This window comes from Echiichthys vipera (assembly GCF_963691815.1).
Source record: "Echiichthys vipera genome assembly, chromosome: 16".
NCBI classification, from domain to species: Eukaryota; Metazoa; Chordata; class Actinopteri; order Perciformes; family Trachinidae; genus Echiichthys; species Echiichthys vipera.
The window spans coordinates 14,435,789-14,646,148 of record NC_139841.1 but is presented as its reverse complement, the minus strand read 5'-3'; the positions used below and the strand labels follow the sequence as shown (position 1 = coordinate 14,646,148).

General features: G+C 39.6%; 1 protein-coding gene across 1 annotated transcript; it reads right to left on the bottom strand.

Moving 5' to 3' along the window:
• Window positions 1-6,934: 6,934 nt before the first annotated feature.
• On the bottom strand, window positions 6,935-160,026 carry LOC310958500 (transmembrane protein 132C; the record flags this gene model as incomplete). Its single annotated transcript, XM_083929472.1, has 9 exons — window positions 6,935-8,011; window positions 8,505-8,696; window positions 16,226-16,535; window positions 20,203-20,411; window positions 29,815-29,958; window positions 47,888-48,077; window positions 78,781-78,924; window positions 112,864-113,788; window positions 159,960-160,026. 9 exons carry the CDS (start codon window positions 160,024-160,026, stop codon window positions 6,935-6,937), a joined length of 3,258 nt encoding a protein of 1,085 aa, XP_083785598.1.
• Window positions 160,027-210,360: the final 50,334 nt, after the last annotated feature.

The window sequence follows — 210,360 nt, the reverse complement described above, 5'->3', positions numbered from 1 at the left end:
GGATAGGGTAATAAGAACAGTGTATATGAAGCCTCTGAATATTCTCATTTGTCCAGGTCATCGTTATCCCCACAGCAATTTCAGTCAAAAGCAACGGGACTTGGTTATTTGTCTAGGAAGACGTTTCACCTCTCATCCAAGAGGCTTCATCCATTCATGTACGCATCTGACCAGGCAGGGACTGGTCCAACTAAAAGGTGTGGAGATCCAGGTATCTAACCTCTCACAACGCCGATGATGTCACTGGAAGCCTTTGTACTCCACCGTCGTTAGAAGGTGAAGGCCAGAGACAGAAGGCCATTTGTGAACAGTTGTTCTTTGAGGTTAGATTGTTGAATCTCCTGGGAAGGGATGAAAGGGCGGCATTGTAAATTGGAGATAAGTGGTGTCAGACCTCCGCCTCTGTTTAGAGATGTTTTTTCTACTTTTGCATAGGTGGCTTCTTTTACTCCTCTTTCAAACCATCTGTCCTCTCTGTCCAGGATGTGGATATTGTTGTCATCAAATGAGTGGGCTTTCTCCTTGAGATTTAAGTGGACAGCAGAGTCCAGGCCTGAGGAGTGAAGATGAAGGGCAACTGTCAGGTGGTGAGTTGACAGATGACATCATCAGTGTAACAGGTGATCCCCCCAACCTGCATGTCAAAGGGAAGAAATGCAAAGGAGATGGAAAGGAGAGAAGGTCATGTTGAAGATTGTTGGCATAATAACGGTATGGGAACATTTGTGAAATAGGATAACTAGTGATGTATTGGCATATGGGATTTTCAGGAGATGGTTTGTAATAGTAACAGGGCTCCATTCCATTACACCTGACAGCAGCTGTCAGTTAGTTAGTGCAGAGCCACAGATCCTTGTGTCCGCAGGACGAATAGTCGGCAGTTCAGTGTCAAAGACACAGGCACAAGTCTAAGAGGGTTAAGACTAAGGAGGGAAAGGCAGCTGTGGCAGTTTAGAGTGCCTCAGTGGCAGGAAGAAAACATGTCAGAGGAGCAGAGTGGACTGTTTGTAATCAGGTGCAATAAGAACAGAAGTGTAAATCGGTAAATTTACAATTATTAGTGCTACAAATTTGTCACAAGTTGTGTGCCATGATTTCAAAGGAATAGTGGAGTTGTATGGGGTACCTACTGATAGTCGGTGTATTATAGTAGATGACAGTTAGCACGCTGCCAGTTTGAAAAAACAAGCACTACAGACATGGAAGCTGCTGTGAAAGGGGGCAAAAGCTGCAGCAAAACTATACAGTAGTCAACATACAAAACTCCCACTTTATCTGAAAACTTTTTAATGATTTAAACTCAATCAATATCAGTTGAAGTTTATGCTTTATTTTAAATATTTTCAACACTTTACCTTGCAGTCAGACAGCTCTATCATTTGGCATATTACTATGCACTGTATTAAGCGAAGTATTGTCATCAACAGGTTGGTAGTAAATTGTGCATTATGCACAGAAGATCAAGAGCGCTGCACGGAAAAAAACATGCCGACAGCCCAGAAAAAGACGTCGCCAGACCATAATTGGTTCACAGCAACAGCGGACCCAAAATATAAATAACGCTATGTTACCGATTTTAGCCAAATATAGGTGACGGTTAGGGTTAGGCATGAAAACCATTTTGTAAATATTAGAAAAGAGGAGCCCATTAAAAGAACGGCCACCACCATGGAACTGAACCTCGCTCACTCGGTTGAAAGTACGTTGTCTTATGGGACATCCTAATGATAGTGATGACGAAATGCTGTTCACTGAGAGACCATAGGATACCTTTTATGAGCCGGAGTATACAGAACTTTTGCAGAGGGACATAGAACAGCCAAAAGAGAGCGGAAAAAAGTGCTGTGGAAGACTGGAGAAAGGTGCTATCTGAAAACAAGGTAAAATGGTGTAAATATTCTAAATATAGCGTACATTTAAACCGAAGTGGATTTTTTTTAGGTGTCTAAAATACGCTTATAGTGCTGCCCTCAGTAATGTTCGAAGCATTGTCGGTGGACTTCGCTCATATGGGGAAGGAATAGAAGCACTGCTTTGTGCTCATCATGCATGTTGTGTCTGGAACATCATGCAGCACATGTGCGCAGAGGACAACGTACCGGTCCCGTGCATCTGCTTGTCCAGATGCTTTTTTTACATTCATACCCTAAGCCAGCAAGGAAAAAATCCTAGGCGCTGCGCCTATGCCATATAATGCCAGGGAAACCTCTGATATACTTCATCAATAAAAAAATAAAAATAAAAAATAAATCCCCATCAGACCATAGGTTTTGCTGAGCCATGTGTTCAGTGAAAAAAGTCTTCCAAACCTGATATCCCTCAGTCATCCACTAATTAATAAACAACTGGTTTGTCTGGGCCATTTAACAGTTCAATGAAATCCTGCTTTAACATTCTGATTGATCTTTGCAAACAGCATTGACCTCACATGTGGAACAATGAATCAGTTGAGGGTTTTTTATTCTTTGTCACAGACCATAGCCCCCGGTTTTGCTCCATTCCTCATCTCTTTCTTGCCTTTTTCCGTTGACTCAAACACTTCATTATTCTCTTTTGTCAATTATCAGCACCCATCCCCATTTGTGTTGCATAGAGATTCATTAACCAGGTTTTTAGCTTTAGCTAGCTAACTTTTGGTCTGAGTTTTTGTCCTGCTGTGGCCATCTGCCAAGGTCAAAGTTAGCTGAGCTGAGGCCACAAATGTGGCTCTCCTTAGGAGTACAGTCTTGTCCATCAGGTTTTATATTTCCCCAGCAGGTAGAAATCCCAGTCAAGACTAATGACTTAACTGTTTCAGTTTCAGTGAGTCTGGGGAGAGTTATGATGTCATTTAGAGTTGGCTGGTCATTTAAATCATGTCAAGTTGAGTTCTGCTGAGCTAACACATCGGCGGGAGACATTGGGAGAGTGAATTAGGGCTGTGCACATCACAGCAATACCGTGGTCACGTGATGACTTATAAGGTGATGACCTAATTTTTTTTTCTTTTGCTGTTAAAAGTAACACAAGTACTTATGATGTGTGATATGAAATATAATAAACACAATCTTCATTTTTTAGTTATCATCATTGATTGTTTTACATTCTTCCAAACTGTTTTCATGTTGGCTCCATAAGAAGTCAACAGTGTCTATGATTCATTGATGTTATTTCCTGCCCACTGCAGCGTGTGAGGGTAACCTACCTGTAGTCTGACACAGACTTATTCAGACAGACCGAGAATGGATCAATCAATGTAGCCAATGTTAATACATTTAAAACAGACATATAGCAGGATATTTGTGAGATTTAAACAACTGTTTATGCAGATGATAAAAATAGACGTGGGGCATCATGATACATTTCAAATGGACACACTCTCAGTTTAATCTCACTGCCATTAATCTCTACAGCTGTGTGCACCAGCAGCTGCAAGCTCGCCACAGCCATAACCGCAAGCTGAAGCCTTTATTGACATATTTTTTTTCTTCCGACAGTACGTGTGAGGTTGATGTCAAATAAAAAGGCACTGAATAAATATATTTATCTACATATTGCAAATTTGGCAGGGCAGAGCATCTCTGTACAGGGCCAATCCCACAGACACTTCCTTTACCTTTGCCAAGCAACTGGGAAGCAAAACACAGGATCTTCTTGGGTCTTGACGAGCTTTAGTGCTTCTTCACGGGCAAACTGTAACCTACACCGTGGATTTAATGACAATTCCACTGCTAATGTTCCCTCTGCACAGTTCTCTCTCTCTCTCTCTCTCTCTCTCTCTGTCTGTCTCGCAAATCACTTGCTGTGCGTCCTCTTAATCATCTAGGCTTCAACACCTGTGCATACGTCATCCCGACAAGTCTTCTCCAGTGCATTTATTCTTGTTTTAGTTATGGCACCTTCTCCAATCATAGCTATAACATTAAAGTATGTTTGATTCGTTGTTTGACCGTAGCATCATTGCCAAGACCTGAAGGGATGCACAATTAATTTGGATGTCGCACAGAGTTTTATGTTGTACATCAACTGATATTTATTGACATAAGGCAGGTTTTAAAAGAGCATCACCATCCCTGTGTCCTTTTTTGTTTTGTTTTACATGAAAAGGGTTACAATGCTTAGACCTTCCTGGTAACCTGGGCACATCAGCGATGCACAGTTCTTTAGATTTGCTTTAATTAGGGTGCAAATTATTACTGAGTAGATTAATAGGTACAGTAAGTGGGCCAGACAAATTACATGGGAAATGCCACATTAACATGTAATAGGACTGAACTAAGTATTCTCTAATTAGGTTGCCCTTTAAGAAAGGGGAGCATGTCTGTGATCCGGTGGAAAAAGACTAATTGTCTGAGAGGGTTTGAAGCTTTTTAGGGCTCCAGTGCGCTTGGCCTAGGGCCTTTTTAACAGCTGATTATGACACACAAATTATACTCACAGGTACTTATTATATGATGCTTAATGCAGATGATAGTGTTTATTATGCTTAACTTAATTCCTGCCTCTACTGGATAGAGCATTACATTTTACCTATTATTTTTACAAAGTTGTCTTTCTCCCACTCACTGCCACTTTACCTCCACTGATGGGATCTGAGATGACAACTTCTTTCAATAGCCTTTTTTAATTAAGTACACACTAGGGTGAATTTTTGTAACATATGACATTTCCTTTTGTTTTTTGCTTTTTATCTTATTCTTATCACAGTGTGGGATACAATCTCCATAAATTATGAGCCACCAACCTTACTTTAAAGCATTATTGTTTAAACAAAAAATGGAAAAGATACCTTTTACATGAATAATTTGTCTTCCGCAGATAAATACCACTGATGCAATAGGTAGATAAAACAAATGAATAACTGAATATTTTGGTCGTTTGGAGTCGTGGGAAGAAGAGTTGCAAGATTACTTATCTTTTCTGTTTCAGCTGGCAGCTGCAAAGACTGTCAATAACAACAGGTACTTCATTTTGATATTTGATGAAGCCATTGTCTGTGTACTCGCGTAAACCAGTCAGATGAGCAAAACTAGACCGACCGAGAGAAGAATACACCACCAGACCAATGAATCAAACAGCAGCGTGATGGAGAAGAGTCACCTTCAGTTTTAATAAGTCCAGCAGCCAATTTTAATTTTAAAACAGATAGAAAAGGATGGACTTGACTTATACTGACATACGACAAAAGGAGTGAAGGCGTCAGACTTTGGGCTTTCACTTCATAGTTTGTTCATTCACTGTCATGACGCTTTTTCTGGAATCCAGAATGTCATACACAGTGGTTTAAGAAATTAACTAACCAACCTAGGCCATACAAACTGTAAACTAGACTTATTTTTTATGAAATGTTATAAATGAAGCGATTGATCCATAGGGATGCTTGGACTTCATTTTTCTGACCTTCGCCGACCCACGATAACCGATCATTAACCATTAATTGTTAACAAGCAGGCTACTGAGTCCTAGTTCATCCGTTCGGAGGCTTTGACATACTTTCTGCCCTCTGTTACAGCTGCAGACTTGTACCGGCCATGCAGCTATGACGTTGCAGGCATTGTCGTGGACACATGCAGCCTCGTTCTAGGAACTGCTTGCATGTGCGTGCAACTAGTAGGCCAAAAGTCCTCAGCTGTCTGTGGAGTGTACGAGCTTGTCCAACCGCATCCACCTGCAAGGTTATCAGCTGTTTGCTGGACGGCGCTCACAGTGGAAAGCTGCAGAGCAACACAGAGTATGCCAGGCTGACACACAGCTGACATAGAGAAACACAGCTAAAACGCAATTTGCTAGTGCATTAGCACTCCAATAAGCTACACCAATAAAAGGCATGTGTGGTTGCACTTGTCACATCCATGAATTGTATTTAGTTAAAGGAAAACAAATAATTACAAGTGACTATTCATTTGTCAAAATTCTCATTGTTGGTTAAAGTGTAAAACTGGTAAGTCATTAATCCATACATTATTTACGTGATTGTCTATTGATTCTCTTGATAATGATCAATATTTTTGTGTTGAATATGACTAATTCCTTTTTCAATTTGTAATATCAGAATTTAAAGTAGTTTAAAACTCCTTATGTGAAGTATGCAAGTGAATCAAAGGGAGTCGCTTAAATAATAACATTAACATAAGAAGGGAAATTGTACAGGCTTACAAAACTTCTTAAACCAATATCAACATACTGAAATCAACACAAACCACCGCTCCAGGATGTATGAATGCAATAATATTAAACGGACATGTCTCCAGAGGTATTGGTATTAGTTATCTACACACTCTCATTTCAGGTACCAGATCAGACACACATGCCTCCTCTCTAATAACATCATGCATGGATCTGGTTTCTGGAGACAGAACAAAAACTAAACTACAAACAAAAACAAAACAAAACCAAATAGCACTTTACAAATTGTAACTATACATAGAATACCTCCAAATAAAACTCTGCATTTATATACAATACAAAATGTATTTTAACTCGTCTCCTAGAATCTATATTTGCTGACGTGGTACAGAGCATACAGCAACTCTTGAAAAAAACAGCAGAGCGCAAAAAAGTACAACAAATACAACATTAAAACATGATGAATTGATAAAGAAAATATAAAATAAAGTAAAGGGCGCATAGAAAAGGAAACTGAACCTCAATTAAAGACAAACAACACATACATTTAAGTTAAGCAACAATATCAAGTTCACATGTCCCCCCTCATAACAATGCCGTGGTGTCGTGGAAAATCTTTCTTCGTTGTGGTTTGTTGCTTTACCCTTTCTGAGTACTGTCATGGAAACAGAGGCTGAATGCGCTATTCTGTTATGGTGAGAAGCAGTTCAACAGCAGCCTAGTCTGTTTTTTGCACCCCTTTTTCCTTTCCTCCAACCCTCATTCCCTCCTTATTCTGAAGGCATTCAGGTGAGTTTCTCTTTTGTTCATTGAAAACACACAGCATCCCCTATGCAATGTTCTTAATTGCATTCTCATTAAGCTTTTCCATGTAGTTCCTAAGATCCTTTGAGTCCCCAAGCTCGATGTCCGGACATACCCATTTTATCTCACTGGTCTGCACAAGTGCTAATGGGCTGAGCACAGGACATCCATTACTGGACTTGACATTGGAAAAGGTGGTGAACTTCACCCTCTTTCTCTTGGTCGTTGGTGAGTTAAGAGACTCATTTCTGTGATCCCTCCCACTGGAACTACAGCCTCCGACACCAGTATTACCACGCTGGATGCCTCCATTCAATAGTTGACTACCCTCCTCTAGGGTACCACCAAGCTCATCCTGTTGCTGTTGCTGCAGACATAACCCCTCGTCTTGGCCAAGCCAAACCCAGTCATGGGCATGGTGCATTGCCTCCGGGGCCTCCAGGGACAGCTGCTTGCTACGGTACTTATATGCATAAGAGATGCAGTTAATGAGAAAAACCAGGATGGCGAGGCAGAAGACTCCCAACAGAGCATACATGCCAATCTCCAAGTCTGTTAGGCCTCGTCGGGATGGTAACAAGTCGTCATCCGTGCTGCGGCTACGCGGCAGCTCTGCCTGATCTGGATATAAATCGTTTGGGAGCCTGGCCCCGCTGTCTGCTGCTAGACGGCCCCCATTAGGTCTTACTGGGACATGGCCCTTGATTGTAGTGGCTCCACGGTTAATTAACCCGGTTTCCATGTCTGAGATAGATCCCCCATAATATGGAGGATCAGGACGTGTTCGCCGGTCTCCTGGGTGTCTGTACTGCTCCTCTCTCTGACCAAACCTAGTCTGTATGTTTGCCATTCCAGTTGCTAAGATAGTACGTCGTTTCCCCTTCTGGCAAACCTCTGATGGGCTCATTTCAACACGGACAAGCAAGCCCTGCCCCTCCCCCTTTGCGACAATGATAGGCCACTTCCATGCTGCACTGCGCTGCACCGCAACCACCTGTTCATCTAAAGAAGTGGCTGTCAGGGTGAAATGGGCAGGGTTGTAGTTGTCCAAAGCAGTCATGGATCCATCACTGAACTGGAGCCAAGCACTGATGAGGGACTCCTAAGGAAATACATATGCAAACAGAAATCAGTAAAAGTACAACAGCAAAAATAATCCTAAACTCCAAAAGAAATAATCTGAACATTTCCAACTATGCATAACAATGATGGGAGAATAAAACTGAGGGATATCTTGGAAGCAAAAGTGTCCCTTGATTAGAGTAGAAAGGCTCATGGAAACAATTGGAAATGAAACTATTCTCATGAAAGCCAAATATTCTTTTCTCTCCAAGGGAAGAGACGGTAGCCTTTTTCCATTTGAAATTCTAATTATGGGAATAACAGAGCTGTTCAGTGGTTGGATATGCAAATCAAAGAGATGGCTTCACTATATCAAGAGTGAATTCATTATAAAAGAAAAATTGCAAAGCATATCATAGACTCCATAATAACCCCGATTCAGCCCCGAACTTGAAAGCCAAATACAATGCACAGTGCAGTGCCAGTACTGTACATATTAGGTTTTTTCTCCTTTATGTGTTTTGGGTTCATACCTGTTTGAGCGATTCAATGACTTCCTGTGTGGTTGCAGTGGCAACGATGGCCCTGTTGCTCCCTGGGCTGAGCTGCAGGGACATAGAGAGTCCGGATACCAACTGCACCCCCAGCTCTGTCACACTCACTTTATCATCCAGCACCCTGATGCTCCTCTCAGCCAGGACCGATGATGTAAGAGGGGACAGTACCTGTAACACACAGAAACACTTGCTACTCACGATGTACCATTAAAATCTGAGATGACATTGTTATTGTTGATGAGGATGAGCCAATTTGCTACTGTAGCAACAACTGTTGTTGACAATGTCACCACAGATTTCATCAAGAAGTGTCTTCCATCTTTGAATTTAGTCAACAGTCTTGGTTCCAGTGGCACACAAAACAAAAATAAACTGGTATTAATACAAATATTAAAACACATAATCGCCTAATCTGTGGTTATTTTACACTAGAATGACTTTTATACAGACATTTTTTTTTAGAAAAAAACGAGTACCTTGTTATTGTTTGTAGACCTTCATCATATCTGATTAACCACCTATATAAAGTAAGTGAACAGCCACGATCATGGTTAAAAGATGGTCTGTTAACCCATTCATCCACCATGACCTTTTATGTGGATTTTGTTGCTTTACAAAACAGTTACTCAACTTCCTCTGTTAGACCAAAACTCAAAAGTACTAGTACCAGTAGTGCTGCAATTGGCTTTTGTCACTTGACGTGAACATATCATTTCTATTATCCCAATACTTGTTTTTGCACTGGGACAATACAAAATCAAAACAAAATGATGCATATAGAACAAAAGAAATTGCACTTCCTCTGTTTTCTAAACTCTAATATTTACTAAAGGAAACCACAAGCACATGAACTCTATAGTAATATGATATTTCTTTATCTCTGAAAATACATACTAACTTAAAAACACTCCGAACTCTCATGCAAACAGTTTATCTTAGCCCTACAAATACATTCTCCACCTCCCTGAGTTGCCAGAGGCGTAAGTATGTAAATAGTTGTGAGATGAGAATCCCTTCCATCTGCTCCAATTAGGGCTCCAGTCTTTCCTCCGGCCGCCCCCACATGACTACATTTACCAGCCATGATGAACTGTCAGCACCGATCACCGCCTCATTTGTATAGACCCTTTTCCCTGTTTTTCTCCCTTTGGTTTTCCTCTCACCATTTTCCCTTCTGCCTCCCACACAGTAAAACTAATATCTTTGAATGTAACACAGCTAAAATCAGTGCAGTTTCAAAATCTGTCTGGCTGCACTTATGGTAGCCGAAGGGTAATCTAAAGCCAGCATCATTAACATACATTCTGCCTCGACCTTTTGGCTTTTTAGATTTATATCATTCTGCCTGCTTTATACTAAAATCCAATCAAGCTGCATTCACAAAACGCTACAAGTGCTGCTAATTAGGAACTTCAGCTACTGAAATATTGGTAAATATTTTTGAACTCTTAAGTTAGAGTTCAAAAAAATCCATGCACACCTGATTTTAGCAGGAGAAACTTTCACCTCTAAAGACACCATAATGTGCAATCCATAACTCCTTTACAGAACACTCAACAAGATGTCAGATGCATTTGCATCTATTTGCCTCCCTCAAATACATCAACAATCATCTCAACCTAGCCCGGACTACCCCCAAGCTCTAATAACAAATGTCCAGATATTCTGCTACTGTCCTCTCAGAGATGTCAAGGATCATTTCCTTGATTCTATGAAAGTTGTCAGATCTCTTCTCCTCCCCTTTATCATAGTCCTTGGTCCAATTTTCTGAGATGTTGTGTCTCTGCCCAACCCCATTAGAGAGATTGCAGGTCCCGCCTTTGGCCTACATCCATAGTCGTAAGATTCCACCCCCAGAGAGCAATTAAAGACCCCTTCCAGCTTCTTTCTATTCAAAGCTGTCAGAGTCTTGTCTTGTATTATTTGTCTCAGAATCTCAGAGGTCTTTCACTACCTGACCCCACAAAATTCCTAACCTTAATCCAGCCCAGTGTGTCAACAATATTACATACGACCCTGTGTTGCACAGAGCACCTTTCTTACTCGTACTGACATTATTGCAAAGGTTAATAGCAAAATGTGTTTTGCATGCAAGAAGTCTATGCATAACATGTCAGAAACACACTGTTTAAATGGATTCATCCATTTCTCCTGATACACCATTAAACTTGCAGCACAGTATATTAATGATCACATTACCAATTCTATGGCCACTATGGAATCTTTTAATACCCCAGTGACCTTTTGAAATCCTTGGCTTTCATTTAATTGTCAAATTCAAGTCCTTTATTGTAATTCTGAACAGATCAAAATAAAACAAAGGAAAGCCATTTGAAAATGTAACCCTAGTGGTTCATAGAGCTAAATTCATGCTTTGCATTGTGTGCTTACGTGATTTTTCTGGATTAAGCTCAAAAGCTTTGTCTTAAATCAATAGCATGTTTTCATTCAGAATGATTTAACCTTTCAACTTGAGCACCATATACAGTAAGACTAGGCTGAAAGCATTACTAACACTTGGAAAACAAACTGTTGATTAAATAGAAGAAACATTAAAAATCCAATTATGTCTTCATTCAGTGGTGCAATTAACCTTTATGTTCATTACATAATTTGCATTTCAAGGGAATGCCAGAAATTATAATTTACTAGGGGGTTCAAATGTTTTTGTTTTAAAATAAAAAGCAGTATCGGCGAGATTTCCTAGTTTCTTTTTTTTCTCACCACCCGAGCCTACTTGTGCATATCAATAGAAAAGTAGTAGTTTTAAAAGTCAAAGCCAATTATAGATTTGGGAAAACACGACACCCACATGATTTACTATGTGAGATTTATTTTTAAAGACTCTTCTTGGCTACTGCAGTGATTACTGTGATTTCAGCATCAATATTTGGAAATCACTTGAATTAACCAAACTATCACAACCTCCTTAATACAGTTGTTAATGGCCTTCCTCTTAATTCGCTGTGTTTAGAATCAAGGAAGTGATGGAGTGAGCGAGTGTAGGGAAAATTCATTAAAGCCTCTGAAAACATGGCTTGAAAAAGCAAAAATGTACATATGATATAAAAGTTGTGTCTCATTAAGCATCTACAAAAATCTGAGTGAAAATAAACATGACTATAAGAAAACATGTTTAAAAAAACAGCTCTTTTGCTGGTTAGACCACTCTCAAGACTGTGTGGGCGTGGCCGATCACGTTTTGATTGACCGCTCCCTCGTTTTGATTGACATCTCCCATGAAAACCGACACACAACATGGCACAAGGGAATAGTCGCGTAGTCCAGCCCTACATGTTTGAGCTGTCTGATTCAGATATCTCAAAGGAGTTACTGGTACAAATAAATAAACGTTTGCTTAAGACGCATGCCACCGGTAACGTTACATTACATTAATGTTAGCTACGCATCCTCGGGGCTAAAGGACAACGCATCCAAGTTAGATGATGTTAACATTAAATATAGTCAAATAATACGCTAATAAGTCAGTAACCCATATCTTAACTTTATGGTTAGCAACTCACATTATCAATCTGCATGTTTGGGAAACCAGGGGTATGTGCTGTCCGAAGAGAAAGGAGAGCACATTGTCATCTTCACAGGTGTTTGTGTACCCAGGGACAGCACACACAAGCATGATGCAGCAGAGATTAATAAACGGTTTGATAGATGACAGTTAGCTACATAGCTTACGATTGCTTGGTAGATAGATCAAATATATGCAATATATAGCGAGCTATAATTGCAAAAGTTGTGCGAGGGAGAGAGATAAGTTGACTCCCAAAGAGGCGGGAGCAGAAAAGTTTTGTTGTGCCGGACAAATGACATGGATTTTTTTTTTATGATTGGTTCATGGAATTGATTGTGTAATATATCTCTGAATATAACCACGCCCAATTCAAACCAAAATACCAGGACAGTTAACAAAACTTAAATGGAAATATTTGGAATTTGCATTTTAACTAATTGTTAATACTTTTTATATGCTTACTGCATGTACGTATGGTTCTAAATTACATATTTAGAAGGATATTATAGATTTGGGTTTCCATTGGCTTAAGTGTACTCTCCATGATAGACCAAGGAGTTACTGCCAATAAGGAAAATCAGCACTGCTAATGGTCGATAATTTTACCCCCAAAAGCCCCCTCAGGCTTTAAATTCACAACTATTGAAAAGATGCCAACATGCCTTTTAAAATGCCCAGATGCTCAAGCGTGAAAAAAATAGCTTGAAACCTTTCTGAAAGTCTTTATGAAACTTAATCCTTTACAAGCATTACAAATGTAGAATACATGTCTGCATAATTTGATCTACCACCTGAACTGTTCACTAGTGAATTGTCATGAGCTGACTGGATTTATATCTGGTGGTCAAGCTGGAGAATTTAAGACTTTCACAAGAGTTGAAAATGAAATACAGTTTGTTACTTTATATCACTGTATAACATCTGCACAGATCAGTAAGATGTAAATCTACCACATGATAACTATTAAGTAAAATAAGCATCTCCTTTTTTTCTTCCATACCATCCGTATCTGTCTTGACACAAGGCAATCTCACATAGTTTCCCACTTCTGTTTCCTTCCATTTACCAAGTCTTGGCCAACAGTGGAACTCTATCTCACACACATTTCACTCCTGTAGTGCACCTAGCTCTCCAATTGACAAATAAAGAGGAGATTATGAATAAAATCCCCTGCTTCAACAATGTGTTGTTCTGTGTTGTATTCTCTCGCAAATGCCAGATTGATGTTGATTTACTGTGTGAGTGGGCACATGCGCTGTCCTGAGCAAGCACCTGGGTGTTGTATTACATAAATATGATTCTTAGTGTTTGTATGTGTGTGATGAGGGAGGGAGAGAAAAAGAAGCCCCTGACTTGCAAGCTGCCATGACACCACGTGTCTTGGTCAGGTCATGATAGGCTTAAGTATTTGTGCTATGCTGAGATCAATGGAGTTGTCTTTGTAACTATTCCATTTTCCACTGCAAACCTGTTGTGTCCCACACTCTCTTTGGAGCTTTTCAAAGTTGTAAACTAGTGGTGGGACACGATTAAAGAAAACAATCTAATTAATAAGATTCTTTGTAACTAATTAATCTCGATTAATCGCACATCAATATTTGACCCAACTAGCAACATTTTTAAATTTAAATAGATTTTGATATGTGACTTAATATATTATAAAAAAAAATAAAACAGTGCTTAGTACAGTATATACAAGAAAAGTGGAAACCTAACATTGCAAAAATATTTAGAATGATATCCTTGGCATACAATAAACAGTTTAACAGAGTGCTTTTTCTCCCATGTTTTCAAAAACACAGAAACAAAATGATCCATTGACTAATGACAGCCCCTCCTAGGAGCCTTGTCTATGCTAACGTTAGCTGCAACATGTTTGGCGTTGGGGTAGAGCAGAGGCTGGAGAGCTCCAGTGGGAGGTAGATTTTTACACAGCCGTGCCCTTGTCCATGTTTCCACTTGGTCGTTTCTAAAGCCCAGTTCAGACCAAAGATTCGCAGCGCAATTGTTTTCGAACGTCGCACGTGAAAGTTGCCGATGTCGTCTCCAACCATTCAGCCTGTCAACTCACCACCGGCTGGTTTTAGAACGTAACACACGTCACCTGTTTCAACAGCCAATCAAGTCTTAGCAAAGTCCGCTGGTTAAGTCACTGACAAATTGTCAGCTGGTTGAAAAGGCCATTATGAACGGTGGCTCAACGAGCGTGTGTAAGAGAGAGAGAGGGTCAAGCGAGAAACAAAATGAATAAGGAGAGCGAGCGCAGTAATCCAGAACAAAGCAGTAAATCAGGGCAATAAAACGGTATTTTCTCTGTTTAATTTCTATAGAAATGCGGCTGTAGCGAGTATCTCACAATCTCTGTCCTCATTTATATTTATAATGCTACAAATTATATCCAGCTACGCAAAAAAGCCTGAAAAGTTGAAGAGTAGAACGGAAGTACAGAGAGCCGTTGCTATGGAGATGATACACCGTCTCGTCTCGTCGCATCGGTCTGAACGGTTTCAGAGCGCTGCAGACCTGCACGATGCAAGTAGTTGCAAGTTTCAACTTGTTGCGTTGCAAATCTTTGGTCTGAACTGAATTTTAGAACTCAAATGTCCGCCCACTGAACCCAACAACAGCTCATCTCGCTTTTTCTTTTTTTTTTTTTTTTTGCAATTTGAACAAATATAGTACAACCAGAACAGTGTGGCATCATACTTGACAAATATAGATATTTGTGTAAAGACAGTCGGTTCTCCTTTCAGAAAACAATACACACTCAATTTTAATGACATTACAAAAGAATACTTAATAAGATACAAAGGCATAGAGAAAAAAAGGCAATACATAAAGTAAAAATAGATACATGTGCTCATCTCACTTCTCATCTGTTTCATTTCTCCCGTGTTGCGTCCTGTGCTTCAGTATTACGGGTCGGGCAGGAACTCGGGCAATGAGCAACCTTCCGCAATGAGTGCAAAAATATTTTTTTTGTCACGTTTTTTTTTTTTTGAATTAATTAAACGTAAGTAACACGTGGAAATCCCAGCCCTTTTGTAAACATAAACATTCTAAATGTGTTTGATTCCTGTTGCAGTGAATGTGAATGAATCAGCTGACAGGAAGTTAATAAGGACCAAGGCTGTGTTCTAGCAATGGAATTCCATTGAAAAAGTCTATACAGTACATTAAGCTTACTTCCAACCTCTATCTTTATATTTTCTCTCGTCATACTTTCTAAACAAGCAGAATACTTGACTGTTTTAGGTTTCAAGCAGACACAGGGTAACATAAGCACTCATTCATTCATTTAATTTCTCCACCAACCCCTATGAAAACTATCTGCATTTTAACCTAGATGCTTCACCATTTTTGCCAGCTAGCCGTTAACTTTGTCTGCCTGCTGTTTGGTGCTGGATAGTGGACATGGGAGTTTATTGGAGCATTTCTGCGGAACAGATGCTTAATGCTGTTAGAAACATGGTTAATGAGAGTGAAATTTATGATCTGTACTGTACAGCCACAACAATGAGCTCAAAGAGGCTAAAGTTCCTTGTAGAGCTTTGTCACTATGAGTTACCACTTTCACATTAGACATTTGATCTATTGTTATTATATGGAATATAAATATGGTTCAGTGGAGCTTCCCCTCTCCTCTTTGATCATTTAATATTGTGTTATGGACAGAAAAAAGCACACCTTTCATAAAAATCAGTATATTAAGAAACATTTTTTTGCTGAGAGAATTTTCTGTCTGATTTTCCCAAAACACTAGCACCCGACCACTGCATTGTCTCCCAGATATCTGATTTCTTCAACAATTCAAATAGGCCCGATCATAACATCCTCCTGTGTCAGAAAAACTGACGACAGACACATTTCCAAAAAATCTAAGGTTGTTCTTAGCATCTCACAGAAGGAACAGCTTTTTAAATGAGTATATATCGATTCTAACATTTACTTTGGTGCTCCCAATAGCTAGTGCAGCTTCTGTGTCAACTGAAATTTATGTTGACCTGGTAAAAGTGTCAGTCACTACTAATTGTCTGGGGGCAAAGTAATTCCCCCATCGAAACAAAAAAGCTAATATGCCCATGACAACAAACTATAAAATGTGGAAAAACAAAAAATCATAAGGTTACCAAAACATACATGTGCCAAGAACGCAAACACATACAACCTGCAGTTTAGTGATTCCGGCGCTCATTCCTATTAGGACTTGGCCCTCCAGCAGTTGCGCCACCTTTGGGACCTCCACCCTCAGAGAATCCTTGACCAGTTGCGTCACCTCCACCTGCCAGTCGGTACCCAATAGGAAGTTCTGCTGGTCCATCCCGTCATCTTCCGCGGCTCCTCTAACTTCTCCGATATCTGCCACAAAGTGTGTGAGGACACGCAGCGTGGTGCTCTGATACTGGGCCACACAGCCACTCTCTGTCTTCCCCTCAGTTACATCGTCCTCATCCTTGTCATCAGTGACCCTCTCGTACCTGCAGGTATGGGACAAGAGGTGCCCTTGAGCATGAGAAGTATAAAGGCAGATAGCATGAATGTACGGTACTTCTGCTTCTGAGGTAGAAAGCAATGAAAGCTGTCTGTGTTTAATCCTCAGGGGGAAAAATATACTTTGAAGGTTATCACCAGTGTAATTCTACTTTTTTGCTATCACAATTGAATGTAATTCATTTTCTCCTTATCGCCACTAATAGCCATGAAGTCTAAACCCTCTGATGTATTTACTTAAGTCCTCCACTGTCTGTTGTGCTGCAGGTTTTCCCGACCTCCCGAAAGTCATAGGCTCCCAGTGTTTTCAAAAATCCATTAAAAACAGCTTGCAGAGACAAATGGCTGCCTTGCTTTCGTTCTAATTTTCTTTAAAAGGGCAACTGATATTTTGCTGTATGTCTGCCATTTATTTGCCGCACGGCAAACACTTTGCAGATACAGCCATCTCAGAAGATACGTTTTGGAACAGATGAATGTTTGCGAACCTAGTAGGGGAATTTTGTGACACATTTATGGCTCCAATTTTTATGGCCCTTTATCATATTTACAAATCCAGATTAGAGCGGGGAAGGTTGGACAGGCTGACAAGGATGTGAAATGGTAGAAATCAAGCAAATAACCATGAAAGAGAGCTAATTCATGCAACTTTTAAACTAATAAGACATCCAAACATTGATATAACTGGACAGTGTGGTATAGTGATGCACCGGCCTGACCTTTTCAGTCCCCATGCAGTACCTGGGCTGTGGGTTAAGTGTTCTGTGAGTACTTAACTCTATACCTCACTGTGTTGAAGTGACTGGGATCAATTTATTTGAAAGGCTTGTATTAAACATTGCTTCAAGAACTTTGTAAAAAAACAACTAGTGAATTGTTATTAATAATTAAAATAATAAATTGTGCATTAGCAACTTGGTGAAAAATCTTCACTATTAACAGGAATTTCAATTCAAGTGCAAACCTTTCAAATGAAGCAACAATTGGTCAAAACTTAGCAGGAATCAAAATCCCAGTATGTAATGCATATAAACATATAATTGAATGGTAAAATGAATCGGCCCAATTGTGACCACTTCCTGATCCAGCTATTTGAGTCAGTGTCAGCTGGATATCTGATAACAGTATCAGATTGGTGCATCCCTAGCGTGGTACAAAATAAAAAAGATAAAATATAGTCTCATACTAAATGTAGACTAAATAATAACCATTATTCATTCCTAGGCAAAATGTATATTGCATCCATGTTTGATACAGGTATTACTGCACTTATAACATTACAGAAGTCAATACTTTTTTTGCATTGTAGTTGTACCTTCCTTTCCTTTCTTTTTATTTTGCTAGTTAATTGTCTTAGTCTGCTGTTTTTAGTTATATGGGTGTATTTTCTCCTTTACTGTCCTTGTTTCATGTGTGTTTATATTCAAATTCTAATAAAGTATTAATCATAAAAATAACCAAGTCAATTCATTTATGAAATACAAAATGTAAACATCTGATATCCTACTGAACTGCATTAAGGGTCCATTTGATTCTATTCTGCTCTACTATATTGTATTTTCTCAGGAATTTACTGTCATTCCCAAAGGGTTTAGATTCAATATTTTTCCAAAAATACATTAAAACTGCTTGTAGACACTAACTGCTCCCTCAGCTACTGCAATCCATCACATTAAACAACAACATATTGTATTTTCTGGTCTCCATGCTGAGCTGTGGGAGCAGCGGTGACGGGTGAAATGTGGCCTTGGGACTCGGATCTGCTCCAAAGAGTCCACAGTCTTGACTATGAAGAAAAACATTGCTACAGCTATTTGGCTTACATCAGTCTTATCCTTCCGCATCTTTCATCTTCCATCACTCTTTATCACTTTATACGTCTATTTTGTTGTCATGTGCATTGCCATTGTCATATCTCTCTCTCAGCCCGGCGCTCACACTATGTTTTATACATCAATTTCTAACTTGACTTTCCTTGAATCTATTTTTCAACTCTCTCACTCTGCTTTACTCCCTCTGTCTCTCTCTCACCTTTACTCGTACACTTTCCAGTTCTGCTTGCATCTCTCTGTCTAACAGTCCGACTGCAGGGGGGAATGACAGTGACAGTTTCCATTAGGTTTAATGAGGCATGTCTGGTCAGGCAGAAAAACGGGCTGACAGGTTAACATGCTGTGGCCCAATGGCTTGGCTTGGTTCCTAACCTCCCTTCACCATACCCTCCCTTTTCCTTATTCCACATCAGTGAAGGGCCAGCCGTCTAAACCAAGGTGACATTTGTGGCTGGCAACAGAAACACGAGGTCAGGTCATGTTTGTTGCAGTGAGTGACAGGTCAGCCAGTGTGTCGGAGTGTAATGAGGTTTTGTGAATGCGAATGTGCGCACGCGAAATTGGAGCGTGCACACATTGATAAACCCAAGAAAATGTTTTCTTTTCATCATTTTTTTCCTCTTTCTTATAAATGTACACATAAATTTACACATACCATGTGTAACTTATGCAGTACTGCACTTGACAGACATGAATGATGGGATCAGGCATGGATGACAGGGGGGTATTTGTGTTAGAGTGCCACCCAGTGGGGTTTAGGCCAATGGGAAATGACACTGCAGTTACTTTGTGGCAATGTACTTGAAACGGTTGTATTCTGTATAAAATTTATTTGAATGGTTATATTTAAAACATTCAATGTTAGTGCTTATTGGGGCCCATCCAAGCCAAAATCTGATTATTCACTTTTACACCACTTAAATCTTTGTTACATTATGTATTCACTGTTTTCATTTCACAGTATGAATTGTGCATGGATGTAATATCCTGGCTCTAATGAAGGGGCTAAGCACCGGAGCATATGGAACAATTGAATTCCTTTTTACAAACACACGGTGCTTTGTGGCTTCACCATAGTTACGGTCTGTATGATTACAATAAGATATTACTAAAATGGAATCATATTAAATGTAAATGAGTCAGTATGCCTCAGTGATCATCTATTTTAATTTATGTAGGGTTATTTCTGTTTAAATAAGCCATATTAATATTTGAGAAAATATCAATCATTTAAATATTTTTATTACAACTGCCTAAACAACTCATAATGTTTCGTACAGATGATTGCGTCATTGTGTCACTTTTTGGCCACAGGAATTTAGGCAACGCTCTGTAATGATCAAAATAATTCATCATTTTTTATTCAGCATAAGCAGGCCCACCATTTGGGAGAACAGTCCAATGAATTATTAGGAACCCATTATACCACCTCTGCAGCTGCACCTGCATTTCATGCTTCATACTGTAAGATTGCAACATTACCAGGTCAATGTATTGTAACCCCCATTTATTTTACCAACTCAAGAATGTGATACGGATTCTCAAGCTGGGATTGTTAAAAACCTCTCAGGTTAATGACCTCAATAAAGACATTTAGACTCGTCCTGGGACATTTAATATGCAAACCTGTTCTGTAAAATATGGGTAGTCACTGGATAAAAACTAAAATAAAAATATATTTTACATGAAGCTCGTTCAAGAGTTTAGTGTCCGTTTAAGAAGCAAGGATAAAGAACCTTGTGCTGGAAAAAGGTGTATTATTTAACATTTACACAAAGCATGACATTCAAAAGTATAGAGGCAACAGAAAACGCTGCCTTACCTTCTATTGCTTGTACTAACGGGGACCCTCCAGCCCTTTATCTGGCTGAGCTCGGGGTCGGCCACATCGATGAGCAAAGGCAGGCGGGGCATCCACACACTCATCTCCAGCTGGGCGCTCAGAAAGCTGTAGGTAAAGTTGAGCATCACCCTGCGCTTTCCTCTCGTCTCCTTCCCGTTGACATACACATAGTCGCATCGCTCTGATACCTGGATAAAAAAGGGGAAAATGACAGAAGCAACGGGATGAGTGGCAGACTCAGAGAGATAATGAGTCAAAACTTTTATAACATGATGTTTCATGTTATGGATATGGATACAAACAAATAACATTTGAGCCCGGAACACAGCGACCAGGCTGCATTGCTCACGCTCAATACTAGTAATGCATGGAGAAATAGAGTGTGGCTTGAAAAATACCTAAATTCCCCTTAAAAAAGCATAATCTGTTCTTTTTGTCAAGTTGATGCTTTTCAGTTAACAGCCTCTCCTGAGATGCTGGAGGGTAGAAAGATTTAGCGCTGCTTCAATGAAGTGTCAGGTCGGCTGAGTTTCTTCCGTGTGTGTGTGTGTGTGTGTGTGTGTGTTTGCGGCTTGAATTCGTGTGCGTGCAGGATATGTGTGCAAGTAATGTGACTTTGGTCCAACTTAACAGATGGGGCTAAGTAAGGATGCAAACCTGCTTCATCCAACCACAGAATAAAACATTTGCTCAAACCGAATTACAATTGGCTGCAGGAAGTACAACTCCAATCGTTGAGCGGGGTTTCTCAGCTGCATCTCCAACATAGAGGAATTATATAGCAGGAACATCAGAATTTTCTGCCATTATCTTCCAAGCACCAGAGTCTCCAACCCCCCAACCCCCTCCTTGAGGACAACATTTTTAACAATCTGTCATCACATTTTTTTTTGGTTTGTAATCACTCACATTTAAATTCATTTCTATCTCAAACACCATCATACGCTTGATTGGCACAACTTGTAATTTCAGCAAATGCCCTCAATACTGACTAACACTTCTTTGTAACAAACCACTCACAAGAAGACATCTGTCATCTGTCTCCACGTCTTTGCATATAACTTGGCAGCTTTACTCTCAAGTGATGTCAGACCAGCCCCCCTATCTCTGAGGAACAAAACTGACAGCTTGGTATCTGTCAGCCCTCTCCTCCTCCTCCCTTTTGTTTCTTCATTCTCTTTCTCTTCCACTCTTTTACTCTCACCCTAAATATATTACAGTATTACTGTAACTTCTACATGTTCAATCATCCTGTAATGAGAATAAGGTTATACTTCAAAAAGGGCAATTAGGCCGGAATCAAAGTGGTGAAGCTGAAGGTTTTTTTTGTTTGTTTTTGTTTTTCAAATGATCAGTTTCATAAATCCAATTAAGGTTCATAATCTAGTCGCCTTTGACATGTTGCTTATAATGAGAAAACAATATCCGCCCAAATGCATCTTTCATGTGTTTAAATGTTTAACATCAATATCAAATTTGTGTTGCAACAGGGCGAATCAAAAAAACATTATCAAACTATGGTTTCATGAAAAAAAAGTTCCATGCAACTAGGGATGACATTATTCAATTATGGATCAATTGGTTATAGGGATGCACTGATCCAATAATGATATCAGGCTGATATTGACTCAAATACCTGGAATGGGTATTGGTGACGATGGGCCCGGTCTATTCAGTTTATATCCTTTTATATATAATTTTAATGTTGAATAACAATTCAGTGAATTTATATCTATGCATATTTTTGTTACAAAGTTAAGAAAGAAATGTTTAAGTCAAGCCTGATGATTTGCAAACAGGGATGTAAACTAACTTTTTTTGCTCACCTACCAAGAGGACCGGTAGATGAAAGAATCTACAGGCCAGGTCATTTCTTTTACCGGCCAAATCAAAAAAGGCCTCTCTTTGTTGCATATACAGTTGAAACCATAAGTTTACACCATGCAAAACGATACATAACACATTTTTTCTCACCATTCGAAGTTAAATCGGACTAAACCTCTCCTGTTTCAGTTCATTTAGAATTACCAAAACTCTTTCAGGCTACTGAAAAAAAGGCTACTCAGCAAGAAAGAAGCCGTTATTCCGGAAGAAACATAAAAAAAAGCCAGATTACAGTTTGCAAAAAGACACCAAGGCAAATATCTCAACTTCTGGAGACATGTCCTATGGTCCAATGAAACTAAAGTAGAGCTGTTTGGCCATAATGACCACCGTTACATTTGGAGAAAAAAGGGGGAATCTTGTCGACCTGAGAACACCATACCAACTGTGAAGCATGGAGGTGGTAGCATCATGTTGTGGGGTTGTTTTGCTGCAGCAGGAACTGGAGCTCTTCATAAAATAGATGACTCATGAAAGAAAGAACATCTAAAGACATCAGCCAGGAAGTTAAAACTTGGGCGCAAATGGGTCTTCCAAATGGACAATGACCCTGAGCACACCGCCAAAACAGTTAAAAAGTGGCTTGGGGACAACAAAATCAATGTCTTGGAGTGGCCATCACAAAGCCCTGATCTGAATACCGTCGAAAATTTGTGGGCAGATTTGAAGAGGCGTGCGCGAGCAAGGAAACCGAAAAACCTGGCTCAGTTACACCAGTTCTGTCAGGAGGAATGGGCCAGAATTCCAGCAGAGTACTGTCAGAAGCTTGGGGAAGGTTACCCAAAACATTTGACCCAAGTTATGCAGTTCAATGGCAATGCTGTAAACTTTTGGCCTTGTAGAAAGTAATTTAAAATAATCTAAAATATACTCTCTCTCATTATTGTGGCATTTAGCAAAATGAAATAATTTTGATAATCCCAACTGACCTGAAACAGGAGAGGTTTAGTCTGGCTTAACTTCAGACAGTGAGAAAAAAAGTGTTATGTGTCTTTTGCACAGTGTATGTAAACTTCTGGTTGTCACACCGTGGTGAGGACTGTCCTGTCTTTGGGTTTTCTGTCTTGTGAATTTCATGTGTTATTTTGAAAAGTAACTCTCCTCTCGATTCAGGTCACTTGCCCTTCCTCTTGTGTCACCGGTCTGCCGTTCCCCCCTGATCCCTGATTGTTTCCACCTGTGTTTCCCTTCCTCATGTGTGTATATAGTCTGTGTTTTGCCCTGTCTCGTTGCCAGAGTATTTCGTCCGTCATGTCGAATACGTCCAGCCCGTTCCACAGCCTTGTCCCAGCCTTTGAGTCTGAGTATCGCCACGCTCTTGTTTTCTGCTTTTCTGTTTTTCCTCTGAAGAAGAGTGATTTTGATTTCATTGCATTTTTGTCAGCTTTTTTTTGCGAGCTGAGGATTCAGAATAAAAGCCAGCATAACCCCTTCACCTTCCGCATCTGAGTCCTCCTTCCTGCCCAGGCCTGACACTGGTTTAAACTGTACATCTGTTTCAGTACTTTTAATTGAGATAACATTATATAGCAATACATGCTTAGAAAAGAGGCCAAGGTATTTTTTAGAAATACATTTTAATATTAATAATTGTATTCCAAAACATTGCAAATTCAAAACTTTAACATTGCAAAACTTTGAGGACTCGATCAATTCGATCCAGTATGCATCTCTAATTAGAACCCCTCATCACTGTCTTCAGCAGACACCCTCTAACCGGCTGTTAAGTCTGACGTAACAGCCTTTCAAAATACGGTTTCAGGTCCAAACGCCCCGTTGAAATAAAACAATGGCCGTAACATAACAATGGCCGAACATGTGAACAATTACAATAACGATCAGCTCTCATCAGTTAGACATCTTAAAAGGGTGTTACATAGCATTTTATCAGCTGGATAGTCAGGCCGCATGCTTCTAACTGAGCTCTCGTGCCACAGCATCATGGCCACTTTTCTCCTCTGTGTTTTTTCTCTTTGGTTTTGTCACACCGTGAATGTGCCGCACCATTGCTGTGCTCGGATCAAAGACACTGCGCCAAACCTTCAAAGAGCAGTGATGCGTACGCTACGTTGCTTCTGAGGGGAAATATTTTCTACAGCGTTGACGTGGGGGATCTAATTCAGTGCAACACACAACAAATCACCGGTTAAGTGCTAACACTTTCTTCCGTCATAATTTATCATTTTATAGCTACTACAATGTTTTGCTATATATAGTCGCCAGTGGAATATTTTAGTCGCATTTGACGAGTGGCGACTGCTAGTTTACAGCCCTGTTTGCAAATAGAAAGTGATGCCATTCACTAACACTTAGCCTGGCACCAGACAAATTCGCAAATGTGTATTGGTCTCAGTTCATTTTTAACACCAAGCGGTGTTATCAACGGTGCAGACTTTAAGGCATTTGCAGTCAATTGGATAGTCCTACAATCAATCGAGTGATACATGCATGTTGAGCCGGTGTTTGATCTGTTACAATGGCAGCCGGGTTGCAAATTACAGCTTAACAGTACAAGGCAAGAAATGGCAATGCAGTAACAAAATCTTCATTCATATTTGATCAGCAACGCCTAGTTTGACACTTTCAGCTGAGTTTTTTGAGCCTGGTAAATTGTGCTGGACTGAGAATGACAGTTATGTTCGTTAAAACTATGACAATAGTGTCAGTCTTCCTCTAAAACCCACTCGACATGAGATAAAACGGTAGTGATTGGCTTCCCCGGGATCTTGGCTGACTGGAAATCCGTTTAAATTGGATCAGGGTCCAGACGTACCTGCCAGAGCAAATGAAATATGAACTCAGCAGATTCGTCAGGTTGCCAGGCTAACTTCAACACAGTGCGGTGTTCAACATATTAAACATGCGCTTCTGTTTGGGAGGTGTGTGCAGGTTGAAAAGAAACAGGAATATGCACATACACGTCATTGCACTAATGTGCAGGGTTTCCAAAGGCAACCCTCCGTGGAGTGAGCTGAAAAAAATCCACTTCACTCTTCATTGAGTCTCTCAAGCTTCACCTCTATTTTTGTTCTTTTTTGCCGTCTTCACTTTCTCTCCCTCTCCCTGCCCGTCTCTCACCCAGATGCTGAACTCAATTTATGTCAACCCATCCCCACCTTTCAATCTCTAGTGTTGTTCTGTTTTGTTTTTACATTCTAGATCCATCTTCATCTCTCCTTATTCAAGGCATCAGAGCTCATACAGATTTCATTTGAGAAAGAAATCACTTATTGTAATAATCTTGAAAGTGACATCTTCTATGCTGCATGGAAATAATATATCACCATGAATGTGTCACGAAAACCAAACACAAATCAATGTCACCTCTCCATGGAAACAATCCATTGTGTTGCTAATCATGCAGGCTCAGAATTAATCCAGAGTGACACGCACAAACACAGATAAGGACACCACAGGATCCAATTCAGAGTGAGGCATACATGGGTGAGTTTATGACTGAAATGTTAACGGACTAAAAATGTCTAGTCCCTGAGAGAGTGGATTATTTGACACTCACATTGTACTGGCACATTTCTGCTGTGGCCACATCTACAGGATGTCAAGATTTCTTTAACTACCCCCCATAATTTCTATCAGTGTAAACTATAGACTTAAGAAAACTATAAAGTATATCCTGGTGTGAGGTTCAGTTGTTTATGTAATACACCTCAGGGCACTGCATCACTGTGATACAATGAGAGAAATCGAGTACAACTCATGTTGAAACAGGATATTACAACACTTGCTTGTTTTGATTGCATTCGTCAAGATTCATCTTACAATTTGCCCTCACTTTATTTTAAAATCAATTTGCCTTTTAAGAACTAAACATCTGGGGGGTTATTTATTGAAATCACAAGTTGTTTTATTTTTAATAAACATAATTACATTCCCCTGCTATTCATTCTTTTCAGTTTTTTTTTTTAATTTTAGATGAAAACATTCTGCCAATATTTGTTTTGAGCAGCACAGGCCCACTCATTCATGCTAATTCTTTGCCTCACTTGTTACTGTGTATGCCTAATGATAATGGAGAGTAGGCAACTGGCATTGAAAGGCATTCACCTCATAGAGCATTTCAACAGAGGAGAGCAGGTAAATCCACAACAGAATGGACTTTCATTCAGGTCGACTGTGAATTATATTAGGGATCATGCTGCACTGCACACGGGAAGTATTTTAAAACCTGCACTTGTCTCTGCACTCACTTGTGTGACCAAATGATCTATTACTGCTCGCTAGCAATAGCCTGCCAGGCAATAGTGTAACTTTTAAAAATATAATGAATATAAACAAAAGGCAGAGTGCTCACTGTGGTAGTACAGTTCCCCTGGAGGCTCACAGTTTTTTTCTTTCTCAAACTACCCTGTACCTTTGCAATAAATTTTGCATTCCCATGCAATATTGCCAGATCTAGTAATATGTCTTTCATTCGTTCTTCAACACTGCTTTCTTGGCTATATTTAATAGACACTGTAACAACAGTAGTCATTCCGGAGCACCATAAATGCATCAGATATGAACCATTATCATAGCCTTGGGCTGTATATTGTTACAGCTCAGTCTTTTGAGAGGAGGTAATGGGCAATGAATGCATCATGTAAAGTGTCACATCATCCTTTATGTCCCTAAACTGGCAGTGTCTCATAACTGAACTTAACCTTTACTGTTCGTATGGATCAGGGGTGATACAAAAAATACTGAAACTAAATGAAAGTGGTTCGGAAAAAAAAAATTCCCACTGGGACCCTTCAGGGCCTTTGTATGATAGATTAGCTACGTCAAGCAACTTTTTATGTGATAAGATTACGTATGTTTATGTCAATGTGCATTAAGAATCAATTTGTTAGGCAATTAATTAGAGCAAATGATAGCTATCATTTTACAAGAGAGAGCAGGCCAAAATGACAGTGATTAATCTGCTGATTACAGTATTCTCTCAATTAATAGATTAATCATTTGGTCTGTTAAATGTCAGAAAAGAGCGGAATACTGCAAAGTCCAAGGCAGCATGTCTGAAAAACAGTCCAAAACCCAAAGATGTTTGATTTACTGTCATAGAAGAAAACCACTAAATCTTCACATTTATAAAGCTGGAACAAGTGAATGGTTTTTGCTTGTATTTTTGCTTTAAAAATAACTTTAATGATTAAGCAATTATCAACTTGATATTAATGATGTTAATATTGTGTTGATTATTATGACTCAATTATTGAAATCAACAAACATATAGTACGCTTTGAAAATTGATTCATTGGTAATGCATAACAGATATATTTTATAGTGGTGGGGTAAAATGAAGAAAACCACCAATATGGTCCTTTACGGATGTAAGGATTTACTGATTTTGCCATAACCACAGTTACATAACATCACTGTTTCACCTTTCAATCATAGAAACTATGATATATATGGTGTCTGGATTCCTGCACTGTTACCCTGTGGAAAATTTATTGCAATCATGTGTGTGTGTGTGTGTGTGTGTGTGTGTGTGGGGGGGGGGGGTAAAATCTCCTCTCACGGGTCACATAACAAGTGTGCGTGTGCGGCGGTTTATTTACTGTGTGTATATATATATATCTTAAGAGAAAAAGGGCTGTAAAAATCTTAGAGGGAGCTGACAGTCTAGTCATATGTCTGCCAAAAAAGTGCGGTAAATTGGCAGCATAGGACCATTTGGAATATCTAAAAAATCACCAGGGAGTTGTAGATGGATATCGAATATGCAACACAAGCAGTTAAGAAGTCTAGATAATCATCCAACCCTTTATGCCGGAGTCAAGTAAAAAAAGTTAAGTAAAACTAGGCTGGACCCAAAGAGTTTAAACTCGGTTGCAGTAGTTCAACATGTGTTGCTGTTTACTTTAGGGATCTTCCAGAGATAGGAGTTACCCGAGGGCTATGTCACAAAACTAGAATTAAGAACTCCAGGATAGCTGACTTGATTAGAGCTTGACTAGACTAGTTTTGACCTAGTGTGGAATAATACATTCAATGGTAATTATTGTGAAAACCATGAATCTGATATTTCCCCTGACAATAATTGTGATATCAAAATCTGGTATCATCACATCCCTATTACAATCTTAGGATTGGGGTTGCTTTTTTGGAGGTAATTTTAGAGCAAGGTCACAATGGTCTGTGCGACTTGTTTCTTAAAGTTTCAGCGAAACAATGAGAGACGATGCCTCCTGATCAAAACAATGTTTTATTTTGAGTTTCCTTTGAAAAAACGAGTGGAGAGAGGAGGGGGTACCCATTACTCTTCCAAAACTAGACGGGTGGGCTGGGGAGTACGCAACTGAGGTCAGCGTCACAATGTGTGGTACCACTTCTGTGGATAATTAAACCCTTTGAGAGATCTGCTTTTTCACTTCTCTCTGATATGCATGTACGGTACACAGAAACGCACCAAATCAGCTCCTCGATTTAATTTGCAACACTATTATTTTCCTCTTGCACATACTCGCAATTAAGAACAAACAGGTCATTTCTTTCACTTCATTTTTTCCTCATTTATTCTTTCGCATAATACAACAGGGACAAGTTGAAGAGCAGATATTATATCTGAAGTTGCCACGGTAAAAAGCTCTATGTTGATTTACCATCTTTACTTACCTATCATACTATGGTTTTGTATTATTTTTGATTAACAACAAATTTCCCAACACATTCAATAAGGGGTAAGAGTAAATTACCTAAGTTTTCAGAGGACCAATGAAAACTATCTTGCAGATATTTGAAACTTGCTCAAGATAAGAAATCAATCAGGGTGAACATTTTTTTCACCTTTGATAGTTTGTCAAAGTCATGTTATTGGTAATTGGAAAGAAGTTACAAATGGGCTGACTATGAAATGACCTGACTGATACTATGCTTTTATAACACTGTATATGTGATTGAATGATACTATTTTAACATTCACTGGAGGCAAGTGAAATGAGCAGAGGGAGATTGGAGTAGCAATTTTCTCTAATATGAATGTGACATGCTGTCTTCTTGAAATTTTTGTTCCCCCGTATCAGATGAGGAAAAACAGATTTCCGCCTACAAGATGATCTAAAACAAGCATTATTTCTTTTAGAGCGACTTTTTTTAATATATATTTTGCCTGATTTCTCTAGAAACACTGCTCATGTTGTCAGTCTTTGCCTCTTAATTTAGGTTTTTCTCTTATTCACTTGGTGTCATAATTTACACATGAAACACGAAGCTAACATCTTAAAATGACATTCCAAAAATATCCTGTCTCTATGATGGTGTGTCTACATGGGTCAAAAATACATGTTTTTCATGAGTCTGGATCTACTGAGGAAGGTCTCTATAACTGGGCACAGAAGCACATATCTAAAAGCGTAACTGCAGGGAAAATGTTACCTTTCAACAGCCTTGCTGAATCCTTCCTTTCTTTTTGTTCTTTTTTTTATTTCCCAGGTATTGATCTGTGACCTGAGGAGAAACTCTCAATTTCTGGCATCTGACAGAACAAGAAAAAGAAAAAGCCATGCCCTATTTTGCTGGAATAAATTCAGCACCTGCTTCTTAGACTAATGTGAACAAACCACTTCTACACTACAACTACCTTTGTGCATTCTGCTCACTCACCCACATACCACTTGAAAGCTAAACGCGAAAGAAAAGACAATAAAGACATATTAGAAAAAAGTTAAAACAAAAAGCAGCTGTTAAAACACATTCCCCACTAACCTTGATAACCTGTTCATCTGTTGACTTGCACTCCACTGACTCTGTCACATCAGAGACTGCTCCGTCTGTCCCCACGGTGACTACCTTTACTGGCACGGCAACTGTTCGCCCGTTGAGGACAGCTGTGTTGAGGATCTCAGTGTCCTGCAAGGAAAAACAGAAAGACACAAATGAAACAAGAGCATTACTGAGTCTTATTCAAGACTTTAAATTAATCAGATTCTATTTTGACAAAAAGTTCACATATCACTGTTATGTTTACGCTGTGAAAAGTTTCAATAAGTTGACTTTTTCGATGCGACGTTTGAAATATTAGGTTTGAGATATAATAAAAGCCGAACTTCGAACAATCAGACTTTCAACCTAAGGCTGAACAGATGAAATGGCAGTAGAAAATGAAGTGTAGTGTGGTGGTATGTGCTCCAGTGCCTTTTTCTGTACCAACACCGTGTGCAGGTTGTTAATATATATATATATATATATATATATATATATATAAATATATGAAAAATACCACTATAAAAGTCTGGTATTGTGACAGCCTTAAATACACAATAATATGTCATCCCTAAAGTTTGATTGTTAAAGAATTGTCACCAAGATATATACTGAGTATATTTTACATTTAAAAACTATCACTTGGGGCGGCCGGTGGCTGAGTGGTTAGAGCAGTTGCCCCATGTAAAGAGGCTGAAGGTCCTAAAGGCCCTTTGCTTCATGTCTCCCCCTCTCTCTCAACCCATTCCCTGTCTGTCCTATCGAATAAAAGGCTGGAAAATTGCCAATACTTTACAAAAAACAAAAAAACTTGTCAGTGGTCTCTGGTTGATGAATTACTCTATGATAAAATTACTCTATGATAAAATATGTTGTTTGTCTCAGTGATGCATTAAGAGAACTGGATAAAGCGTTGGAGGCGGGGCTCCGGTCATGAATTCTGATATCAACACAAGTCATTTAATTTGCTTTTGGTGAGGTGACACTCCAAAAAAAAAGAAGTATCCATGAATTTACAGACATATCTTTTGCCATGTTAGTCAATTGGGAAAGTCTTTTTTGGCCCAATGTTACCTCGTGACCGACAGGGAGAGTTGTAATTTCACTGTTTGGCCACTATGTCAGCTAAGACTAAACTGAAATATGAACACTGTGCTGCAACACATGTCTTTCGGTTTAATTAGCTGCCTTTGTGTTATTAAAAAAACAACATCAACACGAATATTGAAATACCAAACTTGAAAAAGCAAATACTTAACCAAAGAACAAATATGTCCAAATAGTCTATTATTCGGGTCCGGCCTTTATTGATACTGATATATCTGCAATAAGCTAATATAACTGACAGGAACATATTATGTTGATAATAACTATCAAAGTAATACTCCATATTATGGGAATATAGTTGTATGCTGTCTTGCTAGGACTAAGATACATTGTCATGTCAGTGCATTAGATTTCTCTCAGCCTAATTTGTGTTGGCAGATTTCTGGCAGAAAGCCCTGAAATCTATCTTATCCCATGTGTACACAAGTGGTATATAACTATTTGCATGCATGTCTGTCTTTGCCTGCAGCTGCGCAAATGATACCACCATCCCTATGTTCACCCACTACTGTAGCTCCTGATGGAGAGACATTTGCCTTTACATCATGTGCAGCTAGAGCACAGCCTGCAACAAGTGAGTCCACTAAGGCATCACCTATTGACTATGCTTATCTGACCCTGATCAGATTTCGCCCTGGGCTCCAAAAATGCTAGAACTGAGAGACTATGTGTGAGTGGTTGAAACTCCCTTTCTCTCTCACGTCACGCACACAAATACACACTGAGATATGCCTTTAAGTATATTCCTTGGTTTAAAATTCCTGTTGAAAAAATACATTTATGAAAATCCCCCATATTTAAGCCCCGCAGGGAGTCCACTTAGGCCCATCTTGGAACTGTGCTTACAATACACTGGCAGAAACCATGATAGCACTTTTCAAAACACGAGTTACAAAGTGCTTTATATATATAAATATAAAGACTAGAGTGAAATAAAATATGATTACACTTAAGGGGTGAAATGCACATTTCAAAATGACCTGAATAAATCACTCTTAAGGTCTTTGTACAATGAGTCCGATGGGTTTAATTATTATATTCTTTGCAAAAACATGCAATACGAGGGAAAATGCTGTCACTCCGTCTCTTGCTGCTTCTCTCTCATTTCCTTTCTCCACTGCAGGCACCAGACTGTCAGCAGTCTCTGCCCACGTCTTGCATTTGGCACTGCGGCTACTTGAAGGGGCTGAGCTGTCCTCCGTCTCCATCGCTCTACGTCTCTTGTCTGCACGCTGTCACCATTCTCTATTTCATCTCCTCATCATCATCATCCACCTGAATATTACTATCTGACCTGTTGAAAGTAGGCTGTCTTGAGTTATGAAATGATAAAGAAATGGTCAGTTATAAATGTATTATAAAGTGATTTGTGCTGGGAGATGAAGTGAGTGAATAGTTTTTATTCTATAATAATTATAACATTTGCATGTGCGGCGCCTCTGAGTGGTCTAAAGACATTTGACAGATCTGAAAAATGATGAAAACGGATCAGATTTCTATAAAAGCCACATTTTTTTTAAACATGCGCAGTACTCCTCAAGACCTGTAAAAAGACTGTGTGAAAAAGTGGAATTAAAAAAACAACAACTGACTATAGCACTTTAGTCAAATTGCAGGCTACAAGGAGATATCACAAGAAGCACTTGAAAATTGTCTTATAGAAGAGCCGAAAGAAGATAATGAGATCAATTAAGACAACGTCTGGTAATCCTTGAGCTCTCAGTGTGTTGGTTATACAGAGGATATGCTATAACAGTGGATCCTGCTCATCACAGCTTAGTTTCAATAAAAGACTACTAAGAGGCACAAAGCTTTGAAAGGCAAAGGGAAACTCGTCTCCAGACAGCTCTTTGTACATCCAAACTGGTGCCTCACTGTTTTGCTTTCTTTCTTCACCCTAATGCTCCTTTTGAGTGAAAAATCATCATCATTTAACGCTCGGCTGTGGATAAAGGAATTCCAAAAAGGTCTTCTCTACCTTGTTTCTTTTTTCTCTGATAGCTCTCTCCTCTCAGCTGTTAGGAAGTTATTTCATCCAGAATGTCAATATTCAACTCTTATATACTCTTTGAAGAATTTGCTTGCGAGTATTTGCTTGTCTTTATCCCTCTCTACTGAATGTGGCAATTTTTTAGTACAGAGTGCATTGCTTTCTCATTTTTTTCTTTCCCCCCAAATCCAAAATAATCACAACAACATGTTTAATAAAACTGTCTAAATTTCCTTTTCTTTGCCAATCAATTGAAATGAAAAAATATGGGCAGGTGGACCATAGTACACTACGATGCGTTACCATCAAAAGGTTAGAAAAAAGAGTGAAACAGAGTAGAACTTTCCCCGTTCTCAGTCAAAGCACCATCTCAGAGAGTGAGCTCAAACAAACCTGAGCTATGCTGTGACAAGGGCAGTGTTATTAACTGTCCCCCATGGCTTTTATTGAGGCATCTATTCAGGGTCTTTTAAAATGAGCACTGCTGTCCAATCGCAACTTTTCACTGAGGTTTCCAGGGAAATTTATTTATCTCTACCTTGAATTTCTGCTTTTAAGATCCTTTTTTGTGGCTCTTTTGAAGACTGATTGGTGGGGAGGGGGGGCGACATGCAGCAAAGGGTCGCAGGTTGGAGTCGAACCTGGGCCGTTGCAGCGAGGACTTTCCGCCTCTGTATATTGAGCCACCTGGCAGCCCGAATTTCGGATTTTTTCAAACTACCTGGTGGAAAAAATGTGAGCAGATAATTCAATGCTTTTCTTACATATCCGCATTTTAAATGACTGTCAAAGCCTATCACAAATCTTTCTCACAGCATCTGTGATTTTTTTTGCCTGCCATGACTCGAAGGATACAACATCTGTTCCTGGAAGTTCAGGGGAGACGGGGAAGAAATGATGTATTCTGGTAAGACTGAGCAATTGAGTGCTATTCTGTACATAGTCCCCTAATGCATTTCATGTGTGTTGATTATATCATACAAACCTGTGGATATATGCTTGATGTGTTCAAGAGTATATCATCTTTCTGTCTCTAAACTTGAATTTGAGAATGAATGACAAACTAGATTCAAATGCCATGTATAAGCATTGTATGCTATAAAAGCCAGCGCTCACCATCTGAGACCTTCAGTCAACTCTAATCTCTGTTCCTCTGTGAGCAATGAACATCTTGGTTTTTAATTATATGATCAGACAGAATGTATTTTCTCTTGAGACAAATAAGGGCCTCTAAAGTGTTCCATGTGTGTGCTCCATACATCTATGTGTGATTGGTAGTGTCTCTAGTTAGTGAGTCATTAACACCAGAACAGTATGAAAAGAGAGGTCCTAATGAGCTTCGACATATACTAAGCAACAAAGAACTGAATATTGAGTGAGCTCAGATATAATACACACATGATCACAGGCATACAATAACTTAACTAGAATTAAGTGAAATTTAGCGAGACAGCTGAAGTGACGCATGAGGCACAAAAGGCATTATTATGTTTCCATGAAATCCGCCTACCTCTCACCAGGCATATCCTGGCTGCCTAATACCCTCCTTGGGTTATAAAGGGCTGAAATACGTGATGTATTCATGGAGCATGTGCAGATAAACACTTGTTTCTCCAAATGGTTATAATATTACCCCCCACCCACGCACACTACTATGCTACATAATACCCACACATATAGATGTATATATACGTACACAAGACACATAAGTGCTAGCACCATTGGTGCCCAGCTCATAAAAACGAGTCATGGCTCCCTCCTCACGCAGCAGATTATCTTAACCTCTCATTGCAGTCGAGAGAAGAGAGCAAGAAAAGAGAAGAAAGACAGTGAGAGAGGGAAGAATCGATAAAAAGCCATTACGCTTCTGTGCAGCCAGGGTAAAAGGGCTCAGTGTGTGGGGGCTGATATGGTTGTGGATGAATGATGTGTAAGGTAGCAGACAGACTACAGAAGCACCTTTTGAGAGAATAGTCACTGTATGTTAACGTCAGCAAGCTCAAGGACAGGAGAGACACTGGTGTCGGGGAATCAAAGGTATAAAACCAGATTCTCGAGATCTGGTGACTGGGTGGTCATGGAGGATGTTTGACATCTCTTTTGTATTTGGTCTCTCAGGGCATTTTGAGGTGCCCAAACAAACCGCACCAAGGGTGGAAACAAACCAGAGTCAAATTTAACCGGACAAAAACAATCGCTGGTATAAAAATGCCCAAAAAGAAGGTCTCGGGGTGTGACTATTTTGTGGTCCCAATAATAAACAAACCAGCCACAGGACTGTATGAATGTTTGATTTGAGCATTAAGTTAAAAACCAAATCTGAATCGCTGCTATGTACAGCCTATTTGTACAACATCAGGTGGTATCCATGGGAACACATTTGCCACTTGTAATTAGTAGTATAGGGATTTCCCCTGATCTATCAGAAATTCAACCAGTGTGCAACTACATGTATTGCAATGCAATTTTTCATTAAAATCTGTGAGAAATATTGAAGATGTCAACAAATATCAACAAAATCTGATATCTCTTTTTTTGGCTCAATTTCTCTCTTAGATGCTGTTTTTGACATACAAGTTCTTATTGCAGTCTCAACTAATAATTATCACTTGAGTTAATTTATTAGTCAGTTCTTTCTTGGTGAACTCTTTGTGACACCAGAGGAGATAAATAAAAACATAAAGATCAGTAAAGTGTTACATACTTAAATCACCGGAGTCGGATTTCCCGGTGTGAGTCTATGGACTAATTATGATGCTGACAAGAGTCACCAAAACTGTCTAGTTAACGAGTTACCTGTCAATCTATATAACTTGTTTACAACTTGCATCTATTGTTTCTTTTGCAAAATGCCAATGTGAACAGCAACTGGACTAGAACTAAAAGGCAACAATCAATATACTGGATTATTGCTGCTGTATTTAAACAAAGGCTCACAACAGGCTGCAACAGTTTAGGATTAAATTCTGATTTATATTAATAAATAATAATGTTCACATTAAAATAGGCACTCTGAGGCAGTTGCTATGGAATATAATGTTAGCCTAGAATAGCAGCTAGCATTAACCAAAGTCACACAATCACAACTAAAGAATCTTCACTCACATTGTTTTTCCTATCACAGCTATGCAGATGACACCCAACTTACTCTCACTTTTCCCCATTCCCCACATATAGCAGTAAGGAATCTCTGCTTGTCCGTCTGATATCTCTCAATGGGTTACCGCATAGCATCTGAAACTCAGCCTAGACAAGTTAGAGTTTCTTTTTCTTCCGGGAAACAGCTCTCCCACCAAATACCTTACAATCACCCCTGACAACTCTGTGGTAGCCCCTACAAAGACTGCAAGGGACCTGGTCTTACCGCCAACATTGCTGCAACAACCCAAACTCGCAGATACATGTTGCCCATGCCACCTGATTTCTGCAGCTTATCCAGAATGCAGCAGCTCAACTGGTCTTCAACCTACCTAAGTTCTCTCACACTACACCGCTCCTTCGCTTCCTTCACTGGCTTCCTGTAGCTGCTCGCATCCGCTTCAAGACACTAGCACTTTTGTATCATGCTACTAGCGGATCGGGCCCAGTTTACATCCTGGATTAAATCCTACACCCCAGACCGCCCGCTCTGCATCGTAACGTCTAGTCATTCAACTAAGTCATGACTGATGATGGAACATTCTCCCAGTCCGGACAGCAGAAAGTCTACAGATCTTCTGCCGCAAGCTAAAAATGCATCTCTTTTGACTGCACCTTTGCTAAGAAGATGACTTATTTGAACGAAAAAAAACTGGGGGGACTGGATGGGCACTGGGCGTGAGGCAGGGTTCACCATGGACAGGACGCTGAGACATCAGACAACCATTCACAATCACATTTACACCTACTGGAAATTCACAGTGCATGTCTTTGGATTGTTGAAGGAACATGGAGGGAAGACACAGGGACAACATGCAAACTCCACACAAAAGGATTCTGAACCCGGATTCGAACCATCTTTCTGTGAGGCAACAGTGCTGACCACCGTGCAGCCCAACTCCTGTGTTCTCTAAGGTAAAATTACTCTTCTTGTCAAAGGAGTCTTCAGGCTTTGAAGAGAGCAATAATGATTTTTATTTCTGTAGGATTGTGCTGGTCAATCAAGATGTCAAAATGTTTCCATTTTGTAGCGGGTTTTAACTAGGGTTAGCTAACTCTCTGCATACGTGGGCAACACAACTGAGCAATTGAAGCAATTACATGGATCACGGAAGCCCCCACCTGCATGGATGCTGTGTGGCTACGTAGCTACTCAGCCCTCAAACATAGAACTACATACTGTAGAACAATGTAAAATACAATCTGTTTAAAAATGATTATGATACATATCTCATTATACCAGAGGGCAATGTGAGGCAGCACAGCTTCCAAACGCTGCAGAACCAACTGCCTTATCACTTGGCAAAACTTAATATGCACACAGTGGACGCAGCCACACGCAACTGATGGAGTCTTTGTAGCAAGTATAAGACCAGACTGCCTCCTGCCTGCACATGCTGTGCATCAGTTCCCCATGTATTTTGGCTGTTACTTACTAAATTGCACAAAAGAATCAGATGTCATAGTCGTTCCCCGCGTTTTTACACTACACCCTGCACCAGAGAAAGTGTACTGTCAGCTCAAGAGGAAACAGCAGAGACTAATAATAACCAATGGTACATTCAAAGGGAAAAGAAGGAAGGATGGCAAATGGATTTCTATCTATACAGCACTTTTCTAGTCTTCCCACCACTCAAGGCTCTTTTATTCTACTTGCCACATTTCCCCTTTTCACCTACATGTACATACACTGATGGCAGAGGCTGCCATGCAAGGTGCAACCTGCTAATCATTCAGATGCACATTCACACACCAATGGAACAGCCTTCACAAGCGGTTCTTGGTTAAGTGTCTTGCCGAAGACATGCAGACTGGAGGAGCTGGGGATCGAATGTGGCTACCAGATCTGAGAGAACTTTTAATGCAGTGTTGTTTGGACATCTGAGATATGTTTACATCAGGGTCCTCACCGCTGCTAAACACTGGCCAGCAATTTCTTATTCATTGACTGAACAGATGCCTCAGATCCACAGTGAACCACAGCTCAACCCTTCACTAGCTGACTGGGATTGAAAAATAGGCTTACAGGTCCTGTGCTGTGTTGGCCTATAGTGTGTGTAAGATTTATATTGCCACTGCAGCACTCTCACTTATTCAGTTCATATGAATTATCAATAAAAAAAAAGTCTATTCCCTCCAGAACCTATAAAGTGTTCCCCTGCCACTCACATACATCCGGACATCTTACGGCCTATAGCTGGAGATAAAATTAAAGCAAGGGCAGAGGAATCGGCACCTCTGAAAGATTTTTTTCCTACTTTCTTTTTTTTTTTTTTTTTTTTTAGAAATAGTGATACAGCGGGTAGAGCGGTGTTCATAGAATGTAATCTTTTTATGGTTACAGCTTGGGAAAAAGGCACAAGGAGCAAAGTTATTCTGCACTGAAATCTTGAAGTTGGAGAGAAGCCGGAGCTAGATGCTGATAACAGAAATGACGAAGGATGTGATAGAAACGGGGCCAAAGAGATAGAAAATTCAGTTCAATTCAGTCATTTTCTGAACTTTTTATTTTTTCAACCACCAGATGCGAAGGAACTTTTAAATACGGTACTGAGTGAAGATTAATAAAATATACCTCATTTACAGAATAATTTACTTAGATAATGTTTTCTCTTCTGCGCACACAAAATAAGCTGAATAATCAACTCCTGTGTCTTCAGTCATTTAATAGAATTGGCAAAGCAGCTATAATTGAAGTATTAACAAATAAAGAGTTGGGGGCATTTTGCCATGAACATGGGTAAGAAATACCATGATTGATGATTAAATCAGGACCTGCAGTGATTTATACTCTCCTCATCAATTAGATATTGATTTATTACCTAATGTGTTGGCCTGACAATCTGTTGGATTTTGTTGTTGTATACTGTGAGCTCTGAATACTTTTAGTGAGATTAAATATTAAGCCTGTGTTGTTTTTCCCCTCCTCATACTTTCTCACTCTTTAACATCAGGCAAGGAAATGCCAAAGTCAGCAGTAGCAAATCGGCTGCCCCTGATAAAGCCTTCCGTATTCTGAGGGGCTCTTACTGTTTCTGGGGGCCATTTGATTAGAATAAGCCAGCAGAGCAGCACTGTGCTGAACCCTGGCCCCAGCGGGCCGAGTAAAAGACTCTCAAGACAGACTGACAGAGTGGGGAAAGGGTGATTGAAGGCAAGCCAGCAAAAAATAAACAAACATACAACAACAAATTACAGAATGGACAGGCTTAGCTTCAAAGTAAAGCCTGACTGACACACATCGAAGCTGCATTCCAGGCCATAGAGGGAAGAGAGAGATGTTGGGTGGCAGGAGTAATAGACTACCAGAACTACAGTTTGTTAGTGTGGAGTACAGAGAACATGCATATAGTTTCTGTGTGTGTGTATGTGTGTTTGTGTGTGTGTGTGTGTGTGTGTGTGTGTGTGTGTGTGTGTGTGTGTGTGTGTGTGTGTGTGTGTGTTTTATCCCTCCAAGGCATGTTGATCTTCCTCCCCCACACTGCCTTGCGTGCGCAATTTCAAACATGCACACTTAGAAGATGTCCATGACTTCTACTCTGGCGACAAAGCAACTGCTTGATTTTTTTCAAACAAGAGGGGCAAACTTCTCTGCACAGTTTCATGAAATGAATTATGGACCTACTTTATCAGGTGACGGGATACCATGACTAAAAATTAAAGATGCCTTGTAACTGTTTTTCTACCAAGTTCACCATATCAACTTAAAATATAAGTGTTTTGTGTTCACAGCCTTTGGCCAAAAAAAAATCAAATACCATATTTGATGCAGATCTAAATACTCACTTTACCACAGTTGCTACCAGGGTTCAAAATTAACTTTCTTGTGTGTCACTGAATGCATTTGATCATTTTATTAACATTGTTGGCATCTTTAGTCATTTAGTTTAATCTGAACTTTTTGACTTTACTTTACATTAGCTAACTCCCTCCTCTTTAGTCGTTTAGTTTAATCTGAGCTTTTGACTTTACTTTACATTAGCTAACTTCCTCCTCTTCAGTCATTTAGTTTAATCTGAACTTTTGACTTTACTTTACACTAGCTAACTCCCTCCTCTTTAGTCGTTTAGTTTAATCTGAACTTTTGACTTGACTTTACTAACGTTAGCTAACTCCCTCCTCTTTAGTCATTTAGTTTAATCTGAACTTTGAACTACTACCTTGAAGCAATTTTAAATTAAAAAAGGCTTCAACCTCCAAATTTTAAAGTTGCCTGATCTATTTTATATTCTCCCCTCTCCCAACCCTCTCACAGGAAACACTGATATGCCAAAGATATGTTTGAGGTATTTTAGAAATAGTGTCAACATTATCCAAGGGATCATTATCATAAAATCTTTTTTGTTTATGGCAAAACAAATGTTGGTTGGTATCAGCTAAAACACTGGTATCAGTCTGGCTCTAATGCAGGTATATTTCTAACTGAGAGGGATTGACAAAAAAAAAAAGATAGAAAACACAGCCTTCTAGGGTACAATAAATAACCCTAAAAGTGTTGTCGGGTTGTTATTATCAAAATAATAACAACCCTTTTTTTGATCTCACTAGTGTGTCTACATTTCTGTCTGACATGCAGTATAGAATTATCAAGACCAGTGTTAAGAAACAAGCCTGTTGCATAAGGTTTCACCAGGGTGAAAGAGAGAATTATGTTGTCAAAATGTACAGGGGAGAGAGCAGTGAATTAGACGCCCTTATATACACAGAGGACTTAATTAAGCTATAAGGGGCATTATGGCTGCATGCAGATGGCTAATGTTGCCTTGAGGACACTTAGCATGCCGCTGGATAGCCTCACTGCACAGCCTCACTGCACAGCCTATTAGTGTTCTGCCGAGCCATTTCCAAATACAGTTCCTGACAGTGTGACAGTGTGACTGATGGCAGCCTGCTTGAATACCGCCGGTTGGCCATGATGCTGTGATAGCACTGTGTGTGTACATTACTGATATGAGGACAGCTTTCTTTTCGACTCTTGAATGACAAATTCTGTTGTTCTTGTTGCCTCAGTCTATCAGTATATGTAAAATGCTGGTGTGGTGTGCAATATGGCCCAAACCTAATTATTCCAGACAAGGGCGTTCACGTGTGACTGGAAAAAAAGGGTAAAAAAGAGATTCCTGCTAAAGGCCCTGATTCTAATGTTATGGGACTGTGATAACAAAGCTAATGTTATTGAGTTTGAAATGGAGAGAGTTGTTTTAGAGGCTATGAATAAAACGCTAATGATAGCATTTGCGATGTACTGTAAAGAGCTATGGGGGCCCACACTGTCTCTTCTAATGAGTGAAAAAGAGACACAGCGTGGCATGAGAGGGAGATCAAAAATTCATGGGAGGATGCAGTTGGAAGTCTCTCAGTTGGCATGTTCTGTGCATGTATGTCTTTCAAGCTTGTTAATGAAACACTTTGACTCTCTTTAGTCTACCTTGTTGATTACACATTGATATTGTTTATTCTGTAGAATCTGAATAAGCAATATCATATTAGGCAAGAAACTTTACACAGGAATTTGTCTATGTGAGAGCATTTACAACTTTGATTTAGTGAGTTCATGATATCAAAGTAGGCGTCTGGTACAGTAAGTGGAAAAGAGTACAGCAAGGGCAGAATGTCTGTAAGAACTTTCCTTTAGGTTCTCCTCTTTAGTTAGTTTGAAAGTTTGAGAGTTTTGGGAGGCTATTCAATCTATTGATTTAAAAAATTCAAAGAGCATGTGATTCAAAGAGTATCTGAACCTGAGAACCTAACCGAGTCTAAAAGATCCTCAAATGCATTTATCTTCAGTCAATCAAAGTTTGAACCTGTTTCTCATACAAATCAACTTAAGAGAAGGTAAAGTGTAATGTCCTGGTATTAGTTTTATTTTTTTTGGCCACAGATTGCTGATTATTGATGAGCCATATTTGATAATTACAAATAAATACATGTTTGATAAATAAATACAGTACAGTTCAGTTTGACTGCTTTGTAGTTTATTGAGATCTCCACCAGATGGCACACCAAATAACCCCACCTAAAAAAAGAAAGAAAGAAAAAGAAACGAAAGAAAAAAGAAAAAGAAAAACACTTTTCAGGGAAAAGAAAAGAAAAAAAGAAGCATTGATGCCAATTCCAGCTGGCATGTTTTTAGTGAATATCGGCCGATAACGATCAGCGGATGATCAATCAGGGCATCCCTAATTAGTACAGCAATCTCTCATTCTGTTCTGCTTGAAGATAATGATACGGTAAATAGTCTGTGTACTGCTGCTGGATGAGTATCCAGTGTTGATCTTGCTTCTGTTAAGTTACTGCAGTCACTAGGAGCTGGCATGTCTTGAGTTTAAGAAATAACCCTCTGATAAACTATTGGTTAGTCTCTAGACTTGCCAAACCTTTCACCATTACTGTCTCAAGCTGCTTTTTTCCCTGCTTGGATTTTGTACTTCCTTAGATTCTCCAATCTCTTTCCTCCTCTCTTTTGTCTTCAATCCCCATTGGTTCTATTAACATACTTGATTGTCGCCCTAAAGGACAGTTTACAGCCGCTGTCAAGTCTGGACAGCAATGAGTACTGTATTTCATGTTTGGCAGGCAGATACTGTAAGAGTGTACGCATGTGTGTGCTTCTCTGTGGGAGTTTAGGTCAGAAGTGATCACAGAGAGATTAGAGTTTCATTTAACAGAGGTGGACATTCTGTACACAGACGAGGACTGTTGAATACCAGCAATGATTGCTGTCTACCTAAGAGCTCTGCTGCAAAGGTGAAGATCAACGTCAACTACTGACATCCAGTTTAATCAAACTACTTGTTGACTATGACTCATCTGCCTTTAACATGTGCACTATTTAGAGGTACAGTCTACTCGTTAAATCTCAAAACAATATTGTATACATTAAAATAAATTATAATGATGAATCAATAAAAGCACAGTTAGCATCATTAACAACATGTACTTCTCAGTTAAGACTTCAAATGTCTCAGTGCTTCGATAGTTTAACCTGGACAAGAGTCACTAGGTAAAAAAAAAAAAATCTAAGTTTGAGAAACATTAAGGTAAAACATTTTTATCAGTGTATAATCTTCTTTTAGCCAAATAATTCAACCACAAACCTTCAGTGTTTTTCAGATCACACTGTTTCTTGGCGGTATAATAGATTAACTGGTGTCAACTTTCTGTACGGTATGAATTTTTCATAATTTTTTTTGTGATTATGAGCTGGTCAATAAGCATCAACACAAGTTCACAGCTGTTTTTCTAAGTGGGGGTAAGCATATAGAATTGTCCAGCCATGTCTACTGGAGCTTTGTTTGCAGCTGAGCCGTGTTGCTGTTCTTTGTTCATGCTGTTGATGCACAAGATAAACATTTTGGTTTATGTTCTATTAAGTTATAAATACACTGTGTGTGCTGGCCACAAGGTAAGCCTTTAAACTTTCTATCTAAGACACTCAGACACAAGGTCCCAAATTTCAGCAATAAAGTTGGTGATTAAATGTTCAAATCAATGTTCATATCATTAAAAGACTAATGATAATGTAGCCTTTGCTATCAGGAAATCTAATTTGGTCTCAAGACACTGTCCCAATGGCTTTATTACCAGCTGTGACAGTCATTCTGGTCTTGTTTTCACCTTGTGACTCTGTGTGTCATGGCAAAATGTTGTCTTGGAGACACCTAGTGTAGCTGAAACTACATCAGAGGAGGATGTTAGTAGTTTGCTAGGTCTTTATAGGTCTATCTGAGTATGAAGATGGGTGTGGGAAAAGCAAGGGGGGTGTAAAGTATGGAAAAGCCTCAGCCCCCCCACTAAAGTATATGCCCCTGACCCAATAACAATGCAAGATGCAGCCACTTTACAGCTCCGAAGTTGAGATGGACATGAAGGCTGAGTTCAAAGATGGGCATGGTTTGAACAAGGGTGCTGAAAGTAGGGGGTGGGAAGAAAGTAAGTGGTAACAAAAACCCCGTTATAGACAAAGTAAGCTGTTCACTTTTTAAGAAGACATAAAAAGTTTAAAATTGTAGTCAAAGTCTTAAGGCTTCTCCACTAGCCGGAAGCATAAATCTGAACTGCTGCCTCACCAAATTGTCATAATATAAGTTTATGAAATGCTCGAGGACATTCAATTTGTATGCGGCCATTATCAGCAAGGAATTTTAAAACTATTCTGATCTCTTTGTAGCATCCAGAATGGGTTTCCTTTCATTTTGAAATTAATTTACATTGTCATTATCATAATACAATTAACAATCTTAAGCCACTTGCCAATTCAGCCATGTTTGGACTGTCTAAATCCAAACTCAATTAACTTCTCAGACAGCAAAGTCTGAGCACTGTATTATACAAATAACCAGATTACTGCCAATTAAAAAGTGCAAGATTTATGTTAAAAATACTTGGGCCTGGCTTTTTAAGGGACCAAGGGATTATAATAATACTGTTTTATTTTACTCTATCACGCTTAATAAAGAGTATTCTTACTGTGCATTGCAGAAGTAAACACACAACAAGGGACAATCCAGAATGAGCCTTGTGCTTCTGAAAAATACTCCCATATTGTTGAAGCTAAGAAGCTCTCAGCAAAGAGCAGAGATGGTTGTTAGTCAACATGATATACTTTGGTAGTTATTGAGAAGATTATCATGCTTGCAAAACAATTATAAGGTCTAATAATTGTCTTTTAATACTGTGGAAATGCAGTCAATACATAGAAACATTGTGTTTTTCCATGTAGATTACTCTTTGATTGAATGTTACAGTATTTTCTTTCCAACAAGTGGAAGAAGCCGTTGCCAAGTAAACAAAAATATGATTGGATCTATAGGAATTATTCTAATTATTATATACTTATATCATTATTTTTCTTTTTCTTTTTTTTTTTTGTGTGTGTGTGGGGGGGGGGGGTTGAAAAGTTAATAGTTTAAATAAAGCTATGTTTTTAGACTTCTCCTTACCTACAAAGCTCTTATTGGTCAGGCTCCGTCGTATCTTAAAGAGCTCATAGTACCGTATTACCCGACTAGATTGCTGCGCTCTGAGAATGCAGGGCTACTTGTTGCTCCTAGAGTCTCCAAAAGTAGAATGGGAGGCAGAGCCTTCAGCTACCAAGCTCCTCTCCTGTGGAACCAACTCCCAAGTGTTATTTGGGAGGCATAATTGTCCCCATATTTAAGAGTAAACTTAAAACTTTCCTTTTTGATAAAGCTTACAGCTAGGGCTTATGAGCCCTTAGCTATGTTGTTATTTTTAAAGCTGATTTTGTTCTGCTTAATGATGATGCTATAAGCCTAGTCTGCCAGGGGTAATACTTTTCCTGATACTATGACCTTCTCTCCTCTCTGTATGTATCATTCATGTCTCATCAATGCATGTTACTAATTCAACTTCTTCTTGTCTGTGCTTTGTCGTCTCGCAAGTCTCTGCTGATCGTGGTGGTGCCTGCTGCCGTGGTCCTGCATGACGCTTCCTGCTACTAGTATAACTATTAGTCATATATACTGTCACTAGACTTATAATATATATAACTATGGAATTTGTAGCCATAGAGGCACCATCGGTGGTATGTCTTGCTGTGTCGTAGCTGCTGTTGCCACTGCTTTTCATTTATCATGTTTACCATAATTATTATCATTTTCATATTCTATCACCTTAGCTGTGCTTGTTTCTACTATTCTGCTGTATTAACTGCCATAACATATAAGTCATATTCACATTACTATACATATTATTATTGTTACTGTTACTTTTTGGTTGCTTGCATCTCTGGAAGTGTGTCTGTCTCTGTCTTTGTGTCTGTCTTTGTCTCTCTCTGTCCATCTGTCTGTCTTTTCACTCTTTCTCTCTCCTATTCTTCCTCCCGAACCGGTCAAGACAAATGGCCGTCCTCCATAGAGCTGGGTCTGTCTGACGTTCCTGCCTGTAATAGGGAAGGTTTTCATTGCCACCGTACTCTACGGGTTAATTGTTGGGTCTATGTAAATCATAAATAAGTCATAGAGTGTGGTCTATACCTTTACTCTGTAAAGTGTCCTGAGATAACTTTTGTTATGATTTGGCACTATAAATAAAATTGAATTGAATTGAAAAGATATTTGTATTAAATGAGTTCTGTTTACGACTGCTAGATGTCAGAAGACATTAGTATGTTCTCTGCTTTTTGCCTTCAGTCCCGTATACAGCATGGAAAAAACCACGCTCAGTTGGATTAAGGACAGCTGACTCACTCTGCCGGTCAAAAGTATCCCAGTGTTCAGTCATAAAATAATCCTTGCCTGTATGTTTAGGATCATGGTCGTGAGGTGGTAATGGACGGGGGGGGGCTGTATCCTGATGCTGCGACACAGAGGTGATTTAAAATTGGCAAAGTATTCCCTTTAAGTCACTTCCTATCACCAAATGAGGTAACAGTGGTGATTAAGCCCAATTACAAAAGTATAGAAAAATTTATATAACTGCAGTACTGGGTATCTCTGTCCAGATTCATGGAACAAAAGTGCTATATTAAGGCACTGATAATGCAAAGGAACATTTCCTATTGCTGCCGCTTCACATTGAAAGCATTTAAATGGTGAAATACAAGTTGACTTTTATTATGAAGTACTGGTAGTCCCAAATGTGACATTGACTGCTATTGTTCCATTAAAATTGCATCTACAAAACAAGACAGTGGTCATTTTGGGAAGCTGTTTTTGGACAGCAGGTCAGTTTGAAATATTGCGGGGAGTAATGGAACAGTCAGGAGCAGCCACAGTGAGCTGAAGAGCAGCAGGCGACAGGCAGACACCTCCAACTTGTCAATGAGGTACCAACTATTTTTACTTTTGCTGTTTGCAGACTCGTTACATGTACAGCATAAAATCAGATCATAGTTGCTCACAGTGATGCAAAAAAGTATATTATTGCCCATGACCCAGTAAGAGTCGCCAGGTTGCCATTGTTAACCAGAGAAATTTGCAAACAATTCAAGACCTTTGGTTGCCATCAGTGACAGCTACTTTTTATATGGACCCCCAAATATATAGAGATTTTCTAAAGTTTAGTGATCTTTAGATAATGCTGTTACAGTCAGAACCAGAAAATGCTGCACTGGAATCAGATATGTCTACTTGCATGTTTTAGAGACATTGGGAAACAGTTACATTTTTATTGAACATGGGGTGAAACTAGTCTCTCAACATCACAAATGGAAATTGATTCAACTGACAAAGAACGATATAAACCTGAATGAAAAAGAACATTTATGTCACATTTTCCTTATTAGGCCAACGTATAAAGTAATGAGCAAAGTATCTCTAATTACTCAAAATGTAAGGCAACAAAAAAATGGCAACCATATTTTCAGTCTTGGCAACCAAAAGGTTGATGCCTGGTTGTCAGCCTGGCAACCACTTTTAAAAAGTTGGTGTTGAGTGCTCAATTGTTTGTTTTGCTGCCCCCGGTGTTGTGGGATCTGTAGTTTTAAACAGCATTTGCTGTTACAACCAGTGAATGGGATCACAGTGTAAAACAGTGTCCGAGCCCGTGATGAAAAGGTTGGCTTGATAATAGATTGGTATTGCAATATTGTGGTTAATATGAGAGCCCATTGTTTGACCACTACTACTATACTCTGTATGTACTACTATATACTACTCCTGTTTTGAAAATAGCACACACCTACGAGCCAATCAGAATCAAGTATTCTCCGTAGCCATGGTTCCATTGTGCTTTAACCTGCATTAATACAGACTTTACAGCACCGCAATGAGTGACTCCAGCATTTACAGACACACAGATGTCTGCACACACACACACACACACACACACACACACACACACTTTCAACTTCCACAGCTCAAACACCCCACTGCTCACCATGGCTAGTGGCACTATGCCACCCAGGTCCTGTGGTGCCAGCTGGATGAGGGTTAGCACCTCACTGGTTAGGGTGCGGGTGAGCGGATACTCAACCTGCCAGGTCACCTCCCTTCCCCCCTGAGTCACCATCAGCCCGTTCACTTCCAGGTCCACCTGCAGCACTCGTTGATAGCCTGGTGCCTCCGCTCTGCAAGGGCAGTGAGAGAGAAGATGTGTCTCAGTAGCGTCAGAAAAGAAGAGTGCATGAAAGAAGAGGTAGAGAAAGCTAAGATAGTAATTGAAAAGGCACAGGCAAAAGGATAACAAGACAGAAATAAGGGGGGAGTCAAACTGGAGAGGGAAAGTAGCATGACATGGATTAGTGTGAAAACAACAAGCAAATACAAAAAGAAAGGGGAAATGAAGGCAGTAAGACCAAGTGAAGGGAATGAGACACTAGGAAAAGAGTGAAAAGAGGATGAGTAAAAAATAGAGCAGAAATGGGGAAGAAGAATTGGGTTAAAGAAGGTAGAAATAGACAGCTAGAGGGTAAACAGAAGGGAAGCGGATCTTTATCATACATTAGAAGGAGTAAGACTGAAAGACAGCAGCTGAGAATTAATTGTACATTTTGATCAGGTTGAAAGAAAACATGTTGCACAGATATTTTATGCGCAGAAGATGAATCTGTTGTATAACATGCAGATGTTGCACAGAGATATTCTATTTTTTAAGGAACATATCCCTCATCTCCCAATCTGATATGAAACTAATCATGCCGCTATTCATATTCATTCCCGCATCCGCACAGAACCATGATGATGGCGAGAAAAAAAAAGCAATTTGTTTTTTCCTCCTGCAGTATGGAGCTTCTATTGCAGAGATTGCCAGGGCCAAGCAAATCATTTTCCCTCAGCTGATGTAGATGCAAACAAAGCAGAAAAAACAATGAATGCAAAATAAAATCAAACTTATTTGATCTGCTGAGCACTAGGTTTGATCAAGCTGCTGCCTCTCCCTTAGGTGTTCCTTGTCACAGTCAAAAGTCGATGCAACACCTCTTCCAACAACTGCGCTCAGATGTGCATGCTGTCTTGGAAAATACAATTTGCACTTGGGGTTTTGGAAGAGGCTCACGTAGGTAAACATTCATGTTGTGTTACACTACTTGTTTTCATGGCAGTAAAAACAAAAGGTAAAGGGGACATATTCTCATTTTCTTTTTTTTCGTATTTGAGGTTTCTGGTAGAACATGTTTACATGCTTCAGTGTCCAAAAAAGACATTATCTCATACTGTCTGTACTACTATACCTGTATTCACCCTCTGTCCGAAACACTCCATTTTAGTGCCTTTTGTCTGTAAGCCCCCCTCCCAAAGAAGCCCAGTCTGCTCTGATCAGTCAGTGTTTCTAGGTCTTCCGCATTCATTGCAGCTGGGGAATGACTAACAGCACTGCAGCAGCACTTTTATACCTGTAGTATAGTTGTAACATCACAACCTTACAGAAGTACATGGCTCGTTTGAAGATACATTTTCTCTCTCTGCAGAATTCATGTTTAGACACTGTCACAGTTTATACGTCATTTTGGCGTATTTTATAATCAAAAGATATGGAAACCTCACTTTTTACAATATGGCACTTTTAAATCCAGTACAAAGAGGAAATATATGTAGGTATGTCTCTTCGGCTTTAGTTTAAAGTTCTTTTTAATGTTTACCATGCTATTTTGTTTCAGTGCTAAGCAGAATGGGACTTATTTACCTACTGTTCTTAAGAAGAAATTTCTTCTTAAAACCCACATGTTTTCTTATTTGGATTTGTTCTTATGTAAGAACAGAATCTATGAACACTCAAGATTACCTTTAGGCATATTTGAATGCTGACATGTTTCTGCAAAACAATCGGATATTGTGTTTTCTTCAATTATACAGTTGTAAAATATTATCTGATTCAAATTACAATGTTTTTTTATCATTTATAATATTTATTAATAATTATTTCTGTTATTTTACAACGTAATATGGTCTTTTGAATTAAATAGACAATACACAAACACTTCAGTTCACATCAATTGTCCAATAATTAGTTACTGATCTAACTAATTGGCCCAAAGTACTTTTTTTCTCCCCTTTTTAAATATTATTTTAGGGAATTTTTGCCATTATTGGATAGTGCAGAGTCAAGATTCTGCCACAGCATCAGTACATGGGCCGCACATTCTACCAGGTGAGCTAAGGTACTAACCTGACTCCGCCAGATGGATTGATTCGCATTTGCTCAACATATCCATCTGGGAACTCTCTTTTGTGTAACTCAAGTTTACAGATAAAAGGCACAATTTCAGGTGCCGGGTCCATATTCCAACAGAAGGATCAAGAGAAAAAAGTTTCCCTATGCTAATTAGCTAACTGGCATGCACTTTCAATTTACAGGACAATGTGATTCATCATTATGAGAACAGAGGTACAAACAATTCTGCAGTTTAAGAACCCCATCAAAGAATCTGACGTAGACTTTTCTTAGAACCTTTCTTAAGACTAGACTTTGCTAGAATAAAAAAAACACTTACGAAGATATTGGTGAATGAGCCCCAGTGTTTGTTGTTTGGTCATCACACAATTAAAACAAGCCTGGAGCATGTGGGGGGTGTTGGGGGACAAGATCCATGGTTTCCTTGAACCTATTCTGGCCAAGCCTATATTTAAAACACCTCCTTGTGTGTTTGCACTATATATACAAGCCTGACTTCAAAGTGCAGATTTAAGGACCCACTCTGGAGAAAAAAACAAAACAAAAAAAACAATTTTGGAAGCCTTGGATGAAAACAGCTTGAGAAAATAAATTCTGGGTCAGTCAGAAAAGCTTTTCTGTTGCAGCAAGTAATGATCTGAATTGTACTAAATATGTTTCTTAATGCCGCTGAGAGGCTTTGACTCGGTTACGTCTCGCCACACAGTGGCCCTCAGTTATCAAACGAATCTAAGGCAGAAAAACGTACGTACGACCATTTCCTGGCAAACTTCGGCATTTATCAATTTGGATGTGAGCGGGAGCTACGATCAAATCTCACGTCTGGTCTGAGATCGTGTACGCAAATCTCTGCCTATGTATTTGCGGTGCAGCACAGCAAAATCTGGCTGAAAATAATTAACAAAACCTCAAGCATAAGCAGTCACATATTAGGAACAGATCAAAACAGATTCTTAAAACGAATAAAAAAAATAAAAATTGTGGTTGGAGCAATTGATTGTACTCATGTGCGTCTGAAGGCACCATCCATGAATCATTACGCATTCATCAATCGTAAAAACTACCAGTCGATAAATGTACAGGTGATTTGTGATGCCAAGCTATCACTTTTAAACGTGGTGGCCAGGTGGCCAGGGACACACACACGATTCTTTTATATTTCAAAACAGCTCGGCTCCAGCCCCCCGCGACCCCGACAGGGACAAGCGGTTGAAGATGAATATATGAATGAATGTGTTGGCGCGCGGCTGCAGCAAGGCGCACTGCAGAGCCAAAGTCATCTCCTCGGTTAGTGGCTACCCTCGATAAATTGCGTTAAATCAAACAAGGTATCAGATGATTAACATCTTGGTATGGTTCTTCTAGGCAGAATACCTAATAACCCCGCTGGCAAACCCCGCTACTGAGTAGGAGCGCAGGTTCTGCAGTGCGCACACACGCACATGGGTCACAGTGGAGCGCTGCTTCGGGTCGACTGCCTCCGTTATTCTTTTCCATACAGCGTTTTTATGGGCCCCTTTTATTCCACTCTTAAGACTGACAAAAAGCACATCTAGATTTTGCTCCATCTCGGATGTCAGGATGCCGATCTCTGTGTCAGAAAAGTGTCTTTTCTTCCCAGCGTTTCTCCTCTCCATGTTCGACCTCAGTGGGCGAGGCCTCCGAAACAGGAATACTTAAGGGCGTAACATGTTAATGACGATCAAATTCAGCCGCCGCATTTATCAAGGCCAGCTCATTCGTACGCTGAGATTGGTCAGATACGAATGTTTCATAAATCACGCGTGGGTCCTTTCATACGACCAATTCTGCGCTCAGATCTGCGCCCGTTTTCACGCAAGATTGATAAATGAGGGCCTGCATGTTCCCCCCATGTCTGCGTGGGTTTTCTCCGGGTTCTCTGGCTTCCTCCCACAGTCCAAAGATATGCTTGTGTTAGGTTAATTGATGACACTAAAATTTCCCGTAGGTGTGAATGGTTGTCTGTCTCTGTTTGTCTCTATGTGACCTGTGATAGACTGGCGTCCTGTCCAGGGTGTACCTCGCCTCACGCCCAATGTCAGCTGGGATCGGCTCCAGCCCCTCCAGCAGTTGAAGATGAATGAATGAATATTAAAAGCATTGCCAAATATTCCTGAAAAATTAGTTATGATAACACCAAGAAAAACACAAAATAACTGTTAAATAAGAAACATGATTTCATTTTTTTAAATTATGTTTTCATGAGGGGTGCCATTCACAAATTTCTGGGCTAATCTTTGCTCTTTGAAATGTGTTTTCTTTTCATCAAAGTTAAACATCAAAAGAGCTCAGCAAATATCTCCCACAACCCATACTGGAAGTTGCACTTCCATATCTTACTTATGCAATGTTATTTTAGGTGTACGACTGTAGATCATGAATATCGGTCACTGGCTGAAGCTTGAGTCCATCCATAGCTCTCTTTTCCATTTTCACTTTCTTTCTCTGAAAGAAATTCAGACTGGTACAGAGCCACAGGGGGATATCCTCTGCAGCCTGACAACATGCCAGGCTCGTTGGGTTTATGTGGTTTACGCATATGGTGTGCAATTACAGTCAAATCAATTATCTGCAACACACAGTTATGCTTTACAATAAAGCTGCAAACAATCGGGACTTTAGTGCTTAACACCACAACTTCCCTTTACTCCCTGTTTAATCTCTCTTTTTCTGTCCCCCCTTTCCTTTTAACTTAATCCTCTAGTTCACCTGTACTGTTACGTTGCTCCCAATAGAGGGCAGTTCACTCTCTCTCTCACCTTCACCCCTTCAACCAGCATGTGTTTGGGGATGATGAATGTCTGCAGCCTGACCCGTTGAAGAGGTCAGTCTTCTTCCTCCATGTCTCATCCGAAACATATCTGCACTGTGTGGCCTTTCTCACAGCGAGATTACCATACCATTCAATACACTCACTGCCAACCATCACTTCTCCTGCCCTGAGGTGGAGTCAGAGACGCAGTCAAAACACAGAGCGGAAACAGGGTATAAAGGGCTACGATAAAAGCAAAACGTCTATTGGGATTGCACAACTGACTGTGCTACTACAAAAAAGAACAGTAATAAATGCACCGGTATCTTAGCAGGTTTGTTGTGGCAAAATGAGGTGGAAAATCGGTCATGTCATTTTGGGAAGGAATCTGAGGTATCTCCATTTGTCAGTCCTTTTGTCTGGTGTGAAAGCAAAAAAAGGTAAAAGAATCCACTCAAAGTAAGCTGCATGCACACTTTCAGTTCTGTAAGATACATTTCAAACACACCCTTGTAGTTACAAAGAGGCTCTTAGCGGGAAGAAAACAAATTTTTTTTTTACAAGAATGAATTCCTTCTGCTTGAAAATAGGAAAATAAAAGTGGAGCTTAGCAACACAAAAGCCCTGTTAAACATGCAGTCATGTTTTCTTCTTTTCACTCTTCACACCTCCATGGGTACATCGCTCTGAGAAAAGGTAGAGAAATAGTCTGCTGTCTCTTTCAGAGACCCGAGGGGGTTCCTTTCATGCACAGCAGTGATTTGGTTAGCACTGACAACAATGATACATCAAAGACCTGAATCTATTTCAACACAGCCAACCGACCGCAGAGTCCGACAACAGAGGAAGAGGGAGTGAGACTGTACAGTATTACCTCAAATAGCTCTATTCAGGTAATAGTGGATACATTTGATTTCAATTACATATTGGTAGCCAGATAGTCTTGCATATTCCAGACCACATACTCCACAGTGCTGACACAATGTAGTGGAGTATGTGGTGGAATATGTGGAGTCTGGGCCAGATCTTTATCCTGGCACTGTACATTACTTCTGGTGAGTCACACCAGGAGCTACAGCCCAAAAACAAGACTTACTTTGGGTCAATAACTTGTTTTCTCAGCCAGTGTGAGGACATGCTGTACATAAACTTGTTGACCCAAAAGGTTGCCTATGACTACATGCTTTGTGTGGTCAGATTTCTGCAGTGGATTTTTCTACCAATGGAAATTTGTGTTGAGGATGTTTGTTTTTGTGACCTTGTTCACAAAGTTTTCAGTCTGTGCGTTGACTATGTTGGTTCAGACGTACAAGAGAGGGGGACATCTGCGTGAAAGTGCATTCCAAGAGACGTATTTCATACTTTATATAACTTGCTCTTTGTTGCTGTGAATCTATCAGCAGGAGATTAAGGTTACGGTCTACTGTTGGCAAGCTTGACATTTTCCACTGGTATGGTATGTATTTGTTGTCTCTGAATCAAAGGCTGATATATCTTCACAGCAAAGTGGTTTTAAGTCAGGCTAAGTACAGGGAATTGCATTGGATTCAGGAGGATGTTGGTTCTATGCACCACCCTGTTAAAAAGGAGAAGACGATTGAATGGTCTAAAATTTGGAATCTGGAAAACTGAGCCCTGTTATTCATTTTCATTGGAAAAATTTGTGTAAAAAATGCACAGCTTTGCTCGTAAAGGTTATTATAAATGTACAATAACAGCAACATTAAAGGAAAAGTTTGAAAATGTTGGTAAATACACATACACAAACAGAAATGTGAAAATAAAGTTTTACTTCAGCGTTGAATTCCTGGGGCCATATTCACAAAACATTTTAACTTAGCTCTAAGAGTACTCCTAAGGAGCACTAAAAGATCTTAGTTAACAGTCTTTTCTTAAAACCTATTCACAAAGACCAACTTTTACTAAGGAGTGGGAGGGACTCCTAAGCTAAGACTAGAGGGCGTGTTGACCTTGTGGCTATGGATGACATCATGTTCATACCTTATATGCCCACAGTGATTGGCTGAGAGGGACTGAGTCCCTAAGAGTGAATTTCTGATAGAAACATATCAATGGGGAAGCGAATGAACTGCCACATTATGTGGGGTCTGGAAAGGGGGTTTTAGAGTTTTAACAACTTTAATCTCCGGCGATATTGGGTGGTTTTTAATTATTGGTGATGTAATGGCATCCCTGACCAACTCTACCACGTTCATAATGCCATCTCGATTAAGGCAAAGGAAATGAGGCCGAGTCTAAGTCTGACAAGATGGCAACTCCCATAGGTGAGTACGATTAGATCAAATTGAGAGAACAGATCTTGACGGATATGCTACGTCCATTTTTTATACAGACTATAGTTTTTATAGATTTAGGAGTTACTTTTAGCGCTAAAATGCATTGTGATTTACACGTATCTTAAAAACTTAGGAGTCCTAAAAATAGGAGTGAAACCCCTCTTGTTTTAAGGTATTGCTAAATCAGCAAGTAAGGACTTACTATTAGCCTTAAGATGTTTTCTGAATACGGCCCCTGGAGTTTCTGCTGGTTTGCTTTGCAGCATCACGGTGACAACAAGACTCCAAGTAAACTATGAAAGTAGGAACGATCATGACGTCTATCATCAAGAACTAAGAAGGGCTAACATTAGCCAGCTCTATCAATAATAGGTCACACCTGTCCTGTTTGGTCACGTATGATGATTTAGCAGCTATTTCGGACCAAACGGGCTTGAGCTAAGCTTTACACACTTGCTGCAGCAGAGCCACAGGAAAGAAACAGGCACATTTAGATAATAAACATCAGTCCACATACTGTTTTTATTTTAATTTTATTTTTTGGAGTTTTCATTTTTCAATCAAAGGTTCAACAACACAGATATGATGGGTTATAGCGAGACCTGCCATGCTCCCTTCGGCAACTTCAATAGAACCTGCAACCAAAGTCTGGCACAAAAGCAACATTCTAACAAGAAATGACGGTTCCTTCGTATTTCCTTCTTAAGACCCCAGGAAAATAGTTCCCGCGTGACACTTCTTTCTTTTAAAACCCTGTTTTTCCCGTGTCTGTTTCTGTGTGGATAAAAAAACTAAGATACAAAAAAAATAACAGAGAAGTTAATGAGTACGTTTTGTAGTTTTGAACTCTGGAGAGAGCCAGGCTAGCTGCCCCCAGCTTCCATTCTCCATGCTATACTTAGCGTATTAACTCTCAATTGACATGAGCGGGTTATTGTTCTTATCTTGCTCTCAACGCAAAGGTGAATAAGCACAGTTGCAAACTGGGGGAACTATTCCTTTAATGGAATTTTATTGCGCTGAGAAGATGTTTTGGTAAGATGTAATTACTGTTCTTACTCGCTCTCTGTATTTGGTCACACGGATGATTAGCTTTTGCAGCTGTTTCAATTATGTGTAGTTCACTTACCCGCCAGCTGCGTGGCTGAGTGTTTTCTCTATTTGGAGTCTGATGTCTCTCAAACAATTACTTTCTTATTGTATATTGGATAATATCTCCAATGAATTAAGCCTTGTGCCCACAGTAGCTCCTTCTGCTGCTTACTACAGTATAGTTAAAAAGGTCATTGCACATTAATAGTGGAGACTACCTCAGACTAGTGTAGTTCAGCCCAAGTCTGTGCGTAATGAGGTAATTTAGCCTGATGTAGTTGAGGGTTATTAGAATATAATAATGATTAATAAATTAGTATCTGGTGTAACAGAAACCATATTTTGTGTGTGTGTTTGTGTGTGTGTGTGTGTGTGTGTGTGTGTGTGTATGTGTGCGTGCGTGCGTGCGTGCGTGCGTTCGTGCGTGCGTGCATGCGTGCATGCGTGCGTCCGTCCGTGCGTGCGCATCCCAAAGGAGTCCAGGCTCTCTCTAATGAGTTTCACTATCTGGGGTCTAATATCTGTCTCTTCTCCCTGATGATGCAAATGAGATATTATTGAAAGTTGCAGAGCTACCTCCTGACAATCCTCTACTGCACCGGTGAACAGCAGACCTGAGATGCAGCTGAACAGTATAGTTTGGAGAAGGTTGTTACAGGTGAGTTATTCAGCCAGCGGGGCCATTCGGAGACCTTGCAGGCGCTCTGGAGGTTTGATGAAGCAGGAGAGGGTGACAGAGAATGAAAACAAACTACAGAATAAAACAAAAAAAAATGCAAAAATATCCCAGAGTTGTGAGTTGTGGTGACTTATTTATCAAGAAACGAATGAAACAAGCTAAATTCTTCCCCAAAGACAGCTCAGTTGTTAGTAATAAATGTACGGGGCTCATAAAACACTTGCACTATGATCCTAACCTTGTGCTGTCTGTGGGGACTGTTGCCTCAATCCAGTGCTGCCTGTTTCATCCGTGTGGAATGGATGCATTTATGGAGCGATAAACATCGACATATGACAGACAGATAATGAAAGAGATCATAAAATGAAACCATGTCAAGAGGCAGATGAAACGTAAAATAACCAATTTATGTATGCTGGAAATTTCCCCCAGGATCTATCAAACCCGGGATGTCAGCCCTGTCCCTGTCAGTACAGATTAGTTTGCTTTCACAGTAAGCCTGCAGAGTACAAAAGGGGTGGGGATGCAGAGGGTGAAAAAAATGAAAAAGAAATAGTGCAGTTCTTCTCCCAGATTGCCTTTTTTTGGGTCTGTCTCTTCTTCAATATTTTCTGAAATAACCCCTCTGTTTTTTTTTCCGTCACTCCTGCATCTGTCCTCTCTCAACTGCCTACTGGTCCATTTTCTTTCCTTTCTCTGTGCCATATTTTTCTTACATTCTTCTCAAACGGTGTGTGAAATGAGAGGATTCGGGCTTCCTGCATGAAACAGATGTGGTTCCGTGCATTGACCAATCAAAAGGCAGTGTAGCCACTCAGCACCATATCCCAGCAAAAGCCAATCAGAACCTAAAAAAAGCGGCCGAGGGAAAAACATACAGACATCTCCTGGAAAATTGGAGATGTTAACATGGTGCAACAACTCTACAGTGAACCTTTTTTATATATAAAGGGTCGAATCTAAGCCAGAGCATGACCAGAAAGGCTATGTCAGAGAAGTGAGTAAGATTTTTTGTCTGACCCGATATAACCAAATCATCATTTACACTGTGTCAACAGCATTTTTCTTAAAAGAAATCTGGGTAAAAAAATAGTGTGGCAATTTTCTTCCCTTCAACTTCTAGCTTCTGAAACACCCTGCTTATCACATAGCAACAGGGTGCCTGAAAATGTAAATGAATTGATCTAGGAAAAAAAAAACGTATCAAGGGAATGTTTCAACTGTCTTCTTAAAATGAAACTTCAAACATAAGGACAGAAAAACCTTCACCATCAAGGCATCTCACAAACAATCCTGTCCTATAAATATTCTGTTCATATGCAGCTAAACATAAATGCAACCCACATTATTTATATTTTTTATCAACATAATGGAGTTTATATTCAAAATGTTAATACTGTGTGTAGGATGTTCAGCCAACACATTCCATTTAGTTGGTGGGTCCATCACTTTCACTATCCGATGGATTACTGTGAAATTTAGATAGTTGGGATGCCCAGAGGATGAATCCTAAAGACTTTGGTGATCCCCTGACTTTTCCGCCAATTATTAATTCAGTGCCTGTTTGAAACAGTCCGATTGCTTGATCTCTTGTATTGCTGCACCTGCCATGAAATGTAGTTGCGTAGAGTATACTTGTCAAAAGTTAGCTATTGGGGAACAGGCTATTTGCAGGAACAATTGTGTTCATTCTGAAAGTTTTATTGCTGATGCTTGAAATGTTTGAGTTTGCTATGATGTTACATCTCTGGTATCTCTAGTTTCTCTTTCTTCATCTGTCCTTGAATGTACTGTAGCGAGAGCGAGCTGTAACCAGCATGCCATTTGACAAAGTCCTGTCTCACTAAGTGTGTACATAACACACTTCTAATAAATAGGTACCATAGATCTCAAGAGCTCACACTCGACACTGCACTTCTTTGGGTCCTCAGCAATATACCTGTCAAGTGGGAAGTCGGATGAATAGTTGGGGCAGACATACAGACTTAAAAAATAAGATTTATAACGTGCTTAACTCGCAAAAACAAATACAATGAAAAAATTGGCACAAGCACAAGTATTTATAAATGCATGAAGATAAGGACAGCATTCCAACTTTGCTTATTTATTCAGTTGCAAGACGAACGTTTCATACAGACAAACTTACATATTTCCAAATCTTCGTGACATTCACGTCTTCTCATTATGAACTATGATGAATTTGGTGATCCCATAACTTTCCCCTTTAATGTCATCAAATCTAGATGTCAATTTCTCCAAAACTTTGGGTTTATGACCAAATGCCTGCAAACATGACACTCCCATCACCCTCAGCGGTACTTAAATATTGCCATGCTAACACACTAAACTAATATGTGAACATGGTTATCCTTAAAGGAGCTTAACGTCTAAATGCTGCAGAGTCAATAGTTTAAGGGAAGATGGCGGTCTTGCTAAAATAATTGACTGCTACGTCTATGCTGATTTGAAAATGGGATGTGTTGCATGTTTCAATATTTATCAAAAAAACATATTTTCCTTAGGCAGGTGCTTTAGTAGCCTAGACCTAATGCACAGGACACAAACTTCTCCTGTATAGCACTAACCATTCCTCCACCACACTCCTCTTAAACTGGTCAGAACAGATTTTGTAGGGGATCGGGATGTTCACAACATGTCCACAGTTTCAGTGGTAAAAAAAAACAAATGTATTGCATACAATTGAAAAAAAAAAAAAACACTGATTATTCATTGCAAACGGGATATACCAAAGCTAGTTTGAATCTGAAAAAAAAAATGCTTTTAACCTCTGAAAACAGAAATAAATGCAGCCTCTATAATCCCTTTGAACATAAGTGTTTACTTTTATTTCTGAGTCAGCTACATGGTAGTGTGAGATTAAAGAATTTGCGGATGTGAGTGAAAATTAGTTTTTCTTCCAGTCTCTGGAAAATAACTCAAATGAGCAAACTCCTTGACGTTCAAGGCATTGAGAGCCCACACGGCGCCTGCTTATGACTGAGCCACAGGTATCACCACTACCACCACCACCACCTTTTTACTGGACACTAAACTGCTCTCAAGGATCAGCTAGTGGTAACAAGCCACGCTTCAGACAGTAAATACAATACAACACAACCAATCAACGTATAAACACCATCTTCTATCCTCTTATTGATTTCTGAGAGCTGTAAGAGTGTTAGTAAAATTCTCCAGAGGGCCATGGTGCTCATCCTCTTATCCTGGACAATAAGATCAACTCAGTGTGACTGGCTAATCTCCCCCTTGGAGTTTAAACTCTCCACCAGAAATGACACTTCTTCTTTTCCTTCTAACTCACACACACACACACACACACACACACACACACACACACACACACACACACACACACACACACACACACAAACATAAAGACGGCAAGGGATTAGATCAAGTTTTCATTATTGGCCTCTCAGTTGCTGTTTCCTACTGTTGAATCTCGTGATGTGCACGATTTTATGTTTTGTGTATTGCAGTCTGAGAGGTTTCTATTAGATCTCACTTGCTGGATTTTTTTCCTTTATATTTCTTTTCATCTCTGTTTCTTTGAGTCAATCTTTCTCTCAATGTGCCACAATGTTATGGGAACAGAGGAAATTTGCCATATAATCACCTCGGCTCTTCCTCTTGGCTTTCCCTTTTCTGCTCTCATAGGGACTTCACTAGATATGTGCAGTTTACGTAGTTGAAACATCCACAACATGAGAATTTAAATGACTGAAACAAGTAAAAACATTTTTACCAACTACTCTGCGCTTTGCACTATCATAAAAGCTGACTCTTCTATAAAATATCTCAAACCTGTAAAGTAAGTCATATGACATTTGACATGTACATGACGGCCATGGACAGGAATCCATTGAAAATGAAAGCTAACCTGTGATGATTATACCATAATGTAATTTGAGGTAACTTTTCTTTTAATTTATCAAAAAAGTTGCAAAAAAAAAGTCCATTGTAGCTTTCAGCTAACTTCAAGAAAGATGATTATTTCATGGTATTTTAAATTTGGGGTTCTTTCTCAAATACAAAAACAGAACAGTAGAATACCATTACATTTTTTTTTTATCATAATTGGATTTCATAAAATGTGCAATAATATGTAATTTTACCTGATAAATCAGTGTCAGAAATTATGGTTCTCTCCTCATCCTTTTTATCTGCTCACAGCACAGTACCGTAACACCACGAATAGACAAGCACCAAAATCCAAGTGGCAGCTGGCTTGACAGTGTTTTCATAAATGACTGCTCACTTCACCCCAGCCTGTGGCAGGCGCGTCACCATCACATAGTTGCCGAGCCTCAAAGTTTTATAGGTAATTCAGTTCTGTGTTAGCTTTCGCAACCTATACACTCGCTGTCTCTTGTTAGCTGTGTTTGTAGCTTAGCTAATTTCAAAATGTATTTTTGGGTTAGTGCGACTGATGCAGTGAGAGCAGTTCACTGTTCTCTAGGTTGGTGCTTAGCTAACATTATTATCTAGTGAATTATACAGCTGCTAATGCTAGTTAGCTAATGTCACAACACAAAGCAAAATCTATTAGAAAGTAATCTGCTGAAAATGTTGTGCTCATTTTATCCTTATGGGAAACTTTGGATACAGCGAACAGCATTAGACTGTGAGTTCTGCCAACTTAGAACAAGAATGACATGTTTGACTGACACATTCAGGGGGTTCTTTTCCTGCATTTTAATAGTCTAGAAAGTATAAATTCTGACTTTAGAAAACCTTTTGGATCGTTCTATATAATGCCGATCCAGCATTATTTACAAGTCTGTATCGCTCATCAGCTAAGGCTGAAGAAAAGAAAAAAAAACGGTATAGGCATTGGCCCTAAAAAAATCCATATCGATCCCTAGTATTGGTGAAACACTGACTAATAGAAAAGCAGACCAAGTATTGTGAATACAGGCTGACATGTGGAAACAACCATGACTGAATGGTAGAGCCAATGAGATGTAGATCCTCCTTTGGCCTCTAGCTGTGGGCGTCAAAGTGTAACCTTGACTCTGTAAAAGCTGAAGTTCAAATTATTGCTCAAAATTGTCCATGCCGTAAGGACACATAGACAATGTCACAGTGTCCCTGTCTTCCTTCAGTCTGTAACAATATGGACAAATGAGATCAACATTCACAATCAAAGATTCCCTACACTGGAGTGCACAGTGTGGGTGGAATTTATGAAAAAGTACGATAGGCAATATGACAACACAATGATGAGTGTTAATAAATGATTGCTAGTTACATGGTAATGAAATAAGCCCTCGGGCGATCATGTAAATGAAGTGGCTGGGGGGAGTAGTTCTTTGAGAAACTCTTATTTCATTAATGTTGAGTGGTGGTGTACTACTTACTGTGAGGTTTTGTGCTGGCATAAGTATTTTCTTAAGTATTTAGCTAAACATGGTGTATATATGTGCGACTAACCACTTAGATGTAAAATAAATGGACATTTCAATTTTTTAAATTATCAATAATGCATAAAATGCATTTATTTCCACTGATGCAAATTAACTGTATAATCAACCTCTCATTTGTATCTTCTTTTTTTCCTCTAAAATTTCTGTTGCCAGAGGCATAATCTCAACTGTTGTTGAGTGCAGAACTCTGTGTCCTCTGGCTGCAGGTAAACAGAAATTGATGTACAGGCAGGGAGATGAAAATCCAAACAGATCTACGGGTTTCTCTATCTGGATATTTTTCTATGAAATCTGCCATAAATAAATAAATAAAAAGCTGTTATTGATTTTGAGGTACCACAAACGAGTTCTGCCTGAAAAGAGCTTTTTATATTTGAGAATTCAGTAAATTATATTGAAATGTTTTTTGTTTTTTTTGCTTTGCTGTTTTCATTTCAAAGTGTAGTTTCTGTTAAGCTTTGTCCAGCCTATCTTTGCTCCTCAAGTTCGAATGAGTTCTTAATGTGTTGTATCCTCATGCGCTGTTTTGGGATACTGTTGGGTCATCATTAGACTTTTTTTTATCTCACACTTTGTATTACCTGTAGCAGCAGCACTAATTTCAACCCGAAAGAGTTTGCAGTGTGTTTGCTTCCTTTGCATTATTGAAATACTTTGCTAAACTTTTGATGATTTTTCCCCAAAAAAATATCACCAACTAGTGGACCCTTTAGCCTGGCTTGGATTGCCGTCTCATTAAAATCTACCAGAAGCTTGTTTATATTTTCATGATTTTACGTGCATCATCTATGCACTGCACATTTTTATATGCAGGCTTTACCACGGTATAACCTTGAACCCATGCAGTTTTATCAGTGACACCTGTATGATCTGTGTCTGCTAATCTCCCTCAGCCTCTCTCTCACTCACTCGGAGGTACAAATAAATATAAAAAGAGGCAAGAAAACCCTGCATGCATGTGTACGCGCCAACGCACACCTAAACAAACAAACAAACTGCTCCTGGTTCAGTTTATTTGATTGGTGTATCTGGACAGGGTTAATATGAATGCTAACCTCACTGTGACCCCTTGCTGACCTGAACCCTTACTTCTGCTCCCTTGCCTCATTAATCTGTCAAGTAAACAGAACCCTCTCCTCCTCACCCACTGGGCGAGAAAGGGAATTGACTTAAGAGGAAGAGAAACACACTTCCTTATTTTGCCATCCCTAACATTGGTCGCCATGGTGTTAAATACAACAGTTGAGCAAACAACTCAAGTTTTTAGTCCATAGATGTGTCTGAATGATCATTTTCTGAGTACATCTGAGCCAGATTACATTTCCTTTAATTAATTTAATTAATCTTTTAATTGTTAAGTCTATGAAATGTTTCTAACACCAGAGTGATGTCTTCAGCTTCCGACAAAGAACAGCAGCAAACCCTGATTTAATTGATTGTTAAAATAGTTGCAGATCAATTTTCTCTTGATTGCTATCCTAATCGACTGAATGGTGCAACTCTACCCTCTAAACAGTTTAAATTTTTGGTGATCGTCTGTGTCTTTGAAATCCTTTGACAAGTTCTTGCAGTACCTCAAATATGAAATACATCTCAAAGGGAGCTCCAAAGTATTAACAGGAGCCATGGATTCAGCGGACGGTTTATTAGAAGATGAAGTGGATCAGAGGGTGTGAGCCGAAGGTCCCAAGGCCAGTAGGCCTGCCTTATCAAACACCACCAGGCTCCATGGCCAATCCCCAACTGTGGGCAACTCTCCAGTGCTGGCTCTGATTGCTGATAAAAGTCAGACTGAGGAACTACAGAGCTTTGGAAAGGAGACTTTGATCTACTTTTACTTTTAAAAAATGTTAAAATGCTCGATTCCTTAAATGTTTACTTAAAGAAACAAGAATACTTGTTTTAAAATCATACTGTACGAATCTCACGTTTGCTTCAATTCTAACAAATGGGGAGCGTTTGTATAGAAGCAATCATGGTGGGGGCTTCCCTATCTGATTTTGGGCCATTTTAAAAATGTGGCCCCTGAACAAAACAGACTGGCAGATTAGATAACGGAAGAACTTAACCCCCCGTTGGTTTCCGTCTGATTTGACGCATCAGCGCCTTCCGCCATCACCTGGATTAGCCCCAGAGCCAAGGTCAGATCATAGTCCCAGAGGGCTCAATCAAGCATATTTCACTTCACAGGCAAATATACTAGTCCACTCATATAATGCAGATCAAGGATATGATACAAACCACAGTATATATCTAATTCATGTCATGAGATGTTGAGGGGGAAGGTTGGATGGAGGAGAGGCAATGCCTATCTCTAAATAAGAGGATGTGGTATGAATCATTCCCCCCAAAATTAAATTCACTATATTTCATTAGGGGCGTCACATCCATTTTGATTTTCATTAATGACGTCAGGTTCAAGAGAATCAATAAGTATTGTGTTTTTTTTTTTATTTTGATCATGTTAGACTAAGGGAGTTTACTGAATTCATGGAGCCTTTATGATTGCATAAAGCATGAGAAGGCCCAGCAACACATAGGACTCACATGCCACTCATGCAAATTGAATAATGCACGATCAATATTGCGGATCTATCTAACGATCACACAGTTGCCTGCCTTGGACTGCTGTAGAAATCTTTTTTTGAAATTAGAGAGACAGTGAAGAGAGCGCTCCGCCGATGCATTAGTAGCCCTCTGGGTAAACATAGCAAAATAAGATGTCTGGATGATTGCTTAAAAGTATTACAAAAAAGATTCAGATATTTTTCATACAAAATTGCATGCTACATGTTACCTCTGATAAAACGATTGAAGAAAACAGCAGTTCAGAAAAATACAAATTGGACCACATGGGAGGGTAATTGCTTCATCTCCCCTATCCATCATCTATATACTTTTTCCTTTCAAAAGACTGATCACACATTCAATGACAAGCTGTGAAATACAGGCATAAACACGTACAATGCATTGCTCTGCATTTGTTTCATCACTTTCTCACAAATATACACACACTCTAAATATCTCCATTTTGTCTGCCATGGTCTTTGAAGCAGTGGTATTTAAACAGATTTTAACACAATTAAAAAAAAAATGTCCACACTCTTCAAGGCCCAAACTATTTGTAGTCCACTCTTTAATTTCCCAACTTAATCAAATACACATAAATGGTGTATATGTGTGCACATGCACAGATTACCCCGGCAGGCAGGTCATTAACATCCGTGCTTCTCGCTGATGCATGGAGAGTTCCTCCATTGGAATCAGATTGCACTGAAGGGACCTTTGATTTAACTGCTTTCCCACTGGTCCTGCTTGGTCTGGCCATTGATTGCATGTGTTCATTCGCCATGTGAGTTAAGCTTGGCGCAATCAGAAAGAACAGCATGAGGCTCTCTGACCTCTCCCCCATGAACTGAAGAGGACTAAATATCGAACTCCTTTCTCGTCCAATCTTCACTCATCATTGTCCTGTCAATTATTCCGGCTCCTAACGACTCTCTGGAATGGAGTAAAGCTGCCTTATGGACACATATTCACTAAGCCAAACAATGCACATTTGCATGGGCTCACAGTTCATGAGGTGTACTCAAGTGTCAGCACTGAATGAACAAACCATTCTTTATTCAAATCACCCCTCCTGTGTGTATTTATAATTAAACCGTAGCTCCGCTGGCTAATTTTACATAGGCAAATGCTCACATTGCACAAACTGCTAACATATGGAATATAATCACCATAACCAATGTAGAACGACACTATTGCTCATAATGAAAAAAATCCCTATTTAAATGGAAAATGTCTATTTTTTTCTAATGACAGGGTTTCCAGAGAAGCCACATAATGACTGTCTTGCATTTCAAATGAAGGGTGGAGAAAGTGAGGGAACCTGTCACTGAGATGGGGCGCAGAAGTGATGAGAGCAGGAGAAGATTGCACCCCACAGGCCTCAGGCTATTATTACCATATCATGAGAACAATCAATCAAATTGGGTTAAAATGTACATGCTGTTTCAGGGCCACTTAGACATGCATATGGGATCACGAATATAGCACAGCTTCTGTACGTGGCACTGAGTGGGGATCTTCACTTTCGTGGGTCCCCAGGTAACCTATGTGTAATTGAACAACGCATGCAATACGGGGACCGTCGCCCCTCCATCTATTGGTTGATCCATGTTCTGGTTGGTCTCAAGCCTCAGCTGGTTTAATAAAAATCTGATTTTCTTTAACCGTTTCCCTTATAACCTGACTAGGGCTGAAGCAATATGGTGGAAATTATCACCACATTAAAAAGACATATTGCAAAATGGCAAATGTTATAATCCAGAGCTGTGCATCAATCCTGTGTATGCCTGCTTTTTTTTCTCTTTTCTTTTTTTTTTAACCAATGTGTGCGTAGACAAGCAGCTGCACCACTAGCCACATTGTTTCACATAGATTCTTTGTGTGAACAGGAAGGACTAAAAACTACCCATACTCCTTCTCACTTTTTAAAATTCTATATTTGTCCCCCCTTCTTTATGTCCACTTATTGTTTTAAGTAAACCGTATTTTGTCACTTATTTCTTGTAAACACACTATATACTCGGAAAACACATCAGCTAGATTAAGGTTTTAAACAGCTTTTCTTATTTATCTTTATTCGTATGCAGATATCTGTATATGGGGATGTCGTCTTTCAACTCCACCTCAATTCTCGCATCTCAAGTTGCTAATTCGACCAACTGACTACACTGGAATCCCCAAAATATTGTTTGTTGCTCCCAGAGGCTAAATATTTGTGAAGCTGATGGGTTTATATTAGATCACATAAAACTAAAAGCAGAGTACAACATGATGTTAATGTCAGTAGTTTTGCAGGTATTTCATAAATCAATATAGAAGACTAGACAAAGAGTGAGAGACTGGACAAAAAGTCAGACCAATCATCCTCAGGGGACCATGAATTTTTGTCCAAAAGTCCATAGTGATCTCCTCAGCAGTTTTTAGACTTGAAACCAGATCTGTAAAACTACAGTATAAGTGGCTCTAGAAGAAAAGGCAGGGGGTCTCCAAAGAAGAACATGGGGGAACATGTCTGTATAAATGTGGATGGCAATCCATCAATTCATAACCACCCATGCTGATCATCTCAGCAGGTAATCTCACCTAACAATGAAAAAGGACATATGGACTGGAAGGAAATCTTGCGTCGAACAGTGCTTAGCAGAGGCAATCTTTACGGACTGTTTATTGTATGGAATTGTGGCTTTTGTTTTCCCCAGTTACACTGCAGAGTATGGTAATCACTACAGAAACAAGCTTGGGGTTTTCCATTCTTTTCATTGATGCCTGCTTCCTCTGTTTCACTGAAAGACCCTCAGAGGCTCATGTCACCTCCCTCACCAGATGGCTGCTGCAAACACAGAATGACGAGCCTAGATTTCACCAACTGTTGGAGAACAATTTGAATGTTTAACCTATTTTCACACCGGGGCTTGCAAACCGAGCAGATTTTCCTCATCAAAGACTCCATACAGCTCTTGAGACTTTGTCATGCAACTTCCCTGCAATATTTGTTTTTTTTAAAGCCTAACCATATACTACATGTCACTACAGCTGCAATAAGTGGACACATTATGAAACGCACACTGTAAAGCATATATAAGCAAATATAATTCCATTTCGCCTGGCGTTGTCAATCAGACATAAGACTATGGTGTTGTTTTAAGATAGCAGCCCTAAGAACTTTGGTTTACAGGGCTGCATGATTGTGTAGGTGTTGTCAGGCTGTCTTGTCGGTCTTTTAGAGTAAGCCTTACTCCCACTTGATCACAGCGGGAGTCCTCTCTAGCAACAGCAGATAAATGGAATGTGGTGGCATGTGTCATGATCCCATAGACTTTGAAGCTAAACATTGCTTTAAAAGTCTACAGGAGGGCTGGGGGTATATTTGTTCCCTTTGTTTGTTTGTTTGTTTCTTTGCCAAAAAGTATGTTTACACATGTGAGACATGTATTTACAGTAAGAACAGCACATTTCAGTATTAGATACAGTATTTGACAGTCGTGGTGGGCGATATACTTGATGTATCGGGCCCTGTTCTATGCGGGATGTATTCAATGACTACTGCAAATATTGAGTATTTATTGTCATGTTATTTTTTAAAAGCTGCTGATATTGCGCAGACTCATATGCACAGTCCCCCACCCATCCATACCGCTCTCCTCCCAGTCGAGTGTGTGACAAATGAAGCGTGTGTCTGTAACATTATCTAGAGGGCAGGAAAAAAATGGGTTAGGAGTCCTGAGAGAGCAATTACCGCCAGCAAGTTTATATGTGGCTACTAGTAGTTGTAGAGGTGTCCGTACCTCAAGCCTTGTTTACTTAAATACACAATGACGCTATGAGAAGCGCCGCTGTTAGCCATGTGTCCGTGAAAATCCTGATGTTGTAGATATAATCCATTTCTGAGCAGTGATCTGCAGTTGATGTTCATCCATTTTGTTTGCAAGACCGTACATTGGCAAGGAAAATGCTGGGTAGTTTAGCCCATTTTTTGTTTTCACAGCCTCAACCTGGCTTGCAAGCACTTCTGGTTGGAGGAGCTGGATTGGTATTCCAAGTTGTCTTGACGAAAGTGAGTCTGACACGTTTCTGAGTGAACAGACGTGAAACAAATAGGCAGATAACTAAACATTTGCATTTAACAGTAGTTAATGGCCCATGTTTATGCAGTTGCATGGTTTGAATAAATAACTTACTATTCTGGTAAATTTATTGGTTGCGTTTAAAATTGTTCCAACAGAAATCACTAATGAATATAACCAAGAATGCTTTGATGCAGACACATTACAGGGGCTACTTAAATCATTATGCTGGTATGATTATTTGTGTTACAGTGTTAAATTGAGCATTAATGAAGTGCATAAGAGTAGGGCTGGGCAATATGGACCAAAACTCATATCTCAATATTTTCGATATTATAACGATATTTTGAACAAAAAGAGTAATGTGTGTAGCACCACGCCACAAGTAAATTAATTACTATGAGTGTAACTACCAAATAATAGTTTTCTAAAGCTATTTCTTTAATACTGTAGAGACACTTACTAATAGCCAAGTGAAGTGGTTGACCAAAGCACTGCATCCTTAGCCACTCATTCAGCTCCACCGCCTTGATGATGTTGCTCCCGTTATCTGTAGTTATAGCTACGAGTCCTTTTTTCGTCAAGCCCATATCAATTTCAGGACAAAACGTACCATCATTTTGTTTTGTGTATTTGCATACCCTTTTCTCTGAAGACAGGGATAAGATCGTTCTCTAATAGGAGAATAGGAGTGTGAACTAAAATCACTGTCCCAGATAAACACGTTCAACTAGAACATTTTGAATAATAAACATAATCCAAAAGTATTTATAATACATTACTTTACTTGAGTAATCCAAGGGAATACATTACAGATTACACTTTAGGACATGTAATCAGTTATATTAAAAGTAACCCAACACTGGAGAGGGGTCAGTGGAAACAGATGCACCGGAGTGAAAGCTCTTGTCCTCCAGTCTCTTTGATAGAGGGACACCAGGAAATTATCGAAGCTTGCAAAGTTATCATGCTCATTAAAAGTTATTATACTATTAATGTATGTATTGCTTATTGTGACAGGCCTAATTACAAAATATATTGTGTATCCCAATAAAACATAAAGCATCACAATATTACATAACAGACATGCACTGGATTACATAAATGTGCTGGCAATTTTACATGCCAGACGAGTCTGACTAAGCACCACGGTCACCTTTGTCTGTAAAAGTAACAAAGGCGATTGTAGGATGACCATTTCCATTACACTCACAACACAGAAAAGTCTGAGTTCAATGCTCTCTCATTAGCAGTAAAGCTACAGTAGCACAAGCTTAAATAAATAAAGATACTAAACATGTCTTTCCCCTGTAATAAATTTGTCCCTTTAAGAAAATTATTTTATGAACCATGAAATACTGGGCCGAGTGAAGTTAAGATGCTGAGGAGGTTTACCTTCTGTCAGATCAGTCAATAAAATTGTCTTTATTGATCTGATTGTCAGTCCATCAGCCTCACTATTTAAACTATCATCAATGCCAATTGCTTACGGTACAGTTAGACTGGCATCACTAATGGCAAATGCATTTTAGTCTGTGCAGAGCTAAATGGCTCTGAATGCAATTGGATAGACCTACAACCAATCAGATCAATCAAATGTGACCTATCACAGCAACAAAACAATGGTGCTTGGTCAGTTAACAGTAATGATGGCTGGGTCACAAACTTCCGCAATTTACAGCTAAACAGAAAACTAAAATGGGTTTCTGAAATCAATTTCATGCAAGAAATAAGCAGTTCAGTCAGAGAATATTGAGTTAGATTTGATCATTGCTGCCTTGTTTTACAGTTTGAACTGAGTTTTGTGAGCCTGGTAAACCGCATCGGACGGACTGAGGGACTAGACAGTGATGCTGTCAGTCATCTCCTTTAATCCGCCCCACATGAGATAAATGGTTTTGATTGGTCTGTAAAATCTCAAGCTGCATGAAAGCAGTCTAAACTGGAGATTCGCTGCCAGAGCAAATGAAACATGAGTTTGGCAGACTTGTCTAGTTTCCAGCTTATGGTCTGAACATTCATCAAAAATGTAGCATGCACACAAGGAGGATATGACACCTTTTACAATGATTTCATATTTATAAAATATAGAAACGTGCTGCCTATCTAATGAAGTATGAAATTGATAAGAAAAGTAGGGGAAAGGAGAAGCATGGGTGACTGATTGTTGCTCGCACACACAAGGTCATTGATTAGGCTGAAGTGTTTAAACTAATCAATACTTGAGAGAAAATTAATCAGTTACAACTTTAATAATTGATCAGTTGCGTCAGTCTTTTTTCCCCAGCAAAAATCCCTGAGCGGGCTTGTCTTGGTATATATAATGGTAAACTGAATGCCTTTTGGGTATCGGACTGATTTTTTTTGACATTTTATAGACAAAACCCTGAAGTGATTAATTGAGCAGTGATGCAGCCTGTGAGAGAACAGAGAAGACTTGTCTTTCTTCGTATTATTCTTCTACTCATTGCCGTGCCACTGCTCCCTTTTGTGTACTAGATGCCAACTATTGTGCAAGCATTGCAGCTCTATCCATAATGGTCCTGTCATGTTTAAACAGAGGCGAAGCACAAAAGATTTCAGCCTCCGTGTCTGAAAAAGGTGCTTATGTTCTTCTAACCTTTTACTGCTCTTGATGTCAGGCATGTCTCTCTATGCATTTGTTGGTTTGAGGGAGCGGCCAGATTGAGAAATGTCAACTATTAGATTTAGTTTATTTGAATTAGTTGTTTGATGGCACACCTCACCTCCTGCAATTACAAATCGAACTCCCCTCGCAGCTTGTACAAGCTACTGACTGAAGTGGAGTACTGGGCTACAGAACTGCTCCTGCAGTAACAAAACCTTCATTGTTTCCTTTTCTCAATTCTTCCCCTCAATCAAACAGAAACTCTTAATTGTGTAAGCTTTCATTAAAAAGAAATAAAGGAGCCAGAGGCAGCTTGCGTACATGACATGTATGGCTGATGACTCTTTTTTTATTTTTCATTGGGATCCTATAGTAACATCACCGTCAACCCCATTTCCAGGAAGGACCCACCCACTGCACTCACATCAACATGATTCCCAAGTGTTTGTGCATTCCTATGCTTAATTATCCCAACAGCTGATGGGGATTTTGAGGTCAATAGTACTTGCAGCAAAAAGAAAATGAATAAGCTTGACATTAGGGAGAAACAGTCTCATTCTGTGGTTACAGTGAGGGCACAGAAATAGAGGGTTGGCTAGTGAAGGACAACACTTAGCGTTTAAGTGTCCTAATAAATCTTCATAACAGAGTTGGCAGTATTGTCTCATGACCATTTGACCACTTTGATCTTGCATCATTCTGCTTTATTACAGCCTGGAGACTTGCACAGTCATGTATGTAATAGCCTATCTGTGGCTAAATCTGCTCTGCTTGTGTTAAAGGTGGCCTATTATACTCCTTTTCAGGTTGATACATGTATTTTGTGTTTCTACTGGAACATGTTTACATGCTTTAATGTTCAAATGACACTTTATTTTTCTCATACTGCTCATGGCTGCAGCCCCCTCTGTCTGAGACACTCTGTTGCAGTGCAAGCCCCCCCCTCCCCATAAGCCCAGTCTGCTCTGATTGGTCAGGCAATTCCTGGTCTCATCCAAGAGTAGTAACAAGAGGCTGAGTCACCCAAAAAAAAAAATTCTAAGCCTTGTATGTATGACACATGAACAGTAAAATCTGGACTGCAATTGCCGAGAGGGTACTTCTGGCTGGTTTCCCTCGTTATTTGAGACTTTGGTCATGTTTAGCATGGACATCCAACATTATGACAGAAACTAGGGAAAAGCTTAATAGGACCTTTTTAAGAGGGGCACAAAAACTAGATTGGGGTCTTGTGGGGTCAGTTTATTGTAAGAGATGTCACTTCTTGAGAGGGCCTGTTATGAGTCATGACAGCTTAGTGCACAAAACATCCTGACTTAATTTGGATACACTTGAGTCATCTTGTAAATCTGTTTTTTAAAAAGTGTGTATGTATATAATAAGTAAAAAAAAATGTACTGTAACTGTATGAGCAACTGTGTTGATTAGGCATTTTTAGCACAGGTAGGATCAGGTCCAGCTCACTCTAGGATTTCCTTATCTCATCTACCCTCTCTGCAATCCTTGCTGTCTGTATACTGTTCAAATGCACTCAAATACAAAATGCTGACCACAGCAGTCTTTAAAAAAAACAAAAAACTTGCTGAATTGGTTTCTTAAGTGTTTCTTTGGGCACACTGAAGTGTAATGCTATCAAAATCCCAAACATTTTGAGACCTTAGGATTAGTGTACATCTACATGCTGTTCTTACTGTGAAAGACAATTCATTGTCTGCATGGTATTGAAACTCAAACAGCTAAATATGTAAGTGAATCCCATGCAGGCATATACAAAAGCAATTTGTGAAAATATTGAGTGTGGTTTCTTTTGTTTGCATAATGACACAGCTGCCAGAAGATGCAGCTAGAGGGGGAGAAAACGGTTCACACACTGAACATGCAGATACATAAAAGCAATCATTTATTTTTTATGTTTTTTTTATGTTGGCATTTTAGTCTAATTGAAGTATGTATGCCAATAAATAATCGTTCAATAATGGAAAATGTATATTATTATGTATTTTTCCAATAACATTATAGCGGATAAATTATCTGCTGATACCCTGAAGCCAAATTGCTTTCATTGACTTAATAAGTGTGCAGCATTTACACATGCCACCACAGTAGGTGGGGGTACACACCATTAGAGTTGGTTAGTGCAATCAATTTGAATTGAAAAAAGCCACACAAAGCGTGTTTGTGAAGTTTATATATATATATATATATATATATATATATATATATATACTGTATATATATATATATATATATATGTGCTTGAAAAAGTGGAAGAGAACTGCTGAAGATTTGGGTAGGTGACATGGAATCATCTATCACCCAGCTTTGGCAACTACATCATAGCATTTCTTACCTTCAGGTGTGCATAAACTACGGGTTATGAATGTATTTTTTTTAACACAAAATTATGAAATGTTTTGTTATCAGGATAGGCTATGTAAAGGAGGTAATCATCGTTTATCTGTATCACTGAAAAATAATCCATATTGTGCATCCTTATCCAAAACGGTCTGTTGCAATTTCAGTTATTTCATTCTTTTTGGATAAAGCAAGAACAAAAATGAATATGAATTAAACGAATATTCCAGGCAGCAACAGTAGGCACTTGTTTCTAGCCTTAATTATCCAGCATATATTAACGGTTCACATACTGTACTGTCGAAAGACAGTAAGATGAACTGTTATCATTTCAGTTTCAGCAGAGAACAGACTGTCACTACAGTGAACACAGGACTGCTAAAGTAACTGGACTACTGTTCTGAAGCAGGCACACACATCATGCACACCTCTGGGGCACGAGTTACATACTCCCCAGGGTGGTCATTACATTACATTATACATCTTCGCACTGAGATCAAACTGTCTCTCTAAGTCCACAGCCGATTCAAGCCTCTCCTAATTGGTTGTTGGGGGTTTAGCCATTCAGCCTACTGGAGTCTGTCACCTGGCAGTCACACCATTTGCTGTGAGTGTAATGTTGCACTTTTTACCATGAGTCAGGGGAGATGCACATAGCTCCCAGAGTTCATCTTTCAGGTTCTGGCAGCGATGCTGTTTTAATGGTCGGCAAAGTGAGCTTCAATTGACATTAAGAGTAGTTTAATGTTTTAGGGCATTTGTCTTTTTAAACTCCTTGGCTTTCATCTCCACATATTTCCATTACCTCCATTTATATTCTGGCTAATGAAGATCTTTTTGCACTTAACCTGACTGAGAGGATATCTGCTACCCACAGAACACCGATAGAATAAAATGAGTATAGACCCATTACTAGTGAGCAGGAGGACATATGTCAAAAAAAGGAAATCCTCGCAGATAACAGGTAGCCAAACGATTACATTGATTTAAGAAATGACTTTCAATGCTTTTAGACTTAATTCAACAAATCTTGTTCCGTTGTAGCCTCCAACCCAGGCTGAATCTCACAAGATTTATTTATTTTTCTATTGTAGTTTGGAAAATATCTACAAAGAATCGACAGAGCACTCCAGGGGAAAGTTTGACCAATCAGAGAGCTATAATAGATTATGTGACAGGGTACCTGGACTCTTAGACCTTGTTTTGGGCTCAAAATGCAGTAGGATTCTGCGAGTATGAGCCTATTTCTTTCCTGAAAGTAATTCATAAAGCAATTTTCCTTGGACAGTGTAAGACAGCTCATTTTGTTCCAGTTTCAAAAGCAAAGACGAGTTAAATGCCTTTGCCCAATCAGGTGTGGAGACCACAAAAAGCAAAGTCAAGGCTGCCAATTCTGGCCAGGAGATTAAACTCACACTGCAAAAAGTATCACAAGCATGCATTTAATATTTCAGTAAAAAGACTGACTCTCTCTAACTGTTTAACCTCATCAAAGAGATTTTCTAAGTGTTCTGATAATCTTCACATTTTGCAAAGACCATCAACGATGCTTTTTATTCACTAACATTCTACAGTTATTCCATTTGATTTGTATGGTAGAGAAACCTAAAAGCACAGGTTCACAGCAGGTGTTGCATTATCATTTCAATTCCTCAAGGTAATATTTTGTCGAGCACAGAATTGCAAATCATAATACCAGCTTCGACATGTATGACCTTGATTTTGAGCAGCCCTGTATAATTCAATGTCTCCGCTCCTCAGCGGGTCTGTGAAAGAGATGCATGTAAATGATGGATGACTCGTCATTCATCACTGTTGTCACCTTGGCATCTATGAGGAAATAACAGCCCAGCCAGGGTGTGTCACTTCCTGTGTGCAGCTACTCTGTCTTTGCCTTAAGCCGTCGCTACTTGACGTAAATGTCAAATACATGACATACATGCATGCACACACAAACACAGTTGTGATTCTTTCATTAGAACACCTTCATGTAAACAGCAATCACCCACACATTAGCACACATACTTCAAGCACTGGAGTCACTTTGTTCGGAAAGTGGTGGGGACACGCTTTTTGTTCACAAAAAAAAAACAAAAACTACTTGATGACAAGAACGTAAGCCTACTATGCAACGATAACATATTTCACCATAACGCTGTCGTGTCTCCCCGTAACATTGTTGAAACAGTCATCCAACATTATGATCCATACTTAAGTCGTTTTTTCCCAAAGCAACATGTCCTTCTATCCTGTTGTTTTTTATTTATTGTCTCTTCTGTCTTTCTGTCACACTGCCTCTATCCAATTGACCATAGAAACGTAACGAGACTCATCACCTCTCATCAATAAATTGTAAATTGTCATAATTGTCACACGCTATTTTTCAGAACATTTTTAAAAAGTTTAAAAAGTGGTGGGGAATGGGGACAAAATTGGCCTTTTCAAAAAGTGGTGGGGACACCCAGCATCCCCAGCATAAATGACGCCTATGACTTTAAGTCCTTTTGTCATGATTAAACAGTTGCAGATGTTATTGCATACTCTGTTGCACGCAGCTTTTTAAGTTACATAACTTAGCACAGCCGAAGCCGGAAATTTTAAACATAATGGTGAAGTGGGTTTCTCTAATTTGAAAAACATAACAGAATGCTTCCTTTCCTTAAATGAAGTAGTAAAAAAGGATTACAAAAAGTGGTTTGATTTGGTTAACATGTTCTCATACCATACTACAGACTAGGGATGCAAATTATCGAGTAATTCATTAAGCGATAGTTGTTTCATCTTATCGATCGATGATCGATTAATTGATATGCGGCAATTCTTCTGAGAAGCTGAATTTCACACTGAATAGGTTAACTGTATGGACCTTTTTTATGGAATTCCATTAGCAAAAACCTTGGTCCTTGGTTCACATTCACTGTCACAGGAATCAAACTAGGACACATAAAGAATGTTTATGTTTACAATTTTGAAAAGGTCTGTATGTAACATAAAATGCTATCTTCCTCATGATATATAGAAAAAAAATACAAATTATATTCCTTATGCACTCACTTGAGGTCAGAGAATAACATTTTGGTATCATATCAAACATATTCTGAATAGAAAATATCAAAATATTACACAGGCTACTTAACATGAAAATAAATGGGGCATAAAAAAATAATTTCTTAATATAAGAATACAACAAGCCATTTTCAAAGCATACGACAACTAACCAATGGATGGATTTCATTCCCTTAGGTGCTGTGTCCAGGTTACCTCAGACTTTTTGTGCTCAGTGATTTATTTATTTTCTTTTGCGACATATAAAATAGGTTGTAGGTTATAGTGTTGAGTACTTAGGTTTAATATTCATGCGGATGATCAACTGTTGGTTTATTACTTAGAGGATTGTGTTTCCTGTGTTTTTCCTCCTGTGTTCCTGTGCTGCCTTTCACCCCTTTGCCCATTTGAACGCTCTGAATCAGCATGTCAGATTAGTTTTTAGCTCAGTCTTTTTTGGATCCTTGGTTTTGTTCTGTTGAGACTAGTTTTGCCTTGATTGCACGAACCTTGAAGAAAAAGTTTTCTTCATGTTTGTCTTGTCTGTAGACTGCTGTGTTTGGATCAACCTGCTCCACTCTTCATCACACAAGCAGTCTCTTTTCTCAGTTTAAATTCTATGAAAAACAACTCAATGGAATAAGGATCCTCTTCAGAATCAAATTGACGCATTCAAGGACTCACTGTCAGAGTTTTGATTTTCAGCTATTGAACAAGATCCTACTTAATTAAACAAAGGTCCACGCTCACACTGGGCCTCATTCACCCATATCTTCTGATGTTTTCTCTTAAATTTGTTCTTGAGAAAAATCCTAAGAAAAGTCTATGTTAGGTTCATGGCATGCTCTTAAATCTTTGAACTGATTGTACCTCTGTTCTTATAATGATGAATCTAATTTTCTTGTAAGTTGAAAGCACGTGCTAGATGTTCCTTATTAGCATAGGTAAAGACCCTGCCAATCCCCTTAAAAGGACAGGAGACTGCAGAGCCGTGTTCTTACAGCCACACACAAAAATAGAAAAGAAAATTTTAAAGAATAAAGTCAAGAATGCCCAAACTAAAGCCTACAGTGAATAAATCACAGGTCACTAAATGTGAAAAAAATAAAAAAACTTAAACAGTTTGGAAATGGAGGTACCTCTAAGTTCTGTGGGCCTTGCGAACCGCATAGTTGCGCCGCAATTGCGCATGATATGAGGCCCAGAGCACAACATGTGGCCCTACGCACAATGCATGTTCTGCGTTTAGGGAGGGGCAGCCCTGCCGTTAGGTCACGGCCCGGTGAAACTCTCTGGAGAGGCGCTTGCCGTAACTCAACGCTTGACTCAGTCATGTGTTTTTAATAGTTTTTGGACAACAGTGGCAGATTAGCGCCAAGTTATCCATTTTTTTCATAGGATTTGAGAATATGAAAAATATAGAATATTTCAAGACTTCTCCTTTTAAGTGCAAGCATGGGGCAACACTGTTCCTCAAACAATATTGACTACACTTAGGGGGTGGCTAAGGACCTGCGTGCATGGCACTGTGCAGGAATGAATGCTTCAGATGCTGAGTCATGTCGTAATTCATCCTCACTCTTAGCGGATGACTCTCTACTGACAGCTCTCTGATAAAAGTGTGCTGCTACTTTCTGGTTGTTCAGCAGGGTTTTCACTTCATACGTATCATTCACACATTGAATGAAGGAGAAGGAGATAGTCGGACGTACCTTTGACTAAAACTGTTCTCCTTCCTCCGACAGTGAAGGGTGACAACCCTGTGACCTTCACTCCTGACATCCTGACTCACCGTCCACACAACAGGGTTACTGGCTCTAGCTCCCAGGAACGCCACGCCGTCCTTGAGCTTGACCCTGAAACACACAGACGTGCACAAGTTAAAAGAAAAACATTAAATTAGAAAATACTTCAGCTGAAACCTGAACAGCTCACAAATTGAGTTTCAGAGCTTTAAAAACACACCTGGCCTCTTTTTATGCTCTGTTTCTGAAATGAACAAAGAAACATTAAACAGCACTGGCTTGAATCAACTTTCACAGTGGTCACAAATCAAACGCTTCAAATACTCATGGTCTCTCTCTCACACACACACACACACACACACACACACACACACGCAAGAAGGACATTAAAGTATACCTTCTAAAAAGAATGACATTTGACGGATCAAAAACATGCTTTACTAATAATCACTAAAATGGAGTTACCATATTGTTAAAATTATAAGACGGTGTTTTTTTCTCCCCTAGAAATTCATGTGTGTGTGTGTGTGTGGGGGGGGGGGGGGGTCGTCTTATAATCAGGGTCATGTCAATATATTCGTGACAATATCGTACAAGATGAGGAGAATACAATAACTACAGGTTTCTTCAATTTTAGATAACCATGGAAAAAAAACTAAAATTCTCCCAAACATTTCATGTTTTGCGCGGGAGGAATATCAGTTTAAGGAAGTGCATCTGGCAGGTACAAGTCCAATTAGTGATGAAACCTGAAACAACCACAAGTTCAAATTAGCCCTTGTGAAAGTATGTTTAACAACCATAGAATACATAATGAATGAAAGTGGTTTAACATGAAGTATAGTTTTACACCTTGTAATACCAGCATTCTAGGAAACACACACACACACACACACACACACACACACATACACACACACACACAAACACGCACGCACACACACACACACACACACGCACACACCTGGGATATTACAACAACTCCAATCTTTTAAGCCTCCATGCCACCACTGCCCCACCCAGTTGCCCCTCTTTCACTTCCTTTACTCTCGGTCACAGTCTCTGGGAGGCTGTGCGGTCACTGAAGAACCATGACCTACTCCTCTTCCAGTATTCTGACATGCTATTGCTCTCCTCTCCCATCATGATATTTGTGAGGGGTTTTCAGTTCTTCCAACATGAAAAATTGCTCTTGTTCCATTGGCACGAACGCGGCAGAATATTTCATGCAGGGAAAATGAAAGAAGAGATGGCAAGAAAAGCTAGAACTGAAGTAAAACACCAACAGCACAAAGAACGGTGAGGAGAAATAAGCATTTCTATTCAGTGAAACGCAAGGTAATTTCTGCTCGCGTCAAAATAATTGGAGACTGTCCTCGTTCTGTAGCTGTGAAAGACTTGTAAAAGATGAAGAAAAAACTGAGCGTTAACAGGGGGATAATGACATGACAAACCACGCAGCAGTCCTCAGAAGAGTGCAGTCATTACATCTTCAGTGCTCTGCTGGCCTTCTTTGATCTTATCCAGGCAGCAGAGGCGGTATAAACTGGCCTTGTGTTGGTTGCTGCTCCTGATGAACAAAGATAAAGGCAGACGGTGTGGAAGACACGGACAATAACTGGAAGGAGATGGTTGCTGTGTGCCAACCTGTTTCCCAGTCATCACCTTAGCCACGGCAGAGTAATTACTACAAACTCACCAGCAGATTCAGTACGGACAGTGGATTTACATGAGGGAATGATCATCCGCCCATATGGACTAAGGGTTACAGTGTGATCGAATATCAAACTCCATTTTTAAGGTATAATTGATATAGATCCCATGATGATGCGGAGCAGCATCACCTCTCAGTTTTCCTTCTCTGTTTTTGGCTAACTTGGTTTACAAATGCACAGTGACGTCTTGTCTTTGCATTAGTGCTCAATTCTGATTAATCCACTCAATCGTCCATTCAGTGATTTTACAAGTAAAAGCTTTTCATCAAATCACTTGTTATGTCTCTGCTCCCCTCGTGTTTTGTCATTGTATTTGGCATTTCATAGACTAAAAGACAAAAGTAAAGTCAATTATTCAATCAATGAACTAGTTGGATGATGGGTTAATCAATACTGTAGCAGAATGAAGCAATCTTGAACTACAGTGTCAGTGTTTGATATTGTTCCATATACTCTGCAGGCTTAATGGCTAAACTTTTTTGTCTTTCTCTAAATCTAAAGCTGTTTTCCTTCATGAACTCTAGACAGTGTCCGATGAGATGAAAGTCTGGACATTGTCACAAGTTGCCCTTTAATGTCTGTAGCACACAACAGGAGATTTTCACTTACTGTAAATAATCTGTGTGGTTGAGGCGAGGGCTGGCGCCTGGGTAGAGTATGTAGGACTGTGCCTCTGCCCATAAAATCAGATGCCAAAACCCTAAGACAAATTCAAGGAGCAGCAAAAGGCTTGGCTGTTTATGACCACATTACGAACCAGCGTCATGTTACCATGGTGTAATCCAGTAATCCATGTCCTGCCTCCTCTGAATCTTATCATCTCTCCAGTAAGACATACAGTATTGGTTGGCATCTTTACGTCAGTCACCCTTCTTCTTTACCTGTCAGATGTTTGTTTTCTCCGTTTTTTGCGCAATTGGCACGATGGAAATGTCATCAACACTCCCAGTCACTGGGAAATCTTGTGCCAATTAACTGCTCTATGCACACATAGGCTCAATCGGACATTACACAGGCTTTGTACTGGGGAGCTGGCAGGGTCTATTAAATATCCAACCCAACTGATTCAGACATTTTTGTTCTCACGTACAGCTCCTACGGGTAATGTCTAGATAATGTTATCTCATTCCATGTTTCTTCCGCACTCGCTTTATTTCACCTCACATATGACTGACAAACCCAAGCATGTACTATAGCAAACCAGCAAGTGGGCTAAGTTAACAAATGGCATGTTGTAAATTAGATTTGCTTGGCTAATATGATTTCTGGTGAGGGAGTAGGAGGGGGGTAATCAATAAAGGAAAGCAATTTGAAGGTTGCCTCCCTTTTCACATGCATCAGCACATGGAGCCGCCTCATTAATTCCATGAAAACCAGCATCAATAGGATGAGTATTTACAGATGGGACGAGGCTATCAGAAAATATAGTTCTCAGCGCTCCTCTGATGGATGCTGAAAAATGGCTGGATGGAAGGATGGCCACTGCCCAGATACCATGTCCACACACCTTGCACCAGGCATGTTGTTCTTATGCTGCATGTTATACTAATGTGCACTAATATCAAAGTCCTTTCCACAGCAGGGAAAAACATGGAATACAAACAATTCTTCGTTATGCGTTGCATGTATGCAAATAATAAAATTTAGACCAATATGTTCTCAGATCTACTGGGCTGGCATGGAGGTATACACTTCAGAATAACATTAATTTCTTAACATTGGCCGTCAACTATTTGTCTTTCAGAGGTTGTAGTAGGCTTAGTTGTAAATCTAGAGTATATATGTTTTTTAAATGCCCTAGGTCTCTAGCTTGTGGTTGTAAAGGTCACAAGAGGTTGTTTTCTGAAGTGAGGTCATGGCTACTATAGGAATTAACATCAACACACATGCACATAATTGGGTTTATTGAATCCACAAGAGACTCAACTTTCCAGACATACCCAATAAATGCAATTTCAAGACTAAATTTGCCCCAAACTGCATGGGATTAACATAATATGGGCATGGGCATGTGGTCTATAAAGGGGAGACTTGCTGGATCTCATAGGACCCATTTTAATTAAGATGTCTTAAGGTGAGAGGTCAAGAGACCCCATTCAAAATGGCCATGCCAGTTTTTTTACTCGCCAAAAAGTCAGTATTTTTTCTGGAGAAAGCATGTTTTTTTTTACTTAATGTCTGAATGGTCCCTTGTGGGTCCCATGCGAATGGTGGCCATGGGGGTAGAAGAAGGCACACATTAAATTGACTCAAGAAAAGGGAGAAAAAACCAAGGAGTTGGGGGGGTGGTGTAAAGGTATTAGTGGTGAGCACAGGGATGGAAGGATAGCTTTGTGTTAAAGGTGTTTGAGCAGAGAGAGGGGATAGTGGTTTATAGAGACCAGCCAGGTGGATTAGAAAAGACAGGAGTTCTTTCATGGATGAAAAACGACAGAGGATGGGGGAACACAGTCAGCAGAGGAGTTGGAAAGTGGACTTTATTGGTTAAGAGTCCGAACCGGCAGTTGGCACTGGCATTTGCTGTCTGTTATATTTCCAACAAAGAGAGAGAGATGTATGTCTGGATAATTTATAATAAGAAGCCATCTGCAAGGTTATGTCACCCACTAAACTTAAAGAAAGAAAATAAAGAAAGAAAGAAAGAAAGAAAGAAAGAAAGAAGTGAGCCAGAAGGAGAAAGGTTGTAATACAGATGAGCAGTGTTGGTAACGTTACTTTAAAAAAGTAATTTGTTATAGTTACTCACTACTTGTTCCAAAAAGTAACTGAGTTAGTAATTGAATTACTCTATAATAAAAGTAACTAGTGACCAGGAAAGTAACTATTTGCTTTACTGTTAAAATAAAGTTGCTGTATGTCAAAGAATTTGGATTTTTCTGAGCAGTTTTCACAAGACAGTTGAAATCCGTGGAACAAACAAGTACTTCTACATAGCCTTCATTATTTATTGCACAGCAACAGACCGTAAGAAGTTTATCCTGAACTTCAAGTATTATCTTTGTAACAAAAGTAAACAGTATAAGTAAATAATATAAAGTGTATATCAGTCTATATCAAATTAAATCAAACTCTCACAACCTGAGACAACTGGTCAAGTAAGCAACCTGTACTTCCAAGTATTTTGTTCCCAACAAGAGTCATCATTTAAACCAAAAAAGTGCATTTAACTATGTAGTCTTATTTACATAAACAAACTCTCACAACCTGATATGAATAGTCTGGACGACACAGGCTACTGTATTTCAAGTATTTTCTTCATTAAAAAAGTACACAGTTTAACAGCATGGAGTGCTTTTAACGATTGAACTACAGCTCCAAGATATTCACCTTCACATCCATACACTCCTTCCAAAACACTAATCAAATCATGTAGCTGTCATATATCCGACTAACCCATGTAGCATAACCATCCTACCCTTCAAACAACTAACTGTATCTAAGAAGCAGCAGCATTCAAACCTCTTCTTAGACAGCCTGTTTCTCTTTGAGGGGTGGAGGTATCTGTGTTTTTGTAGATGCAACGCATGTGTCGTTGTGAGATGCTTCACTACGAAAATGCCAACTTTTCAATGGATTGCTCCGGACTCGCCATTTCTGCTGCTTCTTCGAATCAGTTTGGTGTTTGTGTGTGTGTGTGTGTGTGTGTGTGTGTGTGTGTGTGTGTGTGTGTGTGTGTGTGTGGTGCCGGTGGTGGTGGTGGGGGGGCATGGAGCCAGGGTTGCGTTCGAAATAAGCACTAAGGGTGGAAACAGTAATTAGTTAAATTACCCCGTTACTGAAAAAATTGCGGCGTTAGTAACGCTGTTATACTTAATCGCCATTAATCGCAACACTGCAGATGATTCACAGTACATTCATATGAAAACGTAATTAATTAAGCCCATTGAAAGGCTTGAAATAAAAAGTCTGTGGTTGGGCATATTTTCCCAGGTAATTTTAAAAAAGTAGTTTAGAAAGATTTAATTTCCAGACAGCAGGCGAAATTGGCCAAATGACATTGAGGTATTTTAGTTTCCTGGGTCCCTAAATTCTCAAACACATGCAGCTAAATCCAGTTATGAAATAAACACATGATGGACATAGATCCCCCACTTTCCTATATTTTCCCTCCATCCTTTTTTATCTCTCTTGCTCAGAAACAAAAAATCTTCTCAGGGTAAATTAAATTAGATAGTAGCAAAAGACAGGTGAAACAGGCAGGGGAGCTGGTTCAATAAATTTGTATGGTGAAACAGGCCTGCGCACGGGATGCTCTGTGTAAATAGCTGAGGAGTAGTTTTCTGCAGAGTGTTTTTATGGGGGGGCAGACACAGGCAGATGCCGAGATAAAGACAGAGCTAATTCAATTAACGAGTTTGATGCTGTTCTTCCCATTATCAGAGCTAGTTAAAAGTGCTGGTGCGTGGCGACGCTGCACACAGAGGACAAGATTAACACTATCAGATAAAGAGGGCTCGCCAGACAAAGCTCATCTCCACCCATGCGTTCTACTGTGTCTCTCTCTCTCTGTCTCACCCTTTTGACTCACTTTCAGTCTGTCTCTTATCCCATCTCCCTCTGTCCTGTCTCTGTCTGTTTCTTCTAAAACATTCTGCCCTCCTCATTATATACACACACACACACACACACACACACACACACACACACACACACACACACACACACACACACACACACACACACACACTCGTTCTCTTAACCCCTTCCGGTCTAGCTTTGGTCCTAGTTCTCAGTATCATCTTAATGAGGAACCGGAGATTCTGCACACTATTGGTCACCCTATCACTTTATTTAATTAGCTAATTTCAGTTGGTAAAGCTTCTACAGGTAATTTGAAGGTCTACAGACCAAATCGTTTTAATTAAGTAAAGTGAGTCGAAGAGTCCGGCAGTGACCAGAAATTCTGGATCCTTCTCACTTTACAGTTTTTGGCCCAACACACTTAATAAAAATGTCATCGTGTACGAGAACACTATTCAAAGTTAAGACCATTTGAATCATATCTGATTCATGACTTTCTGCGACCTCTATGTCATACACATGACCGATACTTCCCCGACAAACCTGATGTACAGTATAATGTGATACGTGTTATCTGCCCCCTGGTGGATTATCCTTGCACTGCCATCAGTAGAGGTCATTTGAATGTAAAATTGTTGTTACTAATATTTCAATATAAATATTTACTGGATTGAAGAAATTTGTAATTACTTAGTATTTTTTACTTTATTTTATGATTAATCATGTCAAAATGTATGTAATGTGATAATGCAGGTATTTAAGGTACCTGTAAATCTCTCAATTATCATTTTATAGCCTAACATTTTTATTTACTTTTTTTTGCATTTTGTCTAAAGGTACATGCCAGCAGCTAGGGTTTTCTATCGATTAGCATTTGGTGCAGATATTCACGTTTCTTGTCATTATTTTATGTTCTTGAAAAGAAACCAGTCAACAAAACCTTCTAACCTTCAGACCAAGCTGATAATACAAGGGTGTGATGCACCATTGACACCTACAGTGCAATCCGATATAATAACCTTGTCTCCAAGCTGTAAATATAGTCTTTGCTACTTTGTTCAACTGGAATTTGAGTTGGAAGAAAAATCTCTCACTTTTTACTTGGAAAAAAAAGGAGGAATGAAAGAGCATCTTGTGATATGTTCAAACAGGCTATCATCACCTAACCTTCACCCACACCCTCTAATTTCCTCAGGATATTGCCCCAAGAGTGTTGCCTGGCGCGAGGCTCATTCGGTCCTTCACTTTACCCTTGTAAAATGTCAATTTCACTTCTTGCTGGCATTGACCACCTACTCATCTCCCCATTCTTTATGGATCAATATCTGTGTGATCCAAACCAGATAGTGAATGAGTATCAGAACTGGGAAGGGTTAAAAGCTACCCATCTATAAAGGGACAAAGATGATCAAAGGGAGTACTACTTAAAGTGCCTCTTAGTCATTTCAACCTCAAATGGATTGTATTGAGTGCTACTTAATTGAGGAGATGCTGACTGTCATCAACCACTAGACACTTTTACAATCAGGTGGCTATGCAAGGGACTGTCTGTACCATCCAAGAAAAGCACAGATTATTTGCTTTTCACTCGGAGAGGATAGCCTTCAGCCAAGTTGTTTCTTCATCTATATTCGGATGCCTGAAAAATACTTCTCTACGCCTCGTCTAGCATTTTTTTTTTGCAATATTTTTTTAATTAAAGGAAAAAGCAGCCATATGACTGACATATAGAGTGTGGACCTGAGGTCTGGGAACACACTCCCACCTTTAAAAAAAAAAAAAAAAAAAGGCAAAAAAAGAAAAAAGCAGCTGACTTCAAATGAGAAGAGGTTCAAAATGCAAGCTGGCCATAGCCTCGTGACATGAACGAATCCACGACAGATCAAGGGCAATCATATGGGCAGGAGCACTGAGAAATGAATTTGAGGTGAATTCTGAGAAGCCTCTGAGATTGTCTGAGGAAAGGAACATGTCATTTGAAACCTGGGCAAGGTTTCAGACATACAGTACATCTTAAATACATTGTAGCGGGGAGGAAATCATTATTTTGCTGTGAATAAATTAAAAATCAACACAGTATTTGGATCCCGTGGTCCTGGTGTTTTGAACAGAGGGTTCAGTATAATCTAGAGTCATTATGATTCTCCAAAAATGTTTTTTTTCACTCATCAAATGAGAACTTTTGCATATCAGCTGAACAATTAACAAAACTGATTGACTGACTGACTGTCAGGAAATGTAAGATATAATTTACTCCTTGTTGTAATGGCTGAAATATAAATTATCACTTTAGCAGTGGGTTTCAGATAAGTGTCATGTTATATGAAGGCTTTCACATTTGATAAAAACAAATTGATCTTACTTAGACCACATATTATTGAACATTAAACAGACAATGCTAATCGAATTCTTAAAACATAATTTTGTAAGCAACAGCCTCAAGACTGCCATGATAATATTAATATGATGAGATAGCACTAATGTGAAGCCCATTTCTGCTGCATACGAATGGTTGCTGTTTTTGAAGCAGAATGCAACACATGCATAAGTTATCATAGAGAGGGTGGGAGATGTAATTGGGGCATTATTTACTTAAAACTGGAAGCAGAGGAAGATAATGAGAAAGGAAATGAGGTTGTAGCTCATAAAAAGTGAAATTTATCAAAGCCAATAGCTTAGAGCAGTCAGTGCCTTTGTTTTCTTTATCATGCCCTGAGCTTTCATTATGTCACACTGTATAACCTTATTTCCAAAACTGTAAGAAATATAAACTGTCAAAGAAAAATGCAACAAATAAAACATGATATTCTGAATAAAGAACCAGGCTTGATGTGGGAGGGTATTGACTGAAATGACAAAGAGTGCTGAGTGAGGAGAGAGAGAGAGAGAGAGAGAGAGAGAGAGAGAGAGAGAGAGAGAGAGAGAGAGAGAGAGAGAGAGAGAGAGAGAGTGAGAGTGAGAGTGAGAGAGAGAGAGAGAGAGAGAGAGAGACAGAGATAGAGAGATGCGACTGTGTACCTAAAAGCAGGCCAACGGGATGATGACACTAAGGGGTGTGACAGCGCAACACCCACTGTGGCCAAGAGCAACTCACCTCCAGTAAATCACAGCCCGGCTCTTATCACGATGCTAGACTCAAAACGTAACATTCAAGAACATCACCAATCTGATGCCCTACATGTAGGCTATTTCAAATTGAGTTGCTGCATTTGTAGCATAAGCACGGTATTTCAGATTAATATAAATATGAAATATACTATGTCATGATGGTTTTCCTTTTTTTATTTTTCATAATTGCAGAGATGTACGCCAAGCAGTATGAAAAAACTTCCAATTTGCTATTCCCTTTAATGCTGGATTTCAGGAACTCAAAACTACTGCAGCTGTAGATTAGCTGAAGAAATGAGGTCATGTTGTAGCAGACAGAAGCTTGATCCCTGTGGCTGCCATTTGAATGGAAGCCGAGCCAGTTAAATAGGGGATAGGGCAAACGCATGCAGACGCTGCTTCCAGTAAAACCTATTTGACATAAGGTTGCATGTTAGGGATAAAAATTAGACTTCCCACTGGATTTGTTGGGTAGGATGGGATGATCCAGGACTGATCCAATATTTGGATGGACGCAGAAGGGGGCCAAGTAGTATAATCTCAGGATGTAGTGAGACAGATTATTGCAAATTTGTAAACCTGATGTAGGAAGGGTTACACAGATTAACACTAATGTCACTGGGCACATACAGTTCTCATCCTAATGGCCGTGGTGAAGGCCACAAACTGAAACCCATTGATCTGGCAATGTTCTTAGTCTTTATACAATATGCTGTACAGTTGTTAACGTAAAGAAATATCAATGTCTGTCAGCATATTTAATGGACCTCTACTGTACATCCATATCATTTACATTATGAATGAATTAAGCACTAGACCAGGTTTTTATGCTTTAATGTTCAAAAAAGAATTAATTTTGTCTGCCGGTCCATCCAGCGCCCATCCAGTCTGCTACAATTAGTCACTGTTTCCAGGTCTTTCTTATCTGCGTCTCTGCACCGCCATCGCAGCCAGGGAATAACTTTCTACCAATGTATAGAATATTTCTCAATACATCACAGCCATACAGAAGTCCTGACAGCTCGTTTAAAGACAAAGTTTCTGAATACCGGTGTGCATTTCTCTGTGGATTGAGAGTTTTGATAAATTTTACTAAAAGTTTTAGTTGGAAACGACTTCCTGACTGAAAACATACAAAAGAAAACAGCTTTTGCAGTGCGCACATCAAGAAGAGCAAAAATTCATAATTGCCATATGTATGCAAATTACATCAATCAGAAGCCATTACTGAAACAATTAATCTTTGGCAATCACTAAAACATTTTAATCACGATCGTTACAAATGGTTGACTATTCATTATGCCCTCTAATTAGATCATAAATTGTGTGAATACGCTGTTGTGGGAGGTTTTGAATGATGTGACACGCAGGAGACAAACACAAAAGCCAGCTAGGACTGATGAAGTGTGCTGCATTAATTGCACTTGGAGCCAGGGTTGCTGAGATGGGACTAAATTCCTGTTCTCTCCTGACTTCATCTATGAGTGATTTATTTATTGACTGACTGACTGACTGGTGGTTTGAGCAAGCAGGTGTGTTGACAGTTGATGCAGGTGATCATGATCAAGGGTCAAATGTTAAAGTATGTCATTCAGCTGTCCTGACTTTGGGGACTATAAATATTCCTGATATAATTGATTAAATGCTCCCTGCTGGTGTAAGTGATCTAAGTGAGCCATGACAACAGTAGACCCATTCTTGATCTAGATGTCATGTGTTGTTGAGTGCATCAGTGTTGTGACATTTGTGCAGAGCCATGGGAAGGCAGTACAGTAAGTGCCGGTGCGACAATGTGACAAGGAAAATGTCAGCCATCCAGCTAACCCAAAATATCAGACAATGTCCGTCTAAAACTGTCATGAGCGCGCCATGGAGTGTAAGAACAGTCTCTCACCAAGAAAACCCATCCTGAAGAAATAAAATATCTTGGTTTCATTTACAGTCTCAAGGTTATGGTCATATAAAATCTCAGTAACCCTCCAGGGACAAAAATAAAATGTCTGCACACTCTCTTTTGCACTCTGCCATGTGCAGATTATTGGAAAATTCAGAGCTGAAATTTCAGGTAAATCAATTCAGGCTTGCTATGTGAAAGCTGGCATGTCAACCAGTACATTAGCCCCATTTGCACTTCATTATGTGCACCAGTGGGCACTGCTTAAAAGTCACCATGAGCCGGCTGAGCTACATACAGGAGACAGGAAGGACCCAAGTCGCGACATAGTCATCTGGCAAAGGGTGGTTATCCCTGACCTGGCTAATTTTCTGGACACAGTTCAGACTAAAGGTCAGTTGATTGGCATTTGCTTGTCTTATTACTTGTCTTACTTATTTTGGTGTAAGTGGTTAAGGTCAGGGTTAGGTTTAGATTAGGGAAAATTAGGATAAGGGTTAGTATATGCTTATGTTATGTCTGTGTGTGTGTATGTGTATGTGTATGTGTGTGTGTGTGTGTGTGTGTGTGTGTGTGTGTGTGTGTGTGTGTGTATGTGTATGTGTATGTGTGTGTGTGTGTGTGTGTGTGTGTGTGTGTGTGTGTGTGTGTGTGCACGCACAAGTCTGTAAAACAAAAAGAGGAATGTAGATGATGTGATGGCGTCAGAGAGAAGAGGAGTAATCAAGTAGAAGATAGAAGGATGATTTCAGGGTAGAATAATTGACTTTGATGTAGGCTTGGATGGAAAAACAGATTATCTCTGCTGGTTGCTGTGCTTTCTTTTGTCATAAAAGAGAAGAGTTTTGTTTGAGTGATTGTTTTGGAGTAAAATGCTACCTTACTGCTCTCCAAATTATTATTATTTTTGCATTTTTCAAAAAGGAGCTTTGTTATAAGTAGGATCACAATAAATATACTTTCCAAAGACCTAATTTCAAAGACGGTTTCCATCATCATCCCTTCCTCTCTTACTCCCTCTTAGGGCCCTAATCAGTGATTTGACATTCAATAGATCTGTAAAGAGAAACAAAGCTTTCTCATCCCTACGTGACTGTGTAAAAGTAACATTACTTTTTTAAAAGTACTGGAGCAACTTAAGAAAATCTCTGTGTAGATTCATGACTAAAACTGTGTATATGCACAAAGAAAGAGTTGTGCATATGTATTTATTTCCGTCAGATTTATAAAGCCATGAGTACGGCTTATTCTGTTTTAGAAATCTCAGTCATTGTGGAGCTGGACGCAGTTGTAAGAGCCACATTTCCACATCCACAGTTCGCATTAAAGGATATAGAAACACACTTAAACTATATACATTGCATATCAATAGTTGCATCAGTAGTTACAACTACAACCAATGAGGAATATGGCAAAATGGGCAATTTCACTGACTGTTTGTTAGCATCGGTATCTCTAATTCAACACGTTTCTGTAAACCATCATCATCATAGTGAAATCTTAATCATAATTACTATTTACTGTTACAAGGATGATCAATGATTTATTCATAGCGCTCAAGTTGAAACAGACTGTAAGTGCTTCACAATTCAGGATAATATGAAATGGTCATTAACAGGGAGAGGATGGCTCAAAAATAAATCGTAAGAATGATAAAATGCAGCGCTCATAAATAATTAAAATGAATTGTACCAAGGTGCCTTCGATTCACACTTTACGGAACGCTGTGTAGCCTGAAAAAAAAACGATCAGTGAAATTTGCAAAGTTTACATCTCTCTCAAACCCCTCATCATCATTTCAGTCACAGTTATGTCAGCTAAAATGATGTGTACGCCTGGTCTGAAGTACGTGTGAGGTGCACTCATTATTACTGCACATTCTTCCTTTATGAATAATATGTGGGAAAAGGTGTAGACATGTTTTTTGTGTATGCACATAGTTATATGCATCTGGACCCTGGAGTCAGAGCAATGTCTGATTTTTAACATACTGCGGAGGTACTGATAAAAAACATCATTAAAAGGAGACGCAAACTTTCTGGTCTTCTCTGGCACCCCTTGCAGCTGTTATTTGCATCATGTAGTAAGCTTTGAATGCTAACATAAGTATTTAAATTGACTAGACAGAAAAATAACTGTCTGGACTAACAGTCTGACCCCGCATCGTATCAGATGGTAAATTGCGAGAAAGTAAACTCAGTAACATCCTTTCACTGTGTTAACAACCTTGCAAAACAACTTTATCCTACTAAATGGTTTCATCATGCACTGTTCAGGGTGTGCATTTCAGAGAGGCCACAGTGGCTTATTTTGCACACACTGAAGAGTGCATGCATGTTACATCACCAAAGGAGAGGCCAGGGTGAAACTTAGTTGTAATTTAGAGCTTATATGCAAGCTGACCGTGGCCTTAAGTCACACAGAAACAACACAATATCAGTTTATTCGGTGAGAAAATATGGTTTATTTATATTTTCGTTCATCACAGCATAAATGCAGGGTTTCCGCAGTGTCCTTCCCTTTGAGTGAGAGATAACAGAACTGTCTATAAACCATGGTAAATGGACTGTGCTTTTCTACCTTTGCGAACAAAATGGTTTACAATTAGCCTTTCATGTATTCATTAACACACACCATGCTAGGCAATGCTCTGGCCAATCCACCAACCCTGCTTTTACAGTAGCTAATTTATTTGAACAGGAAGTGTGTAGTTAGTTTGTTGTCATAAGAAGATTTCCAACAAGAGCTCTGTTTCCCTGCTAACACCTGAGGGTTTGACTAATATCTGAAAATAGGATGGACCTTAGATACAACTTGGTAACTGGTGTGTTTTCTAGTACAGTCAGCTCATAGAACCCCAGTTACGAGCCAGAAAGGTAACGCTAACGTTATGCTAGCTAGATTCAAAGTCAATGACTGCGTGCGCGATGACAAACCTTAGATTCTGTTTGACAGTATGTCAATCACAATATCAGTCTGAAGTAATGGGATGGAAGATAATTGCTTATGTGATACAAAGTTCAGAGGTGCACTGTAAACTTCTTGCAGCTTGTGTTTATCCTGTTGCGCTCACAGGATAAAGCACTGTGACTGTAGTCTATGTAGTAAATAAGATATTCCGATTTGTCTTTTTCATTTAATTAAGCGTATTAATTAAGAACAATGATCAGATAGTTTCACTGGAACTACTTCGTAGGTATTATTTATCACATGTTAATGGTCACCCTGCATCAATCAGAATTGAGTATTCATTCAGACCATGGTAAAATGCCTGTTAATAATGGCCCAATGTGAATATTTTCCAAGATGTGTTGGCTTCAGTGTTGGGGAACTGTCAAGCCATCCATCTTTATATACATAATACTGAACCCACAAGGTCCCCTGGTTTGAGTCCCCGGTTGGAATGCTGTCATATCTACTACAATGTCTCCCTGAATAGACAAAGTGGGCTCTTTTTAGGAGAGAAAGGATGTGAACAAAGTGTGTCAATGTGAGACATCCTGCATGCCTTGCCAACTTGACTTTTTTGCACCTCCAAGGGTAAAAGTGGGCTGAAACTGTTTTGGCCTGCGTTCCGGTACCTTTGATTAACAAGTAAATTAATCTGGTTGGCAGTTTCATACATCAGTGTTTCAATGTGCAGCATTGTGAGTCCATAAACGATCTGGTGTTAGTTCAAATGTCTGTAATAACAGCAGGACAGTTGAGTGTCAGTTATCTAAACCACGCAGGTCAGTGCAATAATGAAGGTCATGCCGTCTGATGGATCAGTGTTTTAATATTTTCGGTGAGCTACACCAGGGCATATTTGGGCGAAACAAATTAGTGATGCTGTTTTGCCCTCACACAGGGATGCAGTGATGTAGCCCCAGTGTGTTTTATGAGGAGGGAGCCCTGTGCCAGACTCTGTTTAAAACATAGCCATTTACATGTTACATTGTTTATCAGCAGCCCTGCAGATTGTAAATTCGGAGGCAATTTGGCCCTTATTTGCTCTGAATAATTTGGCTTGCAGTTAACACACCAGTCATGGTTTAGTTTTAATAAAAAAAACCTCAACTCCTGGCATTCTTCATCACCACCGCTTTGGAAGAAGGAAATAATGTGAGTAACAGGTGAACCAGCTTCAAAAGTGAGTTTTTTTTTTTTTAAATTGGTGCTGTGCAGATGTGGTTGTGAAGGTGGTTCGTGTGATTTCCAAAAGTAACTGATAAATATTGAGAACATTTGAGAAGGGAGTAGAATGTGTTGGAATGAGTGTTTGTTTGTGTTGATCTCAACTACTCACCTAGGGCTGTGTACACAAAACATTTTATCTTAGCGCTAAGAGTACTTAAAGGAGCACTTAAAGTTTTTAGTTAAGAGTAATTTCTTAACACCTATTCCCAAAGCCTCTGAGACCAACTTTACTAATGAAGGGGAGGGACTCCTAAGCTAAGACTAGAGAGCGGGTTAACCTCGTTGCTATGGATGCAAATAAAGATTTATAAATAAAAATGTATTACGTGTCTCTGATTTAATATGAAACCAAGAATATAGTTATTTCTCAAGTACGTTCAGTTTATTGTCCGCCAGGTAGACGTAATGACAAGTGGCTGCTAATAACCATGGCTGATACGCACACAATCGCTCTGCCAAATAGGAAAAGAAAACCAAACTGGACCAATAAACAAATCCTATTCATCACTCAACTTGTGGATGAAAGGAAATATGTTATCAAAGGAAAGTTTGGAGTTGGGATCTCTACAAAAACTAAAAAGAAGCATGGCAAACTATGTGCATGCATGCATGTCAATGAAGCCTTCACTCTCCTGCAGCTGCATTTTTCCCATGGCCAAATAGTGGAGAGTTGTAACAACTTTAGTCTCCGGTTGGTTTGTATTTGTTGGTGATGTAATGGCATCCCTTACCAACTTTACCACGTTCATAATGCCATCTCCATTAAGGTGGTACCTTTTTAAAAGCTCACTATCATTTAATCTCTCCAAAATGTTGACTGCAGAAGCCATGTGAGGTTGTTCCTGATTTACTCTTTGTTCAAGAGTACTCCTACATTTTTTTAGATTTAGGAGTTACTTTTAGCGCTTTAATGCTTTGTGAATTACTCTTATCTTATCAAAGTCAGGAGTCCTAAAATTAGGAATGAAACACCCCTAATTTTTTTAGAGTTACTCCTAAATCAGCATGTTAGGACCTACTCTTAGCCATAAGATGTTTTGTGAACTGTTAAGTTTTGCGACTGTATCTTGCAACTGTAACCCCTTGGGCACCTCACTACTTTCACCTCAGTAATCACTTGCCCCACCACAAGAGGTCCCTTGTCAACACACACACTAATGCAAATCTGAAAAGGCACTGAACTGCCTTTTTCTTGCTATTAGGCAACTGCTGAATCGCCTGTTCTTAGCTGTCATTTTGCTGGGAAGTTAAATGACATCAGGCGCTTTTCGATTCTGAATTGAAGGCCTTCAGGGTGCTCCTGCAAAAAAAGGCGCTCAGCAACTAAAAAGCAGCAAGCAAAATGCTTCACTCTCAATGAAAACAATAACAACAAAAAAAAACCCAAAAGCCGCACCAGGCTGCTAAAACATACTCTGTCTGATTGGGACTTGAGTTCCCTTTTCACTTTCCCTACTGTGTGCTGCAGCAGTAATATGGCACCAGGGGAATGGGTGGCTGCCGATGATTTAACAGGGATGACCAATTCACTTCTCTTGTGTATGTTGGTAGTGCTTATCAGACAGCCCTACGCCCTGAGCACCACTTCCACTTCACAGGGGCCACCAACACCTCGACTGCCACTGGATGTTTACACTGATCCCTTCATAGAGGGCTCCCTTGGGCTGCTGTCTCGGTTTGTGTGTTTGTGTGTTTGTGTGTTTGTGTTTGTGTGTGTGTGTGTGTGTGTGTGTGTGTGTGTGTGTGTGTGTGTGTGTGTGTGTGTGTGTGTGTGTGTGTGTGTGTGTGTGTGTGTGTGTGTGTGTGTGTGTCTGTGTGTGATTCACATGATTCCCTTGGGCCACAACACAGCTTGTCTGCATTGAGCCTTGTGGATTGACAATGCAGGTTCTGTTCCTCCAGACCACAGTCAATCACTGCGTGCTCGGAGAAGAGTGAAGAAAGAGTGGACAAGGACAAGTGTTCATTCAAGCCTGAATCCGTTAATGCCTGCAAAAATTGTAAAGCCATGGATCGCATTTAATGGCTGCATACTTTCAAAAGCTTTATACATTTATTTATAAAAAGGATGGCTGGAATCGAGCAATCTGTTTGGTTGTGATATAATTCCCATATATAATGGTTATGACGTCCAATTCCTGGTCACAATTCTACATCACTCCGCTTTCATCTTTGAATACATTGAAGGGACTTGAACTTAAACTTAAGAAGATTTCAACATATTTATAAACTGACTGATTATCCTTACTTCCAGAGGTGTTAAGTAAGCAAGTAAATACTTTGTTACATTACTTAAATAGAAATTTGGGGAATCTATACTGTACAGGAGTAATTATTTTTACTTCTACTCATTACATTTTCACCATTTGTACTTTCTACTCCTTAAATTAAAATAAATAGCCTCATTACTGAGGATGATTACCGAAACCCGATTCCAAATTTCCCCCGGTCATCGACAGGCTCTAGCATTTCTGCTCCTGAACAGACTCCGGTCAGAGCCCCGCTCTCCTGTGCAGGGGGCAGGGTGGGGTCACACTCACTCACTGCCTGTCACTCTCTCACACATGGTGCTAGAGAGATAGTGGAGAGAACTAAGGGGTCTAAAGTGAGGCTTTATTTCACCACAACTGACGCAAATAGTAATGCTATGCTCGCATGTGAAGAGACATTCTCTTCTCTTTTCTTTTTCAAATTAAATAATGATTATTTCTGAGATATAAACTGCAAAACAGTGCACGATTCCCTTTCTTTGTAAAAGTTAAACTGAACATATATATTTTTTTAAATAAGAAAAGTAATAATTGAATTTAAATAACAGAAACTAAGGCTTCGCCTGTGTTCCTACAGTAGTTAGGAATTTACATCTTTTTTTAAAGAATACCAGCATATCTGTATTTTCAGAAGCTGAGATCTCTGCACATTCACAAATGAGTGTGTTTACATGGACATGAATATCCAGTTTATGAGGCTTATGATCATATTCAGTTTATGGTGTTTACATGAGCACAGAGAACTCAGGTTATTCATATTCCCCGTACACATGATGAATTACATTATGTTAGCAGAGGGACTGTTTATAGAAACAAACCAGATTTAGGAAATATGAAACATTTACCAAACAGAACAACTTAACTGCTAATTTCTTCTTTGCTCTGACCATCAGCAGCTACAGCTGTCTGCTCTGAGTTCATCCGCTGTCTCTCTTCACCTGCACACACACAGAGACTAGCCTCCGTAGCTTACTGAGGCAAGGATTTACATAAGAACTTGCTACACACCGCTACAAGTGCCAGTGCCAGTGTCAATGGCCATGCGTAGGACAGAAAATCAGTGGATGAAGATACATAACTTCTTTCACTTCAGAAAGACAAAAACTGAGTTAGAACCTCCAATAAAACAGACCAGCGCGTTTTCCTGCGGCTGCGCCATCTTGGGAGACTGAGGAAGAGTGTCAACAAACAAAGTCAAAAGTAGATAGTGGCATCTGATTTATTTTTCATCCCAACCAATTTGAATAGTCACACATTTGAATCGAGTTTTAACTGTCTCAAGATGCATCATTACATCCCTAGCTCAGATTTCAGCACCAACCAGAAGTTAGAGCGAAACTTTGCGCACACACTGCAGACCGTCAGCATACAAGCAGGCTGCAGTGAGGTGCGCGTCTCTCTCTCTCTATATCCGTGTGTGTGTGTGTGTGTGTGTGTGTGTGTGTGTGCATGCGCATGTTGGATGACAGAGAGAAAGAGTGCTATGCGGAGATGAATTAACGTAAACAAAATCTATATTTTAAAATCACGTTGAAAAAACAAACAAAAACCCATTCAATTTGTGGCGCTCAGTGTCGATTGTGTGGCGCAGCACCACACATTGGTCCATGTATGGGAAACACTGGGTGGGGTTGTGCACTATAGGCCTCTGTGGCATGACCTAAGCATTTGTCCTTAATTGCATTTTCCCCCCTTACATTACTTTTACTTTTATACTTGTACTAGTTTTGAAACCAGTGCTTTATTACTTTTATTTGAGTAAAAAGCTTGAGTTGATACTTTTGCTTCTACAGAAGTATTTTTAAACCCTAGCATATTTACTTCGAATGGGGGGCTGAACTTGAAGGAAGGGGGGCTTTAAGAGACATGCGCTAAAACGGAGCATTTCTGACAGAGAGTGAATACAGGTATATTCAGATGGACAGTATGATAAAAATAATGTGTTTTCGAACATTAAAGCATATACCATTTTTTTACAATCTATCCCCATAAGCTGTTTGGAGCCTCTCAAAAGAGCTCTGCTGCCTCTGTTTGGTTCTGTTCCTTTAGTCTGGCACATATTGTACATGATTAGGCTGCATCATGCTTTGAATATTCCTCACTTTAACTGTATTTACATGATTTCATAAACAGAGTAATGATGGGCTACATATGTAACAAAATAGGAATTATATCCAGTTTGCTAATGCCTGTCCCGTAACTGAAAAGAAGACAGATGTGCAGATGTGTTTGGTTGGTTAATTAAGAGAGAACAACCATCAGAAGGTGTACAGTGGTGAAAATGAGAACATAAATGGGTCTCAGCTTAAGCTGACCAGTCACAGACACCCGCTGTTGCCCTAAGCCTAAGGCATTCGGTCTCTGCAATAAACTGTTTTGTTTTCCTCCTTGGTTCCATGTAGCACTGATGATGCAGGATGAATCAGTTATACGGCCATGTGTACACATAATGGACCAGAACTAAGGGGCAACTGTATATCACTTTTTTTTCTTTGGTCCTGACCCACTGAACCAGCTTTAAGTTTGGATGTGAAAGTAAGATAAAGACGCACAACTGAAATGGTCAGATTAGCTCTGGTTGTTGGAACTGCAAATAAAAAGATTCTACACCTTCAGGTATTTTTGCACCAGATTTTACTTTTACAAAAAAAATCCTACATCTGTAAATATTGTGTCTTTGTTGAACCTGAAGCAGAAAGTACGTCATCAACTATTCCAAAAAGATATAAAGAAAGAACTTCTAAATGACTTCTTAAAAGGCATTGTGCCCTAAGGGGTATCATTGGTGATATGGGGTCATCTTTTAGCATCCGCCACAGAGCCAAACATTTTGTTATATACACTCTGACACCTCCTCTAGAGTCTGTTGAGTAGCACTTAGGAACACTTAGCCAAGCACTGAGCATTCTATATTACAAACATTAACATTTTTGCATAAAATTTTGCCATGCTTGAAAACGTCTTTCATTAGTCATCCAGCAAAAGAAAGAAAGAGACAGCAAATGAAAGCCTCAACTTTACACTGTCATTAAATCTGAATTTAGTTGTTTCTACTTCCTGTTGCTTCACTTCATGTCTCTTTGAGGCCTTGACACTAACCAGCTGGATGTGGCCGAGATACGTCTGTATTTTCTTCTTTGGCACAACTTAACGTATATAGATACATCACTAATATGTACTTTAACAAATGTGCCATGTTTATTTGTTTATTGTGACACATAAGTTCCTTTCACACATGCACAGCAAACTGTATTCGACAACACAAATGTCCTAATCAACTGGCTCGGACATCAAACACGGGATCTGCATGACTAGTCGTTAAAATGGTACTTCCCTCGCTAGTTGGCACGAGACATACTAGTCGGTTAAACTTAATATTAAAATGATTATTTTATTAATTTACGCAATTGTTACACTGCTGAATAATTATTATCAACAAACTGTAGAGGCGAACAATACGGCATTTCATTTTCAACTGGAGATAAGACAAGATTTGGGAACTTTTGTTAGCAGGAGCCAATGTTGAAATCGTCTGACAAATTCGAGGACTGGTTAGAGACAATTTTGTGTTGTGTGCTGAAAAAGCAACTCCAGACAATGACTGCACTTTGGTCGTCAGGTTCAGAGTTCATATGAGCAAAATGCTTCATAATGTAGGTGTGTGTACTCGAATACAGTGACCATACGTCTGCAACTAAAACCATGATATTTTTCATTCGCTCATTAAAGCTAGGAATAGATTTAAGAACAGATATTAAGATTATTAAAACATGCAAAAACACTTCAAACCTAAAATCTTTCCCCACACCAGTCCCATCAAAAAGTATTAGTCTTGCTAATTTATGCTGCAGTTTGTAAGAAAAAAAAAGGATTTTGATGGTTGGTGCGGAGGTGAGGGCAACACGGGGTGTATGCTCTGCAGAAAGAGTTGAAGGTGTGTAAACGTTATAAGCATGAGGTGAAATTCAGGTTAACTGTGGCACTGCATGGAAAACGTGATGAAGTGAATTTTGAAATGTAAAATTTGCTTGCCATCTTAATATTATAGAATATTATTCATTCGTCAACACCCCTGTGCAGCCACGAAAGCAGAAGCAGCTTGAAATAGCAGGGAAAGAGATTTAATGCGTTTGTGTGAGTGCATGGTTTTGTGTCAGTTTTTTTATGTAAGGGAAGCAAGGCAAAGAGAATCAGAATGATTCCTCTGGGCCATAACACAGCTTGTCTGTACTGAGAAAAGTGGAGTGACAACGCCAGACCTCCTCCAGTCACAGATATTGTGGGCCAGAGAATGGCCAACATGAGAGGGTGAAATGGTCATCCAAGACTTAACAAGCCTTTACATGAGTGGTCAGACAACAAAAAATAGAAAATGTACATCTGCACGATGCAGGTTTGTACTGCAGCTATTGAACCTCAAGTGTCCGACACAGATGACAGTGAAGGCTGAAAGACTGCTGTACAAAACACAAAGGGAGCATCACTCCAGAGTGGAGACACCATTTTCTGTTGTATTCGACTTGAAAATAAGGACATGTTGTCATTCATACAGTATACACACTCAATGTGTATTTTCCTCTGGGAAAACTTTAACATCATCTGCATAAAAGCAAATGTAACTGTCACACAAGTGTTATATACTATCTTCCTTTAGCTTACTTTTTCATGCCACATCTTGTAGAATACTTTTATAAGTAATGTGTTCAAGGTCATTATCCCTTAATCAAAAAAATATTCAGCTTTCATAATTGAATTTGTTTTTCTTGTTTGCAGGCTTATCTGTGTGTATGAAGATGAATCATACTGATGGCCCCTTGCTTTTACATGAACAAAAGGCTGGTTTTAATGAGGTTGGATGAACTCGTCTGAAAGGAAAGTTCAATGATGTACAATGATGAGAAATTCAGCAGCACAACACAATGAGATCACTCCATTCATAAATAGGTGTATTCTTCATTTATCAAACCTCTATTATATAACGCAGTGATTAATCCAAATTCAAAGGAAACCAGGGTGATTCTAAGACATTTCAAAGTTGTTTAATTGGTTTCCAACTAAATCTTTTTAAGTGAGAGTTTCATTACCTTCTGTGCCTTTATTAATGAGTATTTATGTCTCTACTTGGAATTATATACTCTGTAACCAAACTACAATGGAAATTGGAAGTAAAAAGCCTTTTAAAGTTTAAACATCAACATTTGCTCTTATTCGACACAGATTATTATTATTTTGTCTCAGGGGTTTCAATTCATTTTCTAAAAGATACAGTTCTTGAACACAGGACACATTTGTTTAAATTGCCACTTTTTTGCAGTGCAATGTCTATTTAAAGGGCACTAACTGGAGTTTTTGAGGACTAGCAACTACCATGTTAGTAGTCCAAGTGGTACAGTAAGATGCACATGTGAGAGCAAGCAGCAGATTATCTGCTGATGTTTTCTTACTATAGTAATTGCAATGGTTGTAATGTGCCATGAAAAGTAGCATGGAACAAGAGTGTTATGGCTAGCAAAAATGGATGTAAACAGTGAATCATTTTTAAGAAAGGGGTACACACATTGCATTCTGGTCAAACTTCCTTTATTAACTCTACATGATAAAGTGCCTATACTTTAAGATCTTGAATGTTTTTACCAAATAAAAAATTACATCATATTCTCAAAACTATTTCAGCCAGTGCTTAAAATACTACTCCATGATAATAATAGAAAAAGGAAGGTGAAAAACTGTTTTACCTAAGTGTTTAAGGCTAATGTGAATTGAACAAAATGATGAAAAGGACTCTTATTTTTAGAGTCACTAAATCACATTTACAAGGCAGCTACACAGTTGAGTTATTAAGTTGAATGGCAGTGAACAGGAGGAAGTCAGTGTCACTTTCCAAAATGCTGGATGAAACAGAACTCAAAAAAAGACCAGGCAATTTAAATTTTTCAAATATCAGCCCATAAATTCAAGTCAGTTATTTTTATTTTTTTTTTTTTTTAAATGTATACACAGAACCACAAGCCAAACCCCTCTGCATACTGATGGTCACAAAACATTTACTTCCCTTCATTTGTCGTTCTTTTTTATTTTTTCAGACCCTCTTTTCTTTTTTAACTCTGATAAAATGGAATCATACAGATGACATGAATCACATATACAAACAGAACCACATCTGTAGACATATATGGACATACACAGACTTGCATCTTTCTCCTAACCAGCACACACAGACAAACACACACAAACACATACACTTGCAAACCCCTGAGCAGATCAAGGCTTATCCACCCACGGTGGTGATAGTGCCACAGGATGATGAAGGCTTGGATCCAAAGTACCAGCTTATATCTGCAGATCAATGGCTGACCTCCCAACCAGCCACAGCCAGACTGACCAACACTGCACAGCTTTAAACCCAGCCAAAGGCACCGCTCCAAGCTGCATGCTGAATATTATATCAGTCTAATGACTCTCCACAGAAGCCTAGACTCTGTCAGCTTGTCAGTTTGTTTTTTCTCTGTTAGTCTCTCTGGGTGTTTGTCACTGCTTTTGTTTTTATTGTAGTCACTGCCTCGAAGTCTGTTTTTCTGACTGTGTCTATGAAGGGAATGCGACCTGTTCTCGGAATGGAAGAAAAACACATACAAGAACAATATTTTTCGAGGAGCAGAAGGTGAATTTTAACATTCTGTAACATATTTATAATTTCCAAAGCCCAGAGAGTGCTTTGAAATGTATGAAACCAGGAATGAGACTGTCACTTTTTGAAAGTATGTAAGGTTTCCCTCAGGCATCAAGCTTTAAACCATTTTGGCCAAAGGCATTGCTCTTGGTCTGCCAAGGACGAGCTTCCTAAACTCTCAACTGTCTCAGAAAATACAGATCAAATTAAACACACAGGTGATCAGATGTGAATCAAAATATGTGTCACATTATGGCTATTATGATGTCGATAAACCGGGGGTAATTTACAACGGATTCTCATGAACAGGTTAGTAGGAGGTCATGCGAAAAAGTCGTCCGCTCAACGCCGCCGGACCAGACGTGGTTTGCAACAACAACTGACCAAAAAAAATAAAATGTTACGTGGCCGATTTTACCCGACAAAAGATGACGGCCAGGGTGGTTAGGATTTTTTTTAAAAGGCATGAACGGCAACCATCAGGGAACCTCCTCAACATACAGCAACTTGCTGATTTGTACTACTTCATATGCTTCCAATATGTCGAATTCACATGTGATAAATAAATGAAACACAGGAATACTGTGCATTACTTTTGTATTAAAATTGCAAAACTAAAGTAAAGGTTTTGTCATTCCAGCCCTTCTGGACAAATGAGTGGTGTTTTTCCGTTTCAATGGGTTGTACTCTAAAGTATGTATGTCTTGAAAATGTTGTTTGTCGAAATTCAAGTGTTAAAAACCATTCTGAGACTAGAAAAGGCTGTAGCAAGCGAGCAAAACACCCTCAAAGTATTTGCCACTGCTAAAAATCATGCTACTAAGCGACGTACTGTACATGCGTTTTACCCGTTTCTGTGTTCTGGTCTGCTAAAATCAATAAAAATGCATTTGGGGAAAAAAATCATGCTATTGCATTGCTCATTGCATTGAAAAACATGGAAAGTTTTCACTGATGGGGAATATACTGTATTAAGGAGGCTTTCTTCTGCTGCTCAGAGGTTTTGTTTGATGGCTTTCCAAACAAAGAGACAATAAATAAAGAAAAGTGTGAGAGGACAGCAGATGGCTGGTTTGAAAGAAGCCATGGTATTTAGCGTTACACTTGAAGAGAATGTTGATGGGAATCTTGTTACAGTACTTGTCTTGCACTAGTATGATAATTGTGTTTTTATGTTATTCACCTTTAAAAGACATTGGTGTAAGCTTAGACAGTGGTCGACTATTTTGAGAGGACAAGAAGGAGCAAGCAGAAAAACACTAGGAAGAAAACTCCTCAGTCAACAGCCTTGCACAGATAACACCAGGCCAACTGCACAAACAGATCCTTGCTAATTCAGAGACATGGCTCCTTTTGATTTTTTCAGCCAAAGCGAGACATCAGTTATAATTTAAACGGAGAATGTTTTTGATGTCATCTAGTTGACGTCTGCCTTTTAATGACTACTCATTGAAAAGCTTGGCCCTGGTTTCTATAGTGATTAAGTTTCACGGCTGAAATTTAAAATTTTGGTAATGAAGCCAAAAGCTGTGGCGCAGTTCACATGGGGTGGGTCATTAACCAAGCAAATCGTGTTACCGTAGGGCAAACAAATGTTACTTCACGGTAACTAATAGCAACATCATGCTGGGTGTCTCTCTTGGTTTTTGTCTTCTACACGCACTCTCTGACTCCTGGTTTATTGTTTTTTTGACTGTTTCAATCTTTGTTCATCGCACTAACCCATCTGTGGGTGAAACCATTTCTTATATAGCTGTGATGAGTAAGAGCATTTTGTCTGTCTTGGCAGCTGACTGTCAGTTTCTAAAACATGCTCCACATGAGCAGCATGACAACCACAGCTTTTCTTCTCTCTCTCTCTCTCTCTCTCTCTCTCTCTCTCTCTCTCTCTCTCTCTCTCTCTCCCTCCCCCCCCCCCCCTCTCTCTCTCTCTCTCTCTCTCTCTCTCTCTCTCTCTCTCTCTATTTCTTTGACTCAACTCCACATTCAAATATGCATGGCTTTGAGTTTGCAGCTGTCAAGTCTGTGTGATCAAACTAATCAAAGTAAATCCTTATGAGAAACATTTAGGATAAACAAGTGATTAGAAGGCCAAGCTTGTGATTGTCTGGGAAAAAGAGACACACAGAGAGAGACACTAACCCACAGTTAGCCAGCAGAGCTTATTCTGCCAGGACTGCTTCACTAGCTAATCCCACCCTTTTTGTCAAACCCTCCAGCCCTACAAATATCTTCAACTCAGATTGCAGGAGCTGGAGTTAACAGTGTTGCAGAAGTGTTGCCAGGAGATATTAGGAGTGCACTCCTTAATGTAGAGAGTGTTGCATACGGCTTTTTTTACAAATGTGAAGAAATTCTCAATTGCAATTCTATGGAGCTCCTAAAGTCACAAATATTGATATTTATAAGTTTACTATATGTGTTGCTAACAACTTCAGATGCAAACAGCCACCATATAACAGAGAGAGCTCTAATCAAGTGTTATTTTCCTGTGCATACAAGACAACAACTTCTGCATGCAAGGTAAATAACTAGTACCATAGAAAAACATTACAGTCAGGACGTGAGCGAGACTAACTACAAATGACAGCGCTGCATATGCTTTGGTGTGTTCTCTCATGTGTGGAAAGGCATTTACACTGGAGATCAAAATAAGAGAACAAATTATTAATACTTGATTTATTCCGAGATACTGTTGTTTCTTTTAACCCCATAGGTAATCTCTGGAAAAATCCTTGGCAACAAAGTGCTGGCTAAAAAAAACACTACAGTTACTAAACTGTGGAAGAGACTGCAAGAAGAATGGACCAAGATCTCCAGTGTATTTTAGAGACAATGGTGAAGTGTATTAAATTGTTTGACTGTGAGGTGAAAAGTTTGATTAACCTGTCAACATCACAAAGGAATAAGCAAATTGATTTGAGCATAGTACGGTATCTTAAATGCTCAAAATATAAAATAAAAAATGGCAACTGCATTTTCAGTTTTGGCAACCAAACAACTGTTGGCTGGTTTCTAACCTGGCAACCACATTTAGTATTGAGCCCTGCCTTAGGGAACTTAAGGGGCTTCTTACAGTCCAGGTAAATTGGGGCAAGGCTTTTAGATATCAATGCTGACGTGCTAGCATAAGCTGCAGAGTGTGTTCAGAACATAATGGTTTAAATGTTTGTCGAGCCAAGTATAGGCCAAAATCATACATTTGTGCCTAAGAGCTTCCAGATCTTTCCAATATACACCACAATCTATTGGTCATGGTAGTGGTCTGAGAACACATTTAAGAGCAACTATTCATTATTTGTGGGTTTTCTAGTTTATTGGTGTATTAATATTGTTATAAGTAACTAGTAACTCCTTATCTGAATGTCAGTGCCAATATTTGATTGAGTTTCACTCACTGATGGCAGAATTAATTGAATGCTCAGGCTTTAGTAAGATGCTGACGTGCAGCTAGACCATAAATCACACAAACATTTTGCGTAGAATCTAGATGTGGCAATTGTAGTAGAGCCATAAAATGGCTACGTTGGAAATATATCTGACATGGCCAACGGTCAATCAACTCGCTGCGTCGCATCCATTATGTAACATGCGGCCAGATTTCCTGCTCCGTATAGAAAATAAATAGGATCTGTTGATGTATAAGAAGTCATCTGATCGAAATCCAAAAAACTACCTACTCATTGCTTTAATTGGGTTATTCTAAGGATGGCACATAACGGAATAGTTTGATTTAAGATTTGGATTAGAAAAAAACTCTGGATGCGTGTATGAGCCATAGAATTGCAACCAATAGAAAGTGCACTGCGCCCGATACTAACGATAGCTCTGTAATCATTACAGAGCTATCGTTAGTATAAAGATGAAATATTTAGGGACATTCTAAACACATATTTAAAAAAATATGTTAACTGTACTGCTTCAATGCCGGTAGTGCACATCTGTGGCCTTTTTATTGGTTTTACCAAATGGGAATTAATGTCAGAGGTATAAATCTCCTCAATATTAAAGTCACTTTTTTAAATTATGTGTAGCCTCAAAGTACTTAATAATTCACATTCATAAAAGAAAGTGATACTAGTGTAGAGTGTAAAAATAAGGAAATGTATATCCAAAAACTGATACAAGTACCCGAGATTTGGCTACATTGCTGCACAATGACAGACTGGAACAAAATAATGTGTGAAATTATGTTTTGATTCATGGTGTATCAGATCATGACAAAATGATTTGTATTGTTCAGATGGTGGACTATGCATAAGTACCTACACCACATTTTACTTACTCAGTAGTCCTATCACTAGACCGGTTTGGAGCCCTACTCTATTGGGAGGACCCCACTCTAGCTTCCTTCATTCCGTCTGCTTATAAAAAAGCCTGCAAGACTTTCACAACTTCAAAGGAACCACAGAGAAAAAACGAAGCAAACCTCTGACCCTGTCGATACTCAAAAGTCTTGGAGGCATGTGTCATTCTGAATGGTACGGCACGTTCGCATGACCCTCTGCCAAGCTGTGGGATCATGAAATTCCCTAGGGGACATGTAGCCTTTTCCGAAGGCAGATGGACAGAGCAAGAGCAAAGAAAAAATGAAGACAGGCAGCATAGAAGTCGCAGAGCAATACATTCTTGGCTTCCAATGTCTGATAAATCCATCAGGTTAGACACAAACTCAAGAGGAGAAAAGTGATGGAAAATCATTATGGTAGAAAATACACAGATTTAAATGACTTGCTGCGGGCAACTAGTGATTGTGTTGGCAGGGTCCATAGTGAGAAGTATCTAAATAGTGAATGGTCTCCCCAGGCCACAAATGACGAATGACTTATTAATGAGAAGATGAGGAAAGTCTCGTGCTTCCAATGTAAACAGTGGTGTGCAGAACCAACTGAACAAACAGGAAGAGGGAAATGGGTTAAGAAGAGCAGGTTCCATCCAGTCAGAATTTACTTTTAATTGTAGGCAAGAGTCTTTCGGATATTTATGTCGTGTCAAGCTCAGGGAAAGCAAGAGCATGACAGATAAGGAGAGAATGCGTACAGAGAGAAAGAGAGAAAGGTTAAACAACACAAGGAGGCAAGAGAGAGCAAGACAGAGGGGCAGATAAAATACAAGGAAAAGTACAGATAGGTACAGAAATGGAAATGGAAAGGAGACATACCTATCTTGGGTGACCTTTACCAAGACGGATTCACACCGAAGTGCTGTCGAGATATGACTAATACACTGAGTAGAACATCTTTATTCCACCCTTTTCTCCTGCTGATATTTTAGCAAACAGTTGCCAATAACAAACAGCCAAAGTGCACAACCAGTTAACCTGAACTGTGTTAAGGATCAGAATCAGCTGACATGATGCATCATGTCTGAGCAATTCGAAACCGACCTCAGCTTAATCTACTTTATTTATAGCCCGAACACAGAACCTGCCTCCATATGCAAAATATCTGAATAATAATAATAAAAAAAACTATTACTGACTGTTTGGGCTGGCACAGCATGAAGACTCCTATACTTATACCTTCGCACTCTCAGATATTCGAAATTAATTTGCATTCATCAGCAGCACTGCCCCCAGGGGGATCTTTTGGAATATGTTGGATTGTTTAGTCAAAATTAGAATACAACTGGGGCAATTTATCTTTTGAAAAGCCTGTTAATTTGTTCAGGAGGAAATGGTGTTTTCATTTGCATGTTGAACCAACCTGTTACACCACTCTCTCCATGGCTAATGAGGCAGGGAGTAGGGAATTACTAATTCCAACGGGAACCCTTAGCATGACAAACACGCCGTGACTTTACCGTTGGCTCGGGGCAAGTCCATGTGTATCTTTGTGCTCACACGTGATTGTTTATGTGCATATTCTCGACTCAGTGTGTGCACAAATGTCTGCGTTTTTCCAGCGGCAAGGGTTAAAAGCCTGCAATTACATTAAAGATAATTAGATTAGTTTGATTCGATCAAATACACCCAATTACACAACAGGGTAAGAGATAAACTGGCCAATAAAATAGCCCTTCTGCTTAGTGTACGGATTTTGCTGTGCAACTAAGGTAAAGATGCAGGCCGGGCGTGGGTATTTTTATGATGAGTTGAGGATGCATTACATGAGAGACCTAAATTATTCCTACTTGAAATTATAGTAGGGAGCTGGAAGTAATGCAATACCAATTTTATAAGACTATTCTTGACAGCTAATTAAAAAGCAGTCCTGAAATCAAAAGACAAATCATTTACTGTATGTGTTTTGCATTATTCTTCTCGATTTGTCCAACCTCATTAAAATGTAGAATCAAGATGGACAAATGACCAACATAACATTAGCATTCCGTATACAGACATGCATGTTATTTGCGATATTGAAGTTTATATTAATTTACTTAAAAAGTTGAATATTTGTGATCAGTTGGATCATCAGGTTTATGTCCTGAATGGACACACATCAGCTAGTGCTATTCAATTAAATGTTATTTATAGTACTAAATCATAACAAGTTATCTCACTACTGCTAAAGTTGCTTTACTTTTACCAAAAATATTTGTTCACCACCACTAGCTTTGCACTGGTTGGTGTATAAAATTGCATGACTTTTCTGCACAGGATTTAAACACTGAGACTCAGACTGAGGTCTACCCCTGAGACCCAAAGGATCGATGGGTAATCCAACGGAATCTAATAGTACATGAGCATGTAAGCCAATTGCATATGGTGCTTTCAAACAGGAAAACAAAACAGACTAGAGAATTATTACATACATTGATGCATCTTGATTTTCAAATGGGAAGAAGATTAGCTCGGAAATGAAATCTGCTTTACATAATCGATTAAAAGAAATAACTTTATTTTCTCTGCCAAACAGCACTAGCAGTGATAGTTGGTTTTCCTTGTCATTGGCAAAAGCAAAAAAAACAAACAAAAAACAAAAGGCATGCCTTGTCTCACTTTAGGTTTTGCAGAGAGTATTGGAGAAAGTGTTTAATGAGCTTGAAAAATTCAAGCTGCTCTGTGCTGGCAAATGCAAGTAATCCTACTTCAATTAATCTTATGGTAACCAATACATTAAGAGGATTATACACCTATTATTTTCCCAAAGAGTTTTACAGTCCTGTGAACAAAAAGTGCAGAAAAGAGTAGAATTTAGAGTAAAGAAAATCTTCTTATTGCATCTGACAGCAGAGTATGTAGGCTGTCCAGGGAGATTCTCAGTATTATTTTGTCACGTTAGATTGTAGCAGAGGAATGGGGATGGATAAAGGGGGGGAAAAAAATAATGGGGAGGAAAAGCGAGTAACTCCAGGGAACATAAATAGTTAATGATGCCTTGGCCGCCGAGAGAAACTCACCAGAGCTAAAGTAAACTGTCCATAAACACACCCACTCCAGTGAATAGGCAAACACTGGCTGACAGTATGCAAACACACACAGCGTTCAGCATAGCCAAGTAAAACAAAACTGTCTTGAACATGAATACACACACACACACACACACACACACACACACACACACACACACACACACACACTGACTCTCCCGCCCCGACCTTCAGAAATCACGATTTGAATTCACACCATCATCATGGGGATATCAAGTGCTTTAAATGTCTTTTCAAGTAAAGTTTTTCTATTATCAGGAAATCAAACAACTGAGAGAATAAGACATTTCACAGCGCCACTGGTTCAACCCTGTAACATAAAAGCATCGCGCAACAAAGCTGACGCAAGGCTAGTCACCAGTGTTCGGATGTTCAATTACAGAGTTTGGTAAGCTGGCAGTCAAGTACTGTAAAGTAGCCTGTGATTTTCAAACACTTTGAGGTTTAATCTTTTGGTTGCTAATGAGGTATTTTGGTTGGTTTAAGTTTGTGCTATCCCCACGGAAAACATAAAAAAGATGAACTTCTGTATGATTGGGCTGAAATGCCTGTGCAAAAAGAGGCACTGAAAGAAAAAAGTATCGCCTTTAAAGTTCCCATTTACACACATGCTGACAAATGTGATAAACACACACTGCAAGCGCTAATACTTCATGGGAGTTCATCATCACTGGAGTGAGAGGAAAAGCAATGAGGCTTTTTGGCAGATTTCCTGCTCACCCAGGGTTGACAAATTGCCAGGACTCTCTGTCATAGCTCCACTTTGAGGCTGCTAACTGTTTCATCTGCCATGATTTAGATCTCAGGCATAAAAGTAGTTTGGTGGAATGCATATTCCTTACACCTTCATTTGCATTACACAACATGGAGCAATTACAGTCACTTTGAATGGTAATTTGTATGAGACAAAGCTCAGTGAATCAATAACTACTTTGTTGTTGTTGTTGTTGTTGTGTGGGATTACCTCGGATACAAATTTTCCTCGGACAGGCAATTTTGAAAGTGAGTACATGAAAACAATCCTAATAAATAGCAGAATGGCGTAATTAAGGTGTTGTTCAGTCAAAACAATCCCCTCCGGACTGTCGATGATGCAGTTTGGAAGGTGTTAAGCACTGTGTTATCTCTAATTTCTCTCCAAAATGACTTGGAAGGTTACAATGAATGTAAACAATTAAACTCTTCTCTATAAAACACTTTATCCATTGCAATTAAAAAAAAAAAAAAAATACAATTTCATCTTCAGCCGCAAGTAAATACTGTTTAAAGAGAAGCTTAGCTACATGTGATTATTAGTGGTTGTATTCAGAAGATTATCGTTTTGTGTGAGCAAGATGGTAGAGGTGATACCAAACCATAAAAACAGGAATAAATAGCACAATAAACGACCTTTCTTCACATTCTGCTACCAGTTTTCAGCTTTTCACCTAAGTTGAACATCACTGCAATAGCTTGTGCTTTCACTTTTCATAAGACTTTGACAGAAATACAAAGAGCTTTCGAGTTGGTCCAGAGCGAAACTGTGCCATGTGGCAAGCTCTTTCTTTGTCATTGAAAAAGTATTATTTAACAAAAAATGTTTGCCAGCTAAAAATAACATTTACAGGAAAGCAGGAAAAGTATTTGAGTGTTGTCTGTCTCTCTGTGTTGTTAACCCAATAAGGCCAGATGATTGATAACATGATATGTTTTTTTTCTTTTGAGTAGACAAATGACCTAAACAAACAAGCTTAATGATGTTACTGATGCCAGGCAGTTGACTAGCAGTGTCATGGCAACACTGTCTGTGGACTGGAGTCCGGTGTGGCAAATCAAGCTTATCATACACACATTTTATAATCTGTAATGCCAGAGATTAATCCCTGATTTTGCCAACTGCAGATTATTTTGATTAAACAAGCAGTTGTAAGTAATGTACCCAGCAACAACAGTATAGTATAGTAAATACATGATAACCATGTTGCCTACAAACTGTTATCTATGTACTTTAGAAATCAAAAGGCCTTACTAGATTAGTTATACCCTACACGATTTATTTTAGAATATGATTGAGACAAATAATGACTAAGATTGTCCTATTGTATCTCTCAGTAAAATTTGATACATAAGTGACAGCAGGGTATACTGTAAATTCTGTTATGCGTTGTCAGATATGTGGAGTGTCATCTATCCCTGCTGCTTCCTCTAAAAGTCTACCAATGGCATCTTTTTTAATTCCTTGCATGCCCATTGATGTCTTTTTAAATGAGTTTGGAGAATGAGGGAACATTAGTAGAGCAGCAGAGTAAAATGTGTTCTCCCAAGAAGAGACAAACTCACCTTAGGGTGAAAATTGGCACTGAAGAAAGGGTCGACAGAGCCAGAAAAGTGGAGACGGTTTCTCTCTGTCGGATGGGTTTGGAGGGTGCCATCACCACAAAATTATTGTCCAGCTTCAGCTCCGACAGCGGCTGAAACAGCCTGACGCTCCCAATGCGCTGCATCGGTGTATGCCCTGCGAAATAACCCATCGGCCTCTGCTGGTCTGGGCGAACAGAGCCATCCTTTCTAGAATCCTCTGAGCTGCAGTCTCCATTGTCCGTGGTTTGAATCATGTAGTAGAGCTCCACAGGAGTGCCCTGGGCCATTTCAGAGACCCTCTGCCTACCTGGCCTGACAGTGGGCAGGCTGAACCAGCTGGCGAGGGGCTCGAGCTCAGCAACACATATCCCCAGCTCACCTTTTAGCCTGCATGTCCCACGCACCTCTTGAGTCTCGTGGAAGGCGAACATCCTGACGCAGGGCAGCTTGTGGATGGCGCTGTAATCATCCCAGTCCCTCCCTGCAATGTAGAACAACACCTGAACCTTTGGCCAACTGGGATGAATCCTCTCGCTGATAATATAGGTGTGGACCTTCCAGTTGAATGTGAAGAGAGGTGATGATGATGCTGAGGTTGGCACTGATGTTGAGGTGAAGGACGGCGTGTTAAATGGCCCCGGAAGGGTCTGCAGCAGCTCAAGAGGGACGAGCTGCTGGACAGACAGCGGCCCGTAACTGGCATTGACAAAGGGCATCTGCCGGGCCTGGTGGATGAAGAAGGACTCCGTGCGAGCCTGCAGGCTGGAGTTCCTCATTAAGTCCTGGTTTGCCTCCTGTAGGAAGAATGCTGACTCAGCATTCAGGATCCGGTAGCTGACAGGCAGATAGATTGGCGTGGGGCCGTACCTCTGCAGGCCCTCCAGGATCACCTTGCTATCCACCACTGAAATAAAGACAGACAATGACAAAAAAAAGGAGATGTTATCTTCCCCATTACACTTTGTTTCAGTAACTGAGGTAAAAACACCTGGATTAATACACTTCTGGTCATGCATCAAGGTTCTTATGGCTGTATGAGGAAAATTCATTGTCATAACCCTTTCAAATAAAACATGAGTGAAATCAAAGTGCAGAATGAGGAAAATTGGAGGAAATAACTCACATCTTGAATGGCGGCACTTCACATTTAACATAACATTTGCATGCATTGCCTGCAACCTGAGGCAGTCATATCTACAGTCAGTTATAGCAGTGAATGTTAAATGGTTTGTTGGAAACATTTCCATATGATATCACCTTCATGAGCTGCTCACCTATTTAAAAGAATTTGTTCGACTCTATTCAAAACATTTGCGTCTTTCCGAGTCACTTGCTTATCAGTCTTGTCCAGGTTTCCTCCAGCTCTTGATCCTTTTCATGTTGACGATCTGCTTTTCTCTCTCCCTCACTTACTTCTTCCTTTACTTTTTTTCCCCCTCTTATGACTTGATCTCCTGTCTATTTCCTGCATCCCTTCTGCTGTCATTCCAATCTCCTCCTATGCTTCAATACTGTAAAGTATGAAAAGTTGGCATCAAATTCCTGGTCAGATTCTTAAATTGTCCTAATTCCATACTTCATACAGTTCCTCCGATCAGGTTTTGAATACATCACATTGGAAAGTGACAGAATCATGAATATTTTGAGTGTGCACTTTTTTTCTTCGATGCAATGCACAAAAGGAAAAGCAGAAACTACTCCGCTGGGAAACATTATAACAAATTGTGGTTGATGGAGACAGCTCGAGGACAGATCTGTGAAAATAATCTTGCTTTCTCACTGTGAAGTTTAATTGGCAGTGGATCATTTCAATGCTGCAGTTTGATTGATGTCCACTGTGTGTGCATTATGCATCATTTCCTGTTAGTACAAAATGTAACTGCTACAAAAAGCATTATACTAAGATAATTAGTGCAGAGCATATGATCTATGGAATTGTGAAATTGTATTTTTCAGTATTTATCCTTTGATCAAATGTTTTATCTAATTTACATATGTTTACTTAATTTTTTATAACTGTGTTTGACAATATTAAATATACATTGATGCACTGAGAATTGTGGGCATTATGTTTAATGAAAACAAAACGATGTTTTGAGAAAAACCTGGGATTGAATCCAGCTGTTTTAGCCTGTATCTGTTTAGATTTTTGCAAATTGGGACCATTAAAAGTATGATGAATAAGCTATTAGCAGAAGTAAACTTCAGCCAAGTCTGGATTTATAAAGACCGTCTTTTTTGTGATTTTCATGGGAATTGATGGACATTTATTTGTGACAGACTTATAATGATAGTGGTAGCAGACAACCCTGAACACAGCATCTGAGCTGAACAGACCAGCATAGCTAAAAATTATGTATTTTAATTAGGAAAATGCATATCATAGCATTGTTAATCTGCTGATTGGCAAACCAAAAATAAATCGGTCTAACTTCCCTCATTTTTCAGAATACCAGCATGCACCTGTCCCTTTCACCTCCCCCACTTTTTTTGCATGACTGCATGCCTCCCCCTCACATTCTCCCATGTCCCCCACTGGGGAGCTGGTCTCACAGTGTGAAAACCGTTGTGCCGGGTATTGAGAATTTTTTTTTTATCTCACCTATTTCACTCACAGCACTAGCAGCATCTATCTTAAACCAACCGGCATGCCATACAACCTCACCTAATATGGCCCTAAAACCTTCTTTCATCCTTCCTTCTCTTCATCCTGCAAATCCTCCCCACCCCCAGTTTCTCTTTGCCATCAAGCTCTAGATATTTGGACTGATGGAGTAGCCCAAGAGAGCTCATTGATTTTCTGTCCCAAAGTCTCTGTGCTGTTGGAGTCGTGGCGTGGCAGTGATTTGTGACAATCAATGGCAGCAGAGCTATTGGCCAGATGGACAGAACCAGCGTCAGGCACAAGGACCATTCCAGCTCTGACACAGAGGAGGGAGGAAATGAGGATGTACAAAGGTTTACCCCACCTCCTAAAATACACAATTTACTGGTAAGTTCAATCAGCTTGTATGGAACATCAAAAATATTTAAAGCATGTTTATAGGTTTACTATACATTTAACAATATATATATATATATATATATATATATATATATATATATATATATATGTACACTGATAAAAATGACCTCACCCATCTAATAATCAATACCTCTCTCTCTTAAGGAGAGTCATGAAAAGTAATGTCTGCTTTTTTGCCATACACCAGTCTACAGCTCCTGGTGCTGAAATGCCATTTTCATTATCTACCCTTCATTTGTTTGTCTTTTATCATAAGGCGCTATGTCTGACTCTAACCCAGCCTAATGGGGGGGCCTAATGAATCCATAGTAGAGTAAATATCTGATCCTTCTTCATCTGCTTCAACTTCCATGTCTAGGGATAAGCAGCTAGATATATTGTGGTAGATAACAGGGTCAGGATGTGGATTGAAACTTCAAATGGCAGGGATCAAAAATTATAGCAGTCCATTATACTCCAAATTAAACACAAAAATGTTCAAATGTCTCTATTGCAGTTGTGAAAATTGTGTTCGCTGCCAAAATGAAAAACAGCCACACAGCTGAACCTAATTACAGACCTCTATTCTATATACGCACATGCATTAATAGTAGAAAGTCTGACACTGATATGGGTAACTAAGCCATGGAAATAATAAACAAGAATCATAAATATAAATTAGTTGCACTATTTTGTGAGCAGCATCTTTTTGTTTGTGTTCATGTGGCACGCAAACTTCTCGGACTCCAAAGTTAAACTGCATTTTTATATACCACTGCATCCCTGATGGGGAGGAATACTAAAAAAAAACATCCACTGAGACAGTTCTCAGGGAGTGTACCGGTACAAAGTTTTGACTGAGAGAATGATGTTTACCCTTTAAAATGACAAAATAGACAGCAATGTCAGGAGGGGATCAGGTGCTTATGCTGGATCATACTTACAGCACAGTGAGAGGATTTCTTTGTGACACACTGTCCTGGTTTTCACTTACTATGAGACAGATGAAACTAAATACCTCATTACAGCTGAAAAAAATGTTGTAATTTGTAACTTCAGATTTAGATATGTCCCTTTCCTTGACAATAATAGGACGACTTGAATAGAGGCAAAGCTGTGTGATTTGTAGCCCTGAGTTGCCCTTGGATCTCATGTCTGCTGCTACTGTACTTGTAAATCATGTCTGCAGGACTGTTTCTGCAAATGAAAAAAGGGATGATTTGTGCAGATAACCTAACCTCTGCGGTAAATCCTGCCTGTAAACTCTTGTGCCGGATTTCTTGGGCAATGCCAACCCCTCAGGACGCAGGCTGAGGAGTCTGATCACATATAACACATGCGGCTGAACTGGACTGGCCTCATCATTAGACAGATGTTGGTATCAGGATTTAATGTCTTGATGTTATATTCATGTAGTTTGAGCCAGGGGGCTCACAGAATCCTGGGTCTTCAAAGTATTTGTATTGAGTATTTTCAATGGAATTCCTACAACATGGAACAACCAACTTAAGAGTTTGGTTAGATAAATTCTCAAAATGGTATTTTGTGTTCCCAAGACAGCCATGTGTGGATTCGAATCAAACCGTTTTTTATAATCACCTGTTCTCATCCCTGGCGACCTGAGTAGAACTTCACCCAAGAAATATAATCCCTTCATCTTGCCTCCCTCCTCCTCTTCTCATCCTCATCATCTTTATCCTGCGCCATGTGTGAATCTTGCAACCAGTCCCTGATCAAACATGTTAAATTGGCCTCACTTCAGTAATTAATAATCAAACAGATTTTCTTATATGAAATCCATAGGGAGAGGAGTGATCGCGGTAAGTTGTGGGAAGATGGACAGCAACAGGTGACGGAATCGAGAAGCGGGAGGTGGCAATGAAGGCAGATCGTCTTCTTGTGTGTTCAGAAAAAGTCAAAGATTACAGCACAGCAAGAGAAAATGTGCATTAACCACATGCCTCCTTCATAGTAGGATTCAGTTTAAAATTAGACTTGTTTTTCCTGTAGAGCCATCTCGAACCCAGCAGAACATTGCTCTCGCCTGCTTTCTGGAACACCTGTACTGTACACTGCTTTCCAGCCTGCTGATGCAACTATTACTGTCTTTTTTCTCACTGAGCAAAACAACAACCACAAGCGGTCACTGACAGGACTGGCATGTGAAATCTAAATCTGGTCCGTCATGTCTTTCCATCCATTTTTTTTCCCTCACAGTTCTGTTTCCTTCCATGAAGGGCTCAAAGGAAAAGTCTGCCACGATTCAGTATGTTTGTTATTGTCTAGAAATCCTATGAAAACACCAAAACCAGCAATGAATTTATCCTGCAAACAAACAAAAGCTGATATAGGGCATTCTTCTCTGCTTTACAGCTCAAAAACACTTCAGTATGCTACACTTTTGCAAAAGGTGACATGCTCCTTCATTACTTTGAACCTGGGTACTTTTGTATATTTAGACTCAATCCCACATAAGATGAATCCACATATAAGGCTGGGCGATATGGAGATATGGAGAAATCAGCATATTTTTTTATTATATCTTGATATTGCAATGGTTGACCATTGGTGCTTTCACAAAATATTTACATGGTTAACGTTTTGATAAATAATCACCATTAATGTGGATATAATGACTATATAATATAATATGGGTAGGGCAAATAATAGATCAGCGAGAACTGTCTGGTGAGTTAAAAAGACTTCATCACCACACTTTATCAAAACGGCCTTTAAAACCAGGAAAAACACTCACGTCCTATTAGGATATCCAAAAACTAGGGGCTATCTACTCTTAAATCACAACATCAATATTTTACCGATATATTGCCCTGACCAAATTCCCCACAAATTTACTTATTTTTGTTTGACTAACATTTGCCACAAACCTTTAGCAAACTCCCTAACCTTCTTAGCAGAGAGTATAATGTCTTTTTTTTTCATTAGATTTGTTGACGGTTCTAAAATAAATATAAATTGAAATAACTGAGAAATAAAATAAATAGAGGATCAGAAAATCACCCCAAGACACATCTTAAACTAAACCATAACATGCCAATTTAAAGCTGTGTGATGCTGTTATTTATTCCTCTGCGCTACCTCTTTTGTAACAGGAGGTGCCTTAGCTTTTTTCTTTACTTAGTGTGCTTTAAAGAGGGATACACAGCTTGTCTCATGTCTTCTAATACTGACATTTAAAAAGCTGCCGAAATCCCAAATTTTTACAAATCCACAAGGTAAAACATTAAGACGTGATCTTTACGTGGCATTTTCTTTTGTTAAACATTTGCTCTACGTGGGAGCTTGCTCTGTAGAGGAACTGCTCAGGGGACCTTGAAGTCACTATCAGTGGACCTACTGTCGGTCAGTATGAGAGGAAACTTTTTCATTTTCAGCCACAGAACAATGGGATGAAAAGGGTATTTGAGCTCTTGGAGGGCTGGATATAAATGTCAGCTGCTTCTCAGATGGAGAAAATGCCATTGGTAAAGTCAAGTCGTTTAAAACCTTATCAGTGACTGTTTCTGATAAAGTTTTATGTGGGCACAAAGGGAAGAGGGGGCTGATTGTCCCCAAAAGCCTCAGAGCAGACCGACAATTAGCTTAACTCCTGAAGATCCCCAAAACTATTTTAATCGCTGCTTAAACCGAGGACTGTTTTTTACAAATTTAAAGCTATTTAAACCAAGAGTGGATTTTTGTCCAAAAAAACCTTCGTGAATATATGTTTGACAAATGAATCAAGCAACCAACCAACAAATTAATAAGTAAATGCATATTCAAAAGGCTGATTACTAGAGTGGTTGCCCGGGCACCTGGCTGGAGCGGGCACATACTAATGCAATAATGAATCAGTGTGTGTGCATTCGTGAGAACTAACCATGTCCACGTTTGCTGTCACTCAAGCTCATTTAAGTTTTGAAAGGAGAGAAGTCATTGGCATCTGCGTCTTAACAGACACACCTGGAGCAAAGATTGAAATCAGAATCAGCCAGACAATACAATTTTTCATTAATAAGTCCTTTATTCTGGCCTCAAAGCGTTTTAAGCCAGTACCTACTTTAGAAGAATCAAGAAGAAGATTGTCCGATATGCATATATTTATTGTCCTTAAGGCTCATCCATTTACAACCTCAAAAGCACACTTGGGGCCCTCTTCAATTCAGTGCAGGCTACTAGATAAAAAAAACACATCTTGGGTGGCTTGAATATAATCCCCTGGTTAGTGAAATGTCCTGGGTGATAGCTCAACACAAACACAGCACACAGCAACACTAATCCTTCTAAGTGCCCATCACATGCATCCTGACACTGCAGGAGAACCAGGCTAAAGCAGAGAGCCCACTTCCAGCAGGAGGTTAATCGGATCACATAAAAGCAAAGCACACCTCATCTTTCATCACTAGGCAACACATTTATGCAGCAATCGATAGGTGGAATCATATTTTCCCCTTTCAGAGAAATGAGGGAAAATGAAGTATTGTGACCCAACCAAGATGGATAGGGCAGGGCTTCGTATCTTTCAGATATTGACAATAAGCCCAGGCCCCGTGCTTCTTCAAAACTTGACTTGTTTTCATCTCTGACGAATCTTATAGCCTCTTTACTTCCCAAATGGCCTTTGGGTCATTTCCGTCGATAAACTCCCGAGAGAGAACATAAGTAACTTAAAGCATGCTTGTCATCTCTCTCTCTTTCCCTCTCATCTCGCCTTCCTCGCACACACATAATCACAACAATACAGATATATTAGCAGGGCCACATGTTGCATTCCTTTGGGTCCACATCAAGGACACAGCAAAAAGAAATGGAGGTGCAGAGAGGAATTTTATATAACATGGTCCAAACAATGGTGAAAATGAGTTGTTTGTAAGCTGTCGTTTATTAAACAGCCAATGTGTTGCACCACACGTCGCTTCAATTCAAAAGGTAACTGGTGTTAAAAAAATGACATTTTAAATCCATCCTTTGTCTCGGCTCCCTTGGACAGTTTCAGTATTACCGCAATCTTAAAAAAACACTAATGTAAATTAAATTTAAAAAAAAGGATAAACCTCTTGTCTGGGCATTAGTTATTCCCGACTTGGGAAAACTTAACTTCCAAACAGTTCTTTGTCTGCGTAAAGAACATGTTTCCCACTCATTATGAGAGGCAGCTTCTCCCTGGTGGGGCTACTGAGCAACAGCAATGAAGAGCACTCCACCAGTTGTGCAGAGAAGACATCAACTTCAAAGCGGTCTGCCTTGAAGACACATTTGGGACATTAATGTGCCTTTTATGACACTGGAATTCTGTCCATTGCCTGCGGGCCCCGGTGTTGTGGGTTGTACAGTGTCAAGAAGAGAGGGGGGTGAATTGCTGAGCGGGGAGTCACTAAGGAGCCGGTGGTTGTTTAGATGAGATGAACTAGGAGATGAGAGCTCTTGAAGGAACGGGGCCAAAGTGCTGAGCCGAGCAGAGCAGCAGTTATCCTTCCTACGAGGGCACCCACAGGGGCAATCGAAAGGCTTCAGCTTAAACATGTGGGCTCTGCCGTTGTCATTTAAGACCACAGATTGCCTCTGTAAGCTTATAAATGTGACCAGCTCCCTCTCACGGAAGATGCTGCACTTTGAAAGCGAGTCAAATAAAAGTAGTGACAGTGACAGATGATGCGGTGGTGTGCTTAGACGGAGGGAGACCCGCATCATGAATAACGACGACTCTCAGCACATGGTAATCATATCCAAGTTAATCCATTTCAGGTATACCGGTTATTATACACTGGGGGTGTTTTTCTTCTGTGCAAATATATGAAATGAGATGCAGTTAGGTGGGTAAGAATAATGCAGTGAGTTGGCAAAAAAAGGAGCAGGGTGAGTAATGTCCTGGCATTTCCAGCAAGGTTATATTGTGAGAGAGTCAATGGGCCTTGGACATCAGGCAGTGCAGCTGCTCCAGGAACTCAAATAATACAAACCACAATATTAATTATGTTCAGAAGAAGGGGCGGGTAGTAATTGCTTTACTGCCTGCTTACTTGCAAATGCACGTTACTAATGTTACAAATAGCACTGCAGTGCGATGTGCAGGTGTTTAATGTCTTCATCTACTGATAAGCAATCACTGCCAAGCTTCTGAAAATCCAAAACTGATAAATCCTTGTAAAGAAGTACATTAGTCATTCGTTTGTGGCGGATCAATTATTCCCCAATCAATAACTGAAGATATACTGCCCAATCAATCAATTAAGGGATAGAGATGTATTAGAAAAAATAAACAGATCAGGAAGCCAATCCTCACTTGTCTCTTCCAAAAGTTCTGAGGCCCAAGTTTATTTACGCTGTAGACGGGTAGAATAGTAGAAAATGACAGTCTGACATTTCATTTTCTTCTTAAAAGGTTTTTTATTTTTCTCATAACACTAACGGGACAATTCTGTTGGTCCGTCCATAATAACAGGTCGCAGAAATTCTAAGTAACGAGGGCCGTTAAGGTAAGTGACTGCGTCTTCAGTTAGAGACTCTTGACTTGTCTGTGAGTAAGGATGAGAGGCATGATGGGTTGTAGAGTAAGGCATAAAAAAATTAATCACCGGCTCAACGTGGCAATACTTGAGAACAGTGGTGTAAAACAATGGCATTTCACAACACGGATGGTAAAAGGACTCTAAAATGTTAGCGATGCGGTCTGTGGGTGCACATAGCTACTGAAGAAGTCAGATTTTTTTTTACTGCTCAAAGATCTGTATCTGCTGCCTGGTGAAGTGGGGATTTAAACCGGAGTCAGTGGGGAGTTTAGGGTTTGTGTTCTTCAGTATAATGAGTGCTTTATGTGCGACAGTATTTGTGTTGAGGTTTATGTGGTTGGGGAGTCCAAATCCAAATGATCAGACCATGCAATGCAAACATGCAACGCAAAGAAGCCTCCAGCAGAGAGGAGGTATGGATACATGTGTGTATACTGCACGTGTGCGATTATTTGTCTATTAATATGTGAATGTGCATCATAATGTGCTCGTGCTATACATGTATGTGAATGTGTGTTTATTATTATGCATTTATGTGTGTCCAAGTGCAAATTTATGAGTGTGTGTGAGCTGACTGTCTGAGCATAAACACACTTGGAGCTCCTTTTTAGATGACTGTCACGCAGCCTCGGGCGAACTCCAAGAGAAATTCAGATTTCTTTTTCTTTGAGCCGGCATGCACCCCAGTGGTCACCACAGATGATCAAAAGTTAAGCATCTAAAGCTCTTTCTGTTGCATAGTATCTGTAAGTAGGACCAAAATGCATGTTTGAATGCTGAGGCATATATGTAGTAAGATGCCTCTGGCACAGATACAGTGGACTGTGCGGATCGGACGCACTGGAGGAGAGTTGGGCACCTCTGACAGCAGTGAGGTGGTAAACAGCATGGAAGAGAGGAGCCTGGTCTCCATGGCCCTGAGGAAGTCCACTGCACGCTCCAGCAGGAGCAGAGGGAGAGAACAGACAGTCATTTCACTGCTGCTCAGAAACTCTGAAATGAGATGAACTCAGAGGTCTCTCCCTGCAGCAAGCAACGCTCACGGCACGCATTTCTTTATCCATATCCTCCCCCATAAGTGCTACAGAGAATTTTGAGTCTTTGAGTGAGCTTAGTGGTTAGGGGAATAAGCGGGGAATGGAAATAAAGATGCCAAGAGAAAGGCTGTCTATCATTTTCACTCAATGCTCAGACCTAGTTTTATTTGTCAGCGTCATCTTTCTCTTGCCAGATTTTGTGACTAACAGAAGCTGTGAAAGGTTTAGTCAGATAATTACCTCATGGTCGCCTTGGGTTTTGCTGAGAAAAAGCTTTTCATAGAGTTTGTTCTTTTTTCTCTTTCTTTTACAGCTGGTCATAAAATAAAATGCTGCGTATCATAAAATGTCTTCACCGCGGAAAGCTGTCTCTCCTTGGTGCATCACTCATTGTTGAAATATGTGTGATACAGGGGCCCAAGGTTACCATCACATAGGGACGTAGAGTAAATCTTAAATAAATCTTAAGTAAAAGATTGACAATCTGTTATTTCATCTAGTTCAACAACTACGAGAGAGTTATTCTTTTTTTCCCCCAGCTCCTCGTTCTCATTTCGCACAAGCAAAGGACTCCGTGGGTCCTCCATAATAACGGGTTATGGAAGTCAAAGGAGAGAAAAGACTGTTGAGGTAGGAGAATCTTCACGTAGAGACACACTCAAGTTGAGTTGACTTTAAATGTCCTTGAACAAGGATGATAAGTCTGATGGCACAGTGTGGCTGACACAAAAGTAGAATGAGAACACGGAGGTACAAATGGGGAGCACTCTGCAGCTTATAGGGAATACAAGTTATGTTCTTGATCTTCACCTCAAAAAAGGTTCCCTCTATAGAAGGTTTGGAAAAACTCCTTAAATCACACCCAGACTCAAGAAATTAAAGAATTAGATTAAATCCCTTCCTAATACTTGAAATATTGCCATCTTAAACTTCATGTAAGGCTTCTTGCTGAGTGGGGGAAAAAAGCCTTAAAACTCTTCCAACACACTTAAGAGCCAGGTTAAATTCTGAAATAAGTATTATCACGATGCATTACATCAGCAGGGTAACCTTTGATACCATTCAATCAGGTTTTTCAATGACGGTTGTCCAATAAAAGTGAGTGGGCAATTCCATACTACAGTATGTCTTGCCCAAGGACGAAGAGAGGTTTCCTGCATAACAACATGAGAAGAACACAGTTCAAAGCCAAAAGGATCCAATTGTCTCATTGCTATTAAAACATTTTGTAAATGAGCTTTGCCTGTCAGCTGATTAGATGGTGAACATAGAAGGAGTCCTTTGAAGTAAAGTTACATGATCATACGTCACAGCTGCAGAATATTAAAGCAATAAACTACAGCAGATATTTTACAACCACTGCAGCTTTGAGGGCCAGATATTACACCTTTGTACGTTTTAAGACCTATACCATTTATGAGGCCTTAACATAGCTAGCTTTACAAGGTTGTCTGCAAGTGTCAAGTATTTAGAGTTTACAAGCATCGACTGGAGAGTTGTTTTGTTCCTCTAAAAGAGGTGATTGTTTTATAAAGGTTGTTAAAATCTGAAACTGCCGCATGTGTTGATCCAGGATTGCAATAAAACTGACGTTTCTTCTGTACATGTAAGATGAACTGAAAGTAAAATACAAACAAGAACATTCAAAAGGATTAACACATTTTTGACTCACACATTCACGAAAGGGAACGTCTTTCAGACATTTTTTTTTTTTGCTCACAGCACATCACATGGGCTCTATGGAAATTAAGGGAACCATTTTTTTCAATATCAAGATAATTATCTTTGAAATCACTTTGACAAAAAAAAAGCAGAACTGCAGACTAAATTAATTACCTGCATAAAGTGACCAGAACAAAGCAATAGGCACTGCAAATATCCCTGCGGATTATAACGATGACGGATATTGGGCCCTTCCCAGGTAATTACAAAGCAATTTTTTGGCCAACTTTTTCAATGACATTTTACTTTAGGAAATTATTTTTTCACCCAAGACAACCTCCAAAATGGGACTTTTAATCAACTCATATTGACGGATGTGTGCCGCTAAGCATTGACAATGTTTATATAAGAGAAACTTTACTAATAATAGCTTATGACTTAGGTTTCTTTTTCTGCCTCAATAACACGGATCAAAGCACATAGAGATCATTTGAATTGCAACAACTACTCGACCACCCTGGAAAGGTCAGTACAGCCATCATGGCTGAAAGCTGAATCCAATTTCAAATTGTTTCAAGCTCAAGCAGTGGTTGGTAGTTGGTCCACCACTTTGAGTCTCAACAACTACTGGATCGATAGTCATGAAATGTTGTACATGCTATTGTGGTCCTCAGAGGATTAATACTATTGACTATGGTAATCACCTGACTTTTTCTTCTGGCACTCTTCTAGTTTTCATTCATCCACTTTACTATCTCTATCTAATGAATGGATTGGAACAACAATTTAAACCAACACTTACAGTGACCAGATGATGTCTGATTGATCCCCTGACCTTTGAGGTAAATAATTATAATTATATTAATTATTGGGAGGATTACCATGATATTCAGGACTGACATCCATCTCCCCCTCAGGACAAATTTCATTCAGCACCAACATGAGGTCAGAGTTTCACTCCAATGTCCAATTTGTTTGCAAAGTCATGCAGACTTCAGCATTTAGCTTCAAGTCTGTTTTATGTAAGTATAGCCTCATAGAAGTGCTAACATGGCTGTAGACTCTTAGTCTTGGCCTCTTCAGTTTCAACAGCTCATTTCCCTTCTGACTGTGTATCTTGATAGATTTAAAATATACAGTTTCATTAAAAAAGACTTCATGTTTTGTAGTGAGCTTGCTCGAGATAAACATGGCTAGTGTTTTCCGATGTGCTGACTAATCTGGACAGTAAAGGTGACATATCTTCATTTGAATCTGTTTTGAGCTCTGCTGCCTTACATTCACTTCATTTTTATCTGCATATCGGTCTAGAACCTCCACATCGATTGATTTCCTTGGACATCAGTCAAAAGCATACACAGACTACTTTGTTTTCCCTCTTGGCCTTGTTCTTATGCTTGATCATCCAGATTCCATCAAGTTCCCATGTGATCACTTGTACTGACCTGCTTTTCAAGTGGTTAAAAGAGGTTAGCTATTTTGTTAGGAACACTGCCTGTATGAAAATGAGCTGAAATTGTTGCAGTAAGTAGCCTTTCGCACTGCTATAATGGCCTGTGGATCACCAAGAACCGTAATGGGTGCACTTTTGTACTTCCTGTCTTGGATTCCTCTATTAGTATGTGCATGTGAACATTTGTGCTTACATGAATTTGTATTCATATCACATTTATGGGTGTCCAGAAGGCAGAGCAGGCTCTCAGAGAAAAGCACTCCGTTGATGAGAGCAGATCAATATCTAAGCCACCTATTATCATCTCTGACCAAGCTGGGAACTCGAAATTATTCTCCATTCAAAGTTAATGACCTTTCCTAAATACCAGCACGAGAGGACTTGCTTGTTTATGTTAGTTTGCATCGATCTGACACGAAGTGTGTGGGCCTGGACAAATTCATTGTACTCACACAGGCCCTGTTTAAACAAAGACTCTCTCAGACTCTGATCACAGTTCCCAGGACAAAATAGAAACCAGAGCAAATGGCCAGTGAAGCAAGTCAGGAGGCCCACTGAGGAAATAAAGCATAGCATAGTATTATTTTTTCATTAGTAATTGTGGTTGATTTACCAGCGGTGTCTTTACTTAAGGCTCACATTCAATGGCTAGTTTTGTTTTAACAACCCAGCTGAGTGGTTCATATTGGGCATCATGCCTCGCAACTCTTGGCAGTTTGGCATAGCTCCCCTTGCTACCAGCGAGCTCTTGTTGTTTTTATATTCAGCAGCAAGAGCCATCAAAGATAAAAGCACAGTTGCTCTTTGTCCCAAAGAGACAACAGTCATGCAATTTTAACAGCTAGATGTACAGATCTGGTAGTAAGGACAAAACTAGTCCCTGAGAAGAACTCAAATTTCGGTCACAGATTTAAGAAAATAAAATGCAGAAGTCAGGCTAGTTATTGCATCTCAATGAGACACGATAAAATACAATGCATTAACAATTTCAATGACCACATATAAAATATGTATGCTATATTAAAACATTCTTTTCATTTTAGTATGTTAACCACCAAGAGGATCACTGCCCATCTCTCATTGAATGTTTTTTAAAAAGTAACAATAACGCAAACTCATTGAGCTGTCACTGTAATTCATGTGAGAGAGAGCTAAATAGGGCTGCAACTAACAATTATTTCCATTATCGATAAATCTTATTTAGTCATTTATTTTTCATACTTGCATATTAGGTTTCTGTTAAAACAGGCTAAAAAAAACATTATTTTTCTCATACCGTCAGAATATACCTGTATTGACCCTCTGTCTGAAACACTCTGCTCTAGCACATGTCTGTTTAAGCCCCACTCAAAAAAGCCCAGTCTGCTCTGATACCGGGTCTTCTGCATCTGTACTTTCTGCCTCTCTGCACTGTCAGTGTAGTCGTGGAATGACTCTAACGGCATTGTGGCAGCACTTTCTACCTGTTTATAGTATAGCTGTGACATCACAACCTTACAGAAGTCCTGACGCCGCATTTAAAGACACAGTTTCTGAGTACAGACTGTGTGCATTTCTCTGTGTAAGCATTTTGGTACTTTCACAGAATTTATATGGCATCTTGACCTGCTTTAAAATAAAAAAAAAATCTGCGGAAATTTCCCTTTTTACAATGCGGGATCTTTAAGGGATTTATCATTTGCTCTATAAAGTCTCAAGAAAACTCTGAGATTTTTTTTTTGACCAAACCTGAAAACAAAAGACATTTAATTAAGAATGACATAACAGTGGGATAACAGCTAATTCGAACACTTCAGAAGTTACACGAAATGATCGTTTGACATTGCTTGATAAATGACTGGAATTAATAATGTATTATAAAAGCGTGGGTTTTAAATTGTTTTTCAATCCACTAATTGAACAATTAACTCAGCAAATGTATTTGTCATCAAGAAGATGCGAAGCGGAGATAGAAAGAAGAAACAAATAAACAGATATTTTTACAAAACTGGCAGTGGCTTCTTTTTCTGTTCAACTGTGCATTCTTTCCCGTACAATGTATGATAGTATAATACAGGCTGTCGATGGCTGCAGAATTCTGTCCCCAAATCCCCATAGGACACCATTCATTGCTGGGTAATCTCTCCAGGGCTCTCATTCTCAACCCAGCATCACTGTGAACTCATTTCTCAGCCACACTGGATGTCTCACGCTTCTCATTCAGTCAGAGATGAGATGGCTTCAAAGGTCACACTGTTTTCTATATGAGGGGTCTGCTGTGCTCAACAATGTATGTGTGTTCACTCTATATGTGGGCCTCTATATGTTCGAGGGTAAATATACACATTAGTACATGTACCAGATGTGTAGCTTTTGTATAAGCGTTGGTGTAGATGAGTACGTCAGAACACAACATTGACTGGCTTTATAGGATTTGTCTTTCGTGTGTGTGTGTGTGTGTGTGTGTGTGTGTGTGTGTGTGTGTGTGTGTGTGTGTGTGTGTGTGTGTGTGTGTGTGTGTGTGTGTGTTCTAGATCTGTGCTCAGCCCCCTGTAGAGATCAGTGTGGCATGCAGAGGAGTGCCTGTTCCTACCAGTACACACTGCTGTTGAGCTGACAGCACACACTGTTCAGTGGCTCGGATATGAAAAAGAATATTGGGCAGCTCAAGGGTGGTCTTGGAATTCTACACACACAGTCCCCATCGTTTGTGTCTCTCTTGATCTCACTGGTGGGATGAAATTAACAGCGGTTACCTCTGGGGTTTCACACTCACCCAAGTAGAGATACGACTGTCATATTCCTGCGTTTTGGTTTAGTTTGTTTCCTGTTTTATTTTGAAAGCCGCCTTCTCCTCTTGTGTCATGTCTTGTTTTGTTTTGATATTTTTAAGTTTTTATCTCAGCTTTGCATTGGTGTCCAGATTATATTGATGTGCTCCTGTAGCCCAGCCCAGCATGTCTTACATTGTACACCTGTTTTTTATCTTCCCTATTCAGCTTACCATGTGTTGCCAGTCCCCGTTGTCTTGTTATCCAGTCATAGTGTGTCCCTTTGTAATTCTATTCCCTGCTCACTCCAGCGTGTGGCTTGTTCTTATGATTAGTTCTCTGTCTATATATGTTCCTTGTCAATTTCCTCTGTGTTGAAGCTGTATCATATCTCCTCATACTCAGCCTGTACAGTATGTTCCCAGGATTTATAGTTTATTTTTTGGGGAAATGAACAGTTTATTCTTTAGTTTCCATCTCCTGCCTGCTGTCTCTGCATTCTGGTCTACCTGCCTGCTTCATTCATGTCAACCAGGATATTGGCCATACACCCCAACCTTTCTCCCCTCTTCTATTATTCACTTTCTCTCACTTGAGTTTAACTTTAAATTATCTGTAACCTCTGTACCTTCCATCCTAAAATGTACTGTCCCCTGTTACGGAGCCTTTCAACTGGTAAATGTGTTGGTAACTATAGCAGAAAATAACAGAGAAAGTGTGCACTTAACTGAGAGAAAACCAGTGCCACATCACATCTATGTCTACAGAGTCAATTGATGCCAGCTCAAGTGACATCTCTTGAAGCAGATATCAAATTTAATGCAGCTCTGCTAAGGAGCCAAAAAAGGCTTTAAACATCATTCTGCACATATTCTCTAAGACTTGTACACATACTTTGATATGTAAAATCAATAGGTTATCCTCAAAGCAATTTCATCCAAAAGCAACTGGACATTGTAACTTGTCTAGGAAGACGTTTCACCTCTCATCCCAACTGGTCCAACTAGAGATCAAGGTATTTAACGTCTCACAAGGCCGATGATATCACTGGAACCCTTTGTGCTCCAAGTGCCAACGTATGTTGGTGGGAAGTTGGTTTCGACTTAGGTCGTACTCACACTGTCCTTCTGGCCAGGGCCAAAACCGTTTTTTCAGCTAAAGCCTAGTACCTTTAAGCAGTGTGAGTGCACCCGCTCCGCGCATAACTGCGGCCAGCGGCCGCTTGAAAGAGGTGGGCTTTAGCGGAGCCGTTCGCACGTGTACGAGCACGAGCACGAGCCCTACGGCAGTAGCGTTATGTGCGCCTGTTCGGACATGTAAATAGAAGGACGGACCATGCGCGGACATTTAACAACAACAACAATGGCGGTGAAAGGTTCACGTTGGTGTGATGCGGAGGTGGAGTGTTTACTGCAGATTTGGTCGGATGAAAATATTCAAAAACAGTCGACAAGACGCACAAAAACTCTGAGGTCTACGGAAAGATTTGTAAACAAAGCCACACACGCGATCAATGCGTGTGACGTGTTACGGCGTGATGGCGTATGGACAGCAAGAAGCATTGGCCGGCCCTGGCAGTGTGAGTACAAACGGGGCTGGGGCGCGGGGGGGAGAGGGAGGCGGGACAAGTACCCTAAAGCCCGGGTCGCGGTACGGAAGGACAGTGTGAGTATGCCCTTAGTTAGTGATCAATTGAATCTTATCAACAGTCGTTGGAGTCACAGGAGGCCATTTCTGAACAGTTGTTCTTTGAGGTTAGATTGTTGAATCTCCTGGGAAGGGATGAAAGGGCTGCATTGTAAATTGGAGATAAGTGACATCTCAGACCTCCTCCTCTGTTTAGCGATGGTTTCTCAACTTTTTGATAGATGGCTTCTTTTACTCCTCTTTCAAACCATCTGTCCAGGTTGTGGACATTGTTGTCATCAAAGGAGTGGGCTTTCTCCTTGAGATGATCTTTGCATTCCTCGTTGCATTGGACAACATAAACCAGATTGCTTTTGTGGGTGTGTGGTGTTCTGTCCTTGGGATCTAACCTCAAAGAACAACTGCTCACAAATGGCCTCCTGTGACTCCAATGACTGTCATTAAGACTCAATAGAGCACTAACGAAGTCGAAACCAACTTCCCACTAACCACTGTCACTCTTACAATGGTCGTTGGCACTTGGAGCACAAAGGATTCCAGGGACATCATCAGCCTTGTGAAAGGTTAAATACCTGGATCTCCACACCAGTTAGTTGGACCAGTCTCAGTCTGGTCAGATGCTTACATGAACCAATGAAGCCTCTTGGATGAGAGGTGAAACGTCTTCCTAGACAAATAACCAAGTCCAGTTGCTTTTGACTGAAATTGCTTTGGGGATAACGATGACCTGGACACATGAGAACATTCACAGGCCTAAAATAAATAGGGTTTCCCTTTGAGGCACTTGGTTAATGTGATTGATATGATATCTGTGATAATTGCTGTATTTAGTACATAATTTCACAAAATGTGACAGTAGATTTAAAAAACGACTAAAGAGGTATAATCAAAAAGTCATAATCCGTAAAATTTGAGATATGTTGTTTCTAGCGGCCTCTTTGGCAGTAAGATGTTATTGCAGACGAGTCTGTTCTTTCAGAGCCCTCCTACTTGTTTCATTCATGCTAGCTGTGTGATATTATATATATATATAGCTGTCTTACTATTTTTTTGCTCTTTTGTAAACTTTATTGACACACATTGACCTCTCTACTTCCAGTCCGTCCCCTATATGTTACCGTGTGTTATATTGTGAGGCAATGGCGGCACAGACACACAGTTTGAAGTACTCGGCAAAGAGGTGAGTTGTCACAGTATCCTTTTAAATCGGTAACCGGCTATCAATTTTATGTTAGCTAACTAATTAATGCACATTTCTTTCAGCACTAGAGTGACTGTTTCTTTCAAGTTATGTTATTGTTTATTACTGTCTTTGCTGCAATGATGGGTCCTGGTATCTGAACACATTACTTTTATTCCAGACTAAGACAAACAATTAAGCCAGTGTTTGCTGACATCAAAAAGGGATTTAAGGGAGCCTTCACTGTTGAGCATCGAGTGCAAATGAAGATATAACAGGAGGTCAGTCTGTTCAAGTCTTTATTGTGATTGATTATGGCAGTACATTGGCAGCTAAAAGCAAATGACAGCAGGTGATTCGCACACATTTTATCTCCCTTTCAGGTGCCCCATTGAATTGAAAGTGTTACTATTCAGATGGAATTTTGACATATAATTCATGGAAATCCTGAACGTGGGTGTTTGACTGAAAATATGTTCACTTTTGCAGACGGATTCAGAGAGGCATTTACAGCGGGGCATGGTCATGAGCAGCATTCCACTTTTAAACAAACGTATAAATCTTCACGCCCTGCCGGTTTTACAGCTGACACATAATTCAATTAAATTCATTTCATAGAGCACATTATTTTTTATTCATCTTGGAATGAAGTTAATTTGGGGAGTTCATGCGGAGTAAATAGAAGCACTTTGGATAAAAACAACTTTTTCTTATTTCACGTCTCTTCAGTCTTCCCTCCCCGCAAATTTCGATTTATCTATGTTTTTCAACCTTGCCTCCTCCATCTGTCTCTCTTCCTCTTCTTCTGCTTTTCTTCCTATTTCCTCTCTAACTCAGCCTGCAGCTAAACCCTGGAGAAACAGGAACTCGACTCCCTCAGGTCCCCGATAGCACCACATCACAGGCACTTTGCAGTGACACTCCTCTTCAGTAAAGCCTGACACCAGTCCCACACACACATGCAAACACACAAAAATCCATGACTCATGAATGTTCTTACAAGTACTGTATGTATTGTGGAAGCGCATGTGCAAACAAAATACCACAGGCGCTATCATAAAAACACTTTGTTTACGTAAAAACACAAAGAGAGACATACAAAGGCAAAGGTACACTCATGCATACACAAACACTGAGGAACAGACGGATCCAAACGGATCTCCAAACACGGACGACACTGACTTCGTATGGCAAGCTGAGAGGAAGTGTACAGCGGCTGTCACAGCTACTGTCACGGTCAGCTGCCATTCCTGCTGCGCTCTGCTCACTACACCCGATCTACAACAGTAAATATTTACAGCCCGCCAGAGGAGATGCTCCCCGCCGCCAAAACCAACCATTTTACTGCACCTGCTGCCTGGCTAATTAGACACATTTGTCTTTCATTTAGCCAAGCTTGAAGTGTGGGCAAGTCATCAAAGGCAATCAAGCAGCATCCTTTATTTGCAGTTTCACTTAGGGCCTATGCCAAAAAGAAAAGAAAAAAGAATATAACTGTTTTGTTCTTTTGTTTTTTGCCATTTCTTCATATCTGAAGATGTGAAGAAAAGTTGGTACATGGGTTGTCAGTTTGTTGTTTTCCTGTTTTTAGTGCTACAATCAAGCTTGTTCATGTTCTGGCAAATGGACAGCATAGCTTGGGAAAGTTCTTAAGCAGTCTACTTTCATGTCTTGGATATCCGATTCCACCACTTTGCTGTACCCATATTAATATTAATAGATTATATAACTTAGATGAAAACAAGATGTTCACTGTGATGATTTATTTTGACAAGACTGTTAAAGTTCCATTGATGGATAAGTTTGATATTTGACGCATATGAAATCCCTAACAAGCTGACAATATTGACAAGTTGGTAAGGCTAACATATTTTCATTGTACTTTTAGCCCTGTTTTGGTCTCCACCAATTCCTGAGGGAAGAATCTGCCTCTTTAGCTGCTAAAGGCTTGACTTTCGTCACCTAGATGCTAACTTTGTTTGCTGTTTGGTGCTCTGCAGGCTCAGAAGCTTGAATAGGATTGATCAGGCCTATATGGTTTATACCAGTGGTTAGACCATATTGTAAATATTAAGGTTGTCAACCCAAACAGTGAGCTTAGGGAGGCTAAAAAGCTAGGTACAGAGTTGCCTGAAAATTGTCTGTGGGTTTGTCACATCTCATATAGGCATTTGAATGACTGTAATGGCAATTTAGTGGCACTTACTTCCAGACAACCTATATTTAGTATAGTTGTGACATCACAACTGAACAGTATTCCTGATGGCTCGTTTAAAGACACAGTTGCAGTGTCACAGTTTTTGATACTTTCACAGTATTTATATACCTGCTTTATATTTAAGAAAGACATGGAAATCTAAAATTTTTACAATATGGGATCTTTTAAAGATGTGTTTTAAAGTGACATCATTATGTGAAAAGCAATTTTCCTTTATTTGCAACTGTACAACATAACTGCGTGAATAGATCCACTTTGCCATTTCCATGTTCTTTTAAATGTACAACTTACCATGTGTAGAACAAGCAGAGTATTGGTGATACTAATTGTCAGCTTGAGTGAACTTTGTTGCTGCTGCTGCTGTTGTTGTTGTTGTTGTTGTAAACCTTTCATTCTCTTTCTCATCTCTTGTCCCTGTGTCTAAACTCTGATTATCTGTTGTCGATGCTGCTCTCAGATTTCAGCCTCAGTGAGTCTTGTACCACTTCACACTACGTGAACCAGATAAAATCAGACATGTTTGAAAACATCTTGTCAGCCTGCAGTGCCACAGGCTGCAGTTCTGTTAACACTATAGGATAATCTGCCCGGGATGCTGGGATGGTCAAGTCAGGTGTAGAATTACTGTTAAAATTGTCTGATGTGACCTTGGCTCCAAACACAGAAGGAATGGTTCTGCCGTACAATAACCATGCAGAGATTACGGGGGCTGCAGTCTTTTTCTCCATTCTTTTCCATCTCTTTCCTTGCTGTTATCTCTCATCATCGTCTCTTTACCCCCAAAGCGCAAATGTTTTTTACGTTTGCATTTCAATTTTTTTTTCTGAGAGCTTTGGGCAGATTGTAAATGGTTGAGGGGGGAAACATTCCGAAAGATAAATTTCCTATAACAGTATGACCTCTCTGAATTCATCTTGCAGGCAAGTGAAAGACAGAATTTAAATGAAATTCCTCATTACTTATGTTCTATGTGTCCATAATGGAGCAATTAGCACGGGCTGTGTAATCGCTGCAAGCCATTAAAGCTGTGAAATTACATGTTCAGATAGTGTTGGGCAGTGGGATCAGACTGGGAACATGATTTAATTGAATTGCTCGTTATTGAGGAAATTATCTGCTGTGTCTTGGGGTTATCAATCAATACAGGTATGGGAGAATCATAATAATATCAACTGGAGAGAACAAACTTGACAAACATTTTTCTCCCTTAAAATGATTTTTATTCTTATTGCGCACACGGCTGTGAAATGTGCTGAAGTTCACAGCGGGAGATTTGTGCTTGCAAAGGGATGTGAGCATACTAATGAAAACACAAATCTTACACACTCCTGCAGCTCTAAAACCACACTGATGGGGGTGATATTAATGGAGAGCTGTTGCTGGCAAAAGAAAAAAAAAGAGAAGACAAGTGTAGTTTTAAAATGGACTGCCAAAAACAGATAATGTAAAGGATTTGTCATTGATTTCATGTGAGGAATATTTACTTTTTGTTTCTCCAGCTTCTACACTTGACTCAGAATTGTCATCATAAATAAAATAATCAGTATTTCCACTGCAGGACATAAAATACAAGGAAGAAGGATGGGTGAAGAAAGAGGAGGTGCGGCTCAACACGCTACCAGGCAAAATTACTGCAGCTCCACTGACAGCAGCCAGCAGACAATCTGTTTAAGATAAAGTCTCTGCAGCTACAGTAAACTGACAGCATCCCATCCTTCGATCACTGCTCCTAGTCGATATCACAGTCGGCCCCAGAAATATTTATGAAAGTGGGAGAAGAGCTGATTTTTGTTGCTACTGCTTCTGGAATAGAGAGAGAGAGAGAGAGAGAGAGAGAGAGAGAGAGAGAGAGAGAGAGAGAGAGAGAGAAATTGGCACTCACACAAACCTGGATGGATTCTGCACAGTTAATTAAGATAAAACGATTCAATTCTGGAGAGATCGAGGCAGCGATTCAGTGTGCATGGCACGCGGAGGCCATTCTGATTAGCAGCCAGCCAGCGCATTCCTCGACATTTTGATGCGAGACAATCTTTTGCATTTTCAATTACACACTCCAATGGCCCTCTAACTACCAATACCGAGCTCATTTGCATGATTGAAATATAATTATGGTGTGAAACGACAGTTCTGTTTTGGTTCCTGTTACAGTCCTTTTCAGCCCCCTCCTGTTTTTTTCTTATTGAAATCAATCTCTGGTGACGGGCCCATGAGCAAATGCATCAAGATAAAAGTTTGACTGTAAGGTAAACAATGACTGCATTAGGTTGAGTATAGAGCATATACAAGAGCCGGAACTAACTGGATCTTCTGGAGTGACTCCTGGCATTTCCCCCTTTCCTCTCCTCAATTTCAACTTTTAGCAAATCAATAGATTTATTTATAGATAGTACTGTTATCTCCCCTAACACAAGCAGCCTCATTTTCAAAATCTATCCTGACACTTTTTTTTTCTTTGCACAAGATGAACTTTGCCAAAGAGTTTTAGTAAAGTTTTCCTTTTTTGCAGTTAAAAAAAGCCCTCAAACTCAAAGCAGTGCAAGACAAACGTATTAAATATTCCAAAAAATACGTTTGAGGAACACAGAGAGCATTTTATTCCAGATATTTTTTGGGGAGCCACACTCAGCTCTGAGCCCTGAGTCATCTGTGCCTCTGTGGACAACTACATTGCCTCAGAATGAGCACATGACAGGTGGTGTTGGTGTGTCTGCGTGTGTGTGCGTGTGTGTGTGTGTGTGTGTGTGTGTGTTTGTGTGTGTGAGAGAGAGAGAGAGAGAAAGAGGGAGAGAGAGGAAGAAGGAGGGAGAAAAAGTAAGAAAGAGAAGCTTTTGACATGTAACTCTTCTACTGTACATGCCCCTCTCTTCTTCTCTACTTCAGTGCTTACTCAGGAGATTTATTAATAGACAAAAACCGAGGCAGAGCAGATGGCTGATATGACACTGTTATATCTTTTCACAGGTCACTGAGCTGCTCCTGGGCATTAGTTAGTTGTCTGTTAGCAGCATGCCGGTCAGCTTCCCTGCAACATACACATCTGTAAAGGTGAAGTTTTCTCACCTGACACACAGATGGTATTTACGCATCCTCTCACTTATCAGCAGCTTGGATCGCCGCATCCACGATCAGTCACTAAATGGATGCTCGTTGTTGTTGTTGTGTGTGTGTGTGTGTGTGTGTGTGTGTGTGTGTGTGTGTGTGTGTGTGTGCAGGGTCAGCTCTTGTTTTTGTTGTCTTACACCGTAGGTCAAATCTTTATACTGAATGAACTAAATGAGCAGCCAAATACTGCTCTTTTTCTCCCCAGTCGGTGACATTATCGCAGTGACCTGTGATAAAAGTAAATAGCAGCAGGCAGTAGATTGATCTGCTAGCCTATAATTCACTACAAGAATAGTAGTGTGTATATTAAATAGGTCTGACTACATCCTCCCACGAGTGACGTTTGAGAGGTTGGGATTGGGAGTAAACAAAATATCTTTGCTCTGTTGTTTGTATTGTAATTTTTCATGTTGCATAGTGACTTGACATGTTTCTGGTCAGCGAACAAGGCTGCTGTGAGGGTGATCTCTGGATACTCAACTACAGATTTTGACCATGCATCTGCACTGGATTGTAACTCATACCACCTGAAAATTAAAAGCATCTCTTTGAAGTTGTCCACCGGTGTAGAAAAGTATATAATGTCTTCACTTGGGCCCCTTAAATTGTCCATGCTTTCAATCCCTGGCAATGTGGAACTGGATCACCAGAGAAGATAACAGAAAAAAGAGGTGCACTTTTGATTGCTTAAAGGGCCGAGTACTGACCACAAACACATTTAATGTACCAGTGATGCTGCAGCCAGCCTAAAATCATATCTTGACTCAAGTAACTCTCATCTCACGAACAGTATAAGTGAGTTATAAGAATATTCTCAAAGATCCCATTTTGTAAAATGTGGGATTTCCATTCCAAGGTGCTATAATAATACTGTAAAATTATCAAAACCCGTCTTCAAAAGCTGTGACTTTAAACGAGCCGTCAAGGCTTTTCTCTTCTGTTTGGTCCTCTGGGTGAAAATCCTGTTTTCAGCCTCCTCCCTACGAGGAATTATTCCGCTCTTGAAGTGAAATTCGTCGTACAATCTACTCAAATACAATACACTCATGTAAAGACATTTTCTTTTCATGTAACAACTATTAACGGAGATATCCTGGAAAGTTGCTAAAAGCCAAATGCGGCTAACACTGATTAGCTCGAGGCAGCACGGTGAGAGCATGAAAATGGCTTTTTTTAAACCACTAATATGATAACACCAAACCTTTGCAGTAGCATGAGAAGAGTCCTTACACATTAACTAAAGCACCAATGGATTCCTTCCTTTTGGATTGCATTTGGTAAACCACTTGAATGGACTTGAATGGACTTTACTATAAGAGGAGCTGGTACCAGTGCCAGTAGGTTAGTCTTTCAAAACACCCTTTTAATAAACTCCAGGTTCACTAACTAAGTTGTCTCCGGGATTCCTCCGTTAACAGTTGTTACATGAAAAAAATGTCTCAATGGCATATTTGATGAGTGTATTTGTCGAAAAAGATGCTGGGATGATTTTACGCCGGAATTTCACTTTAAGATGGTTCCCACAGGTCCTTGAAAGTCTTGAAGGTTTGTGGAATTAAGGGGACAAAAGTCAAGGCCCTGATAGACACGGCATATGGGCATTGAAAGTGCTTGAATTTATATATTTTGTGCAAGAAAGAAGTTGAAGCTCTTTTGATATTTTTTTTACGTAACGTTAGTAAAAAGGCTACATTCCATCTCTGTCTCTATCCCTCAGCTTACACAATATATGGTTCTGCTGTGTTGTGTTAGAAAAGGCAAGCGCACCAGGCTCATTAACTGTCAAACTAGGAAGCGCTGATCAAATATGAATCAAGATTCTGTTCATGCATTGCCTATTTTCCTCCTCAAATGTTTTTTGAGTCTATAACCCAGCCACCATTTATTTGCTGCTTCAAAACGGACAAAGCTTGGCCCGACTTGCATGTGGCGCTCAGTGCTATGTATATCAATGTAATTGCATCCAGAGGCATTTTAGTCCCTTGGAAATCAAAACAGGGGTTCCATTCTAATACGCATTTGTGAATTAGTCTGGCGAGGGCAGGCTATACATCTCATGTAATGAATAGTTACTGTGTTGCCACTGCCAGTAATAGATAACCTTTGTTGGGAGACTTTAAACAACTTTTAAGAAAGACATAAAGTCTGAACTGTATTTCTATGAGAAAGGTTCAATAATAAGGGAAAACTGTGTAAAAAGTGTATTTTGGCATGGGGTTATAAAACAAGTGATAATACACAGAAAGCTGCTGCTGCATCACATATTTGTTAGCAAAAGGGGCTTATACTTTGTCAAAATCATAAAGAGAGTTGTTTCCCCCAGATGGTACCAGTGGCCCAAATTTGGGGTCCTTGCTCACAGACTATAAAGCATGTAATATGGGAACTTAAAAAAAACCCACCTTCATACTAAAATACTATAAAGCTACTATTAAAGCTCTTAAAGTTATAATAGTTGTAATGTGCTGACTTGTCGTTGGATTGTGTTGCCATGTGCAAACTTAACAATGGGAGAAAAATTGGACAGTCTCCTTCATTAACACAAGAACATCCTCCCTATTCTGACTGGATGCCCTCTGGCGATCCACACTGACCTGACTCAGCAACAGTGCACTGCTGCGATGCCCCATAACTCTAGCTTCGACTGTAATAGTCGCTACTCCCTTTCACATAGAGATAGTGATGTAATAAAGTTGTTGTTTCTTTAGAAAATAAATAGATAACTTCTCGTATTGTAGACTTGCTATATGGAGCACTTTAAGGTATATTCTTTATGGCTTTTTTTCCTGCTTTTGGTGATTTACGATATTTGTGGTCTGTGAAGACAGGGCAAAGATCTAAAGGATAGCAGCAAACTCTTCTGGCCAGATTTGAAATAGATTACGACTTTACTTTAACTCTGGCCAGAGCCATAGCCTTTGTCTCAGGAGTTCACAAACATGCCGACAACACCCAAAATGCATCCATGTAAGAAACAAAACAATAACGTGGAAAGCACATAACAATCAGATTTACATTTACTGGCATTATATAATGACGCTATAGCGACTATACTTTATTACCCCTCAGTAATTCAGTTTTTTTCCAAAATTTAGTGTCCTCGACATACTTTTCAGAATGTAAGCAGTATTTCTACTTAATTTTTTAGACCATTTAAGATTTTCTTTTTAGAACGTTTTTTTCCCATTGAAAACATCTTCAATAAATATTTCAGCAGCAATAACTATGTTCAACATTTCTATACACGGAAAGCAGAGAGAGTGGTATATGTGTGTGTGTGTGTGTGTGTTTGTGTGTCCTCTCTAGAAGAATGGGAGGACTAAATAAAGACTGGATGCAGTGCAATGTGAACCGGCTCTTCCCTGCTTTCTAAGTTGAAATGACACATCCTAGGCCATGTCACATATGTGCGGAGTAGCTGTGTGCGTGTGTGTGTGTGTGTGTGTGTGTGTGTGTGTGTGTGTGTGTGTGTGTGTGTGTGTGTGTGTGTGTGTGTGTGTGTGTGTGTGTGTGTGTGTGTGTGTGTGTGTGTGTGTGTCTGTGTGTCCAGAAGCCAGTGTGGTTACTTTGTGCAGGTGCTGTGAGACTAAAATGACTCCAGGGCTCACAAAGGAATAGCTGCATGAAGGCAGTTGGCTATATTGGTCTCTAATAGCACTAAAGAAGCAACATGTTATACTGGAAGATATACAGTTCATGTAGTTGTTTTCTTCTCCTGGCCTTGTTTTCATCAAGTGTTTATTCATCTCATATATATATATATATGAAATGATATGATATATATATATATATATATATATATATATATATATCATATCATTTCAGTTTTCACTTCTTTGAATGCTAGTTCTCAGCTCGTTGGCAACCCCGCATAAATACAGTCTGAAGAACGTTGTTTATATATATAAAAAAGACTAAACGGAAAAAAGGATGTATTGAAAAAACAAGTTTGGTCATTGTGTGAAAAGATTTCAATTAAAAGGGGAATTGGCCAATTTAAATTGCTATTATGAACAATTCTCCCAAATCCAAAAACTAGTGAGCTAAAACTCAAATGTGTGATGTTATCAAGTATAAAGTGAGGAGCTGTTCTATAGACAATACATTAAGAAAGTTGTTATAGATGACACTGAGAGCACCCAGGGAAAACCCAATACCAGCTTTGCTTCTGCAGCTGATAACAAAATCAGTCTCCCATTCATTCGTCTATGAAGAAGCTCTAGACTTTATACTTCACATGTTTAAAACTGACTTCTGGCTTTGAGAGAGAGAAGCTCAAGTTTACTCATATTGATTGAACTCTACTAGGCCATGGAAAGAACATATTGGAATTCTTAATTAAGGTGGTTGTTCCCCTTAAAGTAAGCAAGATTATTTTGTTCCGCTATCTGCTACACAAAACTTAACCGGCTTCTTGCAGTGTTTTTCACTCACATCTTAAAATGCAAAACAGAAGCAAATAGCAGCTGAGCTCTAATCATCTCATTTGTTTGCATTAATTACCCTAATGTTTCAAAATGAATGTGCCAGTATTTTACTGCTGTGAAATTGCTAAAGCAGTTTTAAAAGTTTTTGGTTCTATTTAAAAGTTTCAATCTATGTGCACTGACATCAATGGGCACACGTGAGCAGTTTCTTTATTCATTGGGCCGTCATGTCTCGCAAGTGAGCAAAAAATAACTGTCCAGGTTTAATTGAAAAGCTTAGCCGGCGACCGGAAGAAAACACTGAAACATAAAAAGTTGGGGCATTAGACTCATTAGACTGGACAACCAGTCCAGTTGTTTTTGACTGAAATTGCTTTGAGGATAACGATGACCTGGACGAATGAGAACATTCACAGGCTTGAGGCATTAGAGCGATTTGTGCACAAACACAGTTTTCCATGCAAAGTACGCCTTTCGTCTTGGCACCTATTATTTTGACTGGTCTTTACGTATATAAGATCACAGACATTTATTTATACGAGTGTATATGTATGCATTATGGACTGATGTTTGTGTGTATATATGTATACTCATCAACGAACATGTGTGCAAACACGTCCAAACTCGCATTAATCATTACTTGTTTTGAGCGAGCTTTTCCCATGATGGACTTTATTTCCCATTCAATAGCAAGCAGAACCTGCCGGGGGGCATTTTAATGTTCCACCCCCTCAACATTTCTCAACATTCTTCTTCATTACAGTGTTACAATAGCACAAACATGACCTGCACCAATAAAACGTTCCATTAATTTCATCACGGCCCAGAATAGATTTTCTTGCGTGCTATCCTTGTGCTGAGGCAGGGATTCGGCACAATGCGGTGCACTAGCTGGCCTAAATTATCATACAAAAGAAATAAAGACAAACATTTCTTTATTTCACCCGGGCCTCTCATCAGACACTTGTAACACACACACACACACACACACACACACACACACACACACACACACACACACACACACACACACACAAACACACGCACACACACACACACACACACACACACACACACACACACACACACACACACACACACACACACACACACACACACACACACACAAACACACAGCTGCATCAAAGCAAAAAATCAATTTATTTTCTGCTCTGCCTTATTCAGTCACTGCATGCAGTCCCCAACTTTATGAAGACACACATTATAATTAGTCTACAAAGACTCACTGAATATTCAGTGGTCCACATCCACTGTCTCATTTTACCACAATGTGGAATGAAAATAGATGAGTACATAACACAAGTTTGGGACTGATTTTTGATTAGCTGAGCCGACACTGTGCAGCACAAAAATAGATTAGTATACATAATGAAAATAGATTCATTTCTCTTCCCTGCACTGCTTTGAAGGTTGATCCATCTAAATGTATTATATCACTAATATAATGAGCTTGTTTGAAGATAACGCTATATTTACTGGGATAATAGTTTTGGCCACATTAAACCCATTTCTCAGTACTGTAAACTTCTCTCTTCTAAGTACATTATCAACCCATCATTTCTCTGTTGAGTGGGTTACTTAACACAAAAGGGGAGAAAGAAGCTTCCTCTATGTTGGCTTGGAGAAGATTTCTCCCTGGCCGTGCGGAGCGGCCGCAGCATCACAACCAGAGTACAAAAAGCAAGTGCTTTTTGCTTCCCCCCCCCCCCATCAGTGGCTATTTGTCAGTGTCATGCCGCCAACAGAGTGTGTGCCCTTCACTTTGTCCCAGCTCACAGTCATGGGAAGGTGCACTGGGATTATATACAGAATGCTCTGCGTAGTGCAGGAGCTTATACTTCACACCACAATACTGATTCCCATTGAGAAGTCTGTAATACCACACCTGCAGAGCCAGATAAGCTTTCAATCCTGCCTTTTATTCTACCACTATTATCCTCCTGTGCAATATTATATTATAAAAAAAACCGTATGAAAGAAAAGGTGTGAGCAAATGGAAATACAGCGACAATTTATGATGTTAATATGCATACACATATTTTTATCCATGCATGTTTTGCATGCTGTATGCACTGCAGGGTGTGCAGCAGCTTATTCAGTCATACATGTTGAACAGTGAAACTTAATCATTATGCTAACATTATAATCAACAGGCTGATCATTCCTCTGACAGCTGGAAAGATTAAGTATTATTTTTCAATAAAAAATTGCAGTCGGGGGTGGTTTGATGTTGCAGAGGTAATTTGACAGCAGGAAAAACGGGGGTTTGTGATTGATGGCTACCTCTCAATTTTTTTTACTCATGATAACAGTTGATCCCTGCTTTCTTGAAACAAGCTAACCAAAAACAGTCAGTCGTCCTACAGATTTACTCATAGACAGCCCAGCTCAAAGCCTTAGGCAAAACAACTCACACAAATACTGTATATAATGACTATAGTAGAGAGGACTAAAGCTGCCATTATAACAAATAAATGACTCAATAAATAAATAAAATAAATGTAAAAATAAAAGTCTCATAAGTATCAAATAACTTTGCAGGCTAATTTCAAATTTATAATAATAATAATATATAATTAATTATCAATTATTTTAATTTAATTAATTATAGATTATTTTTTTATTTGAAAAATTACTTGTTTTTGTATTCATTTAGCATTTAATTAAGTCCCAGTTTATTCTCTTTTGTTTACATTAATTTCTGTTTTTATTCATTTATTCACCCATATGTAAATGAGGTAGCATGTCTTGATAGTGTCATGTAACAGCCATTGGTTAATCTATATTAATTCCTCTTCATATGTATTGATTTATTTATTTTCAAATGAACCTGGACATTTATTTACATACTTTTTTTGTATTATGTTTTCCATAGATAGTTCTCCATTGAAAAGTTGTGGACTCTGGTTAATATTGAAATATAAGAATGACAGATTTATTAATTGGTTATACTTATACACAAATCTGGAGTCCTGACTCTTCACAGCCAATACGGTCCAAAATATTCACTGTAGGTCTTTGATCTGCTTCCTGACCCACTTTATTAACCATCTCAACCTATTACAAAACCACAAGAGTGTTTAATATAGCAAAGTGAACCATGGATTTAAAAGCAGCATGGGGCCATTTCCTTGCTTTGATGAGCAGACATGACTTTGTGAGCATGCGGTGCTGCTGCAGTGGAAAATCTGGCCAGGAAATGTCAGGTCATCAAAATCCTCTGATTGCCATGTTCGTGTTGAGAGGGTTAAGGGGAAGAGAGAGCACAAAAACATCTCTAAATGTAAATCCAATCTAATGAGCTCACCATGGCATAATTTAATCAAATCTACATATGAAAGAACCTCTGTCCCGTACGACATGGAAGTTGTAGTAATTAGCTTTACCGATTGGAGGTATATCCTGGCTTGTGAGGAAATCCGGCCTGAGAATGTCAAGATAAATATGCGCCATGCATTCTCATATGCTTTATGGACAAATTGAACAGAGCAGACATGTTTTGAAGACGACCGGACAAATAAATGTACTAGAAGAGAGAAGCAAAGTGTTTGATGCAAGAGCTTCAAGGTAGCAGGCTGCAGTTTTTAAATCACAGGTTTCTTCTGTATGAAGAAAGGTAGTCCATTTCCTTAGTCATTTTCACAAAACAGAATTTGGGCTTTTGAGGATTTGCAAATGTTCGCTTTCTTAATGTGCTCCAGGATAGTTACTGTTTACAAGTGAATCACAATGTATGAATAGAAATAGTGCTTTTTAAAGACCTTCTAAGTGCTTGAACTAAAAGGGGATTCATTGATTAATAGTTGATAGGCAGAAAAATGTATTAAGTCAAAAAATATTGAGAGCGAGCGTCTCTCTGAGGCTGTACTTAGGCACAGTGGTGCTTTTGAGCTAAATGCAACCTTGAACATCCGTACACATTTAGCTAGATAAATGAAAAGCAAATCTCAGCAAACAGACCTTGTAGGAGCATGAACAAAAGAAATGAAGAAATGTTCAAAAAACTGAAAAAATCAGAAAGTTCCTGTGCAGCATTATCCGATCGTCATGTATCCATCAGAGGGCTCCTCCAAACAGAAGTATTTTTGGCTAAACCATTTCTAAACAAAGCCTTTGTGCTTATTTTGGAACATTTTGGAATTTGTTGTGTGCACATACACATTTCTTCATAAGGAAATGCTTTGGTTTGCAATAAATTAGCAGAAAATATATTTGAAATTTTAATAGATTTTTTTTCTGTCTTTCATTTGGAGTGAAAGTCTGTAAGCACTGATATACTTTCATGTGTGCTCCGCTCTCCTTAATGCCATTCAAATGTACTATCCAATGTATATTGCTTTTAGGTGAATTATTCTTTTAAAGCAATTCTGGCATTTTTACACTTTTCTATTTTTATCTTAAAATGTAAAAAAATCCACCAGGTGTTGAAACTCATTTACTTTGGTGTCTGTGAGAGATAGCAAGGAACGGCTAAGAACTGATGCGATGAGTTTGTCTAATCCTTGAATGCAACATCACATGTGATAACGCAGCATTAAAAAATGCTAAATCAGGTATCAGTTACATGGTTTCGTTAATACCAGTGCAAGGAAAATTAGTGTAAGCATTAACGTCAGAGCTAACGTCACAGGTAGTGTAAAAAAAGCAGCCGTTTCACCTGCCCCGCTCACTTTCTCACCGCACGTGTCTGGGGAGGAGGGAGCGTCAGAGGTCAGGCAGGGGGAAGAGGGTGGGACTTTGGAGGGAGGCAGAGTTGTTTATTTTTACTAAGGCTATGCGACATGCCAGAAATGTAAGAATAGTTTTAAGGCTTTTGGTCTGTTGATCAGTCAAAACATGCTATTTGGAGTGTCATCTTGTGCTCTTGGAGCTTGTAATGAGCATTTCCTAACATCGTAAAGGCTAAAATAATCAGTTAATTAAAAAAAGAATGAATGCATCATGAAAACAATCACTGCGGCCATACTTGAAATATTTGATATACAATCCTGACACTTTGAACAACCTATGCTGCCCTATGCTGTGTGTATCTGACATTGAGTCTGAGATATCCGTCTGTTCTCACAGATGGTTGTGGTTAAAACGAAAAATACATCTGCTTTTGCAGATAACCGTGTATGACAGACAGACAGACAGCCACTGCACAGAGAACAGCTATCTGATCCTGCACCCTGCATGCAAGATGTAAAACAAATATTGTAATGCAACACTAAGGGCAAGCATGTAGCACACTGTGCTGCCGGTTCTTGTTTACTGCACATCAATATATTTCTGGATTTCTTGACATTTTCTGGCTCCTGAGACGACATTTGTTTTGGTCTAAAGAAATCTCACGACCTGAGCAATTAGAGAAATGGCGAGTTGTCAAGTGAACTGGAGCTTGGGCATATTTTTATATTGTCTTCTATAAAACAGGGGGGGGGGGCTCGGCAGAGATTATATAGAGATGATGATATATGCCCAGCCTATTTTTATATGAAACCCTTTTTAAGCAAAAAAAATCCACAACACTCTTTGATTTTCCATGGAATCCATCAACTGAGCCCAAAAGGGGACCAAACCAGAGGGATGAGAAACTAAAGAAAATGAAAGTGCTGATAGAAATCACACCTCAGGCTGGGAGTGTTGAGACATGAGTTGACCACATTGGTCCAGCTGTCCACCTAATCGGTTACCTCAAATAAAAGTGGCATTTCTCCCTCAATGCCTACTTTGGAAAGTGAGGGGACTTTATCCTCACTGTATTCATGGAGATTACACAAACACACACACACACATGCACGCACCACGCACGCACGCACACACACAAACACACACACACGCACACACACACACACACACACACACACACACACACACACACACACACACACACACACACTCTCGCACTGGCTCAGAGTTGCCCATTTACCTGCTGGAAAATGCTGGCACTCAAGAGGCCCCCAGACCGGTACCAAGGCTCATTCACTCAGCTCCATGCCCACAGCGAAACAAAGGGGATTTCATGTCTCTCTTTAAATCCTTCGGCTTTGGATACATTTCGGTTCCCCACTATATGGAGCTTTTTAAGAACTGATTTATCCTCTATTACGGAGGCACTGGGCCCAGATCTGGCCCTAGGCACGCTCAGAGCAGCACACTATATTGCTTATGATGGAAACAGGGACAGGATGACTAAATAGGAGACATCGTAAAAACACTGTTATTGCCTTGGATATGGTGCAGGCACGTGCTAAGTGCAGATTAAAGCACTCAAAATACACATTATGGCCTATAAGTGATCAGATATTTAAGGTAATCTGATCAACCAGTTTGCCAAAGCCTTCCAATATCAAATGTGTTGACAAATGTTGGAGCAGTGTCCAGATGAGTCAAAAGCCATAAAAATGGAGGCAGAGATTTGGTTCTCTTTACATATAACTCAGTAGCCCCTTCACCGGAGACACATAGGGAATGTAAATTGGAAAATCAGAGCTCAGCAGCACGACAAGCTCTGCCCTCTTCGCTTTGTCTGTTGGTCGAGTAAGAGCAACCAGGCCCAGCAGGCAGTGGATTGGCCTCTCCTCTTCTATTTAGATTGATTCTGGTGAGAATGTATGTTGGTTGGTCCGGTTTACCCATGGTAATTTAATTCTAAGGAAAAGTAAAGGCCACAGGTGGAGGGAGAGGAAATGTAATGAATGTACGAACACAGAGCTGCAGATTCAATGTACAAAGTGGAAATGTGGATAAAAGATCTTTCAGCGGATTACAGAAATAAAGCATGACGTACAGGTCCGCAGATTCAGCCCAGAAAACGGCAAGTTACCTGTAGGGTTATAAAATGTGGCATCAAGCATATCCGAGACGGATCATAACAGCGATGGGCAAAAAGTATAGAACACTAGGTCGCTGGTGGCACAGGCAGAGGCCTATGTTTATGGGTCATTTGAAGTGATTACAGTTGCAAGAAGGTGGATGAATTTCTGCTTTGCATTAGTAGCCTTTGACGTGATTTGATAGTTACTGTTAAAGGTCCCATATTGTGCTCATTTTCAGGATCATACTTTTATTTAGGGTTTCTTCTAGAACATTTTTACATGCTTCAGTAAACACGTTATTTTTCTCATATTGTCCGTCTGAATAAACCTGTATTCACCCTCCGTCTTAAGCTCCTGCAAGAGAGTGAATAAGCTTATTAATCCTGTTACTTTATAGCATCTGACATAAGACAGGGCGCTGCTCGTAATAATCATTCATTCCTAGATATTATACAGTTTTGCCTGCAAAAATTGTGCTGTTTATTTTTCTTTTAAATTTTCCAATGTCTGGTTTTTTTCTATTTGTTTATTCAGCTTTGCTCTTTGATGGATGAAACTGGAACATGTAAGAAAAAAAAAACATTTAATGAAGAGGGAACGAAAAAGGTGGAGATGAAAGTGGGGGAGAAAGATTATCAAGATGTGAAGGTGAGGGGGAGGATGATGGGTGGGGAGAGGAGGAAGAAGAAAGGGTATGAGAAAGGAGAATATGAGAGAATTTCGATGAAGACGGACAACATTTCTGATAACTGTGAATCTGATTACAGATTTGATTTTTGGCAGGCTGTGACAAAATCAAGAATCCGACACTTTGTATGCCAATACACACACACACTCTCAAACTGTTGGTGCTCAAAAACAGATTTTTCTCATTTCGTCATGACATCTGTTCCACTGCTGCACAGATTACAATTTTCTCACCTAATAGGGCCTACCAACTGGCCACATAACTAGAAATTGACCAATAACAGTTCATTAAGGCTGCTAACAATTTTGAGCTCAGGTCTAGCCTGAAGCCAACAGATCGATCAATATCAGGGTCTCATTCTCCTGGCCAATGTCTCACCCAAACAAGTAAACTATACATACATACAGCCACTGAAAAGCAATCCACACAAGAAACTCTACCTGGCCCTATTGTTCCTACACACATTTATATACAGTTGTAATGTCTTGAAGCAACTGCGTACTGTGCATAGTTTGCACATTAACATATAGAATACAAACCGTCAGTGCTCTAGTTGGCATTGCCTATCAGAAGTTACATGCACAACTGCACATTTCTGATAATCTGAAGCAAATATTACACAATTATTACGTCTAAAAGGTGCCCGAGGCTATTCTAATCTATTTATCACTATGGTTGAAGTGTTTGGAGCCTCACTTGGCTTACTGTGTGAAAGTATTAACACATACGGATATAGGTTTTGGAAGATAGAAGTCCTATTGCTAATGCTTTTTTTTTTTATTATTGGCTGGAGCTCTCAGCGATGTTTACCTCTCTTGAGGCACTGTTGCTGAAAATTGGTAAGGGAATTGAGTCTTGGTTTGGGAACCATATTCCTAAAGGTGTGGAATAGCTTCCCCCTCAGGTTTCAATTCTGAAATGTCTACCAAGTTTGAAATTAAAATTCAGCTTTCTGTGTGTGGAGGTTTATTTTTCTTATTTTGCTGTTGTGCTGTAGGCTGAACCCTCTGCACATTTTTTTCTCATAACCTAACATCTGATGAACCAGACGGTAACACAATTAATGAAAAACAGCTCTTAACCAGAACTCGAACAAACCAGGCAATAATGAGACAGATAGATAAAGAGAGAGAGCCCCACAGAGAAAAGTTGCGTACCGTGGCTGTGGAAACCTACAGAGACAGATTTCCAGAAAGTGCCGCCCATCAGGAACATTTCCACCACTATCAATCATGTTTGGAAAAAAGAAAACACTAAGGCAATATCTTCCTGCTCTGACCTGGACAACACCAGAAAACTCTCCTATCACTACTGTCATCTCTTCCTCTGTACCAGTGGCATTCACACACGTGACCAAAAAAATTAGAGAACTCTCCTCAACAATACAAGAAAAGAAAAATGTAATTGGCTTTCTCGGACAACTTATTGCAAAACTTCCTCACCACTCTTCCGTAAAGTGATGCAGTGCGAGGCCATCTCAGCAGGGTGCTGAAGCCCCAGCGACAGACTTGTAAGAAAGGAGAGCACGTACTGTACCTCAACTGTCTTGTGGGACCAAAGCTGGTGAAGCGAGATAAATATTTGATCTCTCTCTGTCAATCTTTCATACAGGAAGTGACAAAAAATGCTGTTAACATTCTTTCTACGCTCAGATTGTATAGGCCCTTTTTCATTTCCCTCTGATTTGCTGGGAGTGTTCTGTTAGTTATGCTAATTGTCTCCAGACCTCCCACAGAGTGTGATCCTTTCCCAGTTGGATGGCTATGAAGTTGTTTGCCCAAGCAGATGAGTCTGTGTGTGCCTGAGTGCCTGTGTGTGTGTGCCTGAGTGCCTGTGTGTGTGTGTGTGTGTGTGTGTGTGTGTGTGTGTGTGTGTCTGTGTGTGTGTGTGTGTGTGTTTACAGTGCACAGCCACAATGTGTCACAAAAGCTTTACTGATGCTGCACACGTGCGCTTGTGTGTGATTATGTGTGTCGGGGTGCATCAGCACGGATCTTCATGCGCCAGCCATGGTTGGGCGCGCTGTATTCCCAGTTCTTCAAACACTCAGGAAGGAAAGCAGGGCAATGTTTCATCTTATTGCTGTCATATATCGATTATTCTTATTTACATCCTTTCCGCCTTTGATCCTATTAGTAAAGCAAAATCTGTGGGAAAAGAACGACACTTTTCACATTTTTTCCCCCAGTGGATTACATCCTATAGATTTCTTGGAAAGCAAATGACCATGTCGTATGACTGAAGGAATAGTTAAGGAGTAAAATCCCCTCATTTGTCATGCTGTCTAAAGCCCACGCCTTTCTGAATTCTCAGGTTTAACTCAGTGTGTGCCTCAGTATTTTCAAGTGAGTTGAGGAGCCCCAGACTTGCCTGGCCGTTTTCAGTCATCCTCATGGCTGCACGTGTCTGCTAGTAAAATTCTCTAGTTACCTGTATTCTGCTTGGCATAGATTCAGCTGCCTGTTTGGTTTCCTCAAGTTGTTGACATTATCAAAGAACTAACCTGAGCTGTCAGATGGTTTGTTACACAGAACCAAACTCACGCAAGAACGGGCCTCAGGTTGGATTCGTATCCAGGCCAGGTTAGTACGATAGCGTATGAAAAGTTCTGCACAAACATTCGTATGATATCTTATGTGAACAAAAGCTGACCGGAAGTCAACTATGAGATGCGACGGCCAGGAAGTGGACCTCGACTGTTGCTTTTGGTTTTCCTTAGGTTTAGAAACAGAAACTACTGTTATGTTGCCGGTTTTAGCCAACAATAGTAGACAGTTAGGTTTAGAAACCATTGGTTAGGATTAGAAAAAAAATGGTGGGGTTTGGTTTAGTACGTCAGCGGGAAACAGATCCCACTTGCCCTGAAAGTCCTGTGTTTTGGGACCCATCCAACACCCCAACGTGCCTGAACAAGAGATTCTGTGACTTATACAACATCTCCTGCTTTCAATACATGGATACACACATAATAAATATATTGACTACACCCAAATAACAGTGCCTTGATTTCTACAGTTATAAACACTTGGAATACACAAACAATATGTGGAAGATGCACAAATTACTGCACATTACTTTTCGTTGCTATGTGTACAAAATGCATGGCAACATACCATCTAGCGTAACCATTCCCACACCCATATGCAGCGCGGGGAGCAATTTGTGTTCAGTGTCTTGCCCATGCAGACCGGAGGAGCTGGGGATCGAACCACCGCTCTCTCGAATGGAGGACCACCCACTCTGCAACTGACCCACAGCCGCACATTGGCAACGCTACCACGGTGACAAAATAAAGGTATTTGTTGAAGTGCCCTGGTTATTGAAAAAAACATGCTAGTACAGCAGTGGTATAGTCACAGCTGATATTCTGTCAAATTCTGGACAATAAATCAAGTATTAATAACGTGTTCTCTAATTTCGATCCCTAGTGTAACTACCATGCAAAATACCCAAAACCACAAGTGTGGTAGTTCCCATTACAGTACTTGTCTTTAGGACCACATTTTGCCATTATGACACACACAGACTCACAAGGTGAAAACTATACCAATGCCACTGGCTTGTAAAAACAAAGTGCACCATTATGCCTGTAATTTGAATTCCCTGCACAGAGAAAAGTGCTGGACTGTAACTTGTACTGTACAATCCCTGTGGAACATCAAAGTAATTTCCTGTCAATCACTTAGCCTGCACAACTAATGACATCAGCTAATGCCATTTGCTAAGTAAGGGGGGAAACCCCTCACCATCCATTTCAGTTACTCTGAGCCACTGTTTATGACGGTCTTTGCTGATGAAACAGCCAAACTTTGTCTTTACCACAGACATAACGCAACAAAGGCCCACTTCTGATTGTATCAAATTGTACAGAATGGCGGTATAATGTGTGTTCTTGCTTGTATTTGAACTTCGGATGCTCAGAGCGTCTCTCCAAAAAAAAACTTGGGGTCTGCGGTGGATGAAAAGGGAAATTCAGCAGGGGACAAGACTTGCCTCAAATCCACTGAATGAATTACAAATTGTCAAAAAGGCATTTGGTGTCGGCACCTCTAAGAAGAGATGCTTATCTGGGTCATCCAGGCATAACATATAAACTGTATGCCTGTGCTCAAGTGAACTTATTTTCTGATTAATATTTCACTTAAGACTGATTGCAATAAAAAAGAAAAAAAGATTCCCCACATTTTCCCCCTCTGGCTTCAATACTTAATTTCCACAGTAACCATGGCAAGGCTTTTCAGATGAGCCTCATGCTGTCAGGGGAGAAAGCATTTCAACCCGACCCAGTCACCTAGAAATAACATTTATACTCTGCTAATTGCAGCAAATTTTTTTTTTGGCAGAACATTATACAATACAATGTCCTTTTTTTTTTTTTTTGTACTAACATTACGCGCAATCTTGTTAATGGCACTTTGGCTTCTTCTAAGTCAAAAAATGCTTCTACTGTTTCATTTTGGTCGGAGTGGTTTGTGACCCTCCTCCATGTATTAATGTACATTAATGTAACATTAACTTGATTCATATTTGATTAGCACCGCCAGTTCATGACCGAGTTCATGAGCACTCCTCGGTTTTGATTAGTTGTTTTCCTTTCAGACGCAGAGGAATCTTCCAGATCCCTAAGGATCACTTGGAGGAGGCAGAGGAACGTGACTTTCTCACTGATTATTTATCTCATGTACTGCTGTCAGGATATGACAGTTTGAGCAGACATGCCACCAAGTTATTTTTATGAGCATTACTATTATCCAAAATAAGATAGTAACACATGGAAGTCTAACATATAGCAAAACTATTTATTCAACACATTTACTCCAGTTTTCCTCCTCTTCTCTTCTTCTTTTTCTTCCCTGAGCACCAGAAGGCTTTGGTCTTTTTGAATTGATACAGTATATTTGAGGGTAACCAACCTGATATTAATCATATACGTTTCATGGTCAGTGAAAATAATAGTACAAATTTATAATCCTGCTGTGATTTTTTGATTATTTAAAAAAACTTAATCAAACAGAAGCATTATTGATATGCTTGTGAGAACAAACAATTAAATTACACTTGACGGTATGGCAGACTGTTGCGGTGTCCAAAAGGGGATGGGAAATGCTGGAGGTCAAAGGGTTAAAGGGAGCATGTAATACAATTTTCCACCATAATTAGCATGTATATGCAGTTGTTTTAAGATGCAGGAAAGCCTGAAAAAAAATAGGCAATAGACTCCTTTCCCATTGCCAGTAGACAAATATACCTATCTGGGTTTTTTTTTGTGTGTTATGTTTTACGTCACAAATGCGCCGGAAAACCAGGTAAAAAGTAGAAAGCAGCCTAAGGTCAGTGATAATGCAACCGTTGTTTTTTCAAACTAGATGCAGACTAATTTGGCGGAACACTGTCCAAGCACGGCTTGGGCTGAGACGGACAGAATTTGTGACCGTGCCGGAAAAGGGGCAACAATTGGCACATCCACCTGAGTGTCATGATTCCATTACTGCTGATTGGAGCTGGAGCCGCTAAATACCCGGAACTACTGCAGTGAATTGTCCTGGGAATGATTCCTGATTGTAACCTTTCCCACTAAATAAAAAAGACAGATTTTATGGGTTATTTTTATTTACAGTGGGAATCGGTACTTTGTTTAACCGGTGTTGAGATGTTGGGTTCCCTTTTGAGATATTTTAAGGTAGCCTCAATGTTATTTGTCGAATTGAAAAATAGAAACAGAATTCCGAATGTAATGCATCAAATAAACAAAATACAACAGTATTGTAAACCACAGGCTGCCTTAATACTACCAAAGCTGCCATATATACAGGCTCAATGTTGTTTCTATTTACTTCAGACTACAGTACATCGTAGCTTTTTGAAGCACACAAAAATGTTGGGTTAGTACTACAAATTTTACTCAACGCTGTTCTTTACATGACCTTTCACTTTATGACTTGTGTCTGTGTGTTATGACCCATATAATATGACATATGGCTCCCTGGTGCAGCGTTTCCCTCTGCTGCTCTCTGGAGCCTTGTGTAAAATTCTGTGTCATACGGAGCAAGCCAGTCTAATCTATCACTTGATAATACAGCATTTCATTCAGTGATAGTACATTTTTGCACTGGTTTGGCAAATTATTATTACATTTGGCTTTTGCTTTACAGACAAAATGTGTCTTTTCAGTGTGATAAACTTTGACTTTGCCTCTGGAAAGTCAAACGCTTCGTTCTGCTGTGGGAAAGACAATGTTGAAGAGATCAACTCAATTTTTGCGTCCTGGCCGAGGCCTCCAGTGACAGTATCCTAGGGCTCCAGTTTCTCAGCCTGTTTCGTCTTCCTTGAATATTATAACATTAAATAACCCAGGCCAGAATCCTAGGAATAAGGCTCATATTGAGACTCAGAATTCTGATGCAAGTAGTAGTTTGCCCTTCATGTAAAGAGGCAGAAAATTAGGGTGTGGATGTTGGGGTGCTGGGATAGCATGTAGCATGTTTGACTTTTATGCAGACCACCAGAGCTCACCTCCCACCACATCATCTTTACTAATCCTTACCATTCTTTCCCTGACCATGCAATTTACTTGCCTAACCCTAAGCATACCTTAACTGTAGTTTATTTGCCAGTACCACATTTTCCCTCTGACCTTAACCATATACTTGCCATGCTTAAGATGAATTATTTGAAAATTGTTAGTATTGGATGTAAAAATATTTGAGGGTTTGCAGAATGGTCCAAAAACAGTGTTCTTGTGTGGTAATAAGGTTTAATAAACAGTGGTTATATTAAGATCCTGTACTAATTACAACACTTTGGCTAAAGCCCATTTTCAACAACAGGGATTTCCCCCAGGGACTAGCAACTTACTGCTTTTCGACCACAGGGACCAGGGTCATAATTAAGTTCTGGGGACCACCATCCCTCTGCTTCAGGGCTTCTCAATTAATCAAATTTTATTTTCAGTGTCAAATACGATCTTGGCTTCGAACAATTACGAAAGCAAGATCATTGAGATAAAAGAATTGCTGTGCCACATTCCGTTTCACAATGTTGCTCTCGTTTCGTCTTGTCTTATAACTTAAGCACACTTTTTCCTTTTTTCAGCACTTTGGCCCATTTTCACTGCAGTTACTGAACTTGTTGAGTCATCCGTGCTGCCAGAGTACAGATAGAACCACTAGTCTTAGCTTCTGTTTTTGATAACTATATCATAAAACAACAACAAAAAAAAAACAAGAATTTTCTTCTACACACTCCTGCTTGTAATCCTGCTACTCACTCACATGGCATCATGTGGTGGTTAAAAACCTTTCTTCAATCTCCATATTAACTGCCTAAATACAAATACTACAGCCCTGTAAAACTCACTTCCATTGCAACATTCAGAACATATACTGAAATAAGGATGTTGTATCCGTTTTTTTACAAGCTCAATAAATGCATGATGTTTCCAAAGTCAATAAGTAATCGTGTTAAATAATTATGATCTCAATACGGAAAATAATATTGATTTTGATTCTTGCTATTATCGATCAGCCCTACAAGGAAGTACTCAAGTATCAATTTAGTATCGTTTTAGTAATTAAACTCTGCCATTTGTGCCGTAATAAACATGGCTGAACAGGTAGCTGTGGTCAGACATCTGAAATTTCAAGCTGTTCTCACATGCCTATGGCTACTGTGATTTTGGTTAGGTTTTGGCGTGAAGCGCGGTGCCCAGGAGGGGCACGGGCACAAGGGGACTTTCTGTGTCATTAAAACACTTAAAAAACCTCCTTAAAACGACCTGACTCTGTAGTTAAAGGTTAAAATGATGGTTACAATGTAAATGTATATTTAAAAAGAGATACAGGGTACCCTATTTCTTGCTAAATTGCTCCCTCTGTATGTCAGACATCCTTAGGTGCCATTCTATCATCTCATTTAAAAAAAAAGAAGAGTAAAATAAAAACATAAATGATTTTTTAAAACTGTGTGTACCCATGATAAATGTGCTATAATGTAGGTGCATGCATTTCAAACTATCAGATAATAAAATCACAATTTATAATCCAAACAATCAGTTCTGTGTGTGGTTGGGTGTCTGGGTGTCTGCGTGGGTGTCTGCGTGTGCATGCGTTGGTGTGTGTGCGCGTGTGTGTGTGTGTGTGTGTGTGTGTGTGTGTGTGTGTGTGTGTGTGTGTGTGTGTGTGTGTGTGTGTGTAAGAGGGAGAGAGAGAGAAACCAAGAGAGCTATTATTAAATTAAGACTGAATGTGTTTCAGTTTTGTAACTTTTCAACTTTCCATCCCAATCCACTCTGGCCGGGCCCACACATATACAAAAGAGCAGGCGAGCTCCAGGTGGAAATCCTCCCACTCTTGTCAAGCACGGTGCCCTTTATCCCAGGCATTGAAATATTTTTTTGAACAGGTGATGAAAACTACACGGTATGCAGACAATTATAGATGTATAGATAGATACTACTATATGCCTTTTTTATGTATACGACCTACCATAAGGTTGTTTAATGCATAAAGTTAATTTTGGGTTACCACATTCTGAGCCCAAAGTTAAGGGAATAATCCCTTTGATTGTTGTTGTATTAATTACATCATGAAGTTTTTGTAACAAATTCTGCAACTTATAAACGTTTGCTGAACTGGTAACTAGCCAATTGTTCACCCCTGAAACTTCCATCTGCCAGGATATATGGGGTATTTCTAAATGTCCTGATGGCCAGTTTGACAGTATGTGAGTGTGTGAATGTATCCTCTACAGTATGTGCCTGTCAGTGTGTGTGTCTCAAAGAGACAACCTAGAACCTTCTCGGTGAAAGCAATCAGATAGCTGGAGAGTTATAATATCCTCTGAGACTCTGCACACCAGGGGGTTGACTGACAGGATGGAATGTTTTTTTTTCCATCCTCTCCACTTTCACCTGGAGAGATTAAGTGACTGACTCTAACTGGTGAGATATGGATCAATCTTTGGTCTACAGTTCAACAGCAGTTGAACTGAATTGGGGTTCTGTGCAGGACTTCTTCTTGGCCAGGTTCAGTGTCACTGTGAGGTTGTCAGACTAAAGGCAAAGAGTCTTCTCCACCGCTGGTTGCCTGGTTATTATAAAGGAACTGCTATTTTACTTGAGGACAGTTCTTTGGCTCTTTACTTACAAATAAGTGCTTCAGATAATATGACTGAACTGGCTATTTTCAATCAGTCAAACAATCTGATTGCTTTTGTTGCTAATGGACCCAAGTTTAGCAAAGGTGCCCAGATCTCTCAGATCTTGCAAATTACATTTTTAAAGAGGTCTCATTTTTAGGTTCATTCTAATAGTTTAAGTTTCTACTAGAACATGTTTACATGCTTTAATGTTGAAAAAACAACAACATTATTTTTCTCATGCTGTCTGTGTGAATACACCTGTATCCATTTTAGCGCTTGTCTCTTTAAAGACGGACTGAAAAAGCCCAGTCTGCTCTGATTGGTCAGCATTTCCAGGTCTTCCACATCTGCACTCATGGCGTCTGCACCATCATTGCAACTGGAGAATGACTGAAACAGCACTTTCTATACTATACTATATATAGTATAGTTGTGACATCACAACTGTACAGAAGTCCTGACAGACCTTTTAAAGAGGAACCATTTCTGAATGCGGGCTATGTGCATTTCTCTATGGATTGATCGTTCTGATACTTTCAGAGTATTTACACTGCACCTTAACCTGCCTTATAAACAAAAAAAACATGGAAATCTCCCTGTTAACAATATGGCACCTTTAAATTAATGCGTCCATAGCCAAACAGAAGGACTGACAAAAATAAGTAATTTCCTAAAAATGCATACAGTAGACTAAGTATTTGTCTATCATCTAACGATGGCAAAGATATGCCTTCTGCTAGTCATAGCCAAATGTGTGTTTTTATGCCTTTGATTGGCAGCTAAACAGGAAGACTGGAAACACATTTTTCCTACCTATGCATTTTTTTGTAATCACAGCTCTGCATGAGGCCACACATTCTGGGAAAAAAACACACATGATACCCAAACGTCCACTCTCACAGGCAGATGCAGATTCGCATACACAAAAACTCACTTATAGATAGATTTCTCCCACACAGATTTATCCAAGTACAGAACTGCTCAAACTTAGCAAAAAAGATGCACTTCTTTTTTCTTTTTTTTCTGCCGGGTTGTGTCTGCAGCCTGCTGTTTTTCCTGGTGCTTTGCAGCAGGCTACCAACCTCACACACCGCATCCCATTTAAGTGCTGCTACAACACCCAAACCCACACACTGGAGGCAACTGTCACAGTTCATTCATGTTAATATAACAAGTAATTTTGTATTCTGCAACAGCAGCTTACAGCTAATTATATGTCTCATAAATCATATATATCCCCTTGGCTGAAAGGGAATAATTAGCATTTCATTAAATGTTCCAGACTGAATAAAATCACTCCATAAAGGTTGATGCATTTACAGTATTCTGTGACCATTACCTTCAATCTCCATAATTCTCGCTCGGGCATTATGAACGCAAGTGAACATTGGCATTAGCTGAGGCTCATCTGTGGGGGGGGGGGGGGGGGGTCTTACCTGTGCACAGGAGAAGCGCGGTGAGTCCCACGCACTGGAGCGGCCTCGTGTCTCGCCGTGGACTCATGTTTATTCGGGAGGGGAGGCGGAAGGGGTGGTGGGGGGGACGCCGCTGGATAACTCCCTCAGCAGAAAGCCGCAAAACTTTGCACACAATTTATCCTCTCTGAGCGGTTCTCCATTTCAAACAAAACAGCTGTATTCCGTGCGACACCACCTGCCATCACAGACACGAACGAGTTAGTATCATCTCCTAAAACACAGTAAATACAGCAGGGGCTAGAAGAGATGTCCACATTTCTCGACTTTAACTCCCGAAATCATGTCATGAATCAACTTCTCACATGCATCTTTTTTTTCTTTGTCTGATCTCATTCTACTCGGTAGCTACATGTTGATTTGAGGTTAACTTCCAGAGATAAAACAGGTGCCTTGGGGGTGCGTAAAACAAACCGTCTGTCACCAAATCTCGCCCTACAGCATCCAGGATGTTTAATATTTGACACGTGCGCTGAACGTGTCAGTTATTCTATTATTCACCTGTTTTTCTCTCTCTGGGCTTTGCACACTTGTAATACAACCGCTAGGTTATACAAAAATCAGCATACACGTCATAATAAGAAACAAGAATAAGTCTATGAAATGGATGGGTTTTTTTTGCTCTTACCATATTTCTCTCAATGCACAAGACACGGAGCCGTGGTCTCATTTACTACTGACATTAAAAACGCACCGTCTCTTCTTCTCAGGCTGAATATTTTTCATTAACGGCAGGAGCAAAAAAAAAAGAAGTCCTCAAAAATCTCTGTTGTCCAAAAGAGATCTCATGCCATGCGCAGCTGTTTGATTTCCTTCTTTTTTCCCATAGAGTGGTGGTGGATTGACAGCGATCCAAATCACCTGGAGAGGAACATGTACTGTGCGCACATGCGATATTTTGGCAAATAGTCCTCCAACTTTCCAGGCGATGGAGAGGCGTGCACAGATCAACGTGAAGTGGATCCAGGAGGAGCCATTAAAGCTCTGCACCCCGTGGCTGTGGACACGGAGAGTGCTGGTGCAGAAACTGAGAGGGGGGAACAGGACGCGCACTCCCGGGGGCTGGATTGGCAAATTAAGAGGTTTTGCGGGGCGTCACGTCAGCAAGAATTGTGACATCCAATTCCCGGTGCATATCACATGGGGATGGCGCCTTTTCTATAGTCTAAGATTAGAAAGCGGTTCCACACCGTATGTTTTTAGGAACAATTTCGGTTTAGTGTTGAAAATGAGCAAGGGACTGGGAATCTACAGGCAGACTTCAATCACGAGTTAAACAGTACAAAAACTTCATCAGGTTTATTCATAACATCCTGAAGCAGCATTTTTGTGACAGATTTACACAATCCTATAATAAAGAGAGACAGGAGCTCCCAGTCATATACGCTTCCATAATCCGGTGAATGTTCTCATTTGTCCAGGTCATCGTTATCCCCAAAGCAATTTCAGTCAAAAAAACAACTGGACTGGTTGTTTGTCTAGGAAGATGTTTCACCTCTCATCCAAGAGGCTTCATCAGTTCATGTACGCATCTGACCAGGCTGGGACTGGTCCAGGTACCTCCCATAATCCACAAAAAAAATAAAACTATGGTTTGCAATATGTAATGTGAGTGAGTCAAAGGCATTTCCATGGTTACATTGTTATAAACTCAGTGGTTATCAATGGCACAACCAACCATTTTACCACTACCATAAAACCTGTGTCGATCATGAGTGTCCAGTCATTGAGGAGAGGAGTGGAGCATTAGTGCAACCTGTTGTGTGCTGTATGGATCATTCATAAGAAGCAACAGTGCCACCTATGGGGCACCTCTGACTGAAAGCTGTTGCCCTCAGTGAGCTTCATGACTCATGTCTCAGATGAGAAGAAGTTCTGCAGTGTTATAGGTTGTCTTCGGCACAACTGTGGGCTTAATATGGTGATATATATGCAGCAAAGGAGTAGTCACTCTTTAAGGGCCATCAAGACTCAAACTGTAAAAAAAAATAATAAAATAAAATAAAAAATGTATCTAAAATCGTTATATGCTGGGGAACAAAAAGTGAATTCCTCAAATATTAAGTAAGTACGACACTTTTTTAAATATAAGGTTTTACAAATATATGGACAATTTCTACCGAAACAGAAACAGACGGGTAAGAAAACTTTAGCAGTAGTTACAATATTAAATGGGTACTCCAGATATTGAGTATTGCACTTCCATAAAGTTGAAGACTCACAAGAGACAGATTGCATGTTTTATGAGTAGGCTAATGGTTAAAAGTGATGCAACAGAGGCCAGGATATCCTGAATTTTATCTCTAGTGTGCGGCAATCTAAAAAACAGTGGATCCTACAAAATCCATGACTCTGCTCAGTAGCATCTTTTATTAATCCCTCCCTGCTTCCTAAATACCCACTATGTTCAATCCCTATACCTCCGGTAATATAAAAAAAAATGTTGAGTGTCAGGCCCAAACTGGATAACTCTGATAACACAATCAACTGTTACAGGCTGCAGTGGTGGAAGAAGTGCTCTGATATTTTTCTTAAGTAAAAGTAGAAATCTTACAGTGTATAAATACTCTGCATTCAAAATCTAACTAAAGTTGAAGTAAAGCATTAGCATCAAAATATACTTTAAGTACTAAAAGTATCCATTATGCAGAATGACCCATTTCCGAATACTATATGTTATATTAATGGATTATAATTAGTGATGCATTAAAGGAGACCTATTGTGCACATTTCCAGGTTCATACTTACATGAATATTGGGTTGGGTTTGGATTTTGTATTTCTACTAGAACTTGTTTACATGATTTAATGTTCAAAAAACACTTCTACTATCTACTATCTGCCTGAATATTCCCTTAAACGCTCTGTTTTAGAGCCTGTCTCTTTAAGTCCCTCTCCTGAAAAAGCCCAGTCTGCTCTGATTGGTGAGTGTTTCCAGGTTTTCCGCATCTGCACACTCTGTCAAGGCAGCCGGCGAATGACTGTAGCAGCATTTTCTACGTATAGTATATTTGTGACATCAGACGTTATGACGGCTTGTTTAAAGGCACAGTTTCTATTTGGTCTGTGTGCATTTCTCTGGGAATTGAACATTTTGATACTTCAACAGTATTTATACAGCACGTCAACCTGCTTTATAATCCAAAACGTTTTTGAAATTGCACTTTATACTGAACCTGGGTTGCAGCTTGTTGAGGTGGAGCTAATTTCAACTACTTTAATTATTATGTGATTGCTATTTGGAATTATGTATTGAAAAGGAAATATTAGGTAAGTAATAAGCAAATCAAAATTATACTTAAGTACAGAATTTTGCGTACACTGTTACATTTCACCACTGCTGAGTAGTACCTACCCTTAGATAATGTAAATAAAAAGTTAAGAATGAATAAATGGTACATAATCTTAAGAAAATATTAAGTGTCTGAGGTTTAATAATCTACCCATCTATCCATCTATTTCCTTAAAGTAAGAATGAACACAGCTGTTGGGGGTTTCGCTTCCTCTGCATCCTGCTGAGTGAAAAGCCCAAACTGCCAGCGTACACGTTGGCTTTTCCTCAAGAGAAGAGTGAACAAGCCACAATGGAACACACAAACCAGTGACACTTTGAAAGGCAGCCAGAGGAGCCACCCTGCAGCTGAGGCTTCTCCAAAACAGCGCTAAACACCAATTACAAGCCATCAGTGGCGTTGTGTAGGGACCCTGTGGGTTTGGAAGAGAGAGAGAGCTCCCTCCTTCATGATCTCCTCCTCTTCATGCTTTCTGCTCCACCAGTAGAATGAGATAGCAAAGGAGAAACAAATTCTGAGTTTTCCATCTGAAATGACAGCACTCAAGGAAGTGTTATTGTTGCTGTTTAATCTACAGTTCTGACTTGAGTTGCTTTCTTGGGTCTTAGCCTGTCACTCAAGCTGAAAATTCCAATGTAATTATTATGTTTCCTGCGTGTTATTTATGGCCCACAACATGTCATTACTTAAAAGTTGATGTCTGAATAATGTTTAATGAATGTTTTGCAGAGCTCTATGGTAGAGGGTAGTTATTAATGTGAATTTTAACACAGCAGCTATCAAAACTCTATCAACGGCTAAAAAAACATATACATTTTTTTAAAGCGCCCATATTATAAAAAAGAGATTTTCATTTCTTTTTTATTATAAACAGCAGGTTGAGTTGCTATATGGAAAGTACCACTGCTACAGTGCCGGAACAGTAATTTCCCAGCGGCAATGCGTTAACATTTCTTCAAATATTCAAATATACAGGTAAGTAAAAAAGTATGTGTATTCCCAACATAAGGTAAAAAACATAGCCAGTAAAACGGAGGATAATGTTCCGTTAGTTAGACTAATTTACATTGCAGCACGCATTGAGAGCACGCAATGTTCATTGTTGTTAATCCATGATTTCAAATAAGAATTCTCCAAATGCTTTCTTGTGCAAACCATAGGCTATTACGAAAGTAACTACATGAGCGAGAGTTCAAGTCCCGTCCAGTTCAAAAATCTCATCTCCGTCCCTAATAATAGGTCCCCTTTAAATTATTTGTTTCATCATCCGGATAGCACTTATTTCTTCTGCCCACTTAACTATTTCTTTACATGAAGCTTCTTTTTTTTTCATTCTACAGTCACGAAAATATTCTGAGGCCGCATTTGCTCTGACCATTACTATCCTCCCTGGCTGCTTGTAATGTTGGTGATCTAAGAACTTAACTTTATTGCCGTCAGTATAAGTTTCACTGATGAGAACATTAGCTGCATGCCTAAAATACAAAATGTTAACTGTCTGTCTTGAGCTACAGTGAAGGGACTCTTATTTTTCTCTGTTTACTTTTTTCATGTTTTACAATACAGTATTTCTATTATTGAATACCCAAGACCATTTCTACCATTTTTTAATTCAATTATTTAACACATTTTTCATTCCCTGTCTGGAACTATTTGTCCAATTCAGACATAACGTATAATACTGCAATAAAAGAGAAGAACATACTGTATGCACTTCAGTTTATTTCACGGGACTGAAGTCATTTTGTAGCCTGTTTGACCTAATAGTTTCCACAGTGAGTATTTGCTAAGCTACTGATGAAAGAGGCAAAAATAGACTTAAAACAGATTATCTGATGGCAGTGTTAGAAGAGGGGGAAGACTCGGCATGACCCCGCACAGACACACTTCCTGGCTGTGAGATTTTTAACTGCCGTCTACCTCCTGGTGAGCAGAGTCCCATGGGGTATCACTTTGTTGGCTCCGAGCATCTTCTGCTTTCACTCTGGTACGGGTTGTTACAGCAGCAAGCTTCTTGGCAGCAGTTCAGTTTGAAAAATGTTGAAAAGTTTATAGAATGAGCTGACATTGTAGAATTCTCTCATATAAAAGAAATCTCATATATTGGCGTATTTCAACTGCATTGTTTGACTCGACTTAACTCAAGTCAACTCTAGTACCAGGCGCTTTTCTTCGTTTTGTTTTCCACTGCCGATAGTACCCGCTCAGTGAGGGCAGGATCCTCAGCTGATCACCATAGCCTCGTTGTGACATCGTCTTCAACACGACACGCACGGGATCCTGGATTATTGGCAAGGATGGCTGCACTTTGTCAATGGTCAGGCGGAGTGCAAGGACTACAGCGTAATGTATGCAATGTACAGCGTAGTATTGCGAGCTACCAGTTTTAAAAATCCGGGCTGAGTGAAAAAAATAATTCTGGCCGCAAGCGTAGTTATACAAAAATGGCGGGATTGTGCAAGATGTCCTGTGTCGCGCTAGTAACCCTAACCCTCTGACCAGTCAGCGGTGTTTTAGCTCCCTCTTCTACTATCACCTCATGTCGTTTGGTACCTTGACAAGGGTGGTACCAAGAAAGTACTAGATCCCAGGAACTATCCACAACTAATGGGCAACAACAAATACAGCAAGTCAAGTTAATTCGAGCAGTGCCATGCCGTGCTGTACCATGCAATGGAAATGCATAAGAGGCACGATCAGCGAACTGAACTGTGGTGTCATGGGCAGCGAGATTGCCCACTAAGCATAAAGTACAACTTTCCGACAGTAGAGGTCAAGTCATGAATTCCATGTGTTATAAGTGTTGCATATGTTGACATATCTGTGGCCAGAGGCAGTCTAGGGGCCCCAGTGTGCAGGCATTGGACAGCATTTTCTTCTTATTTACTATTTGCCTCCTATTGGGCCTTTAGAATCATAAAAAAAAATGAAGTCACTGATGGTAAACTGGTAAATGTGTCCTGTATATATCCATCAGCTGCCTTCATGTGGCCAGATTCATAAGGTCAGTTTTGTTGTCAAATGATAACTGTTACTAGGCAGTATAGCGGCGAAATGTCAGAAAGGTAATGTGATAGAGCACGAAAAAGAAAAAGCACGACTGAAAGAACAACAGGACCAAGATGTACTAAATAATTCTTAAATTGACAGGATTTGTCATGGTTGTGGACTCTGTTCTAGTGGGTTTTTTTTCTGACAAAGCAGAAAGCAAAGCAGTGGCTCATAGCTCACACACAGTCTGAGACTGATTGAGATATGTATTTTTGGCAGCAAGTAAAAGCTAATTGATGTCTTCTCTCTCAGATGCCGCAGTTTTGCATTTATATTTTGTATGAAGAAAACCAAACTAACTATGGCAGTTTTACTGAGCCACTATTTTGGCATTTTAATTGTCAATGATACTATTCTAGATTTATGCTGAATAAATATATTATAGAGTGTTATAGATGTCCAAAATCCTTTAAATTAATCTTACATGTATATAGGTAGAATTTTCTGTATAGCTCTGTATCTGACAGCCTCGGATAAGACTCCAGGTTCGATCTGTTTTCTGTATACTGCTGGCATTACAATTAAAGAGCCTGTGCAGAGAGATCTATTGGAAAACAGCCAATGTGGAGTTTTCTTGGGTAAAGCAGTGTTATCAGTTAAGCTTGTCTGGTCACTTAAGTAGCTGAAGAGAAGCATCTCTTCCACCAGTCAACTATACAATACATGAAAACACAGCAGCACGAGTGTTAATATTGGGAGAGTGTTAAAGGGCTGACTGAAGCATAAATCACATCGGTCTTTCTCTATAAATGTAAAATCGAGCAGGTTAGCTGGAGGCACAGCTGCACAGTTTTTCCTACAAAAGATGTATCCATTAAACCATTTTCATCATAATGCAGTGAATATTTAACTCTCCTATGTAAAGAGTTGAAGAGAGAGTGGAGGAATGAGGCAGATGTTTGCTGATATTATTAAATCTTTTGTATTCCGTGTCTTTCTCACAAACACACACACACACACACACACACACACACACACACACACACACTCTCGTATACTGTACATAGACACACACAAGTTTATTAAGGGGTCATTACCTGAAGCTGACCTGATTATAGATTTGAAACGAAAAAACATTTTATACCCTTCTCACAGCAGGAGCAACACAAACAGAACAATATCATAATGTGCTGATGAATCAGACAGACGCACAGTGATATGTTATGAATAAAAGATCGGATGCTGCTGTGAAGCATGTCTTCCTTCTCAGTGTGATGAAGCTTTTTAGATATTCCTCAACACACATGAAGGACCACAGAGGTTAGAGACAAGTGTCACTGAAATTCATTTAGAAACAGGAAAATTTGGAGAGGGCTATTAGTGAAGTAAACATGTTGTCAAGCACGCTGATTCATTTTATCACAAAGTATTCCATTAGTACAGTACATTTATTTAATAATTTATAAGACGCAGCTGTAAAACTGTGCTGGGAAGTTGCACAATTATCACATGTTGTAATATTCTGTATGTTGGCATGAGTGAGCCCAAGGAAGGTGCAGTTCTCGTCTGCTTTTGTGACTGGCTGGCATGGTTTCCATAATAACAGCGCATAATAGGACATCTCAAGCATAGTTCTGGTCAACATTTTAACCATTTTTCTACATCAGTGAACAAGGTACAGAGTTGTGAAGCAGGAGACATTGCATGTTTCTTTCTTCCTATCCTGAAGTTATACCATTAACATTATCATTAAGATGTCAGTACTGGTTGTGTCATGAACGGTTCAGGTATAACACGAAGGTGGACCCAAATGCACACACAGACAAAAAAAAAGTTACAAAATAAAGGTTTAATATTACAAACGGACAAACGCAAACACTACAGATATACAAACACAAGACTAACTAAACGAACACGGGAATACAGGAACGGGAAGACGACGGGAGATCAGGAGACGGACGGGAAACTGGAACACTGGAAACTACGGAGAAAAAACAGAACAGAACACGATTAATAAACTTACTACGGGGAGCGTGATAATCACAACGAGAAAGGGGATGCCAGTCCGGGGGGAATAGTTTTACCAAGGTTGGGTCGACGACGGTCCGGCGCTGCATGCCTGCCAGCTTCAGGCTTTTAAGGTGGTGGTGTATTCAGCTAACAGGCTGCAGCTTTGGGGAACGCCTACCGGACCTACAGACAGACAGGGGGAAGCACATGCAGGGAAACGCAGACAGAGGGAGACAAATACACACAAGACGAAGGAGAGGAGGGCACTGACAGAGCCAGATCTTGACAGGTTGATATGGTGACTCGTGATTGCAGGTAATACAGGTCTCAAAATTACAACAGAAGAGCAAGCCAAACGAACACGTGGCAAATGATTGGCCTTTTTTCCTGTTCATGCCATGAGCAACTGAAATCTGATTTCATATTGTGCATGGCACAAGTAGTTTCCGTCACAATAGCAAAAACAGTGAAATAAGTTGATTACTTTGCTAAGGAGTTGGGGGTGTGCAACTTATTATATTCGTGCAGCTATTCATCTAAAAGCTTGCTTCTAGTTCCATTACTTCAAACTGGTCAAAACATGGGTATGGTCTTGTTGCGTGGGTATAGTTTTGATGATGATTATGGTCATCGAACATCAATAAAATCCCCCATGTGCTTTCTTAGTTGAATACTTTTTATGTGGAGCAGCAACAGCAGCAGAAGGAAATGTTAGGTCTACATTGGCAATAACTTAATGCAGCTATGATATTGATTAAATTATATAATATCAATTCAATTTTATTTACATTGCCAAATCATAACAAAAGTAATCTCAGGACACTTTACAGAGTAGGTATAGACCACACTCTATGACTTATATATGATTTACATGGACCCAACAATTCCCCGGTGAGTACGGTGGGAACGAAAACCTTCCCTATAACAGGCAGGAATATCGGACAGACCCAGCTCTACGGAGGACGGACATCTGTCGTGACCCGTTGGGGAGGAAGAAAACATGACTTTTCCTGTGAACCACATGTGCCTGTGAAGGCAATTTGAATAAAGCACAGGAATGGCAGACTCTAACTAACCATGTAAATTACTACAGAGCAAGTGATTCCAAACTGTTTCAGCTTGAGACCCAAAAGAGAAATTTGGTGTCTCCCGGACCGGGACATCATGAATTCAAACGATCGATAGTAAAGGAATCACAGATGTCACATTCAACATTACCTCGGCTAGAGAGCATCACCACATTTTTCCGGTCAAGGTTCTTGAGAGGAGAGAGAAATGATGGGTGAACAGCCCAGCACACAGCATCTGAGCTGAACAGAACAACGGTCTTCCTCTACTTTAATTAGACAAATGAATTCACATATCAATATACTATATATGCTATGCATATGCATTTATCTCTGCTGATTGGCGAACCAATAAAAATGGGTTTGCGGCCCATTTTGGGTTCTGATCCTAACTTTGGGAAAGACTGACCTAGAGAGGTGAAAGTGTGTGGTTTGATTTAATAAAAAACACAGGATTTTCACTTCAGTGTTCCTCAACACAGAAACACAGAGACACAATTTTAACTATACGACAGGTTTGTTTTAGCTATAAGTTTTAGCTATTACATACTTTATTTGTTGTTGAGAAATCATGTTACGTCTGTCATTTTGGTATGGTGGATGGCTCTGAGTACCACACAGCTGCCATTACTATTGTTTGTTTGTCAGCAGGATTACAAAATAACAACTGGCCATATTTCCGTGAAAATCACAGGGCGGATACACAAAATATTTTTCACTTTCGTTAACATTGTGAGATAGGGCATGGTCTTGGCAAAAGTCTGTGCTATTCGAGTGTCTTAGCTTCTACTCACTATCAGATTCATACGATAATGATTTTAAACTCAATGACTGGATGTTTCCTACTGAAATGCTGCTTGGGAGTCATTGTTGACATCTTTAGTGTATAACATAGTACACAGGCTTGTGCCTTTGACTCTTTCATCAAAGAACCAGACATTTTCATACATGGTTGATACATCTTTTGAGAGTTTCATCTCCATTCAGGCCTTTGAAGTGCTCCTACTGTCAGTCATCTTGCATTGTCTATGCAGAAAATGAATTAAAACCTTCAGAACCCTAGAATATACTGGATTAACCCACCCAATTCATGTAAAACTACAGGTGACCATAGCAACAGTACTTCTGCCTCATGCCATGTTACAGTAGATCTGTTTTTCCTCCTCCATTATTTACGTATATTGTGTATTATGGCTCACATAGGAAATTACAAAGTGCTGATGGCAACCTGATTAGAACCTTTAACATATTTAGACACAACTAAGCCCTTATTGTAATTTTTTTATTATAAACAATCAAATATGTCTCTAAATAAGGGCTTACCTTTTTGTATCTTTTACTGTTTCTTACAGTAAAAGAGACACACACACACACACACACACAAAGACACATGCAGCATCTGGCTGCATCAGGTTGAGAGATAATTTGAGAAAAGATTTCAACTTTTGTGATTCCAGCTTTCCTCTTATTGGTATTTCTCGAGGATACATCAGCTGGTTCACACACAGAGCATGTGTTCTCTTCCTGGCAAAACCACTGAAGTATTGATTAGCTGTATCACATCCTTGCCATTGGGCAGACTTGGAGCAAGGCTGTGTGATGATCTCTATTGATTAATGAGGACAGATGTATGGAGGGTATTCTGCTACAGTACACCTACATATTTCTTTTGTTTTCTGTGTTCACATTTTCTTTATTACTTCTTACACTTTCAGAGTTTTGTGGCTTTTGAAGTGACAGGTTTCCCCTGAAACAGACAATCCTGCTGCATTTGTTTTATTATCAGTCCTTAAATAGGACACGATAGCGATGACAAACCACAAGTTGACATAGGGAGGGGGTAACTGACAGAAGGAAAACATTGATTGTAAAAAGAAAGACAAACAGGCATCAGGACTACAATAGATACACAGTAAGATACAAGCATGTCTTTAGTCCCCAAAAAATATTTAAAAAAAATAAGAACAAGCATATATTTATATACAAACTTAGTGCAAAATCAAGCGGATACACAACAGTAGTACATCATATGGCCCACATCTTGCTGCTCCAGCTGCATTCTTCGGCTGATGTCAGGAGAGTAATTAACATTTATCATTCTCCAAAAGACCTTTCCCTCACAAGGGGAGAATGATGTGTTACCTGCCATGGTCTTTACTTGCCCACTGCACTGTTCCCTCAGCCATTACCAACAACAGGCAGTCAGGAAAAGAGCTCGGATCAAGGCCGAACTGTCACAAGCTGCCATTATACGCTATAGAGCAGGTAATACTGAGTGTCCAACCAATTTGATGTGGCAGACTTGACTTGCAAGGTTCATGACCAGCAATATAGACATTAGATCTAATGTGCACCCACATAAGAAATTATATCTTGCAGGGGTGTGTATCTTGGTACCTATCTCGATGCGTGGTCTGCGATACTATACGAAAATGACACATTTAAGTATGCAACAATTCAATACAATTTGATACAATACAGTTCCAATTCAGTACAGATCCAATTCAGTTTAATTTATAGTATTATCATGTCATGTCATATATATATATATGACATAACTGTTAAGCACTGTACCCCCATATACTAAGAATTAGTGACATAGTGTCCCACATTGCAGCATCCTTAGACAGATAGCATTCTTAATTTACTGAAAACAGTTGATGCACAGACAGGTGTTATAATACATCCATGGTTGAAATTATAGTTCACAAAGTTTGCCATCTAGCTAAATGATTAGTTAGTACAGCTAGACTGCTAGATACACATTTTAGCCATCTTGGATAAATGCTAGGTAACATTATTCCCTGATTCTGATTTAGTAAAAGCCTTGTTCATGATGTAGCCGAGAGAAGCTATCGGTGATATAAAAGTAAATAGAACTGTGTAGGACCTCCAGAGGAAGTGCTGTTTAAGGAATTCTTTGTGTCTGGTTGTCTGCTCAGCGTCACAGTAAGAGAGCCGTAGATAAGACATTTGTATACTTGTTTCGATAGGAGATAAGGTGTGGTTTACAACCTCAAACCCTCCTAGGGTAATACAAAAAAAAGAACTCCAAAAGAAGGACCCCTTTTAACCTAAATCAACGTCAAATCTGACCGCAATTCAAACGGGAGGAGCTGTCTCTGGGAGACAGATGGACTTTCATTAGTAAAATCTAAGCAACAGAACTTTTTGTAGAAGTTTGGAAAACAGTGAAAGATTCGATGTTTCATCATTCATGCAACTGGCTGTTCAAAGACGTTCTTGCAAGTGTGTAACAGTATATGCATTATTTGTATCTTGTTGTGATTATGTGGTTTCAGAAGTGCAAAGTCTCTATCTAATTTCTGAAATATTTTGTGTTTTAATAATAGGCCCGTCACTCAGTATCTGTTAAAACTGTCTGCTAAAGATCATTCATTCATTCATCTTCAACCGCTTGTCCCTGTTGGGGTCGCGGGGGGCTGGAGCCGATCCCAGCTGACATCGGACGTGAGGCAGACGCCAGTCTATCACAGGACACAGAGACGTACAGAGACAGACAACCATTCACACCTACGGGAAATTTAGAGTCATCAATTAACCTAACACCTGCACATCTTTGGACTGTGGGAGGAAACCAGAGAACCCAGAGAAAACCCACACAGACACGGGAAGAACATGCAAACCCCACACAGAAAGGCCTCAGTCGGGAGGCACCACCGTGTAGCCCCTGCCTAAAGATTTTTAGTTAAATTGGATATCAAGAAGATTAATAACAGAAAATCAACCAGAGATAGTTTAATATTCCCTGTTGGAATTCTGGCATAAAAAGCAGATAACTCACTCAGAACCAGAGGGCTGGGTCAGAAAGAGCCGCCCTCTCAATACCCACGTAGATAAGGAAGGGACAGTTAAATCAATGTGGAAACAAATTTAATTATAAATGATACAGAGATTGAACAAGTAAATGAAATTAAGTTTTTAGGAATAATATTGCAAAATAAGCTAAGTTGGAGAAATCACTTAAATTATATAAAGGCAAAAGTTTGCAAATCATTAGCAGTCATTAGTAAGGTTAAAGAATATTTAAATGATCAAACACTATATGTATTGTATTGTTCCTTGGTGCTCCCCTACATAACCTATGGTCTGGAGGTGTAGGGAAACACATACCAAACTAACACCAAACCAATCAGTTTGATCCAAAAAAAGGGCAATGCGACTTATAAATAAAGCTGGACATAGGGAACACACAAATACACTTTTCAACCGGAAAAAAGCCTTGAAATTCAAGGACTTAGTTTACTTTCGAACGGCACAATTTATGTTTAAAATAAAGATTAATCAATTCCCCATTCTGATTCAGAACCTGTTTCAGGAAAGGGAAAGTACCTATCTGCTGAGAGGGCAAGACGTGCTAAAAAAGCCCAGTGTTAGAACAAATGCAAAAATGCCTTGTATTTCTGTTGTTGGAGTGAATGTTTGGAATGATTTGGCCATAGATTTAAAAGACTGCAGAACATTAATTTACTTTAAAACTGTTCTCAAGAGGAACATTATTCAAACATATGTTGATTGTGCATGCTGACAGCAGCAATAAATTCATTATTAGACATTTTCTTTTTGACCTGTGTGTAGCAGCTACCTAAGTTTATGTATTTTAAAGGGTAGGCGTTATAAGCTTTAGCTACTGCCTATTCCCTTTTTTCAGACCTTATACATTTATTTTTTGTGTTTGTTATGAAATGTCTTTGTCTGAAATGTCTGAAAATAAACTGAACTGAACTGAACTGAACTAACCCAAAGTTAGCAAGAGACGTTGTTTTCTTACATAAGTATTTTCGTTTATTAATCTATTTTTACCGTGCAACTTTATAAGTTTCTAAACGTTGGTGACAGTTAAATTCTGATCCGAGTTCTGTTGGCCGGCTAATTAGAGCCAGTTTTAAAGTCCGCCAGTAATATTATAAACCAGCCCCGTAGGCCTGAATCACTCTGGTCTTAAGCTTTTATATCCACATTTAACCCTTTTTCACTTCTCTATTCAGTGTTGCACTGTCCTGTATTCGTTAGGTAGTCAGAATAAATGTTTATAACCTTACGTCGTTGTGAGAGTCTTCCGTTCTGTGCAGAAAGTGTTGGTCCCTGATAAGGCTGTGGTACGAACTAACGCGTTCAAGACGAGACTGATACAAATTAAAATATCAATAACTAACAGGTATTAAACCTTCACCAATGTTTAATAAACATCCTGTCATATTTTGGTGTGGTGCCCTACTCCGAGGTAAAATCAATCCTAAATTTTAACGAGTCGAGTTAATTTATAATTAATTCAACGACTAATATATTCTAGCCATAATACAATCAGGCTTAATCTCCTACAACTGCGTTCAAGGCGAAGCCCTATCATTGTCATGGAAGTAGTGGTGCATGAAGACAAAAATGTTCAACTTCCACGTATAAAAATACCTAGTTGATTGACACTACTTCCGCACATTTGGGCCCCATAGTGCAGGCGCACCAGAGACTTCCACTGAACGTGCAGGCTACAGTACTTTTGTTTATTATATTGGCTGACTTGAATGGGGATTCAATTATTTTATTGTGCGGCTCTTCTAGACTTTCAAAATGTCATTGGCCCCAATGACACCATGTGACAGACCAGGAATTTGTAATTGCAGTCCTCGGCCTATAAAGGATGTGACGATTTTTGACAGGTTCCCCTCAAATTTAAGTCCCTAATATCTTGGGAAAATAAAAAATAAAAGGCTGATCATTACCTTTCCTGAACAAAAGGTAAATACCTTACTTTATGCTCACAATGCCATCAATGTAGTTAATCGGCCTACCACACACTTTGTATTGAATAAAAGTACCATACCCTCTGAAGCTGCATTATCTGAATGTGTAAACTTGTACAGTGCGACTTGGAGATTAAATGACATTGGAAGTGATAAGGGTGTTAATTGACAGGAGGAAAACAATGATTATAAAAAATGGCATAAGCACTAAAATAGAACATAGCAAGATACAAGCAAACACTTTATCATTTGCTTTACACTTACTAATTACCATTACTAATCTTGTATTTTTCTTGACACACACAGCCAATCTACTAATAATACATTCCAGCTTCAGCTTCGACCAAGCAATGATTGGTGGAACATTCTTTAAACGTGGTTTAATGAACTTCAGTGCAGCATACAATATCCATGCACAGTTGTTGTATCAATAGTTTACCAGTGAAAATGCAGCAAAGTCGTAAAACTTGATCAGATATAATTGATTGTGGCCTGGAAACATGAGCAAACACAAGTTCCACCACAACTGACCTTATTTTTTTGGGGGGATGGTGTGTGTGTGTGTGTGTGTGTGTGTGTGTGTGTGTGTGTGTGTGTGTGTGTGTGTGTGTGTGTGTGTGTGAAGCCACTCAGTGAACTACATCTCTGGTTTAGCACTTTGTACATCACCTTGCTTGCTAGCTAACTTAGCGTTCTCTATGTTCCACGCACACATGTATCATTATCTTACCTGATCTGTTTTATCCAACAGCTCTGGGTATTTTTTTATCAGCGGGGAAGCAAACGAACGAGCAATACCCATTGCTTGTGTTCAAAACACTAGATATCGCAGCTTCAGCGAGACATCACTTACAAGACTTTGGGTTACTAATCTTTCAAATTGAGAAGTATTTTCACAGACTTATACTTAAACAGTTTTATGACAAACGGTGACTTCCTTGATTTGAAAATCTTCTTTGACGTGTTATTCATGGCACAATTCAAACAGGATCCGAAAATGATTTGTCTCTCGCCATTCACTAGCCTACATGTTTTTTCCCGAAATTATGTCACATGGTGGTACAACCGGAAGAAGAGGACTTGGCCTCAAATGTTGCCAAATGTTGCTAAATCCTGGGTGGTGAGCAGAAATATGTAACATCACCTGTTTCTAATGGAGCATAGTCCACTTCAAACCAGTGAGCGGAGCACAAACAAAAGCACACAGCATCATAAACAGTGTGCTCTATATCAGATAGTTCCAGCTCTTATGTGAAGCTGTTTTCATGTCATAATATTTACACTTCATGAAATATTAAAACCCCAGACTCCATGTTTTTTATATTCGCACTTATTCATCAAATGGGAATTATTCTAGATGTCTTGTGCATTAGCTGCTTCACTACAGTGAGCCTGACATAGTGGATATCTTTGGAAACTAGATTTTCAGATAGTACTTTGAGTTTAAACATTGATTTGCTGCACAGTCTGAATTAGTAATGATTGGTCCACTGCATTGTCACTGCTTGTTCAGTAATCAGACATGAAGTACAAAAGAGAATTACATGCAGAATTACTTTTCTGATTGACCATGCATATTGACAATTATGTCATAACTTTACATGTAAAATAAAAATGTCTCTCTGCTTGCAACATGGTTCTCCATGTTGCACTTTGTGGTGTAAATCTTATTAAGACAGTACATTTGACACTACCTTGAAAGCCCTGGACAGCTATTTTTCTCACAAGGCTGAATGCTTATTTACAGAATTGTAGAATTGGTGCTATAATGATAATTATTATTATTTATGTTGTTAGTTAATGAGAATCAAAAGGTCAGTTCAACAATCTTTGTCACATTGATCAGCACAACAAACAGCGATGTAATTGAGCTGCTGGTTGAGCCAGGATGGATTATTAAACAAAATATAGAAGTGTGATCATTATTACCACTAGTTTTATTGCTTTCCCACAGACTCCCATAAATTCATGCAGAACTCTTATATACAGCAAAGTTATAACAAAGAAGAACATAATAAACCTTTGCTGGCTTCCACAATGAAATCTCTACATTTAAGTTGAATTAATGAATATTCATCGGAGGTGCGCCTAGCTATGTGTAAAGAAATCAATGAAAAACTGCATTAATTAATCAGACTAGCAAGGGTATTTCTTTTAGGCACACATTACACATCATCTTTTCAATTAATGTATAATCATCCAGCCAGTCTCCACACTGATTTTATACACTTTGAGATCGAGGCTAACAGTCGGCTTCAATTAAAAAGTGCTTGATGAATCATTGTCATGAAGTTATTCACTGAGTCATAAAAGGACACTTCTAATATTTTATGATGTCAGAAGACAGGAGGAGATAATCATCTGTATTTAATTTGTATGCGAGGCAAGTTAGACACACTAACAGTGTCACTGCAACTACAGGGGTTGGACAGATACACGGATTGTATGTTAATAATGTTTCAACACCCTGACAGTGTCATGGAAGCTTGCCCCTGCACAGGAAGCAGTACTGATTGTTTTCTGATCACACAGCATGAGAAAATGGGAAAACAACCTGCTCACATATCTGTTAATGGATCAACTTGGTGAGAAGCTTCTCCCAGAGCCAAGGGATTTTCCATTTTCAGCCTTGTGACTTCAAGAGGTACTGTTATTCGCCCAGGTAGCTTAAGCCCCTTTAGTGCCTCCCACACTCTGCAGCACCACCAAACATCAGCTCCCCATTGCAGTCCCTGGATAAGTAGGAGAGACAGCAATAGATTTCCCCGCAGCCCATTCACCTGCAGTGTTAAAGGCCTCTGTGATTCACTCAGAGTTATTTAGAAGGCTAACTGCAACACACTTTGCTTGTAACCTCCGGTGCAAATCAGGGATGCACTTCCAAAAATGTAATCAATTACCTTTTAAATTACTTTTCAGCCCCAGTAGTAACTGATAAACATTATCTGTGATATTTCAAGGGACATGTTGATTCCCGAGCCATCCATTATTATAATCCATGCATGCATGGAGCGCTAAACAGATTTATTAATGGAGCAATTATAAGAATGATATCCAATAAATTATATTTATTTTATATTCTAGGCTATATTTTTCCTTTTCTTTAAAAACAAGAATAAAGTCCCCATTTAAGCCCCAAAAAACTTGGCTTTAAATGTTATATATGTGTCTACATTATTAAATATTCACAAACATAGACTATAGAATATGAATGTAGTCTCTGTTATATCACCCATAGGTTTCTGAAGAGCCATTGTGATGCACCATTATGTGCCGGCCATCTCGGCTTTGCCTGACTCCTCCTAACTCCCAGCTAATACAAAAATGGACATAGAGGTGGAGTGTGGATGAAGCTGAGCAAGGCCGAAGGAAGCCTACAGTCTATGATTGCCAAATGAGATGGCACCCATTTGTCACTCAAAGCGGCCACACTAATTATACAAATATGGTGTGGTATAACAGGTGAGTTATATAAAAACTCACTCCCAAAACAATTTTGTACGAGGCTGTAAACATGTTTATTAATCCTGTGAATGTTCTCATTTGTCCAGGTCATTGTTATCCCCAAAGCAATTTCAGTAAAAAGCAACTGGACTTGGTTATTTGTCTAGGTGAAACGTCTTTCTAGACAAATAACCAAGTCCAGTTGCTTTTGACTGAAATTGCATGTTTATGAATGTTTGGCATTTTAACATGGGGGTCTATTGGGATGACTCACTTTTGGAGCCAGCCTCAAGTGGCCATTCGAAGAACTGCAGTTTTTGGCACTTGCTTAATTTTTCAGACTTTGAGGTTGCAGCTTGATCATGAATTGCTTTTGTGAAACAGGCCCCTGATTGGTGCACAGAAGTATGTGACATCACTTTTTTCAAAATGAGCCCCTACCATTTAGAAAACCAAGACAACAACGGAGAAGGTCAAGTGTTTGTGTTTCTGCTTTGCATGTGATCTGGACATTTTATGATCAATGTCATCACAGTGTGTTCGTGTCTACCTTGCTGTTTGTGCAGTAAGGTCACAATCTGTCTTGGACGTACAGTTTATTTTTTTGTTTTTTTTTATGCGGTCACACAGCTGAGATGCATGTTAATGGCCTCTAAATTCATATCTACTACACTCATAACAGATGGTTGAGAACATAAGAACAAACAGGTCTGAAAATGTATCACAGACGGCAGCGATACAAAATGAGTCCTGAACCACAAATACTCTGAAACGAACATGTTATTGGAAGAAATAGTGTTGCCATGTTTGTGTCAGTTTGTGGAGACATACTGATAGAAGGCCCACTGTCTGCCACACTAATCATGACATCAAACGACATCTAATGAAATGTCTAACTCTGGAAGCAATGGCCTGCCAAAGTGTTTACCCTCCAGTCCCTGGATATGTCATAGTGACATATGAAAGTGCTTAAACACATGGAAGCGGTGGGGCTTTAGAGGATGAGGTTGGAGAGGTGCTCAAATGCAGGAGCAGCATGTTTGTAATGAGAAGAGAAGAGGGAGCACTGCAGCAGCATAAAGAAAGAAGAGCTCTATTGCACATTAAATTGTGAGATGTTTTACAGAGGGTAATAAAGCCCACGGCTAATCACATTCACCAGGAGTGTACTATCCTTCAACCAAAGACCATGCACAATCATCCAGGTTTAGCTTAATAAACAATAAACCTAATATCTTCTTTTTCTGACGTGAAGAAAAAGGGCATGAACAGGTATTTGATATTGCAATAATAGATTTAAAGTATTTTCTCATCTAGCCGGATACAAATGTAAATTACTTTGATACAATCACGCTTGATCTGCGCACAAAAAATATGCAACGGTTTTTGCTTTTGTAGACTAGTTTTGTCACAGTTTGAAAACTGGAAAAAACTAAAGATCATCAAGTAGTACTGCAATTGTCAGAGATAAAGGGTCAAATAGTATATCTGAGCAAGTTTAAAGGAATAGTTCTGATTTTTTTGAAGTGTGGTTATGTGAGGTACTTATCTGTATTCAGTGTATTACGTGCCGTGGGCAGTAAGCACCTCCCCGGTATGGAGAAGCAGACAAGAGTCTTGATAGGGAAGCTAAGCAATGTACTGCAGCTAAACATATATAAGCCACCTGAAAGCCTGTCCGTATGCTAAAATCTGAATATTTTAACCACTTTACCTTGCCCTTAGACAGCCCTGTTTAAATTTACTCTCAGCCACAGCCAATAGACTCCGTTGACAAAACCAGTAATTTTGCCTCACAGAACGGGAGTTGCTGGTTTACCGCTGTCTCGATCAGTTAGTTTGTTTGTGTTAATGTGTTTTTTTGGTGTTTTAAAGAGTTAGGAACCAACAAAACTAACAAACAAACTAACCAAATCTGGGGGCCTTGAAAAGAGCGTAGAAAGTGCCTTCAGTTTCTCCGCATGAACGTATTGGTTGTCTAAAGGAAAGGTAGTCCAAGTGGTGAAAATGTTCTACGTATAGCGTACACTTGAATTGAAATATATTTTTTAGGTTTTGTTGCTGCCTTCATACACAGCAGTGCATTGCTAAGCTCCTTTTCCTATTATCCTGCCTGTTTCTCCTAAGTGGTCGTGACGTAATACACACTATGGATAAGTAGCCTAATTAATACAAACCCATTTCATAAAAGCCGCACTATCCCTTTTAATATCAAATTAATTCAATTGGAAATAATTAAATAGAAGCCTAAGCTGGTAATCTGCGTGTCTGAGTAAAATAAACAAACATTTAGTTTATATGCGCTCATTGATCGAAGCTTTTGTAACCTAAATAACACCTGATATTTTTAAATGTTTTTTTTCACTTTAACTTGGATGTACAGTGTCTATGCAATGAAGAGGCACCGTCACCTCATTAGCTAACGTAAACAAGTTACCATGCAGCCACTTACCTTGTCACCATGACATTAAATGCAGCCAACCCAGCCTATTGTTTAGTCAGCATACCCGTGACACAATCACATATGGATGTATTTTATGATTCATTTGGCTCTGGAGGACTCGGGGTAATTAAGAGTCTCATTCATTACGAAGTGCATCCTGCTGAATAGTAAATGGAGGCTCTTGGGGGAGGAAGATGAAACAGGTTTCCTGCTTCAGACTGACACAAACACAAAAGCAAGATTTAATCAGACAGTTTATTCAGCATCCCGTGCAATTATCTTCACTGACAACACTTTACCTTTAACTGCCTCTTTTCAATTATTTCAGCTTGTGTACTAGCTTATGGGTTTATCTACCTTTAAAATACATGGAGCACGGACGTGTCGTGACACATCTTCAGCAGCATGCCCCCATTATATCCAACTGAAGCTGGTACACAGACCACAGACGCTGAGCGCACCGGTGTGGGCATTGCACGGCTAAACACCATTACTTTTATGTGGCCCTCCAGTGGTTAGAAATTACATCGAGCTGTGTGAAAAAAACAAAAAAACAAGTACAATCTGTTTAAAAATGATTAAGATAAATACCCCATTGTACCAGAGGCAATGTGAGGCCGCAGAGAAACAGAGAAATACCCCATTGTACCAGAGGCAATGTGAGGCCGCAGAGAAACAGAGAAATACCCCATTGTACCAGAGGCAATGTGAGGCCGCAGAGAAACAGAGAAAAAAAAAAAGTGTTTTTAGATTTTGCATTCAAATAAATCATTCAAATGAATGTGTATCCATGATCCTGTAGTGAAAATGATCCAGGTAAATAACTCAGTGACAGTTAATATAGCCTATGCTTCCATACCCTACAAAACCAACTGCATTATCACTTGGCAAAACTCAATATGCACACAGTGAAGCTGTGCAGCAACCATAAGCGACAAAGACAGTCTGTGTAATAGGTTAAAACCCCTGCTCTGACCCTTCTACATTGATGTGCTGTGTCTGTGCCCCATGTATTTTGGCTATTTGTTTTGTTGAAGACATGTTGTCCACTGCCTTATCCAACCTCATAAAAATCTCTCTTGTAGATCTGTATCTTTTTATTAAACTTTAGTGTGCCTTCCTGAACAGGGTTTTCCTTAAAGGCTTTCTCTTTATTATAAAGTTTCTTTAGAGTTACATTAACATCGCTCCTGTGATGCCTGTTGGCTCTGCGTCCCCCCAGTATAGCCTTCCCTCTGTGGGCGACAATGCTTTCAGTGTCCTCCTCAGCATTTCATCTCATCTGGATCTTGAATCAATACACATCTTTTGTTTTTTAACACAGGACTGAAAAATCTTTTAAAACAATATTTTCCTCCAAGTTTTTGAATGAATGAATGAATGCTTTATTTCAAACATATGAAAAAAATAAATAAATTACACTTGAAACACGAGTCATTAAAAACACTTTGTATGTTTGAAAAGGAGCAGGAAGAAGCATAAGCTTATTAATTCCTACCCCTTCTCCACTTAGTATCTATACTCTAGGTTTTCTTACTTCCTGTGTATCCTGTTTCTTTTATTTATTTATTTATTTATTTATTTTAATACGCTCAACAAAACCAACAATTCCAATCTGAATCTGCATTAATAAAATTAATCTGGCTATCCTTGACAGATCCACTCTTTTGTTCCATGTTTTTCATTTTCATTTTGCATGGTCATCTGCTGCTCCTATACATTTGGTGAACTTTAATTGTGATCTGTGCATAACCTTGGGTGATTGATTTGAAATTGGCTTTTGAATTAAACTTCTCAAATTCTGTTCTAATTGTGGAAATGTGTATGATTATATATTTAATTTCGAGGACACTGTGGGACTATAACATGTTTTTTCATAAGGTATTTTCAATTGCAGATCTGTGACCTTTTGTATGCAACCTAGTACCACACATATTCTTCTCCAAAGTTTCTCTCAAGGATACCAAGACATACAGTAGAGAAATAAATGCTTAATAACAACATTAAGAACTGTTTAGTCTTAATTGTGTAAGTCAAAGAAAAAATAATTAAACTTGTGTATACTGTTGATTGGAAAGTTCAAAAATTACGCCGTTGAAAATGAAGGTCAGTTGTGACTCCATCATAGAAATACAAAGGGATAGAAAACACATTGAGCTGTCATCTGTGGTCATTTGACGAGTACAAAACGAAAAAAGCGATTGCTGTTAGTTGTCCCGGTGAAGCGCATAAGTGGAGCCATAAAGTGTGTTGCCGAGGGAGAGCGGACACAGCTCGGAAAACAATCTCTTGAGTGACAGGGATTGAGGTGGAGGAACTGACCAAGTGCCAGCAGGTCAGCAGGCCACCTGTTCTGCTCATTTTCTGTAACCAATGCCGCATGAAAGCCCGTTGGAACTAGAAAGCCAACCAACCAACCAGCTGGCTACTATGCTAGTTAGCTAGCTTGCTAATTTTGCACCATTCCTCCCACAACACACCGGTCACACAAAAATTTGCCTAACAAAGTTGTCACTCATCTGGCAATAGTAGATAGTCCTTTCTTATGCTGTGACAATTGCTAAATTTAACTCATTTGGCTGATGGCTCTCTATGCTTCATAAAATTACTACTCCACTGCTTGTTTGGCCAGTAATGCAAAACCTCACCTCCCTGACTGGCTACAACTGTGTTTATACAGACGTTTATACAGAAGTTAACCCTTTGCAATGGCTGCCACTCTGACTATACTGCTGTTTTTGAATGGAAATTTCCTACTCATTTTTTTGCGATGGACTCCGTGCAAAAGAACGCCTTACTGAAAAAAGGTGAAAAATGTGTTAATGTGCATCATCAGCCGATAATCTAATGGAGTCCTGTGCCAGTTATGTAAAGCAGAAAAAAGTAAATTGGGAATTTTATGGAACCCTATCAGGTAATCATGAAAAAGTTGTTTATTCAATTTAGTTTAATTCATTGTGAGGAGTAGGAGGCACGTTGCCCACTTGATGATAATACGAGATGATGTGTTGTGGTGCAGAGCGACTCCTATATAGTATCTGGTTCATTGAACAGTGTTAAATTAAAATAATTTTCCAGGATTTTATATTAACACATAAAGCACATAGTTTGGCATAAAATTCTATCAACCGAAGTGGAGAAAGAGACCTCCACCTTGTGCACTTCTGAAACGTGCCAACGCCTTCAGCTGAGTTTCACATAACTTCTTGTGAGAGGTTAGGACTTGGCAGAGCATATTTAAAAAAAATATTAAAATGTGCTTTACAATAGCAGAGGTCAGTAGAGAAGGGCAGTATCTGCAGATAGATCATAAGTGGGTGAACAATTTCCCCTCTAGCTATCGGTAGTGCATCATAGTAGGTTTAAGGCAGGAAAAAGGCTACAGCGAGGGTTGTACCCAACCCTATATGATTAAACCATATTGTATGCAGAACCTTGTACAAAGGGTTACTAAGCAAACTGGGTGAACACTGGATGTAAATTAGAAATAGAAATTGGATCACAGCCTGGACCTTTCCCAAACGCTAAGTCAAGAAAAATCCTTATTTTAGTACCTCTCCACAGAAAACTGTCACGTAAAGGCTCTACATAGAGGGGAAAACAATTCCAACTGTCTTAGAAGAGACGACGTAAGGCTTAAATGACAAGGAGCGGCAGCGGGAGATCAGGCAGGGGGCAGTTTGAGGTACAATGGGATAATTGAGGGCACAGAGGTAAAGCCACCTGGCAAGTTAAAGTTAAATGGTTCCTTTTTGTCTTATTCTTTGTACATCATTGCTTTGAGTTATGTGACATTTCTCAACTAACTGATATGGGGAATGTAGTCACGTAACTTGATCAAAGTCAGAGAGGCTAGGAAACACAAGTGGCCAGACAACCAGACATGTTATAATAAAACTGTTGTACATAACAATGAAAAGTAACAAGGAGAGACAGAGATTAGAGGTTTAAAAAGGGGGTTAGTTTATAGAGTAGGAAATTATTTAAAGTCCCATCTGTGTAGTGTTTCTGTTTTGGGCAAACTACTTATATCTACATTAATCTGAAAGAGGACAACCATAAAACTGAACATGAAGCAGGGACAGTTTAAACACCTAACTGCCATGACTGCAGTCCAAGCGTGTAAACAAGGCCAGATTCAGTTGCTTTGATTGATGGGTGCAGTCAGAATAATCGGAGGGGTCCACAGAGAAAGAGAAAACAGTGATCTAACCCATCCACGGTCATGATTTCTCTTTGCCTCTTTATATCTATTCCCTGCATGGCAACAAAATACATTTCATAGTGATCGCATCAAAATGGCCCAGATGTGTGTCAGCAGAATGGATACGGCCAACTCTGATGTGCGTAGGCCCAGTCTCTGAGCCAGAAAGGGAAGGAGCTTTTCCCTTTGGAAGTTGTTGACTGAAAAATTGTTACAATGAAATAAAGATGTCCAATCAAACTCGTTTGCTATGGAAATGACAATGGAGAAATATAATTTCATAGTTATGGGTTGAGTTTTAACAACTTATTTAATAATTTCCCTATTCAAGTCATTTATGCATTATTTACATATTAATTGATATTATTTGCCTCATAATATATTATTTAGTAAATCATTGGTTTTATACCTATAGGGGTATAACATTGGGAAATAAAAAGACCTCTAAAGTTATTAATTACGCTGTGTGTTGATGTAACCCCCTAACATACAGTTCCCTTTAAATTCACCTTTAAAGTTGGCTCTGTTTGACAGCGTGTTACACCTCGTCATGGAAGCTAGCTGATTTTTACATTGAGTGAAATATTCAAAGCTAATATATGTCTTTATGACTTCGTCGTTTTCAAAATATAGAGAAAAAAGCATTTTCTGAATCTGAAATTCTAGTTACATATACCCTTTTATGTTGATTAAGAATGTGATAGTTATTTTCATTCTGTAACAGGTTTGGTTAGGACCCAATAGCAGCACAAATACAGGCAGGTATCGTTGGTAACAAACTTTATTGGCCTTGGTGCAGGGAATAATCAGAGTCACGGCGCTGCAGGTAGCCACAGAGGAGACTGGAGTTACACTCACTCTGAAGAGCTGAACCAGGTAACCACCAGTTAGCCACAGGAGCAGACTGGCAGAATCCAGAAGGGGACAGGCGAGGATCGTGGTCAGGGACGGAAGGCTGAGGTGATTTCCAGGAGATCGGTCAGGCAGGATAGTCAGAGGCAGGCTGGGTCGAAACCGGGAGCTCAGGCAGAATAACGCTAGCGAGTCTGGTGCAAGCATCAAGAACAATCTGGTAATGAGTGAGTGTGGAGTTGGGGCTTAAATACAGCCAGAGCAGAGAGCACAGGTGAGTGGAGTTGGCTTGATGAGAGGGGTGTGTCTGATTGGCAGATTGAAGCAGGTGCAGAGTGTGAGGCAGAGATGAACTGTGACACATTCTTTGGCATTGATGTCATGTCAATATAGTTTTCTACAGAAAATAAGGGTTTGACTGAAAATCAATCATATATTCAATTAATCAAAACTCTATCAGGAACAAGTGCCTCACTAAGCACAATAAGTTAATTTTGGTCATTTTACCAATTGTATTTTATACACAAATAAAATTCAGTCAGTTGTGATCTTCTAGGGTGATCTTCCTGTCAAGACAAATTACAAATACAACAAACTGCCCGAGCACTGACATTAGATGTCTTCCAGGTAAACAGTAGAATTATTCTGTACAAATATCAGCCCAGTCGCCAGAAAAATGTTCATATGAAACATCCGTTCACATCTGTATGAGACGTAAGGCTTTCAACTTACTCCAGTGTAAAACCACCCATGTCAATACTATACGTTTAGAGCAAGTGCTCCAGAAGTCAGGTCATATAGCATATCTAGCCCGAAACCCCACTTAGGAAGGAGGTCTGGCACACACTGGACTTTCACCCCAGGGTCCCGTTCAAGTCCTGTCCTGAAAGTGAAACATAATTACATAACAGACATACTTATTTTTAACCCAAACCATGCCCTTTCCTAAACCTAACTGTGGTTTGGATACCTTAAACCTAAGCAGGGACTGTAAAACTGCAACTGTCGATCCTCAAAAAGTGTCGGTATGTAACGAATAGGGAATGAGAAAAGGTTTGCAGCGGTTCAGAAACGTTGAGATTCAATGTATCTGTGGTTGCAGAAATGTACAATGCCGACATTTTAATATAGCGACTAGGATGAGAAATATCAATCCTTGAACAATAGTTTTCCACATGGTCGGAACATATTCAAAGCAATTTGAGATGAAGATCTCAGAGATAGCAAGGCTCCATTAAGCTATAACTTTATTAAATTTGATTGGACTAGCACAATGCCTGTTTAAACCTTGTCTGTTCAGAATGGGCTTGGTGCTTGGTCTCTGGTATTGTGGTTTGCAGCTTTCTTGAGAACTGCCCATGCAAAAACTTCACGCTCAACACTGGGTCCTGAGCAATGCACATGCCATGATATACTGTCGCTGCTAGGCAAATTGCACACCCAACAGTCAGAAACATGAAAGACATACTGGTTTGTTATGACCAGTCTTCAGAATACAACAACCTAACTTAAAGCCGCAGTCAGCAAGTCTGGCAGATCGAGTAGACTCAGTCAGACTCAAGTCAAATTTTGAATGTTTACAACTCTCGAGCCCCTCCCCCACTGCCACAAGCTCCTCAGCTCCCTCCCATCGAGTGCTGCTCAGTGCATGTGCACCAGATTCCTGTGAACGCGCCAGTCTCTCCTCCTGTTGATAAACAGCATGGAGTACACGCTACACAGAGGTAGGCTGGCAAACTTACTTATAGATTGCAATTGCTAACATCATTAAGCATATGCCTATCTTGAGGTTGTGTATGTGATGTTGTAACCGGGGGATCTTTGGCGTGTGCACAAGCTGTGACTGACAGTCAGCTTTAACAAGCTCTGCGAAAAAAACAAATAACCAGCTCTAGATGCATGTAGAGGCGCGTGTTTTTTCTAAAACCGGATGATTTATGTTGTTTCATCGGAGCATTGTGTCGGTTTCAGTGAATATGATCAAAAAATGTTGCTGACTGCAACTTTAAGCCTTGCCTTAACTGCACCCAATCTTAACAATGTGCTTTAATGTCAATGCTTATGTTATAGTAATAGTTTTACTATTAATAGGGTTAGGGTTTGCCAGCGGTCACCTTATTAGTATTATAAGTTCTTATTACAAACTGACACAATTTGAGCTGCAATAGCAGAGTAACACTGTTTTTGTAGGCTACCTGCTCGTTGACTCCAGAATAATGAAGAAGAGATCGGTTATAATGTAATATGTCCAGCATCGGCGTAAAGAATCACTGGTGCAATACACCAAGTGGAGGTATTTATATCCGTATTATTCACTTGCTCTGACATAACCGCTACACTTTTTTAGTATGTGTAATCATATTATATTGAATGTGTTGCATGTCCAAATTTCACCAACTTCAACATGAAACGCCTCATTGGGTCCCCAGCAATACACCAGCCAAGTGCAAAGTAAATCAGATGAATGGTTCTGGAGATGCGAAAGACAAACACACACAGATTCCACGCTTTATACTTAGATAACATGGCAATATGGTGTGAATATGTGGCACGGAACTCCTTTTTTAAGTTCATTATGTAGATATGATGGACTTTTGGAGCTACATTAGTCATAAGTGGTAAACCTTTCAGCAGAAAATTGTGTTATTCATACTGATTTCAAAAGATCAAAAGATGTTGCACCGCTATGGGACAATATGTAAAGTCCTTCACTATAATATACATTTGAAGAAAATGAATAGAAATAAAACTATGTGGATTCAAAAGAATAGCCCAGAAGCTGACCATGAAATGCATGAATTTAAATATAGACACTGTTTTTTAATGTATTCTGTCATCTCTTTTTGACGTGTCCTAAGTCTCAGTGGGGGAACAGTTACAGACCTGGTTTCTGTCTCTTGCTCTCATGATGTTCGAAAGATTTGAGAACCCTTGGTAATCCTGAGTGGGTGAGGATTGTTGACATGAAATGAAATAACACCCAATGATAAATAATCAGTCAAACTTGGGCCCAGTTCAGTTTTTCTTATCAGGAGTTTATGCTGTAAGGCTGGGTATACCAGAATTTCCCAGATCAAGTTCATTCAGTTCAGTTCATGAACAACAATAATTGAGGGAAAGACAGGTCCTAAAAAAAAAGGCTAACCTTCACAAAGAAAAATGAACACACTGATCATTCTTTCTTTACCCAGAATCCTCATACCATATGAGTTGTGTGTACTGCAACTTAAAACACAAACACTTTCATCTGGGATATATCTGCCTGAGATGATTGACTTCTGTCAAATACAACTCATCTCTGAACAATGGCCAAGACCCCACCTGATTTACATGAAAGTACAGAACGCCACCCCCAACTCTGCGTCTTTTTTGTTATTTTTCCCCACGTGGACATACATAGCCCCCTCCCTGACTCACTCCTGACAGCCTTCATGTCTAAGCTGGGCTTGAGCCACCAAATCCATCATCTTTCTCTAATTCTGCAGCTGTGGCTGTCTGATCAATGATACCACTAATAATAACTGCCACACTGTCACCTCTGTCTCATCAACCCAACTGGCATAGCCAGGGGCAGCTCTCTGCAGATTGCCTCCACAGATTAGGACTCCATTAGAGAAGCTATTTAACCACTTTTCTTTCCCTCAGGCTCCCCTTCACTTTGTTTGCCCAACAAAAGACCCCATGGAGGACATTATAACCTTTTTTTCAAAGTGAGAAATAACTGCTTTGTGTATATTGCTCCAGAGGCATCTGATAATTCTAGACTTAGGAGTTCTGTTTCGAGGTACCTCTGCAGTGAAGATCGTCAGAAAGTTTCAACTTTGGGGCTTATGGTAAAAATAATAAAAAAAACAGCTTTTTCTCTCTATGAGCCCCATTCATCATTTTGCCAGCATACACCTCCATTTACCCACACTTTAAGTTAGAGTTTGGCTTGGAACAAGTTCACCGCTCTCCCTTTCTCTTTGCGATACATATTCAGAACCACACCATTCTGGAATTAAAAGACTAATGATACATGTGTATTTTGTGTGAATCTGATTTTTTTTCAGACTGTATTGGGAAAGAATGGCTGAGCTCTGTGGTTCACCCCTTCAGGCTGTCTCAACGGCATGACGGCAGGAGTCCCGTTAAATCATTGGGCCCGGCACCACAGCCCATTACAGCACTCACTTAAACCAATCATTAGAGAAAGAAGACCCATTGCATCCCTGCCCTCCTCTGCCATTACCACTTCCCTATAAATCATCCACTTCAGAGGAGCAGAGTAGAACAAAGGTCCTCATTTACCCCCAAAACAAGAGTAGAGGGTTATTTTGGCCTTTCATCAGCATGCATACGCTGGTTGGAGCCATGGAGTTGGATAGCACTTTTGCTCAGAATAGAATTTGGTGATATATATTACTGTGAAACCTTAGTATAAGTGAACATATATAACTTTTGGGAATGATGAAAGCTCCCACCGGCTGCTTCAATTAAGCGCAATGAGCCTTGTAAATCCAATATTCATCCAATGATTTGCGGAAGAATGGCTTCCATTACACAATAGAAAATAGGTATTTAAGCAGATACAAATGATCTATTATGATAATGTTATTCTCCTGTCTCTCAAATTTCCCAAAAGGGAGTAAAAGTGTTTCAATTTTTTTAATGCCAATCTGCCTTCACGAGCAGAGAGAAATTACTAGAGTGAATCTCGTCTCTGGCAGTCCATTATCGGTCCAGCTTCTCCAGGTAATTTCACCGGCAAGCAAGTAGTCCCGAGAGACGGAATGGAAAAGAAAAATGTCATATTTTCTCCACCACTCTTTAATTCACGAGTCCTCTGCCTTATCAGACCACTGGAGCCCTGACCTGTTTTACTTTCTGCCGGCTTCCATTGTGTGTGCGGGTGTCCTTTCCCCCGAAGACTTCCGTTTTCCCCTTCCACAACACTGTGCAGGCCAAGGTACCCTTGCTTTCCCCGAGGCACAGATAACACCTCACACATACTGAGTCAAGGGGATGGCGTGGGATAAGGCTTTCAGAATTCAGAATTGGTTTCCCTTAAATTTGATTAGCATTTCATGGTGCTCCATTTTCTCGCTCTGTACCAAGGGCAAACCGTGGGATTATGCAGGCCACTTCACATTGGCCAGATGTGTGTTAAAAATAGCATTAGCAAAAATACTTAGCGTTTATTTTAAACTGCTGGGGCCCCCGGTGAGGTGGTGTTATCCACACAAGGAGTACCAGATCTCTAGACTTAAAAGGAAATTGCAACTTATCACAACTTGGGGCTCAATCTCACCGTTTTGGCCATCATTGCTGTTGGCGATAAACACATTGCAGTTACCAGGTTAATTGCTGAGATCTTGGAACACTGCAGCACTGCTTAAAAAGAAGTCCTGTAGGGCAAGGGACACAAGCAGTCAGATCATCATGTAGGGGATAATGTAGAGTAAGTGGGTCATTAATTAATTTAACCCTGACAGGGTGATGCAGGACCCGACCCAAAGCGGAGGTGTCTTGTATCACCTGAGTTTAATACACAATTACCAAAATATTGATTTAGTTGATCAGAAATGCATCCATAGCATCTCTCAGTTATTTCTGAACAACAGACTGTTATGAATAACCGTAGGTAAAGTATAATGGCGTGATTGTCCAATCAGAATCGAGTACTCAATAAACAGGTTTAAACCATTGAGTAAGTCAAAGATAAATAAGCAAAAGGAGAATGGTAAACTTTCAAAGAAAACTGGCTTTTGTAAACATCCATTCAGGCTGTTGTTGTACTGTTAACTTATTTAAAACCTGTCTGACTTATTGTATTTCTTGCCCTTGTCAAACTGTCATGATGTAGCTGTCTGCCCAGATTTCTTTTTGTAAATAGAATGTAATCCTATCAAAAACTACAAAAATACAAACCAAATTGTAGTAAACCAAAATTATCTTTCAAATTTCACACAAGCATGTTTCCTCTGTCCTGCGTAATTCCTTCCATGCCCTTCAATCAGCCCAACAACACAAAACAGCTTTGTGTTAATGAATCTGCATGTAAAGATAATATCACTGTCTCTGGTTGGGTTAATTGCACTCTGATTGGAACGAATCACATGAGAGCAGAGCAGTTGAAACATAATTAAGAAGAGGATTAGATTGTGGATGGGCTTTTAGTTAAGCCCACAAGGCACGTAATTGATCAGAGAGGATGAATAAAGGAAGACCGGTGGCCAAGTAAGGAAACGACAGACCACAGGCCAGTCTGATCACTCTGCATTGCTGTCATATGCACTTCTGCAATCAAGATTTGTCGACTGTCATAACTTTTTTTGACCAGTTGGTATAGTAAATGGATCTCGGCGTTCATGTGAATCATTAGAGCAGGGGAGCCATCAGTTTTCATATAGAGGGGAGTAATATTTACAGTACAATTTATGTTATTCATACAGACAGAAACATGCAGTTGGATTATACCAGTCAGGCATACTAGATATCTCACTATTACAGGTAGCTGCTTGTGTGGAATGCGGCGAGTGAGGTATTACCTGAATATAGCTTTCCATCAATAATACAATACAGCACCCATCTGTCTTGTCCTTTATTAAGGTCTTTCTCTATTTTCATTGATTGGCTACAGAAAACGAGGCATTGATAGGAAAGATTGAGAAAAAAATGTGAAGTAGAAAGAGATTGTTTGTGAGGGAGTAATCGAGAGATGGGTAAGAGACAAAGGCAGACAGAGGTTAGAAAAACGAGAGCTCACAGTAATAGAGGTGAAAAACACAGCAGAGGCATGTCAGGAGTGGGAAAAACAAAAGAGTAAGACAAAGTCTCAGAGTGAAAGAGTGAAAGAGAATCAAATCCACACACGCTGCCAGATAATGATCCAGGTTAAGCACAGGTTTGGCTCTCGTCCACCAGTTCCTGGTCACGGGGAGGTCAGGCAGGCCACATCCATCAGTTAAGAAATGCAGGATAGACTCTTAAATGGCCTGGTTCCTCCCCTTCCAGCCACTACAGAGTGATGACGGCCTTGTCTGAGATAAAGGCCGATCCATTGGTCTGATTTGTGGCTTGTGGGGCAATTTCAATACCCGTCTTTGGCTTGATAGATGAGGCCCCTGTTTGATAAAGGGCCAATTTGCCACGGGGCCAATAGGAATGAAATTGCAGTAGTCGCCTTTATTTTGTCCTCTCCTCAATCCACAGCAAAACAAGGCTGGAGGGAAAGAAACACGTAATGCAAATCTGGCACAGAAAAAACAGAGCAGGATGGAATATTGCTCTTTTCACAAGCGGCAAAGACTAGGGGCAGGCTTTGATCATGAGCACACTTTCTGTTTCTTTAAACAGCAACAGTCAGATTTTACCATATCAATGTCAGAATGTAAAAAACTTTGGGGAAGGACCAGGCTGCCAGACAGAATATTAACTATCCTGATCGATAGGCCCAATTCAGCTGCAGTTAAATAAGTCACAAAAGAGAACCACTTCAGCTGCCTGTCTGTCCTCCATCCAGACTGAAGCTCACACAGCATTACTGCTAATGACAAGTGGGGAGAAATGTGAAACTCAAGCTGCCAATCAGATATCTTCAGATTTTATGCCTAGTCCCTTCAAATTGTACACTACAGGATGGCGAGTATGTGCCCTGCTATTACTGCTGAAGTACCTGGATCAAGCTCTTGGATTCCAAATTGCACAAAAAGAACCAGAACACCGACTGAAATCTCTGGAGAAATGTAGTCTAGGGGCCACGTATGTATCTTTTCAATTTCAAGAAGTCAAGCACCCAAAATTGCTAAAGGGCCTTCGGGAGCACTATCTTCTTCTTGGTTCAGTCCCAGAACGTCTTCATAGTAATTAGGACCATATGTGCTTTAACTGAATTGAGGACAGGGAAAGCTGATAGGACACCTTAAAGTCAGGCATCATGCAAGTATGCCTAAAGTTACTTTTTCTCACCTTTTTGAGTTTTTTGGGGGGGCAGGAGGTAACCACTCCACCTACACCATATCAAAATATGTAAATCATATCTTGGTGCAGACAATTATCTTGCTCTAAAGAGCACAAAGATGCAGGCTGACAAAGTTTTGAAATGTGAGTTATGAGTAGACACTTAATGTGGGTGACAGGGTCAATGTGGAATCTACCTGTACAGAAAAAGACACCAAGTTGTCGAAGTTGCAGGCGTATTCTAATGTATACTCAAAGACATTGAAGACTTTAGTTTACATGTGATGATTGGTTTTAGTGGAAAATGAGGGAACAATTTAATTTATTGATTGTTACTGTACATCAGGGATTCAAACCCTTTTATTTTTCATTTTTAAAACAAGTGTGTCAGAATTGTCAACTGGTTGTACTCAACTCGCTGGAGCTGGCAGAGAAGATCCAGGCAAGGACACCTGTCAGATTCCAAATTGATATTTTACTGGTTATCATTTACCTAAGATGATATAAAACTGGACATAATAGTGGATGTTGCAATAGTTTTTTCAATTTAAAAATACAATTGAACAGTCAGTTGCCTTCTTACTAGCACTTGGAGCGGCAAAAGTTGAATGCTCCTTTAACTTTAACTTTGTTTATCCATTACTTGATGCTAACTATTTCAGATGTTTATCCATTACTTTAAGCTAACTATTTCAACTGTTTTTCTATTAGCTTACTTTAAAGTCATAATACGTAAGAATTGAGATATGTTGTTTGGGGGCGGCAGTAGCTCAGTCCATAGGTGACTTTGCTGGGAACTGGAGGGTCGCTGGTTCAAGTCCCTGTGTGGACCATGAATGCAGTGTGGGCTGGTGGCTGGAGAGGTGCCAGTTCATCTCCTGGGCACTGTCAAGGTGCTGTTGAGCAAGGCACCCAACCCCCAACTGCTCGGGGCACCGCTCACTGGCAGCCCCCTCGCTCTAACATCTCTCCACTAGTTGCATGTATATAGGTCCTGTTTGTGTATTTCGGGCCTGTGTGTTTGTGTAAAATGAAAAAATAGAGTGAAAATTGGTGGTGGTAAGATGTAATGGCATGGGAGCCTGATCTGTCTCTGTTGTTACTCTCTTGAATCCACACACACACACACACACACACACACACACACGTTCATATTACAGTGCTGCCCTTACTACAAGCCTGACTCTGAAGTTGGAAGTTCCCGATTTCCAAGTACAAGTGAACGCAAGGGCAGTGACAAGCTCTACCAGCAGACCATCCGCTGTCAGCAGCGCCACTAACTTTGCGGCATATTTAGGGAGGGAATATTGCCACAGACACACAGATTGGAATACTTGGCAAAAAGGCAAGTACAAGCGCTTTCATTAGTGGGTCATATGATCAATCATCATTGATTTAACTCGCTCTATAATAGACAGTAATTTAAAAGACAATTTATTAGATAAAATGCTAACGGAGTCTATCTTTAAGTCAGGGTTTCCAATCTTTTTTCCGATGACAGCTAATTTGACAAAAGGAAAGTTTCAGAGACCTACTCATGCTTTATATTATAAGTAACATTTATTAACATAGCTGATCTCCACCCAAAACCAGCTGAATACGCTTCTTATGAGTGAACATTTACAAATAATCATAAATACTGATATACTGCACTCACATTTAAGTGTCAAAACATCTTGAATTCACGTGCATGTTTTTTTCTGTAGGCCTATGCATTTCTTACATTTTCAATGTGTTAAGGTCAAGCTCACACTATTAATGTCACTTAATGTCAAATAAATCAAAACAAGGTTATTTACTATTACTGCATCACATCACTTCCTTTAACCATCTGTAGTTCACAAGCCTTTAGTCTTTTCTACAGCTGGCACTGTATGGAATCAACAAGAATATATGCCGGAGTGTGTCCACTAAGGTTCACTCTTATGGACTCATTTAAATGTTGGATTTCACTGTCACTGAATCTTTCTGTAAATTCCTGCTCAAGCTTAGACAGTAGGTCCCAATATTTGTGTACATTCAAAATATTGGCTGCCTCTGTATGGCTTTCCAATATCTTTGAGACTGACGGGAGGTGCTGAAACCTTTTGCTTTTCACTTACTTTCATGAAAGCCTTGATTTTACCTAGCAAGGAAAGAAAGCGCTGCAGTATCTTACCCCAGCTGAACCACCTGATGTCAGTGTGGAGAAGAAGAAACCCATACTCAGCAGAACATTCCTCCAGGAACAGCTTGAAGCTTTCGTGTTGCTTGGCCTTTGCTTGAATGTTAATAACAAGGGGTGTCAGGCCATGATCAGATACCATTACCTTTGCACATTTAGCCTGTTGATATATTTGATACCCTTTTTTTCCTATTTCCAATTATTTTTTTGCGCTGAATCTGATGCTCCATGGTCTTGATTCATCTCATAGTTGTTTGGCCTGGATCCGGGCATAAAACCCTTTTTATATAAGGATTTTCTGCAAAATGACAATGGCATAAATGAAGGGGGAAATTACTCAGAGAAGTGGAGCCATTTACCCATATATAATTTACCTAATTGTAACTGTTTGTTGTCTTAACAATGCTTTGCGTTATAGCTTTTCTAAAATTTAATTGAGAAAATTCGATTTTCATTGGATTTGGACAAACCATGAGAATACATTGAATACAGACGTACAGTATTGTTGCAAAAGGCAAAACGCATTTATACCAACCATTGTTTTGATTGCACCACCTGTGTTCACTGCAGTTATTTTGCGGAGCAATAAATAGAAATTCTTCTCCTCAGACAGAGAATATCAGTAACCTTGTTTCTGCCTCCCGTGTCTCAATGTACTTGAGAATTTCCCTTGCATGAACTCCCAAAAAAAATCAATGGTAAATTAATTTTAAGAATTGGTCATTCAGCCTAGTTTGGAGCAAATAACTCTTTAGGACATACAGACAATGGCTTTTCACTCAAGAGATACAATGTAATAAATACAAGTGATTCAGAACAACATTATTTACTGAAACAAATGTCTTCTGTAGACTGCAGCAAGTGTAAAAAAATATCTTATAGCATATTCTCTGTTCACATGGATTTGATTTAAAACACTTGAAGCTGAGTGAAATTGTAAAAGGGAAGTCTTCCATTTAAAATCAATGGTATTTGTGCACCCTAGGTCAAGAGCTTTTCTCCTCAAAACCAGATGTGATACCATATAATCCTACTTTACCCAAAAATGGATTAAACGCGGGGATATTAAACACATTTTACACACTCACCTTCTTTTTCAACATTTTGCCTACATGAGTGATCTCTGCTGAATATTGGCTTATCCAGGCCAATCTTGTTTTCATTCTGTAATCGTGTTAATCAATTCTGCTTTCCTCTGAGTCATGGCTTTCTGTGTTATTCGTATGTGAATAAATAGCAACATTGATGAACATTGAATATATGAAGCCTCTCATTTACGTCCACTAACTGAGAGAACAGCTTTTCCTGGTCATGAGCCTCAGGGGGGCCTCTGCCTATTACTTTACCAGACAATGTTCAGTAATAGAGTGATTGTTTTTTTATAAGCAAGAAAGCAGCAAGTATTGATTTTCCACAGCATGTACTTAACAGTGGTGGTTTTTAAAGGTCCTGCACTGAAATGTCAACAGGCAATGAAAAAACACATCAGGTATCTATTTTGCATATTCATCTGTTTTCTAAGGGTGTCATATTGGTCTATTATTTATCTTATATTGAAAAGTCTTTATTTGTTACAAGCAAGACTTAGTTGTGTACTACACTGGTAACAGGCGGGCGGCTGTGGCTTGGTGGAAGAGTGGGTCGTCCTCTGTTCAAGAGATTGGTGATTCGATCCCCATCTCCCCCCGGTCCACATGTTGAAGTGTCCTTGGGCAAGACACTGAACCCTGAATTGCTCCCCGTGCTGCGCATGGGTGTGTAAGGGTGGTGTGAATGGTAAGATCAGATTAGATGGTATGTAGATGTCCACTGCCATCATTGTGAATGTCTGTGTGAAAAGGGTGAATGTGACAGACACTGTGAAGCGCCTTGAGTAGTCAGATGACTAGAAAGGCGCTATATAAGTACAAGACCATTTACAAACAATTTTGGCTTATAACTCCTTAAAATTAAGCAAAGTCTGCTTTTGCCCCCAGATAACACAGGTTATGGCTTGACTGTGGGTTGTGATCCTCAGTGAGATTTGCTCAATTGAAATTCAAAATGGTGGAGAAAAAAAAGCTTTTCACAAGACAAAGGCAAACAATTTGAGCAAGAAAATAATAGCTCCATGTGACAGAAGTCCATTTTTGTTTCTTCTCCTTTTGTATTATTCTTTGTAATTCACAGCTAGTCAATAAATAACAGATTGACATAATACCCCTGTGAATATTCTCATTTCTCCAGGTCATCGGTATCCCTAAAGTAATTTCAGTCAATAGCAACTGGACTTGGTTATTTGCCTGAACACCACATATTTCCACTTTAATGACACTTTTAAAAGACAAAAACACGTCTGTGCCATGGGTTCACGAGTATCCCCTATTGTGACAAATCTATACATGGAGGAGGTAGAGGACAAGGCTTTAAACTCCTTCAAAGGAGCAACCCCGAGCCATCGGTTCAGATATGTGGAAGACACATGGGTTAAAATCCAAATCCAAAGAGGTGCAAACTTTTACCAAACAGATAAACTCAGAGGACAGAAACATCAAGTCAAGGACAACAATTTGCCTTTCTTAGACTGTGACATCCATATGGATAAAGAGAGGAGCCTCCACATTAGGGTATACAGAAAACCCATTCACACAGATCAGTATCTACTGTTTGACTCCCACCACCCCCTGGAACACAACCTTGGAGGTATCAGAACACTGCAGCATAGAGCTGATAACGTACCCACCATCTCACAGGCCCAAGGGGAAGAACGCAAGCACCTGAGTGGCACCCTCACAACTTGTGGCTACCCCAGCTGGACCTTTGTTAAAATGGCAGCTGCTGCCAAAAAGAAAACCAAAGTGGTTGAAAAAGAAAAAGAAAGAGGAACAACATAGTCATCCCATATGTGGCTGGGGTATCAGAGAAACTCAGGAGGATTTTCAACAAACACTGCATCCCTGTGTATTTCAAACCAAGTAACACACTCAGACAGAGACTAGTACATCCCAAGGACAGAACACCACACACCCACAAAAGCAATCTGGTTTATGCTGTCCAATGCAACGAGGAATGCAAAGATCTCTACATTGGAGAAACAAAACAACTACTGCATAAACGCATTGCCCAACACAGGAGAGCTTACTCCTCAGGCCTGGACTCCGCTGTCCTCTCACATCTCAAGGAGAAAGCCCACTCCTTTGATGACAACAATGTCCAAATCCTGGACAGAGAGGACAGATGGTTTGAAAGAGGAGTAAAAGAAGTAGAGAAACCATCGCTAAACAGCGCAGATGAAAATATCCAGTACAGGCGGACAGTGTGAGTGCGCCCTCAAACGGGCTGTGGACGGCAAACTGGCCGCAGCTAGGCGCAGTGCGGTTGCACTCACACTGGTCAAATGAACTAGGCTTAACCCGTAAAACTTGTTTGGGCACGGTACGGAAGGACAGTGTGAGTGCGTCCTGAGACACCACTTACTGTATCTCCAATATACAATGCGGCCCTTTCATCCCTTCCCAGGAGATTCAACATTCTAACCTCAAAGAACAACTGTTCACAAATGGCCTCCTGTGACTCCAATGACTGTCGTTAAGACTCAATAGAGCACTAACAAAGTCCAAACCAACTTCCCACCAATGACTGTCACTCTAACGACGGTCGTTGGCATTTGGAGCACAAAGGGTCCCAGTGACACCATCGGCCTTGTGAGAGGTTAAATACCTGGATCTCCACACCAGTTAGTTGGACCAGTCCCAGCCTGGTCAGATGTGTACATGAACTGATGGGGCTATGGATGAGAGTTGTCAAGTCCAGTTGCTTTTGACTGAAATTGCTTTGGGGATAAGGTTGACATAATAAATAAATAAAAAAATAAACGGTTGTGCCTTTGAAAGATGCTTTTCTTTGAAAATTTCTGTGAATATTGGGGAAACTATTGTACTGTATATATTTGTTATAACTCTGCCCTAAAGCGAACAGGCAGGGTGATATTGGAACTCTGACTGTGATCTGTCGCCTGTACAGTGACAAAATTAGATTTATTTACCAGCCATATATTAATCATTTTGACTGGCCCACTAATTTCCGGGCAGAACTGGGGGACTCCAGTGATGTTTGTGAGGGATGAGTGCATTTAAATCAAAGCAGGATGTAATCAGCCATGCAGGGTGTTGAGCTGTCCCTTGGGGAATTAATACTCCATTATTTAAAGCAGGGCGTATCAATGTGAAAAATAAAACACACACGCGATGGTTACACTGAGCTGTCAAAACATCAAACTAAAATGTGTGATTTCCCCAACTGTCAGATTAGTTTATTGTTTTTTAATTGCTTCCTCGTTCTTTTGTCAGACACTTTGTTTTGGAAATTGCCCTGTAAATACAATTAGAATATAATTTTCTCTCAAAATGCACTTTTTACTTACTGATTTGTATCATAGATTCATTCTCTAAAACTGTGATTAAAAAATGTACCCAGAAAACTGCTATTTTCACAGCCTTAGCTGAAAGGCAGACTGTATTGGTCTAAAACTCTGCTGACTGTCCAATAAAATTGGGTTGGAGTTTAGAGTTTACTAAATAAGCATTGTCTATCCAAAGATAATGAGCCTGTAAGCCCTGACCCTGACCATTTCCAAAATAACAGTCTGTGTCCTGGAAAGCAAGGAAACTGCGAGATAGCTGGTGTCGGTCCCCAGATGGAGGGGAGGATGTTGGACAGGGGAAGTGATGTTCTTATCTCACACATTTACTTTACAGCAATCACACGTGTTGCAGTATAGGCAACACTGGTATGTTTGTCTTGCAAAATGGCACAGAAAATAGCACTTTCAACAAACTTCTCATAATAGAAAAAATAGATGGGTTGATTATAGGTTGATTGGTAAAGTGTCAGACAATTCAAATCACAGAAATTGCAGGTTGTTATCTTAAACTCACTATTTCTTTAAGACATAGGAGCTTTCCATTTAAAATGTGGGTCACACTGCCATCTATTGAAAGGTAATGTCAACAGTACATATGCTGCACTGAACATTTTGAAATGAAAGTCCATCTGTTTGGCTTTCTACTTCTCATTGTCTTGTTCTTTACATTCATTTGTATGACAATTCTACATATTATTTATATCAATCTGCCTTTTCTTTTCAAGTCAATTATGTAGCAACTGCGGATATGATTTAGAAAACATGACTGATGACTATTCTCAGAGATGCATTAATGAATTTCACATTCAGATTCTCATTTCCCATACAAAGGAAATGATTTGCCTTAAATAAACCACTACTACAAACAGCAAATAAGTGAATTTGATGTTGTTGGAGCATGGACTGTTTAACTAGACACATATGCTTCTATAAGTACGTGTATTATTAGTATTTTTGATAATGGTGTTCACTTGAGCTAGTACACGGTGGCTCAGGTTAAGTGATGACTGCATGGACTCTATATTTGTAGCTGTGATAAAGTAAAGAGCTTTCAATCAGTCTTATGGCTTGTGTGGTCCAATGGAAATAGTGTAAAAATACTGACTTTTCGTCAATAGCGTGTACACTACTTTTTTTAAAAATCACAATACAATGCTTCGACGAGGATAAATGTTAGCAAACAGATCCTCAGCAAAGAGAAGATGTGCAAGGGATGTTAAACAAGGGAACAGTTAAAATCAAATAGTCTTTTTTTACAACAAATCAAGTGCTAAAATGACTAAACTCCATGTGAAAATGTGTTTCTTAACCTTGTTACTTAAGTAACTAATGACATTAAAGTAGTTAAGGTTCAAATTCACAACATTTGCATACTAAACAGAGGCCATTGGTTCAAAAAATTCTGAGTACTCCAACTACATTTCATGAATTATGGTAGAAGAATTAGTCTACATTGATCACCTTTTTTAAGAAATGTAGTTTTCTGGATGTCGGCTGACACACAATTAAATTCTGTTTGTAAGGTTCTGTCTGTATTGGTTGGCCAGTAAGACAGTAAATTAGACTCCCGAGTCTAAGTACTGCATTACTTTTTGATGTCAAAGGGTCACTAAAATCAATAGTTGTTTTTCTGCTGGTGATCAAAGGTGCACCACAAATTCCATGGCAATCATTTTGTCATATGTGTCACAGATTGAAACAACAAACAGATTGAGATGAGCAAACAATTTCTGCACCCCTGAGGTATTTATCTCTTAATTATTTGACTTGATTTCCTAAATAATATGGTATACAAAGTTTAAAATCCCCATTGGAGTGGGGGGGAAATAACATTGTTAGTTCCAGGCTGCAAATTGGAACTCTTTTTAAACATTTTTTTTTTTTACAGCTATCACAGTCCCAAGGGAGTGAGTAATCCCACTAGCTCTCAGTTCAATAAGAGTAACAACCTTTCTGCTAATTGCTTTAGCACAATGACAATGACTTTCTCCCACCATCTATGAGTAGTAGCCCAAATCCACTTATTAAGAAAATGTACATTTACTCTCAATGTAAATGTACAAAGATGCAGTCTGTAACCGAAGGAATTACAGGTCATGTCTACATTATACTGCTGGTACACAAGCACTGTTTTTATTATTATTATTATTATTATTATTATTATTATTATTATTATTATTATGGCAGTGCCTAAGGCTCTAACTTGTGCTTGCTTTGAATCCCTTTCAACAGACAGTGTTACCCTCTGAGTTCAGAGAGGGAAGCTCTCCACGAGCATCAGACAAACTCGTGAAAAGAATACAAAGACAGCAAAGGTCTGGAACCATAAAGATATGAAGTAGTTTGTATGACATGTACACTCCTAAAGAGGGTATGGGAAATTAAACTCCTTTGTATTCAGGTTACACATGCCTGACCAAAATGTTTGAAAAACTGTTGTGTTTCTAAGCTTGCAATATAAGGCTCTCACTAATTCTAGTTCTATCTTCAACCAAGCTGAAATAAACAAAAATAAGTAAATTAATTTCTCAGATCGAGTCACACACTTCTTTTCTCTCATAAGACAGCTACAACATTTTAGTGAAAATACAATCTAATTTTTAGATTTTAGTCTTCTACGGGTACAGTTCAGTCACAGGTAGTGCACTCTTCACCAGTTTTAAAGGGGTCTTATCGTCCATATCATAGTAAATTCTCAAGGAAGGGCAGAAACTGATTACCCTTCTCAGTTTAAGTGTGAGAGTATCAACAGCATACTCCAATGTGGTTTCGACCTCAGAACAGCAATGAGACAGCTCTAATCAATGAAACAAATTACCTGCTATTAGCCACTGACCTGGCTCCGTATCTTTCCCCCTGTGGTTTCAGAGCAGTCTTTGATATTGTCCACAGAGGCAAATGCCCGCAGCTTTATTAGCATCAATGTATATTACCGCCTAATGATATAGAATTGAATAGCATCTTTACCATTTACAAATGAGACATATGTAGAGTAAATATAGTTTCTGTCTTATGTCAGTGGTATTGTTAGAGGTCAAAGTACCATCCTTCTATCTATCCATCCATCCATCCATTTTCTACCCTTTATCCAGGGTCGAGCTGCCATTTAGTCAAGATGTTCCTCTCCCAGCAACATTTTCCACCTCTCCCTGGGGGGTCCTGATGCGTTCATGAGATATATAACCTCTTCAGAGTGTTTTGCGTCTACCCCGGGGTCTCCTACCAGTTGGTCATGTGCAGAAAACCTCTTAAACAAGCTACCAATGCTCAATGCCCAAGCTACGGTACCTCAACTTCCTCTAGATGTCTGAGATCCTTACCTTATCTCTAAGGGCCTGCTCACACTATCCTCCCGGGCCGAGACCCGGACTTTAGGGTACTTGTCCCCCCTCCCTCTCCCCCCCGCGCCCCAGCCCCGTTTGTGCTCACACTGCCCCGGCCTCGGCCCCGGCCCATGCTTTTTGCTTGTCCGTACGTCATCACGTCATCACGTATGCGTGTGACGTGTCACGTCGTAACACGTCACACGCATTGATAGACGTCATCGCGATGCGTCGCTTTGTTTATAAAATGCGCGCGGTCTTTCAGGGGCGCACTCGCACATAATGGAAAGCAGCGCTGAAAACATGGCACAATATTTGGCTTTGTGGTTGTTTTGGACTCATTGTGAAGCGCCACGACCCAGTTTAGTCGACGTTGTGAGGCGACAACTTGAGTCGAACCGAAGGGGACGAATGAGAAGGTTTTTGCGAAGGCAGCAGGTTGCGAGGGAGGCATTCCTAGCGTTACTCATGTCCCATTCATCAACAAGGTGAGAACAACATCAGTTTTAACCAAAAGCATTGTTGAATTGTTGAACAGGGGGGGCCAGCAAAGCTCGCGTAAAGAGCATATAATTAAAGGAATGTAAAAACAACGCATTATTAGACTCATGTATTTAGATATTAATGTAATATAACTTTAATGTAGCTGCATATTTGATGTTAGTAATCAGAGTCTCCATAGTAACTGTTACCTGCAGTTGCCAAATAAATGGAGTGGGGCAGAAGTACAAAGTAGCAAAAGATGGCATTGCCCAAGCCAATTGTACTTGAGCATGTGTACTAGTTGCTGGATTTTTTTTTAACTTATTGAGAACATCTGTATGCAATGGGGGATATGCATGTGGTTTATAGCCATCCTTTCCTATTACTGTCTGTTACACTGTTGTCCTTTCAAAAAAGCTGTCAGGCTATATTAAATGCATAGATAATTATAAGCAATGTTCCTTTTGTTACAGGAGCATCTGGGTTCGGCAAAGATGTGGTATGTGGTGGCAGCACATCATCACACACTGGACAGAAGATGAATGGCAGTTAAATTTCAGAATGAGGAAGACAACATTTATGCAGCTCTGCGACATCCTCCGGCCACACCTTCAAAGACAAGCATCAACATTCAGGAGACCAGTGCCTGTGGAGCAACGTGTGGCAATATGCATCTGGAGACTGGCCACAAATGTTGAATTCAGAACCATCTCCCATTTATTTGGAGTTGGACATTCTACTGCAGTCACTATTGCCAATCTTGTCTCTCGTGTCATTGTGACCCACTTGCTTCCACTGTACATTAAAACACCCTCTGAACGTGAGTTAAGGCTCATTGTTCAAGGTTTCAGAGACCGGTGGGGGTTCCCACAATGTGGCGGAGCTATTGATGGGACTCACATAGGTATTTTGGCTCCACCTGACAGCCCTGCAGACTACTATAACCGCAAAGGTTTTTACTCTGTGATCCTGCAAGGTGTGGTAGACCATCGCCTTCGCTTCTGGGACATTAATGTGGGCTGGCCCGGCAAAGTCCATGATGCCAGAGTGTTTGGGAACTCAGCCATCTATGAGAGGGGTCAGAGTGGCACACTGTTCCCTGACATCACTGAAACTTTTGCTGGAGTGGATGTGCCAGTGGTCATGCTAGGAGATTCAGCTTATCCTCTACTGCCATGGTTAATGAAGCCCTACCCTGAAAACCAGCTCACCACCCCATCTCAGCTGAACTTTAACTATCGTCTCAGCAGGGCAAGGATGACTGTGGAGAGGGCTTTTGGTCGGCTTAAGGGAAGGTGGCGTTGTCTGATGAAGAGATATGATGGTAACATTGACAACATTAACACTGTTGTGTCAGCCTGTTGTGTGCTCCACAACTTTTGCGAAGATAACAGCGAGGAGTATGATGATGATTCCACTGTTAATGATGAAAATGAGGCGCGCAATCATCATGGCGGTAATTTGAACAACACTCAAAACACTGCAAGAGATGCCTTGTGTTCTTACTTCTGTAGTCTGTAATGCAAACAAGTGACTGTTTTTTCTGTTGTCACTTTTTTTTGGTGGGTCTGGTGTCACTTTTTTTTGGTGGGTCTGGTGTCACTTTTTTTTGGTGGGTCTGGTGTCACTTTTTTTTGGGTGGGTCTATACATACTCTGTACAGTGTCCTCTTGTTATGACATGGTTGTATAAATAAAATAGAATTAAAACCATTTTTGTTGTCTACATTTACTTGTTTTAAACTGTGTTGTTTTACATCTCATAACCTGATCTTTATGTATTGATTGATGCACTGAGGCTTACAATAAATTGTTTCCAATAGATGTATGGACCTTATAGGTTTATAAAAAGACAAGATGTATGGTAAGACAGTTTTATTAAAAGTTGGCAAAACAAAATTATAAACAACATATCTAGAAAAACACTTAAAAAATATAAAAAGTCACAATCACGTTATATAAAAGGTAAAAACTATTTAAAATAAACATGCATGGAAGTTGTTAAATACCTTACAATAACAAAATTAAATACAAAAAATAGTGCACGCAGCAGTCTTCTGGCAGACTCCGGCTCTGTTTTTTAATAATTTTAATGTCACAACTGACAGTAGCTCAGGTTTTCCTGTGACATAGACCTGGCCGGTTGTGTCATGGCACCCAGAAGCTGCTGAAACATGGCATCTGTCCGCTGTTGTCGGCGGACCTCAGTCTCTGCCTGAGTGGTGATATAGGCGTTAAGTGTTTCTATGTCCAGCCTGCTGCGCTCCTCCTCTAAGCGCCTATAGTCGCCATTGTTGTTGTTGTAAATGTCGGCGCATGGTCCGTCCTTCTATTTTCTATGTCCGAACATGCGCACATAAATGACGTCAGAACCGCCGTAGGCATCGTGCTCGTGCGCGTACACGTGCGCACGCTCGTGCTCGTACATGTTCAAACGGCTCCGCTAAAGCCCACCTATTTCAAGCGGGCCGTGGAGGGCCAGCTGGCCCCAGTTGAGCGTGGAGCGGGTGCGCGCACACTACTTAAAGGTGCTAGACTTTAGCTGAAAAACCGGTTTTGGCCGCGGCCAAAAGGATAGTGTGAGCAGGCCCTAAGGGTGAGCTCAGCCACCCTACGGGAGAAACTCATTTTGCCTGCTTGTATCCACAACCCAAAGCTCATGACCATAGTTGAGGATTAAACAAAGGTTTTGCCTTCCAGTTCAGTACTCTGTCCACCACACAGGTCTGATACAATACCCATAATTTTGCATCACGTTTGATTTTACCCTCACTCATGATACTAGGATACTTGAACTCCTTCATTTTGGGGCACCAATTCCCCCCCAACCCGGAGAGAGCAATCAAACATTTTACGGCAAGGCATCGACCTTGGAGGTGTTTACTCACAAATCACTACCCATTTGACTGCAAACCGCCCCAGTGCGTGCCGAAGGTCATGGACTGATGAAGGCAACAGAACCACCTCATCTGCAACGAACAGGGAAGCAATTCTGAGGGCACCAACCAGACAATCTACTCCCCTGGCTGCACCTTGAGACCCTGACCATGAAAATGTACAAACAGAATCAGTAACAAGGGAAAACAGGGAGGAGCCCATCACCCACTGTGTTTGATTTCCTGCAGAGAACAACAGACACAGGTCTCATTTCATTTTAAAAGGACCAGATGGCTCCTAGCAATGGCCCAGTTCCCATACTCCCGCTGTGACTCCCTGGGGGACATGGTTGTAAGCCTTCTCCAAGTTCACAAAACACATATAGACTGGATGAGAAAATCTAAAGAGCCCTTTAGTAACCCTGCAAGGCAATGGAAAGACTTCAAATATGACAAAAGCCCAATTCCATTCTCTTATAAAATAGATCCACTACATTGTCCCTCTGTGGTAATTCCTTGAGTGTTTGTCTATCTTTATTGCATCTTTGTCAAGGATATACTTATCACACCACCTTACAATTTGAAAAGATTTAGTTCTGTTTACATTTTACAGATGGAGGCATGCTAGACATGCTTGAAGAAAATTCCTGTGTCAGATGCTTCTTTTTTTTACAATATAGAATAATGTGTAGTATACATCTACCCTTGTCCTCTTTCAAATGTTGGAGGGTTTTTTTATCCGCAGGGATGCGATGATGATGATGATGATGATGATGATGTGGGAGATGTGGCAAGGGTCATACTGTATACAAAAAAGCTTTTTGAAAAGGTTATGATGAGAGCCGTTTGCATGGAAATACCACCTTCAAGACCAGCTCAAGTAGAAACTCCTCCTGATACATATTTGATCAGAAAACTAATTTGTCAGGTGACGAGAGTGTTGGTTGAAGCAACACAGAAGATTCTGAAGGACGCTGCCATAGAGGAGTGTGCACAAAAATATGAGCGAAATACAGTGGTCTTTGTCAATGGAGATAAGAAGACGTGACTGAGGATGTATGTCAGGATGCATATGAGTTCAAAAAAATTATATATATATATTGACATGTAATGTGCATTAGTATGAAACATGATAATTTAGACGGTGAAAGCAATAAAACCTAGAGCGCTGTGAGAAAATATCCTGCTGAATAAGTATAATAAAAGGTTAAGAGCAGTGGCCTGAAAGCTATAATTAAATCTGCTAAATTGTTGGTGGGTGTGAAACATGAGTGGTGATTGCATGGCTGGTCAAAGGAAGGTATTACAATAAAAGTGCTATAGATGGGGACACTGTTACCACATAGACAAAACAAGTATATTTTCATGGAAGGCTAGATATTAGGGGATGAGGACGCTGTACTCTATAGCAGCAAACAAATATCTGCGATGTGAAAATATAGTGGAGTGATGGCGTCCTGGGCAGAGAAGTCACTCTCCCTCTGTGTGTGTTGTAATCTGAGTTTCTCTTTTTTGCGAAAGCAACGCACACATTTGAGTCCCTGAATGACCATGTGATGTTTGAGAGACTAAGTGATGCAGTTTTTAATTTTACAACCTAAAAAAGGATGTTTCATACCCAGGTTCATTTGGGTCGAGCTGGCAGCTGTGATGTTTAAGATAATTGGGTAGTAAATGTGAACATGCTGGAAAAGCAAGGTTGGTTCAAAGAGATTATGCGATTTTCTTCCAGTGAGAGCTAAAAGGAGACTGATATGAGAATATGAAACACCAATATGTGACTTCTGTATTGCTGTTCACTATAACAGACCATAAGCCTGTTACATATTACACATTTTATAACTGTAACAGCACTCTAGCAGCACTTTCTACATCGTATAGTTGTGACATCACAACCGTACAGGAGTCCTGTCGGCTCATTTAGGGTACATCCACACGATTGAAACAACCTTTTTTTCCCTCGTCTTTCTTAAAAAGTTTTCCGTCCACACAGCCTCAGCTCAAGAAATATCTGCATCCATGCTCTCAAATCTGGTTTCAAAAGATACCGTTTTCAGGCTCCGATAATGCCGGCTGCGTGTGAATGGTCGGACAAAACAATACTAAAGTTGTTATAGGAAAATGCGTCTTCGTGTGGACGAGTTTTTAAAGGCAGTTTCTGAAAACAGGCTGTGTGCATCTATCTACAGATTAAGCGCTTTGATACTTTCCCAATATTTATAAAGCACCTAGACCTCCTTTATAATAAAAAAAAAACATGCAGCTCTGACTTTCTGAAACATGGGACTTTTAAAGACTATTAAGAACATATATAAGGTCTCAAGATGTACAGCATTAACCTTAGGTTGACTCCGAGAAACCAGAAGTAAAGAAGAAAATAGCAGCTTTTTGAGCACAGCATGTGAGGAAGTGGAGGTGCTGGGGTGGAGTGAGGTGTAGAAAGGTCAGACAACCTGCTGGCCTTGTATTATAACATTACTGTTATCAAATCCTGAAATAAATCTATCAGTACTGGAGGAGATAAAGTAATGGAGGTTGTGGAAAGCCAGAAGATTGGGAGGTTACGAAAAGCCCACAGGAGAAATTAATATTGTATCTGCAGCTTTTCACAGATTCATTTTTAGTACAACTGATTATTTATGGCTGCTAGAGAGATTTTCAGTTTTCACCAGAGTAAGAGAAGTAACAAAAACAGCAGGTGTTTTCTTTAGCCAACGCACTGACAGCACTGTAAGGGAGATGATCTTTGGTCAAGCCTGAAATCCTTTTAGTGGCACTTAATTGAGTGGATACAGGGAGTGATTTTGTGTTTTTAAAGACTGAAGCAAATGAGGCTATGGATGTAACAGGGAAAGAAGTGAGATGAGGTGGATTTGAAAGCTGCCTTTGAGGGGTAAAAACAATAATATGACAGAGTGAGTGGTGGAAGGACAGTACATTTTGTGAAAAATAAAGATAATTGTTTCATGGATTACATGGAGATTCACTGAGGGATTTGCTCCGGTTTAGCCACATGAGCATTAGTGAGGTCAAGCACTGATGTTGGGCAATAACACCTGGATTTTAGTCTGTGTTCCATTTCATACAGTACCAAAAGTGTTTGATGGAG